Genomic DNA, 288,358 nt, shown 5'->3' with positions numbered 1-288,358 from the left:
GCATGGTTGTGTCTCCTCCAAAATGTCCACCAGCCGGTCCATCATGGAGTTCCTGCGAAACCTTTTCTACCTCATATTTTTCAAGACATCTAAGTAAAATAGAATCATAATTTATTCTAAACAACACATTATTGATGATTTCGTATTGTTTATCTTTTAGCCTCAAAGCCCTTTTCCTCTTATAATATAGTTGCGTCGGGGCATACCCATTTCTTAAATAAAAGATGATATCATCATATCTAGACTCAGTGTCATTAAGGATTACCTCGTAGAATTGTATATCATCACCTAAGTCATGTAGCATTGATAAATTGGATGCTCCTGCTAACATCCTGCAAAAAACTTGACCTTTTACAATTTTAGCTGGTCTGATTTCAATGTCATATTCTTGCATTGTCGTTACCCAATTTGCCCTCTTTTCACCTACATCCCTTCGTATTAATAGATTTCTCACTGTTGAGAATGGAACTACTACCTTGGTGTGGAGAAGCGGTCTGAAATGCTTTATTGATTTGAAAACAACGAAATCTTGTTTTTCAACATCTTAATAGTTCAATTTGGCCCCCTGCAAATTGGAGCTAAAGAAAGAAATTGGGGCTTCGGCTTTGTCATCATTGACCTGTATTAATATAGTGGCATATGATTTCTCGAAAGCAAAAGTATATAAAATGAAATGATTAGAAAAATTCAGAGTTGCTAAAGAGGGGTCATTTATGATTGCTTGTTTAATTAGATTAAAGGCTTCATGTTCTGTGTGTCCCCATTTAAAAAGAGAATTTTTCTTAATCATAGACTGAAGAGGTAAAACAATTTGTGAAAAGTCAAGGACAAATATTTTGACAAAATTTATCTAACCTAGGAAAGATTGCATAGATTTTTTATTATAAGGTAAAGGAATTTCAATGTGAATCCCTACTTTGGCTATAGTGAATCCAAAGGAGTTTTCATTCACTTAACGCAAAGAAAGATTCCTTGGGATTAAGAGAAATTCCATACCTCTGACAATGCTCAAATATTTGTTTTAAGTCTCTAGATGATTATTGTGCTTTTTAGAATATACAGTTATATCATCCAAATAGATTACTACTGATTTGTTTACTAAACCTTTGAAAGCTATGTCTGTGTGTTGGGCATGGAATCCCCCAAGGCATGTTTTGGGGTTTAAAGCCCAAATTTTGACCAATTCCATTGTAAAGACTTCACGATTTGTGGGCGCGAAGTGCGAAGTCATAATAGAGTCATAGGGTTGTCCGCCCTTGTTTTTGTAATGTAATGTTGGCTTGAAAGATCTACCCATGGTCCGCAAACCATAGAGCAAGGCTCTAAGTATAAAAAAAAACATCTAAGGATGATAAGTCTAAGGGATTAATGAAGCGTTGAGTCGAAGTGTAAACCATATCTTTGGGTTGTAGAGTAGGAGAAGGATCTGCAGCTGAGTGCGCAGAGGCCTAGTAGTCCGCAGATGAGTGCATAGGGCAGGTCGAGTCTGTAACTATTGAAAGTATTAATAAAAGAGAAGTTTTACCATATTTTTGTGTATCTTTCCTGTCTTATGTATTATTGGGTATGAATTGCAAGTTTACTGTTTATTTGCTACGCGAACTCATATGAATGTGTTGTATAAGTAAATATAACATAAGGCATCCATTTACGCAAAGATAACTAACTTGTGTAAGAAGATAAGTAAAACCTCAGGTGTGACTTAGGGAAATAGTGCAGGTCATTGATGCAGCAGCAAGGAAGCCCCTCAGCCCCTGGTTAGGGATGCGTGAAGAAGAATCTATCAAGGCACGAAGGCCAGGGAAATGCGTGAAGTAACCTGTGCGAAGGGACTAACAGTTGGACCAAATCAAACCTTTAGACATCTCAAGGGTGTGGAAACCTAGTTCCAGCACCCCCCCAAACTACTTCGGGTAAGACCTCAGTCTGCGCTCTGCGGACTGTTGTCGAAAGGGCCGATAGTATAGGGATTTGTTTGGCTAATTAACTTTGAACCTAGGTCAAGCCCCAACAAGCCAACAAATGGTTCCGTTGCTGGGACCGAGATCTGCATAGAGATGTCTGATGTCGTATCACTGGAATCCAACTAAGAAAGGAATTGAAGATTGGTTGGATAGGAAGATTCATGAGTTCGTGGTGTAGGAGAATATGAATCCATGACTATCAAAAGAAGAGTGGTTAGACTGCTACCTATACATAGAGATCCACAAAATTTTCTTCGCATATTTCCCTACTGAGCTATACAAGTGGATCGCGAAGCTAGCAGATAGCCAAGGAAGGTGAAAACTCGACAGACCTATTGTGTTGACTCCAGAATTGGTGCGCGGATTGGAAGCATCGGATGATAAGATCGTGCGCATTGTTGATCACTGGATCGATCGAATTACAGGAGGATTCATTACTGAATTCGCGGTAGATACTTCAGTCAGCTATAACGAGGCAAAACGATGCTTCTTCAAAAAATCGCGAGGTAAGTACGTTAAGTCTTTGAACACTTAGATTAAAATACTACTATGTGAAAAGTGGGTTATGTGAATAAATTGATGTTTGGGGCTACGCGAAGTGGGAGAATTTACAGAAACGAAGGTAGTGCAGAACTAGAAACTAGCACCTTGATTTCACCTCTACAAGGGGACGAGGAAGAGCTTGTGAAGGTCTCACCAAGAAGTGAAATCAATTTGATAAGGGAGAGGATTCAGCGCGTACCACCCCCACCCACACCACCACCAGTTTCACAGTCTTCACCCCCATCTTCGCCCATACCACCACTGCGAGTCAATATGGCAACCGTGATAAAGTTGCCAGTGTTCAAGGGAGTAGGAAATGAGGATCCGGACTAGTTTTGGTTCGTGATAAAAGTTGTATGGGAAGCGCAAGGAGTCACGAATGACAGTATAAATAAATTAATGTTGGTCAGTGATCTACAGGATCGCGCACTGACCTGGTATATTAAGCATTCTAATGACAATCCGAATGCGGGGATCGCAGACATCCAAACTATGTTGAACAAGGAATTTAGCAGGCCGAAGTCAGAGGTGCAGTCAATCATTGGGTTCATGGAAATCATAATGCTACCAGGAGAGACCCCTTGTGAGTTGGATCAGAGACTGAAGTGCACACTTTGCGAAGCTAACATGATGTTGACGGATGGACAACACCGTGAATGGTTTGTAGCATTGTTAACGCTGCATCTAAGGAACGCGTTGTCACAACAGAGGCTACCAACCCAAGCCAAGGCCTTAGAGATCGCAATGACACTGCATGAGACCTCGATACAGGATCCCAACCTGGGAGTTCAACAGATTCACGTGCAGTTGAAAAACTTGTGCCTTGAGATGCAGAGTTTGAAACAAGACAGGACAGCTCACCCAAAAGTGCGCGATGAGGTATGGTGCGTAAAGTGCAAGGGTCAGGGACATGACAAGGACCACTACCCGGTGTTCGCGAATTACCTCGCGGGAGGAGGACCAATGCCATTGAGACCAGAGGCACAAGCAGGACCTAGCGTGGCGCCTGCATTATGGTGTGCGATTTGTCAAATAGGAGGAAAGCATGCTACAGACAACTACCATCTGTTGCAGAAGTACACGTAGAATTTACAACCGTTGTTCTGTAATTTCTATAGATCAGTGGGACATGATGAGCACACCTATAGAAGTTATGAGCTAAAGATGGATAGGACTCCTACCTACAAAGTTCAGACCGAAAGGTGGCCCCTTGACCAAAATGCAAGGATGGCGCGAACCGGATTTCAGGGGCGCAGACGAGGCCGAGGTGGAGGAGGACCTGGAAGAGTGTTATATACCTAGGGGGGATAATATGGGGTACCAAGGGAGGTACCCAAGGTAATAATGTAATAATGGGATGGTCCATAGTAATAAATAAGGTGGTTAACCCATGTCATGTAAGGGACCACAAGTAGTTAATAATAATGTAATGGACCCATGGTATTAGTTGATGGTATGAGGGAACCATGGTAAGGACCCATGGTTTTGTATGTATGGGGCCTATATAGAGGCTAGAGACTCCACATGGGAGATAGTGAAGTATTATTGTATGAACAGGCATATGGCTTGTGGAGTGTTCTCCTTCCTTAAGGAGTGAATGTATGGTGTTGCCCTACCTTAAGGGTTTGATAATAAAAAATCATTTCTATCTATTTTGATCTTGTTATTTATTGGGTATATTTTTATTCTCATATATTTCTCGGTAAGATCTACAAAAATTGGTATCAGAGCACTTTCTTGGGCACAAAAGTGGAGAATTTTTTTATTTTTAGTTTTTTTTGCAGGGATTTTTGGGTGGCGAGTTTCAGATCAGATCTATGACTTTTGGTGTAAGATATGCAAAATATAATTGCAGATATGTATTCCTTGTGAAAAAATAGGCGATTTCAAAAAAAAAATCGGTTGAATCGGAATCTGGGTGAAGGAGATATCGCTGATTTAAAAATCAGTGGGGTTGCAGACAATTTTCAGGGCAGCGAGTTGGCGGCGCAGATCTAGACGTCTTGGTACAAGATCTGCAAAATATAATTGTAGATCTGGATTCTTTGGAAAAAAATATCCAATTTCAAAAAAAAAATCAGTCGAATCGGAGTCCGGATGAGGGAGATATCGCTGATTTAAAATCAGCTCTTTTTTGCAGAAATTTTGGTGACGGCGGGAGAGTTGCAGCGCAGATCGGAAATTCCAAGTGTCTGGATCAGGATTTCTATCACATGGGCAGATGCAGAATGGGTGTTCCATTTCCAAAAACAGGTTATAATAGAGATTCTGAGCAATATTGACGAAACTGTGACAATTACAAATTTTCGCCAAGTAAGTGAATTTTTCTCAAACCCTCTTCATGGAGGTTCTATTATTTACAGGAAAAGATAATGGTCCTACTATTGAAGAATACATAAAACAACAAAAGTCAGCATGGGCAAAAAATTGGAGGGATTCATGGTGGTTTGGTTTCAAAGATGAGGCTTACAAATGGTATCTCTCACTTGATAACAAACAGTTGACCAAACTCTCAGATGCAGAATTTGAAAAAGTCCTTTTAGACAAATGGTCTCGTGCTAGAAAAAAGGAGAATGCGACACATAAGGGATTATTTGCTACAGGTGTCTCCTTATTGCAGGTTCATGGATTGATTCAAAAGGAGAAGATCATTGTGTCTATAAATCCTAGTTGCAAGCATAATTTTATCAATGTTAATTTGGCAAAAAAATTGCAAGTTCCAGCAAAACAAGTTGAAAATACACAGGTTGATGATGAGGATGTGCAAATTTATAAGGATTTGAAGCTTTCTATGGATAAGTATGTGTTTCATGGTGATTTTTATGCTTCAGATATGGATAACATGGATGTTGTTTTGGGATACCCTTGGATGGAATCAGTGGGTACTATCAATATTAATGTACAGAAGAAATTCCTGAAGCTCTGGTATAAAAAGAAGAAAATTACATTACATGATATTTCCATTAATAAACAGGTAGAGTCCAAGGAGGCTGAAGTAGAAGATGTTCCAGGGTCTGACATATTAGACGATGAGCCAGTGATGATAGACAATCAAACACAAATAGAGGCTGAAGCAGAAAAGGTTACAGGTGCTGATACATCAGATGAGGGTTCAGTGGTTGAAGTCATATTGGAAACGAAGACACCACAACAGGCACCACAGCAGGGTGAATTAAAGAAAAAGACATCGTGGGTTAAAACTTCAACATATCATCACCCACATCACCCCGCAAGACAACCATCAAGCTGGAAACCAAGTAGTCACATGACGGATAGCGAGGAGAGAAGATCCACCCACTACACATCAACACAGAAGAGCTGCCACTGTCAACTTCCATCTCAAGCGAGCGAGGCACCAGCGAGATCGAGGGTTCACCTTTCTCTTGGATGGCTAGATGCACATGCATGGTACCAGTGGACTACTCTTTTGAGTAGATCTTATTATTTATGTTCTTCCCATGTTTCGGGGACGAAACATGCTTAGGGGGGTGGAATGTTATATACCTAGGGGGGATAATATGGGGTACCAAGGGAGGTACCCAAGGTAATAATGTAATAATGGGATGGGCCATAGTAATAAATAAGGTGGTTAACCCATGTCATGTAAGGGACCACAAGTAGTTAATAATAATGTAATGGGCCCATGGTATTAGTTGATGGTATGAGGGAACCATGGTAATGACCCATGGTATTGTATGTATGGGGCCTATATAGAGGCTAGAGACTCCACATGGGAGATAGTGAAGTATTATTGTATGAACAGGCATATGGCTTGTGGAGTGTTCTCCTTCCTTAAGGAGTGAATGTATGGTGTTGCCCTACCTTAAGGGTTTGATAATAAAGAATCACTTCTATCTATTTTGATCTTGTTATTTATTGGGTATATTTGTATTCTCGTATATTTCTGGGTTAGATCTACAACAATTGGTATCAGAGCACTTTCTTGGGCACAAAAGTGAAGAATTATTGTATGAACAGGCTTATGGCTTGTGGAGTGTTCTCCTTCCTTAAGGAGTGAATGTATGGTGTTGCCCTACCTTAAGGGTTTGATATCAATAAAGAATCATTTCATAATATTTCTGGGTTATTTGCATTATCTTATATTTTTATATCAGATCTATAATATTTCTGGGTTGGATCTACAACAATTGGTATAATGTTATATACCTAGGGGGGATAATATGGGGTACCAAGGGAGGTACCCAAGGTAATAATGTAATAATGGGATGGGCCATAGTAATAAATAAGGTGGTTAACCCATGTCATGTAAGGGACCACAAGTAGTTAATAATAATGTAATGGGCCCATGGTATTAGTTGATGGTATGAGGGAACCATGGTAATGACCCATGGTATTGTATGTATGGGGCCTATATAGAGTCTAGAGACTCCACATGGGAGATAGTGAAGTATTATTGTATGAACAGGCATATGGCTTGTGGAGTGTTCTCCTTCCTTAAGGAGTGAATGTATGGTGTTGCCCTACCTTAAGGGTTTGATAATAAAGAATCATTTCTATCTATTTTGATCTTGTTATTTATTGGGTATATTTGTATTCTCATATATTTCTGGGTAAGATCTACAACAAAGAGGTCACAGACAGCAGATATGTTACAATTTCGGAGGGCCAGGATATTATGCCCATGATTGTACGAATTGACGCGTCCATCATGCTTGTATTGTACATTGTTGAATCATGAGACGGAGGATTGTCCCACACTAATAGTGAGGCTACGCGATAAAGGAGCACTCCAACCTCCCCCGACTTAGAACCTGCAAATGATGAGGTTTAAGCTGCGCGAGGAAGACCCTAATGTGAACATTGTGCTCCGAAGTGGAATTACAATAGGGGATGACAAAGGCAAGCAGCCTGAAGATAGTACTTGGGTTTGCAAGGCTCCGACGAAAGAACTAGAGTTTGATTTGGAGCGTGCTAAGGAAACCTTCATGGAAGCTAGGAAGATCTTCGCTGATGCCTCCACTTCAGGAAGCAAAGACAGACTGGAGCCAGAAATGGACCCATCAATGCTCATAATGTTCCTGGAAACATGCATGAAGCTGTTGCACGATAGCAAGGTTGTAAAGGGACTGCAGGAACTCATAAATAGATGCGTTGGGACTGTGCCAGGAGAATCGTGCATAGTGCGGAAGATCAGAAAGCACGCGACGAGGATAGGAAGGGAGATGAGATTGACCACGCAGATTGGAGAATATGAGATGGACCAAGTGATTCTAGACCTAGGATCATACGCGAACGTTCTATCGAAGAAGACATGGGAGCACATGGGAAGGCCTATGCTGCAATGGTCTCCTATCCAACTTTGAATGGCAAACCAGCAAAAGATCCTACCTCTAGGAAGATTGCAGGGAATCACCGTAGATATTGAAGAAGCAAGCGTGCTGGAAGATTTTGAAGTGATAGAGATTGTTGATGACAACAATCCCTACCCCGTACTATTAGGAATCGATTGGGCCATTGACATGAATGGGGTGATAAATCTAAAGAAGCACAAGATGATTTTTTAGCAAAAGTGTTTGCGCGTAGTTGTACCTTTAGACCCTGCAGAAGGATCGCGTTACACGGAGCCAGTGCACGACTATGAAAGCGACAACGATTTAGATTGCATCTACAAGATAACCACGTGAGAGAAAGATTGGGTAAATCCAACCACAGATGGATGAATCTCATGGGACCACGAGAGCTCCTATACATCGGATTCTGATGAGGAGATAGAACAATGGCAGAACCGGCTACACGAGGTAACTATGCTAAACTGTAACATGATGATGAGATCGTGGCACTGCGTATCAATGGAGGTAAGGGATCTGCCTACATATGATGGGTTAAACGAGGTATATGACTTCCTAAACATATTTGAAAGATAGGTGTTAGAACAGCAATGCTTCGAAGCTTTGAAATGGGTACTGCGCGGTACGCCAGCAAGGTGGTGGCGTACGCACCAAGGAAGCTTTGAGGACTAGCGTGAATGCTAGAGAATGATGCACATATGGTTTTGGAAGCCACATAGGTGATTAACAAACAAGATTGTTGGTTGAAACGATCCACACACACACCTGTCCAAATGGATACAGGCATATGTTACAAGACCTACGCGGATGCACACAACCTTCGTGTTAGGAGACACGGTCAGTAAGAATGTACAGGTGAGGCAATTGCGCCAACGACCTCTCAGGTTGGAACAATAGAGTATGGAAGGAACAAATGTGCAGAAGCTTATCCATGTAGAAGCCTTCGATGAAGAATGTGAAGCGCTGAACAAGGTACAGAATGTGCAGCGGACTGATTGGGACCTACGCGTACTTGCGGTTCTGTGGCCTTATAAGACAAAATGCAAGAAATTGACAGGATAGACACCTTTCCAATTGGTCTATGGTGTGTAAGTTGTCATGCCAATGGAGTATATTGTGCCTAGTCTGTACATAACAGCGCTCATAGGTATGAGGGACTGCAGAACCCTGGACCAGTAGCTTCCATCAGCAGGTACAAAAGCAGTGCGAAAAGGCTTGGCATGATCGCCATATTAAGTTGTGCACCTTCAAGGTACATGATTTAGTGTTACTGCATGACAATAAGTTTGATAAATTCTCGGGAAAGTTCAGAATGCATTGGCTGGGACCATATGTTGTTAAGGAGGTCACAAATGGAGGCACAGTGCAGCTGGTAAAGCTAAATGGAGAACATTTCCCAGGCAAAGTGAATAGCAGTTAATTGAAGCCATACACGGGTGGCCCAGCTATCTGACTAACCGCCAGAAGCACAGTCTTCGCACTCCAAGTAGCTGGAAGAAGGTGCAAGACTATAAAAAAATGCAGGGGATGCAGGAATAGATCCAGGGAAGCAATTCTGACACCGCGGTCTCGGAACAACGTGTACAGGAGATTCAGCAGCCAGCTGCTCAGTGTGCTACCGACCTTGCAGCTGTTCGAGCAGAGTGGGAGGGTCCCCGCGCGAAGATCTTGCACCAACAGAGTGACTCGAGGGCGAGTCATGATGTTTGTGATGGGAGCCTGTTGGGCGTGGAATCCCCCCAAGGCATGTTTTGGGGCTTAAAGCCCAAGTTTTGACCAAGTCCATTGTAAAGACTTCGCAATTTGTGGGGGCAGAGCATGAAGTCATAATAGAGTCAGGGTTGTCCACCCTTGTTTTTGTAATGTAATGTTGGCTTGAAATATCTACCCATGGTCCGCAGACCATGGGATTGTATAAATAGAGCGAGGCTCTAACTATAGAAAAACATCTAAGGATGATGAGTCTAAGGGATTGATGAAGCATTGAGTCACAGTGTTAACCGTGTCTTTGGGTCGTAGAGTAGGAGAAGGCTTTGTAGTTGAGTGTGAAGAGGCCTGGTAGTCTGCAGTTGAGTGCGCGGGCCCCTGTAGCTGAGTGCGCAAGGCAGGTCGAGTCTATATCCATTGAAAGCATTAATAAAAAAGAAGTTTTACCATATCTCTATGTATATTTTCCTGTCTTATGTATTATTGGGTATGAATTGCAAGTTTACTATTTATTTGCTGCGCGAACTCATATGAATGTGATGTATAAGTAAATATAACATAAGGCATCCATCTACGTGAAGATAACTAACTAGTGTAAGAAGATAAGTAAAACCTCGGGTGTGACTTAGGGAAATAGTGCAGGTCACTGTTGTAGCAGCACGGAAGCCCCTCAACCCCTGGTTAGGGTTGTGCGAAGACGAATCTATCAGGGCACGAAGGTCAGGGAAGTGCGCGAAGTAACCTGCATGAAGGGACTAACAGTTGGACCAAATCAAACCTTCAGACATCTCAAGGGTCCGGAAACCTGGTTCCAGCACCCCCCTCATACTACTTCGAGTGAGACCTCAGTCCGCGCTCCATGAACTGTTGCCGAAAGGGCTAGTATTACAGGGATTTGTTCGGCTAATTAACTCCAAACTTGGTTCAAGCCCCAACAAGCCAACACTGTGGCTCTTTGAAACATTGCACCAGCATTGATTAATCCAAATGGAATTTTTTTATAAGCGTAGGTGCCCCATTTTGTTCTAAATGTAGTTTTAGCTGGTCATATAGATGTACTAGACTCTGTTTATAACCTGAAAATCCATCCAAGAAAGACATTAGTTCTGAACCTGCAACTAATTGCAATATATGTTACATAGGAGGCAATGGAAAATTGTCTTTCTAACAAGCTTTTTTGAGATTGCGGAAGTCTATACATATTTGAATATCACCATTATTTGTTATGACTGGGACAAGGTTGGAGACCTGCCTGGAATCTTGGCTTTTAGCAGTTTGTTTAATTCATATTTTATCTTATTTTCTAAATTGGGATGGATCTTTCTTAATTTCTACTGCACAAGCTTTTCATCAGATGTCATGGGGATGGTATGTTGAATTATAGAAGTTCCATATGTTTTAAGATCTTCATAGTTCCATGCAAAGACATTCTTATATTTCTTCAACAAACGTATGAAAGCTGATTTTTCATCTGACGCAAGACCAAGGCCTATATTGATATTCTTAGGTTTAAGGTCAGTTCCAATATTAATCAATTCAAACCTCAGAGTTGAACTCTGAAGTTTTGAGTTGGTGGGTCTTTTGAATTTGTCTTTAAGGTCATATAAATCTTCTAGCTTAACTACAGACTTAGGTATGGCATTCATAATTGTTTCTTGCTTAAGTTGTTTGTCATGATGATCTTCGTCAATTATCTGGTGATCACCTTCTGATGTCGAAAATATTGTGATATACAAATCATTACTAAAGACTCGACAATTGGTGACATTGTCAGGAATAGAAGGCCTAAAAATCAATTCAATAGAAAAGTGATTAGGACTATAATCTCCTGGTGGATGAGCTTGGAATCTACATTAGCCAAAAGATCGGCGCTTGCATTTTGGAGTCTTGGGATAGGGGAAATATTGAACGATGTAAAGTGAGAAGTAAGGTCTTGGAATAATGATTGATAATATTTCAAATGTCTAGACAAACAGTGTATAGTATTTCTTACCTGTTTTATCACAATTTCTGAATCTCCAAACACTTGAAGGTGTTCGATATTAAGGCCGATCGCTTTATACAAACCTTGAACTAATGCTTCATATTCAGCAGTATTGCTTGTGCAATCAAATTCAAGTCTGCATGCTAACATAGATTTTTCCCCTTCTCGGCTACCTAATATGCATCCTGCTCCTACTCCATCGTTGGATTTAAATCCGTCAAAAAATAATTTCCAAAATAAAGAGCTAACTACAGCTTTATCTATAAAATTTACACACTTAGAAGTATATGTTTGAGAAAAGTTTTTGACTTGAGATACCATAGATTTTTCCAAGAAAGGTGAAGTATATGCATTAAAATTTCCTAAAAATGATTCGACTAAGTAGTTTCTGATGATATTGTTGCTATACGCAACTGGTTCATTCTCTCCTTCTAGTTCTATGATGATATATTTTTGATGTTTTTCGCGATCAACCCTTATTTGATTTGGCTTACCATTATAGGAAAGCCACATGTGAGACGAGTTAGTTGCAAAATAACCATGGATCTTTTCTGACCAGTCTCTACTAAGGATTGAGTTGTAGAACTCGGGAATATCAGCTACAAGAATGTCAATGACTTGACACACTTTAGGGTTTGACTAAATTCTAATGGTAACTTGATTAAGTTCCCCTATAACTTCGACTTGGCATCGGTCTAATTGTATGATACGCACAGCTGATGTTTGAGGCTGAACATTCAACTTTGCATAAACTGTTCTTGGTAAAATGTTAGATAAAGGTCGAGAATCAACTAAACAGTTGTGTAGACTTTTATTGAAAATTTCAAAATTCAACAGAAATGGAGTGTGGGATTTAGATCTTCCTCCAATTAGAGCAATATTGGTAGGATCAATTTTGTCTAACGAGGTGTTAGGGGGCCTTCCCATTTCTTGGGCAGCTTCCGATATTACAGCGGTAGGAAGAGGTGAAGTATGGATTGCTTTGAGTTCTTTGGGGAGTATCTTCTGCTGATGTTTAAATTTGCTAAGCTCGTGAAAGGTAATGTTCGCCCTAGTCTTTTTCGTATCATTAACAATGTTATATTCCATCGGATACTATCAGGGTTTTAGCTAGAGGTGAAGAATTCAATTGAAAAGGGGCATTTTGAGTAGATTAAGGTGAATATTTCTTACCTGTTATTTTGTCCTTGGGAGATGGTGTTGAAGCCTTCTATTTTGAATTTGTTTGTGGCAAATCAACAGGGCCTCTACTTCAGGTTGCAACAGGCAGTGCTTCTTGTGTTTCCTCATTTGGAAGGATAAAATCCCACATCCCTTGTAACTTGATCACTTCTTCATCATCGGTTTGTTCTTCATTTGTTAAGACTTCATCTTCCTCCCCATCTGATTTAGCATTTGAAATAGAATCTGCAGGTTAAGGATCGGCAAGGGAATTCCTTTTATATGGTCTAAAATATTTTTTTGAGGAAGTCTCTACTACTTGTTTCTTAATATCGACCATTTCATTAGACATGGTTTTGAGGACCTTTTGTAAACCTTTGAGATCAAAAGGATCTTTTGGTGGTTTTTTCTTGGATTCATCCCTAAAATTCACTTTCTTGGATTTTCGTTCTTCTAATGCATTTTTCTTATCTAAGGCTAGAATTCATTTTTCTACAGTTATTGCTTCTTTCATATTTTCTACCAAAGTTGGCTTGGCAGCTCTATTGACGAAAATAGTTTTGTTTTAAGGGAGAGCGGAAATGTACCATTCATTTTGGACTTCATCGCTAGGCTTGGAAGTCGTTGGTATCTTATTCAATAATTTATTGAAACGAGAATTGAAGTTTTTGATTGGTTCTTTAGGTTTGGCTTTCAAATTGGAGAGATCACTGATTAGGGTAGTCATGGATTTGTCATCTCCAAATTTGGTTAAGAATTGTTCTTGAAAGGAATCCCAACTATTAATAGAACCTAATGGTAATGAAAAGTACCATGATCCTGCTAATCCTTGTAAAGTATAAGGAAATAATCTTACAACTGCATCTTCTTCTACTGCTACGTTTAGGTTAATAGACAACATAAAATTGTTTATGTGTTCCTCAGCTAGTAGGCCATTATCAGGATTGAACTTGGGTAGCCACTTATTGGGATGGGCTGGCAACGGATGTAAAGGTCTTGCCATCCTAACGGCTCCTGGATTTGTCCATGACCTTGGAGGGTTTTGAGCCATTGTTGGTATCTACATAGAGGAATATGTTCTAGTGGTTGAAGGTGATTGGGTAGAGGAGGGTTGAGTTCCAGTACTGTTAGGTCCCTATACTACTAGTGTAACCCCTATTGTTATTAGTGAAACCCCCTTATTATATTGTTGTGCCCATTCAGTGTCCATATTGTTATTATTGTTCCCCATAGAAGCCCACTATTGTTATTCTTGTGCCCTTACATTATTATTGTTATGTCGGCTCTGATTATGTTATGACCCCTTAGACTCCTATATATAGAAAGGAGGTCTTGTCATTTGTATAATCCAAGAATTGTTCATTCGTGTAATGTAAAGGAGGTTTCCCCCTCGAAGAGGCTTATTTATAAAGCATTGATCTATATTTTCTATATTTTTGTGAGTTGCTTTCATAACATTTGGTACCAAAGCTTTGGAATCTAGGGTTTTGCTGCTCCAAACAGGCCATCGTGGAATTTTCCCTATAACTTGTTTTCTGCGAAGTTTTAGAAGCTAAAAAAAACCATTTGAGCCGAAATCATTCTGAACCTCGGGTCCGAATTTTAGATCTTGTCTTGCTATATTTTTAGAGATATGATATGAGGAAGTTAGGGTTTTTGTAGACTCCCAAATTACATTCCAAATAGGTGACCTTTGGAAAAGCATCATAACTTTCTCCCTAAGCATCAAATTACAATTTCATCACAAGTTATAGAAAAAGGACGGATAGTAGTTTTCTATGTATCTTTTTCAGATTCGAAGGTGGAAATGGCGACACATGTCACGAAATACAAGTTCGCTCTACTAAAAAACTATATTCTCGGGTCACCTTGCGAGATTGAGCATAACTCTTTCTTGGAGAATCCAATTTTGATTAGACTAGTGGAATTGGGAAGAGTACTTAGAGGGATACCGTAGGAAGAAATTTCAGACCTTGGAGATCCGAAATTACAGAGATATAATAGATTCAATATAGAGCTTCTACAAAGTGAAAAAAAAAGGGTGTGTAGTATTTTGAAAATTTTGCATAAGTTTGGTTTGAAAAATTAGGTTGAAGTTCAAAGGGAATAGTGAAGCATAATTATCATTAATTGATGCTTCGAAGAAAGAAAATGGAAACACCTAGTAAACAACCTGAAAGCTCTAGCATGACTCATGAAGAAGAGGAAGAAATGAAAAATGATATATCAAAATTACAAGACCAAATGCAACAAATTTCACTCTCACAAAAGGTAACAGAAGCTACAATGAATGGCATGGAAGGTAATAGGAATGGCATACAAGTTAAGATGAATGGATTGGAAGCTAATATGGATGACATGGAAGCTAAGATGAATGGCATGGAAGCTAAGATGGAATATTTGAAGAAAGGTTTGACAAAGTTGCTACAAGAAAGGATTCCTAATGGTGAAAATGTAGTAGAAGAAACCCATAATGAGAACAAAATGAATTTTAATCATGATTCGAAGAATGAAAACATTGAAGATTTGAAGAAATACATGGAAGCTTTGAAGGAAGGTTTGACAAAGTTGCTACAAGAAAGGCTTCTTAATGGCGAAAAGGTAGTAGAGGAAACTCATGATGAGAACAAAAGAAATGTTAATCATGATTTCATAGACTCTAATGTTGGAATAAAGACCCACCATGTTCCAAAGATCAATATGAGGAAGTTTGATGGCAAGGATCCCGTAACATGGATACTACAGATGGATCAATATTTAGATCTCCATAATGTGCAAAACACACAAAAGGTATGCATTGCAACTTTATATTTGGAATCAAATCCGTTTATATGGTATCAATGGCTTTGCTCTCATAAGAAAATTGTCACTTGGGCAATTTTTACGGAAGAAATGATAGCACATTATGAGGATACAAAAAGAAACACTTCTTTTAGCCAATTGATAAACATCAAACAAAAGGGTTCAATGATGGAGTACATTAAGGACTTCGAAAAATTGAATATAAGGGTAAAAGATATTCCAAAGGAGCATAGGGTTGATGTGTTCATAGGTACTTTAAAGGATAACATCCAACATGAGGTTCGCCTTTGGGAACCTGATTCAATGGAGAAGGAATTTAGGTTGGCAAGAAAAATGGAAAGAAAAATTATGGCAACAAGAAAGCCTACCACTCAACTATAAATATGGAAGTGTTGTTGCCCCTAGCCTTCCACAACCTACGAGATTGACACCACAACAATTGGAAGAAAAAAGAGAAAAAGGGCTTTGTTACAGTTGTGATAGAAAATATAATAAAGGTCATAAGTGTGCTGAGAAGAAATTAATTTACAAAGATTGTGAAGAGGAGGAAGAAAAGGAACAAGAAATTTCAAAAGAAGAGGATATACACAAGGAACAAACCGTAAATAAAGAAGAAATGAATCCGACCATATCTTGTAATGCATTGGCCAGAATTACCACTCCTCAAACTATCAAGATAGAAGGACATATCAAGAAGGAAAAGGTAATAGTGTTTATTGATTCGTGCAGTACCCATAAGTTTATTCATTATAAGATAGCCAAGGAACTGAATTTCTTCCTATATCCAGCACCAGAGTGTCAAGTGATGGTTGCAAGTGGAGGAACCATAAATTGCTCTGGAAAGTGCCATAATATCAAGGTATCCATGGGAGAATATGTATTGAATAGCCCAATGCTTTCCATTCCAATGGGTGATGTTGATGTTGTACTAAGAGTCCAATGGCTACAATCCTTGGGTACAATAGCTTTCGGTTTTCAAGAACTTTTCATGAAATTTTCTTTGGAAGGAAAGGAAGTTGAATTAAGGGGCATCACACGGAAACTGGGAAAGATAATTAGCTCTAACGGAATGACAAATCTTCTAAATAAAGAACAAAGAGGCGTAATTGCACAATTATGTTCATTCGAGGTTCCCACATTGAAATCATCTATTTCTCCAAATTTCCAAAAAGTCTTGGACAATCATTCCAAGGTATTTGAGACTCTGAAATGCCTCCCACCTATTTTTGATCATGATCATGCTATTCATTTGAAAACAAGAAGTGTTCCTCCAAAAATCAGGCCTTACATATATCCATATGCTCAAAGGAGTCAAATTGAAAGTATGGTTGCAGAAATGCTAGAGTTTGGTATAATTATCCAACCAAATTCGATAAACAAAGCAAGGGATGAATGGAAGAATGACGAAGCAGGGTGGGAACTCATTCAAAAGTTGCAGAAGATCCCAGTTCAAACAATATTGCCAGAACTTGACAAGGAAGGAAAAATCATATTGGAACCTGAAGCAGTCACAGAACCGAGAAATTGACAGCTACGAAATAGATCAATTTCAGAGTATCTCATCAAGTGGAAGAACTTACCTGTTGAAGATTCCACATGGATGGATGATAATTTTATACAGAAGCATCGAGAACTACTCAAGTGTTGAGGACAACACTTTTTGAAGTAGAGGGGCATGTTAGGTCCCTATACTACTAGTGTAACCCCTATTGTTATTAGTGCAACCCCCTTATTATATTGTTGTGCCCATGTAGTATCCATATTGTTATTATTGTGCCCCATAGAAGCCCACTATTGTTATTGTTGTGCCCTTACATTATTATTGTTATGTCGGCTTTGATTATATTATGACCCCTTAGACTCCTATATATAGAAAGGAGGTCTTTCCATTTTTATTGTCCAAGAATTTTTCATTTGTGTAATGTAAAGGAGGTTTCCCCCCTTGAAGAGGCTTATTTATAAGGCATTTATCTATTTTTTCTATACTTTTGTGAGTTGGTTTCATAACAAGTACTTGTGTAATTCGGAAGCAATGGAGTGGTGGCTCTTCTGACCCTAGAGGAGACACTCTGTAAATGCACACTATGGAGGTTGGCATGGTTCCCGAGTATGCCAATGGAGAGCCCTTGCCCATGGGATAAATTTCGGAGAATGCCAACGAACATTGTCCAGGGCCAGAGGTAGAAATGGCAAGAAAAGTCGACACTTATGAGGGATGCCCTAACCAGAAAATATGTGCCATTGATCCCAAAGGGCCTGATCGAATCGACCATCTCCTCTGTGAGACAATGGACACTAACGGTCTCTGGAGATTCGTCATGGAATGCAGAAAAGTTGTTTCAACACTTAGGGTCAAGCTGTCGTTAGTGCTGGAGAGTGCCATTTATCCCGCGCGTCTAGTTTCACAATCTCTCGAGGGTTTGTATGACAAGGGTAACAGGAAAACGGAGAAGAAGGACTCGGGTCTCGAGCACCAGAGACAGGCCTGTTCTTTGTTGCTGGAATTGATTCTTCTCCTCCTGGCAGACTCTACAATGGGAGTCGAGCGGCCCATTATGTTTTTGAGAACTAAGGAGCAGGCGAGGGTTATTGCTAATGAGTGGAAGTCATCGATGTTGATGCGGATCCTGCCAATAACGCCAAATCCTTGGAGGTACAGGAATTCTTGCAGCTAGTAGCTACTTTGGGAATTGCGGTTGAGTTTCGAGAAGATGATCTCTGCAAGCTTCTTCTTACAGTATCATGGCGTAGGCAAATTCTGAAGCTCTGTGCTGCTCTTGGGCCTACATAGAAAATTCTAGATTGAGCCCTACACCAGGCAGATCCAATCAATCCTGACCTGGATCTAATCCAAATCTTCATAAAATCTCTAGAAGGAAAGAGTATTTATAGGAGAATCACGAGATGGAGATGGATCCAAGATTTAAGACGCGAAATCCAGACACACTTAGGCATACCAGCAAGCATGCCAAACCTGATTTACTCAAGACACAGCCTACAAGATAACCACACACTACAATATTATGGTATTGACACAAACTCGAATATCATAGTCAATCTGTAACTGCAAGGAGGATGCTCTAGTACCACTTCAAAGGGCACAAGCACATTTAAGGACACAGTCAAAGGAAAGGAAAAATCCCAAACCAATCCAGCATTATCCCCAGATCTACTAGGGTCCTACATAGTCGAGAAAAAATCTCAAAATCCCACCTGCACAATCGCAATACTTGAGGTAAATGGGTTGTACTCTGATATTCTTGCCAAAGCAGTCATATGCAAATTTAATGTGTTTTGGCCCAAATATGATCTTTTACACCAATGGATTTTTGTTGCTTGGTGACCAACTTGTGAAACCGTTTTATGTTCCAAAGGGTTTTTTATTGTCAGGTTCACCACAGTTCAAGAAAAGGAATATATACTTAATAAAGGACCATGGTTCAGGGGCAACGTAGGGCTCTTCATGACCCCTTGGTTCCCAGAATTTGACGCCGACAAAATGGTGGTATCAAAAATTCCAGTTTGGTCAGATTACACAACCTACCATTACACTTATGGCATCATCAAGTGTTATAAGGTATAGGGAACTCCCTGGGGAAGTTCCTAAATATTGATCAGGACAGATTCACAAGGGGAATATTCCCTTTTGCCAGGATATGCATCAAAGTAGACCTTAGTCAAGGACTACCCGACAGTATTACAATGATCTTCAATGACACACACTGGATACAACCTCTAGATTATGAAAACACAGCTTTTCTGTGCAGTGGATGTTTGCAAACAGACCACCTTCATAGTACCTTCCCACAAGCTAAAAAATATCCCAGAAGGAACAAAAAGCAACCCAAAAAACCAAAGGGCTGGAAATGCATAGACATTTTGGGAGAAGAAGCAGGACAAGTAGAAGCAAGAGAAAATAATGCAAAAAAAGGATTTACAAAAGGACCAGAACAGCACGCAAAAGGAAGAGACAAACCATACCATTGCCTACATTTTGAGGCCCAACAACCCCTTGTCGCATCAGGAGCCCCAAATAACAGGGATGGAAGTACACAACACAAACGCACTCATGGATCATAGGGCTTTGATTCTAAAAAATAATATCCTATACACACAGATGAAAATCAAATGCCCATTGTAACTTCCACTCCTAACACTCGAGGTTGGAGAAAAGTGGAAAAGAAGAAAGGTAGAAAAGAATAGGTTATTGTAATTTCTAGTTTCTTTTATGTATTCTTTGTTAAAAGAATCAGCTCATTTTTCATATGCTATATTAGCATCTACAACATGTAATTTTTTCTTATGAATAAAATTATGATTTTTCCAAGGGGAAAAAAAGTACTTATGTAAATCACAATCTAGAGTTGTGAGGTGGGTGATTGATCTTATGATGATATGGATGGAATGAATGAAGATGATTGAGGTGATGGTGAGAGAACCTCACTATGGGATTCAGATGGTGTCTTCTTAGCTTTCTTACGGCTTGGTATAGGGAATTCAAATGGGGGAATAATAAAACTTTTCACTTTGTGCTCTAATTAACTGTTGAGATAGGGGAAAATGAGAAGTAACACTAGCTTGGGATAACTCAAATTCTTCTCGAGATATCAAAATCCCCTATAACTTATGAATCAAATATTGGACTTCAGGGGTTTCAATAGAAGAAGAATGATCTGGCTTCTTTGGGATTTCAGTAGTGGGTTCTAAAGGTTTCTTTACAACTTCTCGCTTAGGATTTGGAGATTTGGAATGCGATCGAGAAGTTGGAGGTGAGGGTGAGGGAGTTTTACTCTTAGAATGGCTTGTTGGTTTGAATTTACTTTCCATTCATAGTTAGGCCCTCCTTCTAGCGCCAAAATTTTGAAGCCTCGAAAATCGTTGCTACAACATGGGGGAAAACCACCCGGTCCGGACCTTGGTTGGCAGCTCCTTTTCCGTTTGGTGTAGTGGCTCCGACTGGGGATAATGGGACCAGTTTCCCAAAAGAGATTTTGATACTGTTGATGGGTTGATATATGATATATGATATAATGGGGGGATGATTAAGCTAAATTTAATCTAATCTAAAAAATTAAACACATGCATATATCCTAGTTTAAACATTATTTAACTATAACTATGCCTGGGAATAAAAGTGAAGTATGTGATCTACAATAATGTCCTATAGCAATTGGTAATAAATATCATTCAACTGCAATAAGAAGTGAAATCATTTAACAACAATCATTTTCGATAAATAGTTAGCCAAAACAATTGTGAAAGATATATCACATATACAATTTTCATGTATTCAGCGTAAAGATTAGGCCAACACCATACAAAAGTGAAATAATGCTAACTGAGATTCAAACCTTCATACATAAAACAATTTGAAGAGAAACCTTTTGCCTGATACATAAATAAAATAGAATCACAACATAAAAGTACCATTTGTGATAATTTATGCTCATGTGTTTCAGCAATATCGACCTAATTCCAATCAATCCAACATGATATAAGAGTACAAAAGTGAAATTTCAATAGAACATGCCAAATAAAAAGAAAATAGATCATGTTCCATTCATTCCATCAGAACCTCCTCAAAGGTACAAAAGTGCATGTTTTGAAGATTGTTTTTGATAAAATTTCTAGACCCCTCTCTAAATGCATGAGAGGGGTCTAAATACTAAACTATAGGTCCTAAAATAGATTATTACAAAAAAATAGCTAAGGAGGTTTAAACGAACTTCCTCAGATTATGCGAAATGAAACTAAAATAGAAATAAAACAAGGTGACTAACTGTCATGCGGAAAGAGTCGATAGTGCGGACACAACCGACCTCCCTAGAAGCAAAGGCTTTCTAGTGACAAACAAGACAAATAAACACTACCTTTCTCTAAACATGCATTTATAATACAAGTAATCAGGTGATTGTAACATACCTTTAGTCCAACGCTTTGTAGTAGTCCAGCCTCGCCGATCCGGATGAGCTCCTCCTTCTCTTCGAAACCTGCATTCACTAACAAGCCAAAAGATTAAATAGCACCTGATAAACTCATAAAACAATACATATCCATCATACAGACCAAGGAGTATATGAAACAAATCATGAATAACAATCTGTTGAGAAAAATGAGTTCATTTGTATTAAGTGGAAACAAAAGAAACCATTACAACCTGAGCCTTGGTGTTGTGCAGGTCCCTCCTAGGGTCCAGCAAGAGTTTTCCTTTACTTTGATCAGCCCACCCACTTCCAAATAAGGCTAGGAAAGGATGGGAATCTCTCCTCTCAAGCTTTACAAGGGAGTCCTAATTCCAGCAGCATCTACCCTTAGGAATGTTCAGCTTTCAACCTCCCCTCCCTCTGGCCCAATGCCTGTATTTATAGTGCTCTAGAGGAAGTTATTCAGGTCCACCATCAATGGGATAACCCCCTCTTTGGATGGGATAGCTCCCCTCTTGATGGGATAAGTTCCTCTTTGATAGGGATACATGAACCATCTGGAGGCGCTCCATACATGTCAAACAAGCTTCTAAAATGCTCTAGAAATGACTACAAGTAACTTTTTTGGAGTGAAACTTGTGCCTTTTGACCTTTACAAGAGTACACCCATTTCTTTACAGACAGAGCGTACAAGTACGCAGGTATTGTGAACTTGGGGTGCGTACATGCAGGTAAGGCTAAGAGAAACTACGTACCCAGAGATATATAAATTTTTAATGACTTTCTCTCTTTCTTGGAGTTTGACATGGAGAGCAGAGGTATGAGGCTTGCCAAGGAGGATAGTATGACAGTTGATGGAGCCATACTAACTGCAAATAGTCATGGTGACAAATTTTAGTGTAACACTAACTCCTTTACATTTGATCCTTAAGATCGCAGATATTTTTCATTGGTTTGAGTTGTTTCAGTTGTTCGATCGAATATTTCAACTATCCAGTAAATACGGCATCCGTTAGTGCTGGGACCATTTTTTGTGTGGAGGTGGTTAGGTATTGCAAGGTCATCCATTGGTTGTATGGTTTGACTAAGTATTGTCGTTATGCTTCCCAGTTCAGCTTGCTCATTTGCCTAATTGCTTCCTCTCTTTCCTTTGTCACCTGTCTCCATTGTTGCTCTAGTTGTTTGGCATTTGGAAGAAATCCTGGTATGGATTCTGCAAACAGGTTGGCACCATGTAGATTTTCATTGATAGTTTCATTGACGCAATTTGTTGCTGCTGTCGTGATTGTTGTTTCCCTTTCTGCTTGCTTGAGCTGAGAATCCCAGTCTGCAAATAGAAGTTCTTTATGTGATTCCTCCAGTTTTGGAAAATTAGCCTTCCCCCCATCTTCTGATTCCTACCAGGTGATAAAGTCAGAAATCCTTTTTGATATTTAATCATACGCAAGCCTCATGTCACCAACTTGGCTTGTTAGCTTATCACTGATCTTGCAATAAGGACTTAACTGTGAGATTTTCTAGCATAGAAGTTCCTTTTGGTGCATTAATTGGGAGTTAAGGTTGAGTGCTTCTATTATAAACTGATTGATTTGCGGATTTTCCTTATACTTATATGTCATGGCCTGTATCCGGGCATCCCTTTCTGCTAGGCTGACTTGATGTTGTATTTGCATCTGTTCGAATTCTTGTTGGAGCTTGGCTACTTGCAACACGGTTTTTTGGTTAGAATTTTCCTTTTCTAATTGTTGTTCTAACAGCAGGATTTTACGTTCCTTTTCTCTAAGTAGCATTTGGACTTTTGTCTCTTCATCAATAGTTTCCATAGCATAGGCTCTTGTAAATTGTGACAATCTCATAAGGTTTTAAAATGGGTCCATGGGCGAATCCTTCCAAACAATATCCATTGGTTCATTGTCGGGAGTGGTAATAGCTGCAGCATCCAGTTTTCTTTTCTTCCTCTACCTCCTGACGACATCTTTTTGGGTAGGGATATAAAACACATCCAAGGGAGGAATTTCCTCAATTCTCAAAACAATTTTAGAAGTGGGGGTGGCAGGAATGAGCTCCACATCTTCAGTGCTTACATTTTTCTCCACTGTAACTTCTTGAGTTGATCTATGTTGTGGAGTCTGTACCTTAGATATTTGTTCTTCTGCATGGAGCTTTTTATTAAAATTATCCCATTCTTTTTCTAAATCAATAACTGGGGGTTTTGTCGACTGGATGGAGGTAGAGTGAATTTCAGCCTATTTCTTCACCGAGGTTTGCTTGGCTGCTTTTTCTGTAGTTCCAGCTGTGTCCCTTTTGGACTCTTTGTTTTTACTGTACCCATTTTGGGATTGTTGCTCTGAGTTCTCTGACTCATGAGTAGACTTCTCCTTGGACTCTTCTTCAGACTTATCTTTAGAATTTTCTCTGGAGCTTTCCTATAAGCTTACACTAAGAGTTGGCTCCCTTATTGGTTCAATATGTAACAGGTCCAATGGGACCTTTAATAATCTCCTCTCTCTATATTCATGGAAGGCCTAAAGATCATCTGGGGCAAAAAGTAGTGATGCCATATGCTTCACTTCTGAAAATGTCTCTTTTTTTAGGAAGAGGTCATCGAACGCATCTTCCTCATGGGTGAATGGTTTCACTTTCTGTTGGGTGTGGAGCCTGATTATCTTTTGTATTCAAAGGTATCACCGCATTAGACCCCAGTTCTTATTGGGCAGCAACGTTGCCCATAAAATATTCGTTGCAAGGGGGGTCCAGGGGAGGTAGTTGCGACCTTTGGGAGCCCCCCTAGCAAGGGTATCGGGGGCAGCGCCCTCGAAGCTAAAAATAGATGTAAAATTGCCTTGTAAAATGTTGAAATTTCATAGTCAATATGGGTCGTTCATTAAGCAGAGATCTGACAGTAGAAGTTATGTTTAATTTAGGGTTTTCTGAACTAGAAGGCAACCCCTCACTATATATGAGGGAATTGTATTGCGTCTGTGTAGATCTGTATTCTGAGTGAGGAAGGGAGAGGAGATTGAGAGTGAAGAGGGAATTATATCGGATTTGTTGTAGGTTGTATCTCTTCATTTTGTTAGATAATATAAAAGTAAGGACTAGCTATTTCTCCGTGGATCTAGCCCAAAATGGGTGAACCATGTATATCTGTGTCTCTCTTGTTTTATGTGTTTTCCGTGTTTATATTTTTGCAATATTTTATGTGTTCCATTACTCTGTAAAATATAATTTTCTAACAACTGGTATTAGAACCAAAGGTCTATTTGGTTGATAAACTCACAGGAGAGAAGGGTTCTTGGTTCGAGTGGGAGAAATGGTGGAAGATGGTAGGTTTAGGGTCAAAAAATTTAACAATAAAAACTACCAGCTGTGGAAGATGCAGATGGAAGATTATCTGTATCAGAGAGATCTATACCAACCATTGAGTAGAAAGGCAAAGAAGCCGACAAGTATGACAGACACAAAACAGGATATTCTCAATAGAAAGGCACTTGGAACAATACGGTTGTGCCTAGCGGCATCGGTAGAGTTTAATATTTCAAAGGAAATGACAACAGAGGGTTTAATGTCGACATTGGCCAAACTATATGAAAAACCCTCGGCCTCAAATAAGGTATTTCTTCTGAAGCATTTATTTAATATGAAAATTTTAGCAGGTGGATCTATTGTTGATCATTTAAATGAATTTAATACAGTTACCATTGAATTAAGTTATGTAGGGGTAAGTTGTCAGTGCAATCCTTAGTGAGGAAATGCAACGGAAAAGCTCTGGTGAGACATCAGGTAATGCTTTGACTACAGAGACTAGGGGAAGAAAAATGGAAAGAGGAAAGAGCCCTGGATATCGCAGTAAGTCAAGAAAAGGCATATCCAAGTTCAGATCGGGGATAGTGTGTTGGAAATGCGGGAAGAAAGGACACCTAAAGAAATACTTCAAGTCTCGGAAGGGAAAAGAAGGAGACATGCAGCAAGAAAATAATCATGAAGCAAATGTAACAGTTGATGTGTTGCAAGATGCTTTGATTCTTTCTTTAGAAAATATTATTGATGCATGGGTGGTAGATTTAGGGACCTCATTCCATGCCACACCTGATAGGAAAGATTTTCATGATTATGTTCAAGGAGATTTTGAACAGGTTCGATTGGGCGATGATAAACCCTGTAAAATCATTGGAATGGGTACAGTTTTCATAAAACAACAAAATGGATATCAATGGCTATTGAAGGAGGTAAGGCATGTTCCAGATCTGAAGAAAAATCTTATTTCAACAGGGCAGTTGGGAGGTGAAGGCTATGTGACTACTTTTACAGATAAAACTTGGAAGGTCACTAAAGGATCCCCGGTAATAGCAAAAAGAGAAAAGGTTGGAACATTATACTTATGCAATGGTATTTCTAATTATGTTAATGCTTTAACCTCTATAGGAGAAGATATGGCATTGTGGCATCATAGGATCGGGCACATGAGTGAGAAGGGGATGCAGATTCTTCACTCAAAAAATTTGTTTCCAGGTTTGAAGCACGTTGATTTAAAATTCTGTGAGAATTGCTTTTATGGAAAACAGAAGAGAATCAGATTCCTCAGATTTGGGAAAGAAAAGAAGAGAGAAAAATTAGAGCTTGTGCATAAAGATGTATGGGGACCTTCTCAGGTATCATCTCTTGGTGGCTCTCGTTATTATGTTACTTTTATTGATGATGCAACCAGAAAAACCTAGATTTATTGTATTCGAGATAAATCTGATGTATTTGATACTTTCAAGAAATGGAAAGCTTTGGTTGAAAATGAGACAGGAAAAAGGTTGAAGTGTCTCAGATCAGACAATGGAGGTGAATATTGTAGCAAAGAGTTTGATAGGTATTGTTCAAAGAATGTAATTCACAGAAAGAAGATAGTTCTAGGAACACCACAAGAAAATGGTGTGTCAAAAAGGATGAACAGGACAATCATGGAGCATGCAAGGTGCATGAGATTGCATGCAGGATTGCCTTTACAATTTTGGGAAAATGTTGTAGATACTGTTGTTTATCTAATAAATAGAGGGCCTTCAAGTTCCTTGGATGGTGGTATTCCACAGGAGGCATGGACAGGTAAAAAGGTACACTACTCTTTTTTAAATACTTTTGGTTGTGAAGCCTTTGTCCACATTAATAAAGAAAATAGAAAAAAGCTTGAGGCAAAATCAAAGAAATGTACCTTTATTGGATATGGTGTTAATGATTTGGTTATCGCTTTTATGATTATGAAAAGCACAAAATCATTAGGAGTAGAGATGTCATATTCAATGAAAAGGTTTTGTATAAGGATCAGCTACAGGAAAAGAAATGGGAAAAAGAAAACAGAGAATACACATTGCTTGATGAGATCACGGAAAAAGTGATGGTGCCTGAAAATCATAATGATCAACATCCAGAAAACCACAACAGAAACAAGCACTTCAAACACCTGAAAGTGGCGTTAGAAGATCTACCAGGATAAATAGACCCCCTGAATGATACTCTCCTCCATTATATTATGTATTGTTCACTGATTCTGGTGAACCAAGATGTTATGAAGAAGTAGTACAGGTAGAAACCAGGAAGAAGTGGGAGCAAGACATGAAAGAAGAGATGGACTCCTTAGCACATAAACAGACTTGGGACTTAGTCAAGTTGCCTACAGGTAAAACAAAATTGCAGAATAAATGGGTTTACAAGTTGAAGTAAGAAGATGGAGGTATAAAAAGGTATAAAGCTAGACTTGTGGTGAAAGGGTTTGCACAGAAAAGGGGTATAGACTTTTATGAGATATTTTCTCCTATTGTGAAAATGAGTTCAATCAGAACTATTTTAAGTCTAGCAGCAGCTGAAGATTTGCATCTTGAGCAGTTATATGTAAAGACAACCTTTCTCCATGGGGATTTGGAGGAAGAGATATATATGCAGCAGCCACAAGGATATGAGGTAAAAGGGAAGGAGAAACTAGTGTGTAGGTTGAAGAAGAGCTTGTATGGATTAAAGCATGCTCCAAGGCAGTGGTATCTAAAATTTGACAGGTTTATGTCTAAACAAGGTTATACTAGATGTCACTCTGATCATTGTGTTTATCTCAAAAGGAAAAATGATGGCAGCTATATTAAATTTTTATTGTATGTAGATGACATGCTTGTTGTAGGTTCTAACATGCAAGAAATAAATGTGCTCAAAAGAAAATTGGCGAACTCATTTGCAATGAAGGATTTGGGTGCTGCAAAACAAATCCTTGGTATGAGAATAACTAGAGACAGGAAGAATTACAAATTAACATTATCTCAGAGTGAATACATAGAAAAGGTGTTGAAAAGGTTTAATATGCAGAATGCAAAACCAGCTAGTACACCTTTGGCTAGCCATTTCAAATTAAGGAAGGAGGAGTGTCCCAAGACTCAGGAAGAAATGGCTCATATGTCTAAAGTTCCATATGCATCAGCAATTGGAAGCTTAATGTATGCAATCATCTACACAAGGCTTGATATTGCACATGCAGTGGGAGTTGTAAGCAGGTACATGAACAATCCAGGAAAAGAACATTGGATGGTGGTGAAGTGGATTCTCAGGTATTTGAGAGGTACCACAAATCAAGCATTATGCTTTAGTGGTTCAAACATTGCTCTACAGGGATATGTTGATGCAGATATGGTGGGTGATAGAGATAACAGGAGGAGCACTGTAGGTGGAACAACTATTAGTTGGGTCTCAAAACTACAAAGTGTTGTTGCACTATCAACAATGGAAGCAGAGTATGTTGTTGCTACAGAGGCTAGTAAAGAAATGATTTGGTTACAAAGGTTACTGGATGAATTGAGTAAGAAGCAGGAGTTGGGCAGGTTATACAGTGACAACCAGAGTTCCATACATCTTGCAAAGAACTCTGCATTTCACTCCAAGAATAAACATATATAGCTCAAGTACCATTTCATACAACTAGCGTTGGAAGATGGACAGTTGAAGCTGGAAAAGATACACACTAGCCAGAATCTTGTAGATATGTTAACAAAAGTTGTAACCAGGGAGAAACTAAGAATCTTCTCAGTTTCAATTGGTCTTCAAGTATGATGAAGAAGATGAGAAACAACCAGGTCCAAATTGGAGTCATTGTCCATCAAATGAAGCAGTGGTGGAGTTGATATAATCAGTCTCCAAGTGGGAGACTGTTGGGTGTGGAGCCTGATTATCTTTTGTATTCAAAGGTATCGCCGCATTGGACCCCAGTTCATTTTCACCTGTAAAATATTCGCTACATGGGGTGTCTAGGGGAGGGCGGCTACAACCTTTGGCAGCTGCCCCAGCAGGGGGATTGGGGGCAGCACCCCCGAAGCTAAAAATAGATGTAAAATTGCCTTGTAAAATGTTGTAATTTTGTAGTCAATCTGGGTCGTACTTTAGGCGGAGTTCTGACTGTAGAAGTCATGTTTAATTTATGGTTTTCTTCCCTAGAAGGAAAACCCTCGCTATATATGAGGGAAATGTATTGCGTCTATGTAGATCAGTATTCTAAGTGAGAAAGAGAAAGGAGATTGTGTGAGAGCAAAGAGGTAATTACAGTGGATCTGTTGTAGGTTGTATCTCTTCAGTTTGCTGGATAATATAAAAGGAAGGAATGGTTGTTTCCCATGGACGTAACCCAAATTGGGTGAACCACGTTTATATGTGTCTCTCTTGTTTTATGTATTTTCTGTGTTTATATTTCTGCAATATATTTTATGTGTTCCATTTTTCTATAATATATAATTTTCTAACAAAATGTAGATAATGTGAAACTCTATGAGCCTTCCATGATAGATCAGGAAGAGGAACAAATCCTATCTTATGTGGAGGATTTGGCACCAGATGCTCAAGAAGAGTTGATAGAAGAAATAGTTTTGTAGAAGAGGTCCAGAACTATGATACAAGGGCAGCATGACCTTTGGCAGATTGGGTTGAAGGGACAACTTCCAGGCAAAGCTAAATGGTACACTACAGAGAAGGTGGAGGAAACATTTCCTCACCTCATCAAGTAAAATATTTTGGGTACCAAAAGACTCCCAAAATGGGGAAGTGTGATCTGAATTGCATCATTATATTATTTTTTATCCATCTCGATTCATTTTGAGTGGAAAAAGTGGAGGAATCAGCTCACGGGACCGTTTTTACCAGCGAGACCTAGTTTGCAAAACGGGGTCTGAAACCTTCCAGGAGTGTTTTGAGGCATAAAATGAAGTTTTTTGGGGATAAAAAATTTTCGCCCAAGTACATCACATTTTAACGCTATTCTATACACATAAATATTTCCAACAACACAAGAATCCCGTAAATCGGAGTCTGTATGCAAAAGTTATGCCACTCAGAAGTTGACCTTCCTGTTTCCACACCTATAGATCGGGAGGATGTCATGTCAGCCCCAATTATTCATGTAAAATGGATAGCCACATGTTTTTTATGTAGAAGACTCTAGAAGAGTCTATTTTGTAACTCTAGTTAAGAGTTGATGTAGTCAAACTTAACCACTAGTAGGTTATTGGGTTATGTTATAACTGGGCCACTAGGAGGAAGAGGCATTCCATTTTATCGAGAGAATTTGTTCCATAGATGACAAAATATATCCAGCAGATATAGGAGGTAGAGAACACAGAGAGGATGTGTGCATTGTAGCAGCCCACGGGCCACAAGCATTACTTCTTTGTACCGGAAACCATATTTCCAGACAGAGAAAGAGAGCGAAGCGGCCTCACCTTCCAATTGGATTTTCCCAAAAGGGTTTCCCAGAGAGCATATCTTGTGTCTTATGTGTGTGTGAGATTACTTTTTCATTCTCTTATTTTCTGCATAATTTACTTTTACATCCATGCACTAATTACAGTAATATCTACATATCTAGAAATTAAATAAAACTGTAATAGTGTAGAATCTTGGATTTTTAATATAATATTATCATATATGTTGTAACGAATTGTCCAGTGGAATATCCACAGAATTTTACAGATCATTTTCTATTGTTTCATCCACGTATTCAATTATTAATTGCATAACTACTTGTCCTTTCATCTAAAATGAATGATATTGAATCTCATTTTATATTTATCATGTTTCTCAACTGATAAGTCCATTGGAAGATGGCACAATTCATGAATTAAATCTCTAGATATTGTTTTTTCTCTATTAAAGAAGGATACCCATGTTGACTTCTATCTTGAAATTGAAACCATTCACTAATTAAAGCTCAAGTGGCATATGGATTTTTAATATGCCAATGTAATGGGATGATATGTTGCTCATTAATTGAATGATCATAGAACCAAATGGTTATAGGTTATAACCACAATCTTTTCCCCTTGTAGCTAAGTTCACTTGGTAATCTACCTTTGTCTATTATAAATTGATAGAGTATAAATAATTTTTAATGTGATTGCATCAAGTTGAAGTTGCGATTCCATGGGAAAAAATACTCATAATGATTAAAAAATATAATTTAAGATATATTTATAAGTTTGGTAATGTTTATTGGGTTGAGAGGTGCTTTATAGCCCAGTATAGGGAAGATGTTGTCCCATATCATTATCAATTAACAAGTATGAATTACCCATCCTTTATAATTATTTCATTAAAAAAACGTAATATTAAAATATGTGTATTATTTGTGAATCACTTCTTTTAATTTAATATAAATTATATTTATGTGAATAGGCATGTCTATTTTTGAATAGGGATTCAAGAATTTTTATTTTATTATTAATATTTTTATTTTATTTTTAAAAGTGGCTGCTTTAAGATTTATATTATAAAAGACGAGAATCTAGCATAGATCCTTTATGAAGTTTAGTATGTTATTTAGAATAAATATATTCAACAATCCAAAAAGTAGACAACCGATGCCTACTACCCTTTTTACCAAATATTTGATACATATTCTTACTATAACTTTGAAAAATACTCCTAGTATCAGTTCAAATTTACAGAGCATAACAAAAAACTAGTACTTAATAGACTAACTAACATTGGAAGGTCCTACCTCTGAAGCTTATGTTATTTGCTCAAGGGCATGGTATTCTTTATTTGGTTCCTAGCCCTTTGAATGTTTGATTCACTTCCTCTCCAAATCATCGCTAGACTCATCTTCTGTGTGGTTAGTTTTATTCCCATTATCAAAGTTTATTTTACATATCAAACAAACTTATCTCCAAAGTAGTCAGTTCAGTCTTACATTTGAGCTCCATTTTCTCAAACTTCCCTCTCAACAAATCTACCTCATTTCCAAAAGTTGTAGATTGGTCTACATCCCCTATTATTCCAAGTCGATCCTCCTTGTCACCATGTGCATCAGTCCTTCAATCATCATCAACAATTGGTCAAAGAGTGCATTCAATTTTTCATGCAATTGACTTTGTGACTTAGTATCATTCCCAACCATGATTGTTCCTTGATGTGATATGGAACTTCGACAGATAATATCATGCCCCTTGTGAAGCTTGTTCCATCAAGGAACACTCTAGATTCCATGAAGATAGATTTCATAGAATATATATTAGTTACCACACTTGTAGTGCCATCCTAAATAAATTGAATGTGAATCTACCGTATCTGTGTGATTCACCTGCCTTTGTCAATCCACCATGGTCCAACTATAGGGAGACAAGCCTTCCTCAACCTTTTCATGCCATGTACTACCTAGGTACACCATATATTGGTTCTCACACTACAAAGATACTCCACCTTCATGCCGAACATATAGTGTTCGCTAATATGCCTCTTTTTTCTTCTCAAGGTTGCTAGAGATATAATTTTTCTCGACTCACGTGCTAACTAGAACTTCCTTGAACTTTCCCTAAAACATGGTTTTTGATGGAGATGATCGAAAATTCCAAACACAAATAATGTGGATTGATTCGAATTGTTCATGGAATTGGGAGGTAAAAATATGAGCATGGATTTATTTCCATAGTCCCTTGAGTCAATATTGTGCCTTTGTTGGCGAGTTTATCAGCCTTAGAGTTGAGGTTTCTATAAACATGATAGAATTCAATGTTTTTGAATTGATAAATTTGAAAAATCATTCTATGAAGGACATGAGGAACAAAGGAATTAGAATTTTCCTTGGCTTTTCATACTTATCGAATCACAAGCATTGAATCACCAAAAACCAAAATCTTAGAGATTCTATTTGTGATTACCCATTATAAACATTATCACAAAGCTTGATTATTGGACGAAATTCCTAATCCCCTAGTAAATTTAATCTCTTCTTGTTCATCAAGGGAAAAGATAACCCCTATAGCTCCTGCCACCCCTGGATTTCCTTTAGAGGCTCCATCAAAGAAAAAATAATATTTCCCTTTTCTCACTTGCCATCATCGAAATTCAAAAGATTCCATTCATATAGGCCAATTTTATTTGGCCATTAGACAAATAGTAATTCCTTTGAATTTATGAGTTTGAGTACCTAATTTGATCCACTTCCTTTCATATGGAAATAATTCTTTTAACTAAGTCTGTTTGAAACTTTGAGATGTGACAACTTTGAACAAAAGGCACAAGGCTTTATGAGCCACCATTGTGGAAATTTTTTGTTCCAATTTTAAAATTGCTCTGTTTCGAGCAAGCCAAATTGACCGACATATGTATTTGGGCATAGTCTCCCAAAATCTCATTAAAATAGATGTTTCTTTTCTAAGAAAAGAATATTTATTCCTCCATTTTTCAAACATATCATTACGAGTTTCCAAAATTTTTTCAATGAAGGCTACATTTTCAAAAGCCTCTTTCCAAACCACCAAAGAGAAATGGCATAACCTAAATAAATGAGGAATAGTTTCCTCATCAACCTTTCAAAACACACACCATTATGCACCATGTATATTCGTTTTTCTGATTTTTTTTCAATTAAAAATTTTACATGAATCAATGACCAACAAAAAGTATTAAATTTTGGGATTCCATATTTATGCCATATTTTCTGCATAGACTCTTAGGCATAGGGTGTGGTATGCTTTCACCACTAATTCATATTGTTTTGACAATCCAAGAGTGTTTCTCTCTGTACATTATGGATATGGAAAGTAAGCCTTCTAACAAGGAGGTCAATTTGACCCATCCCAAATAGCTTGGAAACCAACTTTTCAAATGCATAAGAAGAACTGGAAATGTAAGTCTAGAAAGAACATGGAATGTGGAATTTCTCCATCATCACGTGATCAAGAAAACAAATGGTATGTGGACAATGGTTGTCCCAAGTATATGATGAGGGATAAAAGTAAATGCATGTCACTAAAATAAAATGACATAGGGAACAATGTCACTTTTGACAACAATGGCCCAACACGAATTAAGGGTAAGGGCATAGTCAGTCTTGATGAAAATACTAAAGACAAAAAAATATGTAATGTAGAGGGTCTCAAGCACAACTTGCTTAGTGTGAGCCAGATGTGTGATAATGGCTATAATGTGACCTTTCAATACAACAAATTTGAGATACGAAATGCAAAAAATGGACAATTGTTGGGAAACATAGTCATAACTCACAATAATGTATATGTGTTTGATGACTCCAAATTGAGCTGCTACTTGAGCAAGACAAATCAAACCTGGCTGTGGCATAGGAGACTTGGTAATATGAATTTTGATCTGATAAAAATCAGAAAGATAGGAGCTGTGAGAGGATTTCCAAGATTGTTAAGGCCTGGTAATTAAATATGAAAGTATTGTCAAGTTGGCAAGAAAACATTTCAAGACAAAGGAATTCTCTTCATCTAGACCACTAGCGCTAATTCCCATAGATATATGCGGCCCAACAAGAGCAAAAATCCCAAGACGAGAGAGGTATTTTATGTTGCTTATTGATGATTTTACTAGGCCCACATGGATCATGCTATTTAAAGGAAATCATAGTGCTTAAACATTTTAAGAAGTTTAAATATCATGTAGAAAATGAGAAATATATAAAGATCAAATGCTTAAGATTAGACAGAGGAGGAGAATACACTTCGAGAGAGTTTGAATAATTTTGTGAAGATCATATCATAAGGAGGCAGTATTTTGTGGCCAAAAATACACAACAAAATGGAGTAGCTGAGAGAAAGAACAAAATAATCCAAGAGATAGAAAGAGCTATGATGGATTAAGCAAAAGTGCCTCACACTTTTTGGGGAGAAGCAACACAAGTAATAGTATACCTATCAAACAAAACACAACTCAAGCCTAATAATGATAAGACTCCCTATGAATTATGGAAAGGGATACCTACATCAATGAAACACTACAAGGTATTTGGGAGAAAATTATTTATCGAAAGTGTTGGTATGAAAATTCTTGGTTGGTGTACCAAAAATGCTTCACTTAAGTCACCAAGGTGGACCAAGGTGATTAAGTCAAAATTAATTAAGAAATAATTAACAAATTATTATTTCTAGAGAAAAATAAATAAATAAATATTTATTCAATTATTCTCATGGGGTTTTTGGATTTTAATGAGAAATAATTTAGGAAAAATGATTTACTAAATTATTTCCCATAGTGAAAGTGGTTTTACCATGGTAAAATTAATCCTACATGGTGTATTTTGATCCACCTAGCAAGAAATGGTTAGGTGATCATTTTTTGGGTGATAACAGATTGTACCCCAATGTAAGAGTGTCAAGAGCAAATCATATGACCGAAATATATTGTAGGTTTCACTTTCATGAGACACTGAAGGGGAGTCATGGAGAGGGAGAGAGAGAGAGTTGAAGCAATACAAGGAAGCATTGGAAATGGAGGGGCCAAGACCTGCTAAGGTGATATAAGTCTCCTTTTATTTTGAAGTACATTATCTCAAATGAGTCGAGGGAGGCATACCCATACCCACTGAGATAACTGACTACAAATAATAATGGTGTGCCCAGCAATGTGGGACTGAGCTACAAAGTACATAATATATTATACATAATATGTTGGCATCAATGGGCCATAAAGAGATAAAATGATACAATGAGTCTCGTACACATAACACACCTGGAAAACAGAGGCCAAGACTGAATATAATAACATATGTTGATCTGAGTACATGAGATATAATGCCTCTCAAGATGACATGGTGAGGGGAGATCAGAATCAAAGAAACCATGTTGAACAGGAAAGGGATCCGAAGATCTAAATGAATCATTTGAAGGATATTGACCATGTTGTAAGTGTTGTGATTGGAAGAAACTGATCCAGTCAAATCTACGGAACTGCATCTAAGGCTATATCATGAGTTGTTGACATCCGAGCATGTGGGGGGCTATCTAAAGGGCCAACCCCTCACGAAGTTTGAAACATCTCACACACACCTAGGAAAAGCTGGTACAATTTGTTGGATCACTGAATCGTCAAGTGTACAATTCTCGATTGTGCGATAATGAGCTGGAGTCAAGCACGTAAAAATCAACCAAGTGAAAGGGTGATGAGGATTCCCTTTGCTTGATCTGAGGCATCGAACAATGATGGAAGATGGAACCAAGGTACACTACCCTCTAAACCACTCTCCTGGAATAAATGTGTTGAAGTCAACAGAAGAGGGCCCACCAAAGTTGAGGCAATGAGGATTCCTCAACAAAGGCACGAGGAGCATAGTAATGTGACTGGTGGACTGAAATCAGGAATAATGATGGAAAGTGACAAGATGAGAGGTGGAATGATGACTTCCCTTTTCATAGCATAATATGCATGGTTGACCTAGAAGAGACTGACTCGATTCCAGAGGGGATGGTCAATTACTCAAATGGAGGCTTTTCAAAGATAGATCAGTATAGTTTGAGACCGAATATGAGAAAAATGGGATGAATGTGACATAAAAACGGATTATACACTGTAACAGGACTCAATGGGACTCTGAACATATGTCACGGATGTCAGGGTGACTCATCTCGGATGCTCTAAACAAGGGTTACTCTATGATGCTACCACATGGGGGAGGCCCAGAGGGGCCCCTCAAAACATGAGTAGATAATGGTTACTCATGACAAAAATTGAAACACGTGTGTCGACAAGTGCAAAGGTAAAGTTCTACCAAAGTACAGGCATCTCATATGAAGAAATCAAATTTTAATAGGTGGCAAAGTGATACCTCTTGAAAAATGACTTCCTATTGAAATTTTAGATTATCTAAAACAAAGAGAAACTCATTATAGAGGTTGGTGAGAGCTTTCCAATGGTGTTAATAGTTCGTGAAACCGAGCTACGATTTGGTCGCAATGGGTGACGGAAAAACTAGGGTTTTTCTTATAAAAGGGCTTCTTCCCCCAAATCCAATTAGAGAGGAGGAGAAGGCCCTAAATCTTGGCGAGCTTGTTGCAGACAAACCAACCATCAGAATTCAGATCTGCGAGTTTCCAGTAGTTTGCCTAACCTTACTCATCAATTTCAGTTGATTGAAATTTTAGATTAGAGCCTCAACTGACTGGGAAAAACTCCATCTCTTCCTCTCAGTCACAATGCACCTTTTGGGTTGTTTTCTATGCCTTGCAGTGCAGAAAAAGGGCTAAAAAGTGTGCCCAATGTAGTTTTTAGGGGGGGAATTGTGCTTTGAACCTGAGGTAGAATCGGTGTTGGTGGGTTATAGGGAGTTGAGGTTGAGTGTTGAACAAGCATGTTATGACTTTGAACTGACAAAATATAGTGGTATTTTGCAGCTATGGAAGAGTTAAATTTGGTATGGCAAGAACGAGATTTTAATTATCTTTGTTTTGAGATTCAGGGGAATCAGGATATCAGAGGGTCTCTAGCATGATATGGGTTACTTAAGTTCTTGGAGAACCTATTGATGAGGGAGGATGAACCACTTTTGTCTTAGATTATGACTTACTGGGATCTAGATCAGGAGGCCTTTCTGATACAGGGGCATAGGATCATGATCATGATTCAAGACATATACTTTTTCATAGGCTTGCCACCCTTGGGGGTGGTGGGAGACATTCATCCAGTACTGCCTCATGGGAGGCATATTAGATAGATTGTGGAATTTCATTCTATACCTAGGACTCAGGTTAAGGACACAAACATTCAGATATTGGACTTTGAGATACTTGAGACATGGTGTGGATCTTATGTAGTCATGCCTTCCACTGCATTTCTAGAGGGAAGATGGTGCTTGTGGAGAGTGTGTTGGGAGGGACCTATTATGGGTGGACCTAGATTTTTCTAGCATCATTGAAACGTTAGTTGAGTCTGTGCAGGAAGTGGGCCAGTGATAATTGTTCATTTGGGATAGTTTTATGCTCATTCTTCTTTGAAAAGATCCCTACCATCCTTCCACATGTACATATCTGTGATGGGGGCCCATAAGAGCGCAATATGCATCATTGGGGGAAGCTATTGTGACAAGGTGGAGGAGGGGGAGTCAGACAAGTGTTCTGACCTGATTTATTCGCTCATTGGGACCAGATGCCACTATATATAAATGACTATCCATACAACGGAATGAAATTTCAGGGGGATCACGATCTACCACTACTTCTAGGATGAACATGGGATTCAGATGGTAAGTGATAGTTGCTATATTTTGGTTGCATGGATAGTTTAGAAAATGTATGTATGTTGTACTAATTTTCAAACTTGTGGCAAGCAGATATAGCACTTGTGAGGCCTAAGGTATATATAGGACGACCCACAACATCTAGGGCTACAAATCAGAGAGGTTCGACATCACAACAAAGATCAGATAGTGATGCGCTACTGGAGGATCTCCAATGTAGGTTTGACTTGCTATTGATTAGGGTGATAGAGCGTGAATGGCATGATCTATAAAATCACTATACAAATGTGTGCACTAGGCTTCCCTCTGAGTGACGAGGTATCATGAGGCACATAGCAATGGTCGGTCATATAGTTCAAGACCTATGTTTGGGTCGAATGCACCCACTGGCACGGGATCCACCAAAGGACAGTGACTAGGCATAGGGACATGTGGGACCCCATTTTTGTATGTAACATGCTATGGGCATGTCGGATGTATTTAGAGTAGTGGAATCTAAAAACTATATGTTAGATATTAGGATACATAATATGGTTATGCATATTTTTGTCGATGTGGTTTTCCATTTGGTTGTTTTAAGGTTGTCTTCTTATGAGAAGAATGTATGGATGTAGTAGGAGAAATGAAATGGTGGATTACCAATATCACATTAGCACTGCATATATGAGTCAAATGGACTGAATTTTTGGGTTCGCATATATGATGTCACCATACCAAAGAGTGGCTTCAAATATAATGAATTGATGCTCACTTAGACAACACTGGGGTTGGTCACCAACAATGTCTAAGGGACTGGGTTGTTGATGTAGATGGAGGAATGATTAGGTGGATCATCCCCATGGTGATCTAGAGTGATAAGGGACTCTATAGATTCTTCAATGTGGGGAAGAAGGATGGGACTATATTCGACACTACCAGATGCACTAGGAGGGTTGAGGAGACTTTCTTCTCCTTGACTCTCAAAAATAAATCCCCCCTTACCCAAACATTGGGTGGCAATGTAATGGCGACAAGGTGGATGTGGTTCGAATTACTAGGTTTGAAATAAAGGATAATGGACCCAATCATCTTCATGGGAGACATGGTTCATATATGAAAATTATTCAAGGGGAGGATGATCAAAAGTGGATACAAGGTCCACCAATGTTGAGACTGAAGTTTCGTATGAAGAAGCTTCAAAAGGAGCATTATACAAAACTCCTAAAGAGTCTGAATAAATTGATCCAATGAATGATGATAGGTAGAGAATAGGGGCATAATTATCCATCATCTCGACATCATGAGGGGGAATCACAATAGTGGGTTGAGAAACCTCCTGTCTTGGTGAAGCATTGGGTCCAAGCCCTGTAGGTAAAGGGGAAGTAGAGTCACTATGAGCGACATCTAACTCATAAAGCACTTGAAGTGTATCACAAAAATATTCAATACATAGATAGTGATGGGAGTAATTCCTATAGTAATCACACAAAGCACACCGGTGATTAGTGTGTAAGTTTTTGTTCTTCTTGGCTGACTCAGGTAAGGTAACATGGACCTTGGGAATGTTAGAGTCAGGAAAGGTGTCAGTGACAGCATTCTTAATATGAGGGAGCTAGAGACAATTGTTGGTGGCATTCCCAACAACATCACACAAAGAACATGAAGGAGAAGGCTTTGGAGGTTTAGGAGGAGTGGGAGTTTCTTGGGGTACCTTGTCTTTATTTCCATTTTCCTGGAATTTCCCCCCTCATCGGATGCTTTCAGAACAAGAGTGGATACATGTTGAGGTTGATGCGGAATTGAAGCAAAGGAAGGGGTGGTTACAATGGGTTGAGCCAAAGTCAAAGTTGTATAAGATTTGAGTTGGTCGAGAAGGGTGTTTGCGGGAGGATCAATGTACCAGACAAGGATCCCCAAGGTGATGTTAGGAAGACTCAATGTAGCCATTACAGGGGTAGAAAAAATTCCTGGTGGCGGGAACAAGAAAGGTATCTGACCAGAGGGGTAATAACCTAGAGGAACTGCTCTAAGATGGGAGAGACATGGGGGAATGGTTCTAGGTGGAAAAGGACTGGGAGAGATACCAACATAAGGAAACTGGCCTGGTAGAATCGTACCTAAAGGACGAGTTGAGTCTTGAGCAGGAGGTTGTGGAGGAGTTGGCTACTGAGAAGGTGTACCAGACTACTTACCTACAGCTCATGATGCTTGAAGCATATAGACACTAGAAGATCTAGGCTTAGAAGGAGTAGTAAGTGGGCCATAGTAAGCCCCAAGTAGTGTGGAATATTTGTAGACTCTAGGAGAAACGTTGGTTAAAGAAGGGATAGTCTTATTGCCAGTTGTTGATGAGATAGTGGTCTGAGGAGAGGTCTGAGACTGAGGGTCATAGTACGTCAACTGGGAGATAAAGATGATACATCCATTGTGAGGAAAGAAAATATTGTGAGAGATAAGGATGTGACAACTGACACGATATTGGTGTAACTATGACCCAAGAAGATATTATAATATAATGGGGCATCAATGACTTCGATATTAATCAAGACTATCTTACTAGCAACTGTGATGTGGAAATTGCAATATAAACCAAAGGGCTGTGAGGGGTGACCATCCCAAGAACAAAGAGTGATAATGGATGGCAACAAGTCAGGGGAACCCAGTTGCTTCCAAGCACTAACGTCCATCACACATGTGGAGGTGCCTTTGCCTATTATACATCGATGCACAACGGAATTTTTATGGAGAATGGTATTTGAAAGGAAACAAATGAAGGAAGGAGGGGTGTTCTGATTTATCAACATCAAATATAATCATATGATTGTCAAAGGGATCCACAATGCCCAAAGACGATAGTAGAGCTTTCTATTTGGATGGGCACATCTAGAGGACTTCCAGCATTGGCATGGTAGCAGGAGACTGCGCCAATTCATCTACTATGTTATAGGTATGGGAAGCTTTAGAAGAAGAACCATTTTGACATAATGGAACTTTGGAGATCTTGTGGGGAACCTCGAATTTAGGTGGAGGGATTTTTAAGGTACCTGTAACAAATAAAATATATAAAATAATATAAATATAATGTAAATGATAATAATCATAAATAATAATTAGTTAAGCTAGTAATTAGGTTGAAGAGGCATGTCTGATAAGACATGACTCTTCATGAAGAGACACTTGCCTAATATATAAGCAATCCTCTCGTTCTCATTGTAAATCATTATCATTCTCATTCTTATTCTTATTTAATATAATATTTGTATCCTAATGGATATCTTGATATTCCAAGTCTTTTCGAGTAATTAATTTACAGAAGGAACTTTGTTCGCTTCATTTGGTAAAGCCACGTTTGGCTGATCACCAGGCCTTTGTCTATCAACCTATCATCAACCTTGTTGCTGTCATAATTGAAGAGTTTCGCCACACATTGGGAGATTCTCCATTTTTTAGGTCTTTGGCCATTTGCTTAATTAAAAAAAATAAAAATAAATAAAATAAACTATTTAAAAATAATAATAATAATAATAAAGGATAAAGAAGAAGGGCATATAAAAAAAAAAGAGGAAAGGAAATAATATATTCTGAACAAACAAAAAAAAATGAAAAAAAAAAAATATATATATATATATATATAAGGTTTTACATTATTGATAAAAAGTGCATAATAAAGATAAGCAAGAATCTTTTTAAGTATATTTAAAACTTTTTACGAGGGGAAGCCCATGGTTTTAGAAACCAATGGTAATTGCCTGTGGTTTTAGAAACCAATGGTAAGTTTTACATTTTAAGTGGAGAACATTAACTGAGGTTTTAGAAGCAACCCATGGTATTTTAAAAGTAAAAGATATTTTGATAACATTGGAAAAAAAAGGTGTGATCTAAATAATTGTAATCGTTCAAATCTAAAGATTATGACCGTACCAAGAGTCACGTCTCATCCAAATTTTCTGAGAAAAAAATATTATTATAATTATAAAAAAGGATACTATATAAGCCTTATATAGTTACATATAAAAGGAAAAGTGGGTCTCAAAAAAGTATATATAAATTTTATATAATTATAATTTTATAATATATATATAAATTAAAATTGTATAATAATATATAATTTATAATTATATATATTAAAAAAATTATTATTATATAAAAATTTTATTAAAAGAGTGAACAAAAAAAGAAGAAGTAGAAAAGAGAATATTTCAAATATATCTATATATATATATATATATTAGATTTTTATAAGAGAGAAGTGGAAATATATTTTATAGATTAAAAGAATATATACAAAAAAAAAAAAAAGAGAAATTATATAAAAGAGAGTAAAAAAAAAAAAAGGAGAGAGAATATATCATATAAAAATAAAAAATATATAAAAAAAAAAAAAATAGAAAATAAATAAATTGTTGAAAAAAAAAGGAAGATAAAAGAAGTGAAGAAAAAGAAAAAATATGGAATCCATGAGTAAGGAACAAAGACAATCAATCACAAGAGATATAGAACAATTAATTACAATAATTGAGCGACAGATTGAGAAGAGAAAGAGAATGGATTCCTTCTTCGATTCTCTACATCCATCATCACTTCCACAGAATGATGTTATCCAGTGTACCGAGAAAGTGCAGCTAAAAGATCAAGAGAATGACAAAATAGCCAAAATTCAACAAAGCAAGGAAGTGTTAGAATGCGAACATAAAAATCTTGTGGATATACATTACAAAGAAATAATGGAAAAGGACGAAGAAATTTCCCGTCTCAAGGACCACGTCGAAAAAATTACTGGCGCAAGTGAAGAAGACTAAGGTCACAAAGAAAGAACTCAAGAAGCACTTATCAGAACAAGAAGATGAAACCTTGCGTTGAAAGAACCTTAATAAAAGTTTATTAGAACAAAATCAAAGATCTAAAAGATGAAAATCCTAAAATTCAAAACATTGAAAATAAGGTTGATAAATTCTAAATCAAAGAACTTTTACGACTGAAAAACCATAATCAAAGTCTACTCACTCAAATTAAGAAACTTAAGGATGATAAGAAGGCATTAAAAGATAAGTTAGAACAATTCACTCAAGAAGAAGTAGTGAAATCTACAGTCACAACAATTCAAGTTGCAAATAAGGGAACGAATATTGATCCAATCAATTTGACAACTCAAGAAGACAAGTTAGTTGAAGAAACGACACATTTAGATGTTGCAATTCAAACAATGAACATCCCAAGTGAATGTTCCATAACCAACTCAACAACTCTTCTCCAGAAGAAAATATAAAAATTTCCACATGCCCAATAAGGGAAAGTCAAACAAAAAAAGTACCCTATCGGCATCCGAATCATGAGAGTAGACAACTCAACCATGCTACGTATCAGGACCATTCAGAACAGAAACAACAAACTGATGTTCCCGAGAAGAGTGATGTAATCTCAATCCAGTGTTATGCTAGCAAGTCGTTACAAAATTCTAGTGATCAGAATATTATACAAAAGATTAATCTAGGATGGTCTGATCCCTTCTCAGTGCAACAATTTTATTTGTCACTAAGAAGATCATATCAACTTGTATCGACAAGGATGACTATTCCAAGACATAAATACTTTCGAAGCCGAAAAAGAGATCAATCCTTTTTCATCGACAAGCTTTGAGGACAAAGCTTTTTGAGGAAAGAAGCAATGTAACGAATAAAATATATAAATATAATGTAACGCTGGTGTCGCCGAGGCTGAAGCGCTAGGAGATGCATAAGGATAGTAAGGATTCATGGCAACATTTTGATAACCAGGTTGAGCAATAGCTAGCCCTGGTATCCATTAGGGGACTTTTGAGGTCTAAAATGAGCCTCCTTAGAAAAATGTACAACGAAAATCAACTTTATAAGAACCAATAGGATTCAATATGATGATGTCAACCATGGGGGATGATTCACCATTTCTGGATTAAAAAAGTAAAATTATTAAAAATAAATAAAATAATAAAACTATTTTTTCAACACGTATTTTTAACTTATCTCCCAAAGTTTTTACTCAAATTTCGAGTGAGAGTACTCGTTGGATGCAAAATTTAATTCCTCATTCAAGGAGTACCCATGTTGCATACTTTCGATGGACACTTCTACATGAAAAAAGAGAAATACATGAAAAAACATGATTGCAATCATGTTTTTCATGTATTTCTCATTTTTCGTGTAGTAGGGTCCATAAAAAGTATGAAACATGGACACTCCTTGGATGAGGAATCAAATTTTTCATCCAACGAGTGTTTCCACTCAAAGTTTGAGTAAACCCATAGGGAGATAAGTTGAAAATAAGAGTTGAAAAAATAGTATTTTCTTTTTTCCCTCTAAAATTTGATGATGTAATCTAATCTTATTTTATTATTTCCACCATTATTTTATAATTTCCTTAGGAGGTCCATTTTAGACCTCAAAATTCCCCTAATGGATTAATGCCGATGGGGATATGCATATGACGTGCTCATACCTTGGTAAGAGTTGATATGCGAAGGATCAAGAGGGGGATAGGTGTAAGTGGAACTAGTTCGTGTAGGTTTTAACCCTGCACTTACATTATCTTCAGATGAATTCTTAAAAAAATAAAATATCTAATGGAAAGAAACATAAAACAAATACACAGCGATTTTCCCCTGGAACCCAAAACCGGGACGAACAATTTTATTTTTTATTATGTTCCTTTCAATATTACAATACATATATATACATGTCGAATAATTCATAAACCTCAATCAGTTAACCCTATATTAGAACATAATTGTAGTTTCCTTGACCAGATCTACAAAATAACATGGCCAAAAAATATTCATGCCCAAAACCATGTGTGAAACCCATGCACAAAACCATAGGTAGGTCCGCCCACCTAATATAGTGTCCAAAACAAATTTCCTGGCGCGTTGCACCCCCCCATGACCCCAATGTTGCGCTCGACGCAACAAACAAGTGGGGTTATCACCCCCCCGTGAACCCCCAGCACGTGCGACTAGTCGTGGAAAGAATATAACACACACCCAACAGTCCCCCCTTGGGATTGACCATAACTCAAATGAGGTTGAGGGTGGGAAAGATATCCAACGATACCATCAGCAGCATGAGATGCCCCCAGTGCATTAGCAGCAACAGGTCGAGGTAGATCGGTGAGGACAGTATAAAGATAACTAACTAGGCATAGATCATATCATATTTTAAGGCTATATTGAGAGCTTCTTCCTAAGTCTGATGGAAGTGAGAGGAGACATGTTTACTTATAGGGGCCAAAATATTTCATACAAACCAATCCATTTATACATGATCTTCAAACTCAGGGGCTATGCACATGCTCCTCCTTCTGCACCAATGTTGAACTGGTTAGAAAGGTGGGAGGCAAAAGTTTGATTAAAAGAGGTCAAAAGTTCAGTACTTGTGTCATAGCAAAGAGGTAGCTGGAAATAGGAAAGAAAATCTTTGGCAAGAGTTGCAAAGGTGGAATGGGAGACATGCGGTGGTCCATATACCATTTGGAAGTAGCTCCAGTTAGGGTGTGTTGGAAAATACCAAGACGAATGGAGTCTTCGGTAATGGCATTTGATGAACACCACATGTGAGAAGAGTGAACATAATTTTTGGGGTCTTCTATAGAATTACCTTCGAACTTGGGGATATCAGAAGGAAGCTTGGTAGGAATAGGGGTCCAATTTGGGTTATGGAGAAGAGGGTCATTGATGGGCTGGATGAATCAAGGAGGCTCAAACTAGCCCTATAAGGAAGAAAGGGAGGGTTGTTGGCCATACCAGTAGAGGTTACATCGGTGGGGTTACCTTGTTTAAGACTTTAGTTACCATTGGGTTTCCACCACCCACATTGGTGCCTGACATGGTGGCAGTGCAAGGATAGGAAGATGCATAATCAGAGGAAGAACTTGAATAATCAAAAGAACTAGAGTTGGTATGGGGACTCAATGGAGGACTAGAAGAATAGGTTTGAACTCGACAATAGGGCGTAAGATGTCTTAAAGGAAACTGGGGGCAAAGGCCATGAAGTCTCCACGACAAACACCTAGGGGGCGCAAGGGTGTCAAGACAAAATATGACTCAAGAGGATAAAGGGAGATGATAGGAGAAAAGAGTAACAAACAATAAGAAAACACCCAGTGCAGTGGTGCCAAGTGTAAACTAACTATAATGATATGCTACTCCAATTCAAGCAAACATGTCCTATCAAAGAAAAAATGACCTCTAGCCTTAAGGTGATCTAAGTCCTCAATCAAGTCCTAATTCTACTATTTCAGATGGCCTTCCAAAAGAATTCTTACTTGACGGAATATGATCCCTCCAAGCAGAGCTATCTAGAGAAAGGTGGGGTAGAGGACCAAATGCTTGCCCACAGCCAGTTCTATAGGGTATTTTCGTAACATTGACCACTAAGGTTACCTTCAACTCACGGGGGTGGTCAAGTCTTGAGCTTCTTGGTGATCAACCATGGCACGGAATTCCCTACCATGGGTTGGGTCACCCCGAGGAGAATCACACGCACATAGATCTAGCCTAACGCCCTTTGAATCGGGTTTCTGACGCACTCTCGCTTTGGACCATGGGGTGGTGAAGGATTTTAAGCTACATAATATGTCTACTTTCTATGTATCAATGTAATTTATCAATGGGTGTTATTGGAAGCCTATCTCACTGATCCTACACCTAACTACAAATATTTTTTTGGTCATGTTGCCCAAGTAGGATTAGTCTATGTGAGTTGAATTATTAAGGTGTAGTGTTTCAAGTCTTGTCTTGGCGGTTAACCAAGTTGTTGTTCGCTTAGGGTCTGTGTGTCGAAAATGTGTCAAGTAGATGAGTTAATTGAGCATGTTTTGATGATTCCAATGTTTCTAAAAATAAAAGTTCATAAACTGTAAATAATACTTAAATTAAATAGTAAATGAACAGTAAATTGAAGCACAAAACCTCCCACCCAAGAAGGAAATCAAACAGCAAGAGAAAAGAGGGAAAAAAAGAAACTCAAGGACACACACAATGGCCAAAATATCTAATGTCTAAGGGACTGGGATCTAGAGGCAACAATCTGTTGAAAATGGGGTAGAAAACTAGCAAAATCAAAGGTGAAATCACTGGAAAAGGATAGGCAAGAAGCTCAAAAAACCAAGATACACAAGGGGATCCTAAGGGGGAAAGGCAACACCAAACTCTAAAGGGAGTAAAATGTTGAAGAAACCTATCCAAAAGGGTTGTAAAATAGTGGAAAAAACCCTAAAAATCAGAGGCTGAAAATGTTGCACACTAGACTCCTTAGCTCAACAATTTTCTTCCTAAATAGTGGAGGTGTACTCTAAACCCTAAGGGGATTTTTCCTTCCTCAATGATAAATTACCTAGTAGATTGATCCGGATTTAAGCAGGAACGCAATAGATTACAGAGATAACCATAAAAACAGAGATGCAGCGGAAATAATACTTCATTTCACTAATGGAGAATACTGAAATATGCTTACAAATAGAAATGACCCAGCTAGGGCGATGGTAGCTTATCTCTGAGAAGAGATGTGTCGGCTACATGCCTCTGAACTGTTCCGAACTGTCTTTACAATGAGGCTCGAAGGCCTATTTATTATTGAGAAACAATGGAAAACCCTTAACATTCCAAAACCTAACCCTAGAAGATGAAAACGCCAAACTATGGGCCCCGTTTGGGTAAATTGGTACATCAACTTCCCGGGGTCGTAACTTTGGCATACGATCTCCGTTTTACGCGCATGATAGCCCGTTGAAAAGATCTTTCTGAGGACTATAACGCAAACAACGATTTTTTATCTAAAAAATCGCAGGATTTCCCAAAAAACATCGTTTAGGGCCTCAAAACGGCTCCGGAAGTTTAGGACCCGAAAACTGCTAAAAATAGTAAATTGTGCTATAATTAAGGAAACTGAAAATGTCAAGAGGGACAATGGTGGGGGTCTAGGTGGACTTGGCAGGTGGCCACCAATATCCACCTGGATCATTCCTCCCCCTTAGGAAGCAATGGTCCCCATTGCGTTGAGTTCCTCCATGAGGTGGGGAAACTTTTGCTGAACTTGGTCCCTGGTGAGCCACTTGCCATTGTGAAGGAGTTGGCCTGCTTTGACAACTCGATACAGTTGAATATTCTGTTGGCGAGTATTCTTGGTCTGTGTGTCCATGATTCGATCAGTTGCAGCTTGTTCCATGCAATCTGGATTTAATTCTGTGGGGGTGAGCTGTTCTGCAATGTCGGATGTATCTAGCAATGGTGGAAAGTATGGCCGAAGGCGGTCCACATTGAACACTGGGTGCAGGCCAAGGAATGGGGGAATGCTGAGTTCAAATGCATTGTTTCCCACAGCCTTAGTAATGGTGTAGGGACCATATCGGAGTGGTCTCAGTTTCCGATAGGCTCCAGTAAGGCGTTCCTTTTGTAAATGCAACCAGACTTTGTCACCCACCTGGAACTTGTGTGGCACTCGATGTTGATCATGTCGCTGCTTGAACTTGGCATTTGATTTCTCCAGAATGTCATGGACCTGCTGGCGAATATGTTGGATGTGCTCAATGAAGCTGGTCGCCTTGTTTGTTTCAGACTGGACATGAGCAGAATCTGCGTGAGTAGCTGCAAATGGCATGGCCACATCAACGGGGCATAATGGCTGGAATCCCAAGCCCACCTGAAAAGGGCTATGGCCAGTGGAGCTGTGAAGAGCTCGGTTGTAGCTGTGTTGAACATAGGGGAGGCTCTCGTCCCATGTGCGTGGATGCTTTGAGTTGTACATGCGCAGAATGTGTACAATCATCCTATTGACAACCTCTGTCTGGCCATCAGTTTGAGGATGGAAGGCGGTGGACTTAGTGAGTTTGGTGTCCAGCATTGACCAGAGACTGGACCAAAATGTACTGAAGAACCGACTGTCCCGATCTGAGATGATAGACTGTGGAATCCCAAAGTGCACCCAAACTCGTTCAAAGAAGAGTTTAGCAGTGGCTTCTGCTGTGATGTTCTTCTTGCAGGCCGCCATGATGGCCATCTTCGAGAACCTGTCGACGACTACAAAAACACAGTCATTTCCATGCTTAGTGGAAGGAAGGCCAGACATGTAATCCATGGAGATGGATTCCCAAGGTTGGCTAGGGGTAGGCAGTGGGGTATAGAGGCCTTGCTTCTTGATGGTCGGTTTGGCAATGGCACAGGCAGTACATGATCTGATGTACTTCCCAACATCCTGTCGAAGATTCGGCCAATAGAAATACTTTTGCAGCACTGCCACTGTTTTCTAGACCCCGAAATGACCAGCAACTCGACTATAGTGTGCTTCCCAAATCATCTTGGCACGCTCGCTTGAAGGAACACAAAGGTGACCCAAGTGGCATAACAGGTCGTCCTGGAGGTGAAAATCTGGAACATGTTGACCCTCCAAGAGGTTCTGGTATGTGTGGCCGAATTCCGGGTCGCTTTTGTAGAGCATTGGCCAATCAGAAGTCTCGTGCCCACAAGAGTTGAGGACGGTGGTTAACGCCATGATTGGTGGTCGACTGAGGCAATCTGCAACATTATTAGTGCTTCCCTTCTTATACTTGATATTCAAATGGAACTGTTGCAGGTATGTGGACCACTTCTGATGGCGATCATTCTGCAATTTCCCTTGGGTCTGTATGAACTGTAGGGGTCGGTGGTCTGTGTGGATGACTGTTTCCTTCCCCAAAATGTAGTGCTTCCATTGCCGACAAGCCTGTACAATGGAATACATCTCTTTATCATAAGTGGGATACTTCCGGACCGTGTCTGAAAGTGTTTCACTGTGATATGCCACAGGATGCCCGTGTTGAGTAAGGACTGCCCCAATAGCATAGTCAGAGGCATCTGTCTCGACCTCAAATGGTTGTTGTAAATCTGGTAAAGCGAGCACTGGTGTTGTGCAGAGGCGATCTTTCAACTCTATGAATGCCTTCTGTTGAGATTCAGACCAAAAGAATTTTGCCTTCGCCCCGCCCTTGGTGACTTGACTCAAAGGCCAAGTGATATGAGAAAAACCCAACACGAACCTGCGGTAGAAGTTGGCAAGACCTAGAAAGCTGCGGAGCTCTGTCAAAGTGGTCGGAGGTGGCCAATCCCGAATGACTTTGATCTTGGCTGGATCCACATGCACCCCCTGTTCATCAATAATGTATCCCAGATACTGAACCTGGGTCATGCCAAAAGTGCATTTCTCCAAATTGGCACATAGCTTGTGTTGCCGCAGTGTTTGGAGAACCTGTCGGATGTGGTGGAGGTGCTCTTCCCAACTCTGGCTGAAGATCAGAATGTCATCCAAGTATACCACTACAAATGAGTTGGTGTATGGCCGCAAGATGTCATCCATTAGCCTCATGAAGGTTGCAGGAGCATTTGTCAACCCGAAATGCATAACCAACCATTCGAAAAGGCCCTCTTTGGCTTTGAAGGCAGTCTTCCACACATCAGAGGGTTCGATTGGTACCTGGTGATATCCTGACTTCAGATCAATCTTGCTGAAATATTTTGCCCCCTTTAGTTGGTCTAGGAGGTCATAAATCCGCGGGATCGGGTACCTATTACGGACAGTGATCTTGTTCAGCGCTCGATAGTCAATACAGAGTCTCCAAGTCCCATCCTTCTTCTGTACCAACACAATTGGGCTCCCGCAAGGCGATGAACTCGGACGGATGTGGCCTTTTTGCAGAAGCTCCTGAATCTGCCTCTTGATTTCATCGTTCTCCAGAACGGAGCGCCGATAAATTGGTCCATTGGGTAAGGGTGCACCTGGGGTCAGATCGATGGGGTGCTTGACCTGACAGTGCAGAGGAACCCCTACGGGGGAGGTGAAGATGTCCTCGTACTCCTCCACGACCTTGTCCATCTGTAGTTGTCGTGCAGAGGGGCCCTGTCTGGAGGTTGTGGCCACCGTCTTCTTCTTTCCTTGAGGGCGTATCATCAGGAAAACAAATTTTCCAGTTTTGGAAATGAGCTTACTGCACTGTTTTGCTGTAATCAAAGAGATGGCAGTAGGCGGTGCTACCTCTGGTATCCTGTACAACTGATTTCCCAAAGTAATAATAACAGTACGGGGCCTTGATTCATACACAGCATGTCGCTTCCACAAGTATGGTTGTCCTAATAATACATCACAAACTTCAAGTGGAGCAATGTCACACAATACCTCATATGTGAAGGGCTTGATGTTGTATGGAAGGCGACACTGTTGGCTCACGCGAAGATCCCGTCCTTGGTGCAGCCACCCGATAGTGTACGGTTGTGGATGTGCTGTGGTCGGTAAGCCCAACCGCTTCACGACCTCTGCCGAAATGAGGTTCTTTTGGCTCCCGCTATCGACAATGAACTGTAGTGGGGAGCCCCTTACCCACATCTGGGAGTGGAAGAGACGCTCCTCCTCCTCTGGATCTTCGGGTTCATTTTTCTGGATCTTGGCAGTAGCAACAGTGGCGTTGGGATCCGCATCAATGATCTGCTTCCCTTTGTCATTCCCCTTGTCGGTTTCTGACTCAGAGTCGGAACATGCATCTGATTCTGAAACCTTTAGTTCAGCCATCAGTGACTGCTTGGCCCGACACTCACTGGTGTTGTGAGTGGAGCTCTTATGGAACTCACACCATTTTCCCGTGTCCTTTTTCGGCTTTGCGGCACTGTTCTTTGCTTGTAGCTTTTGCGGGTTGTCTTGGGCTGCCCCGCCTTGGCTTTGTCCCTTGTTCTGTGGTTTAGGAGCACCTTTCCCTTGCTTTGGATTTGTAGATCCAAAGTCTCGCTTCTTTTGTTTAAACTTCTGCTCGATCTTGACGGCATATCGGTATGCTATGCCGAGCGATGAGATGTTCAGGAATTCCATTTCTTCCTGGATGTACTTGTGCAGGCAGCCGCGGTATTTGAGTATCAAATGCTGCTCCGAATCCTTGATACCCAACTTCGTGCGAAGGGTATGGAAAAGATTGGTGAACTCTGGCACATCTTGATCCCTTCCCTGCCGCAGCGTGGTCCACTTTATGTATTCATCCTCATAGCTTCCAACAGGGTAGTATTGCTCCTTGATGGCATCTCGGAATGAATTCCAGGTGGGTGCGGCTGAGAATAGCGAGCCTGTAGTTTCATCCTTCTGCTCGCAGTAGGTCTCCCACCAGTCCTTGACGTGGGGCGCTGCTTTGAGAAGAGCGAAAACAATCTTTTCCCGACTTGAAAATTCATGAACAGAAAAATACCCATCTAGCAGATTTAACCATTTATCTACGGCATCTGCGTCTATTTGACCCTCGAAGATGGGGATGTCAAAATTAACTTGTACCTTAAACGGTGTGGCGTTTCCAGAGTAGCTGCTGGAAGCTGATGCGTCACCTTTGGGTAGCCGCTGAAGGATTTGGGCAAAGTTGTCCATCATCGCGTTCCGTTGTCGCTCGAGGGCTTCTTCGAGCAAGATTTTGATGGGATCTCCTGCTCCCTCGTCTTTCTTATTATCCGCCATGGGAGGCCGTCGAGATTTGCGAGGCTGGTCTTGCAAGGGTTCGACCAGCTCAAGCCCTAACTCCTTATATCCCGACCTCGTCGGGGACATGCAAAGAAAAACAGAGAAAAAGCAGACCGCTCTGATACCACTGATCCGGATTTAAGCAGGAACGCAATAGATTACAGAGATAACCATAAAAACAGAGATGCAGCGGAAATAATACTTCATTTCACTAATGGAGAATACTGAAATATGCTTACAAATAGAAATGACCCAGCTAGGGCGATGGTAGCTTATCTCTGAGAAGAGATGTGTCGGCTACATGCCTCTGAACTGTTCCGAACTGTCTTTACAATGAGGCTCGAAGGCCTATTTATTATTGAGAAACAATGGAAAACCCTTAACATTCCAAAACCTAACCCTAGAAGATGAAAACGCCAAACTATGGGCCCCGTTTGGGTAAATTGGTACATCAACTTCCCGGGGTCGTAACTTTGGCATACGATCTCCGTTTTACGCGCATGATAGCCCGTTGAAAAGATCTTTCTGAGGACTATAACGCAAACAACGATTTTTTATCTAAAAAATCGCAGGATTTCCCAAAAAACATCGTTTAGGGCCTCAAAACGGCTCCGGAAGTTTAGGACACGAAAACTGCTAAAAATAGTAAATTGTGCTATAATTAAGGAAACTGAAAATGTCAAGAGGGACAATGGTGGGGGTCTAGGTGGACTTGGCAGGTGGCCACCAATATCCACCTGGATCATAGATCTAGGCCTAGAGGTGGCTCAATAAATAACAGGAACCCTACCTGGAAGGCACGCAACAATCTCGAAAAAAAACAAAAATATAAAATATAAATAAATAAATAAATCTGAAAAATCACAGAGTGCGGATACCAACCTGAAAAGTGCATTGGCATAGTTTTTGGGCAGAAAAGTGTGTTCTAAGCAGAGTTATTGGGCCAAAACGTGAAATTTGCACCCACTTCTCTTGCTTAGTAGATCTAACCTACAATTTTTCGTCTCCTACTCGGATAGTACTTGTGACCTGTGGAAAGATGCAAAACCCCAACAGAAACAGAAAATTTTCCAAAAAACAAAGATCTAAAAATAGAAATTGAGAGGGCTAAAAATATTTAGAAAAAACATTGAAGATAGTTGAAACAACAGTCACCAAGTTCAGAATTACTACACCAGCGGAGTCGCCATTTGTTAGTATGAAAATTCTTGGTAGGTGTACCAAAAATGCTTCACTTAAGTCATTGGTGACTAGTGACCCTAACAACAGAAAATGGTTGCTTCAATGCTTCAGATTTGTAATAAAATGTGAGAAAACCTTGCAAGAAAATATATAATGCAAGCCCAAAACATATAGCAGCAATGAATGAAAGTGTCATTAGAGGAAATTTCGACTCAAAAATAGCCATCTACGAAGAAATTAATAAAATAATGCCATGTAGACAAGTTTTTAATATATCATTTTTATTATTTTATTTTTATCAAAATTACCCAAATAAATGTGACGTTTATCAAAATAACAAAATATATATATATATATATATATATATAATTTACTTTTAAATTAATTTATTAGCACAAGATTTAATAAAATTTAAATTAAATAAAAAACAAAACAAAACAAGAAAAAAAAAAATTAAATTTAAAGTATCTGAATTTAATTTTTTTAATTTTTTTAAATTAAATTAAATTTAAATTAGTTACACGTCATTAAAATCAAATAAGCATATATATTATATTTAAATTAATTTATTAACACAATATTTAATAAAATTTAAATTAAAAAAATGAATTTAAATTTAAACTTATGGTAAATTTAAATTAACCAAATAAATGAATTTTTTTTTAAATAATAGTAAATATATTTTATATTTAAATTAATTTGTTTACACGAGATTTAAGGAAATTTAAATTAAAAAGGTAAATTTAAAATTCAAATTAGTTACACGTCATTAAAACGGTTATTGATACTATAACTCTTATAGAATAAGATATTTATTTTATTTTTAATATTTAATGTAGTTTTGGGTCACTTGGGGACTACTCACGCTTAATATAGGTAAAATATATTAATAAAAGATTTGCGAGTGCCTAGTCACACCTGTATCTCTTTTGAATTTTAAAGGATTTTGATTGGATTACATATTATGACATGGAAATTCAAGGTTAACATTTTAAAATCAAATCAAATAACCCAATGGAGGACTTTAAATGAATAATAATTTTATTAAAACACTTGGTGAGGAAGATATATAACATGGATCTGTAGATCCCCCTCCGTGGATGGGTCCTTTTGATGTCCATGTGTTTTAGTGATATGTTTATCTCTCTCAAAAATAAATAGAAATAGCTTGAACTCAAGTGGGATCTCAAATGTGATAAGACAATAGTGGTGACGATGAGAATGATCAAGGTGAAGAATAAATGGAAAACCATTTTATTTATAACAAAGTATTGAGCTAAATTAAGAATTGGAAAATAATAAAACATTATTGACCAAATCAAAATCTAGCCGTTGGGAATACTCTATTATATTTTTTGGAGAAGGAAAAGATATTCAAAATGGTGAAATATCTTTAATTATAAAGTAGTTGAAGTAATTAACAAATAAAAATGATTTATTAATCACTTTATGGGAATTAAGAAAGAAATTATTATTAAATAGTGGGTTAATAAGTATCTCATAAGGAAACTACGGAATAAGCAAGGAATAATAAATAAATAATGATTTATTTAAATATCCCAAGGTGATTAAGTCAAGATTAATTAAGAAACAATTATCAAGTAATGATTTAATAATTATTTCTAGAGCCCACGGGGTTTTGGATTGACAGTAAATGGGTGCACTGTTAAGACACTCCTTGCGATAGGTCACTGGTTCAAATCCCCCGTGGGTGCTTACCTACCAATATATATATATATATATATATATATATATATATATATATATATCTATATATATATATATATATATATATATATATATATATATATATATATATATTTCTAGATAAAATTAAATAAATAATGATTTATTCAATTATTCTCATGGGGTTATTGGATTTTAACGAGAAATAAATTAGGAAAAATGGTTTCCTAAATTATTTCCCATGGCGAAAGTGGTTTTACCATGGTAAAATTAATCATACAAGGTGTATTTTAATCCACCTATTAAGATATGGCTAGTATTATAGGTCATTTTGTCGCATCTGTTCATAGGTCATTTTGTCGCATCTAGTCAATAGGCCTACAAACTGGGTCCATCAACATCCATGAACACCTTGTCATCATCTCTACGCAAAGCCCTAAGCATGATTCTCCAAAATCCTTGAGTTTTTTACTTTGACCGCTTCATTCTTGTGCTTTTAAGCCCAAGCGCACCCTAGCCCCGTTCAGCAATCGTGGTTGCTCAATTCTGCACCTACTCTGATCAATATTAGGTTGTCCCTTGTTGGGGGTGTGTTGAATCTAGAAATTTGAGAAAATTAAAAAGAATCCGGAAGATTCCTCTTCCAAAATCTTCCAAGAGTTGTTACAACCATTTACCTTGGATAAGAACCTCGAATCCTACCTCATCCTACCTTGGAGATTTCACCTCTTATCCCTTGAGCTCATCCTCCCATCAAGAGTGGATCTCAAACCTAGATTGGTAAAAGGATAAGCATTCCTACACTACCATCTGCTCCTATATATTTACTACGATCCACAAGCTATAGATGGGATTTTGGAAACTATTCATACCCTTATGTTGTCGATTTGATCATAAGAGAGTTATCATTCCCATGCATTAGGGTGACCTTGAGGTATGCATTGTGACAAGGAAGGACAAGTCAACTTGGGAGATCTCTACAAGATCAGCGTCCACTTTTGGTTGTAAAATCTATCCCTTTCATATTAATACAAAGAGTATATCATTTTCCTATATGTGTTATGATATGTTTACATTCATATATTTCAATGCTATGTTGATCCATTGAATAGAGTGATTGGATAATGCTACATAGATGTTGTAGATCTTTGGCTTGTGTTGATTGTTTGTGCAAGTTCTATTTATAGCGATCGGAGCTACGGTTGGAGCTTACAAGTCAAGAGGATAGAAGAACTTGTGACAAATCACAACTAAGCATCTTTCCATTCTCCAATTTCTCTAAGGAGAAATTTATAGTCTTTGCTTTCTATTGTTCTATATCATGCCACTAGGTCTAGGGAAGATACATTTGTCCGTAATCATAGATTTTGTATAACAACTTGGAAACCATAATGGGGATTGATTCATTCCCTTAGTGATTTACTTGACTTTATTCCTTGTCACACCTCTTGAACAAACCTCTTGTAACATTACGCAAATATCTAGAGGTCTAGCCTGGAGACGTGTTCCAGCATTTATAAATATAGGAGTTGTCATTTTTTGCTAGTGTTGCATTCCAGGGGTGATATCTCGTTCCACATACATAAGTGTATTAGACCGTTCTCCACGTACCTTTGGGTATATTGGATGGTGATCCACTCATGAAAAGTATATGGTAATGCTCTCATCGTACAATTATGCATTAGACAACACTAACACGAACTGCACTTCCACGTATCGTCAAGTATATTTTGGAATTCCACCATAGGTTTCTATCCCCACCATAGGTAACCGAGTCAGCCGCCCTGTATACTGTGATACATTGAACACAACATTTGTGGAAATTTCCTGCACGTACATAAATCCTTGGTTTACCAAGGTGGTATATTACAGTTCACAATGACTTGGTAATCCTTTTGTCTAGTTATCCCTATTTTGATTTTTTTTTATTATTAATTTATAAAATCAATTAATTGACCAAGAAATAACATCTTCCCCACAGATTAAATCCTTAGTGGATCTTAGGTTGAGACTAATGGCAACAGTTCCTGAGTTCACCAGTCAAGGAATCCCCTTCGACTGGAATCCTGGTCCTTTTCCTTCTTTTGGAAATATTGGTGCACCTTATATGGAAACGTTGTCCATTCTCGGATTTACCATTGGTTTGGTTGTTCTCGACCCCTATGGTTTTGAATGTCCAAACTTCTCCTAACCACGTTCTCCTCCATCTCAACAACATCAACTACAAGTTGATCCTAAACTTGACCCTTTCCCTTCTTCACCTGTTGTTTCTTCATCCCTTTCTTCCTCCTTGCTTGGTGAAATTCTTGATTCTAGGAACCAAGAAGCTAAGAAAAAGAAGAAGAGGACGAAGAAAAAGAAACATAATAAGTAAGGGGGCAACCAAGAAACCATTTCTACCAATGCAACTCGTATGGGAAAACCATCCAATCAGCGCCGCAAAGTTAAATTCCCTTGCAAGTTATGTAAGGGTGATTACCTTCTTAGATATTGTCCTAGTATTCCCAAGATATTATAAGTGTGGTCCACAGGCTCACATCATGTTTCATTGTTAGCTTCTGGAGATCATGTTGGTGAAAAACCATTGACTAGTGATCATAAGGTTCGTGGAAATAAGGGTAAAGTTAAGTTCCCCTATAGGTTATGTGAAGGAAATCATCCTATTCACCTTTGTCCTTATATGGATGAAGCCTCAAACGTGTTGGAAAACATTACAACTTCTCAGGCTCATCTTTTGGTTGGTTATCAAAATATTTCTCCCAATCCTCCACTAGTTGATGAAGTGATTGATAAAAAATTGTCTCCGGTCAATCCCACTCTCTCTGAACGTGAATCCCATGAGTGCATTCTCGACCAATGATGCAGGAGCATTCAACCCAAGGAAAATCATTGTATTTTAGTAGACATAGTGGGTCATGTGTTTTAGGGAAGTTGGTTTCCTAAGTGTTAAGTTAATGTAATATTTAAGCTTTTGAGTGAGTAGGATAGGAATTAATTAGATGTTGTGAGGATGTTTGTAAATGCTCTCGAATGAAGGAGAACATGAGTGGTTAATAATGACAAGAGAGTTAGAAGTCAATTATAACTCTTAAGGTAGTTTCATGATTCGAGGAACTAGAGAGGATTCTTAGGGATTAACTAGAGTTAGAAGTGGACTTAGAGGACATTTAGGAGTCAGTTCAGTAGATTAAGGATCTGAACCAGAATTAGTTCAACAGAACCTTTCTGGTATAAATATAAGCCTACAGGAAGACTGTAAAGAAGGAGGCCACTGATATTGAAGATCAGGCCTGAGAGACAGAGAGTCTCGATATGTAATCAATTTTTTATACTTATATATACAGAGGTTTATTCCAGAACTGTATAGATGTGTGAAATGAATATTGAATGATTGAATTACATGAAAGTTGTGTATTCTGTAATAGAGGTTGCAGGCAGAGTTTTGTAGAACTATGCATAGGAGAAGAATGATTCGAAGGAATCATAATGGATCATCGAATCCAATTGAAGGATCAGAGTGGAGCTCTGGAGAGGTAGTGAAGTGAGAATTCGTGGAGTTAAGCTCAGAGAGAGTTGAGAAGCGGAAGAGCGGAAGAATGAAACCTTGAAGAAACCCAAAACCATAGGAAAACATTGAAGAAATAACGAAGTCAAGAAAAGGGACGAACGAAGAAGTGAGGTGTCAGTACACAGGAACCGTTGGATCTCAAAGATCAACAGACGAGGTTGTCAGATGATAAGCGGCCAAGATTAAATCACGTAGATTGGAATCAAGGAATGAACGGTGGAGATTAACCAGAAGCGCTGGTGGAAGAGGAATCTAGAGGAGCCGTCGTAGCCATCGATGGTTGAAGATCTACGGTCATCGGGCGCGAACAAGTTCGGAAGTTAACCAAGAAGAAAGGCGGGTTTATAAGCAGAAGTGGTATTTTGGGCGAGGTAGAAACCATAAGTGGTAAAAAGGAGTGGTCACCTGATTCCACTAACCGAGCGACATGTAGCAGCGGAGGAGAGAGAGGAAACCGCTTTTTTCGGGCGGGTACTCTCCGTGCTATTTTTCTACCCGAAATCTCTGACAGTCGTTGGATCAAATGGGGTTTGATCTACGATGGAGGATCAACGATTAGTTTCATTGATCGGGTGTAACATCAACCGTTGGATCAGAGAATGAAATGGATGGCAAAGATTGAGGCCGATAGAGTTTGGGTGAAAAGAGCGGACCCGAGAAGGTTTAGGCACAGTTGTATTTGATTTGAAGTCCGGTTGCGTTATCACATATCAGATAGGAAAGGAGGAAGACATGTTGGTGGATCCACGCAATTGCGATAGTGATAAAGGTAAGCATCGAGAACTGTGCAAAGGCCGAAGATTGGCAGAAAAGGTGAGTTTACGTGTATTTATGTATATTCCTATTATACGAAGGTTATAATAGAAATAATGTACAGGTAAGGTTTATGGAAGGTTATATATATGCGGCTAAGGGTTAATGAAGGTTTATAAGGGTTAATGAGTCCCGATAGAAAGGATATTAACTAAGGGTTAGACTATGGTTGATTTATGAAATCATTCCGCATAAGACTTGAGTAATGGGGCCTTAAACCATTGATTAAGAATTGAAGATTTGACTCATTAGAGAGTTAAAATTCTTGGGAAAAATGTGATTATGCATTTGATATGCATACTATGGGTGTAAGTGGGGGTAACCCTGCGTCGACCAACCATCGGTTGAGAAAATGATTGACTCGATTCCAACTTCATTTGATTGTACCCTTCCCGTAGAGAGTGAACTTCATATTGCTCAGGTTCTTCTCGTTTCTTCAAATTCAAATGAATTGGGAGGAAATCCTCCCATTCCAATGGCATAGGGTAGAATTTATCACGTTCCCATAGCACTCGGGGGAAGTTATTTCATTCCCACGATACCCCCTCCAAGTAGTATGGTCACTTCCTTTGATTGGAGTGGACTACGAGGATATTGCCTTCCTCCTTACCTGCCCTTCCAGATCATATTATAGCCTTATAATATGCTCGTACCAAGAATAGTTATATATGAAGGCGTGTTTGCTAGTATTTTTTCCTCAACTACTTGGCAAGATTTCGGCTCTCCGCAGCTTGTGCATGTTACCCATAATATGTTCGTCTTTAACAGAAGAACCAGTCAACCATTAGGGGTCCTTCCTAAATTACCTATTACTTTGGGAGGAAAGATTGTCTATATCAATGTGATGGTAGTCCAAGACCCTTTGGATTTTAATTTACTCCTTGGGCGTGACTATGTTTATGACATGGGAGCTCTTGTCTCTTCACTCTTTCATGTGATGTGTTTCTCACATGAAGGAAGAATCATGACTATTGACCAAATTTCGTTCGTTGGTCCTAATTTGATTCCCAATCGACCACCTTCCCTAAATGGTCCTTATATGCAAGTGGTATCTCACCCACCACAGATTAATTATGTGGAAACATGTTCCATCCCGCATTAACTGATGATCTAGTTGGTGATGTAGTGCATCATTTACTGGGGGCATTAGAGTTTGATCTTTCCATTGGATCCTTTGAAACCTTCCATAGCATTGTTCTTCCATTTGATCAGAACCTCTTGGAATCCATGGCCTCTTAGAGGTCATGATCTAGGTCTTGGAGCATAGTTCTTTGTCTTGTGTCAAGCTCATTAAAAAATGAAACAAGGTCTAGAGCAGAATTCCATGTCTTGTGTCAAGCTCATTAAAAAATTAAACAAGGTCCTAGAGAAAATATCCTTGCCTTGTGTCAAGCTCGTTAAAAAATTAAATAAGGTCCTGAAGCAGAGTTCATTTTCTTGTGTCAAGCTCGTTAAAAAATTAAACAAGGTGTCATGAGTATAGTTATTTTCTTGTGTCCATCTCATTAAAAAGTTAAACAAATCCCCTTTCAATTTGAGTCTTTGATTAGATCTTGTAAATTCCCAATCGAGTCTTTCACTTGATCTCATAAACAAACCTTAATTCTATCCACTTATTAGTAATTGGTAGTCTACTTAGGTGAATGAAATGAAGCTTGGGGGGAATGTGCCTAGAATTGTGTCATTATGTTGGGGGCATGCAAACCAATTTAAAGCATAGTTTCCCATGTTTCAAGATTGTCATAAAATTAAACCAATTTCAAGCATAGTTTCCCATGTATCAAGCTTGTGTAAAAATGAAACATTCTCACTTTATCCTACGTGATTTCCATTTTTATTAGCATGTTTCTACCAAATGGGCTTTAGTTTCCTCTTTCCATCATCACCATATTCTTGGCCGATCATGCGCTTTCACTTAGTTATTTTGCCCTTTCCTGAGGAACCGCTGCGATGAGTGGTCTTATTAGCCCGCCTCTTGACCTCTACATGTCTTGAGCAGTTCCATCATGACCAGAACAAGTTGCTACCTTTTATACCACTCATTCCTCCAGGAGGGGTCCTCTTTCAGCCTTTTTCAGACTCCCTAAACATGAAAAGATTATCGAGCACTTGTCTTTTCAAACTAGTTAAAGTAAATGAAAAGACGTCTACTCAATATAATTTTAACCCTTTTTGCGGACTGAGATAAACTATCTATGAAAAAGGAATACCTTAGTCGAACACGGCTCAGAGATTCTCCTAAGTATTGTTTTCTGCCTTTCTAGACTCAAGAGACTATCTACGAAAATCAACCTTTGGAGTTTTCTTTTTTGCCTCTTTTTGAAACTCTCTAAACATGAAAAAGGAGCCGAGTGAGACCTTCGATAGACTCGTAAGAACATCAAATAACGATGGACTCGTAAGAACATGATGGGACCGAACCACTCATCAAGGTTTGTTAAATATACTCTGAGGGATTCATCTTACGGATGAACTTACAGATCAAGCATATTGTATCCTCCTCAAGCTTGTTAAAATATAAAGAGGTATTGACTAGCAATGGTTGGGGAAATTGGGAAAATGGGATACTCTACCTATTAATGGCAATGAGTTTCTCTCAAACACAACACTCTTCCACTTCATCTCTGTGGTTGTTGGGTTGGGAAATATGCTTGTCTTTTAATTCATCACACCATTTCAAAGCCCCCGCTTTCATTTTTTGGGTCAATGCTTCCAACTCCATTCAATGTCGTCAATGTGCTCAAGAGAAGTCATTCAGTTGATATCAGCTATGATACTCTTAAACCTTCATTCCATGTATGTCGTTCCTAAACCAGTTCCACATCAGCATCATTATGTGTCAAATCATGATAACCATTTCCTGTCATTGGTGGGGGATAAATTAAGGCCCTCTTGTGATGGGTCGCTTCCTATCGACATCAGCTCATTATCCAGGAAGTTGACTTAGAAACTCTTCCTTTAGTACCTTGGGACTTTCATACATCAATGGTAAGTCCTTTCTCTCCGTGACAGGTTTTCATCATTGGCCTTCGACCTATAGATTCTGTGTGGTGTTTGACTTCAACTCATTCAGTCACATCATACGAATTGTACTACAGTACCTTGATAACCATTAACATCACCAGTGGTTTCTCTTGTGTATGTTAATGGCTTACCTCATTGTCTAGTAATCATATGGTGTCTTCCATGTTCGACTCTAGTTCCTTTATTTGCATGGTTAGACTCGTACATTCGACGATCGTTTGAATGAGATAGAAGACCTCAGATCTAGTTCCATCCATTCGAGTTGTGATTTCAAGATTAATGCAAGATTATAAACCATGATGGATATGACCATATAGACAGTCATCCAATCATGGGTCCACCCTTTGTCATTATTGGACATGTCTTCTTAATCATTGTACATGTAATGTTAGCTTATGTATTGAGCATGGGTATGCCTCCATCAATAAAAATTTCATGATGAAAATGTATTATAACAGATCATGATCCGACCAGTTGTTCTTGATCCGAACTAGTCAAAGGTAAATCACTTCAATCATTAGTTTCCATTTCTAAATTTTCACTTTAGGGGGAAAAATGTCATACGTCATTTTGCCACATTCATTCAATAAGCCTACAAACTGGGTCAATCAACATCCATGAACACCTTGTCATCATCCCTACACAAATCCCTAAGCATGACTCTCCCAAATCCCTGAGTTTCTGACCTTGACTGCTTCATTCTAGTGCTTTTAAAGCTCAGTGCACCCGGGCCCTTTGGGGACCTGTGTTCAGTAATAGGTTGCTCAGTTCTACACCTACTCTTATCAACAACAAGTTGTCCCTTGTTGGAGGTGCGTTGATTCTAGCAATTCAAGAAAAATAAAAAATAAAATCACAAAGCTTCCTCTTTCAGAAGCTTCCAGGAGTTGTTACAACCATTTACCTTGGATAAGAACTTTGAATCCTATATCATCCTACCTTGGAGATTTCACCACTTATCCTTTGATCTCATCCTCCCATCAAGAGTTGATCTCAAGCCTACATTGGTAAATGGATAATAATTCCTAAATTACCAACCTCTCCTATATACTTACTGTCATCCACAAGCTAGAGGCTAGATTTTGGACATTAATCATACCCTTATGTTGTTGTTTTGATCATAAGAGTGTTATCATTCCCATGCATTAGGATGACCTTGAGGTGTGCATTGTGATAAGGAAGGAAAAGTTAACTTGGGATTTTTCTACAATATCAACTTCCACTTTTGGTTGTAAACTCTCTCCCTTTCATATTAATACAAAGAGTATATCGTTTTCCTATATGTGTTATGTTATGTTTACATTCATATATTTCAATGCTATGATGATCCATTGAATAGAGTGATTGGATAATGCTACATAGATGTTGTATATTTGGTTTGTGTTGATTGTTTGTGCAGGTTCTAATTATAGCGATCAAAGCTATGGTTGGAGCTTACAAGCCAAGAGGAGAGAAGAGCTTGCGACAGATCACAAGTAAGCATCTTTCCATTCTCCAATTTCTCTAAGGATAACTTTACAGACTTTACTTTTTGTTGTTCTAAAATAGGCCACTAGGTCTATAGAATATACTTTTGTCCATAGTCGTGGATTATATATAATAGCTAGGTGATCATTTTTGTGTGATAACAAAAAAGATTGATAAAAATACTAGAAAGTTTGATTCATGCGTTGAAGAGGGTATATTTCTCATATACTCAGCTTGAAGTAAAGGATACAAGTGCTACAACAAAAGGACAAAGAGGGTTGAGGAATGCATTGATGTAGTAGTTGATGAAATCGTACAACAATTTGAGTCCTCCAAAGGAAATATGAACTCAGATGGAGAAGAGATTTCAGCCATCATGTCCTCAGACCATGAAGAAATAAAGTCATATAATGAAGATGTAGAAATGAGCACAATTCCAAGACCCAAAACACCATCCAGTTATGTACAAAAATAACATCCTAGGAGTCAAATTATTGGAGATCAAGGACTTGGTGTTTAGACCAAGAGGAAATTTGTTGGCAGTCCAAGTTGAGAAAATCTTGCTCTTATCTCAGGTTGAGCCTAAGAATCTCAGTCAGGAAAGTGAGGAAAGGTCATGGGTGAGAGCTATGAATGAATAAATTGACCAAATTTAGAAGAATGAAACTTGGGAGCTTGTTCCGAGACCCAAAGAGAAAAACATCATCGACACAAAATGGACATTCAAAATTAAGCTAAATGAGCAAGATCAAGTAATCAGTAATAAGGCTCAACTAGTTTGCAAAGGGTATGACTAGATAGAGGGGATATATTTTGAGGAAACCTTCGCACCAATAGATAGACTGGAAGTTATCATAATGTTTCTTACCTTACATCAAGGTATATCAGATGGATGCAAAGTCAGCCTTTCTCAATGGAGATCTAGAATAAGAAGTATACATTGAGCAGCCAAATGGGTTCATACTCAAAGAAAAGGGACGTTTTATTTGCAAACTAAAAAAGGCCTTATACGGGCTCAACCAAGCCCCTAGAGCCTAGTCTGCCAGGTTGGATACATATCTTCATAAACATGGATTTAAAAGGGGCATTGCGGATAGAAATCTATATATAAAATATGAAGATGACCACCTATTGATTGTGGTAGTGTATGTAGATAACATAATCTCTGGCAGTGATATGGGACAATTAGGACATCAATTTTCAAACTGTATGCAGACAAAATTGATATTCCATGAAAGGAGAAATATATTTTTTCTTAGGGTTGCAAATCTCTCAATCAAAGGATGGCATCTTCATCTCCCAATCCAAGTATTTGTTAGTAACACTGAAGAAATTTGGACTAGAAGATTGCAATTCAGTTAGCACTCCCATGGTTACAAGTTTTAAGTTATGCAAAGAAGATGAGACGCCATTGGTAAATCATATTTTCTACAAATAAATGATAGGAAGATTTTTGTATCTCATAGCGTCTAGACTAGAAATCATGCAAAAAGTGGGTCTTGTGGCCAGATTTCAAGTCTACCCTCATGAAAGCCATGTGATTGTTGTCAAAAATTATTTCGAATACCTCCAAGGGACAATAGACTATGGGTTATGGTATGTTAGAAGTAGAGAGTTTAATTTGAAGGCCTATATTGATGTTGATTGGGTAGGCAGTATTAATGACAGGAAGAGAACTTCTAGTGCAACATTCTTTTTTTGAAATTGCATAGTCTCTTGGGTTATGTTAGGGCCTAAATCTACCTCAGGCTGAGAAAGGCATGTCTAGGGTAACATCAAACCACGCTTAACCTGGTAGCTAGCCCTACCAAGTTAGGAGAGAGCTCTCTCCTTGTCAATCTCAATGAAAATTTATCAAGGAAGGCTTGAGATGACTGATATAAAAACTAATTTTAGGCTAGGTATGCTTGCTCAGAATAATTTGATTGAATTTAATGGTTGGGTTGCTAGATCAAATGTGAAAGGCAGTTTTGGGTCCAGGGAATGAACTCAGTCTTGCAGAGGTTTCTGTGGGCCGAGGTAGGCAATTGTTTTAGCACTTTGAAACGAGTGTAATGGTGAGTCTAAAGACTAGTGAGGAGCTGGAGAGGGCATGCAAGTGTCATGAGTCCTCTTCAAATAGTAGAAAACATATAGAACTAAACAAACCCCAAGGTAGAGCACTGCAACATTAATGATTTCCACCTTTATACTTGATTCATTTAGTTAAGCAGAAAAGACAGAGATAATGGCACACATAAACATATGATAACTTAAATCACAGAAGGAAAAACAATACTAAGTCACCTTGCCACAAGAATCCCACAAAATTCTGCAAACCCTGGTCTATTTCCTTGCCAAACTACAGAGATGATGTACAATAGTGCTCAAAGCATTCACAAGAGTCCAACCTTTACAAATGACTGAAAAACACATGATATAGACCTCCAAACCACCTGTGCTATCCATCATGGGTCGAATCCATGAGAAGAGGGGTGGTTTCAACCATATCTAAACTAGGAACACAAAAATAGGCAGTGGAACAGCGTGCCTCTAAAACCTAGGAAACTGATTCATTCAACTCTAAACGCCTACAACTGATGTATCTACCTTATCAAGTCAATTTTTATCATTTTTACATCATAGTACATCAATTTACATCATGTCACATCATGAATTTGACCATAAGAGAGAAAAAGTCAAACTATAAGAAAACTAGGCGAAAAATAAATTTTTCTGCAAAATTGGCACTTTTTCATCTTGTGCGTAGCGCCATTTTTCTGTGCATAGCACTTTTTCCAAGCTCATTTTGGAGGCCTTCCCCTTCACCAAATTGTTGGAAAGGTCTGTCTGTCTACTTTCTAGGAAAAGTGGAATTTTTGAATTTGGTGTCCATTTGCCCCTCCAAAATTGCAATCTCCCAAGACTGCTTCTTGTGTGGCCAAAAATTGGCAGAAAGGGCATTATTGAGGTGTTTTTGGCCCTTTTGGAGGCCCAAAACTTGTCAAAATTTCCTATTAATTTCTGAGCATGCATAACTTTTCATAAGGAATCAAAAAATGCCGAGTTTTCCTCAAATGGAGGTCCCTATCAAAAGCGAGCACCGGTGGCGCTACCCACCTGCCAGAAAAACCTGTTTTTTCCCTGAAAAATTCAAAAATGTCAAAAATTTCACCAAATTTATTGAAATTTGAAATGAGTGATCTATTTCAGGTGCTATGTTGGGCCAATGAAGCTTCAACCAAGATTTTGAGCTTATCTTTCTCTTTCTTGCTCCTCAAAGTTCTCCTTAACTTAGCTTTTAGGCTTCTTATTCTAGTTTTACAAATTTTGTTATGGGCCAAATAGTGATAAGCCATGTGGTGCAACATATTTTTCTCCTTATTGGCCTTGTCCAGCAACTTCTCAAGGTGGATATTGACTCTTTCCAACCATGATTTCTCGGTCGGCCTCTATTTCTTGCTCTAGTGAAGTTAGCTTGATTTTCCTCTTCATTGACAATTGTTGGTTCTCCCTTATGTTTTGCAGCTCCATGATTGTTTGCTTGTCCTCTAACTACTTGTTTCGTTGCTCAAAGTAATTAATAATCCATTTAGCCCTCTCAATGTTAAGTGATAGGCCTTTGATCTCAGCTTCCTGCTTCTTAATGATCTCATCCTTAAGTGAGCCCAAATCAGTGTCCTCTTCCTCAATCAAAATGAAATATATGTCTTGGCCTTCAGAAGGCCCTTCATCATGCAATGGTTTCTTTCCTATGTCTTGTACCTGCTCTGCTGAAGAAGAAGGCAAAACCCCTTTCACCCCAGGTGAAGATAGCATTTTCCTGTTGTCTGGTGAAGGAAACGAGACCCCTTCCACCCCAGGTGGAGATAATACTCGTTTGGCAGCTGCAAATAATCTCCTTGTGCCTTTTTCATAAGTAACAAATATTGGCACTCCTGTAGCTTGAGTCTCATGAACCTCTGGCTGATTTGAAGGCCCTCCTTCCTCTTGAAACATTGATGGGGTCACCTGAGGGCCTTTGAAAACCTCATGTGAAATGAAGGTATCCCAAGAAATATTCAGCAAGCTCAGCTAATGCAAAACAACAATTTTGATCAATGAAAAATGATAAATGCTATTGAACTGTTGAGGAAGAGGTTTCCTTTGCACCAATGTAGCCATCTTCTCAATATTTCTGCATATGAAATAGGGGAGGTTCATCATCCTCACTCTAGTAAAGTGCATCAACAATCTAACATGGTAAGTGTACAAGCGAGAAAACCTCCCTTCACAGGTGAAATATTTGATAATGAGCTTCATGAGCGGAGCATAAGTGTCCTGTAGGTATCTGAAAGGAAAGACCCTACTGATTTGCTTTTGATAACTAGCCTTGACATAAGGCTCATAATACTCTTTGCCCACAAGTTGTCCTTTGTTCCACTGTTCACCCACATTTGGAATACCTGTTGCTGCAGCTATGGTTTTAGGTGTCAAAGTGAAGGAAACACCTACTATGTTCACCTGGCCATTGTGAAGATGAAGGACAAATAGCCTGGCAAGTTCATGGTGGTATTTCACCCTCTCCACCATCTCACAAAACTGGTAGCAAGATTGATGTTTAAAACATGTTACTGCAAGAGGGCAAGCTAGTAACTCTGTGAGTGTGGTGGGCTCCTCCTGGATGTGTTTTCCTCCCTTATGTGGTTTTCTTGGTGCATGAATCTCTTGGGAGGAATCACTCACAGTTTCCTCATCCCTTTCATAAGCTGAACATGTTTCCATATTTTCCAATGTATGGTGTAAAATAACGAGTATGAAGAGATTTTCTCAATAATAGGTGACTATTTTTTTCTCCTTTGGGATTTCATGAGTGGACTGAAAATATAAGTGGAAATGAAGGTTTTGATGCTGGTTGTAGGGTTACTAGGGAGTGATAGGGGGTAGGATGAGTGTCAATGAGAGAGGGAAAGGGGAAGAATAGGGAAATGTAGTGGAGAGGGATGGGATATAGAAAAATTGTGCAAGGGATTATAAACAACAAGAATGACAAAAACCCTACAAAACCCTAGACAGTTTTGCAAGACAACTGTGCAGCAATTTAGGGTTTGAATTTTCACCTTTCAAAACACCATCAAGGATGACTAAATCTCTTTTTATGGAAAATGGGAGGGTTTACTTACTTGAAGGGATGGTATTTGCAAAATTTGGAGCTTTAGAAAGTCGATTGAATGAGTTTTGAACTTGGTTGACTGGTGCGCCACACCAACGCCCAGGTGCGTAGCGCTTGGCAGGTGTGTCACTCCCATTAAAAACCCTTTGTAAATCCTACGGCTAATGCGCCACGCCTGGCAAGTACGCCGCGCCAATGCCCAGGTGCGCCGCGCCAAGGAAAAAAACTTGAAATTTGCTGCAATTTGTCCTTTCTCTCCTCAAACACGATTTTCCTCCTGTTCTTTCTTTCCTTTGCACAAAATGATGTCTTCTACACAAATGATCTATTTATATACAAGTGACTTTAATTTTTCATTTAGAAAACCCACTTTCTAAAGTTTGCTTTTCACTTTGCTTCTTTTTTTTTAAACTTTGTTTTGCAGTTTGGCTCTCTTTTTTGTCATTTGATGGACTCATGTTTGGATTTTCTTGTCTCTTTTGCAGGAGCTGGAGTGTTGGAGTTTGGCAAGATAACCCAGGGCTGCAGATGATGCTTTATTACATGTGAAACATTAAAATTACATAAATTTGTACATGAAAATAGAAAAACTTTGTTTTCACCTCAAAACAGAGTTTTGAGGTAAAAACCCTTTATGAAGCAAATCATCAGTGAAATTTGTGATTTTATGAACTTATTAAACATCCTCATGTGCCTGCTGACCTCTTATTGAGCTTTTGAAGACCATGGTAGCAAACCCTAGACCTAATGAGACCTAAAACCCTAAAAATGGCTTTTGCAAATGTAAATGACAAAAATGACTGTAAATGACCTCAACTTGTGAAAATTGGCCAGCAGGTAAAGACCATGAGAGAAATTTGATAATGAACCTCCATCAGTTGATCCATGTCCTAATGGAATGCAACTGATCGGATGAGACACCTAAAATTCATGCAAAAAGAGAATTTGATCACTAATGGAGGGATGAAGATACCGACACTAACAGGTTAGAAAGAAACAAGACTCCATTTCTTTATCAATTGTTGAAGCAGAGTATATTGCAGTTGCCACTTATTACTCACAAATTCTCTGGATGAAGCAGATCTTGAAGGACATTAAGTTAGATTTGAATGATCCAATTCCAATCATATGTGAAAACACTAATGCCATTAACATCTCTAAAAATCTTGTCATGCATTCAAATACCAAGCACATTCCTATCAAGTTTGTTATGAAACCAGCTCAAGAAAAGATAGAAAAGATAGATCAACGCCTTAGAATTCAGCCTCTTCGAGGGGGCAACCTCCTTTACATTACATAAATGAACAATTCTTGGATGATACAAATGAAAATACCTCCTTTCTATATATAGGAGTCTAAGTGGTCCCAATACAATCAAAGCCTACATAACAATAATATTGTAGGGCACAACAGTAACAATGGTGGGCTTCTATGTGGCATAATAGTAACAATATGGGCACTACATGGGTACATCAATATAATAAGTGGGTTATACTAATAACAATAAGGGGTTACACTAGTAGTATTGGGGCCTAACATGCCCCTCTCCTTCAAAAAGCGTTGTCCTCAACGCTTGAGTAGTTCTTGATGCTTCTATATAAAATTCTTGTCCTCCCATGTGGAATATTCAACGGGTAAGTTCTTCCACTCTATGAGATACTCTGAAATTGATCGATTTCGTAGCTGTCGGGTTCTTGTTTCTGTGACTGCTCCAGGTTCCAATATGATTTTTCCTTCCTCTTCAATTTCTGGCAATATTGCTTGAATTGGGATCTTTTGCAACTTTTGAATAAGTGGCCATACTTCCTCATTCTTCTTCCATTCATCCGTTGCTTCGTTTATCCAATTTGGTTGGATAATATAAATAGCACAAAGCAATGCTTCCACATCCTCAACCTTGAAGCGTCTTCCCATTCGGTAAGGTCGCCATTTCTTAAGTGCATGTAGTATTGCCAACATTTCCTTCTCATAAATAGCTTGCTTGAGATGTAGCAGTAAAAATACCCAATCACTCACATCAAAACATTTTTCACTACGATGTTGATCTACCTATTGTTTCATTTGATTTTGCACCGATGTGGCGTTATCCTTTAAAAGTTGGAGAACTTGCTGTTGATGCTTGATATGATCTTTCTCTACTTGAACCTTTTTCTTCTTGATATGTCCTTCTAGCTTTTGAGGAGTGGTAATTTCTTCCAGTCCTTTACAAGATATGGTCGGATTTATTTCTTGATGCTCGATGTGATCTTTCACTTCTTGAACATTTTTCTTCTTGATGTGTCCTTCTATCTTGATAGTTTGAGGAGTGGTAATTTCAACGATTGAATTACAAGATATGGTTGGATTCATTTCTTCTTTCTCGATGTGATCTTTCACTTCTTGCACCTTTTTCTTCTTGATATGTCCTTCTATCTTGAGAGTTTGAGGAGTGATAATTCTTGCCAATGCTTTACAAGATATGGTCTGATTCATTTCTTCTTTCTCTGGGGTGGTGTCCTGACGTATATCCTCTTCTTTTGATGTTTCTTGATCCTTTTCTTCCTCCTCTTCATATTCTATGTAAAATAATTTCTTCTCAGCACACCTATGACCTTTAGTGCATTTGCTATTACAATTGTAACAAAGCCCTTTTTCTCTTTTTTCTTCCAATTGTTGTGGTGTAACCCTTGTAGGTTGTGGAAGGCTAGGAGAAACAACACTTCCATCTTTATAGTTGTGAGGGGTATGCTTCCTGGTTTCCATAATTTTGCTTTCCATTATGTCACAAAGCTCTTTTACTCTTTCCAATTGTTGTGGTGTTGCTCTAAAGAAGGTGTTGCTCTTTATATCCTCATAATGTGCTATCATTTCCTCCGTGAAAATTGACCACGTAACAAGTTTTTTACGAGAACAAAGCCCTTTGTACCATAAAAATTGATCTGGTTCTAAATATGAAGATGCAATACATACCTTTTGTAACAGTTGTACACCATGTATATCAAAATATTGCTCCATCTGAAGTATCCAATTTACCGGATCCTTGCCATCAAACTTCCTCATCTTGCTTTTTCTTGATTTTAGGAGCTCTACCTTGAAACGACTGTAACTCTGTACTTTCAGATCTTTAAGTTTTGAACTTGTGACCTGTAGTAGCCCTTTGTGTCCTATTTCCAATGCCACAAGTCTGATCCAAATTGGATTCTCCAAGAAAAAGTTATGCACAATCTCCCGCAGTGACCTGATTATAGACTAGTTCAGTAGAGCGAACTTGTATGAAGTGCCACGTGTCACTGTTTCAACCTTTGACTCTGAAAAATATATAAACAGAAACTACAGTCCGTCCTCTTTCTGTACCTTCTTACGAAATTTCAATCCGATGCTCAGAAAGAAAGTTATGACGATTTTCCCCAGGTCACCTGTTTTGAGTGTAATTCAGGAGTCTGCAAAAAGACCAACTTCCGCAGATCATATCTCCGAAAATATTGCGCAAAAAGATCTGAAATTCGGACCCAAGGTTCAGCGCCAATTCTTCTCAAATGGGTTTTTTTTTTCGACTTCTGAAACGTCACAGAAAAAACCTTATAGTGAAAATGCCACGATGACCTGTTTGGAGCAGCGAAACCCTAGAATCCAAAGCTCTGATACCAAATGTTATGAAACCAGCTCACAAAAAGATAGAAAAGAGAGATCCACGCCTTAGAATTCAGCCTCTTCAAGGGGGCAACCTCCTTTACATTACATAAATGAACAATTCTTGGATGATACAAATGAAAATACCTCCTTTCTATATATAGGAGTCTAAGTGGTCCCAATACAATCAAAGCCTACATAACAATAATATTGTAGGGCACAACAGTAACAATGGTGGGCTTCTATGTGGCATAATAGTAACAATATGGGCACTACATGGGTACATCAATATAATAAGTGGGTTGTACTAGTAACAATAAGGGGTTACACTAGTAGTATAGGGGCCTAACAAAGTTCCATTTCTTAAGAGAATGCATCGGAGCTAGTGTTGTTCGACTTGAAGATGTGGCCACTAAAGAACAACTTGCATACATCCTTACTAAGCCACTTGCAAGAGAGCCCTTTGAGCATCTCCAAAATTAGATAGGAGTTATGACGACTCCTCCCAAATGACTCAATTACAATGGGTGTTGGCATCTACTTAGCTTGTGGGATCAATATAAGGGTAGGTTGTAGTGTTTCAGGGGGAATTTTCAGGAGAATCCTTTGTCATTAATGACAAAGGGGGAGAAGATTATTGGTGCTAAGGCGGAGAACAACGATGAAGAAGACCATGCCTAGTCTCAGGGAGAGATTAGTGTGTTTCCATCAATGACAAAGGGGGAGATTGTTGGACAGTTGGCATTGACTGAATGGTTGGTGGCACCTAGTATGTTGGAATTGATGTCAACTGAACTGGAATTAAGGATAGAGGCAATAGTGGTTGCCAATGAGGAGCATGTTGCTTAGGGGGAGTCCCATGGTTGCTGCAATTTTCTATAGAGAATCATCACAGTAGTAGGCTTAGTGGATAAATCGTAAAACGATGACTTTGATGGTTGGGGAGCCCCAGACTTTGGAGAGGATTATGTTTCAAGAGATCAGCTATGTTAGTTGGAAATTTCCTAGAAAGATCTTTCCAATGGTATGTGGAACTCTGCAAAATGTCTCAGAAGAGAAGGCTATAGGCACAAGAAGAAATTTCAAGGTGCAAAGAAAATTAGAGAATTTGAATATGTTTTTTAGGTGGCAGATGAACTCAAAGAGCACATCCAACTTACTCAACTAGAAATTTCTCTGAAAGAGATTTCCAATGGTATAAAAAATTCTGCAAATATTCTTCTGGATCAAAAGATAGAGGTAGTCAAACTTGGGTCTGCAAAAGTAAAAATCTTAAAACCCCAAAGGTTAATTTAAAAAGTATTATGGGATTACAGTGAGTCAACGAATCGGGAAGCTCGAAACCCTAGAAGGCTCGCAAGCCCGAAACCATGGAAGGCACAGAAGCCCGTAAGATCAGAAGCCCATAGGACTTGACGAATTCCATTTAATAAAATTTATGGTTCTAAGCTCCAACTCAATAGCAGCACAAGTGGGATCGAAAAGCAGAAAATAGGTAAAGGCAACAAAGAATGGTTTTAAGCCATTGGTTAGTGGTCCACATGAGTTGGTCAGCCTGGTGTGTGACACGAAGCGTTGATGTGGAGTGTGTGGGCCAGTGTCCGGAAGCCCGTGAACCCTAAGTAATATGGAATTCGATTCAAAATATGTTATAGGGACGTGGGCATCGAGGCTCCATCTTAGTTGTGGCATAGATATATGAAGTGGGGTCTCTGAACGTGTAAGCGACATATTTGCATGCGATTAGTAACCAAGCTCCATGTGGATAAAAAAAAAGGAATTTATCCCTCCCCATAGACAAGTAAAGATGGTAGCGCCTAGAGGCTTAGCCAAAGGTCACAACACCTGGTCCTCTAGCGGAAAACAGATAAAGGTGCTAAGGCAAAGGTGCTAAGGACAAGTGGGCTAAGTTGGAATACCATGAGCCAGTAAGTCTTAAGAATGTTATTCAAAAGGGATACAGGCATGCGGGAATGTGGGCCTCTGACTAAATAATATCTATGTTTGAAGGATGAATGAGTTGGCAGCTGATAGTAAATACGTGCAAAGAGGTTGGTGCCATTTGATTAATGGCTACTGTAAAATCAACCCCGAGCTAAGGCAAGTCTCCTCTGTGTTACTTGCATGCCATCAAAAACTAAATAAAGAAAATGGTTCTAGTACATCAACCCCTTGAAGTGACCCCATGCTTGTTGGTCTACCTCATTCTTCAAAAATACTAAAGTTACAAGTCTTAACATCAAGAATTTTTTACCTCTTATAGCCATACATAACAAGTACAAAGGCTCTAATTAACATTCTATAGCGGTAAGTTGTTGCATTGAATTTGTGGTATCCTAAGCTTATCATTCAAGCATATTAGTATTTTTCCATTTTTTATCTACATAATTAATTTGTTGTCATATTACAAATCTAAACATATCGTTGCTATCATTCTAACTCCTACCTCTTCCATCTATTTAGATATGCACTGGTATACTAATTTGTAGGTTGAGTAGTTTGTGTAGGAATATCACCCATGACTTTTAGTGGAAGTTGGCCTAAAACGAAAGGAATACACTGAAATGACAGTGGGTGTATTCCTAATCATGCTTATTGTGTAGCAGTCTTGGTTGAACCTTGCCAACACTACTAATTTGAATGGCAAAAATGTCTAAATGGCTCTATTGTTTTAATTGGATTATATTAAATGGTAATTATTAAAGTAGGTTTGCTTATAGCCAACCTTGCCTTAACAAATTTAATTATTGATATTTATAATAAGCATAAAGCCATTTATTCCTTTGAGCAATTTTGTTTCTTAAAGATAATCTCGTGATGGCGATTAAAATGTCGGGAAGACTAAAAAAACCTAATGTATCTTTCCATCTCTTTTCTCAAAAATATTCGTATTAATAAAGCAAATATATTAATTTCATCCAAATTACTTAATATTGCCCAATTTAATTTCACATTGCACATCACGATAATAACATTTTGATTGACATATATTATGACACTTTTGCAATGAGTTCATCATCTTGTTGATAAATAAAGTGTTGGGAGGCACTATAAAGTATTCATATATCACATAAAATCGTATCTTAATGGAAATTATTTCTTATTACTATTGTGAGGATGATCTCTCACACACATACAATGTATAGCTAGGAATTGCTCCAAAAGGTGCAAAGAGAGGCGGATAGGGTTGTTAAATTGGAAAAATTTTACTTTGATTTTGAATAACAACAATTCCACTTTATGATTAGGTACATGACATAGTCAACCTTAAGTTTTTAATATAAATTTACAAAACTTCAATTCAAGTATAATTTGAAAGCTATACCAAATTTAAATATTAACATATACACTTTACAAGTTATAATGTTGATTATAAAATAATTTTTTTTATCAATTTAATTGTGCTTATCCATACTTTTCCAAAATAACACACTCACAAAAAATTAAATAAAGTAATTTAACTATTCTTCAAAATAATATAATCTATCGAAAATTAAATATGTAACTCTTAGGAAGAAAAACAAATTACTATATTGAAGTGTTTAATCCCACTCATAATCATCAACCAAAAGCATACATAGAGGCCAATATCTCTTGAAGAGCCAAAATTCTTATTATTCAGTTGAGGACTAATTCTCATCAACTCCGTTGTGAAACAAGGCGCTAGAAAAGACCAAAGGAAGTGTGGGAGGAAAGGGTATGCATTTTTTGTTCTTTCGGAAAAGTGGAAACATAAAAACATTTCATTTTAGAATGTGAGGCCTTCAAAAACACCAGGAAAAGTTATGCATGTATGTTGGCAGCTAGCTCTTGGAATAATCTATTTAGCGAGGGGTTTGTCGGGAAGCTGGGAGCATTTATTGTGAAACTTCACAGAAAAATGGCCAAATACATCAAGCAGATGAAGAAGCATATTGTCCCATAAACTATCTTTAACCTCGTGGACATTAAAATAATTTCTTTCTTTCTTTTATATATAATTATAATGTGCCAAAAAAAATTCAAACAAAAAAGGCTGACATTAAATATAGTTCATCAATTACATATAGTTCACCTAAAACGCGCCCAAAAGATTTGAAAACGAAAATCCAAAATCCAAGTTATTATAACCTATAAGTCAAAAAGCTCTTAGCATATTCATATCGTTTCAATACTAATTTTCTTTCGCCACGTCATCAGTTAATATAACTCCACAAAAGTCCAAAATCCAGCGTATCTTGCTTAAGTTAATATAACCTACAAGTCAACCACCTCTTAGCGTATTCATATTGTATCAACACTGATTTTCTTTCGCCACGTCATCACTCAATACAACTCCATATTGTGTGGATTAAGGGAACTATGAGAAAATTCATGGTTAAAAGCCAGATTGCAGGTGATCAGATTAAAAATCATTTCGACAACATCCATTTTGAATTGAAATCCCACCGAAACATGGATTCGATATAACGTTCTATCGCCATCCATGCATGCAATCCACATGGAATGTTTTACTGCAGACTTGACATGGCATTGCAAGATATCAAACAAGGAGATCATGTTTCTTTGGGTAGATTCCAACACCGCAAAGTTATTCACGTACCGAAAACATGATTGTAAAATGTTTCACACCTTACACACTTGGCGGTCAAATCTTCAAAATGGCACTCTCAAACTTCCACGTTGGTCAGCTATTTTCACCATCTAGAGCCAGATCGCCAAACAATCTGTCTTCCTAGACCTTGAGCAAAACCTCGGCCAAAATTGAATGAAATGACAAATTAACAGAACTTCCAGAAATCTCAAAGTGGATTTTTTACGTATTGAGTGAAGATGAGAAGGAAGAAAATCAAAAACATCTCGGCCACGATCCCGCCATGAAAAGTTATTGTCAGATCTTTCTAGCAAGGTTTCTTCATGAGATTGCTAAGAATCTTATGCGTGCCATTGTAATCGGGCTAGAACTCTACAAATCATTTCAAACCAAAATGCACATCAAAATTTTTTATTATATGAATTGTTTTGATGAATGGAATAGTATAAGGTCAAGTCACGATCTGGGTAGTTTCAAAAATGAATGCAGGCCATGATGGCTATTAATAATTAGTTGATGGTTATTAATAATTAGTTGATGTTGGTTTTGCAGAATCTTTTGGCATTACATGAGATTGACAGGTTACTTCAAAGAGAATAGAATGAAGCTCACCTTCAAAGCATTATCCCAACTTGGCCCATCGAATAAAGAAGAATTACGATTCTATTTTTAAAGATTGACCTGTTGTGCAGGTGGAATAAAGCCACATTCTTAGGTTGGAGAACTCTGATTCATCTGACAGAAATATCCGAAACTACGGCTATGAAAATTCAATCTTTACCAATATAGTTGCAAACTATGGCTATGAGAATTCAATCTTTACCGAAATATTTGCTTTTGAGTAATTACAGAATCTGAAATATTGTAGTCACTCTTTTAAAAGAGATAACAGTATATCATCGGGTGGATAGTGATAACATATAGGTGCAGCCCGAATAGGCAACCAAGCCAATGGAGTGACATACATCTAAGCCATGAAAATATGGAGACATAGAAAGTATCAACGAAAGTATGCAAGATCAGAAAATTCAAGAGCACCCAGAAGAGAAAAACGGGATACTTGATACATACCAGAGTCTGGCAGTGTAAAATCCTGAATTTGGTGCAATTCATCCCCCACCATTATGCTCATCTTCCAATTTTCGTTTTGTGAAGAAAGTCCTTTTTTTGACAGAGAATCAACTTCTTTGTTTTTGCTCTGTCAATATGGCTGATAGTATAGTCCTTTCAAGTTTTCCTGATAGAGTCAATTATATTAAGATTGTGGTTTTTTATGGAGTGTATTGACTTTACATGGTCAATAATGACCTTGGAATCTCCGTAAATTTGCAAAACCTAAATGTTTAGATAGTCACTAAACATAAGGAGACCAGCCAACGCCATTGCCTCTGCTTTGTTGTTTGATCCTTTCCCACCGTTCCAAAAAATGTCAATATGTTGGTTCTCCATTGTAATAATAAAGACACCACAAGCACATATACCATTTTGAGCCGCCCCATCAAAATAAGCTCTAGGTATGCCCGTCGGATCAAGATTTTTTGCCTTCAACTTTTCAAATCTCTGTAGGGAAATGGAGGAATGACCAGAGTAGTACTGGGAGAGAATGATTCCAAAAACTGAGTTAAAATTTTCCTTGCTGTTTTGAAAAAGGGCCTTGTTCCTCCATTTCCAGATTGCCCAAAGGGTTAATAGAGGAATAGGCCTCCAGACCGATTTCAAATTGCTCCACCATTCAAAAGCTTCTTTAAGAGAGAGAAAGGAAACCAACATGAATCCGAAATGGTCTGCCAGATTCTTCCATAACACCTGCGTTTGAAGACAGTTTAGAAAAATGTGCAAATTGTTTTCTTCTTCAATTTTACAAATAGGACAGATAGCAGGCTCGCTCTAGTTTTTTTTTTTAAGGTTGTCCCACGTAAGGTTCTTATTATGGAAAACAAGCCATGAAAATATGATTATCTTATAGGGACATCCAGATTTCCAAAAGATAAACATTCGTCCTTCCCCTATACCCCTTCCAGATGAGTTTATCCTCCACCTCAGATCTGTAAATTCCTCTAATCCTCATAGACCAAATAATCTGATTCCATTGGATAGCAAGATCACCATTGAGGTCCAGCATCGAGGTCGTTTTCCAGATTGGAAGAGACCCCAGCCAACTATCAATGGTCTGCTCCCAATAGAATCTCCCTTTTTGTTGAAAGACCCGAAGTAACTGTTGAGGGAAGGAAATTTCCTCATCTCCTCCCACAATGGGATCAAGTCCTATAATGGTATTTTTCCTCATTTGAAAACTCCATACCAGATTTTGAAGAAAAAATTGTTCAATTTTTCGAAAGCTCCTCCATATGGCTGATCCCTGGGGAGTTCCTGTTGTCCATTTTCTATACCAGTATGATATGTCTCTGTTGTCCATATATTTCGATTTGAGGGCATTGCTCCAAAGACAATCCCCTATAACTCCTTTTCATAAATATTTGCAAAGAAGAGCTATGCCAAACTTTTGGAGGTCCATGATTCCCCATCCCCCCATCTTCTTTGGACGAGTCAAATTTGAGAGTTTAGAAAGGTGGAATCTTCTTCTCTCTTTGTTCCCCTCCCCCCCCCCCGGATAAAATTTGTGGTTAATCTGTTTAGTTTGTGGATTATATTTACAGGAATGTAAAATAAATGGGCCCAGTAGACCATTAATTGTACCAAAACTACTTGAGTTAAAATCGCCCTCCCAGCCATTGAAAGACATTTATATTCCCATCCAGCTATTCTCATGAAGTATCGGTCATGGATCCACATCCAGTCTGTAGATGTGTAGCCCACAGGTTTTAAATGAAATCCCAGGTATTTCAGGCCATCTTTAAGTGGTTTTGCTTTTATATTGAAGAGTTGGACCAGATGAACAATAAGTTCTGCATTAACATCCTCCAGATGGAAAGATGACTTGTCGTCATTTATACACAGCCTCGTAGCTCTTTGGAACTTTCCCAAAATGTCATGTAAACAGGTCCATGAGGCCCAACAAAGCATCGCTAAAAGCAGGATGTCATCAACAAACAAGTTGTGCGAAATAGAAATTCCCCAGCTGATTGCCAGAGGTCGACATCTCTTTTCTCTAATGACCCTTTTTATATGAAGACTTAAGGAGTCCATGACCAGAATAAAAAAGAGAGGGGACAGAGAACATCCCTGCCTCAAGCCTCTGGCGGCAGGAAAGAAAGGAGGAGTACCATTGATAAAAACAGTGTAGTTTACATTTTCAACACAGACCATTATCCAATTAGAGCATTGATTATTGAGGCCAATTTTGGTAAGGAGACACCTTAAGAAACCCCAATCGATGCAGTCATATGCTTTTTTGAGATCTAATTTCGATATAGTTGCTTCGGCTTTTTTTGAGTGCATGGAGTGAAGGCATTCCTGAGTAAGAGCAACAACCTCTAGTATGTTCCTTCCCTTTAGGAAACCATGCTGCTCTTGGGACAAATGGGTTGATAAAATATTTTTCATCCTGTTAGCTATGAGTAATCTTATTTATTTTGCAAATATGATTGTTTAGGTTTTGTGATAACTTTTGGATTGTTTTCTTGACAGGGTTAGAGTTCGTTCTTGAAGATCGTAAGCCTATTGGATTAGATCGATCCAAATATTTGGAGCACTGTTTTGATCTCCAGAAATTGGAAAAGGATCAATTTGGGTTTAAAGGGAGGACGAAACAAGGCTCAATGCAGGATTATAATAGAAAATTTGTTGAAGGGATCCCCATAGGTCAAACTTATTGGCGCAACAACTAGATATTTATTAAACATAATTCATTTGTGGAGGCTCAAAATAGTTCAACGAATAATAAATAAAAGAGAGAAAATTAAAATGCTATGTTAATATGAGGATTGTTCATAGAGCATAAGACACATGGTAACTCCAGATAAAAGAGAAGCAAGGAGAAGCCTATTAGAAAGAAATAACAACACCGAAAACTACTACATACCTCCAGCATCCATTTCAGATTCTTATAATTACCGGGATCAATAGCCTTGTCATGATATGTAACTTTCGCACCAAGTATGTTGTAAAATGATCGGGTAAAATAGACATCTAGGAGTTGGCCATCTAATAATGCTTTTGCAATCTGTAAAGAACATAATCAACAAAAGATCATAGAGCAACATATGCATGTTCCCTCTGCACCCCTACGTATTTGTGTTCGTCGAGCTTATTTGCTGGAAGATTCATATAATCAATTACTGATGCGTTCAAATCAAGATCTTAATGGGCACCTATCAGTGCATTTTCAAGCAGAAGAGGGGATTGATGCTAGTGCGTTAACAAGAGAATGGTATCAATTACTCTCTAGGATGATTTTTGACAAAGGTGCTCTATTGTTCACCACTGTTGGGAATGAATCTACATTTCAGCATAATTATTCAAACAGAACATCTATCATACTTCAAATTTGTAGGACGTGTGGTAAGGCTTCTCTTAATCCAAATTCAGTTATTCAAACAGAACATCTATGCTACTTCAAATTTGTAGGACGTGTGGTATTGCTTCTCTTAAACTTTAGTGGATCATTAATCTGAAAGGGGAGGGGTTTTAGATTTCATCTTTCCCTTAAAATATGCAAATATCTGTTATCCTCGTTGAAGTTTGCAAATGTTGTATTTGGTCGAGTCGGCGACTGAAAGTTCGACTGGGCCTACCAATTGAAATATCAAGAAGCCTCACGATCTAGACGATTAGAAGTACCATAAACGAGTAAACGAGACATCACAATAATATCATTTTATATTACTTAATGTGAAAGATATAAATTATAATGAAATATGAAGAGGATCTGTCCGGGCCTACCAATTGAAATAGCCGTAGTCTTTAACGCGACTTTTTGAAAGCCTTTCTGGCGATTTTTTCCGGTGAAAATCCGGCAGTAATTTATTGAAATCCAAGTTTGATAACTAGTTTCTGCACAATGAAAGTGTCTCAGGGGTTTTTCAGGGTGCTGAATCCGAATATGCAGTTAAAAAACCATTTTAACTGCAACAAATCATGATTTCATCTCAATTTCTTCCGCCGGATTCCGTCACCGGAATCTCAAAAAGTCGCATTATAGACAACTCCATTGAAATATCAAGAAGCCTCACGATCTAGACAATTGGAAGTACCATAAACGAGATATCACAATATTATCATTTTATATTATTTAATGTGAAAGATATAAATTATAACGAAATATGAAGAGGATTTATCCGGGCCTACCGATTGAAATATCAAGAAGCCTCACGATCTAGACGATTGGAATTACCATAAACGAGATATGATTTTAACAATATTATGACGATTGGAATTACCATAAACGAGATATTATTTTAACTATATTATCATTTTATATTATTTAATGTGAAAGATGTAAATTATAACTAAGGATGAAAAGGATCGAGGATCTGTCCAGCTAGATTGTTAGATTTAAACTAACAATCCAAATGCATTAAAAGGTAAACTTTTTTTTGGTTAATAGCTATTAAATTCTTAACTACTGCAATAAGAGTTCAATGCTCAATTCTAACATATTGTGTGTCAATCCATCCCTTCCAAGATTAACTTGACGATTCCCTGAATGGACTTCTCGACGAGCTCGTTAATTTCGTTCCTCGACAAAGGCTCCCCAGTATCTCATCTCGGGTTCTAGCATCATATTTGGGGCCGTTATCCATGAGAAAAGGGTCGGGCACCTCGACGTACTTCACGCCCTTCTTGTCAGGTAGAGGAGGGTTGAAGGAATCCCCTTATACTTTGTATGATGTTCCGTCGCTGCCGACTGTGACTCCTCGGTCGTCCCCTAGCTTGGTTGTAGAGTGGCCCATGTATCTGTACACTTTCTTGCTCTTGCCCTGGGGCTTTGCCTTTTCTTCTTCCAAATTATCACAAACATATTGGGTGCCTGAATTTCCATTCTCCTATTGCTCCTGGTTGTGGTGTCATTGCTTCTTCTTATGAAAGAGGGAAGAGTGGGCAGAGTGGGAGTCGGAAAACGATAATTATTGTTGGTTTTATGAAAGAGGGAAGAGTGGGCAGAGTGGGAGTCGGAAAACGATAATTATTGTTGGTTTTAGTGTTGGAAGGAGGAGGAATTGCAGAAGGTGATGAGAAAAGATTGAAGGAGGCACCATTGTGAATTGCTGCCAGCACCTGTTAATTATTGTTGGTCTACCGCACTCTTCAAAAATACTAAAGTTACAAGTCTTAACATCAAGAATTTTTTACTTCTTATAGCCATAGCCATACACAACAGGTACAAAGGTTTTGATTAACATTCTATAGTGGTAAGTTGTTGCACTAAATTTGTGGTATCTTAGGCATATCATTCAAGCATATTAGTATTTTTCCATTGTTGATCTACATAATCAATTCGTTGTTATATTACAAATCTAAAAAGATTGTTGCTATCATACTAACTCCTACCTCTTCCATCTATTTAGATATGCAATGGCATACTAATTTGTAGGTTGAGTTGTTTGTGTAGAAATATCACCCATGGCTTTTAGTGGAAGTCGGCCTAAAACAAAAGGAATACACTGAAATGACAGTGGGTGTATTCCTAATAATGCTTATTGTGTAGCAGTCTTGGTTGAACCATGCCAACGCTGCTAAGTTGAATGGCAAAAACGTCTAAATAGCTTTATTAGTTCAGTTGGATTGTATTAAATGGTAATTATTAAGGTAGGTTTGCTTATAGCCAACCTTGCCTTGACAAATTTAATTATTGATATTTATAATAAGCATGAAGCCATTTATTCCTGTGAGCAATTTTGTTTCTTAAAGATAATCTCGTGATGGCGATTAAAATGTCGAGAAGACTAAAGAAACCTACTGTATCTTTCCATCTATTTTTTCAAAAATATTCATATTAACACTACTAAAGCAAATATATTAATTTCAACCAAATTACTTAATCTTGCCCCAGTTAATTACACATTGCACATCACGATAATAACATTTTGATTGACATATATTATGACACTTTTGCAATGAGTTCATCATCTTGTTGATAAAAAATGTTCTGGGAGGCACTATAAAGTACTCATATATCACATAAAATCATATCTTAATGGAAATTATTTCTTATTACTATTATAAGGATGATCTCTCACACACATACAGTATATAACTATGTTTCCACTATAATTGTCGGAAATAGAACAGGATCAAAGCAAGAAAAATATAGATATTGTGAAGTGCCAAACGAGTAAATAAATATAAAACAGAGATGGTCTTTAACTTTAACATTGATTTATAAATAATATGAAAATAAGTAAGCAAGACTTTGCCCTTAAACTCTTAACAAAACATTGAAAATTCAAACATATGCAATCATCTTTCTAAGAAAACAATATGGATAAAGTCTAAAGATTGAACTGAGTGAATGCTGTATGAGAGATAGATCAAGCTCACTCCATCCTTTGCTGCCTTAAGAATCAATGTTTGTAGAATGCATTATTCCGGAAGAGATGGGTCTAGATCATTCCAACCTTTGTTGCCTTTGGAATCGATATTTGTAGTACGAATCAAGCCGTGGTAACAAGAAGTGAACATGCAATCGTTTAGAACAGAATATGCTCACTTGTGCACACAACTTCAAAATCAATCAAAGCAGATACAGTAATGAACGATTTGGTCATTAGACCACTTGCTAGCACTATTTCATCGTGATTTTATGCTTTGTTTTGTGTGGTAAGGGACAAGTGGATGGATGGATTGTGTTTTTCCATAATATCATAAAAATTAACATAGATCCATTTTTATTGGGAGATCTTATTTCTACCCTTCAATGCAATAACAGCCGTAACAAATTACTATAAATTAAAAATTATAGCAATAAGAACAAGCTGAGCTGTTGAAAGTGAGGCATTGTGATTGCCTCCACGAAGGTTGAAGTCCCCTCAATGACATGTCTCTGCTCGTGCTAGTGGTTGTGAAATGTGAATGAGGCCAGGTGTGTATCCAAGACAACTTTCACAGAATAGATATCCCTAGTGGTGGCCTCCTAGCTGATGGGCTGTTCCATAGACAGTGAGACTCTTTCATCTCATTGTACATTACACATTATAGTTGCTGCTCACGCAGGCTCAATATCACAGTTTTGCTAGAAAAATTATCATGTCAAAACACATCTTTGAGTTGTGAAATAATATGATTTCATTATGGAAGTAATTTTTTTAGAACATTTGAACTCAAGAATAAACGTAACCTCTTTTCTCTTAATAATTGAAACACAGAATTTAAAATATACTTTTCTATAAGATTACAACCAGGAACCTCCAAGTATAGAAGTATAGTTTCTTTATATCTGACGGCTGTAGCTTGTAGGGAAGAATACAGAATATTAGCATTCAACGAGATTCAAGCTTTCCCTATGAATTTAGCAATTACATGCAAAATTCAACAAAAAAACTTGATTTTGTCTGGACATAATAAAATCACCGCCTTGGAAGTAATCATAACCGGAACAGTTAACATCTTCCTTCGTGTAAAACCCTCTAAAAAACAGCATATTTATATGCCCAGCAGGAGTTGGCAGTCGAACTTTATTTGGCTGAGCCCTTTTACTGTTAACTGTAAGGAAGCGTCCATTGTCAGACAACAATGCTTTTGAGAAAATCAAAATTAAAATGTCAAACTAGGCCTAAATAAGCTGGAGTGAGGAAGAAGAGATGAGATAATGTTATTAATGCCCAACACATAACCACAAATAGGTCAATGGGCCTGCTAAGTACAACAGTGCACAAAGAAAGTGTGCCACAAAGTGTGAACTCAGGAATAAAGAATCAAGATAACCTCTTTTTTCTTAATAATTGAACTAATGTATTTTGAAAATAGTTTCTATAAAGATTGCAACCAAGAACCTCCAAGTATATAAGTACAGTTTCTTTATATCTTACGGCTGTAGCTTGTATAGAAGCATACAGAATATTAGCAATCAACAAAATTCAAGCATTCCCTATGAATTTAGCAATTATATCCAAAAATCAACAAAAAACATGACTTTGTCTGGACACAATAAAACCATCACCATGGAAATAATCATAACAGGAACAGTTAACATCTTTCTTTCTGTAAAACCCGTAAAAAAACAGCATATTTATATGCCCAGCAGGACTTGATAGTTGAACTTGATTTAGCTGAGGCTTTTTACTGTTAACTGTAAGGAAGCATCCATAGTCCGACATCAATGTTTTGATAAAATCAAAATTAGAATGTCAGACAAGACCTACATAACCTGGAGTGAAGAAGATGAGATAAGACAATGTTATTAATGTCCAACAAATGACCACAAAGAGGTCAATGGGATGCTAAGTACGACAGTGTGCAAACAAAGTGTAGTCTCTGTGGCTTCGACCCTTGCAAAGAACTGTGAAATCTCTTCCTCTGCATAGTCAAGCTGGTCAGGACATTCATTAAGAAAAAATATCAGAACAAGATTGTTTTGGCAATGCTGATCTTTCCCAGGTCTGTTTTTCCTATAATTCTTAGGTTGCATGGAACAATCCTTTAAATGTGAAGTCGTACACAAGATCAATCAAGTTTTCCCGTGCCTCACCATCTTGCAATTCTGAGAATGTATTTAATATATCCTTCACTATGCAGATTGACACATCCACAAATATTTTTCCCCTGCTAGTTTGATGTACAATCCCTAGGCTGTGTTGATTACATCCTTGAAATGCAGATCTAGCCATATGATTTTAAATTACCAGTCCATTCCATATGTAGGGCTTGCCTCATCATTTTTGTCTAATCTGTAGACTTGTCATTCTGCCTGACTGCACGACCATACTGAATAACTACTGGCTTTCCCTTTAATCTGAAACCATTTGTTAACTGCAGAGCTAACCTTGCTGTCTCTGTATCTGCAAGACAGAAAAAGCTTCCTTCTCAAAAGATGCAATTAAATGAACTTCCAATAGATGATTAAGGTATTGACAAGCTAATCTTATTTAAACAAACTTAGTGATCAGTAAATTTCTAGAAATTTATAATTCAATATATGCAGTGACATTATTTCTCAAAGATGTGCCATGGGTTATAACTATATGCACCAAAAATGTATGTCTGGTATATGATCATGATTAACTAGACTTTCTGGACATTCACCCTACATTCCAAGTTTGTTAATAAACTATTTTAATTTGAGTTCCCTGCTTGAAGAAAAATCGGTGCTCTGATTCCTCTGAGTTGATAACAATACAGCAGAATTATTGGTGATAATCATACATGATAGTAGAAAGATGCACTTGATTTTGGTATTGTTACCTGCTCAGTTGTACCTAGCAAATAAAGGAGGATTCCATCACCCATTGGACAAGACACCGGTCAAATTTTCAAATCTGAAAGTCCTGCAGGGCAATTTTGGCCATTTTTTTCTCTCTCTTGGAAACTGGATGACCAACTATGAACCAGTTGGGTTGGGAGACACGAAAGGAAACAAGCACTTAATTGATTTTATTAAATAAATAGACCAATGCCTTATGAAATAAATGACTAAACGATTATTTATCAAATGCTGCAGAAATATGGATTCATCAACAATCGTTTACCATCAAATAGCTCAAACAAAGATTAACTTTTATCAAATGCTTAACGGCTTAATGATACTCCAGCAATTTAAAATTTCGAAAGATAAAGTTCGATACACAACCATGTAATTTTAAACGCTAACCAAATATCACATTTATGTAGATAATCTTCAAAATGATCATTCAAGCATGATAAATCACATAAAAATGATAAACATTATTTCCACATCAAAATTTTAGCCTCAGCAGAAAAGATGAAACATGATAAATCCCTGAGCCAAGACTGAATCTGGCAAAATATTTCCAAAATATTTTTATATTTTTTTAAATGAAAATGAAACTTTGTATCCCAAAAATTGAACTAAAAAAGGGAAACCTTTTATCAAAAAAATTTTATTATTTACTTCTGACAAAATTAAATCTAAACTAAAACAAAAACAAAAACTCTAAAATCTATATCTAAAACTGAAGCTAGAAATTAAACAAAATATAAAACCAAAACCCTAACTAAAGACTAAAGAATTTTTTTTATTTTTTATTTTTTTTTTAATTTTTTTTTTGTATTTTTTTTAACTTTAAACTCAAAATGAAACAAAACTAGAAAAAACAAAAAATAAAATCTAATCTAATCTAATCTAAAACTATAAAAATCAAAATTAAAATCTAAAGCTTAAACTTTAATGTAAAACAAAAATTTTTAATTTTTAATTTTGAAACATGAAAGAAAAAGTATCTAAACTAAAACTATGTACTAAATTAATAAAACTTTAATCTATTACGGAATGGTGGGCTAAGAATCTATGGAAACTCAAATGCCCAACAAAAGCCAGACTCTTCTTTTGGTGCATTCTAAAGAGGAAAACTCCTACATGGGACATCCTTCAATCCAGATATATGCAAGGCCCAGGGAGGTGTTCTCTATGCAAATCTGAAGCCGAAACCATCAATCATCTGTTTTTAGTTTGTCCAGCAGTTAAAAATGTGTGGGTGGAGGTAGGAAAATTGATGAACAAAAAGATAGAATGGGTAGGAGAAAATCTCCCTGAGGTCTGGGACAAATGGTGGAAACAATACCCAGAAGGGAACATGCGGAACCTACCTCCCATCATCTGTTGGGGGGTTTGGATCGCTAGGAACCGGAGTATCTTTCAGGACAAGGAATCCCCTACATCATCAATAGCAATCCAATGTACTTCCATCTACTCAAACATCTCGGAACCTGAGGAGAACCGAACTCCAAGATAGATAAGGGAAGAACAGATTAAAGAAGGCATCCCTTGCGCATATTTTGATGGGGCTTTGCAGAATAATAAGGCTGGAGCAGGAATGATCATTCACGTAAATGCAAATCAGTCTTTAAAAGCTTCAGTGGGACTAGGGACTGGTTCAAATACCTATGCAGAGATGTCAGCTTTAAAATTTCTTCTTTGTTGGCTCATTCAAAGGAATATCTTCACGATTCAGATCTTCTGAGACTCTCTAAATGTAATTAACTGGGTTAATGACCAAAGCACCTGCAAAAATTATATGCTGAAACCATTACTAGAAGAAATACAGGCTCTAAAAATATCTTTTAATAGTTTCTCTTTGTGCCATATATACAGGGAGCGCCATGAATCAGCCGACAAACTTTCTAAGGAAGGTTTGCAGCAGAATATGGGCAGCTTGAAAGTTGTAGAGGAGGATCATGGACAGATTAGTGTATCGGATCAGCCACCACATTTCTAGCTCCAGGGATGACGATACAGTTTTCTTTTTATCATCTTTTTGATATTCATGACATAGTTTTTTTGAAATCTTGTAAATATTGGAACTAGTACAAAATATAGTGCTCAATATCTTTTTGTAAGGGTTGTTTTCCTCTACTGAGGAGACCCGGTTTTAGACTCGATCATGACTCTTTTTGAAAGGTTCCTCAAGGTTTATGGCTGGAAACGTAAAAAGACTAAGGTTTTTACGCTTTCAGCAGATTCATAGACAGGTGGTTCTTCACAGGAAGGACAGTTCAGTTTTTTTTGCAGCAGCTGTATGATATATCTCATAATAGAAAAAAGGAATGCTATGGCATATGCAATGTAACTTTTTATTTCGTTAATAAAAAGTTCGCTTTTTTCTCCGGGAAAAAAAAAATAAAACAAACAAACAAAACAAAACAAAACAAAACAAAAAACAAAAAAAAAAACTTTAATCTATTTTAAAAAAATGCTAACTCAAAGCTTAGAATCAAATCTAATATCCAAAATCGAATAAACCAAAATCCAAGTAGAAAATACAAAAATGAAAATCGAAATTTATTTTTTGATTTTTTAATATATATCAAAACCTACAACGAAATGAACAAAACCTAAAACTAAACAAAACTTAAATAAAGCTTGAGAATCGTATTTATGTTGCATAAATCGAATCTTACCTATGCATATACCCAAATGCAAATACAAACCATCCAGTAAAACTAAAAAAAATGTGGTCTTACTATCTTTGCAGGTTTTGTGACGGCGGAGAAGGGAACGCTTGCAGGTTGAAGATTCAGGCGAACGGTAGCTCGACGGGCAAAGGACTGAAGAGATGCACGCAGGCGAAGATTTTGCAAATGGGCGTGCACACAGGAGGGGAAGGAAACGACGCAGGATTGCAGGTTAAGAAGCCGCAACAATGGAGAGGGAATCATTCACGATGACAGCAGAAGATTTGAAACGAAATGCTGGAGATGAGTGGGGTTTCGCATGAGGGATGAGAGGATTGAGATGGAAAAACGCGTGGAGGAGCTCGACTTCGACCAAATATGGAGCAGCGTACAGGTTTAAGGAGCGAACAGCGTGAGGAGTATGCAGGAAAAAATGATTTTTTTGTGAGTGTTTTGAGTTTTTTGTCTTGTTGTGCGTGAGGAATGGTGGAGGTTTAATGCGTGAGGATTCGATTCTGAGTAGGCAGCAAAGTGGAGATGGAACGGATTGCCCAGATTGCCCAAAAAAAATCATTGAAGCTCTCCACAAAATCAATATTTGAAATTCCCTGCTCCAAATTTGCCTGATAAAACCCTGAAAAATTCTCAAAACCTGCACCTATAACCTGCAGAAGAAAAGAAAGCCCAAAAATGGTATGTGCATAGAACAAAATTAAAACCCTAGATCAGCTAAACAGCATTTACAACTTTTGACTCTTAAACAGCTAGATTTATCAATAATCAGCAATAATATCATCAAAATCCCAGATTTACTATGAAAAACTTCAGAAATCTCTCATGCAAATTCAGAAAAAACAAACTTAAATGATAAACCCAGGATCGAAACTGGCTGGGCTCTGCAAGAAAATGCTTGCGGGAGTTGGCTGGTTCAGCCGAGAACTTCCCCAAACGCCCACTAATCTTCTTCAATAAGGGTTTTTTGCACAGCTCACTTCAACCATCAATAAAGAGAGAAAAACAGTACTAGATCTCAGATGCAATGGAGATACCTGCCATTATTTCAGAAATTCTAATACCATTCAAACCCTAGTAAGTGAACAAGATACCTGTGTTCAACAATACTCTACAATAAGCTATTACTAATGGCTGAAAATAAAAATATGCAGAAAATAAAACAGCTCACAGCACTTCAAGAGAGTAACACCAGCAAGATTTCAACCCCAAAGTCGTTCTTTATTAGCACCAGAAAAAGTTTACAGGAGAGCTTTCTTCAGCACAAGACTCACAGATCTAATGATCTCAAATGACCCCTAGCACCCTATTTAAAGGAAAAATTCCCAAAAGCTAGTTCGAGTGATCCACGTCAAAATGATCTCGACCGTCAATGAGGATCAAGATATCTCTTAATTTTATCCGTCGAATTTTTAATGCATTAAAATTTTGAAATTCTGCATTTATTTACTCAAAATATTATTTTTATTATTTTTTGAGTTTTTATTTTATTTAATTTTTTAAATAATTTTTTTTTTTTTTAAATGGATCCTCGAACTTAGCCTTTGGAAAAATTACCTAGGACCTAGGACTTAGGACTTATGAGGGGATTAAAAAAATTTCTAACCCTCAAGACACTTTACATCATGACTTTTACAACTTTACATCTCAAGGGGGAAAACCCATTTGACATAGACCCTCATAAACCACTCAGTTCTGCGACACAACTATAATCTAGCAGATTAACACACTAGGATTCTCCTAAGATTCTAATGACAAAATTCATTCCAGCTTTAGGGTTAGGCTGAAGGAAAACTCTGTCGATCATGGATCGGTGAGACAAAAAAACCTTCCAGAATGTAGATTATCACTAGAAAATTAGGTCCACCTAGGAAATTTACATACATGACTCATATTTGCTAAGATTATTTACAATTCACACACGCAAACTGGGTTTACAACATAGTATGATCAAGTCGACGATGACTGTCAAATGGCACGAACATGTCAATCAAGTGCTATCCCTTTTGCAAAGAAAAGGGGGTGTACTTGCTATGGGGAGTTGACACGTAGTGGTCAACACATAGATTGCGAAGAGGAGGAAGAAAAGGAACGAGAAACATCAAAAGGCGAAGATATACACTAGGAACCAACCTTAGAGAAAGAAGAAACGAATCCGACCATATCTTGTAATGCATTGGCAGGAATTACCACTCCTTAAACTCTCAAGATAGAAGGACATATCAAGAAGAAAAAAGTAATAGTGTTGATTGATTTAGATAGTACCCATAATTTTATTCATTGTAAGATAGCCAAGGAATTGAATTGCTTCCTATATCCAGCACCAGAGTATCAAGTAATGGCTGCAAATGGAGGAACCATAAATTGCTTTGGAAAGCGCCATAATATCAAGTTATCCATGGGAGAATATGTATTGAATAGTTCAATGCTTTCCATTCCAATGGGTGGCGCTGATGTTGTACTAGGAGTCCAATGGCTACAATCTTTGGGTACAATAGCTTTCAATTTTCAAGACCTTTTCTTGAAATTTTTTTGGGAAGGAAAGGAAGTTGAATTAAGTGGTATTGCAGGAAAACCAAGAAATATTATTAGCTCTAACAGCATGACAATGTTTCTAAAGAAATAACAACAGAGTGTAATTGCATAATTATGTTCACTAGAGGTTCCCACATCGAAATCATCTATTTCTCCAAATCTCCAAAAAGTTTTGGACAATCATTCCAAGGTATTTGAGACACCCAAAGGCCTCGCACCTATTCATGATCATGATCATGCTATTCATTTGATTCCAGGAAGTGTTCCTCCAAACATCAAGCCTTACAGATATCCATATGCCCAAAATAGTGAAATTGAACGTATGGTTGCAAAAATGCTAGAGGTTGGTATAATTCAACCTAGTCAAAATTCTTTCTCTGCTCCAGTAGTATTGGTGCATAAGAAGGATGGATCATGGCGCATGTGTCCAGATTATAGGGAGCTCAACAAGCTTACTATTAAAGATAAATTTCCCATTCCTGTCATTGATGAATTATTGGATGAATTACATAGAGCAATTTACTTCACCAAGTTGGATCTTCGTTCAGGATATCATCAAATCAAAATGAAAACTGAAGACATTCCAAAAACAGCATTTAGAACTCATGAGGGTCATTATGAAGTTTTGGTCATGCCTTTTGGCCTTACCAATGCACCTTCTACATTTCAAGGTTTGATGAATTCCATTTTCAAACCCTTAGCAAATTTGTGTTAGTATTTTTTGATGATATACTAATCTACAGCAAATCTTGAAAGGATCATGTTCAACATGTTGACAGGGTGCTCAAATTATTGGAGGAGAAACAATTATATGCAAAAACCTCCAAATGTTTCTTTGGAGTAGAAGAGGTGGAATATCTGGGTCATATTGTATCTCCTGAAGGTGTTAAGGTAGAGCTTAGCAAAATTAAAGCCATTAGGGAATGGAAAATCCCCACATCCATAAAGCATCTGCGAGGATTTCTTGGGTTGACAGGGTATTATTGCAAGTTTGTTAAGAATTATGGGAGAATAGCAGCACCTCTAACAACATTACTAAATAAAGATGCATTTTCTTGGACTCCAGAAGCAACGAAGGCCTTTGAACATCTTAAAGAGGCAATGTGCCAAGCACCGGTCTTAGCTACGCTAGACTTCACAAAAACCTTTATTGTGGAATGTGATGCCTCAAGAAATGGAATTGGCATTGTTTTAATGTAGAAGAAAGACTCATTTCTTTCGAAAGTTGTCCAATCAAAGGAAAGTATTTACAAAAAACTATTTGTGAGAACAAAATGTTGGCAATACTACATGCACTTAAGAAAGCACTTAAGAAATGGCGACCTTACCTAATGGAAAGACATTTCAAGGTAAAAATGGATCATGATAGTCTTAAATACTTTTTAGAACAAATATTATCTTCAGAAGAGCAGCAAAAATGGGTCACAAAGATGTTGGGTTATGACATTGAAATCATCTACAAAAAAGGGAAGCAAAATTTTGTTGCACATGCACTCTCAAGAAAGGATGAGGATGTGGAAGCATTTCCTTGTGCAATTTTTATTATCCAACCAGACTGGATAAACGAAGCAAGGGACAAATGGAAGAATGACAAAGAAGTGTGGGCACTCATTCAAAAGTTACAGCAAGATCCCAGTACATCTGATACATTTAGTTGGAAAAGTGATTCATTATGGTACAAAGATTGCTTATACCTCTCTAAGAATTCCCAACTCAAACAAAAGATTCTTCTGGAATTGCATACCTCTCCCTTAGGAGGGCACTCGGGATTTTTAAAAACTTACCACATGGTTAAGAAGGATTTTTTTTGGGATGGCCTTAAATCTGATATTCAAAAGTTTGTGGTGGAATGTTTGGTTTGCCAACAAAATAAAGTTGAGACAATTAAGACCCCTGGGTCTGTTACAACCTTTATCCATTCCAAGTCAACGTTGGGAGGAGGCTTCAATGGATTTTATCACAAGTTTACCCAAGTCTGAAGGAAACAGTGTCATCATGGTGGTAGTTGATAGACTTACCAAGTATGCACATTTTTGTGCATTATCTCATCCATTTAAAGCTAGTACAGTTACTATTGCATTTATGCAAACAATTCAAAAGCTAAATGGAAACCCAAAGATTATTGTAAGTGACAGAGATCCCATTTTCACTGGAAATTTTTGGACAGATTTATTTTCTTGTCTGGATACTCAGTGAGCTCATAGCTCATCTTATCATCCTCAATCTAATGGGCAAACTGAGATAGTGAACAAATGTTTGGAAGGATATCTTCGTTGCTTTGTGTCTGATAAACAAACACAATGGGTCAAGTGGTTGCCTCTGGTTGAATGGTGGTATAACACTTCCTTCGATACTGCAGCAAAAATTACCCATTTATGGCACTTTATGGATATCATCCACCGTCCATCACATCATCTTTAAAAGAAAATTCTAAGGTTCACGCAGTGGAAGATCACATAAACAACAATTTCTCCAACTCTTAAAGGATAACCTGACTTTGGCGCAAAATAGAATGAAACAACAAGCAGACCAACATCGTAGCGAAAGAAGTTTTGATGTAGATGACTGGGTATTTCTACAACTATAACCATACAAACAAATGTCCCTCAAGCAAGATAAGAAGGATAATAAATTATCACCAAAGTATTATGGTTCGTACAAGGCATTACAAAAGATTGGTACAATGGCATACAAATTGGAGCTTCCTGTATCTTCCTGAGTGCACCCAATTTTCCATGTTTCATGCTTAAAAAATGTTATAGGTGACAAGCTCCCAGTTCAAACAATATTGCCAGAACTTGACGAGGAAGTAAAAATCATATTGGAACCTGAAGAAATCACGGAAACAAGAAATCGACAGCTACGAAATCAATCAATTTCAGAGTATCTCATCAAGTGGAAGAACTTACCCACTGAAGATTCCACATGGGAGGATGAGAATTTTATACAGAAGCATCCAGAACTACTCAAGCGTTGAGGACAACACTTTTTTGAAGGAGAGGGGCATATTAGGTCCCTAAAATACTATTGTATTCCCTTATTATTATTGTCATTATAGCCCCTTATTATTATTGTTGTGAACATGTTGTCCCCATATTGTTATTATTGTGCCCCATAGAAGCCCATTATTGTTATTGTTGTGCCCTTACATTATTATTGTTATGTCGACTCTGATTATATTGTGACCCCTTAGACTCCTATATATAGAAATGAGGTTTTGTCATTTGAATCATCCAAGAATTGTTCATTTGTGTAATGTAAAGGAGGTTACCCCCTCGAAGACTTTAAGTAAAGAGTTTGACTTAGTCATAATAGAGATCCAGAGCATCTTCCTTCTTTTGCTTCTTGTCTTCTTCTTTCATTTCTCGAGTCACATCAGTTTCTTCCCTTTTTCTCTTGTTGTCGTTGTCCTTCTTAAGTTTAGGACAATTCCTTTATAGTGTCCATTGGCATCAAGAACATTGGATTTTGGACATATCTTTGTTGTTTGTTCTTCATGGACCAAATTTGCCAAATTTTCCCTTTCTCTTGGCCATGGTAGCAAATGCTTTCTCCTTTGATCCCACATCTTTTTTTTGCTTTAAGTCTGGTTTCCTCTATTTTGCATAGAGACCACATTTCACTGAGTGTGGTAGCTTCCTTCTTGGCATATATGCTTGATGTGAAGTTACTCCAGTCCTCAGGTAGAGCATTGAGTACTACGGTTGTCATTTCTTTGTCGGACATGACTTCCCCTAGCTCTTGAAGTTGGTCCCTCATCTCAGAGATTTTCATGAAGTAGGGAGCTATCCCTTCCTTTGATATCTTCATCTCGTACAATTCATTTCTTATAGATATCACTTCTCCGGTTGTGGATACCGAGAATAGCTTTACTAGCTTATCATAAATACCTTTTGATGTTTCAAATTTGGAGATATAAGGAATGAGGGAATCCTTGATAGATTCTATTAGAATCCTTTGAGTTCTTGTCTCATCCTTATTGTACTTGGCTAAGGCTTGGGTCTGTTCCTTAGCAGGGATAGTGAATTTCCCTTTGACATGTTCTAGAAGTTCTTTCTCCTTGAGAAGTAAATCAGTCCTCTTCTTCCATGCAAAAAAGTTATTGGTACCTACCAATTTGTTGATTTTCTTGCAAAAAGACATTGATGTATATTTAGAAGGGGACATATACTTACTTGATAGATTTTGAAATGTAGCTGACTTATTTTCTCCTTGAATTCTTGATGGCTTGCTTTCCTTGAATCTTTATGTTCCTCAAGATTTCTTCTCCAAGTGGGCTTGCTTGATGATTTGTGACTTGATGTAGGTACATCTTTGATCTGCTCTTCTTTGTAGGTGCCTTTAATTAAGGCTCTTCTTCTAGCTTTGTAGTTTCCCCTGATGAATGATAGATGATGGACCTTCTTGCCCTTGATGTGATAGAGATTTCTTGGCTTGTTGCTTCAACTTTTGTAGATGTCTTTCCTTGATGAGTGTTCTTGAGATGCCCTTTCCTTGATGTGTCACCTTAGCTCTGATACCATGTTGAAGAATCTAGGGCAATTAAGTGTAGTGTGATTCTTCTTGACTTGATAACAATTTGTGAAGCACTTTTATTCTTATCTTGGCTTGATCTTCTTCTTATTATTAGTGTGTGTGTTTCATCAAAATGCTACCAAAAACATAAAGACAAGAACACATATGTTGGCTCTCTGCCAGGGCCAAAACAACTCTTTTCTTGAGAGGAAAACCTTTTGGTAAGTTTCTCTTATTGAAGCTTCTTATTGATCAATGCCAAACCCTAGACCCTTAACTAGGATATCCTCCAAGCACAAGTCAAGTCCTTCCTCTGTTCTGCACTTTGTTCTCGGCACATAGACTTCCTCCTTTCAGTACTTTGCTTCCCAGCGCTTCGTCCTCCTTCTTCAATCTTTGTCTAGAGATAGTTCTTGCTTATGTGAGCTTCTTGACGTGATAAGCTTCCTCTTTACTTAGAGATGATCTTCACTCATGAAGACACCCTTCCCTTGATCCAACGAGGTTCTTCTTGGGATAGGTCTGCAAACTGGTGTAACTAAACAGCAGCCCTATTTTTGCTACGTGTGGTAGGAACCCTAGAGAATTAGGGCTCTTTTCCTTCACTAGACTTGGGAGGCCTTGTAGACTTGATCTCTCACCCAAAAAATGATAATTCATGAACTGATCTCTAGCTGATGTTATGCCGCAAATTTGCCTTACTGTTCTTCACATGTGTGAGTGTTTATAGCCCTAGAAACAGTGCCCTACACTTCGGTCTTCTTCCTCCTTTCTTCACTTGTCTTGGAGACCCTTAGACTTGCCTTTTACCTTCACTTTCTCGACTTCTGCCTTCGCTAATTTCAGAGCTTGATTGATGGACGTTGAGAGGGAGTGGACAACCTCTATATATAGAGGAATATCCCTCCTTTAGGCCGAATTGTTGTCCTTAGGCCGACTTGACTATTTCTTCATTATTTTCTTTGTTTTGCTTCTTTAGGAGGACGTTGTTGCATGGAGAGGACTTGCACTTGTCTTGGAGGTATTCCTTTGACCTTATACATAGTGTAACATGCCTTCTAAGGGTCTTATATAAATATATTAACCTTTTGACTTCTTGGAAGCACTTAACCATGTGCTTGACCTACTTCAATGAGCAAGAAACTCATTGACAAATAATATAAGAATAATATTTCTTTTCTTTAATAAATACAAATATCAAAAGTACATTTATGAAGAACGAACCTAGTTACACTTTCTTCAACAAATACAATTGTTATACATCATTCAAGGCAAGCTCTAACCCTTTGAGCTATGAGCAATAATAAAAAGAAAAAAATCAAAAGTAAATAGCGCATAAGAAGAGTGGAAAAACAAATGCTAAGTTGGTAACTCATGCATCCACGATTGCTCCCTCCTCACATCTATACACTCAGGATGTGGATCCCCATCATGTCGGTCCCTTTCACCATGGCACTTGCCCATGAAGTCTTCTTCCCTTTGTACCATCATTATTCACTATCAACTATCAATTGAAGGGTGGATTGAGCTAATGTTAGTTCTCCTTGGGGACTGGAAACACCTAATAGGGTTGCCCTTTAGCCACTCCTACCTAGGGAAGAAACACTGTTGCGAGTTCAACGCACCAATTTTTGGAAGGGAAGTCTTACTTGAAGTGTTGAAGAGCCCATTACTTTCAAGCTTGGATCAATTAGATGCAACAATGATTATTATTCTTGATGGCTAATTGATCTCACTAGACTTCATGTTGTGATTGTCAGGTGATTCAGCAGTTCATGACTTGGGCACCTTACCCACAAGTACCCAGGCCCAAGAGAAGTATATTAGCACACACAGGGGAAGTGTTGAGAGCCTTGAGTCTTCGAGGAATACCAGCACATCATACTGACCCCTGGGCACCTCCTACACCCAGGATGTTCTGCAACTATGCACTATATTTGACAATTCTTCAGGATGATACACCTGGACCAACATGCCCCTAGGTCGGCTTCAGCACTTTCTGAAGGGTGGCAACTGATTCAAGGCCTAGATGAGGATGGTCTTGCCTTCAGAGACATGGGAGGGCTAGTAGCACCTGGAAATCCCTCAATATTGGAGGAAAGATGGACATGTTGAGCAGTTGGAGACCAAGGAGGTCACCTTCTGGTACACCAAGTCAATTTCAGGGACCACCAAGGGTATTGATGGAGGTTTGAGGGCCAACCATCAAATGATGATTTTTAGAGACTTCTACACCATACTTGGCACTCAAAAGCCTCAACGCTTGCCACTTGGAGTTCATTTCATGGATAATGTCAGCCTTATGAGGCATCATGGCTCACGTGTGCAGGCTTTCATTTAATTTTATATCTAAGCTAGTTGGATTGGCTTGTAACCCAAGGTTCTATTGTGATTTTACTTGTCTTTTAGAGGCTTTTAAGCAAATTAGAGACGTGTTCTCCTCATATAAATAGAGAAGAGGAATTTTTTGTTTCTCATCATCATGACTTGTGAATTTGGCCTCTATACTTGAGAATTACAACCTCTTATACCTATTGGAGAGATATGATCTATGGAACATATTTTGTCTTGGAGCTATATTCTTGTCATTGGAGAAGTTGCCTTGGATCAATGATGAGACTGTACATGCATATTGTCTTGTAAGTGCCTTTTATTGAAAAAAAATTATTTAGTGTCCAATGTATGGAATAAATTGGTGATCTAGGTTAAATATTGTACCCTAATTTTGTTGAATATCAATTTTATGGAAGCTAGGTCATATTATTGCATGCATTACTCATTGTATGATATATGAATGACAATCCCCTTAGTGATCTTACATTAGCTCTCCCAAGTGAATTTTGATCTCTCATAAAGGTAATAGTTAGGATTTTAATACTAGGGAATCAAAATATCCTTACTCCTTTGCATGTTTTAGCCAACCTAAAGAATCCATAAACTCCATCAACCCTAGGACTAGGCACTGGCCATCTGTTGTTGGTGTGTCATCATGTCAAAATTTATCCATAAATTTTATCTCTCTCTCTCTCACTTATTTCGGCCCTCTTAAGGCTAAGGAGCCAACTAGAGCTTAGTGTGAATTGACTAGGAAGGGAGATATTTGGCATTGGAAAGTCTACCATCGACGGTTGCCTCAAAATTGTTCCCCTTAGTGAGCATTCATTCCATTTTTATCCATAATTCCCTTGCCCTAGTTGTTTTCCCTAGAATAAAACCCTAGTTTGGTATAGCTTCAACTTGAGGGCTTTTTTAGGGTTTCATGTGCCATAATCTTGTTGAAATACATTGTGTGAAACCCTTTCTTGGGACCTTAACCTTGGGTCATCCCAACACACAACATATCAACCAAACTCTAGGTCTTGCATTGCCTAAATTTGGCATGTACTTGGAAAGGGAATTGGCCCTTCTTCACCATTGGAGGCTTGTACCTTAATTGTGCCTTTCCTATAAAAGCCTCTTAGTCACCTTAAGGCTTATACCTTTAAGCACAGACAGCCTCTTACGTGACCTACCTACCAGGACTCCTCCCATTGGTGAAAATCCATAAAGAGCAAGGGGTAATAGTTGTGGTGATTGTGGGCTACTAGCTTATTGTTGTCACTTGGTCTAGTGATAACTTTGTAGGGTGCCCCTCTCCATTTGTGGCAACATGACCCATAATTACAAAAAACAAAAAAGTAGAGGAAAATGTGACATTTTGGTTTTGAGTGGAAAGGGTCCCATTGCACTCATTTTTTCACCAAGATCGAGCAAATGTAATCAAGTTTGATGTGTGGGCCCCTAACGACCTGAATATCAGAAAAAATAGAACTACCCAAAATAGCAGTTTCCTGAAGGCTAACAAAGCTGAATATGAAAGGTCCTCTGATCGATGGTTATGCCCTGAAGCACCTGGTAATAGACCAGTGTGACTGAGTCTCACGAGATCTTAATCCTATAGTAGCAAGAAGCGCTATTGTGGTTAACAAAGTCCCATCTATCTAGAATGTCCATGAAACATTTCGTCAAAACAATTGCTTGAACCTCTACCTCAATCAATACGATGAAGTGAGCAACAAATGCATCCTCCAACAATTAGGTCAACTTCGAATACAACCATTTAACTACAAGCCAAATTCAAATCCATTGAGTTTGAAGATCAACAGCCTCCATCATCAATATTGTATGTGCCAGTGCATCCCACAAAATTTGATCATACTTAAGAGAGAGCAAAATCTGCTACCATTGTCCCTGCACAGCGATCTACTAAAATAAGATTTTTGTCTAGTCCCTTGGACTGGGAACAAGTACTTGAACATATGTCATATAAAGGATAAAACCATTTTAGAAGAGCCATATGTCTACTAATACCATAATGTTGAATTTACATCGACCACTTAAGACATGATTGCTTTGAGCATAATTACCTTCTAAGCTGCCTCAATCACAATTTCCCTAATCTCAATCACATCTTTGTTCATAAGTTGTTCGTTAACCATTAACCATGTCCTTGCAACAAATCATGATTCAATTTCAATGCAAGATCATATATGTTATCACAATAGGAGGGGTGATTATGCTGTATGGAAAGCCCTATTATGCATTTTAAATCTCCAACTTCTTTTCAAACCCGTAAAAAATAATTTTGCAAGTTGAAGGGGTAGCAATAAGAGCATAGTTTATCATGACAGCCATACATTCGTTTATTAATCTTCTATAATTTTTCAATATTCAGGAAGGACCATGTCATGTACCTTGCCATTCCCCGTGATGTCCCCTGAAATTTAGCTGGGGATCTCTAAAGCCACCCCCAATACTTATCCCCCCTGTCCCCCCATCCCTAACTATTGTGCGACATAGCCAAATAGCTAGTTCTCAGCTATGACTTCTCAAGGGGAGTACTTATATAAAAAATTATGAGTACTTTTGAGGTGGTTTTCTTTATTTAAATTTTTCTAGCTTGTCAGATGGAAAATATCATCAGGTAAAATATCTACGATTTCACTTAAGTCAGTCACAATGCATGTCGATTGCTGTGGTAGTCATTAATATTTGATGAGGCCTCAAAAAGGGAATATATTATTAGTGTTGCGACATCTTTGAAGCATTGATTTTTGGTGGGGAATTAGAATTTGACAACAAAGCCTTTCGTAAAATGGATCGACATTCTGCTCCTAAAACATCTGCATGATGTACACTGTAAACTGGATTTTAAATAACAATACTAAGAAACATTTGACTAGTGCAGTCCAGAGAAGCAAATAGAAAATAATCTTGGGCCAGCTGGATCCTTTATTTCCCTCAAATACTTTAATTACCTGGAAATGTAACAAAAGCTTGTCCCTTCATTCGACCATGCTGCATGAGACGGAAGAGTAACTTCTTTCCAGGACTTTGGAACCGAATATATAAAGCTGCTAGGTCTGCTTCTTTTACATCAGGTGAAAGGTTCTTGATATAAAGGATCTGAGACAAGACAGGCACACCAGTTGATAAAACACGAAAGAAGAGTGGCATTACCCACTGAATGTGAGGAAAGTGCAAATGAATTAACTTACTATAATCCTACATATAAAAAGATGAGATAATTTTATTATTATCCAACTGCTGACCACAAATAGGTCAAAGGGACTCATAAGTACAACACTGGAATAAACAGTCGAAGGAAAAGACCACTCCTATAGAAGCATATAAAGTATGATAAAAGCAGATATAATATATGCTAGATAATATATACAGTCTAAGACCATGATAACATCTAAGAAATGAAATAAAAAAGTCCACATCAGTCTTACATGAGAAGGAATACCAGGTGCATAATTAGCAAATTTGCCACCTTGCATTTCTCGGATCTCATCTTCTGATAGCTTGTTTGATAAAATCTCCATTTCTGAAATAACATCTCCACTGGAAGTACTTAGGTTTGGCACTTGTAATTGTGCTTGGCATTCTGTACTGCTCACTTTCAAACTTTCACCTGCTATTGGACGGTTATTCAATTCTGTATCATTGTTTTTTTGTTCCCAATGCTTTTCATCAATGTATGCTTGTAAGTCAAGTACACCAGGAGCTGGACTAGAAAATACTTCTGCTGTTGAACGTGTGCATTCCTTTTCAGCCTTGCTACGGGCACGGTCCTAAACCCCCATAGTAAATTGTTATTCATTAATCTAGCATTGAACAATTTCGTGCAAGAAAATTACACAAGTATGAATTAAGTATATATTATAGCCATGTAATGGTAAATCATTCTAGAATAGATAAGAAAGACAGCTAACATCATCATCTTAAGCATGAAAATAGAACTAGGAGATTATAAAGATCTGGCAAATGGAAAATGCATGCTTCCAATTAGGCTTTACTCAGATTCTAACAATACTCCAGAACATAAAGCTTGAAACCCATATCACCAGCTATTCAAGTTATGAATGACATTCATCTCTTTGGCAAATATTTACACAGCCCCAAGATAGTTTTGAACCTTGATTCCCCTCATCATATAGTATGAGGATTATTTCAGGTTGAAGACCCTGCCCAAGCAGGCTGCATTTGAATGGTGATGGCTTAGGAGCCATCTTTTTGTGGTTTATGTGTATTGTTCATGCATTATCATTTTATTAGCAGCATCATCACTTTTGATGTTTCCATCTTCCACATGAGGATATAATATTGAGAGCCTTAATGGGGTTTGATTAGCATGATGCACATTTAACTTTTGATTAACCCCTAGCACATTCATGGAAGGAATACCCATCAACTAAGGGTTTTCCGATGTGATATGGTTTATTAGTTGCTCCTTGATGTTGTGAATTGGTGTCTAGGCATGCTTACATCATTTCCCTGGGATTTATGGTTTATGATTTGATTATATGACCTATTCCATGGAACTTTGGTGGACTTATGAAAGGTGATCCACTTTGACACAATCTCCTAGGTCTTCTTCCTCATATGACCATGGTTTCAGTAATCAGTTGATGGTTTCAGCACATGGTTTTGGATCTTTTTCACATTGATTTGATGTCCATACTCCTAGATCGTTCCACTAATGGCTCATGTTTTGAGGAGGATTGGTTATTTGCACATGGATCTATACCTTTGCACATGATCCTAGATCGTCCCTCTCTTGGACGCTATTATCACAACCAAAGTGGACCTTCCTACACACATCTATGGTATTTCTTGAAGGACGTGTTGACCACTTTGTGTCAACGACCCCATAGCAGTACACCCCTCTTTTTTCGTAAAAGGGATCTATCATGTTCAAGTATTTGCGCCTTTCAGATTTCATCATTAGTCAACAGTTTTGTTAAAGATATAAACCCATTATGCATGATTATTATATAAATGATCTTAGTAAGACCATCATGTATGTAACAACCCAGGTAAGCATAGTATTTTGATGACGATTTCTACCTTAGGAGGTTTTCTGTCTCACTGATTCATCTGTCTCTAGACACAAATGATCGGTAGAGTTTTTCCCTCCAACCTCACCCCAAAGCTAAGGTGGATTTTGTCGTCAAGATACTAAGTGAGTCCTAGTGTTTTTTATCGAGTCTTTGTAAAAATAATTTGGGAATAATCCTAGCTAATTGGCTAGATTGTTTTATTGCAAATTACTTGGTCTACTACATCATATTTTGTGTTTCAAAAATGGGTAAATGTTGAGGGTCTATAGCGAACAGGTGTTCCTTCATCTATTAAATTGTAAAATCTTCATGTAAAAAAATATTTAGTGCATGGTCCCTCATAGTTAGACACCATGGTTAAATATTAAAGGGTTGGAAAAATCATTAATCCCCTCATCAGTCAATTAATTAAGTTTTCTGGCAAAATTAAATTAAATCCTAAGCCAGAAATTTAATTAATTGTGTCCTAAATAAAATTAAATTCTCCAAAGGTGAAATTCGTGGGTTTTAAAGAAGTTAATTTTTGGAGGTCCCCAGACAAGGGAATATTGAAGAAATCAAGAAATTTTGGACCCTTGGGCCTTGGTGAATAAGTCAAAGTCAAATTTCTGAGGAATTTAACTCAAAATAATTAATTTTGAGTCAATTAAAAATCAATTAAATGATAAATTCGATTTTTCCTCAAAAATTAAATAATTTTGACGATGATGATTAAAGATTAATTAAATATTTACGAACGGTTGAGCTTAATTTGACAAGGATCAAGCCAACTAGCCATTGGAGATTTTACTTAGAAATTAGAAGTGAGTGTCAGTCTGTCTTTTCATCCGATCTTTGAATCGTGTACTAAGCTCTCAAGATCTCTTGTATACTTTTTGAAATTAATGCAAAAGCCTTTGGGGTTTCAATGTGTCGCGGTGTTCCTCTTCATGAATCTATGGTAATATTGTTTTAATTCTTGCTTAATGTTATGTGAAAACTATCAATCAATAGCTCTTTTAGGATAATCTGAATACAGCGATCTTATTCAGTTTGTTGGATCTAGGGTAACATTTTAATTTTGATCGAAGTAGTAGGTATCTCTATTCCTTCATAATTTCATTGTTGTTCTATTTCTCTACTTGGTTTGATGGTTGATCTAGTGTCTGCAAGAGATCTCTCAGGTTTTCGTTGAGCATTTGGGGATAGTCCTCGGTTGGACCAGCCAACTCTCAGCATATATTTTCTTAAGAGCCTACCTTATGTAAGCTCCAAGACTTATCTCAAGATAAATTCTTTTTCTACAGGGTGTTTTCGAGCTAGTACCTCTCTAAAAACTAAAATTTATCTTTTAAATATTTGTGCAAAATTTGACAAATCTGGCTATTGAGAGCCTTATATTATTGGATCTGGGAGCGGAGTTGGACTTATACTCCTCAAATCTGATAGATCTATAACCTTTGTGCATAGATATGTAAATTTTTTAGATCTGAATTTTTTTTTAACTTGGGCTTCTGGGGTTTTATTTATTTTTGTATATCTGGGTTCTACGTATTTTGTTTTTGTTTTTTTTGCAGGTGCAGATCTAAAAGAGAAGTTTAATTTGAACCCAGATCTAGACCTTGGAGGGCAAGATCTGGCCTTAATACCATTTTGCAAGGACATTATTCAAGATTATTTTCAGTCTGAGGGTTTCAAACTCAGATCTAAAGTTTTTCTAAGAGCAAATTTTAAAGAGGAAAATATGTTGGCTTAAAATTTAAAATTTTGGGCAAGAAATTTTAATTTTTTTTTATAAATTTTTGGAATTCTTGGGCTACCATTTTCTGCTGTGTTTTCCCCTCTCTGGAAAAAATCGAATTCTTTTTCTCCTTCTGTTGTTGCGTTTTTTCTCTTTGTTTATCCATTTTTCTACTTCTTTTTCTCCTTCTGTTGTTGCGTTTTTAACTTTTTTCTCTTTGTTTATTCAAGATTATTTTCAGTCTGAGGGTTTCAAACTCAGATCTAAAGGTTTTCTGAGAGCAAATTTTAAAGAGGAAATATGTTGGCTTAAAATTTAAAATTTTGGGCAAGAAATTTTAATTTTTTTTATAAATTTCTGGAATTCTTGGGCTACCATTTTCTGCTGTGTTTTCCACTCTCTGGAAAAAATCGAATTCTTTTTCTCCTACTATTGTTGCGCTTTTTCTCTTTGTTTATCCATTTTTCTACTTCTTATTTCTGCATTTTTCTTTTCTCCCTCGACCAATGTTTTAAGACTCCGACTCGGCCGACGATCGACTCCGAAACGGTAATGACTCGGCCGGCTCGATTTCAATGACTCGGTCGTTGTAAAAAATACATTAAATATTTATTTTTTTTATAAAAAAACATAATTTTAGAGATTTTCATTCATGTTTCCAAACACACCTACAACTGGAGTCCTTGTTGGTTGTGAGACTGAGGATGGTGGATTGGGATCTGCATTCAACTGAACAGCATGTTCAAGTTCAATTGATGTCTCGATATCTAAATCTAAATCAAGATCCTCATCAAGATCAAACTCTGTTGGACGACTCTCCACTACCCAATCTCATGTTGGATCAATGTCTTCCAACACAATGGGATCTAAATTAGGTCTTTTGTTCAGCAAATGGTTTCGTCTAAGCCGGAGGTTGTATTGGACATAAACTAGATCATTTAACCGTTTTTGATCCAAACGGTTTCTCTTCTTTGTGTTACTTGGGAGCAGGAACGAAAATGGGAGCGGGAGCGACATTTTTAGAAGCTCCTGGTTTGGGAGCGAATCCCAGAGGAGTTCGACAACCAATGTCACTAACATCAAGGTACATAGAGGGATTGGTGCTCTTGATTAAATAAGAGTTCCATACCCTAATACATGACAAAATTCAATGGAAACATTGCAATCCTCCAATCCTGAAATCCTGAAAAACTGATAAGTCTGCTGGATTTTGAATAAAATCTAAAATTCTACTTTCTCCATATGAAATCCAATGAGGCTGAAACCACTTTCAAACATCCTGAGTCATTTCATGGTAATGTTAAAAATTTAAGTAAAAGGATGAAAATGAAGATTAAGGAGAATGTCACTTTTACTTTAAGAATTTAACATTACCATGAAATTTGAATAGCATATCGATAATAGAGAGCATTTGAGTGTGTTAAATAGGGTTTGGGAGGGGGAATGGACCCCAAATGACATTTAGCAAATTCATATAACACCTTGGAGTCCAAACCAATCAGAAATCACCTTAAAAATCCATTAAAAAATATTAAATTGTTGTTTAACGTGTTCTGGGCCGGCTTTTTGTGACTCGGCCGAGTCATAACAGAAACGGCCGAGTTGGCCGAGTCAGCCATGACTCGGCCGAGTCATGGCTGAGGGTATCGGCTCGGATCAACTCGGTCGTTTCGGTATCGAAACGGTCGTTTTTTAAAACAATGCCCTCGACTGGTTCTCTCTCTCTCTACAAACCCTCACACATTTCCTTGTTTCATCTCTCTTCTTTCGGCACCTTCTTTCTCGCGGCCCTCAATACTGCCATCTCCCTGCGTGTCCCCTTGTTCCCCTCTGTTGCTCGATCTCACAGACCTGTCCCTCCTTGCTGCTCACCTGCACGCGCATCGCTTCTCCCTTGCTCGCAGCTCCTTCCTCATCCATGCAATCCCTTTGTTGATGCCATCACTACCATCTCCTTTGTTGAAGAATCTAAGGCATCTAGGTTATGATGACATTCTTCTAACAATGATAACTATTCGTGAGGTACTTTTTACTTTTTCTTATTAGCACAATATTCTCTTATTATTATTAGAGTATGTTCTTTTACTTCATCAAACAGTTACAAAAACAAAAGAGACAAGAACACCAGACGTTGGCTCTCAACCAGGGCAAAAACTCTCTTTCCTAGAGAGGAAAACCCTTCTTCAAATTTCTCTTATTGAAGCTTCAATTGACAAATGTCAAACACTAGACCCTTGACAAGTAGATCCTCCAAGCACAAGACACGGTCTCTCTTTCTTTTGTTCCTTAACTGATGCCTCCTTCTACACTGGACCCTGGCCTATTCCTTCGCTCTTCTTCCAGCAACTGATGGCACCTTTTGCAGAAACCCTAGATCTCCTTAGAGACCTCTATTTTGGTGTCTTCCTTTCCTTCTCAACCTTGCTTGGCAGTATTTTATCTCCTTGATACTTAGACTAGAGAACAAGGCTTTTCTTGAGATATATCTTCAAGTTAGAGGCTGATCCTCTTAACCCTATTGTGGCTCTGATTTCTTCGCACATGTGCCTGATCTAGGGCTTGAAATAGACTCTTTTACTTGCTCTCTTTCTTCGCTTTAGGTGGGACCTACCTCGCTTGAGATGGAGGCCCATTAGGAGCCTCTTCTTAGCCCAATCGAACTCTATTATGTTGTTGCACTTGTAGATCTAATGTGACCACAGAAATAAACTTCTTTCTTTCACGTGTGACAGAATTTGGCCCCAAAACAGTCCTCCAAAACTCAGATTCCTTTCTCTTCTTCTTCATTGGCCTAGAAGCACCTTCTTGCTCTTTTTCGCACCCCTTTCTTGACTCTCTTTCTCATTGATTTCAGAGATCACTTTGTGGTTCATTTGTGAGGTCAAACTGCCCTATATATAGGAATTTGTCCCTCCTATTTGGGCCGACTTGAGCTAGGGAGGCTGACTTGACTTTAAGTGCACCAAAAAATCATTCTTTGAGCCAACATGAAGAGGAGACTTGTCTTTGCGTTAGAGGATCACTTTTAACATATTTCTTTGACTCTAGTACATAGATTTACATAGTGTAACATGTCCACATGGGTCTTTAACAATTACATAAACTCTTTGACTTTCCTAGAAGCACTTAAACATGTGCTTGACCTATGCAATGAGCAAGAAACTCATTTCTTTATTTGACAAAAATAGTAATTCTTTTTCTTTACAAGTACAGAAATCAAAATTACATTTATGAAGACCGAACCTAGTTACACTTTCTTCAACACTCCCTCTTAACTAGGGAGGTATTCATAAATCATTTTACAAGGTGTTTGGACATTTTCAATCTGAAGAATTCACATAATAGAAATCAGATTGGCAATCCATCTGTTACAACATCATAGCAACCAATATTGTCTTCACAGCAAGGCCTTGACTGACAACTCTATTTGTCATTAGATCAAAGCACAATGTTGGCAAGACCAATGACTATAGACACCTTCATCATTGTCTCTCAAGGTACATACCCACCCAAGTGTTCACTGAGTATGACCTTCTAGGACTATTCTTATCTTGGGTTCCCAATCCTCAAAGAATATCGGTCCTCTTGCCTACTCTTATCTTGGATGCCCTACACATCCTCAAAGAGCATCAGATGCCAGATGATTACCCAATCCTCCATTCTTTCTTCCCAAGTGAAGACAAGAATGTTGTGTCTATCTCTCCCTCTCAACTAGGGAAGATATGCCCATTCCTATAAAGGAATGTACCCAAGCTCCCTCTGACCAGGGACTTGCCCAAGCTCCCTCTTAATTGGGGACTTGTCAGAGCTCCCTCTCAACTAGGGACTCTCCTTTTTCATCAGCAACTTCTTCTAGTGGGTCCTTCAGCTGCTTGATCACTTTCTTTCCTTGATGTCATGAAATTCAGTCGAGCTTCTTCCTTGTAGGGCATTAGCCATCCATCACTTTCCTTCTTGGTTTGTCATGTCATTCCTTTCTTCATGGAAAGTGGCCTTCTTGGTACATATCTGGAACCTTCTTCATATAGCTACTTCTTTCTCATCATGCTTCTTTCAGAAATTTCCATCCTCCACATGAATGCTAGTTGTACTTGCACTTACAACTCTTTTTTCAGTAGCCTTGCATGACCCCATCCAAATATTACTCAAGATAAATCAAAATATAACATTAAGTCAAATAGTACCTTTTGAGATGGCTCTTCATCATGACATTTTTTGTTGGCTTGAATCATCAGCATCCTACATGTTTCACATCTTCAAGGCCTTTTCAGGTGTCTAGGGTCCTTTGATCTTTTTCTTTGTCAGAGTTCCCGTGCCTTCTTCCGGGAGATGTCTTAACAAATCTATCTATATGACGTCATTTCTCATGTTGACTTTTATCAGTGTGTGAACCATGCCTTCGTGCATATCTTCAATGAAAGAGATCTACCCTATCCTTGACCATGTTTTTCAGAGCAATTCCTCATGCTCATTAACACAAATGATGACATGACTTAACTAAAAAAACATAGATGCATACATACCTTATCTTAGTTCTTTCCTTGATCATGTCAGCTTCCTTTGACAACTTCCTAGATTGAGATTACCTCAATCTCCTTTGCTTTGCTACATTTTTCCTGCTTACCTATCATCCTTTCTCGAATCCCCATACGTGGAATTCTTATCGAGACATCTACCTTTTCTAAAAACCTTTTATTGAAGATTCCACCGAAGGATCTTTATAGTCCTCATGTTGTAAATGCTCCTTTCTGCTGATGATAGTGGCTTTCTAAGATGATTCTTTCTGATCATCATCAATCCTTTATGCATTAACGAGATCATTCAATGGCTACATCTTCTCTATATGAATTTTATCTGAGCTATCTCTACATAATGCTCCTATATTCCTGAAGATGTATTTTCATAATTCATGCATTCTATCCTACTGCTACATATTCCTATGACATCCAAAACTTTAAAGAGAACTTATGTGAAGAAGTTGATCTCAGTCATAGTAGAGATCTAGAGGGGCTTCTTCTTTTGCTTCTTCTCTTCTTCTTTTACTTCTTGGGTAATGTGGGTTTCTTCTCGTTTCCTCTTATTGTTGTTCTTCTTGAACTTAGGACGATCCCTCTTATAGTGTCCATATTCTTGGCAGCCAAAGCATTGGACTTTGGACATATCTCTTTCACCCTTTTTCTATGGACCAAACTTGCCAAATTTCTCTTTTCTCTTGGCCATAACAACAAATGCTTGCTCCTTTGATCCCACATCATCTTTGGCTTTGAGTTGATTCTCTTCAATTTTGCATAGGACCAAAGTTCATTCAATGGGGTGGCTTCCTTCTTGGCATATATACTTGATGTGAAGTTGCCCCATTCCTCAGGGAGTGCATTGAGCACCACAGTTGTCATCTCTTTGTCTAATATAACTTCTCCTAGTTCGTGTAGTTGGTCTCTCATCTGAGAGATCTTCATGAAGTAAGGAGATATTCCTTCTTCTTTGGATATCTTCAATTTATATAATTCATTACACAATGATATCACTTCTCCACCTGTACTCACTGAGAATAGCTTCACCAGCTTATCAAACATTTCTTTAGATGTTTCAAGTTTGGAAACATAAGGAATGAGAGGGTCCTTGATGGATTCTATCAAAATCCTTTGAGCCCTTGTTTCATCCTTATTATACTTTGCTAGGGCTTGAGTTTGTTCCTTTGCAGGAACAGTGACATTCCCTTTGATGTAGTCCATAACTTCATTTTCTTTGAGAAGTAGATCAGTCCTCTTTTTCCATGCAAGGAAATTAGCAGTCCCAACCAATTTGTTGCTTTCCTTGCAAAAAGACATTTTGATATGTTCAGAAGAGGACATAAAAATACTTACTTGAGAGAGTTGTTGTGAAGAGATCTTGTTGCTTCCTTGAAGATTTGATGATTTGACTTCTTAGATCTTGGAGTTCTTCAAGATGCTTCCTTCAAGGTGCCTTGTGAGAGATCTACTTGGTGATGAAGACTTCTCAGTATGTAGTTCTGGAGATCTTCACTGATGGACCTTGATCTTGGGTGCCTTCCTTCGAAGATGAAGAATCTTTGATTGAGACTCTTCTTGGATGATCCTTCTTGTAGATGCCTTTAGATGGAAGGCTTTTCTTCTTTCTTTGTTCCCAAGATGGTAGTCCTTATTTTGATGGATCTAGAACCCTAGCTTGTAGATCTTATGCTTCAACCTTTGTGTTCTTGAGATGCCCTTCCTTGAAGTTTCACCTTAGCTCGAATACCCTGCTAAAGAATCTAGGGCATCTAGGTTATGATGAGATTCTTCTAACGATGATAACTATTTGAGGTACATTTTACTTTTTCTTATTAGCACAATCTTCTCTTATTATTATTATTAGAGTGTGTTCTCTTACTTCATCAAATAGTTACCAAAACAAAAGAGACAAGAACACCAGATGTTGGCTCTCAGCCAGGGCAAAACCTCTCTTTCATAGAGAGGAAAACCCTTCTGCAAATTTCTCTTATTGAAGCTTCAATTGACAAATTCCAAACACTAGACCCTTGACAAGTAGATGCTCTGAGCACAAGACACAGTCTCTCTTTCTTTTGTCCCTTAATTGATGCCTCCTTCTACACTGCACCCTGCCCTCTTCCTTCGCTCTTCTTCCAGCAACTGATGGCACTTTCTGCATAAACCCTAGGTCTCCTTAGAGACCTTTATTTTGGTGTCTTCCTTTCCTTCTCAACCTTGCTTGGTAGTATTCTATCTCCTTGATACTGAGACTGGAGAATGAGGTTTTTCTTAAGATATATCTTCAAGTTAGAGGTTGATCCTATTAACCCTATTGCAGCTCTGATTTCTTTGCACGTGTGGCTAATCTAGGGCTTGAAATAGACTCTTTTACTTGCTCTCTTTCTTCGCTTTAGGTGGGACCTACTTCGCTTGAGATGGAGGCCTATTAGGAGCCTCTTCTTAGCCCAATCGAACTCTATTATGTTGTTGCACTTGTGGATCTGATGTGACCACAGAAATAACCTTCTTTCTTCGCACGTGTGACAGAATTTGGCCCCAAAACAATCCTCCAAAACTCGGATTCCTTCTCTCCTTCTTCGTTGGCCTAGAAGCACCTTCTTGCTCTTTTTGGCACCTCTTTCTTGACTCTCTTTCTCGTTGATTTCAAAGATCACTTGGTGGTTCATTTGTGAGGTCGAACTGCCCTATATATAGGAGTTTGTCCCTCCTATTTGGGCTGACTTGAGCTAGTGAGGCCGACTTGACTTTAAGTGCACCAAAAATTCATTCTTTGAGCCGACATGAAGAGGAAACTTATCTTTGCTTTGGAGGATCACCTTTGACATATTTCTTTGACTCTAGTACATAGATTTACATAGTGTAACATGTCCACGTGGGTCTTTAACAATTACATTGACTCTTTGACTTTCCTAGAAGCACTTAAACATGTGCTTGACCTATGTAATGAGCAAGAAACTCATTTCTATATTTGACAAAAATAATATTTATTTTTCTTTACAAGTATAGAGATCAAAATTGCATTTATGAAGACCGAACCTAGTTACACTTTCTTCAACATCCTTCGAGCTCCATCCATCATCCTTCGTCGCCCTCTCCTCCTTCGACCTGCAAATTGGCCACCAAAGATCCTCCCTCCCTGGTTGTCATCGTCGAGCCTACATACAAGCATTCGATTCACTTTCATTTTTTTATTTTAATTCTTTTGTGGTGATTTCATTAGGGTTAGAATTATAAATAATATAATTTGATTCTTTTTTAGTTCGCTTTTTGAGGTTTTATTTTTGTTTAAATTAAAAACAAAAACTCTAAAATTGCGATTTTAAATTTTTTTTAGTGTGTGACTTTGATTTATTTTTTGTAGGAATCGATTTTCATTTTTTTTATTTTTTTCTTTTCCTTTTTATTTTGATTTTTTTTATGACACTTTGATTTTGTTTGAGATAAAAACAAAATTTAAAAATAAAAATAAAATAAAATAAAATCATTTCCATTTTTTAATGTGACTTTGATATTTCTAAAAGAATTAAATCAAAAGAGAACTTTGTGCTCTCACATCAAAATTTTAAATTTTTATGTGGCTTTAGGCCCATTAAAAATTTAATTTATTAAGCCTTTTGGTTTTTCACTTTTGTCACATTAAAAAACTTAATTAATCACTTGTCACAATAAATTTGTTTCATAAAACTTAGCACATTAAATTTTCCTAAGGAATAATTAAATTTTAATCTAAAATTCCTTCTTGGGGTTTTTTGTGTTAGGGATTTGGGACTTTAAAATTTAAAGGGAAAATTTTGTGGTATTAAAATTTTTAATATAGTCAAACGCGTTTAGATAATTTTTTAATCATCTCTAAAGATTGACTATTGGAAAGCAAGAAATTTTTTCTGGATTGGGTCACCTAAGAAGAATCATTATAATTCTAGAATCGTTAAGTTTTTAGCATTTAAATTTCATGTTTCTTCATGGTATTTAAATTCTCCAAAATTTAATTGCTAGAGTATTTTGCATGCTAAGGTTTTGAGAATTTTCTTATGTTTGACATCTATTGAGATTGTTCGTTGTTGAATTAATTCTAAGCGTGATTTAATTACTTGAATTATTTGATGTTTATTGCATGTTAAATATTTTGCGAATATTTTGAGTAAATGTTAAAGTACTCTGTCATGGAATTGTGAAAATTGCATATCTTTTTGTTTCCTAAATTGAGTATTTTTTGAGCATCTGACGTTGAATTGTGAAGAAGCCTTTGTTCTCTTTGAGCTATAATTGTACTAAAAAGATTTGAAGTAAGCTTGTGGTTTAATTGTGATATTGTTAAGAAGTTTATCTTTCAATCTTTGTCTAGTGAAGTGAACATTCATTTTGGTGATTAAGGGCTTTGATATATAACTCTGAAGCAGATCATAACATAAGCGCTTCTAATCCTCGAATTTAACTTCATCTCATCTTCTAATCATCTCATGCATTTACATATTAAGTTAGTTCTGCATAACTAAAATTTACTTCCAAGCATAAGCTCGGTCAATAGAGAGATAGGTACCCATCCATCTTTGCTTGAGAAGCCTGCTTTTAATAGTACTTAAAACGGTGACCTTGCAATTGTCAGAGCCACAACTCTCTGCAGCGCCGGAGGCACAGAGTATGTTAGATTTTCAGGAGAGGTATTGTTAATCACACCTTAGTGTGCTTCACCTTATCTTCTCTCTACCAATTACTACGAAATCAGGCTCAATATAGAAAGGATTGAACGGTTTAAACTTAGATAGGAATTTAACTAAGTTTCTTGCATCTCACATTAACTTTTGGATTTGCATTTCATATAAGATAGTCACTCATCCAAGCAATAGTTGCAAATTAATTACTTGATCCTAAATTTCCTAGCAACATTGTTGACTCCATAAGGCACTAGTATCAATCGTTTAAATCTAATCAAATCCTATAAGTCTTGCTAAATCTTAATCAAGTACTTGGTCACTTCATTGTATCTCCCAAACTGGATGGTTCCCAACTAGTTCTCCTTCATTCCATTTCCGTAGGGTCTATACCCCCTTAGCCTATTGTAGGGAGACAGCTTAAACGGAGAGATTGGGGATCAAGGTGACAGCCCCTGATCTGATTCATTGTCACAGTGCCTAGACATTCTGTGCGACAACATGACGAATTGGTTATCTTCTTGGAGAAAACACCTTAACCACTTCTTCTATTTTAGGCATGAGGATTTGTTTCTCAAGGTTGTTGACCCCTCATCTAGTAAATTCTTGCAATCTTCTTGACTCTTTGGCCATTTATTTATGAAGACATGACTACCCTTAGGGCACATCCTCCTAGGGAACACTCTATTTGGGATTAATATATTGTTTGTGTTAAGTTTTAGGGCTAGATTGTTCTTTGTTGTAGAAAATTGCATTTTTTTAACTTTTTCAACATTTTCACATTACATTCACCCCATAATATCATATCATCATTAGTAATTATGTAGAGAGAACAATAACATAAACAATGCAATGGAATAGTAACAAACAATAGAGGAAAAGAATACACGATAGAGACACCAGGATTTAGGTCAAAGACTAGGGAAAAACCCCGCAAGGGGGAAAACCCAACCAAATTCTTCTTCTTAGATATTCATCAAATGTTCAGCTGAGATACAAAGTACAATGAGACATAAGTCTTTCATCATCAATCATATTAGGCCACCTAGGGCCAATCCTAGATCATACTAGATCCTCATACTAAATTTTGGATCATACTAGATCCATTTCATTGTCACAAGTACAATCAGTCTCAATCTGACATTACAACCATAGGAGCATTGTATACGTCATTTGACACAAGGGCACTGCCATATATACCATCGTTAACACTGCCACAAAGGCACTGTCACATATCATTGTTATCCCTGTCACATATCATTGACATCACCATAAAAGTCATTGTCATCCAGCACATCTATCACTGCCCCAAGCATCATTTGTCACAAAGTACAAGGATCTCAACCCAAACATCACTATCACAATATCTCTTGCCATACATCATTGTCATAGGGTTACTACCAAACATCACATTGTCATATAGATCACAGTCATACACCATTAGGTCATTGTCATAAAACAAAGTCATTGTCATGTCAAGGCCATTGTTATATCAAATATCATTGTTATACAAAGGTCATTGTTATGCCAAGTTCATTGCCATATCAAAGGTTACTATGTCATATATCATTAGGTTAGCCATATTGTCATCACAAGTATCATTGCCAGCATATATTATAGCCAAAGGTATTTCTGTCAAAAGGGTATTGTCATAATCATTGCCAAAGATCACTGTCATTCCCAAGCATCAAAGCCATACAATACTATTAAGAGATGTGAACCACAGCGAGCCACAAAGAATCAATGTGGGCCATAAAGAAATTAATGTGAGTCACAAAGAACCACAAAGAATGAATGCGAGCCATAGTGAAACTGATGTGAGCCATCGCGAGCCACAGATATAAGGAGCGAGTCATAGAGAATGAAAACGAAACACAAAGAATTGAGTGTGAGCCACAAAGAATAAATGCAAACCACTATAAATGATGCGAGCTACAGAGAGTGAAAACCACAGAGACAACAAATGTGAACCACAATGATAACAAATGCAAACCATACATTGTCATCCATATAGAAATACAAATACGGACCACAATGATAACAAATGTGAACCACAAAACATGATGCGAGCCACAAAACATTGTGAACCATAGCGAAAAGGATGCGAGCCACTAAGAACACAATACGAGTCACAGATAATAAAAGTGAGCCTTAGAAAATAGATGTGAGCCATAGATATGCAATGCAAGCGATAGAGACAATTCGAGCGACAGAGAACTCATGCGAACCATTGTTGCCATCAAAATCTCAAATCTTGTTGATGATCTCTTGTCTATTGATGTGTCTTAAAGGAGCTCCAATGGGTCTGTATTTATACTAATCGATGGGGTGCCTTTTGGTGCGAATGAGGCCCTTCATTTGACAGGCCAACTTGAACTTAACAATAATAATTTTCTCTAATCAAATTCAAATTTTCTTGCCCAAATAAATTTGTCACAATAACATAATAATAATTATAGGGTATTGTCATAATCATTGTCATTGCCAAAGCATCAAAGCCATATAATACTATTAAGAGATGTGAGCCACAGCAAGCCACAAAGAATCAGTGTGGGCCATAAAGAAATTAATGTGAGTCACAAAGAACCCCAAAGAATGAATGTGAGCCATAGCGAGCCACAAATATAAGGAGCAAGTCATAGAGAATGAAAGCGAAACACAAAGAATTGAATGTGAGCCACAAAGATAAATGCAAACCACTATAAATGATGCAAGCCATAGAGAGCGCAAACCACAGAGATAACAAATATGAACCACAATGATAACAAATGCAAACCATAGAACATGATGTGAACCACAAAACATGATACGAGCCACAGAACATTGTCATCCACAAAACATGATGCGAGCCACAGAACATTGTCATCCACAGAGAAATACAAATACGAACCACAATGATAACAAATGTGAACCACAAAACATGATGCGAGCCACAGAGCATTGTCATCCACAGAGAAACACAAACACGAACCACAATGATAACAAATGTGAACCACAAAACATGATGCGAGCCATAGCGAAAAGGATGCCAGCCACCAAGAACACAATACGAGTTAAAGATAATAAAAGTGAGCCTTAGAGAATAGATGTGAGCCATAGATATGCAATGCAAACCACAGAGACAATGTGAGCTACAGAGAACTTATGCGAACCATTGTTTCCATCGAAATCTCAAATTTTGTTGATGATCTCTTGTCTATTGATGTGTCTTAAAGGAGCTCCAATGGATCCGTATTTATACTAATCGATGGGGTGCCTTTTGGTGTGAATGAGGCCCTTCATTTGAGAGGCCAACTTGATCTGAACAATAATAATTTTCTTTAATCAAATTCCAATTTCCTTGCCCAAATAAATTTGTCACAATAATATAATAATAATAAGAGGAGTGCCAAACGCATTAATAATAATATCCCTTTTATCCAATTGAATTCTCTTTGGGGCAAGATGGGCTTTCCTTGGGGCAGTTGGGTTCTTATGGAGAAATTCGTCCCATAGCTGCCCCAATTTTCAATAGTTTGTTGATGTGATGCTATAACTATTTTTGCACACGCTTCAAGGGCACAACCTCCATGGATCATTTATGTTATCTTGGTTTGCTCAATATGGTGACTAGTCCCATAGCCACCATGTCCAACACTTCTCAAGGATGAATCTCTTCGCATCAATTATTTTACATTATGGCCAAGTCAAAGTAGCCCAAAACATAACTACCTTGGCACATTTGTCATGCATGTGTGTTAAAATTAGCAACTAGGGCCAAACTCCATGTGGGTCATCTTATTCATGGCTGATAATATTTTTATTAAATCCCTTTCGTCGAGAGGTGTAAGATTGATCTAAAGATAATCCGATTCTGATAAGTATTTATGGAGATATGAATTTATTTTGTTTATGGAATAATTATCAAACTGACCAACAACTCATGTAGGCTCAAAATCCTAACAGTCACATCTATTAAATCATCAACAGTTGTGTATAAATACAGGAGGTCTTTTCCTCATTTGGACACACTCATCTCATCACATCTCTCTCTCTCTCCTGCGTAGAAAAAGAGGCTCTTCTCCTACTGCGCAGAAAGAGACTCTTCTCTCACACTTGTGGAAGGAAGGTGCAGAATTTAGGGTTGCAACTGTAGAACCAAAGTTTGACCAGCGTTGACCATCAGTCTGCCTCTCAGAACTACGCTGTAGGTGAATCTAGATCTCCTCTGAAGGCCGCATTTTTTGGTGAAGGAATCAAGCCAATCCGACAGTTGGTTTGCAAGATATTGTTTGCCCTAGTTTGGCTGATCTAGGGTTTGCCGCTGCAATCAGATTTCTGTAATATTTCTCTCTGCTAAATTATTGAAGATAAAAGAAGATTTGATCAAAGGGTTTCCCCATATTGGGGTTTGTCCCTAGCTAGCCGCCACATCTTGTGTCTCTTTTCTTGGCTTGTTTCCTGTCGATCGTTTAATGTTCTATCTGCACTTTACTTTATGTACATGTGATTGCTAATCTGTGGATAATAATAAGAAAGATAAGTAAACTGCTATAAGCATAGAACATACCATAACTTAACATGGTATCGGAGCTGAGGTGAAGACAAAGCCCCAGCAAAAGCAAGAGCAATCACGAAAGAGAAGATTGGCAAGGCTATCCTAAAAGAACTATGGGATCCTCAACACTCTTCCCTGCTGAGGACAAGCTCCGTGAGAAAGTTGACTATCACGGATGGAAGATGTCTATCGATCTAACCTTAGAAGATCAAGGAGTGTTGGACCATGTGAGAGGCAATATTGTTGAGCCTCCATCAAATGCACCCGCTGCTGCCAGGAACAAATGGAAAACCGGTGAACTCAAAACAAAGAAGATCATCCGGGACTCTATCGACAAGCGCTTTGTGGCCTACATCTCTGACCTGAACACCTCCAAGGAAATCTACAATAGACTGGTGAGTTTATTTAAATTTAATGATGCAAATCAGGTTTTGTTTCTTAGAAATACACTGAAGGAAATTAAGAAGGGCACAGATGAGAGTATGCAAGCATACTTCTTAAGAATCACAAAGATCGAGAACGATCTCCTATTCTATTAGGGAGACTATCACTGATAAGGAAATGGCACTCACGACTCTTGGAGGATTACCATCCGAATGGTACGTGTTCAGGACTACTCTTCTGAACAATAATGTAATTCCTGGTTTCGAGGAATTAATGACTAGATGCATCCAAGAAGAAACAAGGGTAGAAGAACAAAAAATGCCCATGCCTAAAGGTCCTCCTTTTGCCTTTTCTTCTCATGCTAAGAAAAGAGATAATTCCAGGACTAAATCAAAAAGAAAGGTTGGACCTAAGGGTGGAAGAAAAGGACGATGTTAGATTTGCGATAAAGCAGGTCACTATGCAAGGGAGTGCCCTAATAGAAAGGACTCACACCGGGACGATGATCAAAATCCCTCTCATGGCTATCAAAGGAATGACAAATCTAATAGCAGAGGTAAAAGGAGTGCTGGAAGTCAAGGAAGAGGACAATCATTCAAGAAGGCTAGAAATTCCAGGTATGAATCTAACATTGTTGACAATAAGCAGGATGAATATTATCTACCAGCTGCTCTATCTACCTCTGCTCCTTCGGACTCAATGGGAATTTGGCTCATTGATAGTGGTGCCTCAAGGCACTTCACTGGTTACAAAGAAGTTCTCCATAATCTGATAGAGAAAGAAACTAACCTGGAAATTGTCCTTGGAGATAATATGAAATATCCCGTGAAAGGTGTAGGCAATGTCTCTTAAATTGAATCAAGGTAATACGATCCACTTACAGGATGTATTATATGTACCTGACCTCAAAAAGAACCTGGTGTCCATCTCGGCAATGGAAGACAAAGGCTACAAGGTGGCTTTCATCAATGACAAGGTACGTGCATGGAAAAACAATATTAAATATGCCTTCACTCTTGGGTTTCAAGTTGATTCATTATATCAGGTCGGAGGAAGTCCACTAGGTGTCATGTCTTGTGACACATCTCGAGCCTTGATCAAGAATCAAACCGAAAAAGAAGATCAAGATCTTAAGGACCGATAATGGAACTGAATATGAGTCTAACAAGTTTCATGACTTTTGTAAAGAGGCTGGCATTAAGAGGGAGACTACTACACCATATACTCCTGAACAGAATGGTGTGGCGAAAAGGAAGAACCGTATGATTGTGGAAGCTGTCCGTGCCAAGCTCCATGATCAAAGACTTTCAAAGTTTCTATGGGCCAAAGCTGCAAGCACCGCCGTATATGTACAAAACCGATGCCCTCATCAAGCATTGGGTTCCAAGACTTCTGAAGAAATGTTCACCAGTAAGAAACTTGACATATCTCATTTTAGAATTTTTGGAAGCCCTGTATATTTTCATGTGCTGAAAGAGAAAAGGAATAAATTGGGTGCATCTGGAAAGAAAGGAATCTTCGTGGGCTATGGTGGAAATACTAAGGGCTATATAATTTATGTAGCCGATCAAAGGGAAGTCGTGATTAGTCATGATGTCACCTTTGACAAAGATATGGCTCTCAGCAAGATGAACAATCTTCCTACAGTGAGGAACTCTCAAGAAGCTGACACCAGGGACCAAAAGAAAAAGAGTATGACAAGATATTTGCACCTGTTGCCAGATATACCACCATCCCCTCGATCATAGCCCTTGTGGCTTCACTAGGATGGAAACTACATCAGATGGATGTTAAGACTGCATTCTTGCATGGTTCGATCAAAGAAGAGGTCTACGTGGAGCAACCCGAAGGATTTGAGATTTATGATCGAAAATCTCATGTGTGCAGGTTGAAGAAGGCCCTCTATGGGCTGAAGCAAGCACCCCGAGCATGGTATGAGAGGATCAATAGCTATTTGATGAAGTTGGGATTCACTAGGAGTGAAGGCGACCCTAACCTCTACTTTAATGTTGAAGATGACAAACCTCTCATACTGGTGTGTATGTGGATGACCTCTTCCTAACAAGTGCAGACCCTCTCATTCACAAATGTAAGAGGGAGTTGGCTTCTAAATTTGAAATGAAGGACCTAGGACTGATGCACTATTTCCTAGGACTTGAAGTCTGGCGGAAGCCAAGGGAAATTTTCCTATCTCAAGGAAAATATGTGGTGAAGATATTGGAATGATTCAGTATGGTAGACTGCAAGCATGTAACTACCCCGATGGAGCTTGACTTCAAGAAGTTAAGCGGTAGTGCTACTAGACCTATTTTACGAAATGCCACCGAGTATCGTCAACTCGTCGGAGCATTAATGTTCTTAGTGAACTCCCGTCCAAATATATGCTTCGCAATCAACACGTTGAGTCAACATATGGTTGGACCTCACCACATACATTACATTGGTGCCAAGAATCTGTTGAGATATCTTCGTGGCACAATTACATATGGGCTAAGATACACTGCCAGAGATGTGAGATTACTTGGATACACAGATGTTGATTGGGCAGGCAGTGTGATGGATCGTAAGAGCACTTCTGGGTGTTGTTTCTCCTTGGGATCTGCTTCGATATCCTGGATGAGCAGGAAGCAGAAGTCGGTGGCTTTGAGCACTGCCGAGGCAGAGTATATTGCTATTAGCATGGCCTCCTGTGAGGTAGTCTGGTTGCGGAAGCTCTTCAGTGAGTTGTTTGGATTTACACTGGAGACCACCATGATCCTATGTGACAACCAGAGTGGGATTCGTTTGTCAAAGAATCCCATATTTCATGATCGCTCCAAGCATATCGATATCAGGTACCACTATATTTGAGATATGGTGCAGCGGGGAGCTATAAGGCTCCAAAATATCGGTACAAATGAATAGGTCACCAACATTCTGATAAAGCCCCTAGGAAAGGTCCAATTTTTGACTTTCCGAGAACGACTTGGTGTCGTTCAGAAACCCTCTGATGAGGGTCTTGTATGATGTATGGAGCTCTTGTAGCTCTAGGGGGGTGCGGGGTACTTCTTGGAGCAACATATGACCACAGGGTAAGAATCAAAACCTTCCCTGTAACTCCCCGTGGCGATTATGTAGCAGGATGATTAGTTCTCCTGTGAGGTCTAGATGATGTGTTCTCCATGACGATTATGTAGCAGGATGATTAGTTCCCTTGTTGGGTCTAGATGATGTGTTCTCCATGACGGTTGTGTAGCAGGATGATTAGTTCTCCTGTGAGGCCTGGATGATGTGTTCTCCATGGCGATTGTGGACAGGATGATTCACTCTCCTGTGGACAGGATGATTCGCTCTCCTGTGGACAAGATTATTCGCTCTCTTGTGGGACAAGATGATTCGCTCTCTTGTGGGACAAGATGATTCGCTCTCATGTGGACAGGATTGATTAGTTCTCCTATCGAGGCATCCTACCCATGCAGTCTGGGACTCATGGGAAGTACCTCTCATCTGATCAATGAGTAGGGAAATGAGGATAGGGACCATAGTAGTACTGACGGACGCATCATTGTATCTACCGTACTCCCTATGCTAGGATGACCTTCATTGATCTGGGATCAATGATACTGGTATGGGACTAGTGGTAGGAGTTGTACCCACTATGACATTGACTTCGAGTCGATTGAGACTGGTCTAGGACCAGTGGTACATACTTTGAGACTGACTTTGGGTTAGTGAAGGACTGGTCTAGGACCAGTAGTAGTAGTGGTACCTACTATGACGCTGACTTTGGGTCGGTTGAGACTGGTCTAGGACCAGTGGTACACACTCTGAGACTGACTTTGAGTCAATGAAGGATGATACTGGTCTGGGACCAGTGGTAGGAGTTGCACCTACTATGACACTGACTTCAGGTCGGTTGAGACTGGTCTGGGACCAGTGGAACACACTCTGAGACTGACTTTGAGTCAGTATGATACATCCTCGATCATATCTTCTTCTTCATAATTCGGACAAAGCAAAGCAGAGCAGAACAGAGCAGATCAGAACAGGGCAGAACAGAACAAAGCAAAGCAGAGCAGATCAGAACAGGGCAGAACAGAGCAGAGCAGGCAGGATAGAACAGAGTAGAGCAGGGGTCAACCTGTACAGGGCAATGCATTTGATGGATGAATAGTAGCGACCGACAGACGAATTGCGATGGAGTTCTCCCTAGTTGAGAGAGAGTGTTAAAATTGGCAACTAGGGCCAAACTCCATGTGGGTCATCTTATTCATGGCTGATAATATTTTTATTAGATCCCTCTCGTCGAGAGGTGTAGGATTGATCTAAAGATCATCCGATTCCGATAAGTATTTATGGAGATATGAATTTATTTTGATTATGGAATAATTATCAAGCTGACCAGCAACTCATGTAGGCTCAAAAGCCCAACAGTCGCATCTATTCAATCATCAACAGTTGTGTATAAATACAGGAGGTCTTTTCCTCATTTGGACACACTCATCTCATCACATCTCTCTCTCTTTCTCTTGCGCAAAAAAAGAGGCGCTTCTCCTACTGCGCAGAAAGAGATTCTTCTCTCACACATGTGGAAGGAAGGTGAAAAATTTAGGGCTGCAACTGCAGAACCAAAGTTTGACCAGTGTTGACCATCAGTTTGCCTCTCAGAACTGCGTTGTAGGTGAATATGGATCTCCTCTGAAGGCCACATTTTTTGGTGAAGGAATCAAGTCGATCCGACGGTCGGTTTGCAAGATATTGTTTGCCCTAGTTCGGTTGATCTAGGGTTTGCTGCTGCTAATGTAAATCAGATTTATGTACTATTTATCTCTGCTGAATTATTGAAGATAAAAAAAGATTTGATCAAAGGGTTTCCCCATATTGGGGTTAGTCCCTGGCTAGCCGCCACATCTTGTGTCCCTTGTCTTGGCTTGTTTTCTGTCGATCGTTTAATATTCTATCTGCACTTTACTTTATGCACATGTGATTGCTAATCTGTGGATAATAATAACAAAGATAAGTAAACTGCTATAAGCATAGAACATACCATAACTTAACAGTGTGCCTCTCCAAGTTCACCCATTGCACACATCTCAAGGGTACACCTCTTCCCTGATGTTTCATATTACTTGTTGGTCAAACTAGGCTTCTTAAAGAGTGCCCTCATTATTGAAAGTACATTTGGAATATTTTCAGCCTATTTTGAGAGTGGCTCCCTTTCATTTGACTTAGCAAATATATTGTTTTGTTGGAGGATGGTTATCGAAGGCATTTCCAAATTAGCACTCCATAGAGGAAGAGGAAAAATGGCATGAAGTAATCACTTTCTTGGTCAAAGAGGCCTTCCTCAAGGAGGTGTTTTGTATGGAGAGTGAAACAGGTGGCATATCAATCGTGTGGCTTCACTACTTGTAAGGGAATTTTTGACATGAAGAGCCCATTATGTGATAATTCATCATTTTCTAGTATTTTTCCTAGAATCTAGATTCCACTAAATAATATTTTACTATAGTCGAGATTAAGCTAAAATCTATATCATAATTTGCTCTCTTTGTTGCCCCTTTAGGGTCTCAGAGCCAATGTTGCACGACTCGTACTCGTATAAGGCTCTTCTAGCTATTGACTCATCGACTCATATAAGACTCGGGAATGACCCATATAAGGCTCGTCAAAATACAAAAAAAAAACTTACAATATGGTGAATTTTAAGCACAAAAAAAAACTAATGACAATTCCAATCCTTATAATTTATAAAAACCACAATATATGCAATAATTCATAACATCATCTCATATCTATAAAAGTACAACATAACATATTCGATTTTTGTAAGCAATACATTCAGATACTAAATAAGAAAAGGAATCCTGATTCCATAATTAAAATCAAAAATGTCAGCAAGTTCAAAATTCAAATACATATGTCATAAATGATAAATGATTGTCTCATAACAATCTTGAGTCTCATCACCCATGGACGACTACGCCTACAATAAGCCCTCGTGGAGCTAGTGTTAACATCGGAAGGTTGAAGCAACTATCAAGAAGGTGTATTTGGAGTCTCCATTTGAGATGGAAAACTAGAGAGATCCTCAGTCTCTTCATCAAGCCAACTCAAATTAGGGGACTCCTCCACAACCCAATCGGACTCCCAATCAATAGTATCCAATAAAATAGGATTTGTATCCTTTGGTTGCACTTGTTTTGTGAGCATTCGAAGGTTGTAGTAGATGAATATCAACTTCTCCAACCTCTCATGCTCCAACTTGTTTCTCTTTTTGTTGTGGATGTGCTCACACACTGACCAATTGCACACACAAAAGAAGCATTGTAGGGTTGACTCAGAACTCTAATGGCGAATTCTTGTAATTGTGGTGCCTCAGTGCTACAATCTATCCACCAATGAGTTGTAAAAAGCAACAACAAAGATTACCAGTTTGCAATGCCAAACATATAAAAGAGAACTAGCAAAATTACAAGTTAAGTTCTAACAATTTGCACCTACAAGGCATTTTCTTGTCCTTGAGACGTTGGCTTGAGTTGAATTTGTTGACCACTGGAGTGGCACCTAATGATTATATGAAGACTCCATGCCCAAGGATGATCCAAAGGACACTTCTACCATCAGATATCATCAATCAACAGAGTTTTTAAACTCTAATTCTATTTTTCATCATCTTTCTTATACCCAGATTCCACACCCTGTGGGGAATTGTAATAAGTGATACTAGTAATAATGAGTTTTGGGTCTATAACAAGGCTAGGATGTTGGGACTTGATCAGCAAACGAGTACACTGTGCAGTGTTTTTTTATCTAGTTAATTATCCCTTCTTTTTAGAAGCGGATAATTTTATGGGGTTTTTCACTCACTTTTTACCTCAAATCCGGGGTGACAGTTTGAAGGTTGAGCCCCTAACACATCTTAGTGTCTAGAGTCGATGTATATTACCATACTAGATCACACAAAAAAATTCGTGGAAATTGGTTAGGTCTAGGTAGTCATTTTTTAATTCCTTAGATTTTCTGCACTATGGAAATTACAATAAAAATTGTACTTGTAATGTAATAAATGATGTCTAGAGAAGTTGTATGGGGTATGAGTAATGAAATTTGCACCTCTCACCCTCAACTTTCTACTATGACACACTTTGAGAGGTTAAAAATGTGTTTTGACAAGTAATCCAAATAACTTTCCTCCTAGAACCTCATATCACTTTTAACTTAACTTTTCATTAGGGGCCACCCCCTTTAGCTAACCTAGGAGATAGCTTAAACAGACAGAGAGAGGATTCAATGTGACAACCCCTTCTCTTAACTCCCTGCCACCAACCACACCTTGTGGGGTTGAAAGCTTTTCTCACTGACTTGTAGGTAGGCGTAGGCGGCAGGAGCAACAGAATCCAAGCAAGTCAAATGCTTCCTTGTACATATCTCGTTGTATGTTGATCTTGTCTTGAATATCTTGAATCGGGAACATCTTCTGAATGCATATCATGACACCTCTCATCACATCGAGATCTCTTTGAATGTTAGACCCCTCATTATAGAATAAGATCAGATTGAGATATGCTCCCGCTGCATGCAATGGCGAATGTAGTTGTCTATCCTACCTGGAATCAATAATTCGCCATATAGGGAGATATTTAGATTCATTTCTCTTATAGAAAGTCTTAATGGCCTCTTTGGCCCTGTCCATGCCCTCATAAATATATCCCATTGCTGGTTTCTCTCCATCCATCAATCTCAAGACTTTCACAAGGGGCTCAGTGAAGCTGACAATCTCAATGACTTTGTCCCACAAACTATCACCAAAGACAGGTGCTTTCATAGACAATGCTTTTGGTTTTGTGCTATCTTTCTAAAATACCCATTGTTGGCTACAAAACATTCTTCTCAAAGCTTGGTACTCATACAAAAGGCTTTGGAGGGAAAGAAAGATTGTAGCAAACTGTATGACAGTTGAGCGACTAAGCTCATCCTATGTGAATTCCCTCATAAGGTTCAACAACCAAGCATGATTATAAATATACTTGGTAATTTGCTTGCATTCTTGAACAACATCTTGCACCCACTCCAACTTCCCAATGTCCTCTAGTATCAAGTCTATGCAATGGGCAATGCATGGAGTCCAAAACGTGGTGGGATATTTGGCACAAAGCAACCTTCCAGCTGCCACATAATTTGTTGCATTGTCCGTGATTACTTGGACAACATTTGCAACTCCAACTTCCTCCACCACATCATCCAACAATGTAAAAATCAAATGTGCATCTTTTACATGTTCAGATGCATCAATGGATTTTAGGAACATGGTTCCTTTAGGGCAACCTACAACACAATTTATTATTGTTCTACCCCTCTGATTTGTCCACCCATCAGACATAATTGTACAACCTATAAATTTCCATGAGCTTTTAATGTTCTTCAATTGTTCCTTGACACACGCAAGCTCCTCAGCTAGCTCTTTCCCCCTAAGTGCATTATAAGATGGGGCTTTGTATCCAGGGCCAGCCCTTGAAATGGCATCCACCATGGGCTGATAAAAATAAGACTTTGCATAGTTGAATGAAAGATTGTTATGGTACCAAAACCTCCTCACTGCCATATCTACCTTCTTCCTTTTCTTTTCATTAAAATTATCCAAGGTTGGTTGAGATCCTGGAGTTGTACGAGGATTGAAGAAAGAAGAGGTTATACTCATGTTTTCCACAACACTTGAAGAGGAGTTACCAATACCTGGACTTTGAATCTGTGTTTCGCTTAGCCTTTAGAGCAAGAGGAAGAGACCTCAAAGCTTTTATACTTCGCTTGGCAAAAGAGATGGCTTATCAAGATAAATTCCCCAATGGAATTATCCCTAGGAGATTTCATTCACATACATGGCCCAAACATTGAGAGATGTTATATAGAAACAATAATTCCACAAATTTGCAATTATGCAATGCAGCAATTAGCCCTATTATAGCGAAAATCCCATTCAATGCATATGACAAAAGTAAAACAAGAATAGCATTAAAAATGTGTACTTACATGTAATAGAACATATCCAACCATAAATAATTTGACAATAAAGAAGCTCCAAGATCAAATACTCCAATCTAAACATCAAAATTCATCCATGCTCCAATTCTTCATCCATAAAAAGTGTGAAATTCTCTAAAGAGAAGAGAGATCCCATCCAAAGTGATGATGAGCAAATGAACTCATCTCACCTGTATTAATACACTAATGAGGAGCTTGAATTAGTCTCCTTGACCTACAAAAGCCCCAAAAATAAAATAATGTGCTAAGAATCTAACCTTTGGTGACAAGCCCATCATACTAGCTCACAAATGAAGGAATAAGCCTCTTAAGAGGCTAGATGATGAATAATACATGTCGTAGGGCCCCCCAAAGGCACCATAATGAAGAATAGGACCCTCAAAAGTGATAGACAAGGGGTTCGCCCCTTGTTCTCCAGAGTCCAAACAATAAACCTGTGGTGCTCCCAGTGGGTGTGGGGGCACATTAATAGCCTCATGGGTCTCCAAATGAGTTGAAGATGCTTCTAGATCATCTGCAAGAGCTCTGATGATGGTGTAGGTGATGCCACATCATCCTACAAATCCTGGGTCAACTACCAAGTGTATGGTACATCTGTGCGGCCGACTGGGCAAAGGTGAACCAGGTGCATCTTCCTCATCCAATAGGTGAATCTCAAGCAATCTCTGAACATCCTTGGGGATCCATGGAGTATTGTCTACTGTTGTGGAGGCCCATAGCTCTCAACACACACCCTAGATGTGCCAATGTAGCCCTCTGGAGGATTAGGACGCCGTATAGGGAGACCAAACCCAAGATGGAGACCATCTGCAATCCTGCATAAGATCTAATGTATCCCCTAGCCTTCCAATACAAGTCATTAGAGAAATCGAGTAAATGAGATTACCACCCATAAACCACAGGTGGGGACTTCATAATAGTCTGCCCTTCCATAATGGGCTTCAGGATGTGCCAATGTCTCCTAAACTCCAAACGGGGTTAACCAAGTATCCTATTAGGTGGTTTCTACTTCCAAAGGTGATAATATGTTCAAAGTACATCCTTAAAAAGTTGGTGGCATGTGACAAATAGGTGAATGAAGTAGGGGATGAGAAGGGTCAAACCTAGGCCACATGCTGGGGTACAAGGGTAGCTAACAAAGGGAAGCCCGCACTTGGGTTTATAATGTATAGGAGGGAGAAATCTCGGTACATGAGGTGCCCTGACCTTGATTTTTCTACCCTTCTTTATATGCCTTTTGCCTTTTTATGATTTTCTTTGATTCACTGCTCGGGGCTCAAGGGGTAAGAGCATTATGCATAAGATATAGCAGTGAATACCCCCTTTTAAGGTAGGGAAATTCATTACCCACCAGGGGTTGGGACTATCATGGGTTCCTATATGATGAAGGAGGCTCATAGAACCTGTAAAAACCAGGGTGATGGCCATGATGATCGGGTAGAGCTCATGTATTGACTTTTGCCCACATGTTAAATGTGTTTGTCTCAACCATCTTTTGCATTTTGTGGTACATTTTCCTATTGAATGTGGCCAAATATGCTTTTATCTTTCTTTTCAGTTGCATCAACCTCTGGAGCGTCATTCCAAGCCTGACCCAAGGTGTGGACAAGGGGAAGGCATGAGCTAACCTTATGTGAACCCACTGGAGGAATGTGGACCCAGGTGGGAGAAATGATGAAGGGGTAATAATGAGTGGAAAGGGGGTAATATATGTGGATAAGAGAGCAAGACCACGCAACCAAAATCAGAGTTTCTCGTGAAATACCATCCCTAAAGCCAAGTGGTCAGTAAAAGAGATCCCACGGGACTAGAATTCAAGGTTAATATCCAAAAAGGGTCTAGGGGACAAGAGCATAGACCTAGCCCATTCTTTCCGCTGAAACCCCCCATTAATCCATGCCCTGAAGTGTCCATGATAAGCAAACTACAATATTCAATTACCGAATGACCAAGAATACCTTTAGGTTTGGGAGGCCCACCTTCAAACATATGATCATGGCAAATGGGTGAGAGACCACATGGCTGGCTCATGTGCCGAAGAAATGGAATAGTGAGCTAGCTGGTGGCTGCAGGGGGTTGTTGTCTGCCGGCTGAGGACCATCTTGGAAAAAAAAACTCCTAGGGATATCAGCGACAAAATGGTGGGTAACAATGACTAAGCCGACCACATGGCTGGCTCATGTGCCGAAGAAATGGCACAGTGAGCTAGCTGGTGGTTGCAGGGGGTTGTTGTCTGCCCACTGAGGACCATCTTGGAAAAAAAAAAAAAAAATCTCCTAGGGATATCACCCACAAAATGGTGGGTAACAATGACTAAGCCTAAGGACTCACAATGGGAGTCTTAACTATAAAATAAAATTCCTTGATCATGAAACCCATGAATCAAGCATTACAAAAATTTATTTATGTTCTTCTTTACATCAATTTACATAAAATCATAATTACACATCATTATGAAGACTGAACCTAGTTACACTTTTCAACATGGCCATTGGGCTGATCTTGTAACCCCTTTATTCTGCATTTCAGGAATAGCTGCTCTTTTTCTAAAACCAATTGTCCTCTTCCCAATTCAACATTTCTCACCAAGGAATTTCTTTTGCCTCAACAAGGGGTGAAAGCTGATCATGTAAATCAGCTAATTAGCTTATTTTCTCCTCTGCCATGTCTGAAAACTGAGTCTGCATATCAGAAATTTGAACAGCTAAGAGCTAATTCTTCAAAATATGTTTGTTGTTCAATCTTGGAAGCAGATTCCTTCATTTCTTTGAAAGAAGACTTTGTTGACAACAAATCTTCTTCAAGTGCCAAATTTCTAGAGAGCTGCAATATCAATTTCTCATCGAAAGCCTCTTTTTATTTTTTATCTTACTCAGATTATCAGTTACCCCATCATATGGTAGCCTTGCTGCCACCAACTCTGCCTTCAAGGACTACACTTCAGTACTTAGCTCTTCTTGTCCTTTAATTCTAGGATTCTTTGCTATCTTCAGCAAATCTTGTCTTACTATAAGCAAGTGAGACAAGTTAAAGGAGGAACACAGCCTAGAATCATTGTTTGAGGTCACAATGCAATAGGTATAGAGGGATTCCACTCTATCATTATTCCAACTTAGAGTCCAGGTAAATACAAGTTGTATAGAGTTGATCATTAGTATATGAAGCCCATTATCATCCATGCACCTAAGGTTTTATCAATGCATTTGGCACACAAGTTTTGCTCCTAGGGTTTGTTTCACAATGCATCTAGAATATTGACATCAATGACAACTTTTACCAACAGTGTGTGTGTCCACATGAGCTCCATCTTCCCTCTATTTATATAGTTTAATGGGGTGTGAATAGACATGTCCATTGGGGCAAGGGCGACTTGAAATGTAGGCCGACTTGGCACCTAGAGGGGTTTCTGACCCAAAATTACATATTTAAAAATCATTTTTCCTTTTTCTTTACGATAGGTCCAAATAGGACTTTGACCCTTTGACTCAAAAACCTAGAAGCATGAAGAACATGGTTATCTAGAAAAATAATAATAATTTTTCTTTTTATTTTCTTTTGCTTTTAACATAAAATATATAATGGTACAAATTATGAAGACTGAACTTAGTTGCATTCTCCAACAGAGAGTATCTTAGCCCTCTGCCAGTACACTATCCCAATCAGTAGACCTCATTCATCGCCTTGAACCCTTCTCATCGAATATCCTTAACTGATCTATATGGGAAAGCATCCCTTGCGGTTTAAACTTTAAATTACCACTAAATAGTTGGAGAAATGCTGCTGAGGTGACACTCGCAGTCGATCTCTTGTTGCCCCTAGGTTTGGACCTACCTACCTTCAAGAAGTAATGATAGATGGGAGAGAACACTGACCGGAGCATAGGTGGAGAGCTTTGAAGTAAAGCTATTTGTGGATCATCTTATTGCCCCTAGGTTTGGACCTACCTACCTTCAAGAAGTATGATAGATGGGAGAGAACACTGACCGGAGCATAGGTGGAGAGCTTTGAAGTAAAGCTATTTGTGGATCATCGTAGGCCTGCCGGCTGGCTGGCTGACCAAAGGGGAGAAATTTTTTCTTCTAGGGGTTACCCACTTTTGGTGGATAACATGGCCACCACATAGAGAAGTCTGTTTTGCGTGTATTGTCATGTTTCTACCTATTATTGGCACATGTGGGATGCACTGCTTGAGGAGTTACCCAGAGGAGTGTGCTTTGTGTGTGTTGGTATGTGTCTACCTATTCTTGGCACATGTGGGGTGCATTACTTGGGGTGTTAGTAGTCATTGTAATTATTCTGTGTTAATGAAAATTTATGTGATTGCTGCTACAGATTTCTAGCTTGCTGGTTTTGATTTGCAGATTAAGTATTTCTCAGATGTACACTACTTCACTTACCAGATTGATCAGAAATTCTGATATACAATATCTAACTCCTTATTATGCTCTTAGTTTTAGAAAATCTAAAGTTTTACTAGTGTTTCTTAATGGTTTCAATTCAGCCATAGGGTAAATTCATTGAGTACTGATCTGCTATAATGAGTTGAAAATTTAACCACCTACTCAAGACTGACTGCAAGATTTCCTGAGTTCTTAAAGAAATGACAAAACTAGCTACCGATTGCCAACATAAACCACAACTTATATAATATTTATTTGCATGTACATCTTATGTACTTAATAACCCAATCTTTATTAATCTTGTGTACATAACATAAATTGACTATTGTATTGAATAAGAGCACAATGCCATTATGTGTCCCCCTGAATATTGTTATTTCTTTATTTAAGTGATGCACATACGCGTATCTTCCGATTACTATGCTTCATTTTCATTACTCTAAACTCATGTAACTTTGGGTGAAAACCAATGTTCAACATTATTTGGCATCCCCACATTATCAGGATAGTCATTTAAATATCTTCACCTTTATATTGTACATAAGAACATTTTTACAAATATAATGCAAGTTAATTTAAAAATAATGCAATTTTTTTACAAATTATTCAGAAAATAATAATATAATTTTTCACTGAAATCCCACTTGAAATTCCTAAACAACGTCTCTGTGATGTATTCTAATACCATGATTGGATTGCTAAAATGCATTTCTATCCCCAGAAACCTCCCTCGCAAAAATATGGTTCTTGTAAAACTACATGTATACCATATAGAAAGTAAGCTAACTGCAAGAACACGAATATTGAATAAACTACCAAATACACAAAACTATGAAAATGTAAATTCTCTAGTAATTCTACGTAACAAAAATGTGCTTGTGATGGCAGCCATTGTGTCATACCTGAGGTGTACTTCCTTTGCACATTTCACTTAGTTCAACATTATTTAATAATGGCTTCCTACAAGCACTTTCTGTTCATCCAGAGAACAATTTCAGTGAATTTCTTTATCTTTAAAACAAAGCAGTTATATTACTAAGAATGGACATGCCATAAATGCAAAAATTCTACCTTACAAATAAACAGAGTAAAAGAAATATCTTCATTATCCATTAGTTTTTACTTTTACTTGACTGGATTCATCAATTCTGATCAAATAACAACTTGTCACTAATCATTATATGTTCCGAATCCCGATCATTCTCGTAGGCAACTACTAAATGCCATTGCTTATTTAATGGACCGTGTCATTGTTCATAATTGCTCAAGGCAGATCCTTACAGGAGAAGCACATAGAAAACACTGCCAAAATATTCATGGAAATAATTGAGAGAGCTTGATAGTCCATGGTAAAACTTGAAAGTAATAACAAAGAATGCACATGTTTGTTAAGCTGTTAGATTGACGGTTGAAATTAGGTATCCTTGTATCTTTTGGACTTCTTACAAGATTCATTCATTGAACCTTGAAGTGCATCAGTTGAACAGGGATGTTTCTTCATTCACAGAGCTTATTAAGCAATGTAATAAGATTATTAAATTCATAACAAACAACCCATGTCTCATGTTATTTTTTGGCATTTGAGTTGTTGAAAGTAGCTGAACAAGATATGCCTACCATTTATGATGAAGCATCTTGTAGAAGTCAAACAACCACTGCTGAACATGGTTGTTCGCTAAATCTTTCAACAATTTCAGCCCTTTGCTATGTAAAATCAGCCTAAAAAACAATTCTAGAATTGACCCAATCAAGGATAAAACACAAGTTAAAAATCAAATCTACAAATACATAGTAATTGAACAGTTGAAACACTTAAGTGATATATAAGAAATGAAAAACACGTACATACTCATAGCTTATCACAAGATGGTACTCCAGCTTTCTAAACCCTAGCCACCAACTCCTAGCTAGGAAAATCTCCTACATTAGCTATTTTTTCATTAAAGATCCTCCTTGGTTGCTACACTTCCATCCCAAAAGTGTGCAAGGAATCACAATCTCTACTCCTCTTTAACAAGCATAACAAGTAGCACTAGGATTTCCAAAGCCCTAGACTTCTTTTTGTTCGAAATATTGTTGGCATTGATGTTAAATACAAGGGGAGACTACAGATATTTAAGATAAAGATTGCAAGATGGAGATTGTCAGAAATATTCTTCGACTCTTGATGCCCATTTTGGATACCCTATATTTGAAGACCTTTTTAGCTATTATCCTTGCGCCTTAAAAAAAAATAAGAAACCAACAATTACATTCCTCTTAGAGGGGAAAACCTCCTTCTACAATGAATACGATGTACAAGACAATATTTGATGATTCTAAGACTAGGTATCCTTAGTGTATATATAGGAGACAAAGGGTGCAATTATAACAAAATGGGACCATGAGGGGTTCTAGCCTACATAACAATATAACAATAGAAATGTAATTGCTCAATATCTAGGGCTTAAAAAGAGGTATTTTGGTTAACAAGGGGCTTATATAGGGTTTAACATGCCCCTCACCTTCAAAGAAGTGTTACCTCAACACTTGACTATATGTGGTTGTTTCTGAATGAACAACTCATCTTCTCACGCCACTTCTTCCACTAGTAGGTACTCAATAATTTCTTGACTTCTCGGTTGCTTAGTCCTTGTTTCCAAAATTGTTTCTAGTTCTAGTATTATTTTCCCTTCTTCATTAATCTTTGGTAGAATAGTTTGGACTAGGATCTTGTCATCGATTACCTTCTTTAAGCAAGAAACATGGAAGATTGGATGTACACGTGAAGATGGAGGCAACTCCAATTTGTAAGCCATACTTCCAATCCTCTGCAACACCTTATAGGGGCCATAATACCTCGAAGCTAATTTATTGTCCTTCTTTTGTTGCTTGAGGGACATATGTTTATATGGTTGTAGTCTCACAAATACCCAATCCCCCACTTCAAATTCCCTTTCACTGTGATGTTGATATGCTTGTTGTTTCATCCTATTTTGTGCCATAACCAAGTTGTCCTTCAATAGTTTGAGAACCTCTTGTTGGTGTTGTATGTGGTCCTCTACTACTTGAGCCTTTATAGTCCCTTTCAAGGGTGATGTGATGGATGGAGGATGATACCATAAAGTGCCATAAATGGTGACATTTTTTATGAGGTATGGAAGGATGTGTTATACCACCATTCTGCCAAGGGCAACCATTTGACCCATTGTGTCTATTTATCATATGCAAATCAACATAGATATCCTTCTAAACATGTATTCACAATCTCATTTTGCCCGTCAAATTGAGAATGGTAAGATGAGTTGTGAGCCAATTGAGTACCCAAACCAGAAAATAATCCATTCCAAAAATTTCTAGTGAAAATTTGATCTTTGTCACTTACAACAATATTTGGTATTCCATGGAGCTTTTGGAATGTTTTCATGAATTCTTTTGCCAAAGTACTTGCTTTAATAGGATGAGAAAGACAGCAAAAGTGGGCATACTTTTTCATTTGATATTCCAAAAATTTCTAGTGAAAATTTGATCTTTGTCACTTACAATAATATTTGGTATTCCATGTAGCTTTTGGATTGTTTCCATGAATTCTTTTGCCACAGTACTTGCTTTAAAAGGATGAGAAAGAGAGAAAAAGTGGGCATACTTTTTCATTCAATCTACCACTACCATAATGACACTCTTTCCTTCAAATTTGGATAAACTTGTAATAAAATCCATTGAAACTTCTTCCCATCGTCGACTTGGTATGGCTAATGGCTGAAGGAGCCCTGGGGTCTTGACAGTCTCTCCTTTATTTTGTTGGCATACCACACACTCTACCACAAATTATTGCACATCTGCTTTAAGACTTTCCCAAAAAAGTCTTTCTTGATCCTATGGTATGTCCTCAAGAACCCTGAATGTCATCTGAAAGGAGAAGTGTGTAATTCCAAAAGGACCTTCTGTTTGAGCTAAGAATTCTTACATAAGCGTAAGTGATCTTGATACCATAACAAATCATTTTTCCACATAAATTGTTCTACTACATCGGGGTCCTCTTGTAGCTCTTGAATGATCTTGCATATCTTCTCATCTCATTGCCATCCTATCCTTGTTTCTTCCACCCAATCAAATTATGGAATGGAAATAGCACATAATAAACCATTTGTCTTCCTCTTTCCTTGAGAGTGCATCTACCACAATATTTTGTTTTTCCTTTTTGTAGATAATTTCAAAGTCATAACCCAACATGTTTATGACCCATCTTTGTAGCTCTTTTGAGGATAGTATTTTCCTCCAAGAATTACTTCAGACTATCATGATCTGTTTTTATTTTGAAGTGTCTTCCTATTAGGCATGGACGCCATTTCTTAACTTCATGTAGTATGGCCAACATTTATTTTTCATAGATGGGTCTGAGCAAGCTCTTCCCTTTAAGTTCGTTGCTTTCAAAGGCAAGGGACCTTCCTTCTTACATCAAAATTGCAACAATGCCATGCCTTGAGGCATCACACTCTGCAATGAAGATTTATGCTTAGACAGGTGTCACCAAGACACAAGTTGTACACAGCTTCTTTAAGTTATTCAAAAGCTTTGGTTGCTTCTTTAGTCTAAGAAAATGCTTCTTTCTTCCTTAATTTTATTAGAGGTGTTGCTATTTGACCATTATTCTTGACAAACTTGCAATAATATCCTATCAATCCTAAGAATCCTCTAAGTTTCTTCAAGGTATTAGGGATTGCTAATTCCCTCGTAGCTTTGATTTTGTTAGGATCCACCTTAACACCATCTTGTGATATAATAAGACCCAAATATTCAACTTCTTGAACCCAAAAGGCACACTTGAAAGGCTTTACGTATAGTTGTCGCTCTTCCAATAGTGTCAGGAACCTGTCAACGTGTTGTACATGCTTTTCCCAAGATTTGTTGTAGATTAGTATGTTATCAAAAAATACTAGCACAAATTTTCTAAAGAAAGGTTTGAAAATAGAATTCATGAAGCTTTGAAATGTTGAAGGTGCATTTGTAAGTCCAAATGGCATAACCAAAAACTCATAATGACCTCCATCTATTCTAAAGGTTGTTTTGGAGATGTCTTCTTGCCTCATTTTGAATTGATGATATTTAGAATGAAGATCCAACTTAGTAAAGAAAATTGCTCCATGTAATTCATCTAATAATTCATCAATGACAGGAATAGGAAACTTATCTTTGATTGCCAGTTTGTTGAGTTGTCTCTAATCTAGACATGCCCTCCATGAACCATCCTTTTTAATAACCATCACCACTAGTGAAGAGAAAGTGCTCCGACTAGGATGAACGATGCCCGCCGCTAACATTTCATGAGCCATACGCTCAATCTCGCTCTTTTGTGCACATGGATATCTATAATGCCTAATGTTAGGTGGTACACTTCCAGGTTGCAAATAGAATGACAATGATCTCGAGCACAAAGGGACTTTTTAGACTGTGAAAATTTCAAAGATCCGAGGAGACATAGAAGTGCCTCAAGTAAAAATTTCGGAATCAGATTTACAAAATTGGATACATGGCATAATGTACATGTTTGTTCTTAGGAAGAGACCAAAAACAACAAGTTTTAGGAGAAGCAGAATTGGTGAAGGAAAAAGCAGCAAGCAGACTTGCTGAAGGTAGAAGCAGCTAGTAGACCCGGTGAAGGCGAAAGCGGTAAGCAAACTCGGTGACATCGGTTAGTGCCTACGAATATTTGCAGTAGTAGGGATTGGTGTCTCTAGTAGGTTGGTGCCTACGAAATATTTGCAACAGTGGGGATTCGTGTCTCTAGTAGGTTGGTGCCTATGAGTATTTGCAACAATGGGGATTGGTCTATCCAATATGTTGGTACCTACAAATATTTGTAATAGTAGCTTGGTGCCCACAAAGAATTACAAAAAGAATTTTGTGGTTTTCTCTTGAAAATAAATCTTTTGTTCCATATTTTGAAGCTAATAAATCTCATATGTGAATGTTTTCTTATGGTTCATGAATGTTTAAATAAGTAGAAACTGTATTATACTAATTCACCCTACCCCTTCTCAATATGAGTGTGTACTTGACACTTTTTTCACAAGAGCTACAAGATCAGTGCTTCTTTACCTGCTAGCTCATCACATACCCTAGCCTACCTTAGCCTTCCTTGTCTTCTTAGTGTGAAACACTAAGCCTAGAATTACCCTTGAACTTCTCCAAGACATTTAGCACTCAAAGACAAATGATAATACAATGAAAAGTATAAAGACAAAGAGTGACTAGTGCACTCCACTCCTCACATCTCTAATACAAGTGATTGATGAATGAATCCACAAGATTAAGTGTGTTGGAATTACTATTATACTGAGCGGGAGGTGAATTAATATAATGGCCAATTTTAACAATATAAAACAATTCAAACCACTTAACACAACAATGACATAAGCAACACATCAGAACAACAAATGTATGTGGAAACCCTTACTTGGCCTTTATTTCCTTTGCAAGATAGTTGACTCCACAAGGCACTCGTATCATTTTCCTCCAATCAAATTGAATTCTTCAAAATCTTGCGCAATCTAAACAAGTATTGGTTGCTTAACTGTGTCTCCTAGATTGGTTGGTTCCCAACTAAACTTCGCTCGTTCCATTTTCATAAGGTCTACCCCCTTAGTCTACTATTGGGAGACAACTCAAACGGAGAGATTGGGGATCAATATGACAGCCCCTGATCTGAGTCATTGTCGCGGTGCCTAGATATTCTGTGAGAACATTTTTTGGCATCGTTGTCGGGGATAGAGTTTTTTTGTCAATGGTCCTCACGACATTTTATCTTCGTTCATCTCATTCATTTTTTTCAATTTCTTATCATTTTTTGTCTAATCAATGCCATATTTTCTGGCGCCATTTCATCTCTTCATCTTTTCATCACCATATCTTTCGTCATCTCACTAATCCTTTCATCTACACCTTTAGCACCTATACATTTCAGTTGACTTCCTATTTGGGTGGCAACTCCACTTATTCATCCATTTACTCCTAGACAAGAAACCCTCCCTAATATACATCTGCTTCTCTCAAAAAACCTTTCGGTTTCTGCCTTTGGAATCTGAAAGCTAGATTCATGCTCAAGTGGCGACTCCATTTCTTTCATTTTTTTCAAGAATTTCTACTAGAAGCTTGCTTCTTGTGGATCTTTTTTATTTTCGTGAGCAAACATATGTTCCCTTTCCCCCCTTTACGCAGGTCACCATGGATGATACTCTTCATGATATGCCGGAAGAGGCTATTCATAAATTGTCTTTGTTCTCGAGTGGTGATTCAGCCACTGTTGGAAAGCATCTCCGCAAGGTTACTCATATAATAACCAGATATTGTCTTCCTTCACAATATAATCATGAAGATGTCAAGATACGTCTCTTTTCCTTTTCCTTAGAAGGTGATGCTATGGATTGGTTTCGTAATTGTCCTGAGGATTCTTTCGCTTCTTTACAATACATCATCAATGCTTTTAAGGATAGATATATGAAACAAGGTGACTCGCCTTGTGCCCCTAGTACTATGCAAAAGAGTGAAAGTGATCTTGTAAAGAACTCAACTATCAACAGAAGATTTCAAGACAATTCTCATGATGAATCCACTTGTACCATTGCAAGACAAATCCATGATAGTGGAGAAGCAGAAACAAGTTTTCAAATCAGTGTTGACAACGATAAGCATCTTGTTAAGGAATTGATTCAGATGGTTAAAGACATACAGTTAAATCAAGCTCAAGTAATCAAGAATACAGAGGTTAATCAGGCTCAACTTATTAAAGATATGGAACTTAACCAAGCAAGATTAACAGCTAATCATGCCAGGTGTAGAGTCCCTACTTTACACCTTATCATCCATCATTACCTACTGTTTTCATCACTTTCCTCTCTCTTTTGCCTCATTTTCCACCCAGATCATTACATTAGTTGTCATTAAACATGATCAAGTGAGCTTTGCTAATGGGTGATTGTTTTGTTTAGTTTTTGACATACTTGCAGGTATTCCGCAACTTTCTGCTGATTCCGCAGCCATCTGATGACCCCGCAGCCATTTTGTTGATTTCAAGGTTCCACGTGCTATTTTGCAGAATGAGCCACGTGGGCATGTTGGAATATACGTGCTCGAGGTTCCTGTGCCATCAGTTCAGCCGGCCACGTCATTTGTACCTCCGGTCAAAGGGGGTCAAGTTTTGGTCAAATAAAGGCAGCTTAACGTGGATACGTAAGCTGTTTGATCACGTCGGTGGAAAAGGTGACTTGTCCGTGTTTTGAAAGCCGTGGGGGACATGATCTAATGTTAGATTCATTGCCCATATCGACCAGGACCTCCAGCTTGACCACGAAACCTATGACGTGTTAACTGCACCTTCAATACGCATGCTTTTCAGTTATTTTCTGTTTTATGCTTTACGTATTAGGCCATCTTGCAGATGCCTATATATACTTGCGTCTGCGTACGCTGATGTTAACTTTTCAGATGCTGTAGTGTATGTATTTGTGAGAATTTTGGCACGTTTTCAAACTCTGTTTTTATAAGAGCTGTTCCAGCACTTTTTGATTATGTATCTCTGCATATAAAGTAATGGAAACGTTGTTTTGAAGTCTTAAGAGCATCTGAGTTTTCTGTGGATAATATGAATGGAGGGCCCCTGTTCGTATTAGCCTTGTAAAGTATTTTCATGTTTATATTTCTGCAATTTCTTTATTTTACAAACAGAATTTCCTTTCTTGAGTTATGTACAGCTTGATTTCTCTTTATTGCTGCAGCCTTTATTTTCACTGATCAGATTTACTTCTTTGCAGGTTTTCACCCGGGATTAAGTGTGTTGTGTTTGCTTTAATATCTAATGGTAGTTGCAGTTGTCTTATTCATAATGCTGCCCTTTTTACTCTGTTTTCTAGACTAGTTTTAGCTTAGTTTTACAAGTTGGATGCTAACTAATTTATGCTCTCTTTATCATGAATGGCTTATATTTCAAGAGAACAGAACACTAATTAATTGCAGCTTGTATTTGAGTAGTCTTGGCTTGTGATACTAATACTTTTTCCACTTGTTACACATAATCACATATGTAGGAAGCAGTATGTTGGAAAAGGCTTAGTAGTGTTACAATTTGTCAATTAGAGTAGATTAGAGTTTTTATCAATTCTTGGATTTGTCTTCAGCTACCTCCTAATCGTGTTTTACGCAGTACTATGTGGTAGAAGCAGGGAGTTAGGAGGAGATAATCATTAACATCAATCCTTGAAGTGATTTTCTTGTTTCTTTTATTTGCAGCAGTATGGATAGAGACTAATGCCATTAGAACGTGGTCATTTACTTTCAAGTCATTTTAATTTATTCATTTCTTTCAAGTTCTTTTCCTTTACAAATTCAGCAAGTAATTAGAAATCACCTTCACACACACTTTCACTCATCTAGAACTCACTTTTCACACACTTGCACTCATCTGTCTATAATCATCACTCCATCTTAGGAAGATACAACACCCCCAAACGACAAAGGCTCTAAGAAAGTTACTTAAGTACATATAGTACACCCTCACTTCATCAACTTACGAGCCCCGGGTTGACAATTAATGACATCAATTTAGGAACACTAAATTGACTAAACATTTTGGCGCCGTTGCCGGGGAAGTGAAATTAAGTAGCCATACTTAGAGAAAAAAAAAAAACATAAAAAAAAATTCAAGGAAAGAAGTTAATAACCTATCCAAGTATGCTCTCCTCTTGCACTTCAAAGTGATCTGGAGGATCAGAAAGGAGAAAGTTATTGATTTAGTAGTCTCTTGAGTATGCTCTCTTCTTGCACCTAGAGTGAACTGGAAGATCAGAAAAAGAACTATTAACTTGACTTGAAGAAAAAATAAAAAAAATGACATGCATAGAACTAGAGATTCTAGAGGACGGTTTTTAGCTAGAGCTCGAAGTTCAATTTTTACAAGTCCATCTGCTTCAAGGGATAGACAAGAGACACCCCCCTTATCTCCAACCGAAACTCCTAGTCCTAGAATTCCTGGAATTCAAGAGCCAAGAGTTGACTCTCCTACACCTTCTATTGAGTTTGAACCAGGAAGAGACTCTTCTCTTTCTCCTACAGGAAGACCAATTGTAATTGAGGAATTGGAATCATCTGAAGAAGAAGGAGAAATCTCTTCTCATTCACCTTTTGCAGAGGAACCAGAAGATTTTGAAATCCCTAGGAGAATCATCATGGCAGAGGAAGAAGGAGGAGGTAGAGGTAGAGGTAGAGGAGGAGGAGGAAATAACAATAACAATAATGGAGGTAGAGGTCCCATAGGAGGAGGAAATAGAAATGGGGATAATTCATTTGGGTTTCCCATTGTTAATGAGGATTCCCGAGCCACTATGAAAAACATATCACCATCTGTCCTCCCTAACTTCCGTGAGTTAAGGACTGAGGACCCTGAAACATTCTTATTTGAGTTTGAAGTGGTGTGTCGAACTTATGACTACCTGGATGACTCTCAGAAACTCAAGTTGTTCCCTTCAACACTGAAGGATCAAGCCTTGAAATGGTTCATGGGGTTACTCACTCAATCCATTAGGACTTGGGATGAGATGAAACAGACATTTTTGGATAGGTATTTAGACTATTGCATGCCTACTAATCACAAGGACGAGGTTTTTAAAATGGTACAAAAAGAAGATGAGAGTCTAGAAGATTTACTTGAAAGGTTTCAATATAACTTGAAAAGAGCAAAAATGAATACCTTGGATGAAGAGACCTTAAAAGCCCTCTTATTAAAAGCCATCAGGGATGAATGGATAGACATCTTAAACATGATGGGGAAAGGGGATATTTCTCAACTTTCTCTCAATGACATAGCAGAACTTTGTATCCATCTCTCAAGGGGCAAATCAAAAACTCAAAAAGGGCCTAGAGATCCTTCTCTCCTTAGGGCGAATAAATCTGCAACAGGATCAGTAAGTAGGGCTGAAATCGGCAGTATGCTTGATGAATTTAAAACTGACATCTTAGGGAGTCTTAGTGAACAACTTGATACCCTTAAGATTCACAATAAACAAAAAGCAGAAGCTGAAGATTTGGCTATCTTTTGCCCGAAATGTAGAAAGAAACATGCTTTAAGGGAATGTCCCTTAGATGCACACGTTGTAGAAACATGTGTAATTTGCTCAGAAACTCATGAGACCAAGGATTGTCCTTCAATCCTTGGCCTCAAAGCAGTCTTTCAAGAGGATCCAGATACACTCGAATCTCTATGTTTTATTGCAAGGAGACCTTGGCAAGGACAACAGAATCAAGGGTTTAACAACTCTATGAATTCTCAATCCCAACCAAGTTGGAATCCTTGGCAACAACCTTGGCCTCAACCTCAAAATGCTTTCCAAGCGTGGATGCAAAGCATGCAAAATCCTTATGGGAGATTTGCACAATTCTATCAATATCCTCCATCATTTCAGAATCAGCAAGCTCCACAACTTCCAAACCAAGGTCAACAACTATCATTGCCATACCCTCAACAACAACAACCTCCTCCACAAAATCAAAGTTCTCAATTAGCACTTCAATCCCAGCAGAAATCCAATCAACTTCCCTCTCAGCCATTACCGAATCCAAATAATAGGAACCCTCAAAATGCTTACATGATGGAAGGTCAACCATTCCCTACCTATATGGTTGTTCCTCTTAATGAAGTACAACTTAGATCAAGTAGAATCCTAGATCAACCTTCCACAAGTGTTCAACAACCAAGCATTTCTGAGGAGGAATCTCTCAAAGTCAATAAAGGTTCTGAAGTATCACTTCAAACCCAAAATATCCAAAAAGAAAAAGAAAAAGAATCAATCTCTACAACTCCCCTAGTTGAGCAACCTACACCTACAGCTACACCTCCCTTTCCTGAAAGATTGCAAATTGATAAAGGGGTGGAAAAGCAGATATGGGTGCCTGACTATAACTTCCTAGATGAATTGAAAAATGTATGTATCAAGATCCCCTTGTTACAGGCCATTAAGGAAATTCCCATTCTAGCGAAGACAATAAAGGAGTTAAGTTTGAAGAAAACAGTAAAAAGAACCAGAGATACTAAAAGGATACATCTAGTTGGAAAAATTGCAGACATAATGATGGGTAAGATTACCATGCAAAAGTATGTAGATCCCGGTAGCCCTATTGTCAAAACTCATATTAATGGGGTTGAAATCCCAAATACTCTGATTGACTTAGGAGCCGCGATCAACATCATGAGTAGACAGACCATGGATCAGTTAAAGCTTCCTAACCTTCTCTTTACACCCACTCTACTGCAGCTTGCAGATAGATCAATCATTAAACATGATGGTGTATTGGAAGACATTCCAGTCTCTCTAGATTCTTGGGAATATCCTGTTGATTTTATGATTTTAACTCCCAAGAACAATCTAGGAGGGCATCCTCTTATTTTAGGAAGACCTTGGCTGGCCACAGCTGATGCTTTCATAAGCTGTAGGTCTGGAGACATGTATATATCAGATGGTAATTCCACCAAGAAGTTCAACTTGTATCCCCCAGCAAAAGCTATAACAGAAATAGGAGAAGATGAATTGGTAGAGGATGAAGATACTATACAACCAGTTCTAACCATCTCTGAGATCAGTGAGGATAGTCAAATTCTAAATACATTAGAAAATTTTGAAGTATCTTTAGAATATGACTTTGAACATTTTCAGATAGATGCAGACATTGAATATCTCTCCTCTAGACAAATGTCTCTCTTCTCAATGGAAGAGTTTGGTAGTTCTACAGTTGAAATCCTCCCAGGAAAAACATTAAACATTAACAAAAACTTGGGAAGACCACAACAAGAAGAATTAACTAAACTGTTGCAAAAACATTCCACTGCCTTTGCATGGGAATACACTGACATGAAAGGAATCGATCCTAAGACTTGTATTCATCACATTTACATTGAAGAGAATAGCAGACCTATTAGGCAACCACAAAGAAGGATGAATCCAAACCTTAGGGAAATTGTGAAAGAAGAACTGCAGAAATTGCTCAAGGTAAACTTCATTTACCCCATCTCAGATAGCCAATGGGTTTCTCCCTTGGTTATAGTGCCCAAAAAGAATGGTAAATGGAGAGTTTGCATTGATTATCGAGAATTGAACAAGGCAACCTTAAAGGATCATTTTTCTTTACCTTTTATTGATCAGGTACTAGACACTTTAGCAGGTAAAAAGTATTTCTCATTCTTGGATGGTTTTAGTGGGTACAATCAAATTCAGGTAGCACCTGAAGATCAAGACAAAACCACATTTACTTGTCCTTGGGGAACTTTTGCCTACCGAGTACTCCCTTTTGGATTGTGCAATGCACCTGCTACATTTCAAAGGGCTGTATTAGGAATCTTTTCAGATCTGATTCATGATTGTGTAGAGGTATACATGGACGATTTCACAGTTTATGGTAATACATTTGAAGAAGCTTTGGAAAATTTGGAAAAAGTACTGGTAAGATGTAAGGAAACAAATCTTTCTTTAAGTCATGAAAAGTGTTTTATGATGTTTACTGAAGGGATTGTTTTAGGACATCATATTTCAGGAGATGGGATCAAAGTTGATAAATCCAAAGTTGAAGTCATCTCTAAGTTACCTGTTCCAAATTGCCAAAAGGATGTTAGAAGTTTTCTTGGGTTTACTGGGTATTACAGAAGATTTATTGAAAACTTCACTAGAATAGCATCTCCTCTTTTCAAATTGCTTACCAAAGACTGTGAGTTTAAATGGGATCCTGAGTGTCAATCTGCCTTTGAAGCTTTAAAGTCTAGAATATCTGAAGCACCCATCTTAAGGGGGCCAAATTGGAAACTCCCTTTCCACATCTCTACTGATGCTTCAGATACAGCTCTAGGAGCTGTTTTGGGACAAAAGGATTTGATCCATTATGCCATTTATTACACAAGTAAGAATTTGACTCCTACTGAGTTAAATTATACTCTTACAGAAAAAGAGTTCTTAGCTGTGGTACATGCAATCAACAAGTTTAGACATTACATAACCGGCTATGAAACCTTTGTCCATACTGATCACTCTGCCATAAGATACTTAATGAACAAACCTGTCACTAATGGTAGAGTTACCAGATGGCTTTTACTCTTGCAAGAATTCAACATTACTGTGTTAGATAGACCTGGAAAGCAAAACACAGTGGCTGATTTCTTGTCTAGAATCCAAAACACTAATGAGGATTCTCCAGTAGAAGATAAGTTTCCAGATGAATACTTGTTTGCAGTGACTACCAAGACACCTTGGTATGCAGATATGGCTAATTATCTTGTTACAGGGAAACTTCCTCTACACTTATTTCCTAATGAGAAAAAGAAAATCATTCGGGAGAGTTCACATTATTCTTGGATTTCTAATGAATTGTTCAAAACAGGGCCAGATTGTATAATCAGAAGGTGTGTTCGGGAAGATGAAATGCCTGACATCCTTAAGGCATGTCATGATGAACCATGCGGCGGGCACTTTGCGGACAAGAGGACAACCTATAAAATCCTTTCTCTAGGATATTATTGGCCTTCTCTCTTTAAAGATGCAAAGCAGTATGTTAAAAGGTGTGACAGCTGCCAAAGAGTTGGGAAACCAACTCCTTCAAATGAAATGCCTCTACAGCCTCGGGTATGCATCGAACCCTTTGAGAAATGGGCTCTAGACTCCGTTGGACCAATTAATCCACCATCAAAGCAAAAGAAATATATACTGGTTTGTACTAATTATGTTACTAAGTGGGTGGAAGCAAAAGCATTGTCTTCTGCCACTGAAAATTCAGTTGTTCAATTTCTTTTTGAGGATATCTTCACTCGTTTTGGTGTCCCAAGGGAAATTGTGACAGATCAAGGCAGCCAGTTTACATCTAATTTGATGGAGAAGCTGATGGAGGAATATAAGATCAAGCACAGAACATCTACTCCCTACCATCCGCAATCCAATGGTCAAGTGGAATCTACCAATAAAGTTCTTGAAGGCATTATCACCAAGACTGTTCATCTTCATAGAAGAGATTGGGCAGAAAGGCTCCCTGAAGCCTTATGGGCCTATAGGACCACATGGAAGAACACAACAAGACATTCTCCCTATGAACTTGTTTATGGGAAGGAAGTCCTACTTCCTATTGAGTTCCAAATCAAGACCTTCAAGATGGCAGTCCAATTGGGAATGAGCCTCTCAGAAGCTCAAAGACACAGAATGGACCAGCTAAATGAGCTAGATGAAATGAGACAAGATGCAATTCTAAGGACCGATCTAGTTCAGCACCAAAGGTCTAAATGGCCTGATCGTCATATCAAAGAAAGAAAGTTTCAGAAAGGAGATTGGGCTCTATTGTTTGATTCAAAATTCAAAGACTTCAAAGGAAAGTTTCAAACTCATTGGCTTGGGCCATATGAGATTGATGAAATCTTTAGCAATGGAGCAGTCCGAGTAAAAACTATCGATGAATTTCATACTCCTCTTATTGTGAATGACCACCGCTTGAAAATCTACCAGAAGCCATTCTCAAAAAAAGAGTTTGTCAAATTGTTCAAAGAAGATTCTGCAATCAGGCTGGTAGAGAAAGATTCTTCTCCTCCATCAACCTAAAGCTTTGGTTTTTGAAAAAAAAGAAGAAAAAAAAAAGAATAAATGTATGAGCCTGAAAACCAATCTCTGATTGACAGTCTCATACAGAAAACCTGAGGTGAAAATCAGGGTCACCTGACACCTCATGTTTTCTAAAAAAAAAAAAAAAAAAATCTCTCTTTCTTCCCTTATTTCATTTCATTTCATCATCACCACCATTTCACCCACCATTTCATTCATTTTCACTCCACCTCATTTGTTTTCATTCATCCATCCACCCACTACACTCCATCTCATCAATAAAGTCATTTTTTTTACAACTAAAGTTGCTTTTGTGCAGTCGGAGGCTACTACTGCAGATTCCGCAGCCATCTGAGGATTCTGCAGCCATCTAATGATTCCGCAGCTCTCTGTACCTGCATAAAAAAAAAACACAGTCTGTTTGAAATTTCTCTACAGCAATAGTCATCAATAATAAATGGAAAATAATCATGCAACAGTCATAAGTCAGTGAAGGGTTAAGTGGCAAGTTATCAAAGGCAAATCTAAGCGGGAATCTGAGGTATGTTTCAAATCCTAAGCTTACAGTTATTCCATTATGCAAAGTTTTCTAAGTTGTGTTTCTTGCCACTAAGTGTAATGATTACCAGCCATGAGACCATATACCCACGTATCATCCACGACTATCAGTCCTTGATTACCATGATTTCAAATTTCACTTGCGGCTGCTTCTTTCATTAAGATCTCGTACTTAGGTGACGTAACCTAATGTACTACGTCTCTACGACATTAACTCATGCAGCCAAGTGTAATTTCGAAGCCGAGATCTAAGGACATAGCCGTTGTTCATTCATTAACCCTTCTACCCTCTTACGCTCATATCATTTCACTCCCATTTCCACTCATATGTTTCATTCCATCTACGCTGCCATTCACCACACTCTGTTATGCTGTGCTCACTACGCTGCCATTCACCATACTCTGTTTTTCCCTCTCCGCTAATTCTAAACACCAGTGGAGGTCTATTACGGCCGTATTCAAAGTTGAACCCATAATCCACTGTGTTGAGGCCGTAAATTCACTGTGTAAGGCCATTTTAAAGCCGAGTTCCAAAACAGAGCCGTGAATTCACTGTGTAATACCCTTGTTGAAGCCGTGTTCCAGAACAGAGCCGTGAATTTACTGTGTAAAACCCTTGTTGAAGCCGTGTTCTGAAACCAAAGCCGTGAATTGACTGTGTGAAGCCGTTTTGAAGCCGTGTTTCAAATAGAACAGAGCCGTAAAAGCCAATGGGGAAGCTCTTGAGGGCAGAACCGGAAGGTTCAAAGTTTTTGGAGGGTTATCCTCAGGTCAAGGAGGCATTACAAAAGGCAAATTGGTTACAATGCGTACAGAAGTTCAAAGGCTACCATAAGGAGGTGACAAAGGCCTTTGCAAGGTCCTTCAGAGAAAAGGATGGTCACGTGGAGATAGGAGACTTACAATTCACAGTGAATGAAAGCAGCATAGCTCAAGCTACCTCACTTCCACAGACCGGAGAAAGGTGGTTTAAGAACCGGGCAGTTCAAGATCTATTAGAATATATCTCTATATTTCTATTTAGTAATGCTCAGTCTTTTAGATGTTTCTATTCTTATTCTTTTAGCAGTTTCTTAGATGAAACTGTTTGTTCGATATTCTACATAGAAACCTAATGTTTCTATTCTTGTAAATATCTTTGTATTATCATTGAGCTGTTGGCTCTATGTGAATTAATTCATTGAACATTCTTTTATGGTATCAGAGCAAGGTTAAGAGATTCTTCTTGAAACAGTAATTCTATCTGCATCGCAATCTCTTGAGTCCTTTCTAAGGTCGAGCCCTCTGTAAGCCAGGCAGCCTTCACTGAGTCTTAGCCTCGGCTTTGCTCGCTGTGATAAAAGCTTACAGTCGTCCATCTCGATACAGAAATGGATTCTTCCCTTGCATGATTTTTTTAAGAAAATAACTTTGGGGCGGTGACTGTTTTCATGGGAGCGGAATCCGGCTATCTTCGTCTTCGCCTGGCGGCTACTCGACCACAACGTGGAATTCCTCAGCAATCGTGATCCAGGTGTTTTCCCTCAAAACTCATTTTTGAAAGTCAGAGTCGTGGTTTGAAAATTCGATCTGCAGGCAAAATCGTGGTTTCAAAATCGTGGTTTTTTCAACTCTGTCAAAATCCCGTGGTTTTCATTTTAACTCTGTCAAAATCCCGTAGATGAAAATGCACACTATTTTTTGTTATATCCGCTATGCTATGAGATAAGAGGTGGATATCACTACAGGCGTCTTGATATTTGAAACCCGTGGCTAATATATATTTTTAAAACCCGTGGATATATTTTGAAACCCGTGGTCATTATATTTCAATCCCGTGGATAGATATTTGAAACCCGTGGTCAATACATATTTTTTTTTGAAACGCGTGGATATATTCTGCCGATCCGTGAATATATGTTTGCCAACTGTGGCTCATTCCGTGGATATATTTGAAACCTGTTATTCTCAAATGCTGTCAATGCTGTAATTCGCGTGGATATACGCGTGTGCTATGACCTGTGCAAATGCCGTTATATTGCCTCAGTCAAACTCTGATCTGAAACCCGTGCTTTTTAATCTGATACGTAACCTGTTGTAATACGTCAAAACGTATCCTGTCATCCGTGTGTGATAAATCTCGCAGGTGGTTAATCTATGCTGTAGAACCGTGGATACTTGAAAACCGTGGTTCATTCCTGAGATATATACCTGAGACAAGAGACGTATATACTGAGACGTGATACCGTGACACGTATTTCAAACTCGTATATACCTGAGACGTATATACCTGAGACGTGACGTAAAGCTCACGTGGGCCAATACATCCGTGGTGGTTACCGGAAGCATAGATCGTTTTTTCAGATCTGCGTATTTGTTTTGTGGGCCAAATATATCCGTGGTATTTACCAGCAGTGTAAGCTTGAAACTGAGACAGCATATGTGGGTCCGTATTTCAAAATTTGTATTTGCTGTATGTATGGTTCTGATTGCTAGCAGTGGGTTACCAATCAGTGGAAATTTTTTTTGTGATCCTGACAGTCTTCATTATATCTGACATTGCATAAGTATACTCTTATGGTAGACCGGCATTTTCTTGTGGCAAACTGTATTCTCAGAACTGTATTAGCAGTTCTACTATTGTTTTAGACAGCTGAAAGTCCGTTCTTTAAATTTTCACCAGCATAAGCAGTCAGCTACATTGTTCTTGTGTGTCATACTTTTGTATTCTCTTTGTGAAAATGGCCACACTTACCAATCTGATGTTAGAAGGAAATCAACGGTTTAATGGCAGCAACTATAACATTTGGAAACAAAGACTGCTGACCATTTTTGAGTACAGGCGTCTTGATCAACTCATTTTGGGCAAAGAGCTTCGTCCAGGTACAGCCGGGACCGATCAAGATAAATTTGATGATCGAAATCGAGAGGCTGTTATGCTTCTCAAGCTCTCTGTAGCTGATGATCAGTTACCTCAGATCCCTTCTGGCAAGACAGCTGCTGAAATCTGGGAACAGTTGAAAGAATTGCATGAGACATCTGATAAAAGCAGAGCTTTTTTTCTCAAAAATCAGTTGTTCTCCATCATGATGGATGAACATATGTCTTTACAGGAACATCTCAACAAAATTAAAGACATTCGAGATCAGCTCGACGCCATTGGTCGGACCATGGAGGAAGAAGATATGGTAGTCATTACCCTGAAGAGTCTACCAAAATCTTATGAACACTTCATTGAAACACTTAACATTACAAATGTTGATCTGAAGTTTTCAGATTTATGTACCAAACTTCTGCAGAAAGATAGGTGGAAACAACAGTTTGGTAGTGGTACTTCATCAGTGCCCTTGGAAAATGCATTTGCTGCAAAATATCAGTCCTCTCAGTGTTTTCAGCAGAGAGGATCATCTCAGTCTTTTGATCCTAACAGGAAGAAAAGTGTACAGTGTAATTACTGTCACAAGTTCGGTCACATGAAGAAAGACTGCAGGCAGAGGATTGCTGCTGAACAAAAGAAACAGGGAGGGTCACATCAGACAGCGAATGTTGCAGAACATTCCGAGCAGACAGATTCTGCCTTTTATGCCTTTATGGCTAAAAGGTCTTCAGAACATGTACCTTCCTCTGCATGGTACATTGACTCTGGTGCATCACGCCACTTCTCTCACAGGCGTGACTGGTTTATTGACTTTTCACCTTTCAGTGACTCAGTTGTATTTGGTGGAGGTGAAAAGTACACTGTTGCTGGCAGGGGTACAGTTCAAATTCAGTCTGGTGGACGCACGCTCATATTTCTAAATGTATACTATGTTCCTGGTATGGAGATTAATCTGCTCTCTGTCAGTCAGATTATGAGGAATTCTCCTCAGCTTGATGTTATGTTCAGTGCACACAAGTGCTCCATCATTGACAGGGAGACCAGTCTGACAGTTGCTACTGGCCTCGAGGACCATGGTCTATACAGGCTACTTGACACCGGTGACTTTCCAGAAGTGGCACTAGCAGCTCGTGTCTCTCCCATCAGTACTCTATGGCATCAGCGATATGGGCATCTCAATATGCAGTATCTCTCTCAGCTCTCTCGGGAGGGACTTGTGTCAGGATTACCTGATATTCAGACTCAGCAGTTGGGAGTATGCAGCGCCTGTCAAGCGGGAAAGCAACATCGGTCATCATTCAAAAATGGAGAATCTTGGCGCGCATCCCAGGTACTTCAGTTACTTCATGCTGATATTTGTGGTCCTATGAATACAGCTTCTATAACTGCTTGCAAATACTTTTTACTTATTGTAGATGACTTCAGTCGAAAGATGTGGGTGTATTTTTTAAAAAATAAATCTGATGCTCTTAGTACCTTTCAGAAGTTTAAAACTTTAGTTGAAAACGAATCTGGTTGTAATATCATGACCCTTAGGACCGACAATGGGGGGGAATTTTGTTCCTCAGCTTTTGCCAACTTCTGTGATATTCATGGCATCAAACGTCAATTCACCACACCTTACACTCCCCAGCAGAACAGTGTTGTCGAGCGTCGCAATCGCACGGTTGTTGAAATGGCTCGTTCCATGTTACAACACCGGAGTGTTCCAAACAAATTCTGGGCTGAAGCAGTATTTACTGCTGTTTATCTTCTTAACCGATCCCCTACTCAGGCTGTTAAAGGGAAGACTCCTGAAGAAGTGTGGTCTGGTCGTAAGCCTAAAATCAGTCATCTCAAAGTTTTTGGCTCAGTTGCATATGTTTGGATTCCATCGGCTAAGCGATCTAAGTTGGATTCCAAAAGTCAGAAACTCATGATGACAGGATACAGTGATCATCACAAAGCTTATAGGCTGATAGATATAGCCACTGGTCGACTTAGCTTCAGTCGAGATGTAGTATTTGATGAAGACAGAGGATTCTTTCAGTCTTCTTCTTCTGAGCAGCGTTCTGAGGATCCGCCTCACAGTGTTCTTCTTCCAGTCAGTTCATCTGATGGGAGGGATGATGTAGCATCAAGATTTGATACTACTCTATCTGAGCTTCCTCCAGAAGCTAATCCCCCTCTTGCTATCCCTATTGCTCTTGAGCCTGCTTCTCTTCCTCCTGATATTGGTCCCTCTAATCTTGATATTGGTTCTTCTTCTCTTCGGCCAAAATGGTGGGCTAAAACCATAGGTGATCTCCGGGATGATGAGCTCCTTGAAGGTAGAACTTCTAGGCATAAGAACAGACAACAGTCTTCAGTCAATTTTGCTCTTATGGCTAACCTTCACAGTACTTTTGAGCCTCAAACATATTCAGAAGCTAAGGGTATATATGAGTGGGAACAGGCTATGAAAGCAGAATTTCAGAGTCTTCAAAAGAATCACACATGGGCTCTTTCTGATCTTCCCGCAGACAAAAAACCCATAGGCTGCAAATGGGTGTATAAAGTCAAATACAAAGCTGATGGAACCTTAGACAAGTATAAAGCTCGGCTTGTGGCTCGAGGATTTTCACAGCAGGAAGGCATAGACTATGAGGAGACTTTTGCTCCTACAGCCAAGATGAGTACTATCAGGCTTGTGCTTGCCCTAGCAGCTCAGTTCAAATGGAAAGTTCATCAGATGGATGTAAAAAGTGCTTTCCTAAATGGTGATCTCCAAGAAGAAGTCTACATGACGCAGCCTCCAGGATTCAAGGTTGCTGGTCAAGAACAGAAAGTGTGTCGGTTAGTTAAAGCTATCTATGGATTGAAACAAGCTCCTTGGGCTTGGTACATAAAAATTGATCAGTATCTGACAAATCAAGGTTTTCAGAGGAGTCCATCTGATGCAAACCTGTATATCAAGCATACTGATGATGATATCTTGTTTGTAGTTGTCTATGTGGATGATCTTATCATTACTGGCAGCTCTGCACATTTGATCCATGGGATCAAACAAGATCTATGCAGAACTTTTGAGATGACAGACTTGGGACTTCTTCATTACTGTCTGGGGGTTGAAGTATGGCAGACTGAAAATCAGATCTTTCTTTCTCAGTCCAAGTATGCCAAAAATCTTGTGGAAAGGTTCAGAATGCAGGATTGCAAACCGGCCACGACTCCTATGGAACCAGGGCTCAAACTTTCAGCACAGTCATCTTCTCCTCTTGTGGATGAAACTTTATTCAGGCAATTAGTGGGCAGTCTCATCTATCTTACTGCTACCAGACCTGACATCAGTTTTGCAGTAAGCTACATTTCTCGCTTTATGTCAGCTCCTAAAGCTGATCATTGGATAGCAGCCAAGCGGGTGCTACGATATGTGCGTGGTACTTCTGATTATGGACTCTTATATACTCACAGCTCCACTTCTACTCTCAGTGGCTACACTGACTCTGACTGGGCCGGTTCGGTTGATGACCGTAAATCTACAGCTGGGTATGTGTTTAGTCTAGGATCTGGAGCTGTTACTTGGACTAGTAAGAAGCAACAGGTTGTGGCTCTCTCCTCAACAGAAGCAGAGTATCGGGGAGCAGTTAAGGCAGCCTGTGAGGCAGTTTGGCTTCGTCGTATGCTTGCAGATATGCATGTTTTTCAGACAGGGCCTACTTCTTTGTTTTGTGATAATCAGGGAGTGCTCAAACTTGCCAAGAATCCTGTCTTTCATGAACGAACAAAGCATGTGGAAACTCACTGCCACTACATTCGACAGTTGGTTGAAGACGGCTCAGTTCAGTTGCACTATGTTCCCACCACAGAGCAGCCCGCCGATATCTTTACCAAGCCTCTTGGTCCTGATAAATTTGTAAAATTTCGCGGGTCTATTGGTGTTGTAAATAGATTGAGCATTAAGGGAGGGTATTAGAATATATCTCTATATTTCTATTTAGTAATGCTCAGTCTTTTATATGTTTCTATTCTTATTCTTTTAGCAGTTTCTTAGATGAAACTGTTTGTTCGATATTCTACATAGAAACCTAATGTTTCTATTCTTGTAAATATCTTTGTATTATCATTGAGCTGTTGGCTCTATGTGAATTAATTCATTGAACATTCTTTTAAGATCAGCAGTGGAAACGAATTTTGAAAAACCCAGGTATGGACACAAGTATCTTTACCAAAGGGATTCCGGTTTCTTATGTTAAAGAAGAGTGGACCACTTTACTCTTGTTAGTGCAGAAATTTTTCACTTGTGAAGGAAGATTTGGAGTCTTATATGTTTATCATGCAAAGGTGATGATGCATTTTCTAGGAGATGATATTAACCTCCCTTACTTTCTATTTTCAAGTCTTAAGAAAATGTGTGCAATGGTCCAAAAGAACCCTAGAAATGTTGAAGCACATTTATGTCATCACGGTCTTGTGAAATTGCTGGTAGAGGAACAATTAAAATCAAAAAGAGACACATGGGAGAGGTTTCTCATAAGAAACCATTTTCAAGAATTAGGAGAAACTTCTGGAGGGTCCCCTCAAGTGCCAAAAAGAAGTAGAAGAAAAAGAGGAGAGGGGGTTAACCAAGAAACCACTGCCCAAACAGAAACTATTGTTCCTGATACCACTATGCCTGAAACAACTGCCCAAGAGGAAACTGTTCAAGAACAGTTTGATGAGGAAACTGATATACAGCATCCTGAACATGATATTGATCCTGGATTTACTGAAGATGATAACCAAGCAGCCCAAGGAATTATCTCTGAAACTCTTTCAGAACTTGCTCAAGAAATTGCTCAGAAAAGGAAAGAAGGGAAGAAGAAACGTAAGCAAGATAAGGGTAAATCTGTAATCCAAGAAACTCCCCTCACTCCTGAGGATACTAGTGAGGAAGACACTCAACCCCTAGCTCAAAGGATGGCCAAACTTCATAAAACTGTCCTCTCTAAAAAGGAGGAAAAACAGAAGCAAAAAGTACCAAAAGAAAAACAGCAGAAAGCACCAAAAGAAAAACAGAGTACCTCTGTAAGAAGGAGCAGCAGATTACAAAATAGGAAAGTAGGGGCCACAAAGGGTAAACAGTCATTCTTCATTGACTTAAGCTCACCCCAAAAAGGTGTTGCAAGTCTTGACTTGGAGAAAAGTCCTTCACACGATGAGCATATTGAGACTAGTCCTCCACGTGAGGAAAGTCCGTTTGAACATGAACTTGAGCATGAACATGGATCTGAATTCGATTATGAACCAAGTCCCAAAAAGTCACCTGAAGTGGACCCGGAGCAGCAAAAAGTGTATAATTATCTGGAAACATTGGAGCAAGCAACCGCTGGCCCAAGTAATGTTCAGCCTTTAGAACAACAAGTCCACTCCTTGAAACAGGAAATTTTTGAGATTGAGGTTCTAAATCGACAAATCACGCAAGAAAATGAGAAGTTGAAAGAGCAAGCCAAATTGGATAAGATGATTCATGATAACACCATGTTACATTTGGGCCTGTGGCAAAGAAATAACAAAAAGTTAAGGAAGAGATGCAAAAAGCTAAACAGAGCCTTGATCAACTTAAAGTTCAGATGCTTAGTAAAGAAGCCAAGGGTAAATGTGTCTACACAGAGAAAGAAGAGGAGATTGGATGTCTTGGCAGAGGCATCACAGCAGGTTGATTGATCAGTATTTTTGCATGAGGACATGCAATGCCCTCGTAGTGGGGGTATGTAGAGTCCCTACTTTACACCTTATCATCCATCATTACCTACTGTTTTCATCACTTTCCTCTCTCTTTTGCCTCATTTTCCACCCAGATCATTACATTAGTTGTCATTAAACATGATCAAGTGAGCTTTGCTAATGGGTGATTGTTTTGTTTAGTTTTTGACATACTTGCAGGTATTCCGCAGCTTTCTGCTGATTCCGCAGCCATCTGCTGATTCCGCAGCCATCTGATGATCCCGCAGCCATTTTGTTGATTTCAAGGTTCCACGTGCTATTTTGCAGAATGAGCCACGTGGGCATGTTGGAATATACGTGCTCGAGGTTCCTGTGCCATCAGTTCAGCCGGCCACGTCATTTGTACCTCCGGTCAAAGGGGGTCAAGTTTCGGTCAAATAAAGGCAGCTTAACGTGGATACGTAAGCTGTTTGATCACGTCGGTGGAAAAGGTGACCTGTCCGTGTTTTGAAAGCCGTGGGGGACATGATCTAATGTTAGATTCATTGCCCATATCGACCAGGACCTCCAGCTTGACCACGAAACCTATGACGTGTTAACTGCACCTTCAATACGCATGCTTTTCAGTTATTTTCTGTTTTATGCTTTACGTATCAGGCCATCTTGCAGATGCCTATATATACTTGCGTCTGCATACGCTGATGTTAACTTTTTAGATGCTGTAGTGTATGTATTTGTGAGAATTTTGGCACGTTTTCAAACTCTGTTTTTATAAGAGCTGTTCCAGCACTTTTTGATTATGTATCTCTGCATATAAAGTAATGGAAACGTTGTTTTGAAGTCTTAAGAGCATCTGAGTTTTCTGTGGATAATATGAATGGAGGGCCCCTGTTCGTATTAGCCTTGTAAAGTATTTTCATGTTTATATTTCTGCAATTTCTTTATTTTACAAACAGAATTTCCTTTCTTGAGTTATGTACAGCTTGATTTCTCTTTATTGCTGCAGCCTTTATTTTCACTGATCAGATTTACTTCTTTGCAGGTTTTCACCCGGGATTAAGTGTGTTGTGTTTGCTTTAATATCTAATGGTAGTTGCAGTTGTCTTGTTCATAATGCTGCCCTTTTTACTCTGTTTTCTAGACTAGTTTTAGCTTAGTTTTACAAGTTGGATGCTAACTAATTTATGCTCTCTTTATCATGAATGGCTTATATTTCAAGAGAACAGAACACTAATTAATTGCAGCTTGTATTTGAGTAGTCTTGGCTTGTGATACTAATACTTTTTCCACTTGTTACACATAATCACATATGTAGGAAGCAGTATGTTGGAAAAGGCTTAGTAGTGTTACAATTTGTCAATTAGAGTAGATTAGAGTTTTTATCAATTCTTGGATTTGTCTTCAACTACCTCCTAATCGTGTTTTACGCAGTACTATGTGGTAGAAGCAGGGAGTTAGGAGGAGATAATCATTAACATCAATCCTTGAAGTCATTTTCTTGTTTCTTTTATTTGCAGCAGTATGGATAGAGACTAATGCCATTAGAACGTGGTCATTTACTTTCAAGTCATTTTAATTTATTCATTTCTTTCAAGTTCTTTTCCTTTACAAATTCAGCAAGTAATTAGAAATCACCTTCACACACACTTTCACTCATCTAGAACTCACTTTTCACACACTTGCACTCATCTGTCTATAATCATCACTCCATCTTAGGAAGATACAACACCCCCAAACGACAAAGGCTCTAAGAAAGTTACTTAAGTGCATATAGTACACCCTCACTTCATCAGCTTACGAGCCCCGGGTTGACAATTAATGACATCAATTTAGGAACACTAAATTGACTAAACACCAGGGAAATTGATTCTATAAAGAAAAAGTTATTAGTCTTAGAGGAAAAGATAACGATCATGGAATTCAATCACTCCAATCAAATGACTATCATGGAAGAAAGAAATGATGAAGAAATGGCCATCATGGAATTTGATCACAACAAACAGTTAGCTACCATGCAAGAAAACCATATGAAAGAGATAAACTATATGCAAATTGCTTCATGGGCATGAAAGCGAAGAATGATAACATTATAAGGACATGGAAGTTGGTCAAATATCTCTTCAGAATAGATTACTGGCCATAGAGAAAAAACAAACACCATGTGTTATAAATATGGAAGAAATGGATACCATCGAAAACAGATTAAAGATAACGAAAGTTAATCATTCTAATCAAATATTCATTATTCATAATCATATGATTAAAATCGAAGCAAAGCACACTCGGGAAATGAAAACTATGGAGGCTAATCGTATCACTGTGCAAGACAGATTCGTGAAAACTGAACTCAATCAAGCGAAATTAATAATAAGACATGCCAGAGAAATGATTTCCATACATAAGAGGTTGGAAGAAAGGAAATCACGGGTATAGAAGTTTCAGTCTGATCCAGATGACAGATGGCGGAAAATCAAGGAGCTTTCAACAAATTATAACTCTCCCAATCCATTAAAGCAGGTCTCATCTTGTTGTGAATATCCTGAGAAAGTGGTTGATCCCATTAATGAATATTTAGTTGTGGATGACATGATCAGAGAAGAAATAGAAAAGGATCGAGTTATAACTCATAATACTTGTGAAACTGATCCATCATTTATCACAAAACAGATGCAGAATGAAGAGAGGCATGTCACAAATATCTTAAATACTTTGTGCGAAAGTTCTCAAGCAAAATGTTCCACATCATCAACGATACAGCCTGCCACGAAGAAAAGCCTGAAGCGAAAAAGAAAAAGAATAAGGAAGCAGTTTGATGCGTCTGATGGCCGTAGGCAACTCGATTTTCGGATTGGACATGGCACATCCGAAAAACAACCCACAGATTTGCCTGAAAGCAAGCAAATGCTCAATATGCACTATATTGAACACATATGATGCCACAAGGCATCCTTTGTATTGTATCTCTAACCTTACACCCTGTTATTTCAGCATTTTCACTTTATAGTTAGACTAAATTTATATTTTCATGTTAGTAGAATAGTTAATAAATGAAGAGCTTCTATTTTCATGTGCTTAATGTTATATAATGAATTTTGGATGGGCGCTACTCATATAATCTTGTGTGTTGTTTGGATGCAGATTCTGGATTCTCACATTCCTCTGACGAAGCAACGTGTCCCCAAGTAGAGCCAGACATTGACCACTCCATGTCAACTACCCCATAGCTGTACATTTTTTCACGCAAGGATTTCCATCATGTCCAAGCACTCAGACGATCCACAAATTCATCATTATCAGCTATATGTACACTGGAGTTTTGTAAACCCATTCTGCATTTTGTAATGTAAATCATCCTAGTAAGGCAAATGTATGTAACAACCTAGGTAAATTTATTTTTCTGATGATGATTTCCATCCTAGGAGATTTTTCGTCTCACCGATTCATGTGTGTTTCTAAACATGGATGATCGGCATGGTTTTTCCCTCCAGCCTCACCCCAAAGCTAGGGTGGATTTTGTCATCAAGATCTTAGATGAGTCTTAGTATTATTTATCGAGTCTCCATAAAAGTGATTTGGGAATAATTATAGCTATTTGGTTAGATTATTTTATTACTAGGAGGTTTTTTGTCTCACCGATTCATGTGTGTTTCTAAACATGGATGATCGGCAGAGTTTTCCCCTTCAGCCTCACCCCAAAGCTAGGGTGGATTTTGTCATCAAGATCTTAGATGAGTCTTAGTGTTATTTATCGAGTCTCTATAAAAGTGATTTGGGAATAATTCTAGCTATTTGGTTAGATTATTTTATTACAAGTCACTTAGTCTACTAGATCATATTTTGTGTCACAGAAATAGGCAAATGTTGAGGGTCTATAAGGAACTAGTTTTCCCCCTTCATGTATTAAATTGTAATATCTTGATGTAAAAAATATTTAGTGCATGGTTCTTCATAATTAGACACCATGACTAAATATTAGAGGGTTGGAAAATTTATTAATCCCCACATGAGTCAATTAATTAAATTTTTTGGCTGAAATAAATTAAAAATGCTAAGCCAGAAATTTAATTAATTTAGGTCCTGGGAAAAATCAAATTTCCCAACATTTGAAATTTGTGGGTTTTAAAGTTTTTAATTTTTGGAGGTCCCCAGCCAAAAGAATATTGAAATTTTGAAGATATTTGGACCCTTGGGCCATAGTAGTTAAGTCAAAGTCAATTTTTGAGGCAATTAACTCAAAATAATCATTTTTGAGTTAATTAAAAGTGAAATTCAAATTTCCTAAAAAAATAACTTAATTTCGACGGTGATGATTAAAAGATCATTTGATCTTCATCAACAATCGAGATTACTTTGATGGTGATCAAGACATCAATATATTGAAGAATTTATCTATAAATTAGAGCTCTCACCATTATTTATGAAGTCATCTTACAAGACATTTTATTTGCAAGGTTTTTCTTGGGCTTGTGCCTCTTTAAAATTTCCAGTTTATTTCTAAATTTGTGCAAAATTGTTTAAATCTGGCTAATATAGGGCTTTGATCTGCAAATCTGCTATATCTGTAGAATATTATTGTAAATTTGTAAATATCAAACTTTTTAAGTCATTGGGGTTTTGGGTATTTCATATTTTTGTATATACATGTTTTGGGGTTTCTATCTTTTGTTTGTGCAGGAACAGATCTGAGGATTGCCTACGATTTTTGTGGATTTTGGAGACAGATCTAGGCCCTAGAGGGCAAGATTTGATCTCCATTTTATTTGCAGGTTGAAGAATATTTTCGGAAAGGAAAACTCGATCCGGGTTCTGCAGATCTTGCGAAAGATCGTGGGCAAATTTTTTTTTACAGCCTGGAGGCCCTGCACTGGCCATCTCCAGCCCTCTGCTCCCTCTTTTTTTCCTTCACGGCCTCCTTCCTTCTTCCCGGCCTGCTCTCGGCCTCCCTTATCCCTTTAGCCTTACGGCCTCCTTTCCTCCTCTTGGCCTCCTTATCTACCTCAGCCCTCGGCTCCCCTACTCCTTCGTTTTCCCTCTCCTTCACGGCATCTTCTCCTCGGCCATCTCCCCCTTCCTCTCAGCCTCCCTTCTTCTTGGCCTCCCTCACTCTCGGCCTTCACCTTCGACCTTCCTTTATGGCCTCCACCCTCGGCCCTCACCTCCAGCTCTCGGCCTTCCCTTTGTTGTCCATTCCAGCTACCTCCTAGGCCCTTAAGCCTCTCATCCTTGTAGCCTCCTTCACAATAATTTTTCACTAATTTTTTCCATAAAATTTCCCTAAAAATTTTTAACAAAAATTTTCTCAATAAATTTATGAGTTGACATTTGGATCTGAAGATTTTCAGTGGTTTGGGCAGCTCATCTCCAAGTGTCTTCAAGCCCCTAGGAGTTGACTGGTACACATCCTCTAAACCCTTACTTCATTTCATTAATCTAATTGAAAGCAAGACAAATACTGGCATAATATTTCAGTTAACTAAAGTTTAGCAAGAAATTTAGTTTGCAAATATTTCCTTGCAATACATTTCAAACATAGAATTATTTTCAGAAACTTTTGCATGCTAATTGACCATTTTTTGAAATATTATTTCATTGCCTTTTCAGTAATTTATTTCTGAGTTTTAAGACCAAATGCATCACTAGATTAGAAATAGTTAAACTCAGAAATTTTCTAAATTGTTAGGTATCAGTTTATCATTTAAAGTTTTTGTTATTACACACAGTGAAAATCTGAATCTTGAATGGTTATAAGATAACAGGTTTAAAATAAATCGTTGGCATTGTCATTTGTTTTAAGAGCAGATTACTAGAACTGATATTTCAGTCTTTGCACCTAGTTGTTGTGATCTAAATCTAAACACTTAATATTCCTGAAGTGCATTTGTTTTACATGCTCATTCAAGTAGGACTAATTTAGTTTTACTTGTGCATCTAATGATCTCTGATTGAGTACCTCATACAAATGGATTCCTGAATATAAAGTGTTTATTTCCAGCGTTTTACATTGGTTTCCTATTATATTTTCAGTAATTACTTGTGCAGACTTTGTATTTTACATTGCTGGTATAAGTATTTGTTTTCACATTAAGATCATTTTTTTTAGCCTTAAGTTTAAAAACACTCATAGCATAACTCAGAATAACTCATATTTCAAGCCCTCCTTTTGCCATCACATCATTTCACTTTGCATTTGTATACTAAGCTAGTACTTGCACATTAAAATTTTACTTCCAAGCATAAGCTTGGTCGATAGAAACATTAAGGGATCAAACTTAGAACAGGCATTTAACTAAATTAACCAAGTCCTTGCATTTCACATAGTTTTAAGTTTTGCATTTGCATATAAGATAGTCAAACCATTTAGTAGCGGTTTCCCGTCCATTACGTGGCCTTTATTTCATTCGCAAGATAGTTGACTCCACAAGGCACTAGTAACATTTTCCTCAAATCAAATTGAATCCTTCAAAATCTTGCACAATCTAAACAAGTATTGGTTGCATAACTGTGTCTCCCAGATTGGTTGGTTCCCAACTAGTCTTCTCTCATTCCATTTTCATAGGGTCTACCCCCCTTAGTCTGCTATTGGGAAACAACTCAAATGGAGAGATTGGGGATCAGCGTGACAGCCCTTGATCTGAGTCATTGTCGCGGTGCCTAGATATTTTGTGTGACAACTATACCTAAATTAAAAATTTTACTTATCTTTTAAAGATTGTGCTAGATAGCTAGATCTAGCTAGAAAAAGCCTTAGATATACAGATCTGGAAGCGGAGTCGGACTCATACTCCTCAGATCTGATAGATCTGTAAATTATTTGTATAGGTATGTAATTTTGTAACATAATTTTTTTTACTAATTTGGGATTTGGGTTTTAAATTTAATTTTTGTATATGTGTGGGATCTGGAGTTTTATTTTGTGTTGTGCAGGTTCAGATCTGAAGATTGTTAAGGAAAATTTGGGGTTTTGAAGCAGATCTAGGCCCTAGAGGGCAAGATCTAGCCTCAATTTTTTGTTTGCGGGGATAAAATACGACGAAATCATTCATTTGAGGATCTGTGATTTTCATAGTGAATTGTGAGGAAAAATTTGATTTTTGGGCAAAAAAAATTAAATTTATATTTTTCTTTTAGGCAACCCTTGGCTTCTTCTCTGCATTTTCCTCATCCCTGCTCTTCCTTCCCTGCCATGCCTGCAGCTTCATCTTTCCCTCTTCTCATCACTGCTAAACTTCTTCCTAACCCGCTGCCCTTAGCTCCTACTACATCCCCTCATCCTCTACTTATGCTACCTCAATCCGCAACCCTACCTTCGACCTGTCCGATGGCTTTATTTATGTCTGCTCCCTCCTATTTCGTGTCCTTTTCCTTCACGCATGCCCATCGCCCATCTCCTCCCTGCATAACCCTTCCTCTCTGCTTGTGCCTTACCCTTCTCCCTCACACAATCCATCACTCCTACGCCCCGTAACTCTTCCTCTTTATATCACCTTACCTCCTCGGCTTAAGTCCGACGTCCCTTCTTTTCCTTGCTACCCACTACTTCTCCCTCCGCATGAGCTCGTCCCTCTACATTCTAAATTGCGCTCCCTTAGTTCCTCATTGTTAGCTCCTAAATCCTTCGACCTGCAATCATCACTCTCCCTTCTCGCTGCTCGAATGCCTCTCGAACTGCATACCTCTATCACCTCTTCACATTGGCTTAGTCTATCAACTTGTCAAGGTTTAGATTTAATTTTTTAAATCAAAATAAAATTTGGCCCTTTAAAAAATTAAAAGTGATCTTCTCATAAGCATTTATCACCATTAATGTTTTGATGCATTGCCCCTTTTAATAAAAAATCAAATATTTATTTTATAACCATTATCACTTTGAAATTAATAAAAGTGTGACATAAATTTTAAATCTAAGTTCCCTTTTTTTTAGTTTTTGTGATAAGAGTTTTTATTTTTGGGCCTATAATCTTTAAAATCTTTGTGGGGTAAAAATTGAAATTTTTCTATAGTCAAGGCAACATATAAATTTTTAAATTTCTCTAAGTTTGACTATAGGAGAATAGATATATTTTTCTGGATATGAAACATTAGAAAAATTAAGAATTTCCAAAAGAGGTGTTTAGCATTAATTAGCATCTAAATTTCATTGTTATCCTGGATATTAAATCATTGAAATTTAAATGCTTAGGCTTTCATTATTTGCATTCTTCGACTAAGTCTTGTGATCATTCGTTTTAATGCTTAATAATCATTGAGATCACTCACTATCTAAGGAGGAACTTAACTCCAAGTCTGGATCTATTTACATGGATTATTGGATATTTCTTGAATAATTAGTTTTGAAAAAATTTCAAGTATTTGTGATCAGCATTTTTATTGAATATTCTATCGTGGACTTGTGGAAAATTGTATATCTTTTGATTGAATATTTTGAGCATCTGCATAATCAGTATTGAGAAATCATTGAAAAATCCTAAGGAGATTGTTGATCTTGAAGAACTGCCATTTAGATTGGGTAAATGATTTGATTCTCTAATTCTCTTGACATTAATATCATTGGTTTATGGTTATCTTGGCATATCAGTGATCTTTCTTTAAGAAGCATTATTTACTTAAGTTATTACATCTTTGGCATCTTTATATCCTATTTGCATTTGTCTTGTGTAGAATTATGTTCATTAAGTACTCTTGTCATAAAGTTAATAAATACTAAGTACTTGAGCCTTAAAAGATCTTACCTCAAGACTACTCATTCTTCCCTTGCTAATCGCATCTTGCATCTCTCTTCATCATGACAACATCGTCCTTGGCAGTAGTTGTCCATACTATACTTGGTCCTAAATTTCTTAGCAATATAGTTGACTCCACAAAGCACTGGTATCAATTGTCTAAATTGAATCATTTAAGTCTTACTAGATTTAAACAAGTATTTGGTCGCTCAACTATGTCACCCGAATTGGATGGTTCCCAACTAGTCCTTCTTCATCCCATTTCCATAGGGTCTACCCCCCTTAGTCTGTTGTTGGGAGACAACTTAAACGGAGAGATTGGGGATCAGGGTGACAGCCCCCAATCTGAGTCGTTGTCGCGGTGCCTAGACACCCCCAATCTGAGGCGTTATCGCGGTGCCTAGACATTTTGTGCAACAACAACGTGATTCATTACTTGATAAATCTACCCCTCTTCATATTCTTTATTGATTTTATAGAACCCTAGACAAGTTCTTTGGAAAACCCTAACCTAAGTGTATGCTGAAAATGTGTGAAACCCTAGCCTGCTTAGGATTATTGTGAAATGTTATTTCAAGTTTTTGTTGATGATGTCATGTTTGGGATTTCAGTATGATCATGAAATCTTAACTTGTTAGGATTGAATGATGTTTGTCTAAGATCCCGAACCTTTGAAAGTTTGAAATAGTGGGTTTTCTTTGTTATGAAACACTAGATCTTTAGGGTTTGGTTGGGTCTATAAGCAAAACCCTTGTTATGTATTTAGAGTCCTAGGAATGAAACCCTGGATATGTGTTCATTTGGTTGAAGCCCTAGCATGGTCTAGGTTGGTATATGTCTAACATTCTATCATTTCCTATGACATGTTGATGAATTCCTAGATATATGTGTTGACTTAAGTGTAAATAGTCATGAGTCCTAGGGTTTGCAAACTGGCCCTAGTCAAAGTTTGTCTTTCTAGGATGATAATATTTGTGAAATTCTAGGGTTTTGGAGTTGAACCTTAGTAGAAGTAAAAATGTTTGATGTATGATGACAATATGATGATTTGAGATTTGTGTAAGATTGTTGAAATCTGAGTTTTGATTGGGATTGATGTTTGATTGAAATTCTAGGGTTTGCAACTAACCCTAGTGGAAGTTGATCATGTTAATGACTAAGTTGTGATTGGTTTTGATTGATTCTCTTGTATGAAATCTAGGATTTGTATGAAATCTAACATATGAATTTTGAAAGTTGTTAGATGCCTTGTAGAGCTATATTTGTTTGAATTGTTTCTAGGGTTTACTATATGTTTTAGTAGGGTATGTCACGCCTTTGAAAGAAACATTGAGATGGAATGAAAGTTGTTATGAAGTAATCTAGGGTTTATGACAGTCCCTAGCAAGATGTTGAAGAATATGTGTTTTTTGTTTAAGTTTGGGTATCTGATATATGTAAGGTTGAAATGCTTCTGTAATCTTGATATGGCTAACTTCATGTTTCTATAGTTTTGGTTGTACTTGCTATCTAAGTTGTGCAGGTACACAATCTTCAATATGGTGAAGATATTCGTTGATGTGATAAGCATGAAGGGATGATAATAACTCTGATAAAATGGTTGGAAGCCATGAAAGATTCTTCGATGACGAAAATAGAAGAGATCTCCCTTAGATTAAGAGGGAGTCTGGATAAAGAGATGCTTTTTGGTTGAGAGGGAGGGCATAGCTTGGTTTTGATTGAAGAATGAATTTCGAAGGATATGTTGTTGCATGGGAAGTAGGAAAGGAAAGTGTATGATTGAGGAATCGTCTATCAGAGATTCAGGTGATAGTCCTACTATGAAAAGTTGAGAAGCAACAAGTTGTCTGGAAGACCCTGGAGGTTTGTATTTGATTATGTATATATGAAAGTATTTTATTGATTGGGGTTGTGTTTGTACAAGTGAATCTCTCAAAGGTGTTGATAGCATGCTGGTTACCAATCAATTTGATTGGGAGAGATTGGTTAACCTTGATATGTTGGATCTAGAGTGTTGAGGCTTTGTGAGTGAAGCATTGTTTGGGAGGACATCTGGACGACACTTTGTCTTGATGTCTAGGTCCCGAAATTGGAAAGATGGTGTTGATTATAGAGCTCTGTTTTTGGATACACACCTAGATCTTTGGGTTGATGGTTAGCGAGTAAGCCTGATGGTACCTAGAGAGGCTGAAAGCTTGAGTCCATCTTAGTCCCACCCAGATATATTTCCTTGGTCAGGAATCTAGTCCGTGGCATTGCGGTGCCTAAATTGTGGAGAGACCAATGGATAGATTGCCCTGGTCAGGAATCTAGTCCATGGCATTGTGATGTCTAAACTTCTTCATAGATGATGTGGTTTGAGATCTTCTATGTACCTCTTTGGTTATATGAAAATATGAATACCTCCCTAGTTAAGAGGGAGTGTTGGAAAATGTAACTAGGTTCGGTCTTCATTATTGTACTTGAGTCAAATGTAATATATTTGTCAAAAGAAAGTGAAAAGAATTTTTATTATTAATTTGATTTGACTTATTAAAGCATGGGTTTCATGCTTGGGTCAAATGTATAGGTCAAGCCTCCATTGTAGGCTTTAGGTTATTGTCAAAATAAATTTGTGAAGACTCCTCCATCCATCGAAGTCTCCTTGTTGTTGAAAGGATCTCCATCAAGCTAAATTCCATAAGGAGATCACATGTCGGCCTACAAAAATGAATGAATATGCATGTCGACTCCATAATAATGACACAATTGTTCACAACGACATTTCGACCTATTACAAGGAGAAACTACTATATATACAAACCTAAGTAACTCGCATAAAAACACAGATCCCAAGTTTGAATTTCAGAAGTATTTCCATTCGGTGATCACAAAGAAGTTGGGATGAATGTTTCGGTGTCTTTGCAGAAAGAAGTTTGGATATCACAATGTGTAGTGTTCGAAGGACTTCAAGAAAAAGGTCTCAATGCCATTACAGAAGAAGAAGTTTGTTGTCATCTCAGATGAACTCGCATTGCAGGATTCGGTGTTATCACAACGATATCATCTCAGTGCTCGCTGCTCGGATTGGTTGGAATTATTACAGTGGCATCACAATAATACATCAAGTAGCTTGGATTGGTTGCAGAGGTGATCTCTTCAAGGTCACGTATGAAGAAGATTGACTGCTACAGGAGCAATGGAATTGAAGCATAACAAGGTTGACTTGATGGATAAAGGTAGTCTCAAGTCTTGCCTATATCTTGTGTTCTTCTATTTGTTGCTTGGCATTAATCTTGGTGATAAGAAAAAATAATTAAAAGGCATAATACTAATAATGAAAAACATCACAAGTTAATGTCAATGATAAGGGAAATCATTTAACTACCATCTCTATTGATTTTCCAAAAAAAATTCAAACTACATTCGCTCTATTTTATGGTAATGGCAAGTATCAAGATATATTTCACTCTATTTTTAAGGAAATACCAACTATTTGGATTTGTTTCTCCTCGTGGAATTTATTTTCACTCTATTTTATTTTCTATTAACCCAAAATTGTTGGAATTTGTTTTTTTCTAATAAAATGTATCCTGCACTTCATGGGATGTGGAATCATGGGTTTATGGGAATTGGAGGTTTATATGAAAGTCATTCCATCACTATATAAACAACCATTGCAATGGAGAGATCAGTTTGTCAATTCTTCCCTGTTGATTTGACATATAGCAAACACAGTTATTCGACTATCTGTGTTTTAATTTGGTAAGCATTCACCCACATCTGTGTTCTTTAAATGTTCAAATGAAGAAACTATCCAGCATAAAAATATGAATATGATTATTAAAATTTTACTTTTTATTTTATTTTTTACCTAGATAAACTATTATAATTTTTTCTTATTGTAATAGTAGAGACTATCAATAAAACTCTATATAACTAGTAGAGGTTGTACCATATTTTTATATTTTTATATGTCTAGATTGAAAAGTTGTTTCATCTACTAAATCATTTAACCCTTTATATAAAAAGAGAGAGCTGATTTTATAAACCTAAAATACTTTACATTCACCATCAAAGTCGTCAAAATTGTTCAGGAATCAATAAAATAATAGTCTAGCGAAGATTGTTGTGGTAGTTCACAAATTCCTTTAACATGGACTCTCCATGACATTCAATGGGTTTGATCCACCATGTATCATGAAAGGTTCATTGTTCTCATAATTGTAGCAATCTCTCCTTTATAATTCAATTAGCTATAAATGATGTCAATGAGGGCGGTGGAGCTATATTCAAATGTCGATATAAAAACTATTAACTTGTAATGTCTCCCTGTTACTTACCATAGCATTTTTAAAAAGGTTACAAAATAGTTAGCTTCTACAAGTTGAGATTCACTTAACTCATTTTCATGCAGCATTAAAGGTTTGAAATCACCTTCGGAAATAATAATCTCTCAATTTCTTTGATTTTACATCCACCTGTGTTTTGTTTGAGTGTAACAATTTTATATGTTTCGTTAAAAGCTTATTCATGTTTAAGGTATATACTATAAATCCTAGATCTTAAAAAGTTATGCACAATAGGTTGCAGATATTAGTTTTCTTCACTGCTTAGAAACATTCTATTGCTTACATGCTATAGTTTTTTTGTTAAATTTTGTGTATAAAATTAAAAAATATAATCAACAAACATATATAGATAAAAAGAATAATAATTAAACCTTTTTTACAAAACATTATCAGAGATACTAAGTTTGTGCATGGAATAAAAAATATAATTACTTATATAGATGAAAGAAATAGTAAGTTTGTGCATGGAATGAAAATAGATAATTACTTATATAGATAAAAGAGATATAAAGTTTGTGCATGGAATAAAAAAATATAATTATTTATATAGATGATTTGATGGTGGAGATAAAGTGAAGGTGATTCCTTCCCTTCATTCTATTTGTAAAGGTAGATTGACCATGTTTTCTAGCAAAACGTTGTAGTCTAGTGCTGGAATGTTTTTAAATGGATTTTGATGTAAAAAATTTAAATGGGTTTTGATGCAAAATTATAGTAACACCTGAGTCTGCATTATTCTTAGTTACTTTAGTTACTTTATTTGTTCCATTTCATTTTATTGCATTGTATTTGGAAGAAAAAAAACTAATTATTGCTCATAGTAATAATATTAGTGATTTATTTTATTAATTTTGGTATTATTATTATTATTATTACTGTTATCTTATCTACACTACTTTGAGCAAAGAAGCAAGTGTTTCACTAATTTTCTCATTTAAAATTAATAATTTTATAAATTTGAAAACACCTAGTAGGGTAAGTTTTCTTTTTTAAGATATTAATTAAACAATCTCAATTTTTTTTGTGATTTTCCAATTTTTTTTAAATTATATATCCAAATATGTTTCAATGTCATCTTCTAAATTGACTTGTCTAATTTTCTTTATATAATATCATCAATTAAAAAATGTATTTGCGCATACTTATTTAATTATTTTTATAATTAAAAAGACAAGGGATATAAAAACGAATTTTAAAAAATCATAATAATATAATTTATATTTTGATTATCAAAGAGATTTAGAACAGTTAGTGAAGGAGCGTGCTGTTAAGGCGCTCCGTAAGCAAAGGTCACCGGTTCTAGTCTTGATGATACCAAAAAATTTAGCATGGTTTCCGCTGGTGCGGCTCAAGCCGGGTGCGATCCCCGGGTAACTTTGACGGCTTGGATGCCCCTGAATCATGGCCTCTCAACCACAGGGTAAAAGTGATTTTCAGGATTCACCCACTTATCAACCAAAAATATATATATATATATATATATATATATATTTTGATTAGATTAGAATTTTTTTATAATTCATAAATATATATATATATAATGTCAATAATATGACTTATATTTTGATCAAGTAAGAAAATTACAAGAAATTTGTGTTTTTTTAAATTATACATGCACTTAAACTTATATTTATATGACTCACCAATTTAAAAAAAGAAAATTATTATATTTTAGTCAAAGTGAAAGAGATACAGGAAATGTCAATGTTATATATATACAAATTACAAAAATTAAAACATTATTGGTTTTACAAAAACCTTTATCTCTGTATATTTTTCTCTAACAAAAGATTCCACAATACTTGTAAATGACTCAAATTCATATAAGCATATAATGCTTAAAGAATAATGGATGTAAAGATAATAAAACTATTTCATTATGATAGAAAAAGAATTAATGTAAGATATAATGTTTATATTTACTATCTTTAAATTTTTACCTAGATACACTAAGTATTATTATGATGGTATTTTTATATAACTCAAAATATTATTTTGACATTCTAACCATATTCTTAATATAACTCAATACATAATAGAATATAAATAAAAACATATAAAATAAAAGTAATACTTTATATAATTAATCAAAATATATATATATATATTATAATAATTATTATTAAATTTTAATTAAAAATATTTATATAGGAAAGATTATTTATTTTAATTTATGATTTATTGAAAAATTATATACATCATATAGCATTGTATCTATTGTTTTAAATATTAAAAAATAATAAACACAATAATAATGTTTTTAATTAGTTATTTATTATTATTTAAATAATAACAGTAAATATTGTTAATATTATTTATTAATTATTATCTTTCTAGATGTATTTTTTTAGAATAGGGTTTTTAATTTAATTATCAGTTGTTATTTGGTGCAACAATTTGACCTACACTAATTTTTAGTAATAGTCACGATAAGGATTTGAGATTTATCTCAAAAAAATAACTCCTAACCAACCTAACTGCCCCCCAAATGCCACCAAACAAACCCTACTACAACTCACCAAGTGGACAAAATGCTCCTAAAAATAAGTAAGCTCAAAATTTGAAACAGATGGGTAGGGAAATAATGTCACATAGACTAATGGTCCTTTGAACTTCTCCATTCACCAAGTGAAGAAAATGCTCCTAAAAATGAGCGAGTTCAAAATTTGAAACAAATGGGTAGGGAAATAATGTCACATAGACTAATGGTCCTTTGAAATTTTCCAAGATGTTGCATTGATCTCACCCAGTGTCAAAATATAACTTGTGAAGGTGTTGAACACTTTGAACATACTTAGCCACCAAAACACTATGTTTAGAAGTAACATTATTTGCAATGACTTTACAATATTTTATAATTTAGTGAAAAATTCACCAAGATTTAACAAAAATTTATAATTCAATAAAAGATTCGCCAAGATTTAACAAAAATTGTTAGGATATTCCGACACATAGGAAATAGTTAAGTTTAACTTCGTCTAGTGTAGAGTTAGGTAAAGTGTGTTTCTTTACTATGTAATTTTGTAACTTACAATCCGACGGTCACGATATGTAATGATCCGAAGGTTCATTCTCTCCTCGGTATTACCAACACTTGATCCATGGCTTAACACCCGATTGGTCCATGATCTCTATTTAAAGAGCATGGAGGGTCATTTGTAGTGTAATCGTTTATGAGAGAAGCTTCAGTAAATTTTCATTCTTTTATTAATAAATTGCCTAAAGTGGCCGTGTTGGCTCAGGCCATGGACTGTTCCCCTCTTTGAGGGTTTTAACCATGTCAACAATATTGGTGTATTGATTTGTGATCTGTTTGTCAGCAATGTCCTTTGGTGTTCTGTCTGAGGAACTTACCCTATAAATTCCTACATGGTATCAGAGCTATTTCAGGGCCGCATCCGTTGGTGATCCAAATCTGAAGCCGGTAGAACTGCATCCGATTGTCGTTTCCTAGATCAATTGTTTCTGACTTCTTTCGGGCCGACAGGCCTGCTCTATTGTGTTAGGAGTGTCTGTTCCAGTGAGAAACCCCTTTCGTTTCACGCGAAAAGGTTTCCAGTAGCCCTAGCTACGTCATTTTTAAGATCTGGAGGTATACAGTGTTTATTTGCAGTTTTTAGTTATTTCCTCTCTGTTTATTTCGGTTTATTTAGCTCTTTGCTTTTTTTTATTACCGGATCTATACCTTTCATTTCTGCGTATGCTCTTTGCCCCGCGACTCTGTGCGATCTGGGCAAATCAGAAACATAAAGTAAGGATTTTTCTCAGCCTATGCTCTTTTCCGTTGCGCCTTAATGTGATCTCGGAAAATCAGAAACATTGACGAAAATATTTAGTTTTCGGCTAAAGCTAACTTCAAGCCGTAAGGTTTTTTTTTTGTATGTTCGTGTTGGGTTTTGTGTTTTTTGTTTTGTAGGCAAAAAAGAGCTTTCTCAAGTAAGCATGCACCCCAAAGCTTCAGTGACTCAAAAAAAAAAAAAAAAACCTTTCCTCTTTTCCAAAAATTACTAACATTTTAATCTAGCTCACTTGGTCCAAAGCTACTTTACGAAAGTAGAGGTCTTGAGTTCAAGTCTTTTTCTTTGTTGAGCTAATTAGATTAAGTTTGGAAAGGGGGCGGATTTTTTTTAAATATAACATTATCATTCATTTCTGCACATTCCCGCACTTCGTCGACATCTTCAACAACTTTTCTTCAAAAAGCCATAACTTCTTCATCTGGAAGTTGTTTTCAGAACCGTTTTTTTAATCAGCCTAATTTTTCGCGATCTTTCCATTAGAACATTTAGTTTCAGCATCTATAGCTTCAGTTTCTGTTAAAATGGAAATTCCATGACAAGTTATTATTGACAGCACCAGCTACTTCCAATGGTGGTCCTACATTGTGGATTTACTTAGAAATAAAGGTCTTTACAGAATAGCCTCAAGCCAAGAAACCAAACCGAAAGATGAAGATAAGGCGGCCAAATGGGAAAATAGGCAAGATCAAGCATGTGGGTTGATAGGGATGTCTATTTCTCCAGACCTTAGATTCCATATCGCAGAACTTGATACTCCTAATGAAGCAATGAAACAGATCACTAAAGTTTTTGGAATTAAAAATGAACTTAGAGCCCATCAACTCGAAAATGAGTTGCTTACATTGGACTCCAATAATTTTTCTTCCATTGAAGATTTTTTGTCCAAGTTCAAGACCCTTAGACTTCTCTTGGAAGGTTTTAAGGTTAAGAAAGAAGATAGTAACCTTATCTATTTCATTCTTACTAAGTTGGGACCAGCCTACTCTGTGTTTGTTTCCACCTTCCATTCTACAAGAGAAGCCTTCATTTCTCAAGGACAAGACTACAAGTCCCCTTCCTTTGATGCCTTTTGTGATTCTTTAATAAGAGAACAAGAAAAACTCTTACATCTTGGTCTTCTTAATCTTGGAAACTCTTCTAAGAAAGCCTTAGCCGCTCAGCAGCAACCAAATTCAAAGAATCCTAAGAAGTCGTATCCTAAAAAGAATGGTCCTAAACCAAACAAGGGTCCTAAGCAATTCCAGTCTCCAATTGAAAAATCATTTCAACAAAATGATAAGGAAAATAAAAACAAAGGGAAGAAGACTAATAGACATTGCCACTTTTGTAATCGAGATGGCCACTTAGAATCCAAATGCTTCAAAAAGATGGAAGCCTTGGAAGCAGCAATGAAGAAGCATAACATCCATTTGGAGCACTCTTCAACTTCAACTTCATCTTCAGGAATAGCACTTTCTGCGTATGGTTGTCAAGCATCTCGGTCTCGCTATGCACTAAATGTATCTTCTTCTTCTCATTCTCATGAGTGGCTCATTGATTCTGGAGCTTCTTATCACATGGCCAAAAACAAAGCCATGTTTTCTTCTTTAAATGATTGTAACACCAAAAATATATATGTTGGTGATGATAGATCTCTTAGTGTTGTAGGGACTAGAACTGTTCATATAGACAATGGTCAATTTAATGATGTATTATGTGTTCCAACCTCATCCTACAACCTTCTATCTGTATATCAGATAACTCATTCAGGTGAAGGTAAAATCGTTGAATTTTCACCTCACGATGTTGTAATTAAGGACCTAAGAGATCCTAGACAGATTTTAGCTACTCGCATTGCTGGTGATTCTACAAGGTTGTATAAGTTTAACAACTTTGGGTCATCAAATCTTCCCTCGGTATTTGTTGCTCATAATGATGAAGTGAGCAAACTTTGGCATGAGTGACTTGATCACTTAAACTATCGCTCCCTTCAGAGTCTATGTAAAGAAAATATGGTGACAGGTCTTCCAATGGTATCTTGCAAAGATGGTGTTTGTTTCGGATGTGTACTCGAAAAACATCATCGGGATAGTTTTGAAAAACATGCCTCTTGGCACGCCTCAGCCCCTTTACAGCTTGTGCATAGTGATTTATGTGGTCCACTTCCAGTTGTTTTATTCTCTGGCTACAAGTATTTCTTAACTTTCATTGATGATTTCTCCAGACACACTTGGGTATACTTCTTAAAACTCAAAAGTGAAGTATTTAACATGTTCTTGGCCTTTAAGGCCTTTGTTGAAAAATAATTTGGACATCAAATTCTTAAGCTAAGATCTAATAATGGCGGAGAATATGTTAACAACAAATTCATCAACTTTTGCACTAAGAATGGAATTCAAATGCAACATATTGTTCCATATACTCCACAACAAAATGGTGTAGCTGAAAGGAAGAATCGCACCAAAAAGGAAATGGCTAATTGTGTGTTTCAATCTAAAGGACTTAGTCTTAATTTTTGGGCAGAAGCAATTAACTATGCAAATTACATAATAAATCGCACTCCTACTAAGGTTTTAAAGAATATCACTCCAGAATAAGCATGGCGCTCAATTAAACCAGATGTAAGTCAATTTCGTATTTTTGGAAGTGAAGCATGGGCCCATATTCCAGATGAGAAACATAAAGCTTTAGAACCTAAGAGCGAAAAATGTATTTTTGTTGGATATTCTGAAGATGTCAAAGGATATAGAATTATTCCACTTAAGTCCAAAAATGTTATCATTAGAAGAGATGTAAAGTTTGCTGAAAATATATCGGCCTACGAACCTAGTTCGGCGGATGTGCCACCTCTCTCTATCTCTTCTATTTTTGAAAATATTTCTTCTTCAGATGATGAAAGTGAGGATGACAATCCTCCCCCACCTTCTCAGGATCCTCCTTCAGCTCCTCAGCTTCCAAAATGGGTCTGTGCTACTCAGGATGCAGCAGGTGCTCTTGCCGGTGATCCTACAGATCAGCGACGTACACGTTCTCAATTCGATAGAGCCTCTTCTTTACTGGCTCAAGCTTCAGCGAATTATGATCCTGACACCTTTGCAGAAGCTTTAGGCCATCCAGATTGGGACGCAGCTATGAATGAAGAAAATCATTCATTATTGGCAAATTATACATGGGATCTTGTTCCTCTACCAAAGGGACGAGAACTTGTTAGATGCAAATGGGTTTACAGAACGAAGTATGGACCAGATGGAAAAGTTGATAAACATAAAGCTTGTCTTGTTGCTAAGGGTTTTTCACAAGTTGAAGGCATTGACTATACTAAAACCTTCTCCCCTGTTGCCAAAATGAACTCTATCCGCCTTGTTCTTTCCCTTTCTGCCTCTTTCAAATGGGAAGTCCATCAGATGGATGTTAAATCTGCCTTCTTGCATGGGGACTTGCATGAAGAAATCTATATGGAACAACCTACTGGCTTTATACAAACAAACTCCAGCCTTGTATGTCGGCTTAAGAAATCCCTTTATGGTCTCAAGCAAGCTCCTCGGGCTTGGTATGCCAAAATGGATAGCTTACTTTTAGAAACTGGCTTTTCTAGGTGTCATTCTGACAATATTGTCTTCACCAAGAAAGTGGGAAAGTCTCTTATCATTCTTGTTCTTTATGTTGAGGATCTTATCCTTACTAGTAGTGATCCCAACCTTATAAACCATGTGAAGTCCAACCTTAAAAAGAAGTTTGAAATGACAGACTTGGGACATTTGCATTATTTTCTTGGTCTTCAAGTCTTGCAATCCAAGGAATGTATTTCCCTTTCCCAGTCCAAGTATGCTTGTGATCTTCTACGCCATTTTCACATGGAAGACTGTAAGCCAACCCCTTCTCCCTTTCAGTCTGGAGCCAAACATTCAGTCACTTGTACTTCCCCTGAAGTTGATGCTACCTTATACCGTCAACTTGTAGGAAAACTTTTGTATCTGACCCATACTCGTCCTGACCTTTCCTTTGTTGTTGGCCTTATTGCTCGATTTATGCAAAACCCACATGAAAGTCATTGGAAAGCAGCTAAAAGAATACTTCGTTATGTTCGAGGTACAGTTCAGTTTGGGATTCATTACAGTGCAGAAGCATCTCCTCTATTGGTTGGTTTCACTGATTCTGATTGGGTTGGTGACCCTGATGATCGAAAGTCTACTACAAGTTATGTGTTCACTCTTGGTTCAGGACCTATTACATGGGCTTGCAAGAAACAAAGTGCCATTTCTCTTTCTTCAGCAGAAGCAGAGTATCGTGGTGCCGTAGAAGCTAGTAAGGAAGCCCTGTGGCTTCGTTAGATCCTGTCAGAGTTTGGCTTTCAGCAGCAGCATCCGACTACACTTTGGTGTGATAATCAAAGTGCCATTCAACTATGCAAAGATCCAGTACAACATCAGCGCAGCAAACACATTGAACTGCAGATGCACTTCATTAGAAGGCTCATTCATGACCATGTTCTTGAAGTGCAATATTGTTCAACAGATGATCAAGTTGCAGACATCTTTACAAAGGCTCTCACAGAGGCGAACTTTACTAAACTTCAATTTATGGTTGGAATTCAGGAAGTTGTCACTAAGGGGGGATAGGCTCTAATGCCTCCTTCCTTCTCCTATTGTGTCATATTTGTACATCCTTCAATCCTATCCCAAGTTGTTCTTAAGAGGGGATTTTAGGATATTCTGACACATAGGAAATAGTTAAGTATAACTTGGTCTAGTGTAGAGTTAGGTAAAGTGTGTTTCTTTACTATGTACTTTTGTAACTTACAATCCGACGGTCACGATATGTAGTGATCTGACGGTTCATTCTCTCCTTGGTATTACCGACACTTGATCTGTGGCTTAACACTTGATTGGTCCATGATCTCTATTTAAAGAGCATGGAGGGTCATTTGTAGTGTAACCGTTCATGAGAGAAGCTTATGTAAATTTTCATTCTTTTATTAATAAATTGCCTGAAGTGGCCGCATTGGCTCAAGTCGTGGACTGTTTCCCTCTTTGAGGGTTTTAGCCACGTCAACAATACTAGTGAATTGATATGTGATCTGTTTGTGAGCGGTGTCCCTTGGTGTTCTATCTGAGGAACTTACCCTGTAAATTCCTACAAAAATTTATAATTCAATAAAAGATTCGCCAAAATATTATATATACGTATTATATTATTGAAAAAATAGTTTGTACATTTTTATATGTATCATGGAGATTCGCCCATTAGTTATACATATAATTTCGGGGGGGGGTTTCTTAAAATTTTCCCTGCTTGGGGTTGACACATGGGGGATTATTAAGGCCTCCATTGTATGGCGAGGTTGGCTTTTTCAGTTGCAGCTCAGGACCAGGATTATCAATGGATGGGTAGATATTGACATCATAGAGATACTTGGGCAAGATGAGCTTGGCCTTTGTCGGTATTTCGCCACCAAGTTTCAATGGATGAGGATACAGTGTGCACGCGATGGGCAGCCTATTAAAGTCAGAGTGGGGCAGTGACAACATGGTGGCACCCTTTTGAGACTAGCATGGGACTCGAGCATCATAGTACTTGACAGCTCAACGATATTTAGGGATGAGTTGGCTATTACACGGGGCAATCATTAAGATCTTCCACTGGGCTTTGGTGACTCGCTGATGGCATGGGGGACATCATTAGCATGGTAGGTTGGTTAGAAGGAGGATATCAAGGGAATCTCATGCAGGAAAGACTTCATCCCCACAAGAATTGGGTTGTATCTTCAGGAGTTTACTCTTGGAGTGCATGAGGTGGACTACTCGGTAGGGCAGCTTCATGGGGAATTGGATAGAGTTCTACATTATCATGATGTTCTACTTATTGAAAGTACGCAGAGGGCTTTTGGTACCTATACCTGGTCGGACAGCGAGTGGAGCAAGGGGTGCTTCACATTAATCAGGATGGCTTGGGATCTTAGTATCAAGGGATTCCTTCATGATAGGACAGTGCAGAGATCGAGATTGACTCAGTGGCACATTTGGGACCCTGGTATTATTGGTGGTGACGGTGGTGATTAGCAGTTAGAGAGAACGTTTGTTTGAGCATTGCTTGAGGACAAGCAATTTTTGGCAGGGAGGATTGTCATGTCCCCAATTAGAAATTTTGTCAAGGAAATTCTCAATTTTGTAATTTTGGCGATTAATATAGTATTAGATAAATAAAACTTAGGAGAAATAAGTTGTGGAGATGTTAAGTAAATTTTTGGAGAAAAGGCAAAGGTTGGGACTTAGGAAAAGAAGAAAATTAAAGTGAAGATAAGTTGTGGAGGTTACCAAAAAGGGAAATCAAACCATGGGAAGAATCAAACCATGGTATCAAAGCATAGTGTGAGAGAAATCGAACCATGGTATGAGGAAGGGAAAACAACAATAAAAGGAAGGCTAGAGCCTCATTTTGATCATTCTATTTTGGCATTTCATTTTTGATTTTGGAGGGTTTTCTTGAGCTGCTTAGCCAAGTCAACCAGTGTTGTTTAGCACAAGGAATTTCCAAGCAGGAATTCCAACTCTTCTTCAGTGAACTTCAAGTGTCACTCTAGAAGAGAATTTGTGAGCAGAATTTGGTATTTGGAGGGCTGAATTGCAAAGATCTTTCAACTTGTGTGGGTTCCAGGAGGATGCAGTTGTGGAATTCGTGGCATTTTGGAGAGCTAGCATTTGGTGGATCTCGAGGCTGAGAATTTGCAGAAAGTTTCCTCAGTGGAGGATGAGTTTTATTGGAGATTTTCAGAGGTAAAGAACATTGTTGTCAGGAGGGCCATACTTCTGTCATTAGGGCTTGCACAAGGGATTTTCTAGGCCATCTACAGTGCATAGATTGAAGATGATATTTTGCAGGAGTTGAGTAGAGATATCATGTTCTTTTACAGAGAAATTTTGTAGAGGAAATTACAGCAGCTGAGGGAGGAAATTGGAGATAATTTGCAACAGATAGACTTGGTGGGATGCAGAATCCGTTTGCTAGGAATTTCGTCCAAATTGGGTATTTCCACGTGTCAGGCCAAAAGGTAACTCCACAATGTGAATTCTATTTTGCATTAAGATTTCTCATGGATATATACATGGAGGGAGAGACTCTCTGGTTTCACCTCCCAATGTCTCTTCATATTCCTATTCTCCTTGTTTATTATTTTACATATAATCACCCAATCCCAATGATTAGGTGTCAACATTCCCCCCTTAATCTGAAGGGATGTTGGTGAGTCCAAGCATCATTCTAAATCTTTCGAATTTTTCTCTTGCAAGCGCTTTGGTGAAGATGTCTGCAATCTGCTCATTTGTGGAACAATGGAATAGATGGATTGTCTTGGCCTCAACATGATGTCGAATTAGATGATATTTTGTATTGATGTGTTTTGTTCGATCATGGAACTTTAGGTCCTTGGCCAACTTTATTGCAGAAGCGTTGTCAATCATGAGTGGAGTTGAATGCACATGTTTCACCTGCAAATCTTCTAGAATTTTCCTGACCCACATAATTTCCTTTGTTGCTTCAGCTGCTGCCACATATTCTGCCTCTGTTGTGGAATCTGCTAGAACTGATTGTTTGTGTGACCTCCAGGAGACAGCTCCTGATCCAAGACTCATAGCATAACTTGAAGTAGATACCCCAGTTTCTTTATCTCCATCGAAGTTTGAATCAAAGTATCCAATCAAGTTGAAGTCACCCACCTGTGTATACTTGAGTCCAAAGTCTTGAGTTCCCTTCAAGTACTTTAGAACTCTTTTTGCAGCAGACCAATGTCCCTCACAAGGCTTTTGCATAAACCTGGAGAGGATTCCAACAGCAAATGAAATGTCCGGTCTGGTAGTAGTCAGGTAGTTGAGACTTCCTACAAGTTGTCTATACTTTGTTTCATCCTCAAATTCTTTTCCTTCAATGGATGTGAGCTTCAAGTTTTGTTCCATTGGAGTAGTCAAAGGATTGCACTCAGCCATGCCAAACTTGTTCAACAGATCTCCAATGTACTTCTTCTGAGAGAGGAATATAAACTTCGAATGTTGAGTTACTTCAATACCAAGATAGTAGTGAACATAGCCCAAGTCATTCATTTCAAAACCTTTCCTCAATTCCTTCTTTATGGATGCAATGTAGCTCTCATTGTTCCCTGTCATCAAAAGATCATCTACATACACCACAAGATATATAACTGTTTTGCCAACTTTCTTGACAAACAAAGTTGCATCATCAAGATCATAATGTTTGAAGTTGAGTTTCAGAAGATGCTCAGTTAACTTTTCATACCAGGCTCGCGGTGCTTGCTTGAGGCCATACAAGGATTTCACAAGCTTGCATACTTTGTGTTCTTGGCCCTTCACAACAAATCCTTCTGGCTGGGACATAAAAATATTCTCTTTTAGATCTCCATTTAAGAAAGTAGTTTTTACATCCATTTGATGGACTTTCCAACCATTCTGAGCTGCCAAGGCAAAGAGTGTCCAGATGGTAGCCCATTTTGCTGTGGGGGCAAAAGTCTCCTCATAATCGACCCCTTCCTTCTATGCAAAACCTTTTGCCACAAACCTGGCTTTGTGCTTGTCAAGTGAGCCATCAACTTTATACTTGTTCTTGTAGACCCACTTGCAGCCAATTGGTTTGGTTCCCAATGGAGGATCAACCAGCTTCCAAGTGCCATTCTTTATCAAGGCATCATATTCCTTCTGCACCGCTTCCTTCCATTCATCATGAGAAGCAGCTTCTTTTAAGGAAGTTGGTTCAACATCTGTAGACAAATTCAATTCACAATCATAAGAAACATCTATATCAACAGGTGAATCAGAATCGTCTACATCACCTCCATTTTGCTTGGTTGACTTTCTTGTTCATGTTTTTCCAACTTCATCAGGACAAACACTTTCAAATGTCTTTGTCAGCTATTTTAGAGGACCTTTCTGAGATGGTCCAGGCTACTCAGTTGATGGAGATAGGATTGAGTCAAGATTTAGTCTCCCAACTCTGTCAATTACATCACTCAAAGTATCATCAGTGGCTGGAGCTTCATGTGGGGGAGAGAGTGCTTCAGAAGAAGATTCCACAAATTGATCCAGTATAGGAATCCCCCCTTCAACATGTGGAACCTGATTATCAAATTCTTGAAACGATTTTGCATGTTTGAATCTATCCAAACGATCAAGTTGTCGCTCAACAACATTGTCAGCTTTCGAAGATTCAAGGAAGATTACATCTCTAGATACAACAAACTTATTATTAACTTTATCATAAAGGCGGTATGCTTTGGAGGTATTTGAATACCCCAAGAAGATACACTTACGACTCCTTGCACCAAGTTTCTTTCTTTGTTCCTTTGGTATCAAGGCATAACAAGTGGAACCAAAAACCCTGAGATGCTTTACCAAAGGAATGTGGTCATACCACATTTCATAAGGAGTCTTGTTTCTAATAGCATTAGATGGACATCTATTCTTTACATACATAGCACATAGCACTGCATCAACCCAAAACATCAATTTTACATTCTTGAAAAACAACATGGAACGTACCATATTTAAAATTGTCATGTTCATTCTTTCAGCTACTCCGTTCGACTGGGGATTATAAGCCGCACAGTTGTTTGATGTTTGATCCCATGCTGGCGAAGATAGTTTTCAAATTCATTTGAAGTGTATTCTTTTCCATTATCAGTGCAAATAGAGCCAATATGAGAATGTGCATCATTTTCAATCCATGTATGAAAGTTCTTGAATATTTGGAAAGCATCAGATTTGTTCTTCAATAAATAAACCCAACACATTCTGGTCTAGTCATCAATAAATGTCATCATACATTTAATTCCATTTGCAAAAGGAACAGGCATTGGACCACATAAATCTAAATGAATGAGTTCAAGTTTTCTATGTGCTCTGGAATGTGAATCATGAAAAGACTGTTTGCTATGCTTTCCTAGAATACAAGCATCAAAGTGCTTAAGTTTCCTAAGAATTGTAGGCAAACCAGTAACACCATTTTTCTTCAACAAGCGAAGGTTGTCATATGTTAAATTTTAGGTATGTTCTATGCCTAGAGCAATTTATTTCAATTTTTACAGTTAGCTCAATATCTTTTCCAGATTAGCAATCACATCAGCATTAAAGTAAATTGCAGATAGAACATAAATATAAATCGCAGAAGTCAAGCCAAGACAAGAGGACACAAGATGTGGCGCTAGCCAGGGACAAACCCCAATGTGGGGAAACCCTTGATCAATTCTTCTTATATGTTCTTCAATAGTTCAACAGAGAGAGAAAGATAGTACATTTACCACAGAAGTCAACACTTTGACTTATCTAGATAAGAGCATAGATCATCTCTAAGAAGATAATACATGAGATCAGTTGAAGACATGTTGCTTCAACTGATTCTCCAAGGTGACTCCACCTATCATTGTGCTGCATCTTTTCATCATGTTGCACCTCGCTGTGCTACACTCATCATCACAATGTTGGACCTCATGACCATGTTGCACACATCATATTGTTGCACCTTATGCTGCCACTACTATCCCATGTGCCATTGTTTCACCATGCTGCCACAGCTTTCCCACGTGCCATTGTTGCATCATGCTATCACAGTTGTCCCATGTGCCATAGTTGTACCATGCTAGCCATTGTTGTCCTATGTGGCATATTGCTTGTTGTCCCATCACAGCTGCTTGTCCCAATTGTGCCAACATTGCACTATGCCATTGCTGCTAGCATTGTTGTCCCATCAACCTTGCTATTCCCAATAGCCTTGCCATACCTTGTTGTTGTCCCATGCACCTTAGCAGCACCATGTAGCCCAGTTGTCCCATTTACTAGCACTGTTGTCCGTAATCTGCCTTTATTGCTACTTATATTGTGACTAGTTAGGGTATCTGCCAGACCTTACACACCTATTTATCAGTCCACAAACAACCCTCAAGGACTGCAACACACCTTCATAATACACCTCCCCTAGCACGATGTTGTTCTGGGCATGTTTGAGCCCTCAAACTCTCCACGTTGTCCCTGTTTTGAGGTGGTTGGGACTGCGGCCTACCACAGTCCCACGTTGTCACCTACAACCCACTCAAAACAGGGTTCCCTTACCTTTTTGCTGCCCCAAACATACCTGCGTTCATCCTTCATCAACTCGGCCTCCAAGCTCAACGCCTCGACCCTCTAACAACAACTCAGTTAGCCCTTATCTCCCTCGTTGTCCTAGCCTTCTTGCTGCGGCTTCCATATAGTTACCTTTCTCCCTTTGCCGAGTTCCTTGGGCTCCTTTGATGAGCTCTTGTGATGCTTGCTCGGACTGCGGCTAGGGCTGCTTTCTTAGGACTGCATTAGGGCTGCATTAGGATAGCATTAGGGCTGCCTTAGAATAGCGTTAGGGCTACCTTCTTTGAGCTCCTTTAGGTCAACGTATAGAACCCTTCCATCACTTTGCTAGCCTGCCTTCTTTGCTGCGAGTCGCAGCCTTTTTTCGTCCAACGTCTAGGGCTTCCACCTCCTAGATTTCTCTTCCATTAAAACCGAAGACAAGTGGAGAGAAATCAAGATAAAGGTGTGTATAAAATGACTCTCAAGTCATCTCCTTTTATACTAAAACGTTGAGCACACGTGGGGTTTATGTGGCTGCTAGCCGACCTTGACGAATTGTCTTATAACACATAAATTCATAACTCCATGAATACTTATCGGAATCGGATCATCTGTAGATCAATCCTACACCTCTCGATGAGAGGGATCCAAGAAAAATATCAGCTGCCATAAATAAGATGACCCACATGGAGTTTGGCCCTAGTTCCCAATTTTAACATCATAGTTCAAGTGTCCAAATCTAGCATGCCATAAAAGACTTGGTGGAAATGTACCTTCATCATAATGAGAATTGTATGAGAATTTTTGTGCACAAGCAGAGTTACCTTGCAGCTTCAAAAGTCTTTTTTCTTCTATCCCTGTCATGACAAGTGAGTGATATGATGCTTTTCTGACCTCAACCTTGTTGTCAAACATATGAATGGAGTGTCCTTGCTGGCGGATGTGGAACAAGGACAGCGAGTTTCTCTTTTTACTTAAATTTTTAGCATTACCATGAAATGACTCAAGATGTTTGAGAGTGGTTCCAGCGTCATCGGACTTCATATGGAGAAAATAGAATTTCAGATCCTATTCAAAATTCAACAGGTTTAACAGTTTTCAGGAATTCGGAATCATTGGGTTTGTGGCATTTCATTAGATTATATCATGTATGAAGGTATGTGATTAGCATTTAATCAAGAGGACCAAGCCCTATATGTACCCTAGTGTTGGTGGTTTTAATAGTTGAACTCCTTTGTCATGCCCTAAGCAAACAATTACCTTTCAATCAAGTCAAAATCATCGATCAAACATGTTAAGCTTTTTTTGCCATATTTTAAGGCTTGGATTAGGTAGTTTGATCAAAATTATCAATGTTGACTAATATCCCTAGATAATCATGGTAGATGTAAAGGCTAGACAAGAGGAGAAGAATCTAGATTCTAGATGGTTGATGCATCTAAATGGTTGGTCTTCGAATAATTAATCATTAATGCATAATGGATGCCATATCTATCTTGATTTATGTACAAATATGCATGCTTCCATATCTTCTACAACTAATTTGGTACTTTGGATATTTTTTTAATATAAATGCAAACAAATATAAATATTAAATATTTATATATATAGTAGACGCTTCTGAGATGCTTCGCTTCCTAGAATTTTGGGAAAAGACACTTTCGCATCCCATCTTCCAAAAAACGTCCTTGCTTCGTGCAACATTGGGTGGAACCGAAGAGGGTACATTGGGCAGTAGCGAGGCACATTTTGAGGTATGTGCACGGCACAATCGAGTATGGGTTGAGATATAACCAAGGGGATGACGTCAGACTATGTGGGTTCACAGATGCAAATTGGGCATGCAGTTCAGTGGACAAGAAAATTACCTCTGGGTATCACTTCAGCGTTGGATTAGGAATAGTTTCTTGGTGTAGCAGGAAGCAGAAGTCAGTGGCACTAAGCTCTACAGAAGCAGAGTATATGGCAACAAGCATAGCTACGTGAGAAGCTATATGGCTTCAGAAACTGCTGGTAAGTTTGTTCAAGCAGAAGATGGAGGCAACCAATGTCTACTGCCATAATCAGAGTTACATCAAGCTCTCTGAGAATCCAGTGTTTCATGAAAGGTTGAAACACATAAATATTCGGTGTCATTTCATCAGATATTGTATGCAGCGCGGAACAGTCCAGCTATAGTATTTTCCACAAAAGAACAGGTTGCAGATATGCTCACGACAGCTCTAGGGAGAGCTAAGTTCATCTATTTCAGAGAACATATGGGTATATGGTGGACGACCCATTTCAGTAGCAGGGACAGATTATTCTCAATTGCAGTTGCAGCAGCAACAGTTGAGAGGGAGTTGCAGTGCAGATGTAGAGTTGGTAGCAATACAACAGTGTTAGCAGCAGCACAGATGCAGCGTCAGAGTTGCACAGTGGTTGGTAGGCAATGGCTAGGCATCAGCAACGTGATAGAGGGTGATACAAAGACAGAGTGTTGTGGCGGGATGTGCAGCACTAAAGTTGGAGAGAACACCTTCCTCGCTAAGAGGGAGTGTTAGTTTTTGTAGCATCGGAGGTGTTTTAGTCCCACAACTTTGTGGAGAGGCTAAAACACAGGAGTTCTCCATAACCCAGAAATCGTTTTTGGAAATTCCACTTAGAAGTGTCTCAATTAGATTATTAGCCTATTTTTAAATATTTCCTACGTCTAAAGTTAGGAAATCTGGTTAATTAATCAGTATTAATTGAGATAAGGTGAGAATCATCAATAAACTCACACAGATCGACTCTGATATGATCTTGGCCTTAGATTAAATTTTAATCTTGGTCGTTGGAGGTCCAACGGAAGATTATAAGAGGAGGTCGATGGGCAGATGGAGAACACACCAATACAGATAAGCAGTTGCCCAGGCAATTCAATTTTCTCAGTAGCATAGTTCCAGCAAAGAAAATTAAGCAAAGGGTGAGGAGCAGGTGACAGAGGAGGTCAGTAGCATTTCCGAAGGAAGTCTTCTAGTTTCGGAAAGAGGTAGTGAGAGGGAGTGTGAGTTTGCCCAGAGGAACTACGTAGGCAACAGCAGTAGAGCAATTCGATCTAGCTAGAGGAGCAGTCTATTTAGTAGCTGGTAGTTGGGATTTTGATCAGAAGGACCAGTGAATCAGTTCCAAAGCTAGAGATAAGCAAAGCCATAGATTTCAAGAGCTTCTAGAGGCAATAGCAACAAGGCTTGCGCAAGCACTGCACGAAGGCTGATGCAGAAGGACTTGCGAATTGCTATGGGGCCACCAATTTCGGGAGCTAAAATCAGCTGTGGGGTGAGAAAAAATCCTCACAAGAATTTTGCCAATGATTCTCTCAAATTGGACTGTTAGTTCGACAACCAAATTATTGTACTCAGATTTGCTTCTGAAGAATAATAATAAAACCCTCATCTGTTGCACCAGTTTTCCTACATCGGGTTTTTCCGGAGACAATTGTCCAAAAATAACAGTGTCAAAAATTTTGTGTGTGTGCTAGAATTTCTCAATTTCCCACATTTTATTTTTGTTAACCTCACTCTCACATTAAAAACAATTCTAAGTCCAAATAATTAAATTAATTAAAGTCATGAAAGTTAGGATTTAATCCTACCTTTCTAGATTGAGTTTGTTCCTAATGGTTAGGAGTCAGTTTAGGCTTAGTTGGTTGAGAGATTCTCTCCAACTAGTTAGGCTCCTAGATTAGTGTGTTGTTAAGATATTTTCTCAACCAAGTTTGTTCAAGATAGATTCACTATCTAGAGACAACTTCTTCATGTATTTATATGTATCATAAACATTATTTTAATAATGAAATTCATGAGAATGAGAGACTACAGGAAAGTCTATCATGCCTTTTCCGCCATGTCTGGTTTTTCTATGTCTGATATTTATTTTGTGAGTGTGAGTGTGTATTATTTGTTTATTAGTTTTCTACATGTGGTATCAGAGCTAAGTTCATTTTGGTGTAAGTTGAGAGTCTTCCTTTAGTGGAAATCACGAATCCAAGCACTCAAGTTAAGGACATTACAAAATCAAGCATTTCAAGCCAAAACGACATCAACATCATCAACACTTTTTGTATCACTTGCAGATAAACATTTTTTAACTGAATTGTACGGGTGCATTCTCAGTTGTAACCGACACCCTAATTTGAATTGTTAAGGTGAATACATTAAGTCAAGTAAGTCTTCAACTGAGTCATCAAGATTGAACTTGTCATTTGTCTCTTGGGTGCATTTTCGACAGTGTTCGACACCCTTCCTTTTTTTAAATCAGCACATTCAGTGAGTACATTCAAGAAAGCACAAAGTGTCAGTAATCAATCAAGCAAGTTCAAGCAAGCCATCTAACAAGCAATCATCATCAAAGAAGTGTATTATATTCTTCAATTGAGCAATAAGCAACAAAGCAAGCGAGCATGTCATTCAAACAACAAAACAAGCGAGCGTGTCATTCAAACAACCAAGCAAGCGAGCGTGTCAAAATCAAGTGTGAAAGTTCAAAGCACGACATCTACAACAAACAAGCCAGTGTGAAGTTGATTGAAGCATTCACAAAGTGTCAGTGAAGCATTCAAGCAAAGCGATCATCATCAAGCAAGCATGAAATCAAGAGTTCAAGCAACCAAGTTATAAAACTCTAGCAAATGTTTAAAGCATCAGCCATAAGCAACAGTACAAGCGAGCCTGAATTCAAAGTGAGCAAGCCAACATGGCTACACACATTCAACTGTCCCAAATTCTTAACAATTTGATTTTATCGTCAGCTGGCGACATGGTGAACATCAGCGAAACAACTCTTGTTGATATTCAAGTGCATCTTCAACATGCACATGAAATGATTGAGTTTCTTCAACTGGAGTCGCAACTTCAAAGAGATGAGTTGGAACAGAAGAGTGATGTTTCCAAGTTTTTCATCCATACAGATGAAGATAAAGACATTGCTTCCAAGTCACTGATCCAACCAACTTCAAGTGTCAAAGTGGTCCCTGATCCAGTTCAACTTTCTTCCAAACCAATCATCAAGCCATGGGAAGAACTTCAAAGTAACAAAAATCGACGAGGATTAGGCTATGACAAAGATGAAAACAACTTGCATATCCCCGATTAGTCTAAGCCGATCAAGTTCATTAGTGCAGGGTTTCTTGATCAAATAACATCAACAAGCCATGAGAAAGTTGTAGACAAACAAACATATGTGCAAATTGAAGTTGCAATCAAACCAAATTGCCTTCATTGTCAAAAAACCGGTCATCTGGAAGATCAGTGTTTTGATCTCCATCCTTGTCACCATTGTGGCAAGTGAAATCATTAATCAACACAATGCAGCACACAACAACAATCAAGCAGATTGAAGATCGATTATTCAAGGATTGATCCCTGGGAATGGTCATCCACGGTCAGAAGATTGTATAAGTTTTACAATCGAATTCACTCACACATATTGTAGCCAACAGTAAAAATGAAGATGGTACTCTCGTGCAGTTGAATGGGGGAGTACACTAGTGAAACACTCCTACACCTGAAGGGGAGGAGTTCAGAAATAATTTGAAGAAGATTGTCTCTCCTTTCAGCTGACAAAAGGGGGAAAAGGTCAATGAAATTGACAGTGGTTGTCAGACTGAAAGTCTTGACAACATCAGCTAAGCACCCAGTGGGCATTTTCATCAGCGAGTGAGCATCAACAAATTCGCCAGTGGGCAAAAAACAGCAAAGTCAGCAGAGAACAGTTTTCAAACACGAGCAGTTTTCGAACACAGTGAAAGCAACAGTGAGTTGTTTTTCAACGTCATCAGCCAGTGGGCGATCATCATCAGCAAAATTCGCCAATGGGCGTTCTTAACATTTTGTAAGTGGACAAAGGATGTTGATTGAAATCAAAGGACAGATGGATCCTTTAGCAGCTTAGCACGTGATGGAGTTGTCAAGTGACATTCAGAGATGAATCAGACATGCAGCAGACTCATGGTCTCTTCATATTGCAGTTTCTTCAGCATCCAGCTTCGGCGGTTTTTCAGACAAATGTTTTTTGAGGATCAACTTGAGAACTTGGAAGAGGGTTCCTGGTTCTTAATTTGGACTTATCATTGGGGGGGGGAATGTTAGCCTCACTCTCACATTAAAAACAATTCTAAGTCCAAATAATTAAATTAATTAAAATCATGAAAGTTAGAATTTAATCCTACCTTTCTAGATTGAGTTTGTTCCTCATGGTTAGGAGTCAGTTTAGGCTTAGTTGGTTGAGAGATTCTCTCCAACTAGTTAGGCTCCTAGATTAGTGTGTTGTTGAGATATTTTCTCAACCAAGTTTGTTCAAGATAGATGCACTATCTTGAGACAACTTCCTCATGTATTTATATGTATCATAAACATTATTTTAATAATGAAATTCATGAGAATGAGAGACTACAGGAAAGTCTCTCATGCCTTTTCCGCCATGTTTGGTTCTTCTATATGTCTGATATTTATTTTATGAGTGTGAGTGTGTATTATTAGTTGATTTAGTTTTCTACAATTTTCCGCAACATTTTTATGGTGAAAATTGCAGTTGTGACTTTATTCATTGCTTGTCGTAGTAAATAAACTAGATAATTAAATTTATAGTTAGAAGAAGTAGTGCATCAGACCTCCAATCCTAGGAAGTAATGCATTAGTCCTAGGTCCTTCATCTCGAATTCGGAAGCCAACTCCCTCTTGCATTGATGAATGAAAGGGTCATCACCTGTCAGAAAGATATCATCCACATAAAGGACCAGAATGAGAGGCATGTCCTTTTGCACCTTGAAGTATAGGTTCGAGTCATCATTGCTCCTTGTAAATCCCAGATTCATAAGATAGTTATCAATCCTCTCATACCAAGCCCTGGGGACTTGCTTCAACCCATAGAGGGCTTTCTTCAACCTGCATACATGTGTCTTATGATCTTGAACTTCAAACCCCTCGGGTTGTTCTACATAGACTTCCTCCTTAAGCGAGCCATGCAAGAAGGCAGTTTTGACATCCATCTGGTGTAGGCTCCATCCTTGCGAGGTAGCAAGGGCTATAATCGAATGAATGGTGGTATATTGGGCAACCGGTGCGAATATCTCATCATAGTCTACTCCTTCATTTTGAGAGAAGCCTAGAGCAACGAATCTGGCCTTGAACTTTTCAACACTTCCATCAGCTCCATGTTTGATCTTGAAGCGCCATTTTGATGTGACCATTGACTTGTCCTTGGGTCTAGGAACCACGTCCCAAACATCATTCTTCATAATCAACTCATACTCCTCGTTCATCGCATCCTTCCAAACTTCGTTTTTAACAGCTTCTTTGAGTGTACAAGGCTCAGATTGTACAATGATACTCATGGCAACTAAGTACCCTTGGGACCTGTTCAGCTTCTTTCTTTCATAAAATGTCCCCCTCAGTGCAATATCTTTCTCAGCGTCTTCAAGAGTATCTTTGAGCCACAATGGTCTTTTTCTTGAAGTAGTGGGCTCACTAGGTGTGAAAATTTCTAAAATCGAAATCCTACTGTAGTGATTAATATGACTTCTTCTACTTATTACTTCAAAGATAAGTTATCTATTGTATTCTTATGGAAAATATCTAAACATATTCTATTCCAGCCTTCACAATTAAAACATTTGCAGAAATTAAATGTAAGAAAAATGTCGGCACATATACAAACACCATAACATAGTTATTTTTGGACAATTGTCCCCGAAAAAACCCAATGCGGGAAAATTGGTGCAGCAGATGAGGGTTTTATTATTCTTCAACAAAAATCAACATGTACAAAATTTCTCCTAGCAGTATAGAAGTGAGAAATATTTACAGACATTCCTGAACAATTGGCTGACCCGAGAGAGAGGTTCCTTGACCCTCTGCGTCTCCCTGGCTTGCCCAGCATCAATTTCTCTGGCCTCTGGACTGGCCTATGCAATGCCTGCGTCACTCAGGCTAGTGCTGCCTCTCCCAGCGTCAATCTGCCCAGCGTTGTTCCTTCTGCTACTCTATGTCTTCGTCCCTGTCTCCCTGACAGATGTTGAACCCTCTTTGTCTCTCCTCCACCTGCAACTCTCCCTCTGAATCGATTTTCTCTTGCCGAACTTCAACCAGTGAAAAAAATCGATTTCTCTTGGGCAACTGAGTATCTGCGTGGTGTGTTTTGCAAATGACCCTCAAGTCCTTTCTTATATCTTCCTGTTGAGCAATTAACGGCCTAGATTAAAACATAATCAAAGGCTCAGATAATTTTGACTTGATCCATGGCTTTTTCTAGAAGATTCACCCCTAATTAGATTAAAACCCATTAATATTTTAATTTTCCTAAGTTTAGACTTAGGAACCCCATTATAAATATTAATTATTTTAATAAAATCACTTATGTGTGGAATTTCCCAAAACATTTTCTAGGTTCTTTGGAATACTTGTGCCCAAGCTTCCCTGCAAATTTTGAGGCTTAGAGCACATCCGATGCTACCCCAAATCAACACTCCCTCTTAGCAAGGAATGTGCTCTAGCAATATACTGCCTTTCAGCGTATTGTTTTGACTCTGAAGCATCATCTCTGTGTTGTTGATGCCTGACATGCTGTCCATCAACTACTGCGTTGTTGCTGCTACTGTATTGTTGCCTTTGACACTACTACTGTCAATGCTACATCTGTACTGCAACTCCCTCTACATCCATGTTGCTAGTCCTGTCACCCAACACTGCATCCTGCTCCTGCTACTGAAACGGATTTTCAATCATACCCAACTACTCTCTGAACTGAGTAAACTTAGCTCTTCTGAGAGCCTTTGTGAGTATATCAGCCACCTGCTCTCCTGTGGGAACATATTGTAGTTGTACTGCCCCACGCTGAACACAATCTCTGATAAAGTGACAACGGATATCTATATGTTTCGACCGATCATGAAATACTGGATTCTCAAAGAGTTTGATGCAACTCTGATTATCGTAGTAAACCTTGGTCGCCTCCATCCTTTTCCTGAATAGGCTCACAAGCAACTTTCTAAGCCATATGGCTTCGCACATAGTTGTGTTGGCTGCCATATAATTTTCTTCCGCTGAACTCAGTGCTACTGATTTCTGCTTCCTGCTGCACCAGGATATCATCCCTGATCCAACAATGAAGCAGTACCCAGAGGTACTTTTTCGGTCTACTGAATTTCCTACCCAATCTACATCGGTGAACCCATTCAAGCTGGCATCCTCTCCTCTCGCGTACTTCAACCTATATCTGATTATTCCACGTACATACCCAAGTGTGTGTCTAGCTACTGCCCAATGCACTCTTTTCGGTTCCACCATGAACTGACTAAGAGTGTTAACCGCAAAACAAATGTTTGGCCTAGTGTTGACCAGATACATAAGCGACCCAATGAGTTGTCTGTACAAGGTGGGATCTACTTCTTTATCCTCTGATGCATCTATTTTCTTCCAGTTGGTGATAATAGGAGTAGCCATGGGTCAGCAATCCTACATTCAGAATCTTTGTAGGATATCTTCCTTGACCAAGGAATATCTCCACATTCTTCTACCAAACTTCCAACCCCATAAAAGAATGCATCAATCCCAAGTCCTTCATGTCAAATTTGGCTTCAAGATTCTTTTTACAGTCCTAAATGAGCCTAGATGATCCAGTTAGAAATAGGTCATCTACATATAGTACCAAGATAAGTGGCTCATTCTCTACCAATAAATTGTAGATATTGGGATCAGCATCACTCTTGACAAATCCCAACTGCTGCAAGTAACTATCAATTCGACCATACCATGCTCTAGGTGCCTGCTTGAGCCCATATAGGGATTTCTTTAACCTGCAAACATGAGACTTCTTCTCATGAGTTTTGAAGCCTTCGGGATGTTCTATATACACCTCTTCTTCTATCACCTCATTCAAGAATGTTGTCTTGACGTCCATCTAGTGAATCTCCCATCCCATTTGAGCTGCTAGGGATATAACAAATCTGATAGAGGTGTAACGAGCAACTGGGGCAAAGGTCTCTTCATAGTCTATCCCTTCTTTCTGAGCATACCCCTTTGCCACGAACCTTGCCTTGTACTTCTCTATGCTGTTGTTTGCAGCATACTTGATCTTGTAGATCCATCGCGAACCCACCACTGATCTATTTTCCGGTCTAGGTACTACTTCCCAGACATCATTTTTCATGATGGAATTGTACTCTTCCACCATGGCATCCACCCACACTTGGTGTTGAACGCTTCCAGAAAGCTAGAGGGTTCTCCAACCTGAGCTACCAATGCTTGGTATCTATCTGGTTGCATGTGTTGCCTCTTCTCAACCTTAGGAGCTCTAACAAACTCCTTTGCATCCCTCAGTGTTTGTCGCACTTCTCTGCTCGTTCTACCACTGGTGGTGGGAGGTTCAACCAATTCTTCCTCCTCACTTTGTTGTTCCGTCTGTTGAGAAGCATCTGCATTTCCTCCCTCTCAGGAAATACTGGTACTAGTCACTGTACTTGTCCCAGGTGTATGTTCTCCTGCCTATCCTTCTTGCTACCCTTGTTGTTCTTGGACTAACGGAACATCCCCTAACTAATCTTCTGCATGCATTTCACGAGATTTCCTGAAAGCTTTGTCTTATTTTTGGACATTGGATAAACCAATGCTCCCCATGAGTTTCGTGACATGGACTAACTGCCTCTTGTGGATCCTTATCTCTGACGATGCAATCATTGACTAACACCTGCGAGTTTTGGTCTAACGGCAATCGGGATTCCAAACAATTGGTATCAGAGCCAGCTTCTTCATAATCAGCCTAACAGCTGGAAGAAGGATTCTTAGTCACAATGAAAAATCAAGAAGTGTCAGGAAGGCTTCCGTTGTTCGATGGCACAAATTTTGGTTTTTGGAAAAAAAAAATTGTCCTACTACTTAATGTCCCTTGCACCTGAAGTTTGGCATTCTGTTTTGAATGGGTATACTGCTCCTTCCTATTAGAATATCTCTATTTAGTATTTAATGCTCAGTCTTTTAGCTGTTGCTATTTTTATTCTTTTAGCAGTTTCTTAGATGAAACTGTTTGTTTCCATATTCTACATAGAACCTGATGTTTCTATTATTGTAAATATCTTTGTATTATCATTGAGTTGTTTGCTCATTTCTAATTAATTCATTCGATATTCTTTTATGGTATCAGAGCCAAGTTAAGAGATTTCCTGAACAGTTATTCTCTCTGCATCCTAATCTCTTGAGTCCTTTCTAAGGTCGAGCCCTCTGTAAGCCAAGCAACCTTCACTGAGTCTTAGCTTCGGCTTTGCTCACTGTGATAAAAGCTTACAGTCGTCCATCTCGATACAGAAATGGATTCTTCCCCTGCATAATCACTTCTCTGAGGAATTAACTTTGTGGCGGTGATCGTTTCGTGGGAGCGGGATTCGTTCTCTGGCTAGAAAATTAGCAATTCTACTGTGTTTTTCATCCGAGTAAAGTCAATTTATGAAAAATTCAGTCTCATTTCGAAATTGCTAAATCAGTGGATTAATCGATCGATCGTGTTTTATTAAGCGATTTAGTGTGTGCGTGTGCATTCACCAAGTTTTATTTGCGTCTCTGGAGCAGAGCGGATATAAGCAGTTATAATTAGTGTAAAACCCTTCTTCGTCGCCATTCTTGAGTTCTACTTAGGGCGAACGACCTTATCTCACAGCATTCGTCCATTTCCACAGCCGTCGTTCACGTGATATCACAGGGTCAACGAGCGAGGAAAAGCCGACGATTTCAGTGTGTAATTAGAATGCTGCTGGTGAACCCGATGTGAACACGACAGAACAAATTAAATACGCGTGGCTCTGTCCGAATTTTCCAGCGATTCAAGTCACGGCAATTACGCATTTCCAGTAATTTAAAGTCCCGACGGGATTTTCCAGACGGCAATCACGTAAAGGTTTCCAGATTCACGGGTTCACGGGTTCACGGGTTTGATTTTGCAGATTCACGAGTTTTGATTTTCCAGATTATTATGTGCTGTGACGGCTTGCATGCACGTCCTCGAAATCAGTTATAATTTTGTTGGCGTTTACCGTTGTCATGCTATAGCACCGCCGTGCACTCAGAAGAACTGCCCGCTACCAGATCAATGCCAAAATAAAGGTATTTTCCAGATTCGGTATTTTCCAGATTATAGTGACGGGTTGCTTAGTAATTGGATTAAAATATATTGTGATTCTATTTGAAACGGTGGGACCAGAATAGCATCACAGTTATTTTTTTTAAGTGGGATCAGAACAGCATCTCAGTTTATCATCAGTACAAGTGATCAAACCAACATCACAGTTATCCTTTGGTCTAGTTTTTTTTATCTGGTGCACTGATACAGATCTGAGTAATTTTTTCTTGTATGCAAGTCTATTTTTTTCACAACAGAATTTGTTAAGCTTTGCTACAGTCATCTTGAAAGAAGATTTTTTAGCAGGCAGCTACACTTTGTTGTGTGTCAGACTTCTGTAAAATGGCCACGCTCACCAATCTGATGTTAGAAGGAAATCAACGCTTTAATGGCAGCAACTATAACATTTGGAAACAAAGAATGCTGACCATTTTTGAATACAGGCGTCTTGATCAGCTCATTTTGGGCAAAGAGTCTCGTCCCGGTACAGCTGGTACCGATCAAGATAAATTTGATGATCGAAATCGGGAGGCTGTTATGCTTCTCAAGCTCTCTGTTGCTGATGATCAGTTACCACAGATTCCTTCTGGCAAGACCGCTGCCGAAATCTGGCAACAGTTGAAAGAACTGCATGAGACATCTGACAAAAGCAGAGCATTTTTTCTCAAAAATCAGTTGTTCTCCATCATGATGGATGAACATATGTCTTTACAGGAACATCTCAACAAAATTAAAGACATTCGAGATCAGCTCGAAGCTATTGGTCGGACCATGGAGGAAGAAGATATGGTAGTCATTACTCTGAAAAGTCTACCGAAATCTTATGAACACTTCATCGAAACGCTCAACATTACAACCACAAATGTTGATCTGAAGTTTCCAGATTTATGTACCAAACTTCTGCAGCAAGATAGGTGGAAACAGCAGTTTGGTAGTGGTACTTCATCAGTGCCCTCGGAAAATGCATTTGCTGCAAAATACCAGTCCTCTCAGTCTTTTCAGCAGAAAGGCTCTCCTCAGTCTTTTGATCCTGCCAGGAAGAAAAGTGTGCAGTGTAATTACTGTCACAGGTTCGATCACATGAAGAAAGATTGCCGACAAAGGATTGCTTCTGAACAGAAGAAACAGGGAGGGCCACATCAGACAGCTAATGTTGCAGAACATTCCGAGCAGACAGATTCTGCCTTTTACGCCTTTATGGCTAAAAGGTCTTCAGAACATGTTCCTTCCTCTGCATGGTACATTGATTCTGGTGCATCACGCCACTTCTCTCACAGGCGTGACTGGTTTATTGACTTCTCACCTTTCAGTGATTCAGTGGTATTTGGTGGAGGTGAAAAGTACAATGTAGCTGGCAGGGGTACAGTTCAAATTCAGTCTGGTGGACGCACGCTCATATTTCTAAATGTATACTATGTTCCTGGTATGGAGATTAATCTGCTATCTGTCAGCCAGATTATGAGGAATTCTCCTCAGCTTGATGTTGTGTTCAGTGCACACAAGTGTTCCATCATTGACAGGGAGACCAGACTAACAGTTGTTGTTGGCCTAGAGGACCATGGTCTATACAGGCTACTTGACACCGGTGACTTTCCAGAAGTGGCTCTAGCAGCACGTGTCTCTCCCATCAGCACTCTATGGCATCAGCGATATGGGCATCTCAATATGCAGTATCTCTCTCAGCTCTCTCGGGAGGGACTTGTGTCAGGATTACCTGATATTCAGACTCAGCAGTTGGGGGTATGCAGCGCCTGTCAAGCGGGAAAGCAACATCGGTCTTCATTCACAAATGGAGAATCTTGGCGCGCATCTAAGGTACTTCAGTTACTTCATGCTGATATTTGTGGTCCTATGAATACAGCTTCTATCACTGCTTGCAAATATTTTTTACTTATTGTAGATGACTTCAGTAGAAAGATGTGGGTGTATTTTTTAAAAAATAAATCTGATGCTCTTAGTACCTTTCAGAAGTTTAAAACCTTAGTTGAAAAAGAATCTGGTTGTAATATCATGACCCTTAGGACCGACAATGGGGGGGAATTTTGTTCCTCAACTTTTGCCAACTTCTGTGATATTCATGGCATCAAACGTCAATTAACCACACCTTACACTCCCCAGCATAACAGTGTTGTCGAGCGTCGCAACCGCACGGTTGTTGAAATGGCTCGTTCCATGTTACAACACAGGAGTGTTCCAAACAAATTCTGGGCTGAAGCAGTATTTACTGTTGTTTATCTTCTTAACCGATCACCTACTCAAGCTGTTAAAGGGAAGACTCCTGAAGAAGTTTGGTCTGGTCGTAAGCCTAAGATCAGTCATCTCAAAGTATTTGGCTCAGTTGCATATGTTTGGATTCCATCTGCTAAGCGCTCTAAGTTGGATTCCAAAAGTCAGAAACTCATGATGACAGGTTACAGTGATCATCACAAAGCCTATAGGCTGATAGATATAGCCATTGGTCGTCTTAGCTTCAGTCGAGATGTAGTATTTGATGAAGACAGAGGATTCTTTCAGTCTTCTTCTTCTTAGCAGTGTTCTGCGGATCAGCCTCACAGTGTTCTTCTTCCGGTCAGTCCACCTGATGGGAGGGATGATGTAGCATCAGTATTTGATAATACTTTATCTGAGCTTCCTCCAGAAGCTAACCCTCCTCTTGCTGTCTCTATTGAGCCTTCTCCACCTCCTCCTGATATTGGTTCCTCTACTCCTGATATTGGTTCTTCTTCTCTTCGGCCTAAATGGTGGGCTAAAACCATAGGTGATCTCCGGGATGATGAGCTCCTTGAAGGTAGAACTTCTAGACATAAGAACAGACAACAGACTACAGTCAATTTTGCTCTTATGGCTAATCTACACAGTATTTTTGAGCCTCAAACCTATTCAGAAGCTAAGGGTACATCTGAGTGGGAATAGGCTATGGAAGCCGAATTCCAGAGTCTTCAGAAGAATCACACCTGGACACTTTCTGATCTTCCTGCCGAAAAAAAACCCATAGGCTGCAAATGGGTGTATAAAGTGAAATACAAAGCTGATGGAACCATAGACAAGTATAAAGCTCGTCTTGTAGCTCGAGGGTTTTCACAGAAGGAAGGCATTGATTATGAGGATACTTTTGCTCCTACAGCCAAGATGAGTACCATAAGGCTTGTTCTTGCCCTAGCAGCTCAGTTCAATTGGAAAGTTCATTAGATGGATGTAAAGAGTGCTTTCCTAAATGGTGATCTTCAAGAAGAAGTCTACATGACGCAGCCTCCAGGATTCAAGGTTGCTGGTCAAGAACAAAAAGTATGTCGGTTAGCTAAAGCAATCTATGGATTGAAACAAGCTCCTCGGGCTTGGTACATGAAAATTGATCAGTACTTGACAGATCAGGGTTTTCAGCGGAGCCCATCTGATGCAAACCTGTATATCAAGCATACTGGTGATGATATCTTGTTTGTGGTTGTCTATGTGGATGACCTTATCATTACTGGCAGCTCTGCACATTTGATCCATGAGATCAAACAAGATCTATGCAGAACTTTTGAGATGACAGACTTGGGACTCCTTCATTACTGTCTGGGGGTTGAAGTTTAGCAGACTGAAAATCAGATCTTTCTCTCTCAGTCCAAGTATGCCAAAAATCTTGTGGAAAGGTTCAGAATGCAGGATTGCAAACCGGCCACGACTCCCATGGAACCAAGGCTCAAACTTTCAGCACAGTCATCCTCTCTCCTTGTGGATGAAACTTTATTCAGGCAATTAGTGGGCAGTCTCATCTATCTTACTGCTACCAGACCTGACATCAGTTTTGCAGTAAGCTACATTTCTCGCTTTATGTCAGCTCCTAAAGCTGATCATTGGATAGCAGCAAAGCGGGTGCTACGATATGTGCGTGGTACTTCTGATTATGGCCTCTTATATACTCGCAGCTCCAATCTTATTCTCAGTGGCTACACTGACTCTGACTGGGCCGGTTCGGTTGATGACCGTAAATCTACAGCTGGGTATGTGTTTAGTCTAGGATCTGGTGCTGTTACTTGGACTAGTAAGAAGCAACAGGCAGTGGCTCTCTCCTCAACAGAAGCAGAGTATCGGGGAGCAGTTAAGGCATCCTGTGAGGCAGTTTGGCTTCGTCGTATGCTTGCAGATATGCATGTTTTCCAGACAGGGCCTACTTCTTTGTTTTGTGATAATCAGGGAGTGCTCAAACTTGCCAAGAATCCGGTTTTTCATGAACGAACAAAGCATGTGGAAACTCATTGCCACTACATTCGCCAGCTGGTTGAAGACGGCTCAGTTCAGTTGCAATATGTTCCCACAACAGAGCAGCCCGCCGACATTTTCACCAAGCCTCTTGGTCCTGATAAATTTGTAAAATTCAGAGGGTCTATTGGTGTTGTAAATAGATTGAGCATTAAGGGAGGGTATTAGAATATCTCTATTTAGTATTTAATGCTCAGTCTTTTAGCTGTTGCTATTTTTATTCTTTTAGCAGTTTCTTAGATGAAACTGTTTGTTTCCATATTCTACATAGAAACCTGATGTTTCTATTATTGTAAATATCTTTGTATTATCATTGAGCTGTTTGCTCATTTCTAATTAATTCATTCGATATTCTTTTACTTCCACTCTTCCAACTGATCAAAACGAAAGGAAATCTTACATTGCAAATGCCAAAGCCCTAAATTCCATTACTAGTGGAATCACTGATTCTGAATTTACAAATGTCATGAATTGTGACTTGGCCAAGGAAGTATGGGATAAACTGGTTAGCTTATATGATGAGGACTCCAAAGTTAAGAAGGCAAAGCTTCAAACTCATAGAAGGCAATTCGAAAGTCTGAAAATGGATGATGAAGAAGATATTCCATCATACTTTCTTCGAGTAGCTAAAGTGGTCAACTCTCTTAAAGGATTGGGAGAAAATATTGAAAAAAGCATTGTTGTTCAAAAGATCTTAAGATCTCTCCCTGACAGATTTGACTCCAAAGTAAGTGCCATAGAAGAAATGAAGGACCTAGATACTCTCAAGATGGATGAACTTCATGGAATCTTCATTGCCTATGAGATGAGAAAAGGAATCCCAAGTTCCAAAGATGCAACATTCAAGGCCTCAAAATCAAAAAAGGGGAAAGGATGGAATACCAGCAGTGATGACTCCGATGCTAAATCCGAATTGGCTCAATTTGTACAAAGACTAAAGAAAGGATCCAAGCTGAAAGGTAAGTACCCTCTTATTTGTTTCAAATGTGGAAGAATAGATCATTATGCTGCAAAATGTCCTCATAAGCATGATAGTGATAATGAGAAGGATTCTAAAAGGATGATATATAAAAAGAAAGCGCTTAATAAGAAAAATTTCTTCTCTAAGCAAGATGAGATGAAGATGCAATTGTAGGCATCAAAAAGAAATCGACTAAAAATTTCCCTCATCACAAAGGAGGTAATGATGAATCAGATGAAGAAAATGACTATGCTGGAAGCCAAGAAGTATTATTCATGGTATTCACAAATGACGATGATTTAGGACTAGAAGGAAATGTAGATGAATTGTTAATGAGTGCCATTGAAGAAAATGAGAAATTACGAAATAAAATCATTTCTCTCGAGGTAGAAAAGGAGGAAGCAAAAGGAAGGGAAGACCTCTTGGAAAATAAGCTAATAGAAAAGGAGGAAATCTGTGAAAATCATGAAGTTGAAATAGCATCTCTAAGGAAGGAATTGGAGCAAGTCAAAAAGAGTTGGGAAAGCTCTCAGAAACTTGACAATATCCTTAATGCTCAAAAACTTCAATATGACAAATCCGGGATTGGTTTTAAAGGAGAATCATCAAGTACTAAGGATAATGCAAGAAGCTAATGCCGACATACTTTCCAACAATCCAAAAGAAGAAAAATCATCTCATCAAAGGCCCATCTCAAATCCAAGGAATGAAGAAAAAGTAACTCCAAGGAATAATGTTGATTCAAATCATGGCTATTACAACAGGTACCAAACTATCTTTTTTGGCCATTGTTATTACTGTAAAAATTTTGGTCATCAAGCTAAAAATTGCATGGCATGTAAGAATAAAACACCAAGATTGAAGGATCAAACAAATAAAGCACGTGGTCTCAAAGAGCAAGGACAAATCAAGACTTATAACTCCTTTGATCCTTTGACCAAGTTTGACCCAATTTGCTCATGATGTAATGATTATGGACATTGCGAACAAAATTGTCCACTCAAAATAAGAGAAGCTAGAAGGGAGAATTTCAATACGGATAAATGTGGCCTAGCTCTATGTGCTCATGGTGGTGAAAGCCATTGGTTTGTGGACAATGGATGCTCAAGACATATGACAAGTGACAAAAAGAAGTTTGTCTCATTGAACAATAAGGATGGAAGTGTATCCTTTGGAAGTGGATCTACTAAAATCACTGGAAAAGGGACCGTTGCCCTTGTTAATGGAAAAGGAAAGGCTCAAAACGCTTTGTTGGTAGAAGGACTCAAACACAATCTCTTGAGTGTTAGCCAAATTTGTGACCAACGACATAATGTTGTCTTTAGCACCAAAGGTTGTGAAATAAGAAACTCATCCTCAGGAGAACTTGTGGCTAAAGGAGTAAGAACACCAGATAACGTTTACATCCTGAGCAAAATCCACGAAGATAAATGTTACTTGAGTCAAACAGATGAAAGTTGGTTATGGCACAAGCGATTGAGGCATACAAGTTTTTATAACTTGATCAATATTAGTAAAATTAATGCAGTATGGGACATTCCAAAGATGTTCAAACCAAATCAAGTTGTATGTGGTCCATGTCAACATGGTAAGCAAACTAGAATCAACCACAAGACTAAGGAGTTCTCAACATCAAAACCTCTAGAGATCATCCATGCAGATTTATGTGGGCTAACTAGTACTCCAACACTCCAAGGAGAAAGGTACTTTGCTTTATTTGTTGATGACTATACTAGAATGATGTGGGTATATTTCATAAAATATAAATCTGAAGCATTTGAATGTTTTAAGAATCTTAAAGCTCTTATATAAAATGAAAAGGATTCTAAGATTAAATGTCTTAAAACGCATAGAGGGGGAGAATTCACATCAAAAGAATTTGATGAATTCTATAAAGTACATGGAATCGAAAGAGAACTCCCAGTTGCTAGAACACCCAAGCAAAATGGGGTAGTTGAAAGAAGAAACCGAACTATTCAAGAAATGGCAAGAACAATGTTACTAGCAGCTGACTTACAGCCAAAATTTTGGAGAGAAGCAGTCGGGACAGCAGTTTATACCTTGAATGGAACCCAACTAAGACCAAATAATGAGAAAACTCCTTACGAATTATGGAAAGGAAGACCTGCTTCAATAAAATACTTCAGGATTTTTGGAATCAAATGCTTTATAAAGATCAATGATGACTCACCAGGAAAATTTGATTCTCGGGTTGACAAAGGAATATTCCTTGGATATTCTACTAGGAGCAAAGCTTACAAATGCTACAATAATCGACTACGGAAAATAGTGGAAAGCATTGATGTGAAGATTGATGAAGCCCTTCCAGAAAAGGAAATTGAAGATCATGAAGTTGACCCCTCATTGAAGAAAATGAAGAAGAACCTGAAAAAGAGGAAAAAGATCAAGAAAAACAAAAGGAAAAAGAACCATCTCAAACTCCTTCAAAAGTGAAATTCCTCCAAAAACATCACCCGGAAGAGCAAATTATTGGCAATGTAGATGAGGGAATACAAACCCGAAGAAGGATGACAAGTACACCAAAGAAAAATGATGTTGCTCTCCTATCTATGATAGAACCAGAAACTTTTACTCAAGCAAGGATCCTCATTGGGTGGAAGCCATGGAAGAAGAAATGTCTCAAATCAAGAAGAATGAGACATGGGAGTTGGTACCTCGTCCAAAGGATAAAAATATAATTGGAACCAAGTGGGTGTTCAAAAACAAAATGAATGAAGATGGACAAATCATCAGAAATAAGGCAAGGCTTGTTTGTAAAGGTTATTCACAAATTGAAGGAATCGACTTTGAAGAAACCTTTGCACCGGTAGCTCGTATGGAAGCTATAAGGATGTTCTTGGCATTTGCTTGCTCAAAAGGATTCAAAGTCTATCAAATGGACGTAAAATCAGCATTTCTGAATGGGGAACTCAAGGAAGAAGTCTACATGGAGCAACTAGAAGGGTTTGATCTAGCAGAAGGAAAAGACTTTGTATGTAAGTTGAAAAAGGCATTATATGGGTTGAAACAAGCTCCTAGAGCTTGGTACGCAAGATTGGATCACTATCTACAACAACAAAGCTTCAAAAAGGGGGTGGCAGGAAGTAATCTCTACATGAAGATGGACGAGGATAAGATACTAGTCACTCTTGTCTATGTTGATGATCTGATTTTTGCTAGCAATAATGATGAGATGAGCCATGAGTTTGCTCAAAATATGTCAAAAGAGTTCAAAATGTCGATGATTGGTGAGTTATCTTACTTCCTTGGACTACAAGTATCTCAAACCACAGCAGGCATGTTCATATCTCAAGCAAAATATCTTAAAGACATGCTTAAAAGATATGGGATGGAAGATTGTGCACCTATGAGCACACCAATGACCACAGACTACAAATTGAGCAAAGATGATGAATCCCCCTTGCTAGATGCAAGTCTTTAGAGGTCAATAATTGCAGCTTTCCTATACTTAACTGCTACAAGACCTGACATTATGCAAGCAATAGGAATGGTAGGAAGATTTCAATCAGCTCCTAAGCAATCCCATTTGTTTGCTATAAAAAGAATTCTCAGATACTTGAAAGGAACTCCTGAATTTGGTCTTTGGTACCCTAAGAGCTCAACTCTTACTATGACTGCATACACCGATGTTGATTGGGCCAGCAGTGTTGATGATCGAAAAAGTACTAGTAGAAATGCATTCTTCCTGGGAGATTGCCTAGTATCTTGGCTCAGCAAAAAACAATCATCCATATCACTATCTACAACTGAAGTCGAGTATATAGTTGCTGCAGATTGTTGTACTCAAATATTATGGATGAAGGAAGCTCTAAAGGATGTCAACATAGATACCACACAGCGAATCAACATCTATTGTGACAACACAATTGTTATCAGTCTCAGTAAACATCCAGTGATGCACTCAAGACCAAACATATACCAATCAAATATCATTTTCTCCATGAACAGGTGGCTGAACAAAACATCAAGTTGGAGTATATCAATACTAAGGAGCAAATTGCAGATATTTTCACCAAACCTCTTCCTCGAGAAGCATTTGAACATCTTTGCCAAAAGACGGGGGTTATTTCTCTAGCATCACACTAAGTTGATTCTTAAGATGTCGCACAACAGGGGGAGCAATTCGTCAGGGGGAGTCCTTGTGCACTCCTTTGCCATTGATGTCAAAGGGGGAGAGAAGAAAAATATTGCCATCCAATGACAAAGGGGGAGATTGTTAATCTAGTTGTCATTGATGTCAATACATTGAAGAAGTCAGGGACATGGTGGCAATCAATGAAGAAACCAAACGATGAAGAAGCCCAACATTCAAAAGACACTATGCCCTGCCTCCATTTCTGCACTAATGAATGATCAGTCACATTAAATAATATTTTTTCTTCGTCCTAGAGGAAGAATCACATCATGAGACCTAGATCATCCTGAAGGACATAAATTTTACCTTTCTAATGAGCTATTATGTGTCCCGAAATTCCAAATATCAAGAGAGAACGAGATTTTACAAATTTAAGTTATGAATCTGCCAATAAGCCGACCTTACCTTGTCAAACTCATGTCAGCTTAGAGACACATCCTTTCGTTTTGCATGCACAAAAAAAACGACACATATATAGAAGGAACTCGGCATTTTGAGGGCAGTAGATTTGTGGATTTATTCAAGGAAGAAAGTGACAGGAAAGTTCACACCTCGCGAACTGAACAACTAAAGTAAGCACCCATGTACAGAAAGGAATATTTCTGAGGAAAAATACGGACTCTTGTGGACAGTTAGGGCTTCCATTCCAGATTCATTTGCTGACTGTTTTTCTTGCTGCAGTGCCTTTTCAGACTAAGGATGGCTTTCTCTCTCGAACTGGGCAGACTGTATTAGAACAATAACCACCTTCGAACCTAGCAACATATCTTTGTTCTTGGTACTATGGATAAGGGCTCTGAAAACTTAATACAAAATTGTGTAATAAAAAAGCCTCGGACTGCTAAACAGGGTCACATGGTGTTGACTGTTTCGAAGTATTAGCCCTCAAAACTGTGGAATATTATGTCATGGATTGTGTAGCTCAGACCTTCCGAAAATTACTTTGGATCTCTGTCACCTTTGGAGCTGCCTTAGGATATTTTTGAAGACTAGGTTGAGGATTGTCTCAGGGTGTTGTTTGAAGACTGTTTTGTAGCTTATGGACTAGAACAAGAGCACCTGGATCTCTTTGTGGTTTAGAACAGAGCCATCTCAGACTGCAGATCACTTTGCTAGAACATATACACTTGAAGATGGAACTGTGAAGATTGAGATCTCCTAATGACAACACAACCTTGAACTAAAGATAGCACAAAGAAGTTTAGTGAAGCATTGAGTAATGAAGAAGGATTGCCTTAAAAGCATTTCATGTAAATTCTATCTACATTTATTATTAAAACTAAAGGATTGGTTTCCTTGGAGTTGGTGCTCCTAAACTCAAGGTTGGTGCCTTGGATAGATAGGGCCATAGCCCTAGAGGTCAGAGCCTCATCAAAAACCAAGTTGGAGCTTGGGAACATATTTATATTGTATACAATACCTTTTTTGGTCGATTAATAATACAATTATTATACATTGATTTGATTTAAATTGTGAAGAATCTACCTGGTAAAATAACAATTGAAAAAAAATATTGATTCACCCCCCTCTCAGTATTTCAAACAATTGGTATCAGTGCGTAGGTCACAAGTTCAATAAACACCCGGCTCGCGTTGGGGGGGAGATTGTTGGACATTGGATAAAGCAACACTCCCCATGAGTTTCGTGACATGGACTAACCGCCTCTTTGGATCCTTATCTCTGGCAATGTGATCATTGACTAAAACCTGTGGGTTTTGGTCTAATGCGGTCGTGATTCCCAACACCATGAACTTTGCATCTCATCTTACTACAATCTTCCTGTTGCTTGGAATGTAGATTCTATATGCCTTTGAGGTCTCACTATATCCTACGAGATACCCCTTCTTTGTAGTTTGATCCAGTTTGCTACGCTTCTCGTTTGGAATGTGGCAATAGGCCACGCTTCCGAATATCCTGAGATGACTGACTTCCGACTTCTTCCCTGTGAATACTCCTTCAGGCGTTCTCTTCCCCAATGCCTTATGAGGAGTTCTATTATGAATATATACTGTCATGTTGCAAGCTTCTGCCCATAGATACTTAGGTAGATCCTGATCATACAACATGGCCTTGGCTGCCCCAACAATAGTTTGGTTCTTCCGTTCTACCACTCCATTCTGCTCCGAGTTATATGGAGTTGTCCACTCTCTTTTGATGCCCTCCTTTGCGCAGAAATCTGTGAAATCCTTGTCTGTATATTCTCCACCGTTATCTGAACGCAATACCTTTATCTTTTTCCCTGTCATATTTTCAACAAGAGCCTTGAACTCTCGGAAACGATCAAAGACCTCATCCTTGGTCTTTAAGAAATAGATCCAGGTTTTTCTGGAGTGATCATCGATAAAAGTGACAAAGTATTCACCACCACTAAGAGCCCTTGTGGACATAGGACCACAGATATCTGAGTGTATTAATCCTAATACATCCCTTGCTCTATTGTTACTTCTGGGAAAAGCTGCTTTAGCGTACTTTCCTAGTACACATCCTCTGCATAAGTCATCATGTTCATTGCTTAGGACTGGTACCCCTGTAACAGTCTCTCTGAGCATCCTCAGTGCTCCATGGTGTAAGTGCCCCATTCGCCTATGCCATAATTCATTTCACTCCTTCTCACCATTATAGTTGTTGCCTATCAGTGCCATTGGCGATTCGAGCTGCAACCTATACAACTTGTTGCTTCGAACCCCAATTTGTTTTTTCCTCTTCCAGCCTGGATGCTTAACGTATACTTTCTTTCCGATGAAGTATACATCATATCCCTTGTCCTATAACTAGGACACTGAAATTAGATTCATCCCTAATCCTGGCACATGCGAACATTGGTGGCTCAGATGTCAATCCATGCTTCCATCTGAAAAGCTATGGTGCCTCTCCCTATGGGAGTACACTTCGTTCTATTTCCCATAGTTATTTGGAAGTCCATCTGTTCTTCTTGATAGCTCGAGAAATGTTCTCGTACTCCAGTCATATGAGTTAAAGCCCCACTATCAATGTACCAAACATCCGTTGATGCTGAATTAGCTAAGCACATGAATTCTTCATCTAATTTGGTAGACAAATCTTGGATATTTTGAGTATCCATATTGTGCCAATTTCTAATGCTAACCTATCCCAACAACTGTTGTAGGAAAAATTGTGTCTTCCTTGCTGAGTCTTCTACTGCGTTGTTCCTTCTACCACTAATAAATTTCGACTAAAAAGACTTACCTCTCTGTCGGCTCACTCAGAGAGAGTTTTCCCACGAAATCCAATCTCTTTGGTTTGAACTGCTCAATCCTCTGGGAGATTTGAATTTCTGCCCTTGCAGGGATTTCGAATTCCCTTCCTTTCTCAGCGTTGGATCTTCCGACTTTTCTCTTCTGCTTCCCTGTAGCTCTGATACCATGTGAAAATTTCTAAAATGGAAATCCTACTGCAGTGATTAATATGACTTCTTCTACTTATTACTTCAGAGATAAGTTATCTACTGTATTCTTACGGTAAATATCAAAACATATTCTACTACAGCCTTCACAATTAAAACATTGCAGAAATTAAATGTAAGAAAAATGTTGGCACATATACAAACACCATAACACAGTTATTTTTGGACAATTGTCCCCGGAAAAACCCAATGCGGGAAAACCAGTGCAGCAGATGAGGGTTTTATTATTCTTCAACAAAAATCAACATGTACAAAATTTCACCCAGCGGTATAGAACTGAGAAATATTTACAGACGTTCCTGAACAAGTGTCTGACCAGAGAGAGAGGTTCCTTGACCCTTTGCGTCTCCCTGGCTTGCCCAGCGTCAATTTCTCTGGCCTCTGGACTAGCCTACGCAATGCCTGCGTCACTCAAGCCAGCGCTGCCTCTCCCAGCGTCAATCTGCCCAGCGTTGTTCCTTCCACTGCTCTATGTCTTCGTCCTTGTCTCCCTGACAAGATGTTGAACCCTCTCTATCTCTCCTCCACCTGCAACTCTCCCTCTGAATCGATTTTCTCTTGCCGAACTTCGACCAGTGAGAAAAATCAATTTCTCTTGGGCAACTGAGTATCTCCCTGGTCTGTTTTCCAAATGACCCTCAAGTCCCTTCCTATATCTTCCTATTGAGAAATCGATGGCCTAGATTAAAACATAATCAAAGGCTCATATCGTTTTGACTTGATCCATGGCTTTTTTTAGAAGATTCACCTCTGATTAGATTAATACCCATTAATATTTTTATTTTCCTAAGTTTAGACTTAGGAACCCCATTAAAAATATTAATTATTTTAATAAAATCACTTTTGGGTGGAATTTCCCAAAATGCTTTTTGGGTTCTTTGGAATACTTGTGCCCAAGCCTCCCTGCAAATTTTGAGGCTTAGAGCACATCCAATGCTACCCCAAATCAACACTAGGTGGATCAATTGGATCCATTGGACCTTCAACATCGGGCATCGGATCATCAGTTGGAGGCTCATCCTGCTTTCCTGCATCATCGTCATTATTGTCCTTCTTAGGGATAGGAAGATCTCGAACTTTCCTAAGGGAAGAATCTTCATCAAAAGTGACATCATGACTTATTTCCACTTCCCTTTGACCAGGCACATAGATTTTATATGCCTTCGAAGTTTCATTGTAGCCCACAAACGTTCCTTTCTTCCCAGATGCATCTAGTTTATTTATTTTCTCTTTCGGCACATGAAAATATATGGGACAACCAAAAATTCTAAAATGAGAAACATCAGGTTTCTTATCGGTGAAAACTTCTTCAGGTGTCTTGAAGTCCAATGCTTGATGTGGGCATCTATTTTGAACATACACAGCGGTGTTGGCAGCTTCTCCCCATAAGAACTTTGGTAGACCTTGGTCATGAAGCATGGCACGAGTGGCTTCTATGATAGTTCGATTCTTCCTTTCGGCAACACCATTTTGTTCAGGAGTATATGCAGTAGTGGTCTCCCTCTTAATGCCAGCTTCTCTACAATAGTCATTGAATTCATTTGACTCATATTCGGTCCCATTATCGGTCCTCAATATTTTGATCTTCTTCCCTGTTTGATTTTCGACCAAGGCTTTGAAAGAGCGGAACCATTTGAACACTTTGTCCTTCTTCTTTAAGAAATAGATCCATGCTTTGCGAGAGAAGTCATTCACAAAAATAGCATAGTACAAATATCCACCCAAAGATGTCACAGGCAACATACCTGATAGATCAAATTGAACCAATTCGAGCATACCTGTAACCATCTTCCTTACATCAGGTAAGGCTTTAAAATGAAGGTGAGCAAATCCTAGGTGCCATAATTCAAATTGAAGAGAAGTATCACAAGTCATTGCTCCCAATGGATTTCCTCCAACTTGATAGAGGCCTTCAACCCTGAATCCAAGAGTGAATGCATCTCTTGGGTTCCTTTACCAAACATGAACCTTCCCATCAATGAATGTCACCTTGAAACCTTTATCTCCCATCGCAGAAATAGAGACCAGATTCCTTTTCAGATCAAGTACATACAATACTTCTTGTAAATGAAAGGTTTGACCTTGAATTAAGTGAAGAGTAACAGTCCCAATTCCTTTTACAAGATAAGTGGCATTATCCCCAAGTATAATCTCCATATTCGTCTTCTTCTCAATCAAGTTTGAAAGAGCCTCTTTGTACCCAGTGAAGTGCCTTGAGGCACTGCTATCAATCAACCAATGATCTAATGTATCCGGAGGAGAGGCGGTGGAGAGGGCAGAAATAAGATAAAACTATTTTTGTTTTTCACCAACATTAACTTCTTCATACCTGGAGTTTCTCGACTTCTTGGGAGGACGACCATTTCCATTTCGAGCAGCGGGAGCATTCCTCTTTCCTTGTTGAACATGTTGTTCCTTTGATTGCCATTTCCCTTGTAATTGTTATTATGGTTGACATCATCTCTTGGAGTATCCTTCTTGTGAGGACACTCTCTAGTGAAGTGACCAAACCTGTTACAAACTTACAATTGAAGCATCTTCCTTTTCTTCCTTCTTTGAATCCTAGCTTGAACCCTTGAGCTTGTCTTCTTGGACCAACATTGTTCTTCCTCTTAGCATGAACGGATAAGGCGGTAGGATTGTTTCCATTGGAGGGCTTGTCTCTTTCCATCATCCTTATTTTTTCTTGAGTGCATCTAGCCAATAATTCATCAAATCCTAGAATCTTGTCATTATTGAGGATGGTGATGTTAAACACATCCCATTCTCTTGTAAAGCCTCCAAATGCAATGACAGTGAGCTCCCTATCACTAAAGACTTCTCCAATAAATAGGAGATCATTCTGGATCTCAATAATCCTCGTGAAGTAGGATTGAATGGATTCTCCTCTATCCATCTTGATGTTTTTCAACTTGTTCTTGAGAAAGAGAACTTGATTTGCATTATTTACTTTGAACATCCCAACCAGCTTGTCATACATCTCCTTAGATGTTTCCAAATTAGAAATATAGGCAACCAAAGGCTTGTGAATAGAATCAACAATAATTTTCTTAGCTTTAACCTCACCTTTCTTGTACTTTGTTTGTGCAGCTGCGAATGCATTTGAAGGAGGCTCCACTACTCTTCCTTTGACATAGTCCATGGCAACATTTTCTTCCAATGTCAAATCTAGAGACATCTTCAATGCATAATAGTCAGATTTGTCCTTAAGCTTGTCCTCGGATTTGAAGTAACATGTAGTCGTCATTGGGACTAGTTTCTTGTCCAACATCCTACCTTAGTGATTGCTTTTCCTCACTCTTGCTTGGGCTTTGTCTTCATCTGAAATCCAATACCATGTTAATTTTAGATAACAATGGTATGTTCTATGCTTTAGCACAATTTACTTCAATGTTCCTTATCAACCCAATGACAATTTCAAATTATTTCCATTAGCAATCACGTTAACATAAACACATTGATAGTAAATGCAGATAGAACATAAAAACATGTGCAGAAAACAAGCCAAGACAAGAGGACAGAAGATTTGGTGGAAGCCAAGGAAAAACCCCAATGTGGGAAAAACCCTTTGATCAAATCTTCTTATTATTATTCAATAGTTCAGCAGAGAGAGTACAAATATATCAAATTTATTTGCCCAAAACAGCCCTGTCAAAATCAACAGTCAACTGCAGCCCTAACCAGAAAGTCAACGATGGTCAAAGCAACACCTAAAATGTCCTCCAAGCAGTTCGATCAACAACAGTCCAATTCGGCCTTACAAGAGAGTCAAAGTCAGCCCAAAATAGTTCGGTCAAACCCAGTCAAACACTGCTGTAATTTCTGCGGTCAAATCTAAAGACAACGTTGAAGTCAACCCTGGTTAAACTGTCCCAATCACCTCGATTTTTGTGCCGATAAATGCGGCCTCCAAAGATTGAAAATCTGCCCTCAAAATCGAAGTCAAAGGAGGTCAAATGAGCCCTGGTCAATGCTGGTCTGTTTTCCTAAAATTCAACCTGTTCTGCCCCAGAAGAATTCAGCCTCCTGCCATACGTGCAAAGTAGAGGGAAGTTGCCTCCAAGTTGTACAAACCAAGTAAAACGAAATAATGAAATGCCAACAAATATCACAAGTAATTATCAAGTAAGGAGGATCAACATTAATCTACAAATACCTTGATTTTCCAATATGGTATCAGAGCTATGGTCGGTAAAAGAAGCATTTTTGAAGATCACTCTTGTAGGCATAGTTGAAGATACCTCTACAGCAGTTCCTCCATCAATGGAAAGAAGAAGAAATGACATACTTTAGCAGGTCCTGGCCAGTATTCAACTTCCAAGTAATGCAACAGAAATGTGAATTCTGAAGTGGAAAGATATCCAGAATTCTGAGGTTACATGACTAAAGAAATGTAGCAATGTGTCTGGAATAGTACGAGTCTTTTTACAAGTTTCTTAAGGACTACATTCTGTGGACGCAAGTTTTCACAGGGGACTAATAGCAATGATGCTGAACAGAAATCTGAGTTCTTCATCTAGATAGAAATGCGAGTTCTGATGAGCCAAACTAAAATATAAGAATGACACAATTTGATTAGGTATGGCATTGACACATCATATTATACAGTAAGACAGTATCGATGGCAAGGTCTAATGGATGGTGTCGCAATGGTCATACCATACTCACATACCCTGCTCTCTGTGGCACAATAATCTCGCTAAAATTTGCAGTAGCAGTGATGCAGTGACATTGAATTATAATGGCATGGTCTCATATGATAGATAGGTAACCCTATCTCTACAATGATATGTGTTGTCTCTCCCAAAGGCAATGCATGACTATGATACGAGTTACTCCAATGATGTGTGTCACCATTTCCAAAAGTTTAACAGCAATTTAAATTCTTTCTAAGATGTAGTCCATGTGAAGGCTGATTTTGAGAATCGAGATGGGCTGCTAAGGAAGTCGTAATCTGATCCAACAAGTGCAATCTTCTCTCAAGGAAAGACCTCGCAAACCTCAGATAGCCGAGATGAATAGCAGCAGAAGAAAGGGACGAGTTTTGTCTTTGTTTGTGGTTTGGTTTCGCACAGGTACAATGGAGGAGAAGCATCCAATTTTTTAGAGCCCAACAGCTGGAATAAAAGCCAAGTTTTGTGCCTCTGTTTTGAAGTGAAGGAAAGTCTTCCAGTGCCAAGATTTAGACCACTGTTATTCTGTTCCTTGGGTGACAACAGGCCCGAAAATCTGAAGATACCTTGTGCAGGACCAAGACACAATAGGGTTGGTTGTAGGGTTCTAACACTTGGAATAAATGTGGGTTAGCAGGCCAAGTATATCCCTGGGAAGAGTGAGGTGAAATGTGGAGGAAAAGAAGGTTTTGTTTGACGTGTTAGGGCAGCCACAGTCTGAGGTTTGGACCTGTGGTATCACAGAATTTCAAAGGGGGGCAAAAGTTTGTAGGAAGGCAGAAGATAGGGCTGCAAGGATGTGAAGTCTGTGGAGGAGGATTGCGAGGTTGGAGGTCCTTATTAGGATGGAATTGAAGGTCATTTGAGGTTGTTGGATGGCAGCAAGTAGGTGATCTTGGAAGCCCAAATTGCAGACCTGTGGAGGACTATAGGTCTGCTAGGAGAGCTTGATATTTAAGCTTCATGGACTAATCTTTGAAAGACATTTGGCCAAGGTCTTGAAGGCTGGAAAGAAAATTCTCAAAGTTTAGAAGGGACAAAACTTCCATGTAATTGTAGATTGAAAGAAGGGCCTATTTTGGAGGATGAGTTATCTAGTAGGCTTTCCAAAACTAGGTCACATCTCTCTATGGCAACTACGCAGGAAGAAGGTCCTTTAGTGAGGGCTTTCTATTTTGCTTTGCAAGTACAAAGAAACCCTAAACAGGGCTAAATGATGTAGGCTTAGATCGGTAATTGTTTAGAGGCAGACTTAAAGAAGCTCTTTGTACAATGAATAAAAGAGTTGGTTCACTATTGTATGGGCAGATTTATGAAAACCCTAAGGATAGTGAAGCAGTGGACATTCACTATCAAGTGGGTTGTGCTTGGAAGACCTTATGTTAGTAATCTTGGAGAAGCTAAGTCACTATTGAAAGGCAGTTTGATTGGTGCCCTAAGGACTGTCAATTTGAAGCAACAATAGGATAGTTAGAGGGCTAAGGACAGTCATCTAAGAGGCAACTAGAGGACTGACAAGAAGGTTTATTTGAAGACCATGGGATTTGGCTATTTTGGAAAGATGAGAATAGCAACTAGAGGGGAGAATTATTTGTGACTAAGGAGCTGTGTTGATTGACAAAGACTAATTGGAAAGGTCAGCCAAATTGCATTCCAAACAATGGATTGGCTAACCTTGTGATAATCAGTCTGTTGAAGAAACTACGTGATGAACTATCTTCAAGGCAGAAAGCAGTAAAAAAATTAGTTGTGGACACAGTTGAGGATGCAGTACGTGAAGACCTTAAGTACACAAACTGAGGCTTGTTGATGAATTATCCCTGTTTGAGATGGAGTGAACATGGATTTCTCCTCTCAGGTTGAGAGGGAGTAAAGTTGGACACTGCTTCTCCCTATGTCATGTACTAGGCCAAGACTAACTGCCGTAAATCTAGTGCATGCACCACGGATTGGGAGAATGATGTATTGAATTAGCATGGTTCTCCTTGTGTCAACTACTATGACGGATTAGGACTGATATCCTAAGTCAAGTACATGGACATGGATAAGGAGAATGGTGGAGTGGATAAGCATCATGGACAGACACTCTTGAAGTCATGTACTGTGATGGATTAGGATGGAGAAATTGGAGATCCTAAGTCAAGTACATGGACTTGGATAAAGAATGGTTCGATGGACAAACATTTCCTTGATGGAAATAGTCCAGTAGAAGACATACTTCAGGTATCCTAGGTGGAGTATGTACCTTGGTGAGGCGGTGTGGTGTCCCAGGGAATGCCTCCCAACATTGTGCTCTGATTGTGAGAAAAATTTCGGCAAAATCACATAGAGAATCATTTGTCGACGCGTTTCAAACCAACTAGTGTGGTTCATCGTTAGGACAAGTTGAGGAACAAATCTGAGCGATTAGTTAAATAGGGAACGCAGGTCCTTCAACGGCTATATTTGACCGGGCAATGGTTAAAAAGACTTCTAACGAATAGATTAGACCTGGGCCCAGATAGAAAGGATCAAGGTTTGTTAAATAAATTATTATAATTTCTAATCTTATGGTAAATCTTATTTTAGAGACCATAGTTTATTTTATATTATTATTCCAATTATTAACTTCTCAAATAAATATTATTAATCTAATAATAGACTGGGGCAACTGGTAAAAATTCCACTATTATTAAATGATAGTAATATTATACTTAAAAATAATAATACTAGTCTAGGGTAAATAATTAATTATTATTAATTACTAAAGTGACTAATGTTATAATATAATTATTACTAAACTATGGTTACCATATGAAAACAGCGGACAGCTAAACAAACAAAGAGGGGTAAGGCAAGGAAAAAACGAAGAAGAGGCTAAGACAAAAGGGCTGGGATCCAACAACTACTAATCTTCCAGCCGTCATCCCTATTGAGATTAATAGGTCTTTTCTCGATCTCAAGGGCTTCCCTAAATTTACGATGGTGAAACTGCGCAACTCTTGCGATAACTTGAGCCTCTTCGATACAAACATGATGTTTAGTTTTCTCGGCATGCTCTGCAAGGGCTGAGGACTTGGCCCTTCCATGCTTCAAGTCTGTTGAGTGCTCATTAATCCTCTGATTAATAGAACGACTAGTTTCATCAATGTATGGGGCCCCACAGGAACAGGGAATGACATAGACACCTTTCATGTCTTTAGGGTCAACAGGATCTTTAACAGATCGAAGGGATCTACAAATGGTGTTAAGAGGTCTAAAGGTTGAGGGAATATTGTGCTTCTTAAGAATCCTAGCAATCCTATCAGTGGTACCTTGGATGTAAGGGAGGTGTACCCTCAGAATCCGGTCTTTAAGATCTTTATGGACAGAAGGCTCCTTTCAGGCCTTGAGGAAGGCTTTCTGACCTAGGTGTCTACTGTAACCATTTTTAACGAATACATCCAAGAGATGAGCCTTCTCCTTTGCCAAGTTTTTCTCATCGGAGATTCTTAATGCACGAGTAGCAAGCGTGTTGACAACGCCTAACTTCTAAGCAGGGAAATGATGAGAGCTGGCATGGAGATATTGATCGGTATGAGTCTTTTTTCGAAATACCTGGTGGGAGAAGGAACCATCATTATTCTAAGAGATGAGAACATCAAGGAAGGGAAAACAACCGTTGACTTCCTTTTCCATAGTGATCTTGTGGAAAGATAGAGTGCACCTGTCAAGGCCTTAGTAATGTGGCAATGTTTGCTATGATGATACTTTGATGCTTATCAATCTAGATCCCTTCTTATGAGAATATTTCAACTTGAGATAGACCTGTTGATTCATTATGAATACCTCCCTAGTTAGAAGGGAGTGGTGGAAAAGTAACTAGGCTTGGTCTTCATAATTATTTGTGTACTTGTATCAATTTGTAGTTTATGTAAATGAAGAAAAAGAATTTTATTTAAGCATGGGATTCAAGCTCAAGTCTAGGTCAAGCATGTTCTTCATGCTCCTAGGGTTTAATGAGTCAAAAGAGTTTTTGTCATATGTAAAAGACCCATTCGGGCATTTTGTAACAAGAAAGAAAAATTATTTTTGAGTCAAGAAAAGTAATTTTGTCCTCCAAGCACAAGTCAGCCCTACCATGATAAGTCGGCCCTATTGAGGCACCTTTTCGCTCTCCTAGATGACTACATATAGGGCAGACTTTGTCCTCATTTGTAGAGTGTGCAAGCAAGTTCGATCTATGCAGAAAGGCAAGAAGAAAAGCAGAGGAAGGTCTAGGAAAGAAGACAAACTCGAGGAAGCAGGAGACTTAAATTGTTGACTTGTTTCGTTCACACGTGCAAGAAGACTACAGTTTCTGCAGTTGTTGCAGGGCCAAAGATTGCAAGTTGAACTGCAGACCTGTAGAAGAGGGACGAAATTCTGATTTGACGCTAAATTTGAGGAAGTTGACTATATTTGACTTGGAGAACTTTGACTTGAATGAGGATTTTTGGAGGGTTGAATTGGTGCTTGGAGAAGGTCTTGGTCTTTGGGTCTTGGAGGTCTCATTTTGCTCTGATTCTATAAGAAGAGGATTGTTCGGGTTTTCCCCAATTGTGGGGTTTTGTCCTGGCGTGGAGACTATCTCTTGTGTTCTTTGTGCTTTGTGATCTTTATGTTTTTTATCATTGCTTAATGAAGAAGTAAAATGAAATAATAAAATGCCAACAAATATCATAAGTAATCATCAAGTAAGGAGAATCAACATTAATCTACAAATACCTTGATTTTCCAACACAACTTCCTTTACAATTAAAATATGAATTTATAAGCTAAAATCCCCTATTCTATCCATGGAGGGGCAAAAGATCCTCTTCAACAATTAATTAATCAAAATTCAACTTACTTTACTATTAGAATATTAATTTCTAAGCTAAAATCTCCTATTCTAGACTATGGAGGGGCAAAAAGCCCTCTTTGGTAACTAATTGATCAAAAATACAAAACGATAGGACTTTTTATACCACATGTACAATTTTAAAGGGACGTGAGCCCTCTAGGGTGACCCATCTCCATAAATGATGGGAATAGAGGGATTTTTGGTGTAGCATCCAAAGCCCTTCAACACTTCCTCCACAAAATTGACAAACAAAGTGTCCAAGTGTCTCCCAAAGAGGGCAATTGGGCTTCAATAGCCATACTCTAGCCTCAATGTCATCATATAAGTGAACACACAAACCCTCAAATCACAATAAATAACCCTTTCAAAGGGGTTGCTTCCCCAAATAAGTAGCCCTTCAAAACTGCCCAAGGATTTGTCTTTCACAAGTGGACATGTGGGCTCCCAATTGTTGAAGGAAATGTAATTAGGTTCGGTCTTCATAAATGTACTTTTGATATTTGTACTTGTTCAAGAAAAGAAATATTATTTTTATAATATATATCAATGAGTTTCTTGCTCATTGAAATAGCTCTAGCACATGTTAAGTGCTATAGGTGAGTCAAATAGTCAAAAGAAAATGTTGAAGGCCTTAAGGGCATGTTACACCATGTATGATTATGTATTAGGGTCAAGAGAATACCTCCAAGCAAAGTCAAGTCTCCTCCTATGCAAAGGCACCATCAAAGAAGCTCCTTCAAGCACCACCAAAGAAACCATCTGAAGTTTGCATAACAAGTCTGCCTACAAACAGTTAACATGTAAAATCAGCGCAGCAAATGAGCAAGTAAAGGGTGAAAAAGAGAAGAGAAAGGCAGCCTCTAGTGCACCGTCGAAGGAAGGAAGAACACCGAATCTTAAAGGACTGTTTCTAGGGCAATCTACAGTCACATGTGCGAGGACAGGGAAAGCTGCTTGCGGTCATAACAGCAGAAACCCACAGTTGGCATCTCTCTGTAATTGGGCTAGGAAATTAGAACTATAAGGTCTCCCAATCAAGGAAGGAGAAGGACACTCAAGCGAAGGAAGAAAAGAGCTTACCATGTCAAGGAAATCACCACACGTGTGGAAATCTAGGGCCGTAGGACAGTCATATCAAGTCTGCATCTACACCTTGAAGAAAGAGCTCATTTGGTCAAGTAGAAGAAAGGGATCATCACAAGAAAAGTGTCAAACCAGGAGGTAACTCCTCAAAACAATTCATGATATTCATTCAGGTTGGTCTTTATTATATACATAAGAAAGAGACTGATCATTTCATCTCCCGATGACTCTTCATATTTTCTATTATTTATTTATATCAATTACAGTTATTCACCCAATCCTGATGATTAGCTGTCAACATTCCCCCCTTAATCTAAAGGGATGTTGGTGGGTCCAAGCATCGTTCTAAATCTTTCAAGCTTTTCTCTTCCAAGCGCTTTGGTGAAGATGTTTGCAATTTGCTCATTAGTGGAACAATGGCGGAGATGGATTGTTTTGGCCTCAACATGATGTCGAATCAGATGATATTTAGTATTGGTGTGCTTCGTTCGATCATGGAACTTTGGGTTCTTGGCCAACTTTATTGCTGAGGTATTGTCAATCATGAGTGGAGTAGATTGTACTTGTTTTACCTGCAAATCTTCAAGAATTTTCTTGAGCCACGCAATTTCTTTTGTTGCCTCAGTTGTTGCCACATATTCTGCCTTTGTTGTGCAATCTGCTGGAATTGATTGTTTGTGTGATCTCCAGGAGACAACTCCTGAACCAAGACTCATAGCATAACCTGAAGTAGATACCCCAGTTTCTTTGTCTCCATCGAAGTCTGAATCAGAGTATCCAATCAAGCTGAAGTCGTCCACCTGTGTATACTTGATTCTAAAGTCTTGAGTTCCCTTCAAGTACCTTAGAACTCTTTTTGCAGTAGACCAATGTCCCTCACAAGGCTTTTGCATAAACCTGGAGAGGATTCCAACAACAAACGAAATGTCTGGTCTGGTAGTACTTAGGTAGTTGAGACTTCCTACAAGCTCTCTATACCTTGTTGCATCCTCAAATTCTTTTCCTTCAATGGATGTGAGCTTTAAGTTTTGTTCCATTGGAGAAGTAAGAGGATTGCATTCTTTCATGCCAAACCTGTTCAATAGATCTCCAATGTACTTCTTTTGAGAAAGGAATATGGACTTCGGATGTTGAGTTACTTCAATACCAAGATAGTAATGAACATAGCCCAAATCAGTCATTTCAAAACGTTTCATCAATTCCTTCTTCATGGATGCAATGTAGCTTTCATTGTTCCCTGTCGTCAAAAGACCATCTACATATACCACAAGATATACAACTGTTTTGCCAACTTTCTTGACAAATAAAGTTGCATCACCAAAATCATAATGTTTGAAATTGAGTTTCAGAAGATGCTTAGTTAATTTTTCATACCATGCTCGCGGTGCTTGTTTGAGGCCATACAAGGATTTCACGAGTTTGCATACTTTATGTTCATGTCCTTTCATAGCAAATCCTTCAGGCTGGGACATAAAAACATTCTCTTTTAGGTCTCCATTCAAGAAAGCAATTTTTACATCCATTTGTTGGACTTTCCAATCGTTCTGAGCTGCTAGGGAAAGGATTGTCCGGATGGTAGCCCATTTTGTTATGAGGGCAAAAGTCTCCTCATAATCGACCCCTTCCTTCTGTGCAAAACTTTTTGCCACAAGCCTAGCTTTGTGCATGTCAAGTGAGTCATCAGCTTTATACTTGTTCTTGTAGACCCACTTGTAGCCAATTGGTTTGGTTCCTGATGGAGGATCAACCAGCTTCCAAGTGCCATTCTTTATCAGGGCATCATACTCCTTTTGCATCGCTTCTTTCCATTCATCATGAGAAGTAGCGTTTTTGAAGGAAGTTGGTTCGAAATCTGTAGACAAATTCAATTCACAATCATAAGAAACATCCATATCAACAGGTGAATCAGAGTCATCTACATCACCTCCATTTTGCTGGTTTGAATTTCTAGTTCTTGTCTTTCCAACCTCATGAGGATGAACACTTTCAAGTATCTTTGTCAGCCACTTTGGGGGACCTTTCTTAGATGGTCCAGGCTGCTCCGTTGATTGAGTTGGAGTTTCATGCGAGGGAGAGAGTGCTTCAGAAGAAGATTCCACAGGTTGATCTAGTATAGGAATTCCCCCTTCAAGATGTGGAATCTTATTATCAAATTCTTGAAATGATTTTGCATTTGTGAATCTATCCAAGCGATCAAGTTGCTGCTCAACAACATTGTCAGTTTTGGATGTTTCAAGAAAAATTACATCTCTGGATACAACAAACTTTTTATTGACTTCATCATAGAGAAGGTATGCTTTGGAGGTGTTTGAATACCCAAGGAAGATACACTTACGACTTCTTGCACCAAGTTTGTTTCTATGTACCTTTGGTATCAAGGCATAACAGGTGGAACCAAAGACCCTGAGATGCTTTACCGAAGGAATGTGCCCATACCACATTTCATAAGGAGTCTTGTTTCTGATAGCATCAGATAGACATCTATTCTTTATATATACAGCCATAGAACTGCATCAGCCCAAAACATCAATTTTACATTTTTGAAAAACATCATGGAGGGCACCATATTTAAGATTGTCCTATTCATTCTTTCAGCTACACCGTTCTGTTGGGGATTATAAGGCACAGTTGTTTGATGTTTGATCCCATGTTGACGAAGATAGTTTTCAAATTCATTTGAAGAGTATTCTTTTCCATTATCAGTGTGAATAGAGCCAATATGACTTTGTGCATCATTTTCAATCCATGTACGAAAGTTCTTGAATGTTTGAAAAGCATCAGATTTGTTCTTCAATAAATAAACCCAACACATTCTGGTGTAGTCATCAATAACTGTCATCATATATATATTTCCATTTGCAGAAGGAACAAGCATTGGACCACATAAATCTGAATGAATGAGTTCAAGTTTTCTATGTGCTCTTGAATGTGAATCATGAAAACACAGTTTGCTATGCTTTCCTAGAATGCAAGCATCACATTGCTTAAGTTTCCTAGGAATTGTAGACAAACCAGTAACACCATTTTTCTTCTACAAGCAGAGGCTGTCATAGTTCAAAAGTCCAAATCTAGCATGCCATAATAAACTTGATGGAAGTGTACCTTCTTCATAATGAGAATTGTATGAGAAATGTTGTGCACGAGCAGAGGTACCCTGCAGCTTGAGAAGCCTTTCTTCTTCTATCCCCCTCATGACAAGTGAGTGGTCAGATGCTTTTCTCACCTCAAGCTTGCCATCAAAACATATGAATGGAGTGACCGTGCTGGTGGATGTGGACCAAGGACAGCAAGTTTCTCTTCAGTTGTGGGAGATATAGAACATGATGCAGAAGGAAGTCTGGAAGGCCAGGCAATTTAAGCTTGATTGTGCCAAACCCTGATGGCTTGAGTTTTGATTGGTCTACAAAGTATACTGTTCCATCAACATTGTCAATAAATTCTTCAAAAAAATCTTTTCTATTCTTGTGGCACGTTGCTCCTGAATCAAGCAACCAATCATTTTTCCAAGAAGCAAGTGAAGCATTAAATAAGTCTTCGTTTACTCCAATATTACATTGTGCCACAACATAATAAGCGGATTCAGGTGCTTTACCTTTGTCTGTGTCATTAGTTTTACCTTTGGGTTGGTTTCTTTGCTGCTCAATTTTGTCCCAACGTAACTTGCATGTGGAGGCATCATGTGATCCATTTCTTTTGCGGCGTATGCAGTGCAAATCTGACTTTTCTCCTTGAGAGTGTCTGCCCCCCCACCTCTGAAATATCTTCCTCTTCCTCTTCGACCACCTCTTCCTCTGGAAGAATCTTGGGCAAGATTCTTTTCTTTATGAGCAAGGCACACAGCCTCTTCAGAAGATTCAAGCGTTGTCTTCTTTCCAAAAGCTCACAAGTAAAATTGATTTCTGAAACAATTGTAAAGAAGTTGGGCTTACTAACAACACCTCACAAGAAGCCATATCCATTAGGTTGGGTATGTGATAAAGCAAAGCTACAAGTGACTAGACAATGTAAACTTAGGCTCGCTATTGGGTCAACTTTTGTAGATGAGGTTGAGTTAGATATAGTTCCCTTGGATATATGTGGTATTGTTTTAGGAAGTCCTTACTTGTATGATAGAAAAGCCATTTTCTATAAAACTGAAAATAAGTATAAACTCACAAAAGATGGAATAGAATATATTGTAAGAGCTCATCAATTCAAAAATAACTACTCTCTCATAAACTCAGGGCGGATGAAAAGAATTGTAAATTCGTGCAAGCAATTTTTACTAATGGTTGTAAAGGAAAAGAACCCTGATAAAACCAATGTATTTGAAGGCTGTGATGATAAACAGAAAATTGATTTAGATAAAGTTGTTTCAGAATATGATATCCTATTTCAAGAACCTAAAGATCTGCCACCCAAAAGGGAAATAGTGCATGATACTCATTTGCAGCAAGATGTTCCATTGCCTAACATCAGAATGTACAGGTCATCCGCTTTAGAGAATGCAGAGATCAAGAAGCAGGTACAGGAGCTGCTCGACAAAGGGTTCATAAGGCCAAGCACATCACCATGTGGATCTCCAATCGTACTGGTGAGAAAGAAAGACGGTTCGCGGAGAATGTGCATTGACTACAGAGCACTGAATAAAATAACGATCAAGAATCGTTATCCTCTTCCTCGCATTGATGATTTATTAGATCAACTGAAAGAAGCAGTTTACTTTTCCAAGTTGGACTTGCGTAGTGGCTATCATCAGGTCAGAGTTGCAGAACAAGATGCATGGAAGACTGTTTTCAAAACAAAGCAAGGGCTGTATGAATGGCTGGTTATTTCTTTTGGCTTAACTAATGCTCCTGCCACTTTCATGAGAATTATGAATGATGTACTTAGACGTTTTATTGATGATTTTGTAATTGTATATTTAGATGACATTCTTGTTTTCAGTAAAACATGGGAAGAACATTTGAAGCATGTAAAGCAGACTCTAGATGTTTTGAAAAGAGAAAATCTCTATGTGAAATTATCAAAATGTGAATTTGGCAAAACATCTTTAAATTATTTGGGTCATATTGTAGGGGGTGGTGAATTGAAGATAGATCTATCTATGATTGAAGTCATTGTGAACTAGCCTAAACCCAAATCTGCTACAGAAGTTAGGAATTTCCTAGGAGCAGCATAATATTGGAGAAAGTTTATTGCTAACTTTTCCTTGATTGCAGCTCCCCTACATGCTCTAACAAGATTGAACAAGGTGTTTCAGTGGGGAGGCAAACAATAGAAAGCCTTCGACACCTTGAAATAAAAAATTAGTACAGCACCAGTACTAGCATTGCCAGATCTTCAAAGACCATTTGAGATTGAAACAGATGCCAGTGACTATGCCATGGGAGCAGTGTTGATGCAACACGGTAAACCCATATGTTATCATTCTGAGACATTTACTTCTGCAGTAGTTAATTATCCCACATATGATAAAGAATTGTATGCATTAGTACAGAGTGTGAAAAAGTGGAAACATTACCTAATGGGCAAAGAAACAATTATACATACAGATCATCAACCACTTCAATATTTGCACTCACAAACTAAATTGCAGCAATCAAGACACTATAGGTGGATGGGTTTTTTACAGTAGTTTCATCTTGTCATCAGATATAAGAAGGGCATACACAATAAGGTTGCAAATATGTTATCAAGAACTATCATAAATGCATCTACTATACTTAAGCATAACTCAGTATTGCATGAAAGCTACGTTGAAAAATATGCTCAAGATGTAGATTTTAAAAATGTATATGCAACTTCAAGTCAAGGCAAACAAATAGAAGAATTGGATTATCATGTTAAGGACAAACTCTTATATCATTTGGGAAAGTTATGCATTCCTCAAACTAAAAGAGTTAACATAATCCGAGAAGCACATACTTCTATAATATCAAGTCATTTTGGTGTAAGTAAAACAGTTGCACAGTTGCAAAGGTTCTGTTATTGGCCAAGAATGAATGAAACAGTTTCTAGATATATAAAAGGGTGTACACTCCACTTCCAGTTTCTTCTCGTCCTTGGGAAAGTGTTTCCATGGACTTTATTGGGGGATTGCCAAAATCTAGAAAAGGTCATGATTATTTATATGTTATTGTGGACAGGTTCAGCAAAATGTGTATTTTAATACCTTGTAACAAGCAGATTACAGCTGAACAAACAGCGAAGTTGTTCTTTCAGCATATATGGGTTCATTTTGGGTTACCCACTTCCATTGTATCTGATCGAGATTCCCGATTTGTTGGGAAGTTTTGGTCAAGTCTATGGGAATTGATGGACACCAGATTGAAGAAGAGCACAACACTTCATCCACAAACAGATGGCCAAACAAAGGTGGTCAACAGGACAGTGATCCAATTGCTCAGGGGCTATTGTAGCAAGCATCCAAGATTTGGGATGAACATTTGTGTTATGTGCAACATGCTTACAATTGTGCCAAGCACTCTTCTACTCAGAGATCTCCTTTTGAGACTTGTTTTGGTTTTACACCAAGTTCTCCCTTGGATTTTGTCTTTAGTAAAGACACAACAGTAGATAGACACAGTGATATGGACAAAGCAACCAAGTTCATTGAACAGATCCAAGAAATTCACCAGGCAGTGCAGGAACAGCTGGAAAGAAGCCAGGCCAAGTACAAGGCAAGGCATGACAAGCATCGAATTGAGCATAGCTTCCAAGTTGGTGATCAAGTCTGGCTGTACATTAGCAAAGACAGAATGCAAGGTGAAGGTAAGAAGCTGAAACCAATAAGGTATGGGTCTTTCAAGATACTTGAGAAAATTGGTGAAAACGCTTTTCGCCTTGATTTGCCAGCCTATATGCATATCTATTCAGTCATTAATGCAGAGAACTTGAGACTATATGAACCTTCATTGGTTGAAGATCCCGAAGAGCAAAGTCAGCCTTCTATTGATGATCTGTTGGCTGAATATCTTAAGGAGTTGCAGGAAGACACAGTTCTAAATAGGAAGGTGAGAACTACGCGCAGAGGGGATGTTGAGTACCTCAGAATCGGACTCAAAGGTTCAAACCCAAGCAATGCACAATGGATAGAGATTGGACAAGTGAGGAAGTTGTATCCTCACTTGATCGATGCTTAAAAACCAACTTTTGGTGGTCCAAAAGCTTTTTCAATGGGAAGGCGTGATCCAAAATGGATCCTAGAAACCCTCTAAGTCTTCAAAAATCAAAAACTATCGCAAAGGATGAACCTTTAAAAATGGCGGAAAACACTATCGGGAGAGAAAAACATGAAGAAAATGATGAAAACAGAGCTATCGGCGGCTTAAACAACTTTGCACAGGAGCCGTCAGATCTGGCCAATCAACGATCCAAATCCGATCGGCATATCACAATCGGCAGTGGCAAGCGAAGGTTATCGGAGGCGGCCCTATGAACGTTGCGACAGCGATCAGCGCGAGTCAACAAGGACCGTCGATCAAGCGCGCAGATCGACGGCCCAGGTTAGCTCGCGATATCGCATCGGTAAAACACAAAGGGAAAGGCTTACAAAGGACCGAAGACCGTGCGACATGCGATTACGATATATCGCATCGCATTATCACATCGGAGCAATATAAAGGAACGGGGCCGATACACTTGCGACTTGCGATAGCCGGACCTGACGGAGATTATGGATGAAATTTAATATAATTTGAGTTCTGGAAAAAGGGCTTTTTCTATGTAAAATCACATTTTCGTTAAATAAACAAAAAACAAAGGAAATGTGAATTGGGCGATAAAACGGACCCGAAATGGTTTTTATATGCAACGATATGTGTTTTGAGTGCTGAAACGAGCAGGATTTTGGGCGAGCCGTAGGCAGTAAGTGGTATTGGTCGGGCTTCGCCCGAGCCCATACACTGGCCAACACGTGGCTAGGCGCCGGAGAGAGAAAACCACCCTTTTCGGGCGGGTAATCTCCAGGCGCATAAGCCACCCGAAATGAATAGCAACCGTTGGATCAACGATCATATAGATCACCAGTGGACATGCGATAGCGATGTAAAGGCAGACCCGATGGAGTTATAAGGCGGAATTAATAATATTTCAAATCCAATAGAAGGCGTTTGGGCAGATTTTCCTGTGTTTTTGTGTATTTCTCTATGTAAACAAAGAACGACTATTCTGAAGATTTCAAAGGCACCAATGGTCCATTTTGTTACAAAACAGGTGGCCACCATACCCAAAGACGTTTAACAATGATTGTTTAACGCTCAGAGGGAATTTGAGCGGACAGAGGCCAAGAGCCAGAGAGCCCAGAAGAGGAAACGAACAGAGAATGTTGATTGGCTTAAAAGCCACTGAATGATAGAGACAGAGGCAGGTAGTGCTGAGACAAAGACAAAGCAGAGACAGAGAGCGAGAGGGAGAGTCTGTGACTCAGAGAGACTTGAGGGATTCAAGTAAACTCCTGTTGTTTTGTATTTGTTGTGTTGAAACTCAAATTGAGCTCACTGCTCTTGAAGACATAATAGAGAGGTCACCACTGAAGGCTGGACCAGGAGACGTAGCCGAGGAGTATTGGATGAACTCCATATTAAAATTGTTGTGTTATGTGTGTTTGTCATTATGTTTCTCTAACTGCTCATTGTCTATATTATTCGCAATCTTATCAATCCGTTGCACTAAGTAATATAGGCAAATCCATGCACATGAATCTGTAATACCGTAATATTAGTCTAAGATCTCATTTTCAAATCACTTCATTAGAGACTATGTCCAAAAGGGAGTTGTCATGCTTGAGTACATTTCTACAAATGAGCAGGTAGCGGACATTTTCACCAAAGCCTTACTACGAGGCAAGCATGTATACTTCAGAGACAAGATGGGAGTGGTGAGGAACACTTTCTTCGGTAAGAGGGAGTGTTAAAATTTGGGTACTAGAGAACAAGTGGTTCCCTAAGGCTTTGATCTTTGGCCTAGGGAAAAGTGTCCAAATTTATTTTTTACTTTTCTCCTAAAGTGATTTTATAAATGGTAAAGTCAATTTAATTTAAAAGTGACTTTATAAGTGGTAAAGTTACATTCTAATTTAAAAGTGACTTTATAAGTGGTAAAGTTACATTCTACTTTAAAGGTGACTTTATTAAAGTAAATGAAAAATTAGAAAGTGAAAAAGTAACTATAGAAATAAAAGGCTAAGTGGGTCTTTATTTAAGTGGGTGAGTTAAAAAATAGAAAGTGAGAATTAAATGCACATTTATTCTTATCCCTAGATCTAAATGAATTTCAGCCATTAGATCTTAGGGTAAACCAAAAGGTCATTTAGCGAATAAAAGGAGAAGAGATGAGGAAAAAATTAATTCATTCTTTCATGAGCATTTGAGAGAAAGAGAAGAGAGAGCAAGGAGAGAATTTCTGAGCAGTGAGGAAGTGAAGGAGAGCAGCAAGAAGAAATTTCAGCAAATCTGGGCAGTAGCATTTATTGGCACAAATCCAAAGAAAAAACCGTACAGCAAGAGAAAGACACAGAAATCGAAGAAGAGGGACAGCAAGTTCTGGGCACATTTTTCAAAGCTGGCCATACAACATTTAATGTTGTTTTATTGCTGTAAAAATCTTTGTTTTCGTTGTTTACTGATTGGCACGATTTTCGAGGTGGAGTTCAAGCATGGGAATCGAGATAAGTTGTAATTTGTGGTCGCTGGAATTTTTACTGTGTATTTCAGTTTCTCTGTAAAATCATTTTCAGATATAAAGAAGAGCTCTCAAACTGATTTTCCCCAAGAGTTGTAGGGGGTTTTTCCAGGGTCACATTGACCAAAAATCACTGTGTTATTTTTTGTGTGGCTGTCATAATTTTGTTGTGTTTCATTTCTGCAATTTCAACAGTTGTGAAATCTCTACATTTGTGTTTTCAGAAAAATATTATCATTTCCAGATTTTAGAATTTTTATCATGCTTGGATTTAAAACTAAATGCATGGAGTGATAAGGAAAATTGATAACCGGAGTGGGGGTTGAAATTTCTTCAAGGACTTGACTTGTGCTTGGAGGATATTCAAGTTAGGGGTCTGGGGTTTGACATTGATCAATAAGAAGCTTCAATAAGAGAAACTTACTAAAGGGTTTTCCTCTCCAGAGAAGAGAGGTTTTGGCCCTGGCAAAGAGCCAACATCTTGTGTTCTTGTTCTTATGTTTTGGTAGCAGTTTGAAGAAGTACATAGTACACACACATGCATTAATAAGAATAAGAAGAAGATTAAGCTAACAAGGAAAAGTAAAAAGACTCCACAAATTGTTATCAAGTAACGAAGAATCACACTACATTTATTTGCCCTAGATTCTTCAACACCAATCACCATCAAAGATGGTTCTGTGGGTCTTAAAAACATAGAATCAGCCATATACAAACCAAAGTGAAAGCCCTTTAACTTATAAAGCCACCATAGGGCACCACTTAAATCCATTTCAAAAACTACTACAAGTCAACTCTAAATCTCACATGTTTACATCAATTGTTGACAAGATTATGATCATCCCTGAACTTAAACACAGGTCAGCTCATTTTATATAATATCAGGTCAGCCCGAAACTAACCATTAACCAAAAACACATGCACTCATATATATGCAAGGCCTCCAAACCAAACACTTCTCTTCAAGATACCATGTGACCTATCTGAACTCGCTCCAAAATCTGTCATGGCTGATAGATATTTTAGATGTTGTGGGCAGGTACAGGAAATTTTTTTATTATCCCTGTCAATACTTACGGAAGACAGCTGAAAGCCCACAAGTTTTATAGGAGTAGGCAGTTTATGAAGAACTCTGAGGGACTTCAAGCATCTCAGCCTTGACCAGTTGTGCCAGCATTTGCTTGGGCTGTGCTTCAATACTGGCCTAATATAGAACCCTTTGTAAAACCCGGAATAAGCCAAGACCAAACAGTATTTGCTGCTACTCTGCTATCTTCTATTCCAAATGATGACAGGCCTGACATTGTATGATGTTGACGTGATACTGCACTAGCACTCAGAACTAGGATATGCCTTCAAGAGGTAACTGTTTGATTTCTATCAAAGCTCATTTGTAGATTTGTGAATGCTCGGAATGCAGTGCACATATCCGAATTCCATCCATTACTGAAATACTGGCACCTCATCCATACGGGGCAATCTTTGGAGACAGAAGGAGTTATGGAAAGAATCTCCCTAAAAGTACTTGTCCTATTTCCACCCATGCATTCAGTTATTTACCGTCCTTAAACATTGTGGGTAACAGTCCTAATCCACTACAAGCAACCTATCCACAAGAAGATATACCCACATGTGAAGCACTCCATCTACAAGTGATGCATGTCAAGCTCCAAGGTGAAAACGTATAACAAGCAAGGTTCCATGGCATGAATGCTGTTATTTCCACCCATGCATTCAGTTATTTACCCTCCTTAAACATGGTGGGTAACAGTCCTAATCCACTACAAGCAACCTATCCACAAGAAGATATACCCACATGTCAAGCACTCCATCTACAAGTGATGCATGTCAAGCGCCAAGGTGAAGACATCTAACAAGCAAGGTTCCACGGCATGAATGCTCCTCAAGAAGGTATAACGCTCTACCTCCACAAGCCTCTAAATGCTCTAATGCTCATCCTGTGCCATGTGCTCCTCCAGGTCCACAACACCTACATGATCACCCCCTCGACCATGTCCTCAAATCAAGCACAAGCCTCCATGCAAGCAACCAAGTGTACCTCCTCCAAGATGCTCAACAGTGCAAAGCAAGTCATCCTCCAAGAAAGCCACACATGCCCTTGTGCACATCACGAAGAATGTAATCATATTGTCTAGGCCTCCAATGCTCAAAGGGAGAATGACACATAAGGTCTAGCAAACAATAAGGAAGCCTCCTCACGTGTGTCCATCACAGAACCACCAAGGGCCATCCATACACCATGCACCTCGTATCACATAAGGCACACCCAAGCATGGTGTAAACACTTCCAAACTTCAAAATAAACCCAAAAGCTAACAAAAAGTTCATAAATTTGTGATACATCAAAGAGAATGAGAGAACAACTGAATTCAAGGAAAACTAAATCACCCCCATGTATGAACTAGCAGACTTTAAACATTGAAATACTCCTTCACTCAATCATCACTTTGTGAACCTACATAAGCAAAGAGACTAATTCTCTGAATTGTAAACATTTGTATCCTAGTAGGCAGAGGTAAATAAGACATCAGTTTACTATAGAAAGCATTTCCTACAGAGTACAACTACTGAAGATAACTTTTACTGCATTACTCTTTACTTTTGCGTGCAATCAGACAAGGTCATGTTAATGAGAATCAAAAAATACTAATAATTGTTGTTCATATTCATATATGAAAAGTAAGAAATATAAAGGTATTCTATCCTTTTACAGCAATGCATTATGACATCACGGAATTCTCCATTTCCAAAGCAGGAAAAACTTCTTGAACATTAAACAATGAAGCCTGCATGACTACACACAAGTCCAGAAAGAATTTAGCAAACCTCCAGCAGAAAGATGAGAAATTGCTTTCAATTTGTCCTTCCCTCTCATGAGAGATGCCTCCAGCTCTTCTGAGTGCCTACTCCAATTTCTGTGCCTGCCACCACTTTCCTGTACCTGATTCGAGTGGTGTCTTTTACGTTGCTTTTGCGCCTCTTCCAATGCATGCTGAAGAAAGGCTGGGTGTGGCCCATAGCTCTTTTGCTTGTTCAGATCCTATATGAAAGTATAATTGCAGCATGAGACTACGGCAGAAGCGTGGGTCAAAGCTAGTCTCACATAATATTTCTTTTGATAAACATTTCAGCACCATTCAAGAAATCAGAACAATCAATTTTCTAGTTTCTCAAGCAAGAAATTTTTACCATGCAGCATAACACCAGATAATTTACAAGGATAATGCCAAACCATAAAATATGGATACCGTTTAGTAAATTTCTTATGGGATGAAAGATCTCAAGTTGAAAGGAAAAAAGCAATGGAAAACAATCAGAATATAGGATCAAGGCAGTGACAATTTAAAAGATGTAGCAGAGAGGCTAAAGAGATTGTTAAAAGTTTTAACATGGGTAAATGGGTCTTGTATTGGACCACAAAAAGGTGTGACCTAATTCCTGAAAACACTCAATTCAATTTAACATTAGATAAGATTAAGATAACTTTATTAATGTCTAGCAAGGACCGAAAGGTAGATCAATAGGACTAGGAAGCACAGTGAGTATTAATGACCTGTAGGAAAGCACTATGCTACTCTGAAACTAGAAGTGGAAAAATAAGCTAATAAAGATACATGTAAAAGTATGTGTACTAAGAAAGATTTAGAGAAAAAAAAAATTGTATTAAATGTCAGTAGGTCAGGAGGGTAAAGCAGTCAGAGAAGAACGGGAAGAAATGCCTGCCGCCACATTGACCACTGATGTCAACTGGAGAAAAACAATTGCTGAGATAGCCTGGCTTGTTGACCCTGGCAGGAGCTCTAGCACCATGACTAGAGACTCTCCTAATATTCGATGCCAACAAAAAAACTCTCATTATAGAAGCCTGACCTAAATAGGCCTTGGCCCTTGTGGTACTGGTCGGATCTGTTTTGGATACGGATACACCTCCGGGGCGGCTGACCAGGAACTAAGTGAGTCCTTATGCATAGTCTCACTAAGATGGTTCCTGTTGTGTCATGCATCAAATGATTAATGTGTTACACAACACATTAAAGTGTTGAAAGTAGGCTAGGAAAAGGGTAGTTAATCACAATGTTGCATTAATCGTTATCGGGATAATGTCGGCACGAGGAAAAAATAGGAAAAAATCATAATTATCAGGAAATAATCAGAAATAATCGGGAAAAAATCGTTTGGTACAAAAATATTCATTTTTTTTCAATTTTTTTAATATCTAAACCATCTACAACATAAAATAAATACATTGACACGTAAATATGATAAAAGAATTAATATATAAGATGTTTAATATCATTTCTAGTGCTAAAATCACACATAACATTGAATCATGTCCTGAATAGTAAGTCCTAACTCCTGAGTCCCAACTTAGCCTCAAAATATCAACACAAAATATAATAATGTATCTCATCATGTCATAATGTCATATACAATAAAATGAAGAAAATAACTAAAGTCTAATCCTATTGATTTCCTCTGCCCCTCTTGCGAGAAAATGCCACAGCGTTCCCTTTCCCTCTAGATGTAGATGCCGGTGCCCGTGCTGGTGGAGTTGGCAGTGGAGTCTGATGTGCTCTAGAAAAATGTTGCACGAAGCGGGAGCGAAGCGGAAGCGCGGAGCGCGGAAGCGTCATTTTCCAAAAATCTAGGAAGCGAAGCGTCTGCTATATATATATATTTTTTTATATTTTTTTGCATTTATACTCAAAACAAACATCCCAAATACCAAATTAATTGTAGAAGACATGAAAACATGCATATTTTTGCATAAATCAAGATAGATATGGCATCCATGATTCCATTGTAGTTACTAGTATGTACAACAATCATCTATATTCTAGCTATTACAAACATACATCAGTATCAATTTGATACTGCTTGATGCCTATAAAATTTCATAGGACAAGCTCAAGCAAGAGAAGGAATGCAATCACAAGGAAAGTTATCAAGTTTCTATCAAGCAAAGGACTGTTAGAATTCAAGTTTGGGAATATGTCAGAGCTGGGCTCAATTGCTCATGAAGGCCACAAATCAAATTTGAAAATGCAAACCATGATTGCAAAGTCCTCCTTCAGCATTTAATGGAAGCAGCCAGCAAGGAGGCTTGGAGAGCTAATTCAAGACTATTTAGGGCAGCATCTCACTTGCTAGATCAGGCCACAAGTCAAGAAGTATTGATGCTTTTTCTGTGCTATTTTGTGGAGGGTTTGTCTCTGTTTACAAGGCTACAGGAAGGTGCTGCTACAGCTGTATGAGGAGGAGGATTTGAGAGCGCCAAGAGGCCTAGAGGGGACCTACTGCCCTAGCTGCAGTCATCTCAAGCAACAGCACAGGTAAAGGGGGGTGGTTCCTTGTCATCGAAGGAGATTCTCATTCTTCTCTAGGCCACAAAGAAGGGTTGTTTCTACAGCAGCTTGGGGGGTCTGTTTTGAGGGGGTGAAGGCCTAGTTAAGGTCCTCTACCCAGGCCACAGTCATCCTGAGGATCAGTGCAGTTATAACCAAGTATATTTTCATGTATATGAAGACCTAGACCTTGTTGTAGCAAAACCGTGAATTGTAGGAGGCTTGAGGAGGAACCTTAAGCCCCACCAGCAGTACATTGAATACCTAGTAGATCAGCATAGGTGGAAGCATAGTTGGACATAAGATCACAGTGATTTGAAGCAAGGTAAGGGCAACAAACTACATTAGCAAGAATTGCAGACTTTACAAGGAAGTCTCTCAGATCTACTCTCACAGTGTATTGATAATTTGATACTGCACCTCTGGAATAATTGGACGTTCGTTATATGGCTATGCTCTTGCTCCTGGTATGATTTACCAATAGTGTCATATGATCATTGGCATATGCTTCAGTATGATTCTTTGCATTATGACATTTGTTCATGACATCAATTCAATATGGACATGTCACTTGCTTCAGTCATATATATGTTATCGTTTCTCATATAGATCAATATTGGTATGGCTTCCCAATATTGGCAATGATGGGTATAAACCTATAAGCAGAGACTTCTTCATTCTTATATGCACTTAGCATTATGTATGGATATCACTGCTCAAATAGCTTGAGTATGGTATTGCTATGTTCTAATTACAGCAGTATATGCATGACCTCAACTTCAACAGTTGTATATATTTATGTGTGTGTGTGTGTATCAATCTCACAAATATGTATGGCATCCCTATGTATGATGGTACAGTATATGAATATATAGAAGTGCATCCATCAGTTCAGTAGATATATATATGGCTCTCTGCTTTGTACGTATGGTACCTCTACCCTTTTTCAATGTATATTCATTGAGTTGGCATTGTATTCAGAGCAGTAAGACCCCTCTACCCTTTTTCAATGTATATTCATTGAGTTGACATTGTATTCAGAGCAGTAAGACCGTATATTCAGGCTACAATGCTCAAGTTATATGGTATTAGGAATCCTATATGAGAATGATGTCATATTGGTGGGTTGCGTCCGGGTTGCGTCCAGGTTGCGTCCAGGTTGCGTCCAGGTTGCGTGCGGGTTGCGTGCGCTTCCGGGCGGGTTGCGTGGCGCAACCGGATGCCAGAATCGCCCTCCGAAGCGCGGATCCGGGCCACCGCCACCTAAAAACCAGGAAGCGTGTTTAAAAAACGGAATCGCGCCACCTGCAATTTGGAATCGCGCTTCGCCTCGAGATTCCGAAACGATTCCGCACGGGTCGCAGTTCCGAGTTAGGATCCGGGGGGGGCGATTCCTGCAACCCTGCTCTAGAAGCTGAAGAACTAGAAGTAGGAGCTATAGGAAGTAAACCACGTCCTCTACTAGTGGCAGGGGTAGCCAGGGCAGGTGGTGTCACCTCCTCCTCCTCCTCCTCCCCCTCCACTACATCCTGCACAAACCAATCTTCAGCAGACTCCATGAGAGGCCTCTCCATCTCAACCCTCCATGCAGCAACGGTGTCAATCCCATCCAATGAGATGGCCTCCACATCAGGTGTCCTCTCAAGTTACCTCACCCACAATAGAAGATTGTAGTAGACGTAGACCATGTCATTAAGTCGTTGGGACTCCAACCTGTACAAAGATCATGAAATAATAATTAATAATTATACAAAAAATATTGTTTAATGAATTCAAAATTTTATTTGGAAATTTGCAATATTTTAAAGGTTTAAGTGTTAACCTATTGCGCTTCTTGTTGTGTAGTTTTTCAAATACACTCCAGTTGCGCTCACATCCTGAGGAGCTACATGTTTGGCTAAGGATGCGAATGGCAAGCTTTTGTAGAAGGGGTACCCTGCCACCATACATCCTCCACCATGCATCTACAACAAAATTACAAATAAAATTTTAAATATACATAAGAAAAAAATAGAATTTGAAGAGACAATGAAATTTGAAACAAAGTTACAAACTAAAAAATACCTAGCATTTTAATTGTCTTATCAGTGAGAGCCATCTCAAAGCCAAATGTGCCACCTGCCATCCTATATGTCTCAATTTCTTTAGAGATCTCTATACGCTCTGCTGGAGATCGCACCATCTTCTGGACACAGGATAAGAATCCATCCATGATCTCAGCATCAAATACAAACCCACATGCATAAGAAAATGCGGGGTTCTGGAAAAGCCCAGCAGCATGAATGGGATGATGGAGTGTGTTGTTCCATCACTCATCAATCACTCCCCATAGGAGGAGTTGTCTCTGAAACCCATCATCTCCCATATCATCATAGTAGGCCTGAATGGCTTCTTTGGCATTGTCCATGGCCTCATACAAATAGCCCATTGCGGGCTTCTCACCATCAACCAACCGAAGAACCTTTACCAAAGGTTCAGTAACGGCGCACACCTCCTGCACTCCCGCCCAGATGTCTGGTATGAAACTAGTCTGCATACGACCTCTCCCTCTGGTTTGCGGTTCATTGGCAAAGCACGCCACTCCTCTGAAAGAAACATTCTCTTCACATCCCACATAGAATTCAAGAGGGATTGAAGGAATATGATACTGGTGGCAAACCTTGTAATGGCGGGGCGCACCAACTCTTTGTTGTTGGTGAATCTTCTCATCAAGCTACGCACATATGTATGGTTATAATGTTTTTGGATGAATCAACAATATCTTTGACAGAGGGAATTCCTTATGTCCTCCAACATCAAATCAATACAGTGTGCAGCACAAGGTATCCAAAATAAAGTAGGGTGTCTGTCCATAAGCATCCTGCCAACAGCAACATAATTTGCAGCATTGTCCGTTATGACTTGGACAACATTTTTTGCACCCACCTCCAAAATAAACACATCTAGCAAATCACATAAAATTCTTGCATCTTTGATTTGTGCATATGCATCAACAGATTTGATAAACATAGTCCCCTTGGGACATCTAACCTATAAGTTTATAAGGGTTCTCCTCTTTTGGTCAGTCCAACCATCTGACATAACAGTGCATCCTGTTTGTGCCCATGATGCCCTAAAATCCTCCAATATTTGGGTGCAGTCAAGCTTTTCATTTTGAAGAATCCGGCCTCTGAAATCATGATAAGAAGGGATTTTGTACCCTGGGCCAACACTTGCAATAGCATCAACAGCAGGTTGGAAAAATGGATTATTCCTTACAATGCTGAAAGGAATATCACTCCAGAGGAGAAATTTTGCCAGCAACTTGTCAGCTTGTTCTTTCTCAATTCTTTTTAGCATTGAACTGATAGATGGCTGTGAACCAGGTGTGGTTCGAGGAACAAAAAATGATGTGGCAGCTACCGGATTGGTTGATGCTGCAGTAGAACCAGTGCCACTTGCTTCAGCTGACTTTTTTAGTTGCCTCTTCATTTCTTCTTTGGCCTCTCTATTCTGGTCTAAAGTTTCCAATGCTTTCATGGCTCTTCGGATGAGTTCAGGATTTGTATTTGTGCAAGGCCCCACATCAAATCCAGGGATTTGTGCAAGGTGATACTTCAATCTGTACACCCCCCCGGACATAGGGTGGCCACACAACTTGCAAGTCAAGTTTAGTCTATCATTCGGAGCTTTAGGTTCACCATATTCCCAGAAAGGATCCAATTTCCTTGGCAAATCTCATAAACCCCATTCCAAATCCAAGTTACCCAACCAAAAACAATGTTTAAAAACAATGAAAACAAAAAAAAAAATCGGTGCCCATACCAAGTTACCCGACCAAAAACAATGAAAAAATACAAAAAAAATGTTTAAAAACAATGAAAACAAAAGAAAATTGGTTCCCATACCGTTTCTATGGAGATAATCGGTCTCCTCCTCTTGATTTTCCCCTCTAAGCACTTGAAAAATCTTCAAACTCTCTCCAAGCAATATCTCCCAGCTCTCTCCAACGCTCCTCTGCCCTCCGCGCGCCTGACTATGCAAATGAAATGCCAAAAAAACTAAAATTTCATTATAAAACCTCACTACCCCGATTGCCCGTGATAAAATCGGAAAAAATCGGGTATAAAAAAAAAAAAAAATTGGCGATAATATCGGATATTACTCGCAATAATAACGACAGCGGGAAATTATCGCGATAAAACGATAATATCGTGATTTTAACAACACTGTCTCTCGCTAGGATAAGTTCCTTGTCCTTGGTTCCTTTGACTGACTTCCTTTCTTGCATATGGGTTTATCAAAGTTAGATTTTTGTCCGGGTGGCGACTCCATTTCTTTTATCTTCTACAAGAGTGTGTACTAGAAGACATCCAAGTAGCTTGGTTAGTCCTGCTCCTAATCCTGAAAGGGATCTCAAAGTACAATTACACAAGATTTCTTCTCATACACTTCTTGTTAATCTCGAACAACAAGCTCCCTTTGATATACGTTTGCTTTTTCCTGACCCAGCTAAGCAAGACATCATGGACTTGTTTGCCATTTGTAACTTTGCTAATATTCAAGGTTATCCCAATGATCTTTCGGAGAAGGGGATTGACAAATTGCCCTCTTTTCAGGGCAATAATGCAATTAGTTCTCAAGCTCATCTCAAAGATTTTAGAGCTTGGATGGGTAAACATGCTATAAACGTTGTTTATGACCATGAAGAAGTGAAGATGAGCCTGTTTGTTCTTACTTTGGAAGAAGATGCTTTGGATTGGTTTATGGAAAAGACTGATAATTCATTTGACACATTACAATCGATTATTAATGCTTTTAATGAAAGGTATGGAGATAAAAGAGAAGAGTGGCATCTAGTTAAGGCTATCAGTGTCATAAAGAAGAAGGAAAATGATACCGTAGAAGAATTTAATAGGAGATTTAATGGTATTATTAAAGAGTTACCTCAAGATTATAAGCCTCCTGATAAATCTCTTTTGGATTTTTACATTGATGCTTTTAATCCTGATACCTCTTATGAATTGAGACGAGCTAAGAAACATGATTATAAAGTTGCTCAGACTTTAGCTGAAGAGATTGGAAAGGATAAGAAAGCATCTGTGAAGTTTGAAATCCCAGGTTTTGATAGGGCTTCAACCAAATTGAAAGAACCTACAGGAAAAGAGGTTAAAGAATCTGATGATGATCCTATGCAAAAATTGTTATAGAAGCTTGAAAGAATGGAGTTAAATCAGGTGAAGTTAATAAATAACCATGCTAAGGAAATAAGTGCCTTGCAGTCTAGGTTGGTCGAGATGGAAAGGTCTCAAGCCCAAACTTCCCAACCTAGAAATCATAATAATAATCAGAAAAATAATGCTTGGCAAAGGAAAGGCCCATCTAATGAGCATAGACCTCCAAATCCTCTTGAATCTGCTAATCTTGTGGATGAAACTCCTCCTTATTGTAGGGCCTGTGATGCTCTTCATGAAGAGGCTACTTGCCCCACCGTTAAGAGAATTATGGATAGTGGGATGTTTGGAACAAGTAATCAAATAAATGTGGTTGGCAAGGAGTTTTCATTATCTATGGAGGATTGGATGGAAGTTAAAGAAAATAGTCAAGAGGTCAGGCCTTCTACATCTTCCTTTAGTATAAATAATTTTGATCATGAAAAGGATTTGATGGTTGAATTATTTGGTGAAAAGCCTTCTCCAGAGCAAGTCTTGGAAATTGCGAAAGATAAGGGTTTGACTTATCAAAGAAGGGATAAGGATCAAAGTGGAAATCAAATTCCCCCTCGAAGTTTTAACCCTAGTTCAAGCTCTAGTTTGGATGTTGATTTGGGAAGTTGGTTTAATAATGCAAAAATTTGGGTTCTTGTCATCGAGATATTGAAGATTCCTTCCCAAAAGGCTAAGTTATTAAAAGCCATTGAAGCTCCTCGTGTGAATGTTTCTCAATAGAAGGCTCTTGAGACTATCTATCAGGATGCCCCCATATATTTGCAAAGTATGGATTCAGATAACAAAGATCATCAACCATTTTTTATTACTTTGCTGGTTAATGGTTATAGATTGTATAACTGCATGTTGGATTTTGGTGCCTCGGCTTGTGTTATGACCAAGAGGGTCATGGAGCAACTTAACTTAAGAATTTCTAGACCTTACTACAACATATGTGCCATGGATTCTAAGAAGATTGAAGTTCATGGGTTGATTAAGGATTTACAAGTTCATTTATCAGTTTACCCTGACATAATGATTGTAATGGACATAGTTGTAGTTGATGTTCCTGATGCTTGGGGCATGTTGTTGTCTAGAAAATGGGCCTCTGATCTAGGTGGAAGTATTCAGATGAATTGGTCATATGATACGATTCCTTCTCCTAGAGGTGATGGATTTGTTAGACTTAACAGAGAGCCCGAGAGAAGATTCCATGTTGAAGATCCTAAGAGTCCCCATAATGAAATAATAAAGGAACAACCTAGCCTTGCGAATTATGCCATTCTGTCTAACTCTATAATTCCCTTAGAGGTCAAGGTTGGTGATTTAAAGAATAAGGTATGGTATATGTATTTGGATGGTGCATCTTCTAGGCATGGTCAAGGTGCTGGAATTGTATTAAAATCTCCCCTTGGTCATGTTTTCAAATTTTCCTATAGATTGGAGTTTGGAGCAACCAACAATGTTGCCGAGTATGAAGCTCTATTGTTGGGTCTCGAATTGGCAAAAGACTTGAAGGTTAAGTTGCTTAGCATCAAGGGAGATTCTGATTTGGTTATCATGCAATCTAAGAATAAGTTTACATGTAAAAACCAAAGATTAAAGAACTATCAAAATGTTGTATGGGATACTATGGAATGTTTTGATGCTCTTGATCTGGAAGCTATCCCTAGAGAAAAGAATAACTTGGCTGATGAGCTTGTTGTAGCAGCATCTACTTTGCAGTTATCTGATGAATTGTTGAAGGATAAGGTTAAAATGGAGATTATTTTTAGACCTTCTGTACCTGACAATATGGAGCATTGGCAGGTTTTTGATGATGAAAGACAGGTGATTCACTTTCTTAATAAGTTGGATGAATTTGAAAATTTTGAGGTTAGTTATAAAGAGGATGGATCTGAAAATCATGAAGATATAACTAATCCTACTCCCAGGAACATTGTAGCTTTGGAGCAACATTTCAATTGTCATGATGCTACAAAGAAAAAGGATGAAATTAAGATGGATCCAGGGGAGTTCATTGAAGTAAATATTGGTACCTCTAGTGAACCCAAGATTGTAAAAATTGGTAAAGGTACTAGTGATGAAGAAAGAAAAAAGTTGGTTAATTTACTTCGTGAATATAGAGATGTTTTAGCATTTTCTTATGATGAGTTAAAAGGTTATAGGGAAGATGTCATGGAGCACACTATCCCTTTAAAAGATGAAAATGCTAAACCCTTTCGTCAAAAGCTTAGGCAAATAAATCTTAAGTTGGCCCCCTTAGTTCAAAAAGAGCTTTCAAAGATGCTTGCAACAGGTATTATTTCTCAAACTAGGCATTCGACATGGTGTTCCAACCTGGTGATTGTTAGAAAAAAGAATGGGACAATCAGACTTTGTGTCGATTCTAGAAACCTTAATCTAGCACACAAAATGGGAAAGCGAAAGTCAATCGTTAAATTGGTAATAAAGGCTACATGTACCCTGTACGATATTCGCCTTTTGATTGTGTTTACCGCAATGTTTATAGTTTGGGAGCTATATAAAGAATCATGATGATGACCTATGTTTGCGACTCAGCGAATGAGCAGGGGGTTGTGGTCTTAGTGTTGAGTCTTGCAATATGCTTATTTGGGGTTTTGTGTCCAATTGTGGAGCAGCTGCGTGTAAATTTATGAGATAAAGCCAAGCCATGGTGCCAAGTTTTTGAAGTTTCAAGATACTTTGAAATATGTGATAGCAAAATGCAGCCCACATAAAGTGTAACCACCTGCACTCATGATGAAGAGGTTAGACTCGTTGGGTTGAGGGCGTTAGCAGAATTGTTGTAGTTGGTTGAAGGCTGCTTTGAGTACTAGGATGAACCATTGCATGATAAAAAATTCGCGGAGAAATCCACAGATTATGCCATTGTTTTTTTTTGATAGGCTAGTCCAATTCGGGCCGAATATGACTAATCAATCCGGAGTTTTGAAAGTGGTGCAGAGTTGTGATTACAAGAGCTGTCCAATAGTCGGGAAGGATATTCCACGTGGACTTTACAATATGAGTATGTAGAAGAAGATATTGAAATGTAAGATCCATAAAGTGTTGAAGAATGGCTACATGTTATTGAAATACAATGGCGATGGAAGCAGTTTATATGACTTAACATATTCTCCCAATATCTCTAATAAACATGCTGCAAGCAATCCAAGAACAAAAGCGAAGATTGATGTTTGTCATGCTGTGTCCTGGAGGTTAATACCAAATCATGGCAGAGCAATGTTGTTAAAGATGGCCTCACAAAAGGGGATGATGGAGACAAATCATCTACTGCCATTCAAAGTGACGAATGCAGTAGAATTGGTGAAGAAATAAAAATAAAATAAAATCAGAAGTATCTAAAATGGCTCCATTATTAGAATCCGGCAAAGACAATGATTCATCAAAGGGTCTGATTGAAGTAGAAACTGTTAAGACAAATGAGCGAGTTGACATTACAACTGTTTTAAAAGCAGCTGTCCACAACTTTCTAGCGCAGCCAACTGTAGGTGAGATCGAGGATGGGGAAATGAAGTCACTGGCAAATCTGGCAGCCACTGAAACATCCAAGGATAGGATATGCATGTTGTCGGTGCCAATGAAAGATGTTTTAACTTTTCACCAGCATGAGAGGGTAGCCTAGATGAGTCTACAATAAGGAGTGCTGTTGATAAAGTCCTTTCTAATCCTAGCGATGATGCAAATTATAGAAGCACCATTTGCATAAAGAAAGTGAAGGACCTTGCTGTTGCCAGGGAGAATCTAGATGTTTCCAGCAATGATTTTCTGAATAAGATTCAGAAAATTGAAAAGCCTTTCCCTCAGAAAAACATGGCTGATCACCTTAAGTGTTTAGAGCACCCATCCAGTGAGGATTCAGAGGTTTTAAACTCTTCCATAAATGGTACTGGCAAGGGTCCTTTCCCACATACGCCCACTGAACGAAATTTGCTAGAAAGAGGAAAGGTCTATCCTCCAATGAAGGGGTGGAACACATTAATAATCCTTCCAACTATAGAACCATCATGACCAATCTTTTGTTTGCAAAGCTTTTCAGCGGCATGGTAGAAAATAGAATCAGTAAGTGGGCAGAAGTCAAAGAAAAGAGGGCAAAAGGGCAAGCGTGTTTTAGGCCGAAGCATTCTACAGTAGATCATGGTATCACACTGAGACCAGTGTTGTTAAAATCGCGATATTATCGTTTTATCACGATAATTTTCCGCTGCCAATATTATCGCAAGTAATATCCGATATTATCGCCAATTTTTTTTATACCCGATTTTTTCCTATTTTATCGCGGCCAATCGGGGCAGCGAGGTTTTATAATCAAATTTTAGTGTTTTTGGCATTTCATTTGCACAGCCAGGCGCACTGAGGGCAGAGGAGCATTGGAGAGAGATGGGAGATATTGCTTGGAGAGGGTTTGAAGATTTTTCAAGTGCTTAGAGGAGAAAATCAAGAGGAGGAGACCGATTATCTCCATAGAAACGGTATGGGGACCAATTTTTTTTTTTTTGTTTTCATTGTTTTTAAACATTGTTTTTGTATTTTTTCATTGTTTTTGGTTGGGTAACTTGATATGGGCACCAATTTTTTTTTTGTTTTCATTGTTTTTAAACATTGTTTTTGGTTGGGTAACTTGGGTTTAGAATGGGATTTATGAAATTTGCCCAATGGAAAAAAAAAAAAATTTGTTTTTTTGGTTGGTTTGGATTCTGGAAAGGGGTTTTTGATGTATTGTTTTACTTTTTTTAGTTTTTTTTGGTTGGGTTTGGATTCTGGAATGGGGTTTCTTAAAATGTATGTAAATTTTTTTAGTTTTTGTACGATGTAAAAATTAAAATACTAAATTGTAAATATGTAACTTGTAAATACTAAATTGTAATCCTCATTTTCCCATAGGTTCACAACTTCACCGAAACACCATTCAAATTTTCAACTTCAAAGTTCAAAAACAAACATGCCAAGGAAATTGGATCCTTTCTGGGAATATCGTGAACCTAAAGCTCTGAATGATAGACTAAACTTGACTTGCAAGTTGTGCGGCCACCCTATGTCCGGGGGGGTGTACAGATTGAAGTATCACCTTGCACAAATCCCTGGATTTGATATGGGGCCTTGCACAAATGCAAATCCTGAACTCATCTGAAGAGCCATGAAAGCATTGGAAACTTTAGACCAGAATAGAGAGGCCAAAGAAGAAATGAACAGGCAACTAAAAAAGTCAGCTGAAGCAATTGGCACTGGTTCTACTGCAGCATCAACCAATCCGGTAACTGCCACATCATTTTTTGTCCCTCGAACCACACCTGGTTCACAGCCATCTATCAATTCAATGCTAAAAAGAACTGAGAAAGAACAAGCTGACAAGTTGCTGGCAAAATTTCTCTTCTGGAGTGATATTCCTTTCAGCATTGTAAGGTATAATCCATTTTTCCAACCTGCTATTGATGCTATTGCAAGTGTTGCCCCAAGGTACAAAATCCCTTCTTATCATGATTTCAGAGGCCGGATTCTTCAAAATGAAAAGCTTGACTGCACTCAAAGATTGGAGGATTTTAGGGCATCATGGGCACAAACAGGATGCACTGTTATGTCAGATGGTTCGACTAACCAAAAGGGGAGAACCCTTATAAACTTCTTGGTTAGTTGTCCCAAGGGGACTATGTTTATCAAATCTGTTGATGCATCTGCACAAATCAAAGATGCAAGAACTTTATGTGATTTGCTAGACGTGTTTATTTTGGAGGTGGGTGCAGAAAATGTTGTCCAAGTCATAACGGACAATGCTGCAAATTATGTTGCTGCTGGAAGGATGCTTATGGACAGGCATCCTATATTTTGGACACCTTGTGCTGCACACTGTATTGATTTGATGTTGGAGGACATAGGGAAAATTCTCTTTGTCAAAGATATTGTTGATTCATCCAAAAGCATTACAAAATTTATATATAACCATACATATGTGCTTAGCTTGATGAGAAGATTCACCAACAACAAAGAGTTGGTGTGCCCCGCCATTACACGGTTTGCCACTAGTTTCATATCTCTTCAATCCCTCTTGAATTCTATGTGGGATGTGAAGAGAATGTTTCTTTCAGAGGAGTGGCGTGCTTTGCCAATGAGTCGCAAACCGGAGGGAGAGGCCGTATGCAGACTAGTTTCATACCAGGAAAACTTCTGGGCGGGAGTGCAGGAGGTGTGCACCGTTACTGAACCTTTGGTAAAGGTTCTTCGGTTGGTTGATGGTGAGAAGCCCGCAATGGGCTATTTGTATGAGGCCATGGACAGGGCCAAAGAGGCCATTCGGGCCTACTATGATGATAAGGGAGATGATGGGTTTCAGAGAAAACTCCTATGGGGAGTGATTGATGAGCGATGGAACAACACACTCCATCGTCTCATTCTGCTGCTGGGCTTTTCCAGAACCCTGCATTTTCTTACGCATGGAGGTTTGTATTTGATGCTGAGATCATGGATGGATTCTTACCCTGTGTCCAGAAGATGGTGCGATCTCCAGCAGAACGTATAGAGATCTCTAAAGAAATTGAGACATATAGGATGGCAGGTGGCACATTTGGCTTTGAGATGGCTGTCACTGATAGGACGATTAAAATGCCAGGTATTTTTTAGTTTGTAACTTTGTTTCAAATTTCATTGTCTCTTCAAATTCCATTTTTTTCTTATGTTTATTTAAAATTTTATTTGTAATTTTGTTGTAGATGCATGGTGGAGAATGTATGGTGGCAGGGTACCCCTTCTGCAAAAGCTTGCCATTCGCATCCTCAGCCAAACATGTAGCTCCTCAGGATGCGCACGCAATTGGAGTGTATTTGAAAAAATACACAACAAGAAACGCAACAAGTTAACACTTAAACATTTAAAATATTGCAAATTTCCAAATAAATTTTTGAATTCATTAAACAATATTTTTTTATAATTATTAATTATTATTTCATGATCTTTGTACAGGTTGGAGTCCCAGCGACTTAATGACATGGTCTACGTCTACTACAATCTTCGATTGTGGGTGAGGCAACTTGAGAGGACACCTGATGTGGAGGCCATCTCATTGGATGGGATTGACACCACTGCTGCATGGAGGGTTGAGGCGGAGAGGCCTCTCATGGAGTCTGTTGATGATTGGTTAGTGCAGGATGTAGTGGAGGGGGAGGAGGAGCAGCAGCAGCAGCAGCAAGAACAGGAGGACGAGGTGACACCACCTGCCCGGGCTACCCCTGCCACCAGTAGAGGACGTGGTCTACCTCCTATAGCTCCTACTTCTAGTTCTTCAGCTTCTAGAGCACATCAGACTCCACTGCCAACTCCACCAGCATGGGCACCAGCATCTACATCTAGAGGGAAAGGGAAAGTTGTGGCATTTTCTTGCAAGAGGAGCAGAGGAAATCAATAGGATTAGACTTTAATTATATTCTTCATTTTATTGTATATGACATTATGACATGATGAGATACATTATTATATTTTTTGTTGATATTTTGTGGCTGAGTTGGGACTTAGGAGTTAAGACTTACTATTCAGGACATGATTCAATGTTGTGTGATCTTAGCACTAGAAATGATATTAAACATCTTATATATTAATTCTTTTATCATATTTATGTGTCGATGTATTTATTTTATGTTGTAGATGGTTTAGATATTAAAAAAATTGAAAAAAAATGAAAAAAAATTAATATTTTTGTACCAAACGATTTCTTCCCGATTTTTTCCCAATAATTACGATTTTTTCCGATCTTTTCCTTGCGTTGATATTATCCCGATAACGATTAATGCAACATTGGTGAGAGATGAAAGGATAAGAAAATAGGAGATGAAAATAATTAAGACAAATGTCGCAAAGCCAAGGTCCAATAAATTGGTCCCCAACAACGGCGCCAAAAAAAATTGTCGCACAGAATTTCTAGGCACCGCGACAACGACTCAGATCGGGGGCTATCACCCGAATCCCCACGAATTTTTTATCCTCTCCACGCTATACCAAGGAACTTCCGAGCAATGGAAGATGTACTTTGAGGAGAAGTTGGGACTCATCCAGGTGCAGAAGGGGGAAGGCACAAATCCATTCCTCACCAGGATTCAAGAGGTCCGAGATCAGCTTGTACTTGTTGAGGCAGTGCCTCAACCCACAAAGCTAGTGTGATTAGCACTCAACAGTGTCTCAAAGGAGTTGTAGGTATCCGTCCAAAGTATCTTGGGCAGAGATACCTTGCTAAGGAGGAACAGGATGTGGGCCGATTTGCAGCAGGAGGAGTTGAGAAAAGCTCTATTGAAGAGCTCCATCAGTGGCAACTGCAGCGGATCAAAGCAGGTGAAAGAGGAGGAGAATGTGGCCCTCACATAAAAGGGTCCCAATTAGGGACAAGGGGAGCAGAGGAAGCAGAAGAAGGACCTGTCGAAGGTCAAGTGCTTCAGATGTGGTGAGCTTGGTCACTACAGTACCTAGTGTCCTCTCAAGAAGAAGGACAAGGAGGAGAAGCAGGACCCGTAGGTAGCTTCAGCAGAGATCAATAGGCTTTCCTCTAAGTTGGACGAAGACTTTGCTATGTTTGCCAATATACCTCCAGGATTGAGGTGGGGTGACTTGGTGTTGTAGCTCCAGAGCGCTACAGATGGGCAGGATCCTTGAGGAGTCCACCTCATGGATCATTACCTAGCTACAAGGGTCCACAGTATTCAATAGTAGGATGGATCAGTGGTAGTTGATGCAGTCAGTACGAGAGTGACAGTTGCAGACTAGTAGCAGTCAGATGTTGGGAAGCGCAGTGCGAAGTTGGTCACAGTGTAGAGTCAACAACAGCGCAGCGCCTTTAGTGGGCAGTGCAAAGGCTAGTAGCAGTGAGAGACTCAGGAGACAGATGCATCTACTAATCACAATTGATTCAGTGTTTTGGATGCTTTTCAGTTGCAGATGTTGCAGTAGCAGCAGCAACAGATGCGGGGGAGTTGCAGTGCAAATGCAGTGTTGGCAACAGTTTAGCAGGGTCAGTAGCAGCATAGATGCAACATATATTAGAGTTGTGCAGTGGTTGGTGGGCAATATGGCCAGACATCAACAACGTGATAACAAATGATGCAAAAACAGGGTGTTGCTACAGGGTGTACAGTAGCACTAAAACACATTCCTCGCTAATAGGGAGTGTTAGTTTTTGTAGCATCGGATGTGTTCTAGCCACAAAATTTTATGGAGAGGCTAGAATACATGAGATCTCCAAAACACAGAAATCGTTTCTAGAAATTCCGCCTAGAAATGACTTAATTAGATTATTAACCAGTTTTTAAATATTTCATAAGTCAAAACTTAGGGAATATGGTTAATTAATCAGTATTAATTAAGTCAAGGCGGGAACCATCTAGAAACTCACACAGATCGATCCAAAGATGATCCTAGCCATTACTTAAGTTTTAATCTTGGTCGTTGGTGCTCCAACAAAGGATTATAAGAGGAGGAGCCTTGCATCCTTAATTGCTCGATCAACCATTTCCATCGAATGCCCGAGTGTAGATAAGAGTATATTGTAGATTTCAATAGTGGGGATACGATTTGAATCCCTCTTCATGTCTTTGAATACTAACAGTGCCTTCTTTGTAAGACCATTGCATATATAACAAGTCATTAGAGGATGGTACACTGAAGTTACCCTGTTAGTTCATGAAACTCTGCAAACAATTAAATCAACATTCTTTTCTCTTTCAGCAAGAAGAATCGATTTGGAGTACTTCTCTGGATCAACTAACATCTCAGATTGTCTTTAATTTTCTGTAGATTCCTCATTGGCTTGGGGAAATGGATCTGGCCTCTGCCCACTAACAGTTTTATTTAACAAGAGTAGAAGTCACCAGGTCGTTTAGTAGGGAGAAAATTCTTTTTCAGAGCTTCTTGATTCATCTCTCCTCTGAAACATTTCCTATGAAATATGAAAAGAATCTCCAAACAGCAGCAACACATAATCAGAGACAGTACTCTCATTACCTCATGGATTCAATCTTTTTCAAAATATTGATCCCAAATTCACCAACTTCTTTTATACATTCCTAAGAGATTACCAAACTTCTAGTCTTTACATAGATGAGGATTCCACAGTTTCTATTCTTTGCACAGATGGAAGAGGCATCTAGTCTATTGGATCTTCGATTAGGCAAAAATTTTATGGCAGCTTACGATGCAAGAAGAAGCCCTTGTCATAACAGTATGAGCAGAGAGATTCTCGTCTCTAAACAAAACAAGCTTTACGGAAATTTTCGGAGGACTACCAGGAACTTGTGATAAAATTGCCATTGCAACAAAGAGCACCCCTGTCTGCACTTAGAAACACAGTGAACCAATACGCAGCAAGCAGACTTATAAGAACGGAGTACCCCTAGGGGAAAATTACAGAAAACACCCCTACCATAGCAAAATTAGGTAGCACAACGCCAAAAGTGATAATCGAGCTTGCACCAATAACACAACTATACTAGCACCCATATTAAGTAAGAACATGAATGCCAGAGATATTATGCTGAGGCATGCAAATGTAATAAGGCATTGAGAAGAGCACCATTGTTTTTCAGGATCAGATTGGTTGAATTGCAGCTTCAAATGGAAAAGTACATTTACTTGATCCTTTATCAGAAAGTAACTACACCATGTTGTCAATGGATTATGTTCTAAATAGATTGGTTGTGCTTCCTTTTTACCTTGTAACATCCGTATTCAATTTTGGATTTACTTGGACAGAGATGGGACCCCATTCTTGCTGAGTGTTGAGGAAGGACAATGAGAAAGGATGAACTTTTCGTTCCTGAAAGAGGAAATCATGGGAATAATACTCCTTGTCTCAATCTGTTCAATATTTGTGGTAACTTTCATCAGCAATTTCTCTTCATTTCCATGCTTACTGACAATAATTATAGTTTTTATTAGAATGCCAGTCACCAATATCTATTCAACATGTAGTGCCTAAGTAGATCTTCAACAAATAGGGATGACATATATATATATATATATATATATATATATATATATATATATATATATATATATATATATAGGATCAGCATCACAATATCTCTGAAATGATATCTCAACCAGACCTTAAATGCAAGTGATATAGCTCTAAAATGGAGGGCTGAAAATGCAATCAAACCTTGTTCTGAGGAAGGTCGAGAGACCTTCAAATCATCATCAGCAGATCTATTACAAAGGGACAGAACCAAATGCTCTAGATATACACAAGTCGTTGTTGAGGTGATTGAAACTGAGGTCGAGCAACCTTTAGTTGTAAGCTGTAGAGGTAACAGAGATCTTTGACATGTGGTAAAATTCATCTTGGACAAGGAATATACCTCAGAAAAACTTGTAGCTCTAGCTCTCATGGCCAGGGGTGATGGGTTCAGATTTCCACATAGGTTGTGGCACAAACAGCTTCGCTTTTGCAAATATTGTGCCTCTGAAAACCCATAGTCATCACAGCCTTTAAATTACTGAAAGAATACCCAGCAAAATCACAGATACTTCATCCTGAGAGAAATGCACAGTAGATTAGGCGTTGCATTGCTCTTACTCTAGCTTGGGCTTGTCCTCACCTGGCTCTGATACCATGTTAATTTTAGGTTAACATGTTCTTTGGTTAGGTCAATTACTTCAATGATCCATATTAGCCCAATTTACATTTTCATTTCAAACAATAACTAAAGAAAGAACATAAACCAGATACGCAGAAGACAAGCCAAGACAAGAGAACACAAAATTGGCACAAGCCAGGGAAAAACCCCAAGATGGGAAAACCCTTGATCAATTCTTCTTATCATCAATATCAAATGTTCGAAGAGAGAGAGTACAATATTACTGCCCTTAGATAATAAGATGACCCAAACAATAATGCAATTGCGGCCTTCTGTCAACAACAAACTAGTGTGAGCCTTGTCCAATGATCAACGATGGTCATGGCATGGGCAAAGTAGCCTTTGTTGAGCTCAGACTTCTTCAACAGTAGACAGTATCTCGGTTAAGGTTTATTTTCTGACTGCTACAACTGTTCTACTTATCTTCAAAACTCCTTTCAGGACAGCAGCTACTCTTCTAGAAATTTTGTCCATATTCGGAGGTTGATCTGGGCATGATTTAACACTTAAGCTACCGACAAGACCCATATGTTGATTAACACAAAGACTGCGGTCTTCCCTGAGTTGACTCTTGCCCTTTTTACCCTTGTCCAAGCTAATTTAGGCTTGCATCCTGCCTGTAATAGTCTCCCGGTGTTGCATCCCACCTTCACAATGGAAGCCCTTCACAAAACAGCCCACAACCTTCCTCCAAATAGCCCTTAAGCCTGTGGCTGCCTTTCTATAGGGTCTCGACCTGAAGAAGAAGAAAAAAATGTTGCCTAAACAGAGCTCAAACTATCCCAGACTGGCCCCAAATAGCCTCAGCCTCCTGCCTTAATATCTCGGCCCAACAAATAGCCCTGCAATGGTGACAAGCTAGCCCTTCCTCCTTCGCTGGTGCATCACTCCTTCTGCGGCCATTTCAGAGAGAAAGATATGTGTTGAAGATGTGAATAATGAGGTTGGAGGATGCCCATACATACAATTAGACATGACGTTTTGTCCTTATGGAGATGAAGTCGACCTTGACACTTGTGGAGGTGTTGTAGCGGCTACAAACACCCTCCAAAATTTTGCCTTAGCCTGTTTTGGAAACTCCCTACCATCCTTCACAGAAACTTTCCTTGCTTCGTCAAGTCCTTAAGCTTCAATGTCCTTCTTGCTCAAAGGCAGCCTGTCGATCACAGTTTGACCTTTCCTCTTCACAAGTTGCTCAGCCTGCAGACTTGGTCCAACTGCAAGCTGAGCAGCTTCCCAATGAAATTTGCGCATTCCTGGAGGGCAACCAACCTCTCCCTCCAGGAATTGCGTAATTCCTTCTAATAGTCTGTTGCTAGGCTCCAGGATTGCGCAATATTGTCTGCCCTCCCTGTAGGATTTGCGCAATTTTTCCCACCAACAGGCAGTTCAGCCTAGGATTTGCGCAAATCTAGGCAGAAGTCAGCTGTTGGGCCCAGAAAGTGCGCAATCCCCTTGGGAAGTCAGCCCAGCTTACAGTCAGGAATGCACATTTTTCTCCAGCTGTCAAGCTGTCTCTTGCATGTGCCGCTGAGTTGACCAATTCCCTCTGGGACTGAGCGAAACAGACTTGCATGCATGGGTTGTTTCTCCCAAAGTAGCATGCGAAGGCATCCCTTATTTCAGGGATCTATGTTTAGCAATTGGAGGTTACATGCAAGGAACAATTCAGAAACCTCCCTCCAAGTGTCGCTTCCCCTAGATTTGTGGCATGCGCGTCATAACCTCGATGTTATCAAAACTCATCAACCGGACGCTGCAGAGCTCATTCCTCACATCAACCTTGTAGCTCTAACATCCCACATCACATCTAGGAGCAGTTGACCCATCCAGCGCAGTTATCAAAACTCATCAACCGAACGCTGCAGAGCTCATTCCTCACATCAACCTTGTAGCTCTAACATCCCACATCACATCTAGGAGCAGTTGACCCATCCAGCGTAGTTGTTTTGGGGTAAGCTCGCTTCCCATGCCTTGTGCTGCATTTCTGTCGCTTTTTGTGTATTCGCTTGTGTGAGTGTTGTTTGCTTGATTTCTTTGAATGCCTGTTGTCGTTTACATATATTCTAGCTTGTCCTGGCTCTGTTTCAATTTCCGTTGCTATCGCATTCATGAAACTGTTTTGCACGGACGTTCGCCCAACCAGCAAACGGCCTCACCCACATGCATGTTGATATGTTTGCTCAATCTTCCATTCATGTTTTGCATGCATTGTTTATCACTTATGCTATCACTTAGTGTCGCCATGCATTCCATTGACTTGCTCTCAATTGCCCGTCAGCGAGTCGGGCCAACCTTGGCCCGGTCTCTGACTTCACCAAGGATGCATTGGGCAATCTGGAGAAGGAAGGCTCACCTTCCTCTCCAGATTTGCGCATTCTGGCCCAACACTGACTTCCTGGACTAAATTGCGCATTTCTGGAGGTCAGTGGCTGCTTGGCCCAAAATTTTGCGCAAATTTGTCCCTAGGCCAATAGCCTTTCCCAGCTGGAATCGCGCATTACGCGATCCCAGCAGCCAACTGCCCAACTGGACTGTGCATTGCGTAGTTCCAGCAGTCAGTCAATCTCTCAGCAGCCCGGATTGTGCCTTGTGCAGTCTTGGCAGTCGGTCTCCCGATCTCCCGGTCGAAATTGCACAACCTTCATGATCGTTCACCCGGGTATGTTGCAAGTTAGTTCTCATGTTCATTTTGGTTTTCAACTAACAGATTGCTTGCTATGAATGTTGCCATGTCTCCAGGTATCGCAAGTGTTCATCTGCCTCTCAGCAATACAGGTACAATGGTTTCCAAGAGAGCAGAGACGAAGACACCGTTCAGAGCACGCTTGGGGATGCAGTCGATAAAGTGTCCATGGGCTTACCTACTCACGAAGACATCAAGTTGTTCATGGACAAGAACATCAAGCAGCAGCATCACAGTGAGCAACATCATGAACAGCAGTTGAAGGCAGCATACCAAATGCAGCAAACGCAGTGAACGCCGCGAATGCAAGAGGAAGGTTGTTGACAACATAGAGGCAGAGCAAAATTGCAAGATCAAGCAGATCCACTAATAATGAAAGCAACTTTGGAGACTCAGGTTATGAAGTGACGGCACGACATGAAGATCGCACGAAGGCAAAAGATGGAACAAAGAAGGAGTTGCATGTGCTGAAGCAGCAACTCAAGAAGAACATGAAGCTGCACAGACAGACAAATGAGTTGCAGCAGGAACATGAACAGCAATGGGCACAACATGCACTCACGGATGAAACTGCACAAGTACAAGTTAAGGATCCATCCCAGCAGCTAACACAGAGCAAACATGTTGAGCAGTGTTGTTGATCGCATGCAAAGGATCCAGCATCATGTATGGCGTTGAGCGCACGCATGCAATCCAACCCATTCAACACACTCACGAAGGCGAAGACAAGAAGCAAGTCCAACTAGGGCTAAACATGCAATTCGGCAAGTTGATGCACATGACCACCAACACACACATGAAGATCAGCATGGACACTATGCATCAGTGTGTTGCCGATTCAACCATACCCAAGAAGACCATGCGCATGTTAGTAGACGAGTGGGATGAAGGGGCCGAACCAATGCACCGATTGCAATGGAGACAAGAGTTCGCTTCAGCAAGATGTCACCATGAGGTGCATACCCACCATCACGAACGACCAAGCTTGGCATCAACTCACCAACTTCACCATCACAAGCATTTCAAAGAGTTGGTCTCACCACAGCAACCGAGTGTCAATGATGTCTTGCAAAGCTTGCTCAAGCCATGTTGTCTCACATGAGTACATGTGCATTGTAATGTTGAGTCATGTCAAGTGTAAGTCAAGTGTCAATGGTTGGATGTAACAGTCATAGAGTAGGTGAAGAGTCATGAGGGTAGTTGAACTGTCACAAAAGGGAATGTTAAGGGTCACCCCACCCTTTGCTATAAATAGTCCCTCATAACTCATTATAAAGGCTTTTGGTCAGCCAATCTTCTACTAAGACTATATTGAAGAAGACTTGGACAATATTGTAACACACCTTGGCTTCTCCACTGCATGGAGGTACATCTCTTTGGAGGAGTAGGCAGATGTGGTTGTAATGTTCTACTGATAGGGCTAGCAGGTTTACACGGTGTATTGTATGATTGTGACTTACACTTCTTTATATAATAAAGCTAGCACATTTTCATGCATATGTTGTTATTGTAGTTGGATTGCTCTGATTGCTTTAATGATATATGTTGTTTAACTTACGTACTTGTGTATGAACTGATTCACATGCAATTATATGAATCTTGTTGTTAATGTGTTGCATATGTTGTTAATGTTGTCACCGTCCGTGTCGACTGCTCTATCGAACACCAGACAGACCTTTCTCTCAACCTTGTTATATCAACCGTCACACTCGTCTCGGACTGATCCGTGAGTGTTGTTCAGGTTATCTTACCTTGTATGTTGGACTGCTGCATCTGTGTCGATTGCTCTGCCGGAAGCTATGCATGTCCTTTGTGTTGTGTGTTCCTAGCCAAGTTGGGACTGATCCCTTTCAACCTAGAACTCACCTTCACCTTCCCCTCCCTTTGAAGTGTTGGAACCTCTCATACTCATTCCTTGACTCACTGCATCAGTCACACCCTCGCTACTGATAGATTTATGTTGCTTGCCTCTGTGCGACATTGTGGTTAAGGCATTACCTTACGACCCACTGCTGGGACTCCTACACCAAACGGTCTGAGGTCTAATTGGGACTTCTTACCAGGGAGATCCCCTTGACATGTCGGCGGGTCCAACACGTCAATAGGAGGCAAATTCAAATTTCAAATTTTCAATATTTCCCGCCTTGATAAGGTCATGCCTTGTAAAATTTATTTTGAATAAATAAATATTTTTCCTTATCCAAATTTGTTAATCTTTAGGTCAATTTTTGGTCCTCTCGAAAAGAGGAATTCAATCCAATAATCATCTCCAACAAAAGAGTTGTCCAATAGTGGAATTTGGACCTAATTGCCAATTTTAACAACTAGGCATCTTTGGTTAGGATATCAGAAGAATGTAGAGAGGGATCCTCCGGACTCTCTATATAGGCAATGATATCGTCCTCTGACCTCATAGTATATGGGGCACCAAAAAATGAGGTGCATCTCAGTCTCTAGCTCCTGTAGATGGCATAACTGACATACCTTATCAAATCGTGGTATATGGTGATCTTTCTCCACCCGAAGTAGATGGGACCCAACTTGAAACCACCCTAGTGGGAGCCTAAGTGAGTGCATCAAGTACTTGCGAGTTTAAGGGGGACGGACGAGGATGCCATCTTGCAGCTCCAAAAAATGCAGGTTTGAGACGCTAAGACTATGTCACAAGGTTCGGGTTCGAATTTGAGTTCAACGACAATTAAGTTCATTTTGAATTCAAATTTTCAAATAGGGTTCAAATGACATTCGCCATTGAGTTCGAAAATATATATATAATAACAAATTTGATATATATTATCATTATATTAATATTAAAAAACATATTTAATAATATTTTAATATATAATTTTATGTTTATAACTTTATATAGAAAATTTCGCTGTGAAATTTTGTATTTATATAATATTATATAAATATAATTATAATTCATTAACATGAACGATAATTATTAAATATCGTTTTAAAATTGTTGGGCATCACGATTGTCGTTAGACCAAAACCCGCAGGTGTTAGTCAACAATCGCATCACCAGAGATAAGGATCCACGAGAGGCGGTTAGTCCATGTCACGAAACACACAGTGAGCATTGGTTTATCCAATGTCCAACAATCTCTCCCCCAACACAAGCCGGGTGTATCTCGAACTTGTGACCTACGCTCTGATACCACTTGTTGGGAATCACAATTGCCGTTAGACCAAAACCTGTAGGTGTTAGTCAACGATCGCACCGCCAAAGATAAAGATCCACGAGAAGCGGTTAGTCCATGTCACAAAACACACGGGGAGCGTTGGTTTATCCAATGTCCAACATGTATTTATATAATATTATGTAAATATAATTATAATTCATTAACATGAAAGATAATTATTTAAATATCTTTTTAAAATTGTAATTGGGAATTAGCGGCTTGCTTAATAACTTAATATTGTGGTACGATGGCACATTTCATTGTGTGGCCACATTTCATGGTTCCATTCGACCGCCATTTCAAAACCCATAGTCATATACGCCAGACAGGTTATGAAGGGAACATTTGACGGCTACTTGGAGCTTTAAGAGCACAACATTGCATTGCATGTTGTTCAACTACCATCTAAAAATCCATGGTCATATCTGTCAGATGGGTCACTGAAGGGCACATTCGATAGTTGTATGGAGGTCTAACGGCAGATTTCATTCCACTACTATTAAAAATACCCTGAAAGTTATTTATTAAAAGCCAAGGATGTTGAATTGAACACCTGAACCAAACCCTAGCCGAACTTCACCCAAATTTAAACTTACTTTTGAAATTCAACGAACTTCGGACCTCAAGGTTCAGGTTTGACAAACCCAATGACATTGGCTAAAGATATAACAAAAGAGCTGCAAAAATTTACCAAAGCACGGGAGCAGTGATCAGCCACATGTGGGAGGCCGACTAGGGTGTTTTGGCACGTGTGAAAGAAGGAGATTGATGCTGCTAAAAAGAAATTGAATATTTCCAAGTTTATTTCTGCTGTAATTTATGTATTTCTGAGGGCCAATTTCCCTAGTAAGAGAGCCCCTAATTTTCTAGAAAAGAAGTTAATGAATGAGAATTTGTTTGAGACAATTTCACTGTGTTTTTGTGGCTGTTTTCTGTGACTGATTTTCTGCAAAATTCTGCTGCTAATTTTCTGAATTAAAAGTACCAGAGTATTTCTGTTTTACATTTTTCAAATGTTATTTTACAGAAGAAAAATTCTTTGTTGAGTTAAAGTAATTTCTGGGGATAAAATAGGTATAGGAGACATAAATCTAAACCTGGTACTTAGAAATTAACAGGTTTTACAGTGTATATTTTGGTTGGTGATACTTCTTAGCAATTGGAATTGGTTCTTAACTTCTTAGTGACATTTCTGGACCTAAGACTACTTGTTAGCAAAGGGTAGCTAAGTGCACTGCTTTCTCACCTTCTTTGATGTAGTTTCCACTCGTAGGTCCACAAGATCTATCCCACTACCTTTTATAGATTATTCTACAAATTACTTTTCAATGGCTCTCCTGTCAATGTTATGTGTTAGTCTTTTTTGGATGTACCATATTTGGCAGCTTCATCTTCAAGAACAGTTTGTGACATTCTTTGTACCTTTAGTCGACCGACGTGCTTCAGTGGACCCTTATACTGTACCTGTATCAAAGACCACCTCACCAAGTTGTGGAATCATGTTGGTGTGGGAGATATGGTGTTCAAGGGGATTATATCTTCACTATATGTATTATGGCCCATGCTCAACATTTAAGGGGGGAGGTTGCATTCTAATGCCTTCTCTCCAAGGCCTTCTATTGATATTAAGGGGGGTGTTGAGAATAGTGTTCACTCTATTTTGAACTGGGTGTCCATAAACCCACTCACTTTTGTATCTTGGCCAAGGCCAACCTATATTTGAACTAGGTATCCATAAACCCAATCATTATTGCATTAACCTCTCGGGTAGATTCAAATTAGCTATCCATAAACCCACTCTCAAGCTATATTCAAGCTTTCTCAACTACATTCAAGCTCTCCTAGATGTATTCAAGTTGAGTATACATAAACCCACACTATTATGTATTCTGGACACAATCAACTTTGTATCAAGATAGGTATTCATAAACCCAGTCTCATTTGCATCATACCAAGTACTCATAAACCCACTCTCACGTGCATTGAAGTGGGTATCATAAATCCACTTTCATGTATATTTTGACTATGATCGACCATTATCAAGTTGGTATTCGCATCAACCCAGTTGTATTTCTAGCTACGGCCAACCCTATAATTAAGTTGGGTATCTAGAAACCCACTCTCATTTTATTTCATAACTCTCCATCACCTCCTACTTGACCTAATCAGGGATGCTGAAATAATGATGTACCCATCACATATTGCCATGGCCAACCTCCCTTTGTTTTTTGCGTATTGATGTGTTTCTAAGATTTGGCTTAAAGCCAACCTAGTCGACAAACATTTATATATACCTAGAAGGCCTACCTAGTCATCATGTGGGCCCATTAGCCATCTTTGGGAGAGTACTTTACCTCTTGAGTATTGTATAAAGAGACGTGCAAGAGTCATTTATAAAATCAAACATTCTAATATATGAGTAATTCATTCTTTAGACTATGGGCACCATATCAAATGCTTGCTTTCTTGTTCTTGTGTTGCAATCTCTTATCTCCATCACATTTATGGATTGTCACCGTAGTGTGCACCTAGTAGGGTTTAATGATATACTACACTAGTGCTGTTTTATTACCTGCCTATTGCAGTAATTAGGGATTGCAGGTTGGATCCATTTGATCCCTTCACTCTCTCATGAATCTCAACACTTTTTCCAATCAGGATTGTTAGCTAAAGAAACTAAACAAAGTAATTATAATCATTATTTTCTAAATTCACTAGTGTCCACAACCACAGAGAAGCAGAAAAATACGTTACAAGAGAAGATAGAACATAATCAACTCTCAAAAAATCATCCACCAAACCAGTTCACCTTAAGAAATTTTTGTGGTGGTGCTTGATTTTTGCCAGGCTGTTCATAATCGTTTTCCTCCTTTCGAAGTTCATTTTCACGGAACTGAGCAAGAGTACCTACCCCAGAAGATGCATGTCCTATACAATACATGTTCTGTGTGACCTCCTCAAATTCAACTCGCTCCAACCTATAAAATGTTCCAATACTTTAGAAAGCAATTCATAAATAAAATAATTTTTGATAAGAAACTAGATTAACCCATATATAAAATAATTTTATCAGTTGTAAAGGAATGCAACTTGACTGAAAACGATATTGAAGGAGGTTGAATGGGGTACTACAATTCTTTCACAAAAATTAAGCTATATCCCTGCAATTCAATAATGCTACTTTGTTTCAACAAAATCAGAAAAAATGTTATCATTTGCTTTTATGTACAGTGCAAAAGTATAATCTGCTTTTTTTATACAGCAATAAGAGTAAATATGACAGTTTCGTGATTCAACAACCTGTGAATGACTTAAACAATAATTTGACAGTCCTAATGGCTAATTTGTCTAAAATATCACCAGTTGTTACTTGTGAATATATTTCAAATTCCTTGAGGACTAACACACACACACACATATATAGCTAGCCCAATTTAATTGTTTTCTGTTGGGAATGACGATTGCCGTTAGACCAAAACCCGCAGGTGTTAGTCAACGATCGCATCGCCAGAGATAAGGATCCACAAGAGGCGGTTAGTCCATTTCGCGAAACACAAGGGGAGCGTTGGTTTATCCAATTTCCAACAATCTCCCCCCCCAACGCAAGCCGGGAGTGTATCAAACTCGTGACTTACGCTCTGATACCACTTGTTAGGAATCATGATTGTCGTTAGACCAAAACCCGCAAGTGTTAGTCAACGATTGCATCACTAAAGATAAGGATCCACGAGAGGCGATTAGCCCATGTCGCAAAACACACGGGCAGCATTGTTTTATCCAATGTCCAACATTTTCAAACCCCCCATATCTGTTTCAAAAATTCCCAAAGGTATCATATGTTTAACACCTCCAAACCATTTATTTTGTTGTCCTTGTTGCCACACAATCTAGTAGGGGTCCTAGGAGGGGAACCTAAGGGACAACTACTAGACCAAATGACAACAATGGGACAAAGACCCACCACTGTCACTTCAGTCAGTATCCCCTGCTCTTTACAGATTTTCACCGATGGGAGGAGTCCCAGTATGGAGGAAATCATTTGTAATAATGGGATCAATGATGAGGCATGAAGTGATTCGCAAGGCCCATTCAAGGAGAGAGACTCAATTACGGTTCAACGCTTCAAAAGAAGCTAAAAGCCATCCAAGAAAGACCTAATAGGAAGACCTAGACCTAGGGTTAGAGATATTCAATGAGGATGAGTATGCCTAAGGTCAAGACTTCCAATGTGATATAGGAACTCTCTAGAAGCTTTGCAAGGTGACTTGTCACTTGAAAAGGGCTTTCGCTCCAGTTAGAGAGACCTAGAAAGAGTTTATGCAAGACCTAAGGTTTATGAGTAATCATGGGAGGAGTTTTTACAAAGTGCTCACTAGGTCAAGATAGGATACGGAAAGGGTCAAGAATAATCAATTCTTTGAATACTATGTGCAAATGACCCTCAAGAAGACCACCCAATCTAAGAGGTTCAAGATAGGCTTTCAAAGTCACAGTTAGGGCACAAGTTTTCTCGAAAACTAACCATAAGAATTCCACCAAACTTTGAGAATCCCTAGAGGAGACACCAACGCAGATTCTTGTCCAAACAGTTTTGAGAAATACCCCCTCTAAGGAATTTCCCAAGGTGCCCTAGCTAGGTCATCTAGGAAAAGAGGCCGAAATTTAGAGAAGAGGAAAAAGAGAAGGAAAGGAGGGTGACCACCAAATTTTCTTGGACCATTGTTTACTTCCCTTGCCTATGGAGTTAATGATGATTTGAAATTTTCTAAATCCGTCCTCAAGGAGGCTAAAAAGCGATGCCCTAGCAACCACTTTTTGATGATCACCCACCCAATATTTATGGACCTTCATGGAAGGAAAACAAATTTCAATCCAATAGGAAAATTCATCTACTTGTTATTCAATGAGTAACATGTGCAATTTCACAATCTAACGATCTTTACAATGATATTCAATAAAATTAGGGCACAAAGATCTAGCTAGTTGCAATGATTCCACACATTAAACATTAATTCAAGAAAAATATTCAACAAATAGCACTAGTCCCCTTTTTTGCAGATAATGGTAAATCTTTAGCAAAACCTGCTTGGTTCTTGGCGAAACACCCATATAAGCAAGGCATTATGATGGTAGTTGATCTTTTCTATGCGCAAACAAAATATTAGAAAATATGGCCTACCTTTAAGGATAAATTTAATTTAGCCACTACAATCAAAAATGATTTTAGTGTGAGTTAAAGACTTCATCCTAAATGAGTTGTTTCTTGTGCTTGGTAACAAACCCCAACCCCTTGATGGTGAGACTAGAGATGGCATTGCACCAAAGGGTTCAAGAAATATTAGCCAACAAATGGTTATCATTGTTGAGCAAAATGCATGTTTTGAATGTTTAACTCGATAAAACCTTGAAAATACCCTTCAAGCAAAAAACCTAGTTGTTATGGCTCCAAACAACTCGAGAGCCACTAATCGAACCTAAGAAAATAATCTTTGCCTTATCCTTAAGTTTGTGTGCCCTTCCTCTTGGCCAACGACTTCGATATCTAGAAGTGCTTCAACCCAAATGCCATTTTGATTGTGAAGAACTTGTTTTGATTTTGTTGCTATGCTAGACAACTCGGAAGTGGACCTATAATATGTGTAGCCAACTAGTCCCTACCACCATTACTTTGAAGTTTGCCATGTTGCAGCAAACTCCCTTGGGTCATCCAATTCCACACAACATGGTGATTAATTAAAGATGAATTTTTGTTTTTCATCTACACATCTATGCAGATTTCGTGGGTTAGGGGAGAACACTCATAGAACCTAACAAAGCAATTGTAAAATTCCTAATGGAAATTTACAATGATAAACAAAGCAAACACAGTAAAAACATATACAAAAATTTACAACACATCAAACAACCAGAAATCTCCATTAACTGCGTTGTGCTGAGCCATTTTATTAATATAGTTGTTGGGTACAGAGGTAAAATCAGAAAACATGCACCTGGTCTTGCTCTTAAGGGTACAAAGGTGCATGTTGGTTGCAAATAATAAATGCTAGGGTCTCCTTAGGTGCTCGGAAAATTCTGGGAAATTAACCCTTGCCTATCCATCAATAGCCCACAAAAACTCGCGAAGGAATTGACCAATTGTTGACCTCGGAATTTCGGCCCAAAAATTTCCCTAACTCCTCTAGTCGCTGGCTGAATTGGGACCCCTGTTTGACCCCTCAAATCTGCCCAGAAAATTCTACTAAATTATTTCTGAGGTCCTTGTCAAAAACCCAGAAAGGGTTTGTCCTAGTTTTGACGCTCCAAAATTGACCCTAAATGTGTGGCCCTCCTCCATAAGCAAAGGATGTAACCTGTAGCAAATGTTGCGTTTGCTACTCCTCAAAAATGTTGGAAATGGCCCCAAAATACTTCCCCAGACTCCACCTCAAGTTTTAGGCCAAACTCCCTTCACTCCTCAACTCCCAAGTGTGTCTCCTCCAAGCACTACACAGTCCCTACGTTGTTGCTAATGTCTCCTCCACACAAACTCGCACTCCCACTGCTAGAACAATCAGAGAAGGATGGAACTCCCTCCTTGGGCTGGCACTCGAAGTCCACCGAAGCAAGGGTTGAGATCTCCGCTTGGAGACACTCGTGTGCTAAACAACACTTGCAGACTTGGGCGTGCTATGTCAAAGACAAGTTTCTGAATATATGAATGAATGAACAAAATGAGTGCCTCTTTCTCTATTTCTAATTCGTGGCTCCTTCTCTCCTTGTGGTCCCCACTCTCTCTCTCTCTCCCCTAATCAGTGTTGTTAAAATCGCGATATTATCGTTTTAACACGATAATTTCCCACTGCCGATATTATCGCGAGTAATATCCGATATTATCACCAATTTTTTTTATACCCAATTTTTTCCGATTTTATCGTAGGCAATCGGGGCAGTGAGGTTTTATAATGAAATTTTAGTTTTTTTGGCATTTTATTTGCATATTCAGGCGCGCGGAGGGCAAAGGAGCGTTGGAGAGAGCTGGGAGATATTGCTTGGAAAGGGTTTGAAGATTTTTCAAGTGCTTAGAATAGAAAATCAAGAGGAAGAGACCGATTATCTCCATAGAAACGGTATGGGGACCAATCTTTTTTTGTTTTCATTGTTTTTAAACATTGTTTTTGGTTGGGTAACTTGGTACGGGCACTAATTTTTTTTTTTTCATTGTTTTTAAACATTGTTTTTGTTTTTTTTATTGTTTTTGGTTGGGTAACTTGGGTTTGCAATGGGGTTTATGAAATTTGCCCAATGTAAAAAAAAATGTTTTTTGGTTGGGTTTGGATTCTGGAATGGGGTTTTTGATGTATTGTTTTACTTTTTTTAGTTTTTTTTTGTTGGGTTTGGATTCTGGAATGGGGTTTCTTAAAATGTATGTAATTTTTTTTAGTTTTTGTACAATGTAAAAATTAAAATATTAAATTGTAAATTTGTAACTTGTAAATACTAAATTGTAATCCTTATTTTCTCATAGGCTCACAACTTCACCGAAACACCATTCAAGTTTTCAACTTCAAAGTTCAAAAACAAACATGCCAAGGAAATTGGATCCTTTCTGGGAATATGGTGAACCTAAAGCTCCAAATGATAGACTAAACTTGACTTGCAAGTTGTGTGGCCACCCTATGTCCGAGGGGGTGTACAAATTGAAGTATCACCTTGCACAAATCCCTAGATTTGATGTGGGGCCTTGCACAAATACAAATCTTGAACTCATCCGAAGAGCCATGAAAGCATTGGAAACTTTAGCCTAGAATAGGGAGGCCAAAGAAGAAATGAAGAGGCAACTAAAAAAGTCAACTGAAGCAAGTGCCACTGGTTCTACTGCAGCATCAACCAATTCGGTAGCTGCCACATCATTTTTTGTTCCTCAAACCACACCTGATTAACAACCATCTATCAGTTCAATGCTAAAAAGAACTGAGAAAGAACAAGCTAACAAGTTGCTAGAAAAATTTCTCCTCTCGAGTGATATTCCTTTCAGCATTGTAAGGAATAATCCATTTTTCCAACCTATTGTTGATGTTATTTTGCAAGTGTTGGCCCAGGGTACAAAATCCCTTCTTATGATGATTTTAGAGGTCGGATTCTTCAAAATGAAAAGCTTGACTGCACCCAAAGATTGGAGGATTTTAGGGCATCATGGGCACAAACAGGATGCACTGTTATGTCAAATGGTTGGACTGACCAAAAGGGGAGAACCCGTCCCAAGTGGACTATGTTTATCAAATCTGTTGATGCATCTGCACAAATCAAAGATGCAAGAACTTTATGTGATTTTCTAGATGTGTTTATTTTGGAGGTGGGTGCAGAAAATGTTGTCCAAGTCATAACAGACAATGCTGCAAATTATGTTGCTGCTGGCAGGATGCTTATGGACAGGCATCCTACTTTATTTTGGACACCTTGTGCTGCACACTGTATTGATTTGATGTTGGAGGACATAAGGAAAATTCCCTTTGTCAAAGATATTGTTGATTCATCCAAAAGCATTACAAAATTTATATATAACCATACATATGTGCTTAGCTTGATGAGAAGATTCACCAACAACAAAGAGTTGGTGTGCCCTGCCATTACACGGTTTGCCACCAGTTTCATATCTCTTCAATCCCTCTTGAATTCTATGTGGGATGTGAAGAGAATGTTTCTTTCAGAGGAGTGGCGTGCTTTGCCAATGAGCCGCAAACCAGAGGGAGAGGCCATATGCAGACTAGTTTCATACCAGGAAGACTTCTGGGTGGGAGTGCAGGAGGTGTGCGTCGTTACTGAACCTTTGGTAAAGGTTCTTCAATTGGTTGATGGTGAGAAGCCCGCAATGGGCTATTTGTATGAGGCCATGGACAGGGCCAAAGAAGCCATTCGGGCCTACTATGATGATAAGGGAGATGATGGGTTTCAGAGACAACTCCTCCTATGGGGAGTGATTGATGAGCGATGGAACAACACACTCCATCGTCCCATTCATGCTGTTGGGCTTTTCCTAAACCCCGCATTTTCTTACGCATGTGGGTTTGTATTTGATGCTGAGATCATGGATGGATTCTTATCCTGTGTCCAGAAGATGGTGCGATCTCCAGCAGAACGTATAGAGATCTCTAAAGAAATTGAGACATATAGGATGGCAGGTGGCACATTTGGCTTTGAGATGGCTGTCACTGATAGGACGATTAAAATGCCAGGTATTTTTTAGTTTGTAACTTTGTTTCAAATTTCATTGTCTCTTCAAATTCCATTTTTTTCTTATGTTTATTTAAAATTTTATTTGTAATTTTGTTGTAGATGCATGGTGGAGAATGTATGGTGGCAAGGTACCCCTTCTGCAAAAGCTTGCCATTTGCATCCTCAGCCAAACATGTAGCTCCTCAGGATGTGAGCGCAACTGGAGTGTATTTGAAAAAATACACAATAAGAAGTGCAACGGGTTAACACTTAAACATTTAAAATATTGCAAATTTCCAATAAATTTTTGAATTCATTAAACAATATTTTTTTTATAATTATTAATTATTATTTCATGATCTTTATACAGGTTGGAGTTCCAGCGACTTAATGACATGGTCTACGTCTACTACAATCTTCGATTGTGGGTGAGGCAACTTGAGAGGACACCTGATGTGGAGGCCATCTCATTGGATGGGATTGACACCACTGCTGCATGGAGGGTTGAGGCGGAGAGGCCTCTCATGGAGTTTGTTGATGATTGGTTAGTGCAGGATGTAGTGGAGGGGGAGGAGGAGGAGGAGCAGCAACAGCAAGAGGAGGAGGAACAGGAGGACGAGGTGACACCACCTGCCCGAGCTACCCCTGCCACCAGTAGAGGACGTGGTCTACCTCCTATAGCTCCTACTTCTAGTTCTTCAGCTTCTAGAGCACATCAGACTCCACTGCCAACTCCACCAGCACGGGCACCAACGTCTACATCTAGAGGGAAAGGAAAAGTTGTGGCATTTTCTCGCAAGAGGGGCAGAGGAAATCAATAGGATTAGACTTTAGTTATTTTCTTCATTTTATTGTATATGACATGATGAGATACATTATTATATTTTTTGTTGATATTTTGAGGCTGAGTTGGGACTCAGGAGTCAGGACTTACTATTCAGGACATGATTCAATGTTATGTGTGATTTTAGCACTAGAAATGATATTAAACATCTTATATATTAGTTCTTTTATCATATTTATGTGTCAATGTATTTATTTTATGTTGTAGATGGTTTAGATATTAAAAAGAATGAAGAAAAAATGAATATTTTTGTACCAAACGATTTATTCCCGATTATTTCCCAATAATTACGATTTTTTCCGATTTTTTCCTCGCGCCGATATTATCCCGATAACGATTAATGCAACATTGCTCCTAATTCGCACTCCCTTCTCTTTCCTCTCTCTTCCAAGAGTGTGAGTTCTCTCCTTGGGTCGAATTTCTCTTTCTTGCGGTCCCTACTTTCGATTAGAGCTGCAATATTCTCTTTTCCTCATAAGTCCGGGTGCCGGAATTGCGTCCTCTTCCCAAACTCATCTTTAATGCTAAAAATCAAAATTGGGGATATTACAGCAATCTTTTCCTTGTCTTTCACCTTGCATACCCTTCCTCTTTGCCAACAACTTCAGTATCTAGGAATGCCTTGACCCAAATGCCACTTCAATTGTCGAGCACTTTTTCCAGTCTGGTCACTATGCTAAGTCAGTTAGTAGTGGGCCTATAATATGTGTAGCCACCTAATCCCTACCGCTATTACTTGGAAGTCTACCATGTTAGGCAACAAACTCCCTTTGGCCATCAAGTTCCACGAAGCGTGGTGATTAATTAGAGTTGAAATTTTATTTTCCATATGAAGAAAACCAAATTATCGCTTATTTCATAATCTTCAACATAATAAGTACATATGTTATGATGGCACTCTAATTGGTGCCATTCTTCGTTTGCCAAGTGCAAGTTAGCAAGATAGCGTTGACACATCTGCACAAATTTTGTGAGTTAGGAAAGGACGCTTATCAAACCTAAGAAAACAGTCTTTGCCTTGTCTTAGATTTTGCATGCCCTTCCTTTATGCCAACAACTTCAATATCTAGGAGTGTCTCAACCCACTTTTGTCATTATGCTAAGTCAACCTGAGAGTGGACCTCTACTATGTAGTTAACTAGTCCCTACCACCATTTATTGGAAGTCTACCATTTTAGGCAACAAATCCCTTGAATTATCAAGTTCCACGCAACATGCCAATTAATTGTAGTTGAAATTTTATTTTTCATTTAAAGAAAACAAAATTATTGCTTGTTTCATAATCTTCAACTTAGTGGCACATGTATTTGATATGATGGTGCTCTTATTGGTGCCAACCTTCATTTGCAATCCAGATGCACATTCACAAAGTAGCGCTAACACATCTGCACAAATTTCCTAAATTGGGGGATGCCTCTATGCACCTCAGTCAAGTCCCTTCAAGTGCTCAATCTCCTCTTGGATCAGCCCAATCACAAGACTAACAGATGCCCTCAATACAAGGCAATCAACTTGCGTGTGAATGCATGGAGCACCACAACTGCTCTCCGCCCTATCCGCCAACAAGTGCTGAATTCCCTCAACTAAAGTTGCCATTTAAGATGTGGAAAATCGATCTAAGCAAAAAGGATATGACAAATGGGACCCTTATCCCCCACCAAATTAAGAGCCTACTATTGAAGGATGAGTGCCAGTTACTAAACTACATGATACGAGGAAACAGGTACAAGTTTCCTAAATGAAAACACACTGGAAACATGGCCCTCGCCCTCGAAATTTGGAAACAGGGCAACATGATATTACAACAATATATATGTGTGCGCTATTTTAAATAGCACATTATATTGAAACTTTGGAAGAAAGCATTATGAATAAATAAGAAAAGAACATGATGAAAAACATAAACAAGAAGCACGGTTCCACCATCGCTAATATTGGGATCCTCATCCTTAGTATCACCCTCTGCCTCCTCATCTAGCCTTTTCCTCTACCTTATCCTCCAGCAACATCAACCAACACTGTAATTTTGATGAAACTACCTAATCCAAGCTTTAAAATATTATAGAGAAAGCTTAACATGCCTAATCAATGATTTTGACTTGAAAGGAATATAATTTTGCTAAGGCCACGACAAAGGAGTTCAACAATCAGCACCAACATCGAGGTAAATAGAAGGTTTGATGTTTTTGATTAAATACCAATCCCATACCCCATACTTGATAGAATACAACGAAAATGCTGCAATCTTACTAATCCTGAAATCCTGGAAACTGTTAGATCTACTGAATTCTGAATAGAATGTGAAATTCTACCTTTTCCACATAAAGTTCAATGAGATTGGAATCACTCTCAAATATCCTAAAACAATTAATAATCATGCTAAAAATTTAAGTAAAAGAATAAAAAAAATTACCAACATTTAAAATTACCACCATAAATTACTTTAAGAATTTAAATTTGCCAAATATTGCCTGCATTTTTTGTCAAACCCAGTCAAAAATTATCTAAAATGCGCTGTAAGAACCCATGGTGCGGCCTTGAAATGCATTTCAGGCTGTACGAAGTGCATTTCAGGCTGTGAGGACCTGTGGTATGGCTGTGAAATATGTTTCAGGGTGGTACCAAATACATTTCTGAGTGCGGTACAGTTCCCTAAAGTGCATCTTCTGCAACTTAGGGCCCAAATAAAGGGGATAAAGACAATGTGCTACCTGATGTCAAGCTTTATGTTCAGTTAGCCTATATTCTTTTTTTAACTGTGAGGAATCGATATCTCGTCAAAGTGATATGGACTAAACCCAGAATCAAGCACAGTTAGCCTTCATTGTTTATGTTGCTATTTCGTATGGCCCTTAGAACATGCACTTTATCATTTTTATTTGCAGCCTTTGAGGCAGTCGAAAGTTTCTAGGTTCTATGTTTTTCTCTGGTGACTTTTTTTTTAATGAAATGCCGAGTAAATATTGTTATATTAATAGAGAAATGGAAGTATTCGCTGTAGTCTAACTAGGCTTCAATTTGTTCGGAAAATTATGAAAATTTCTGTAAGATTTTGATAAAATCTGGCCGAAATTTTTTTTTTTCAAATTTCAAAATTTTCCGATCTCCTACTAACTCTATTCCCAATTGAAACACTCCTATTCCCAGATTTTTTTGAAATAAATAAATCTATCGGATTCCGACCAGTAATGACCATCTTCGGTAGACGAAGCCGAAGTATTCTATTCAAGAGTCCGAATTGTTATCTTATGATAATTAAAAAAAAAAAGGCGAGTAGACCCCAGCGATGCAAAGCTACATTTTGTTGCGCCCACAATAAATAAAAACCCCCGTTAAGAAGATGAAAGAAATACTCTTCAAAAGTTTTCATCAAAGTGTGCCAATAAAAGTTTAAAACCTCGCCTATTTTTTTCTTTCAACGAATACAGTATTTCCTTCTTCATCAAACTGTGGCAATAAAAGTTAAAACCCTCGCCCAATTTTCTCATTCAATGAATCCAGTGTTTCCTTTTGAATTTTGTGTTTAGTAAAAAAGCTGTAAAAGCCTTCGAACTCTCAGAACTGTTTGCCACGGAATGAATTCAAAGATGTTCGAAATATCTCTATCCGGAATAAAGTGATACAATAGCAAATTCTACATTGGCTTCGGCGTGAATTGATATGTAGTTGGTCTGTAAATTGTATCGGTATTTTTTTCTTTCTGAAATCATGATGATAAACTTGGTTGGAGTTTAATCCATGATAAAACCTGTGAGCTGTTGAAAGCTGTTTCTGAAGCAGATTTTGGAGCGTGAGTTCGGCCTGAGTTTTGACGACGGGGGCCTCGCCTTCTGGATCGTCATCTTCATAGAAATTCACCATTTCGCTCCACAATACGAATAGAAGGAATGTTATCAGAAAGAAATTTGTAATTGTCAGTGCCACATTCGTTAATCGAGGAAAATTTCATGAATAGCTAGTGTTGTTTTGCAAGACAGAAAGCCCACCTTGGTCTCATAGACAAGCGTGAAATTCTAATGGGTTTAAGCAGTATCTAACCTATTAAAATATTCCTAAAAATTAATTAAATCATAACAACTTCTTCTTTTTATTATTAATACTTAATATATATATATATATGTGAGGATTATTAATTAGAAAAGAAACAATAATATATAAATTATTATCAAAAAAAAAAAATCTAAGTAACAATATATAAATTATTAATTATAAAAATACATTAAAAATTTACTTTTAGGTTTTGGTAGAATATTATTAGCTTGGATTTATCTTAATTTTTTATTTAAGTTTTGTTAGAATATCACTAGTCTAGATTTATCTTAAATTTTGATCTACCAATAGTCTAGAGGGGCAAATCTATTTTCACTCTAAAAAAGGTTCGCATCTCAAGAGATCTATCTAAGCACTTCAATCTGGAATGCTTTAATTATTTTTATGTAATTTGACCTACTCAATATGTTTTATTGATAATTATTTTATTAATTATTTTACTTTATTTTATTTTTAGTTTTATGTAATTTGACCTAGACCTTTGCCCGAGGATGAACCACATTAGTTGGTTCGAAACATCGACCAAATCTCAATAATGTGATTAATCCGAAAGACAGTCTTATCATCAATATGGATCACAAAAGTCTAAGATCTAAGACATTACAACATATCTACCATCTGAACTTTGAATCTACCAAGCACCAAGAAGGATCAAATATCTTTTCACCCTAAAAGAGGTTTGCATCTCAAGAGATTTGATCCCTAAATCCAACATATTTACCATCTGAACTTTGAATCTACCAAGCACCAAGAAGGATCAAATATCTTTTCACCCTAAAAGAGGTTTGCATCTCAAGAGATTTGATCCCTAAATCCAGAGTTAAGATGGATCTAGGCTGGTTTAATTCCTCTCTTTAAATATATTCCACATGAATACCGTGGATCAATACCATGACTCGTTTTTATTTTTATAGTGTTATTTTTATTTCTTTATTTTATTTGACCTCGTGAAAATGTTTACATTAAGTTACATTAATTTTTTTATTTAATTTAATTTTTATTTTTTATGTAATTTGACTTAGTGTTGACGGTGTTGGACCCGCCAACATTCAGGGGATCTCCCCGGTATGAAGTCCCAACTAGACCCCACACTGTTTAGTGTAGGAGTCTATCCGGTATGATGGCCCGGTTGACATTATCTTAAAGATATGCCTTGGCTCTTGCTTGTCAGCACATGAGAGTGGTATACTTAGTCTTCAAACAGCGAGGTTCGTGTGTCTAGTGAGTGCTTAGTGTAACTTTTGTCTAAGTTCTTTCACTGCAGAGGGAGAGGGTGAGAATGAGTCTCAAGTTGAAAGGGAGTAGTCCCAACCCAGGTAAAGACACACAACACAGCAGGATTTGCACAGCTTCCGACGGAGTAGTCCACACAGATGCGGCAGTCACAAACACAAAGTGAACAGATAGCACGTACGACACCCAATGGAGTAGTCCACACAAGAGCAATGGTCATTATAACTAGTTTACAAGAATGAATATGTTTAGTGTCCAGTGGAGTAGTCCACACAGGCGAGACAATGATAACAATTGATACAACACATTTCCAACAACGTATGCACTAAAACAACCGAAATAGTTCAACTATCTTAGTACAAGTTAAAGCAACATGCATTACAAGCGTCCAGAGAATAGTCTTACAAATGAATACAATACATGTGTGAAAATGTGTTGGCTTGTTAACAAGCTTCTAAATTAAGCGAAATTTCCAAGACACATCCGTGCACCATACATCACTAAACCCAAGTAGTGGGGCATTGGAGCCACTGCTCGCTCCTCAAAGAAAATTCTACAGACTCTCGAGGTTATGTGGGAGGAGCCAAGGTGAAAAGTCTATTGCATGTACAAATGAGGGGTATATTTAGCCAAGGGTGAACTTGACCCTTGTGACTCTTCGACTTACCTCATGATTGTTTAACTTACATGACTCTTCAACTTCATATGTGGGTCTCTTGGACTTCCATGTTACTTTACATTAATTACAGCAGTATGGCCTGTAACAGCCCCGAAATAACAACACATAATTAATTAGATTAATCAAGTGATTTATAATCAACAAGCACTTTATCAACTAGTTAACATTAAATTACAAAAGTATGAGTGAAGAGAGACAACTTACCTGTGGAACGCTAGTTGAATTTTGCTACTTGCAACAAAGTCTTGGGAATGACTCTCCACCCAACCGTAAGCTCAGTTGCACAAAATCTTGCTATAACTGGCCACCCCCGAGCCCTCAATCAACGTATTATTGCCAGGGAATTCTTTGTCTCACAATACTATTCTCCCAAGAGAATGGATGGTGGAATCATGGAATGATGGAATGCCTTTCATCTTCCTCACCATCTATTAAATAGAGCAAACATTGGAAGGGGAACCACATGCACACACTCCATGTGTCTACATGCAACTTTATTGCTTTCTTGTTTTATTTCTTTTGTTTTTACTTTTTGATAGCTCTACTAATTTTTACCGCTTTCTTGTTTTATTTCTTTTTATATTGATTTAGAGCTTTAGTATTGTTATTTATTATTCTATTTTTATTTATTATTTATTTACTATTACTATTTTTTTTATTTATTGTTTATTATTTATTTTCTTGTATTTTAATATTATATTATATTATTACTTATAATATGTTCATTTTTTAGGATCGCGTGCTGGTGATGGCGCCCTGCCCCCGCCTCTGAAACCCTGCTCGTCCCCGTCGAGCCTTGGCAGCCCTGCTGCCGGGCTTGCTGGCCCCCCTGATCTCCTCGGCCGCGCCCCTAGCCTCCCTGGGCCTCCTGCCCGTTCTTTGCGTTTGGCTCGGCCTGTGGGCAGCCCCTCGTAGCGGCCTGCTTTCTGGGCCTCCTGCCCCTTCCTTCTCGAGTTTGCCTGCAACCCTCTTCGATGGATCCTCTTGGCCCATCCCAGCCCGACTTTGAGAAAGCCTTCGCTTCTCTAATCCCTGAAGATAATGTTGAGCGGATTCGACCTTCTGCCTCTAAATTTATCAAAAAGCTCGATGAAATCCCGGAAATTCCTCTTCCTCTCTCTCTTCCAAGGAGATCTGCTGTAGCCCTAGCTGATCGCGGTTTGGTTGGCCAGTTCACGGGCCTTTGGCCCTCCCCTCGAGCGGTTCAACGATGGGTGGAAAGAAATTGGAACGCCATGGTACAAGGAAAAATTGCCATAAGGTTTTGCGGCAGAGGATTCTATACGTTCCTGTTTGAATCAATAGATGATCGCAATCTTATATTCAGAAATGGACCATATTTTATGGATTCAAGAGGTCTTTATCTCAATCGTTGGACCCCGAGCTTTGATCCTGAAATGGATGTTCCTAATGCTGTCCCTGTTTGGGTTCGTCTTCCACATCTGCCGCTTCACTGCTGGGCTGATGAAACTGTTCGAGCAATAGGAAACGCTATAGGTAAATATGTGGATAGATCTGAACCAAAGGAAAATATGTATGCTTGCGCCAGGATCTGTGTGGAGGTAGACTTGGGCAAAGGTCTTCCAGAGGCAGTCAAACTCAGAGTGGATCAGTGGACGCACATTCAGCAGGTGGACTACGAACAACTACCCTTCAAGTGTAAGGTATGTCACGAGTATGGTCATTTTGCGAATAGGTGCCCTAAATCTAAGCCAGAAAACAACAATACTACGTCTGAAACTCAAGAGGAAGAATGGGAATTAGTAAGGAAAAAAAAGAAGTCCAACTCTCCCCCCGATCCCAAAGAACCTCTCCTCGGAAACCATCCTTCCTCCCCTGTCTTCCCTTCGTCCTCCAATCCCTTTGGCTCACTTGCATCAGAGGAACCTCCATCCCCCCCCTCTTCTCCCAAAGTCCCCGGAACCTCCCCCTCCTCCCCCCTCTGTGCTTCCCCTCCTCGCTCTGCTGATAGGAGCTTGTCCAAAAATAAATCGAAAGTGACCAATGATGGCCCTCATTCTGAACAGCCAGTTTTGACCCGCATTGAGCCCCCCTTGACCTCTTCGAATCCAGCTCAGACAGCCCCCGGAATGCAGCCCATAAGAACCACCAGAAGTTCCTCCAAAGATCTTGGTGCATCCGGTGACATCTTCAAGAAATCTGGACCAGGCAGAAAATCAGCTAAGCAGCACCGGGAAGAAAGTTCGCAAAAGGATATAGCTCTAGGGACTCAAACCCCTATGGACTCCTTCATTATAGGTTCCCAAGAGAAAGATTTAGCAGCCAAAGAACTTGAGAGGCGAGCACCTCCTCGATCGAGTGTCTTATGATGAAGCTTTTATCTTGGAATAGCCGGGGTATGGGGCACCCCTCCAAAATAGCGGCCCTTAAAGATCTACTTCATTCAGAAAGCCCTGAAATTGTTTTGCTTCAGGAAACCAAACAAAATCAGAATGATATGCAGACAATCATTGATTCGCAAAGATCCTTCATAGGGATCAGTAGCGCCTCCAGAGGAGCCTCTGGAGGAATCACCACTATGTGGAAAAAGCAGTATTGGAATTGTGCATCATCAGTCATCAACTCAAACTGGATCAGGACCAACCTCGTCAACAAAGAAGAAAACTGGGATATTATCATTTATAATATTTATGTCCCTAACCATTTTCGGGAAAAGGAACAATGCTGGAATGAATTGAAGCAGGAAATAGATAAGGAACAGAATACAAATCTTATCCTTGCGGGAGATCTCAATTTAATTCTCCACGCGAATGAGAAAAGGGGGGGAGTCTTCACCCCAGATCCTTTTAGAAGACAGCTAGAAACCATCATGGCGGAAGTTGAATTGCTGGACATTAAACCAAAGAACAGAAAATACACATGGAATAATAGACGTCTGGGACCAGGTAACATTATGGAAAGGCTGGACAGAATCTTGATTAATGTTTCTCTTCTCTCAAATTTTGCTGCAGGACATTCTAAAATTCTAAGCGCTACAGCTTCAGACCATTCCCCCATTCTCCTAACGTTGGACCCACATGCCAACCAGGGACCAATCCCTTTCAGATACAATCCTCTATGGAAGGATAGCATCGAGGCTGAATCTATTATAGCAGAAACATGGAAGAAACATGTTGAAGGATCCCCAAATTATATTTGGGAAACTAAAATTCGAAACATAAGGAAAGCCCTTAAGGATTGGGCAAAAACTAGCTACCAAGAACCAGAAAAAATCAAAGGAAAATTGCAGCAGAGCTTGGAAGAGATACAAAAAAAAATAGAAGAGCAAGGATTTACTAATCAGCTCAAAGACAAGGAATGGGAAATGCAGGAACAGCTCACTCAAATCAAGAGAGCAGAAGAAGTCAAATGGAGGCTTAAGTCGCGAGAAACATGGTTAAAAGAAGGGGACAAAAATACAGCATACTTTCACAAGCAGGCCACCGTAAAAAAGTCAAGAAACATTGTGACCTCTATCACTGACAGTCAAGGCAGCAGGCATGACGACCAGGACTCTATCAAAGAGGCAGCCTTCCATCACTTCAAGAACCTCCTCACTGAAAATGGAGACGCTCGGGACTACACGACCTTTCTCCAACACCTTCCAAGGAAAATTATGGCTGAAGAAAATGAAAGGATGAATAGAGAAATAACAGAGGAAGAGGTTAAAAAAGCCATCTGGACTCTTCAACCAGACAAATCTCCAGGTCCAGATGGCTTCTCCATTAATTTCTACAGAGACCACTGGTATTTGATAAAAAAAGACTTGGTTAAGATGATGAAAGGAATTCAAAGGAAAAAAAAAATGGGGGGGTTCACTAATTCAACATATCTCGCCCTCATCCCCAAGGAATCCAGGCCCACCTCCTTTTCCAGGTTCAGGCCTATCTCCTTGTGCAATACATCTTATAAGATCTTTGCAAAAATCATAGCTGCTAGACTTCAACCATTGCTGCCTACTATTATATCCGAAAATCAGGGCGGCTTCATGGCTAACAGGCAGATTCATGATTCCATCACCTTGGTTCAAGAAGCTATTCATTCTAGCACCTCCAGACAAGAGAAAGGTTTCGTCCTCAAGCTAGATTTAGCTAACGCATTTGACCGAGTCAGGCACTCCTTCTTGTACGCTGTCATGGGAAAAATGGGCTTCAGCCCTGAATTCATAAGCACCATAGCTACATGCATCATTGGCCCTTGGATCTCGCCTCTCATCAATGGCCGCCCCTGTGAATCATTTCAATCCTCAAGAGGCCTAAGGCAAGGATGCCCTCTCTCTCCCTATCTCTTTATCATGATGGCGGAATCCTTCAGCAGCAACCTTGATCACAAGCGAAGAGTAGGCCTTATCTCGGGCATCAAGTATGGGAATGGAGTTAAAAATATCAATCATTCACAATTTGCTGATGATACCTTGCTAATTGGCGGGGCCTCCACAACAATAGCAAGGCGCTTCAAATCTATCCTTGATCAATTTATGGAGTGCTCTGGAGGCGAAGTCAATCTTCATAAAAGCTGCATCTACGGATGGAACATCTCCAGCCAAACAGCTCACAACATTGCTAATATATTTGGAGTTGCCCACAAAGAAACCTGGGACCACTTCACATATCTAGGAATGCCAGTTACCTTGGGCGCTCTTAAAGCATCCACCTGGAGTGAAGTAATTGACAAAGTTAAAAGAAAGGTGCAACAATGGGGAACTCAATGGCTCAACCCAGCGGGTAGATTAATCTTGCTTAAATCAGGTATTTCCTCCTTACCATTATATCGCTTCACTCTTTATCATGCTCCAGCTTCATTCCATAACAAGCTAGAAATTGCGCTCCGTAACTTTTTATGGCAAGGAGGGAGACAAGATAAAAGCAGATTCAATTTGGTCAATTGGAGAACTGTAATCCAATCACCAGACAGAGGTGGATTGGGAATCAGAATGCCTAAATTACTGAACCTTGCCTTTGGAATTAAAATGGCTTGGAGGCTCATCAGTGAACCTAAAGCATGGTGGAAACAGGTTTTCGAATGCAAGTATCTTACAAACAGCAGGCAAAGATTACTTGAATCTGATATTCCAACTCGGGACTCCACCAAAATATGGCAACTTTGTAAGAAAGCAATCCCCATTCTTACCCAAAACACTTCAAAAATTCCAGGGGATGGGAGCAGCATTAATTATGCCACTGATAAAATTATGGGTCTTCAACCAACAAATTCTGTAGAAGAAGCCATTCCCATTATTCATTACCTGCACAGTAAGGGCATTCAGAGGTTGGATCAAATTTCAAAATGGGACGAAGAGAGCGGAGCTTGGCTTAGCTGGGAATTTCCGGATATTCCTCCACACTTGGGCTCTAGCTTACAAGCTCTTATAAAAAACCTCCAAAACCGAGCGCCAATTAAAAAAGGAGCTCTAGATGGACTCAGATGGGACCCCACGGGCTCAGGGTATACCATTAAATCTGGCTATCAATTCATCTGCAATAGCACCTATCAATCTCCGGTTTGGAACCAATGGCGGATAATCTGGAAATCTGAGGCCATCCCAAAGGTCAAATTTTTCATCTGGCTGCTGCTTAAAGGGAAAATTCTCACCTCGGAAAATTTAAAAAAAAGAGGGATACATGGTCCCTCCATCTGCCCCAACTGCTGCTCTGAGGAGGAGACCATCCACCATCTTTTTCTTGAATGTGCCTTTGCGAAGAGATGTTGGACTATAATGGCCAAACTCGGCGAATTAAACTGGCAGCCCCAGCAAAACATAGCTGAGACAATTCTATATTGGAGAAGGAATTGCCCTTGGAAAGATAAGCGGAGCAAGATAGTCAAAAGAACCTGGGACATCATCCCTCATAATCTTCTCTGGAAGATCTGGATCACTAGAAACAAGAAAATTTTTCAAAACCAAGAAGGCAATGCTAGAATAACTTGTAGAAGTGCTCATCTTCTAGCGCAGGAAACAATAGTTGTCAAAAGCGCTGATATCATCAAAGTCACCGATCATACTACTGAGGAAAGAATCATGATCAGTCATATTCTAGACAGTGCAGGCCAACACCACAGCATGCAGAGAAGGAGCGTGAATCCAAACCACAAGACCAAGCAATGGGAAATAAGACTCCCATCTCAGGAATTCAAGAGATAGATGACGAGCAATAACTGTCCAATTTTACTCTTTGACGGGGCCTCTAAGTCCAATCCAGGACCTGCAGGAGCAGGAGGAGTTATTCTAGATGAGAAAGGAGAAGAAATAAGTAGCTATGAATGGAGCTTAGGAGTCAAAACAAATAATATTGCGGAGGCGCTTGCTCTGTTCCAAGGTTTGCAGCAACTGCAAAAAAGGGGAATCAAAAAGGCAATCGTGCTAGGAGACTCTGCGATTGTCATAGGATATATGAATCATCACAGACCGTCATCAAATAGCAGCCTCCAACAACACCTCTGCCGCATCAATCTCCTCACTGATCACTTCAATTCAATCCGCTTCTATCATATTCTGCGCACACACAACGGGGCAGCTGACAGGCATGCCAATAAAGCCGTCGGATGTCAAGAGGGAACCCTAAGGCACAGTCAGCAATCCACCTTTCAACCTCTGCCATGAATAAGGCGATCTCTGACAAAACCCAAATGTGCAACTCCAACAAGCGTGCGGGAGGTATGGTATCTACAGATTTCGGGCGTTCGAAAGGCCTAATCAATCAGCTGCAGAACTCGTCCAGCAGCCCATTTGCAATCCCAAGCAAATTTCAAAATCTCCGAGGACTGACCAAGGATCTCGACGCCTCAGACAATCGTGCCAGAAAACCATCAAAATATTTTATTGCAGCAGAGAATCGGTCCTCTGATAAGAAAGCAGGAAGCCGCAGGCGGATTCAATCTTTAAATAGGAGTGCAGGAACCCAGAATTTACATCATAAAATCCCAAATCATCTCTGTGAAGTTGAAGGAAGCAATCAGAGCCAGCAGCGACATAGAAGAGGTGCCTTGGTATCGTTCTTATTTCCCCTGCTCTTTATTTTTCTAACCTATCTTTTGGATTATTACAGGATCAGATCTGAAGTATCGATCAAGAGCTTCAGCAGCCCTCCTTCTATCTCCTCCGTTCCCCTGTCAGCGCCTCTGCCGATCGACGAAATTTGGCTCTTCAACCCGCTCCCCTCACTAGCTCTCCCCTGGCTATTTTCCCCTTTTTTCTTTTCATCTCAACTCCCTGAGAGTCATCTCCCTGCCCCCTTAACCGCGAAGTTGAGTTTCGGGCCTTTGTTCTCCCGCGGCGGTAGCTTATTTAGATCAGACTCCAATCCGCGGCCCCCTCTCCTTTGTATTCTCACAGAGCCCTTAGGCATCTCTCGTGGCTCTGTCTTTTTCATAATCAATCCCTATCCTGTGATGGCGCGTTCTGAGGAATGTTTTCACTGCCGAGACCTTCAAGCAGAATTTGATGAGGTCAGATCTCAACAGCGAATTCTGGAAGATCAAGTGCGAAATATGGAAGCTAGGCACGCAGAAAAGATCCACTGTCTGGAAGGAAAATTTGAGGAGCAGTTCAGGAACCTCCATGCTAAATACCGTACAGAAATGGGATTGTTTCTCCAAAGGGTTCACTCGCTTCAGGACCAGTTCAACGGGCTTAGCAACAGATGCATCCATGCCGAGGAATCATTGGCAATTATAAGAGACATTTTGGAAGCCAAGCAGAAAGACAAATCAACTTCTTCAAGCGTCAAACCAATGGAAGCAGATCAGCACCCAGAGGACTCTACCGCGAGGAATATCAGTCATATTTCCATCGATTAAATCATGTATTGCAAATGCAAAATTTTGTGTCTTCAGTTTGTTCGAATATACAGTAGTACTAGCTCTTTAGTAGTCCGTATTTTAAGAATCCATCTTAGGGATAGGGACCTTATTCTCTATCCTTGGTTTTGTAATGCTCCCGCAGCAATCCTTGTATGGCTTTATGCCTCAGCACTTTTTTCAATCAATACATAGCATCCGAATTTGTAAAAAAAAAAATATTATATTATATTATTTATTATTTATTATTATTTTTTTATTATTATTATTTATTATTAAGGGACATTACATACTTCCCCACTTTAAGGAACTTCGTCCCGAAGTTAAGTTGAATTATTTAATATTTTATTTATTTAGTTATTTATTACTTCATGTTTGCCCTACACCCTCTGCTGAACTAGTATAACCAGCAGGCATCGAAAGTTTCACAACACTCAAGAAATCTCAAGGAATCTCTGTCCTTTTTCCCACTTTCAGAACCAGGCATAAGCCTCCCCGGTCTGTATCCTAGTCCAAGGCTAGCCCCAAGGCTCGCGCCTGACTCAGACCTCATCTGCCCCAAGGCAGGCATCCAGTACGGTACTCAATGACTCTAGGCATCTCGCAAGGCTGGCCCACTCCCTCCACAACTACTAAGGCGCATAGCCCCAGGCATCGAAGTCCTTACACCCCCACCAGACTTCGGCATCCCAATCCAATAACAGGCACCTAGCCTAGAACATTAAGCACTTGGCCTCCTCAAGATGGTCCCATAGCCCTTCAAGAGCTATCCATCAAGAGCTACACAAGACAAAGGAACCACTAGCCTATGTAGTGTTTATTGAATTTGTCCCCAGCCCATATGGTGTTACTTATTCTCCCTCGTGCGTATGGGCTCGCACGAGATCATCAAATAAACCGGCCCTCTTGGCCCATTTATGGAGTCCTGTGAATCATCACACCTCAACATGCAACCAATGCATTAGCTATACCATCATAGTATCATAGAAAGTAATCCACATGCCAAGTCTTGCATGTCATCATGTAACATTCATCATTGTTAATCGCAACATTATGAATAATAACACACTGCATGCTCATGCATGTCATAAATTTGTATGCAACTATCACATGTTTCACCTTATGAAATACCATCATAAGTTATAACATCAACATATTTGCATCAAAGACATATCATGACTTCACATAATAAATGAACCACATGTCAATAAACCTCATATTATAGCATTATAATTCCTATGCCACGTTATGCATATCATAATCATCATAAGGATACATCATCAATATTGTAACAACTATATAAATATGAACCACATGTGCATGATCACCCTCATACCATCGTATCATGAAACATGAGAAACATCTCAATACTTATCAAATATAGAATAACACTCTATAAGCATTCTTATCATGATTCATCAGAAAAAATGAATTTCATTTACTTTACAAACATTTAACTATGAACTAAGATTATTCAAAATCCATCTAAGATCTATGTTATCTCATCATTGTTATTAGTGTTATGTTTTCATCAAGATACCAATTAGTTTTTCAATAATCATTTCCACTTCTTTCAACTAGGAAGTTGACCATTTACACCATAGGTATAATCATTGTTAAATTTCACATGAGCCTTATCATCTTGAGTCTTAATCTCTCATCATATATTCTTCCTTCCCCAAGGAAATTCTGGTGAAATTCATTGTTAATATATTACTAGTTATACAATCATTATTTAAATCATCTATCTCAAAATTAAAATCCCTTGGTTTTACATCCATTTACCCTTTGGCTTACTGATTCCAATATCGCTATATGCAATTGCATATAAACACTAGGTCATCATGATTTAATTTTATATCGTGCTTAATTTACTTGCATGAGGGTTTGTTGATCCATGTTGACTTATACATACATCACTTAACAATTATCATTTTCATCCACAAAAAAATATTTTCTTATCTCGTCAAGTTCCTATCTCAATACCATTTGATTGTTTTATCGTAAATTCACCCTTCTTCAATTTGGACAAGAGATTCTTGCTCATTAAATAGTATCTTTATTTTAGATTTTGAAACAGTTGGAAACACTACTACCATCATTGTCCATGAAAAATTTAAATGTGTGGTGTTCTGTGGAAACAACCTCTTTTAACGCTATGGGAACAAAACTTGATAAGTTTCTCTATGTGAAGTCCTACTCATGAAACAATGAGTGCAAATGAAGTCCTACTCATGAAACAATGAGTGCAAATCAGTCAAGTACAACCTCTATTAATTGACTCTCACTTCTTTTGTCAATATGTACACAATCCTTCTCAAGGTATCCTTATAAGATTTCTAGCAACATTTCTTTCCTATTTTTTTTTTTACCATTTAAACCTTTAAACATCTTCCTCGTTTATCATCACTGGTCATTATGAAAATTCTCAACTTCATATCTTCACACTTTTAAACTATGTAGATCATCACTATGACCATTACCAATCATGTTTCTTGGTCCACTCATCAATACCCTTAAAAGAACTTTCTTCTTGATAGAACATCCCTTCATTTCCTCTTACCTGATATTCATAGATATATTTTTATTTTTCTCCGAGTCTTAATTTCCTAATATTCCATGTCTACTAGCTTCAAAAATGGAAACTTCTTCACTTCATTCTATTTTATTAAATTGACTTTAATTTCTCACCTCCAGTCATTGTGGTTTCTTTTCCTCCTCTCTTAGAAGCATAGCATTGATACACTTTGGAAATGTTGTTACTATTCCCCAATGTTGGGACTCACAATTGACCCATTTTTGACCTTATCTTTTGCCGTGTAATTACCCTTTTTGCAGTCATAAGTGAAAGCTTTTATTTTATAATGACATATTAACCCCAAGGTATGAAGTAACCTTCCGCATGTCTATGTTTAATTGTTTATTTCATATTTGTACATATCTTTATACTTATCCTTGGAAAACGCTGACTAAATTGTCAAATAGTTGTCTTAAGCTTGCAGGAGTCATAATGGATAGTTGCTGTAACACCAGAAACAACAACTACGCAGTTGCTGCAACACCAGAAACAACAACTACGCAGTTGCTGCAACACCAGCAACAACAATTATCTAAAGCAAGCTATTTTGTAATAGCCACGAACAACAGATGGCAGCTATCTAGAGAATCGTGACGTGGCATAATCAAGCGGAAGTCTAAAGAAAGAAGAACACAGTCAGCATGAACAGCATGGGGAAATGGCGAAGGAATATGAAGATCCCGAGAAGACAGTCAAAGTCAGTTACCCGTCGTGTAACAGCTAAAGTTCAAGAAAAGAATGTATTATCATACTGTTGTAACAGCACTCTGAATTGCTTATTTTTGACAAAATGGGTTAACTGAATAGGCTGTAATATTCTATTGTAATAGATGTCTCCTCTATAAAGAGGAGACATCTACATGAAACGGGAGTTAGTCGGTGTCTATGGTCAGTCTGTAACTAAGATTCTGAGAACATCAGCAAGTCTGAACTCTATTGTATTTAATCTTTTTGGCAGATGAATATAAAACTGTTTTGAGCACTTAATTCCGTCTTCGTTTTCCTGGGGAATCTTGTGAGAGGGACTGGGCCCACCTTCCTCACAAGATTCACCCATTTACTTTCCTGTCAAGTGTGTAAGTGTGCAGTAATTTCTCTTTGGTACTCTGTTTGGATTTGATAGCATCACCTCTGGTATTCTTTGTTTTACTAGTACTCTGTTTCATTGATCTTTGAGTTTGTTTCTCACCGGTGAATGAGAGTGCAGTGTGCATCAGTAATTCTGATTACAGGGGCAGGTGCTGAACGTCCCCATCTGGAGGATAGGGTCCTGATCCTCTGCCAACAGAGCGTCCATTATTTTGCTTTCCAGATTCGTAGTTTTAATTAATTGCTTTCATTTTAACAAGTACTGTAATGACATAGCGTAAGAATTACGTATACTACAGCTTTCGATGCTTTTAGACTTTAAGTACATACAGTACGCAGTGCCTTTGAAATAAAAAGACTTTCCCTGGTCGACAATTAATGTGGTACTTGAATGTTTAATTCATAAACAATTCAACTAGCCAACATTTTGGCGCCGTTGCCGGGGAAGGCAACTAAAGAACTCTAAAAGCATTAATGGTTTCTTTGTGAAAATAACAGGTGTATGAGAGGACGCAAGAAACCTAATTTTACAGGCGGCAAAGGAGGAAGGAAGACTTACATTGACGAAATCATCTCTAAGGCCGAAGCATCACAGAGGACGAGTTCCCGAAGACCCCAGATCCAATACTCCTCACAAACAGACCAGCAGACGGAGGAAGTGATAGGACCTGAGAGGAGGCTGGAAGCACCAGAGTACACCGAGGAACCGGAAGAGGAACCTGAAGAAACAGAAGACACAGAAGACAAGGCAAGTGATTCAAGGAAAATCCCGATGGAGGATAACAGAACAGAAGGGAGAGGGGAAAACTCGCTCTCTACCCTGGAATTCCCTATTGGGGAACTTCCGAGAGGAACGACTCCCATGAAAAATATTCCACTCTCGGCATTACCCAATTTCCATGGGTTGTCCTCCGAAGATCCGGATGAATTCCTCTTCGAATTCGACATACTGTGTAGAAGCTATGACTATATAAGTCCGAATCAGAAGCTGAAATTGTTTCCAGCAACACTAAAAGGGAACGCATTAAG

General features: G+C 38.6%; 1 protein-coding gene across 2 annotated transcripts; it reads right to left on the bottom strand.

Annotated features, from left to right (window-relative positions):
- Nucleotides 1–85,748: 85,748 nt before the first annotated feature.
- LOC149173853 (uncharacterized) lies at nt 85,749–273,912 on the bottom strand. 2 transcript variants are annotated; one of them, XM_089424756.1, is made up of 7 exons: nt 273,652–273,912; nt 262,677–262,845; nt 234,656–234,869; nt 134,933–135,003; nt 103,195–103,536; nt 102,718–102,865; nt 85,749–85,993 (listed from the first exon to the last, which is right to left on the bottom strand). In XM_089424756.1, the coding sequence occupies exons 1-7, from the start codon at nt 273,762–273,764 to the stop codon at nt 85,800–85,802; spliced, it is 1,251 nt and encodes a 416-aa protein (XP_089280882.1). In that variant the 5' UTR covers nt 273,765–273,912; the 3' UTR covers nt 85,749–85,799. The 2 variants fall into 2 exon arrangements, with proteins under 2 accessions (XP_089280882.1, XP_089280883.1); XM_089424757.1 differs by lacking the exon at nt 85,749–85,993 and adding an exon at nt 86,465–87,288 and having other exon boundaries at nt 273,652–273,909.
- Between the last annotated feature and the right edge of the window lie 14,446 nt (nt 273,913–288,358).

The sequence above is a fragment of the Pinus tabuliformis genome, chromosome 4_2, assembly GCF_031772625.1.
Source record: "Pinus tabuliformis cultivar Carrire ecotype Pingquan chromosome 4_2, CPIR1, whole genome shotgun sequence".
NCBI lineage: Eukaryota > Viridiplantae > Streptophyta > Pinopsida > Pinales > Pinaceae > Pinus > Pinus tabuliformis.
The sequence above is the reverse complement of the archived record's forward strand: the minus strand, read 5'-3'. Positions and strand labels throughout refer to the sequence as shown.

What these genes read in the sequence shown, in the direction of transcription:
- LOC149173853 (XM_089424756.1), bottom strand. Translation starts at nt 273,764, where the DNA reads ATGGTGAATTTCTATGAAGATGACGATCCAGAAGGCGAGGCCCCCGTC. An exon ending in CAGCTTTCAACAGCTCACAG is followed by an intron (nt 262,846 to 273,651) that starts GTTTTATCATGG and finishes AACATTTTATAG; the next exon opens with GTTGGAGCGAGTTGAATTTG. An exon ending in CACCTGGTATTCCTTCTCAT is followed by an intron (nt 102,866 to 103,194) that starts GTAAGACTGATG and finishes GTCTTGTCTCAG; the next exon opens with ATCCTTTATATCAAGAACCT.